At 38.2% G+C, this 237,117-nt stretch overlaps 3 protein-coding genes, 2 non-coding genes and 1 pseudogene across 10 annotated transcripts; all 6 read right to left on the bottom strand.

Moving 5' to 3' along the window:
- Positions 1-7,747: 7,747 nt before the first annotated feature.
- SLC16A10 (solute carrier family 16 member 10) lies at positions 7,748-132,791 on the bottom strand. The gene is made up of 6 exons (XM_063097217.1): positions 132,218-132,791; positions 58,468-58,612; positions 41,267-41,720; positions 20,596-20,739; positions 10,967-11,195; positions 7,748-8,702 (listed from the first exon to the last, which is right to left on the bottom strand). The coding sequence occupies exons 1-6, from the start codon at positions 132,549-132,551 to the stop codon at positions 8,470-8,472; spliced, it is 1,539 nt and encodes a 512-aa protein (XP_062953287.1). The 5' UTR covers positions 132,552-132,791; the 3' UTR covers positions 7,748-8,469.
- LOC134378173 (protein FAM32A-like) lies at positions 89,730-90,081 on the bottom strand (annotated as a pseudogene).
- Positions 132,792-172,299: 39,508 nt separating the features above from the next.
- RPF2 (ribosome production factor 2 homolog) lies at positions 172,300-208,486 on the bottom strand. 5 transcript variants are annotated; one of them, XM_063097021.1, is made up of 10 exons: positions 208,387-208,486; positions 205,789-205,921; positions 203,415-203,452; positions 198,355-198,394; positions 196,235-196,316; positions 195,237-195,313; positions 191,355-191,454; positions 178,807-178,909; positions 174,395-174,539; positions 172,300-173,493 (listed from the first exon to the last, which is right to left on the bottom strand). In XM_063097021.1, exons 1-10 carry the CDS (start codon positions 208,407-208,409, stop codon positions 173,314-173,316), a joined length of 921 nt encoding a protein of 306 aa, XP_062953091.1. In that variant the 5' UTR covers positions 208,410-208,486; the 3' UTR covers positions 172,300-173,313. The 5 variants fall into 5 exon arrangements, with proteins under 5 accessions (XP_062953091.1, XP_062953094.1, XP_062953093.1 ...); XM_063097024.1 differs by having other exon boundaries at positions 205,789-205,917; positions 208,387-208,469; XM_063097023.1 differs by lacking the exon at positions 208,387-208,486 and adding an exon at positions 208,272-208,377.
- A 2,610-nt stretch (positions 208,487-211,096) lies between these two features.
- TRNAI-GAU (transfer RNA isoleucine (anticodon GAU)) lies at positions 211,097-211,170 on the bottom strand. Its single transcript has one exon. It is a non-coding gene; the product is annotated as a tRNA-Ile (tRNA).
- A 2,486-nt stretch (positions 211,171-213,656) lies between these two features.
- GTF3C6 (general transcription factor IIIC subunit 6) lies at positions 213,657-224,504 on the bottom strand. Of its 2 annotated transcripts, XM_063097608.1 has the most exons (8): positions 224,365-224,504; positions 223,956-224,036; positions 223,069-223,132; positions 222,924-222,968; positions 222,261-222,284; positions 221,123-221,236; positions 216,204-216,809; positions 213,657-214,185 (listed from the first exon to the last, which is right to left on the bottom strand). In XM_063097608.1, the coding sequence occupies exons 1-7, from the start codon at positions 224,419-224,421 to the stop codon at positions 216,508-216,510; spliced, it is 687 nt and encodes a 228-aa protein (XP_062953678.1). In that variant the 5' UTR covers positions 224,422-224,504; the 3' UTR covers positions 213,657-214,185; positions 216,204-216,507. The 2 variants fall into 2 exon arrangements, with proteins under 2 accessions (XP_062953678.1, XP_062953679.1); XM_063097609.1 differs by lacking the exon at positions 223,956-224,036.
- Positions 224,505-236,785: 12,281 nt separating this feature from the next.
- TRNAT-CGU (transfer RNA threonine (anticodon CGU)) lies at positions 236,786-236,859 on the bottom strand. Its single transcript has one exon. It is a non-coding gene; the product is annotated as a tRNA-Thr (tRNA).
- Positions 236,860-237,117: the final 258 nt, after the last annotated feature.

The raw sequence follows: 237,117 nt of genomic DNA, 5'->3' as shown, positions 1-237,117 counted from the left end.
GATGGATGGGAATGACCAGGGAGGTCCACAGATGGCTAAGACAAGGACAGGTAAAGGTGTTAGAGCTGGGTGGGACAGGAGGCAGAGGGCCTAGCCATGGAGGAGGCGGACCACCATGTGAGCTTCCTGTCTCAAGAAGACACTGGTGACTCTGAGTTAAAGATTTTTAAAAAGAACTTCTGAATTATAGTTTGTCTCCTATAGATGAACTTAAAAGTTTAGGAGAACTTTCAATCCTAAAAGTCTCACATTATGACAACTGAGTTATGTATTTATCTAATCTTCTCTTTTTTTCTTTAAAAATTATTTTCTCAGGAAAGTGAGTTTTATCTTGCTTAGGATCAATAACAATTTGTCATATTTATTCTCTCCCTAGTTTCCTCAAAGGCCCTCCAATGGCCTGCACATTCTGGCACCTTTGTGCAGGCATTGTAAATACTTACTGGATTAAATAACATATCACAAATTCCAAAATAGTGAGTTTAATGTTTTAAATCTCTTTAGTACCATTAAACATAAATAATGATTTGTTTTGCAGCCAGGGCTCATGAAATTATAAACATCCTCTGACAGCAGAGTCGGTTTTTCTTCAAGCAGGTAATCCACCGCAACAGGGGATTGTTTTTTAAACTTCCATCCTGGTTCTTGACCATCCCCTAAAATTGCCCATCAATACAAGCTCACTGAGTAGCAGCTGAATTGAGTAAGTTTAATCAGTATAAGTAAAACAAACAGCAATATAAGTCAACTACAAAGGAGAGTGTTATATAGAAATAATTCTTAGACTATCCAATGCTTTTAGATCATTTCTATCCCTGTTCCCTGCTTTGGAGAAATAACAATACCCAAACACACTTGGAATACATATATGCAGCTTAAAAAGCACACAGCTTATTTCTTTTACTCAACACAGACTGTTTCCTTCATTTCAGTAATTTTTCCTTTTCCCTCCCAGGGAATTCGAGAAATATAATCACAAAACCTTATAGGAATTTGCTAAATTTTTTTTATTGCATTTATTGAGAATATCACATTTTTTTCACAGCAAAATTATTTTATTTTCCAAATGATTACAAAGCTCTTTTCATTAAAAAGGTTTTGGTTATCTATATTAAATTGCACATTATAAAAAATCAATTATAAATTATACTCTTTAAAAAAACATAAAATTTTTTAAAAGGCAAGTACTAAAATACTGCATACTGGTCAAATCCAGCAGGATCATTTAGCATAGTGATCATTTATCATAGTGATCACTTAGCATAGTTTAAACAACTGTTGTGCCTAAAATGGCATCCTGTGTAGGTAGGGAGAGAAGCAGAGCTACATTGTAGTATGCAGCATGCACTTGGAATAATTTGGTTTTGATGTCTAAAATAAAGTGTGTTTTTCTAACTTTCAAAATATAAAAAATAATTTTAAAATTAATTTTCAGATAAATATTAAAATAAGTTGACATTTAAAATATCATATACTAGGAGATGCTTAAAATATGCAAGTTCTCTCAATAATATGCAGGGCTCAATTGGTTGAAGCTAAAATAAAATGGTAGGAAGACAGACTGACAAAATGCAAATTTATCAAGCACTGTGCAAATGCCTTTGCAATTTTACATTTTTCACACCACAAAATATTAAGTTATATCAGAAGTTATTAAAAGGATGTTTAATCTCACTGTACTATAACTTCTGATTAACAAGCCCCCATTCTCCTTTCCATGTATAATTCATGTTAATAGAATCATTAGTTAACAACGTGAACCTAGTATACTTGATTGTGAATGCACAGGTCTTTCTAATTAGGAAAATGATCATATGAATTGTTTTCCTAATTTACGTTTATAAAATACTCATCAAATACAGTTAAGGCTTAGTCTCTAAAACACAGCAAGATTAAATTAAAACCTGTTATCTCCAATTTATCTGAATCCTACTTACAGGAACATTAGGTCTCAGAGACCCACGTGTGATTTTAGGTGGAATTTTAGGTGGGTATTACACAGTCAGCCACAACCTTGATGCTGAGAACCATTGGTAAATCATAGGTTTGAGATTTGCTGACACTGACCTATATGTAGTCCTTTCTAATTTGAGTCTTTATGTTAAATCTGAAAGATAGGGTTTGCCCACTGGCTTACTTGGTAGAGCATGGTGCTGTTAACACCAAGATTAAAGGTTTAGATCCCCATACTGGCTAGCTGCCAAAAAAAAAAAAAAAAAAAAAAAAAATCTAAAAGATAGACAATGATGCTTTCAGTGAGAAATTGTAAAAAAATATTTATGAAAGTATAACTGAGCAAGTAACTCATTGTCCAGGTTTTAAGGCTGATGACTCCCAAAACTGATTTTAGCCTGAAAAATAGCTGAATAGCTTCAAATGTTCAAATGTCTATTTAAGTAAGCTCAATAGAAAACTATTGTATATGTAATTTTTTCACATTCCCTCAAAGTTACAGAATATTTTTGAATAGTTCATTTGTGCTAGAAACAATGACAAGGAACTTTTTCTTTAAAGTTATTACATTGGGAGGCTGTGTTCATTAGGTTTCACTTGGTGATCATTTTCTTGTGAGTTTCATAATTTAAAGCCTTAAATGTTAACAAAAACTACATCCTCTAAGTAGACACATGAACTCAATAATTGCTTTATAGGTGAGGTTTTTTCCTTAGATGTGTATACAAAATGCATGATATTGCTGTATCTACACATTTTCCTATTGTGTTATATACATTTAAAAAGAAAAAATAATTTTGAAAGGAACAAGAAGTGTAGCACCAATCTTGACTTTATCTTTTTTTGGTAGGAAAAGGAAGCACCAATTACACAGTCAGTCTGTTCCTAATCTGCAGTCAAAATATAGCACTATTAATAACAAAACCTTGGAATATTGAAATAATATTCCAATATAGCCTGAATTATGAAAGACACTTTGACCCATTAGGGAAGATCATAGTAAAAGGGTTTAAATGTTTATATACATTTAAAATTCTTAACAAATTGACTCTTCTAATAACTGACAGTTATTGAAAACTATTATCTAGTAAAAAACAAGAGTCATATATCACAGTCTCCAAAATAGTATCACAGATCTGACTTGATTTCTAAGTGTTATTTTATGTTGATAGTTCCTATCACATACATCCTCAGTGACATTCAGCTCCAAAATACTCTTCTTACAGCACTCATATTGAAAGGCAAAAAAAAAATCTCTAATTAGATTGGGAACTTGTGAGTTAATTCTTAACATTATTGCTAGACTCTATTAAAACAGCATTTTAAAAAATTCAAGTGAGACAAAAATTCACTGCCATGCAATAAATCCCTGTTCCACCAGGAAAGGAGTGCCTCTTACGGGAGTTTAATGTGTCAGTTGTAAGGTTCAGGCACAACCATACAATCTATTGTCAGTGATCATCTATACTTCTGTCAAGAAAACAAAACCAATCATCATCAAGCTGCCAGTGTGATTTGAAAATCCACTGGTGAAGCATTTTAATAAGTGTACATTATTGTAACTGGATTACAAATTTCTTCAATTCTTTCCTTTGTCAGATCCACAGGCCACATTAGTTGTTATTCCTTTTTTGTTCCTTTTTGATCCATTTATCAGAACAAAGCACTTAATTTTACTGATACTCATATTTTGACCCCTTTAACAATTTGCACTCCCTTGCCTTTTAATCTCAGAAGCATCATTAGCTCCCTTCTCATGAAGCAGGAATTGACTCAGGAAAGCTGAGGTAGGCAGACTGTCATGATCTATCAATTGAGTGTCATCACCAGGTACTTGGAAAGGTTTTATTTTGTTCCCGATGTCTTTCCAATTAATAAAAATATTGAAATCTTCTGTTTCAGAAATGAGGTAGCCTCCTATATTATTTTATATCTGTCAAGAAAATAGTACTATGGGGACTTTTTTTCCAGAAAGCAACATTACCCCCATTTAGTATGGTAAATTGAACTTTGAATGTGTAGGTAATTTGAACTTTGAATGTGTAGAGGTCAAGATGATTAAAGTTTACTGTTTAAAATTTGATAATTTTAAAAAGGCAAGCTAAGTAAACTACTATGTTCTAAGTTTTAAGGTTTTTCTGAGTGATTCAAAGATGTGACAAATTTTTTTGTGGGTCTTTATTGTCTCAGAAGGAGTCATCTTATAAAGTCCACATTTATAGTGTCCAATAATTGTGGTTCTAACAGGTATACAAGTTTCACATTAGCTCTGGGCATTTGGCTTTTCTTGAGAATTGTAACTATTACTCTATAGAATATTTATAACACGGAGCATTCGTCTCTGCCAACAAATAAAATGATAAACATGTCTGTGGCTATGAAATTATAGCGATCCCAGGAACTGTCTATCCACCTTATTTGCTCCTGGAACCATTCTCAAACTCAGCTCTACACAGTCTTTTTATCTCCCTTAGAACAAACCATCAACAAAAATCTGAGTATAATATGAGCAAAACGAATTATTAAGTCAGTAAAGTAGGAAGTCTTACGTCTATAGTGTGTTCTTATTCTACGTTACCACATCGCCGTTATGAATGACAAATAGCTCTTTTGTTTTAATAATAAGACAAAAAGCTTGTCTTTTTAGTAGTTAATTAAGTTGTTATGGATGATACATTTTTCTGTTAGCCAAGACACTACTTGCCTTTCGAATTAAAAAAGAATATACAAGGGGCTGTCCAGTTAGCTCAGTTGTTTAGAGCGTGGTGCTGGATAACAGCAAGGTGCAGGGTTTGATGCCTGTACCAGCCAGCTGCAAAAAAAAAAAAAAAAAAATTGGATGTAAAAAGAAAATAATGTTTCATTTCCTCCTCTTTTTAAGACAACACATTGGAAAAGCAATGATCTTTAACCTAATACAATAATTGCCCCTTAATTTTATGCCAGCAATAATGAAATTTTTAGTGTTAGAAACTTCCTGAAGAGTTTTAAATACTTGTTTAAATTTTTTACATATTTAAAAATCGGAGCTAATTAGCTTATGCATTCCCAATTGTATCTCTAAACTCTGGGAATTTACTCTAACACCATTTACTATAAAATGTAATCCAATTTAAGGTAGGTTCCTAATGAGCAATCATTAGGAGCTGCATCCAAGGCCCACTGTATTCCAAGTAATCCTCTGTGATGTGCTCTCAGGACTAAGATTTCATGAAACCTTAATGGAATATGAAAAAGTAAAAAATTATGCTTTTTGAAAATATTTATGCTAAGAACTTGGCAGTCTTTCTCTCAAAGCATTTACCTTAAAAATTTAAGTAACTTTTAAATATTAGCATGAAGATGCCAGTTATGTGAAACTTATTACTCCCCTTAAATATTTCAATCAGGTAATTATAAAAAAATTTCAGTGTAGACTATTAGAACTGTAAGTTGAAGACTGGGAGCAAGTCATTCTCCAGATTACACAAAATTGGCTGGGGATCCATTCTGTGAAACTTTAGGGACCAGTAAGTAGTGCAGTTAAGCAACCAGTGGAACTAAGCAAAGATGTCCACAGACTCTTCAGGAGGTTTTTGAAGGATGGAGGGGAGAAAAGGAAAAATTAAAGAATGATGAGGATAAAAATTATATGAAAACAGTAAGAAAAAGGTGCATATGAAAGGGTAGGAAAGTCCACCACCAGGCACTCCTCAGAACCACCCACACACAGTATAGGTTGCCTATCCCCAATCTTACACACATTTTCTATACAGTTTCTATTGACTTAACATCAAAAGTCATCTGGATATAGGACAGTTTACAATAACATTGGTATAAATTAAAATATTCTTAAATACAGTTAGGAGGATTAGAATTATCAGAAGTAAACATGTTTATAACTAAGTGTACATTTACTTTTAAAGTATGGGAAGTTGGAGCTAATAGCATTAAAATTTTCTCCATACTTGGGCAACACCCATGGGATCACTTGCAAACATGCATAAACAGATAATACATGGATCATGAAATGTAAATGAAGTCCTGGGTATGGTATAATAGTATCTGATCCAGAGTTTCTATAAGGAGGAATGATTGCTCCCTTTCTTATGTTATTGTTGGTCTCAAATGCCAGAACCTCACAAATCTGAGAATTTACTGACTTCTATCAGAATTGGGATGATGAAATAAAAAGCAGAGCTCTGACTCTATTTTTTTCCTTTCACAGAGTGTCTGGATTGAACAAAAAAATTTAAGCTTATCAGGTCACTTTATTGCAGCAGCAACATTCTGTTCAGAAATTATAAAAGATTTACTTTGACTAAAGTAATATTTCTTCATCTAAAACACAAATCTTTATGAATATTAGTATTTTTCATTTTCTTGATTTGTATAATTTAGACTTTCAGAACTTTTCCTAAAAATCAACATATTAATGAATATGTATTGTAGGAATTAGTATCTTGTTTTTATACTTTTTTCTTTTTAGCTTAATGTTGTTACAGCAGAGTATTCTCCTTAAGCGTTTATTGCAGTGCAACTTTTTCAGTGTTATAGATCCAGTTTGACACTTCCCATTAAACTGAAAATTACATAAGTGTAATATTGTACACAAACATGATAATCTGATATCTAAGTTTTATTATAAATACCAGAGTCTTCAAAAAGTTCATGGACGGATTAGTATTATCTTTTAATTCCATTTTTCCATTAATATTTTGAAAGACCCTCATACTTAAGTCACCTTGCTGTTTTAATGTGGAAACTAACCAAGCAAGACCAAGTCTTTGGGTTTCAAATTATTACCTTTTTTTCCCTCTCTAAAGTCAGCCAAATTTTGAAAAGAAAAACATTTTGGAGGTCTTTACAGAGTAAAATTTCCATTTTAGAATTAATCTTTTCATAAAATTGGGGGGGAGGGCATCTTAAGAAGTCTGTGCTAAAACTGTAAAAAAACATATTAACATAATGGCAGGTTTGATGATTGGTCTTAGTTTTATGTTTTTGTTGAACTTCTCAAAAGCACTGATAATAATGAGGAAGTAATATTTTTATATAGCTAGGCATGAATAAATGAAGAACTTGATAACATACTATATTAGCATGTCTAAATCATTTTCTAAAAGTTTGAAATAAGAGTATGAAAAGGCAATATGGTCAAATTGTAGATGTGTTTTTCTCCTGCAACAAAACTTTCTACAAACAGGTTACTTAAGTCCCCCGAATATGAAATACAGAACTATTAGAAGTACTAAGTAGTAGCTATGTGTGGCATAGTAAATTGCTAAGTGTCTTCACAATCAAGATTATTTAAAATTCTACTAAAAATAAATTGCACATTTAGCACTGACACTTCAAACTTTCAAGATGGCAGAGGAGGAAGCTGATACCGAAAGGGAAGGTCACAGATTTTCCAGCTATTCATTTAACAGCCTTTCCCCCAGGCCCCTGCTTGCCCCACCCAATCAATCACAAATCCATATGCTCTCCAGATATCTCCATCCTCACTAGAGACAAGGAATGGAAGGACGTTGCCTGTTAGAAAGTATAGAAGATGAAGAGAAAAATAGTGAAATAATAGAATTAAGTTTTTCTCCTCACATGCAATTTAGAAACAATGGATCCTGGAAATGCTTTACAAAAAGATACCATTCTGTTCAGGTGAACAAGCTACATTCGAGGAAGATCTAATATACATCTATAGTTAGTATTTAAATATACTTTGCATATTATTAACTTTTAAAGGTCTACCATACTAGAGTATAATTTCAGTGATATATATATTTTAGTAAATGAGTATGGGTCTTGGCATGACTTTGGTTATAATTTTAAGTCCTCAAAACTAATAGTTTTCTTATGATAATATGTATATAAATAGAAAAAAGTAATGGGAATGTTAATGGGGAACACCCTTGGATAAATACATATAAATACAAATTCTTGCCAGAAACTTTTAGAGACGTAGGAGTTGGTTCTCTTTATGAGTACTTTTAATCTAAGACTATTAATTTCATAAACCATTTTAAGCATTTGATGGCAGGCAAGCAACTTTAATATAGATTTGAGGTTTAGGCAGATCCGGTATTATCTAGAATCCAGGCTTAAATTTTGTGAAAAGTGTCCAAGAAGCAGAAGAAATTAAAATAGAGGTTCCAGAACTAGGGACACCATGTTAGAAAACAAACAAAATATTTCCAGTCCTAACCAAACTGCAACCCTTTCAATATAGCTTGAGGTATTTTAAAATATTTGTACAAGCTAAATAGCTTTCACAGTTTCCAAAGTTGCTTTTAACTGAGATAGCTTCAAATTGTCATATGTTTTCATGTACTAGCATCTCTGCCCTCAGACTCATGGAAATATCAGGCAGCTATTCAGTGGCAGAAAATGGTTCTTATAGTAATAAGGTTACTATTTCCCAATTATTGTGCTATAACTAGGATGTGATTTTAAAAATGAGAAATTTGCAATTCATATCAAAGGAAAACTTGCTTAAAATTCAAAAGCAAGTCCAGTCTAGTGGAGGTATATAAGACATTAAATAATAGAGTCAGATTCTTTCTTGCAGATTCCAGACGAGCTTGACAGCAGAGAGTTCTGGTTCTCCAGCATCTTCTCCATCTTTCCTCCTCCAGTGGTCTTACTGATCTCTCTTTGCTTCTTACTGTGGATCCATGGGATAAAACAAAGCACAGCACCTCCAATAAGGGGAGGAATTCCAGCGAGATAGAATGCCACATCATAAGCACCCAACTTGTCACGAAGCAACCCTGAGAAAAGAAAAAGTTGTCACTAAGAGAGAACAAGCATGGCTCTTAGGGGTCTGAGATCAGTCACACTGATGGCCTAGTCCCAGCCTAATAACTTTACCTCAGCAGGACTGGTTCAAACATCTCAGAGATCAGACAGTTTTTTAGGAAATGGATCTGAAATACAAAGCTTTTGTGATATGAGGAAGGAAAAGACCTAATATCTTTAATCTTGTCACAAGGCCTCTGGGTTTTCATACCAAGATATTACTTAAAAAGAATATTTGCAGTCAAGCTTTGGCTTTCTCAAAACCCTTCAGAGGGCATTTGGGGTATTCTGATACGTGGCATAAGTGTCCTTGACTCAGCCAAAGGCAACAAACCATCTAGCTGAAACTTCTTTCAAACATGCATGCCAAAATGTCTGCATTTCAAACTGGTCTTGGACCTATTTGTTTTTTATGGAATAACATTAAACTATTTTACATTGTAATCCCAAATCATGAAAAATTATAAATCTAAGAGGATAAAGTTAGTTTGTAAATATGTTTGAGAAAGTACTGAAGTTTGTCAGTATGTGGGAATATAAGAATGTATGCGTGGCACTCTAATAGATCCTTGTGCTATGTTTCTGAAAACTGTTATTTAGAGTACTTCTTATTACTGATTTCTCTAACAAAATCCAGGACTCGGGGTTTTAAAAGTTATCATAGTGTTTTTATAACTTTTACTGTATAACCTCAGTTATCTGAAATGTCCAGAGAACATATTGTACTGAATATCTACCTGACTTTGTTAAATAAATAGCTGAGCATTTGTCCAGTTAGGTGCCAACACAATAATGTGTACACTCATCTGGATATAAACATAAAATATACAACTTTCCCATCTTCTGCATCAGAGTATTACATGTATAACTGAACCTTTCATCCTTATGAACACTAATTATTATGTTTTGCTATATACTATGATGCCCTCAGAACCTACTGGTAAGATAGAGGCTTTCTACTGCCAGTTGCTGTGTGGTTATTCTGCCGACTTTGGAAGTTTCCTGTTAACCTCTCTTATTCTTGGCCTGTTAGCAGTCAGTTCTGGCAGCAAACACCATTCCTACTAAAGAGCTGCTTAGAATCTGCTCTGGACTGGAAAACACTAACACTAAGCTTATAGGGTATAAAAAGTAGAGTGGGGAGAGACAGGAAGGAGTGGAGGGTTCTCCTACAAAGAGACCTTTAGAACTGTGACCTGCTCAGTAGTAACTCTGCTTGCTTGATTCATGACTGGGAATTTAGTTCTGGACATGAGCATGAAGTGAACTGAACTTTCACTGAGCCCCTCATGTGCCAGACACAGGTGACAGCACACACATTTAAATTTTATCATAATTATACTGAATCTTCTAATACTAATTCACACTGGCACCCATGTAATACTGAACACGAGACATCTATACACCATTGTTCAGATTTCTAAAAGTGGAATTCACATAACAGAAAATTAACCATTTTAAAGTGAACAATTCAGTGGCGTTTTAGTACGTTCAGAATGTTGTGCAACCAGTCCCTCTATCTAGTTCCAAAATATTTTCATCATGCTGAAAGGAAACTTGATCACCATTAAAGAGTTAGTCCCCAATTCTCCTTCCCTCCAGCTTTTGACAACCACCAATCTGTCTTCTGTCTCTACAGATTTAGCTATTCGGGACCTTTCATATTTGGCTTCTTTCACTTAGCATAATGTTCTTGAGGTTCATCCATCTAGTAGCAGGTATTGAAACAGTACATTCCTTTTTATGGCTGAATACTATTCCATTGTATGGTTATACCATATTTTGTTTATCCATTCATCCATTAATGGAAATCTGGGTTGTTTTCACTAAATGTTATTTTTCATCAACTATTCCCCAGGGAAGTATGATCTCATACACAAAGCAAACATATTTAGAAATCTTTCAGAATCTTCATCTGTTTTTTAAATCATGTTCCCATTCCTCTAAAGTACATATGAAGTGGAATATAGGAATTTTGAAAGCTTAAAGCCCAGGAGCTTACCATTACATGTTTTATTGTGTTTTAGATGCCAGTAAGGATAAAAGGAACTCTCCAGCAAACTCTGTCAACATACCATTTACAGCTAGTCTTACTAAAAATGTTATCGATAAGGCACACATGAAAGCAAAAGACCAGTAATTAGTAAGTTATAATATGTTTTACATGTAAGCAAGACTTAGGACCTGAAGTCTAAGCTGTGAATTAATATAATTACTGGAGAATCATTATATTTACCTGCAATGGGTGGGCCCACAGTCATGGGTATAGACATGATTCCGAGCAGAAATCCAATTGCTTGAGAGACATCCTGGGCACCAACTAACTCAAAAGCAATGGGGGCCATGATAGAAATGAAGCATCCATCAAAAAGACCCATGATGAGACAGACAGCAATGAGGGCCCCAAAGATGCTACACAGGGGAACCATCATGGACATCAGACCAATGAAGAAAAAGGAGAGTACCTAGGACAGACAAGGCAATGTCAACTCTGCTCTCAGGAAAGGAGAATGTTACAATTACCAAGCAACATACTTAGGACTTCTAAGTGATTGCTGGTTATCCCCTTTGTCCCCTGCCATTGCCTAGTTCACCTTGATTTTACATACATAGTCAACTCCGATCATCATCTCTCCTTACTTCCCTAAGCACTTTCTCAATATTTCCATTAAGGGACAAGAAGAAGGTAACTATTTTTATATACTTACTTTCCTTTCCCAGCCAGCAAATCTCTGAGGTCAGAATCTGTAAAAATTCATCTTGAGGTTTAGGGATCTTGTGCCTGGTCAGTGCCCAATCAATTCAATTCATTCATCAAACTTGATATTTTTTTAATCTTTGAAACTATGAACACTTTAATTAGAAAATATTATTTTTATATTTTAGCACCTCAAAGTTAAAGTTCAGAACATTTATTTGAACCACTAGACATTTACATTTTAGTGTTTAAGTAGTTAATAGATAATAGAATCAAACACCTGATTTTGCCTGCCATTTGGTAGGCACTGTGCTTATGTGCTAGAGATTTCAACAATGAGTAAGACCTGATTCCTACCCTTGGGTTATGGAGAGGTGGACATTTAAATAAATAAGTGCAAAAGAAGAGTTCTAGATGGTGCTGTAGTTGCATATTCAAAGTATGATAAGTACAAAAAAGGAGGAAACATAATTCAATAATTTCCTTAGGCACAGAGCTAAGTAAAACTGTAAAATTTACTAGTCATCAGAAGAAATGTTTTAAAAAGCATCAGGTTTTTTTTAAAGTACACATATAATAGCAACTATCATTTATTTAGTGTTACTAAGTGCCAGGCAATCTCACTGGTAATCCTCATAAAAACTGTATGAGTTGGGGACTAATGTTATCCCCTTTTTACAAATGAAGACAGTAATGCTGGGAGAGGGTAAGTAAAGTGCCCAAAGATGGAGCCAGCCTGGAACTCATGGTCTATGTTGGCAGCAGCAGGAAATGGATAGAACCAGTCCTGGAGGGGGCCCTCCAGGGACAGTGGGGCTGGAGAGCAAGGGAGAGACCAGATAAAGCAGCCGTCTGGATCACCATCTGCCTCTGTTCTGTTTTGCCTAGGACTCTCTAGCACACCCAGGCAATACCAAGTTTGGTAGCAGGCCTCAGGGCAGCCACTCACAACCTGAAGAGGCCTGAAGGTGCAGAGTGTGAGTTCCAGGCGGGATTCAGGAATGGCGGTTTGGACAAACACAAGTGAGCCACTGATTCCACAATAAGAAACATGCTCTTGAAAAATGTTTCACACTCCAACTTAGTTCTCTTTTTGACACCATCATACCATATAGCTGAGTAAATTTTTTTCTTCATTACTAAATTATGGTTTTATGGTAAAATTATGATTAGTTTTGGAATCTGAGTTGGCTATTTGAAAACTAAGCCTAGCACTTAAACACTAGCATTTCTAAGTAACAAATATCTCCCCATTCTCCCAATATTTATTTTCTAATTAAATTTCCTTTTCTCCAACCCACCGTCCATGAAAGCACAAGCATAATCTCCTAGCAGTGGGTAATTATTGGGCTCTCAGCCTGGTAGATAGGAAAGAACAAGGGCTCCGAGGGACAAAATCAGGTTCTAGTTCTCTGCGACCTTGAGCAAGTAAAAAGACTTCCTGATGCTTCACATCTATTAAGACAAAAAGAGATCTAAAAATAAGTCAAAATATAGCAAATGGTTTGAAATTAGCAAGTAGTAAAGATTTAAGGAGTTATTTTTATTGAAAAACTAACCAGACAAACCCTATTATTTTAAGTTATAGATATATTTTTATTCTACCTACAAACATGAAAGGAGATAAACATGGAAAGTCATTTAAATCTTAGAAACATATCTAGAATCACAAACTCAAAAAAATCACAAACCCCAGAGAATCTAGAATAAAAGTATAGGTCAGGTTTCCATTCAAGATGGCGGAATAGGCAGTCCCCAGGGTCATTCCCACAAATCAACCAATTTAAAACTATAAAAAAGCAATGACAGCTAAGCTGGGGCTGCTAGAGCTCAGGGGAAGAGGAGGAAAGACCTACGGAGTGCATGTAGGTGGGAGAAGCCATGATGAGAGAAAGAAAAAAAACACTCTGACTGTTTCGAACCCTGCTACTTCCAGGCTGCAGCTGCTGAGCACACAGAGCAGGAGCTGGCAAAAGCTGCAGCTGTGCCCTTCGGATGAAGTTGCTTGGAGGTGGCAGGGGAAAAGAGGGCCTTGGTGGCCCCCAGGTCAGAAATACTACTAATAGTTTTCCCATAGACCCACACAGGACTGAGGAGCCATAATAACTGGAAAAAAGAGCCACTCAGAGGCTGGTGGGTCATTGCATGGGACTGGAGCACAGCCTGTCCCATAAGAAGTGTTTGGAGCATGGGTGGTGGGGGAGACGGGCCCACTAGGGGAACACTGGGGCACAGCAAGAACAATGATCTGCCCCCTAATCAGTGCAGGACCACTCAGAGGAGACTGGTCAGGAATATAGAATTGCATGGGCTGCAGTTTGATGAAAAGACTCTACACAACCCAGGTGCATCAGATTTCACTAGAACTGGAAGTACCTATAAAGTCAACCATTAAAACCTGAGCTGCACCACTCTTTACAATAGCCAAGAGTTGGAACCAGCCCAAATGTCCACCATCAGATGAGTGGATATGGAAAATGTGGTACATCTACACAATGGAATACTACTCAGCTATAAAAACGAATGAAATACTGCCATTTGCAACAACATGGATGGACCTTGAGAGAATTATATTAAGTGAAACAAGTCAGGCACAGAAAGAGAAATACCACATGTTCTCACTTATTGGTGGGAGCTAAAAATTAATATATAAATTCACACACACACACACACACAAAACCGGGGGGGGGGAAGAAGATATAACAACCACAATTACTTGAAGTTCATACGACAAGCAAACAGAAAGGACATTGTTGGGGGGGAGGGGGGGAGGGAGAAGGGAGGGAGGTTTTGGTGATGGGGAGCAATAATCAGCCACAATGTATATCGACAAAATAAAATTAAAAATAAATAAATAAATTAATTAATTAAAAAACCCTGAGCTGCACAAAAAGCCTTCCCCAGGGAATCAGCAGCAAAGCAGCAATTTAACTCAACCACAGAATTCAAATGCTGTTCCCCATAGGAAGTTCCCCCATTTTAGAAGTAAGCAAAGGACAACAAGTTAGTTCCAGCACAGTTAGTTCACAGCACTTTAAGTGGTAGGAACAGCAAATAATTCAACGCAGAACTGAAAGAAAAAACAAAGTACCTACAACCAGAGACAAAAATTGATATTAACTAGTAAAGGACTCATTTCACCAAAGAACACCTATAACACCTAGAAGGACTAGAAGTCCCATGGGCTACAGAGCCAGAAAGGGGGGAGAGCTGGAGGCCTCAGCCATTCCCACCGACACCTGCAACCAGTCCTGAGGGTGGGGACCGAGGGCGTCAGCCGCACCCCAGGCTCTCCCAAGGTGGGGATAGTGGGAGGCCTTGGGCCTTGGTCATGCCCCCCCAACAGGAGCACCCAGCCCAGCGATGACCACCAAGCCACAGCAAGAAGGGCCCTGGGTTCCTGAGCTGGGGAGGTGGGGGACGAGGGCTTTTGCCACATTCCCATGACACCTGTACCCGGCCCGGCAATGACCAAGCCACAGCTGGAAGCCCCCCGGTCTCCCCTGAGGGAATGTGAGGGGTGCCATAGGCCTCAATCCCACCTGTCCTCCTCCTTCCATCCCATTTCCTTCCCCTTTCCCCTCTCCTCCTCCCTCCCATCTGCTCCACAACATCATAGAATGTAAAAAAAAATTCATAAAATAAAATAAAAGTACAGGACACTATGGGGCCAGATTCAGTGGATTTAATTTTTAAAACAGCAGACCAAATATTCCCAACCACGCCACTGTAATTATACTAGACTAGTGTTCAGGAATATATTTTCCATTTTAGTGTGCTTCATGTTCTTTTCCTATTTTGTTCAGTACAAATTTCTTTCCAGATAAGAAAACAGCTCTGTGGAATTTTATACTTAGTGAATGTTGAAACCCTAGTACAATACTTGGCACAGAGTCAATTTTGCTTAATTGCTTAGAACAATTTTTGTAACACGAGACCCGGGCACTTTACTTTTGGTAATTTTCTTGATTTCTCTATCCATTTTTGCCCCTCCAAATATTTCTTCTTTGGTCAGTTTTGTAAAAAGTCATTCATTTAAGAGTTTCAAATTTATTACTATATATCTTGAGCATATTATTTCTTAATAGTTGTGAGTGTGACTGCAAGTTCTCCTTTTCTCAATTCAAACTATGTTAATTTATATTCTCTTTTTCAATTATTTGACAAGGATTTATTTAGTTGTTATTAAAAAGTAAAATTTTTTGGTTTTCTTTAAGAATTGAGTTTATAGAAATTTACATATTTATTCTTTAAATATTGCTCAGAAAAATAACTCACTTCTTCTACCTTATTTGTAGCTATAGTAGTAATGCTCTTTCTCAGCAAATGTTACTACCCAAAATGTTGCTCAGTTAGGAGGTAAGTAGGCCAAGCTGGTGAAAACATTCCTAATTCCTTATATACAGGGATACCTGAGTCACCAAGAACATATGCCAGGGTTTAGCAAACTGTTCACACAGGAGGTTCAGTATTTCCCCATCACTTCCCAAAATAAATATTGATTCATACATCAAATATTGATCTGTAAATGCTGGAACACAGCTTGAAATGAATAAATTTAGTACTATGTACAATCTTTTATTTCCCTCAAACACAGCAGCTCTGGATAGATTTAAATAAGGGATTCAGAGGCCCCTAATTCTCTTCTAGGTTTTGACACAAATTTAATAAGAAAGTGACAATTTAGATTTCTATATTGCTTTTGTTTTCTTAAAACCATCCAAGGAAATATCTTCTGTAATAATATCACAGGCTGTAGAAGAAGGAAACCCCACCCCCCACTTATGTACCTAAGAACAAAAAATTTTGTTGGCTATTACCTTTCCCATTTCTCACAATGAGAGCATTCTTGGAGGAATGTCAGTTTAAGGTTTGCTCAGGAAACTAAGTATAGTTCAAGAGGAAAAATGAGCTGCACCTGAATAAGCAGAAGGTATTTTTGGAGACACATAATTGGCCACAGTTAGACTCAAATGTTGCTCCTATAAGTTTTATCAATATAAAGTTTCCAGACTTTGAGTGCCTCTGACTAGGCACTCAGGGCAGAAAGCAGTCGGCAGCAGAGTTCTGTCAGTCCATCTCAAACTAAAGGGCCAGCTGTGTTCAGGCCACATAGCTGGGTGCTGGCTTCCTTGAAGCACACAGAGGCTACCGTACTTTCAAAGTGCCTCACAGGTAATCTGTTCACCTCTCTCCATGGCACATGAGTGCTATCATTTCAGCCTGATGGAGGAACTGGCTATATTTTCTTTTGTAAATTACTGGAAATACTAAAGTATTAAAATGTGCCCCCAAAATGTTGCAAATGACCTATCTGCCCCATCTGTAGGGGGAAGAACTTTCAAAAATTGTTTTGGAGTAAAACATTGATGTATAAAATATACCATGACTTTATCCATCTTAGTCCAGGCCCCCATCATCTAAGACCTAGACCACTGGATTGATCTAACTGGTCTTCCTCCGGTCTTTCACTCTTGCTTTCTTCCCTGGAAGCCATCCTCAACACATAGAGTGACCACGGTGACTTTAAAATATATAATCAGACCAACATTCTCCAACAAAGGGCTACTAAAAGTGAGATCTCTTCATCTCGGCTTTCAAGGCCCTGTATAATCTGTGCACCCCCACCCCCACCCCAGCTTTCCAACCTCTTCCTGTGCCACTCTCCCTGTCTTCTTGGGTTCCCAGACACACCCATATTCTTCCTGCCGCAGTCTTACTCCAGGAACTCAAGAACCTGTCTAGTTTGTATCATCCTGCCAGGGTCTGGGCTGGTGCTTGAGCACAAGGAGGCACTTAGAAGAATGTTTTGAAATGAAAGGAAGCTGAAAGTCTGTAGTGCAACAAACGTCCATTAGAGGGCTCCCTTGACACTTGAGACCAAGAATAAATGTTCAACTAAATATTAGACAAGGATATCCACAGTGAGGACTGACAAAGAGGGGAATGATCATAATACAATAAATGCATCTTAAAAGGCAGTACACTACCAGCTGTCTACACTTCCTTCTAGCTGTGTGACCCGACTCCTTCCTATGACTGTCTGCCTGGACCTATATACACATAGACAGCAACAGTGAGGTAGCCTCTCTGTTCCTCAGTGTTCACATCTATAGGTATAGGTGGAAATAACAATAGTATCTAACAGGGCTGGGGCAAGGATTAATGAGATAATACATGAACAGCACTTAGTGCATTGTCTGACACATGAAAGTGCTCAATAAATAGTAGTAATTACTTCTATGTACTTCTTTTTCTTTTCAAAATATTTTAATAGCCCCCACCCACAAACAGGCAAGCAATGGAGCACACTGCCACCAGGGGTCCTGAGATGGGGCCCACGGGCCACCCTGCCCCTACCCGCAACCAGGCAATCAATGGAGTACACCAAACCCATAGTGGTTAAGAAAGTTCTTGAGGAGGTAGACCAACGTAGCAAAATACTTACCACCAAGCTCTACTCCCTGGAAAAGAAATCTCAAAGCAATTAATTTGACACACAACAGAGAATGTATGCCAAATCCACTCAGAGAGGAAAAGGCATATGTCAGTCCTGAAAAATGATCAAATCTAAGAAAAATGTCTGTCTTGTCTTTCTGTTACTTTCTCTTTCTCAGCAATCAATAGCAGTATCTCTCCCCTCATCTGGAAGAATGTGCCATACAAATATGATGAATCATTTGATTACCCTTTTGAAATATGTTGTCAATTCCTAGTATTCAATAAACCTTATTCCTTAAAAAAAATAAATAACATTTATTTGTACATATTTGTGGGGTACAGTATGTTTTTTCAGTACATGTATATACTGCACAATGATTCACTTAGGATAGACAGCATAGTTTTGTACCTATTACTCCTGTATTTTTTTTTTTTTTAATGTGGCTACTACACATTTTATTTTGTATTTATTTATTTATTTATTTTTGGCAGCTGGCTGGTACGGAGATTGAATCCTGGACCTTGGTGTTACAGCACCACATTCTAACCAACTGAGCTAACTGGCCAGCCCTGTTACTACTTCTAGTAAATAAATGGAAGTTACTTTGTCTGAAATAAATGCTTTTCCAATCATTTTCCTGTGCCCAAATTTCACCTCTTCTTAAAGGCCCTGCTCAAATTCTGCCTCTTATCTATAAATAGACAGGTTTAATCTCCAAATTCTAAGTCCCCCTTTTGTCTCTCCTTTACCTTCTTTCCACAGCCAAGCTTTTGGACAAAGTTGTCTATATTTCCATTTATTCAACTGATCATGATCAGTCTTCTGCACCTGCACTCCACTGAAACTACTCTAAGGTCACTAATGGCCTCTCTGGTGCTAAATCCAGTGAAAACCTTTTAGTCTCCCTCTAACTAGCTACTGACACTGGTGACCACTCCTGACCCTAGAAACACTCTATTCCCTGTTTTTCTGCTACCAATCTGGCCATACCTTTCAGTCTCCCTTGCAGGACCCTAATCCTCCACTCATCCCAGACAGTCCATGAGTGCCAAAGTTTCACGGGTCTCTTATCCAGACTCTCCCATGAGCTCCAAATTCAGTGTGGCTTTCCCAAAAGCACCAAAACCTTACCATGGCAAAAATGAACTCATTATCCTACTAGAATTTACTGAATTACTGATCTTGATAAAATAGTAAAACCATCTACTCTGTTACTCAAGCCACAGATCTCAGACCCAGCTTAAGTGGCTCCATTGAATTCTCCTTCTCTGTATCCCTAGGTTACTCTTTTTACCCAGTATCCTGGTTCTTCCTGCCTAGATTACTTCAATAGTCTCCAACTAGTCCCTGTGCCTCCATTCTTTTTTTTAAGTAATAACTTTATTGAGATATAATTCATATACCATAAAGTTCACCCATTTAAACAGTACAATTCAGTGGTTTTTAGTATATTCACAACATTGTACAATCATCATTACTATCTAATTTTAGAACATTTTCTTAGAGCACAGCCTTGTAACTCCAAGGTCACGGGTTCAGATCCCCATATAGGTCAACTGCCATAAAAAGAATATTTTCATCATCCCAAAAAGAAACCCTGTACCCATTCCCTCTCCATTCCCTCCTTCCCCTAACCTCTGACAACCACTAATCTATATTCTGTCTCTATGGATCTACCTATTCCAGACATTTCACATAAATGGAATAATTCATGTGGCCTTTTGTGACTATCTCAACTCTTGACCCCTCCACTCCCTTCCACCCTTCACAGTTACCAGATTGATCTTTATAAAACACAATTCATGTCACTCCCTTGCTTAAAATCCTTTAATGGCTCCTAGTAAATTTCAGGATAAATTTCATCATCTTTTATGCACATAAAGGCCCTTCCCAACCTGCCTCCTTCCTATCCCCCCAGGGAATCCACCTACTGTTCTCCCCTTATCTCATTCAAACATTCAGTTTCCCAGACATAACATACCATGTCACACCACTGCATCTTTGCCCATGTGGTTTTCCTTTGCTTGGAATACTCTTCCCTGTCTTTCTCATTTACATAACTAGTACTCATCTCCAACACTGCTCAGAACCTCACTAGTCACTCAGATGCTCAGTGCCTATGTTCCCATGGCACCCATCTAGCATACCCATTACTCCACTGTGCTGTTTTATCTGTCTCCCCATGAGACCATTAGCTACTAACTGAGGGCACAGACCATATTTCATTTAACTCTGCAGCATTTAGCACAGTGTCTGGCATGAGAGAGTCACTTAAATCCCTATTGACTGAGTGTCAATAATGATCTTGGAATTAGCATTTGTTTATGTACACCCCACAGCACCTAGGAGGCAGTTATCAGTAAAGAAGCTCAGTCATACACACACCTAAATTTCACAAGATGTTGCAAAAGGCATAGAATCTGCACATGACTTTGAGACCTATGCCAAAAATAAAACATTCTTCTTAGAAAAAGCAATGGGCAAAAAACATTTTGGTTTGGTGGAATTCCATGGCAAAATAAAGAAGATTGTTGTTTGGCAACCAATTTCTCATGTTTAAAACCTAAACTCATAACTGATTTTGTCCTTGAAAAACTGCCTGAGGAAGTCACGTTCTAGAAAATATTTCTCATTTTTATAGAAGCATTTAAGCATGTAAGTAAATTTAATGAGCCACCAGGTGAAAAGGATAATTTTTCTGGGCAAAACAGGTGTAAGAAAGTACCTGTAGATAAACCTTCTTCGCACCAGGCACGTAATCTGCAATCCGGCCAAAGAGCAATCGTCCAACTCCTGAAGTGATGCCGATGCACATGAGAACCACCTCTTTATTTTTTTCATCTTGAAATCTTTCATTCACATGTTTCATCTGTAGACCAAAGAGAAAGAAACCACACTAAATATGGTAGGAAAACTTGACAAAGTTTGAGGCTTTACATCAAATGCGTTTCTCTACAATGTTATGGATTCTCATCTCCTTCCAAATTCAAGTATTTATAAAATTTAATTTAGCTTGCATAAAAGAAATGAGTTTTTATAAGTGTTTTTTTTTTCAATAAAGAGTTACCAGCACACACTTTATACGCTAACATTGAGCCATTAGCTAAAGGAAGAGAACACTTTTGAACACACCACATAATCTTGTTCTCTCAAGATCACCCAAGGACCCAGCACATTATCTCTTCCCTGAAAGACAAGTAAAGAGTCAATTCTGGAGTTTCATTTCTTCTACTAGGACCTGAACCAACTGATACCCCTGAAATAAGTTATACCAGAGCTTCCAGGGTGAAAGCATGAAGTTCTTTACCTGTGAAGTTACCTATTTGTGTAGCATTAGAACAAATAAAAGTGCAGAGGCAGTTTGACACAGTGGTTAAAAGATAAGCCTCCGGAGAGTTAGTGCTTGGGTTCAAGTCATGGTTGCATCCCTTATCAGCCATGAGACTTTGGGTAAGTTCTTAACCTCTGGGGTCTCAGTTTTCTTGTCTATAAAATGGAAATTGCAGTAGTACCTTCTCCAGAGGGTGGTTGTGAGGATTAAGTAAAATACCTGTAGTAAAGAGCTTAGAATAGTGCTTGGCACACAGTAAATAATGATCAGATACTCATTTTAGCCTTTTTTTTAAAAGGATCTTTCCACTCCATTTACAGTCTACTAAGAACAGTGACTACAGTGACCTGCAGGCCATAGATAGCAAGTAAGCATATGAACTTTCTTTTCCATAACACCCCTGACAAGCACTGTCCCCTACACCCAACAATAGCCTGAGTTCTGGAAGTCTGCAAGCAAATTTCCCACCAAGCTCAATGGCCCATATGGTTCCCATGGGCAGTTAGTAGCCTTTCTGGATGACATCTCCTTAAGACACTTCCATTTCCATTTTGAAAGCCCATTTGTATATCCCAACACCATTTCATTTCTCTCTTCACTTTCAAAACTGGTCACTGTTCTCCCTAACTTCTATATTTTCATACTGGTTCAGAATAATCCTCCTAAATATGGCTTTAATCTCATCAATGACTTATTCAAAGGTTGCCCACTGCCTACATTTTATACTCCTTAGTTTGGTATTCAAAGCCCTCTATAATCTGTCGCTAATCTATCTTTGTACCTTTATTACCTACTGATCCTTGGCTCCGAAGCAGAAAAATCAAATGTCTACCGAGCCAAGGCAAATAACATAAAGGAGTAAAACATTCGTTGGAGAGAAAAGGCATACAATTAAGTTGATTATCACCACATGATACTACCAATGTTGCCACAACTACCTCTTGGCCCCCTTTTCTTTTAAAGAAAAGTAATAAATCTGGATTTTGTGTGAAAATATTGGCCCCTAACTTAAATTTAGAATACTGTGTGATCCAACACTACAAAAGCCAAACAAAATATGTCTGTAAAATAACATTAGGCCAGCTCTGATCTCGGCCCTAATTCCATCTGGCCCAGTAGGTCAAATTTATTCACAATGTCACTTAAACTTGCTGATAACTTTCTTACTGAACAACAATTTTGCGCCCTCTTCTACCCTCTTTGACTTTCTAACTTACCCTTATTGCCTAAAGTTTTCATTTGGCACCTTAATTACTGAGTATCCCTACTTGGCCTTGTTAGCTTCTCTCTCTATATATTCTCTCAAGTAAACTCTTCCAGGTCAGACTAGACATATCCATCTGCCTGTTCCAAAGGCACGTCAGAGTCAACATGCCCCAGCTAAACTCATTTCCCTTTCTCAACTTGCCCTCCCCCCATTTCAGTTAACACTACTGCTATTGGCCCAACTACCTATGGTAGAAACCTGACAACCATCCGAGATTACCCCCATCTCTGTCTCCAAATCCAGTAGTCACCACCAAATCCTGATGATTTTACCTCCTAAATATCTCAGAAACGCTTCCTTTGGTCCATGTTCCCCATATTTTAATTAGAGTCTTTACCAATTAAAGGACCACTCACCTGGACCACTACATCATCCTTCTAACATGCTTCTTGCTTTAGCCCCCATTCCTACATCTATCTCTCACCTCTAACCTGTATTTCCTGAGGCCACCCAATTAAGTTCAAAATAAAAAATGTAACCTCTCTGTTTAAGATCCTTCTATGGCTCCCATAGCCCTTAGGGGAAAGCTCAAACTCCTGGTTTGACAGACAAAGACTTCTGCTTTGCTCCCACAGCCTCACCTCCAGCTGCCTCCTTAAGCACACCAGGCTAACACTGCACGGGCAGTTGAGCACAGAAATATGGCTAGTTCAAATTGAGATCTACTGTTAAGTGTAAAAAAACAGGATTTAGAAGTCCTAATAAAAAAAAAAGGAAAGGCATGCATAATATCTCATTAGTAATTTTTAAATATTGATTCCATGTTGAAATAATATTTTGGCTATATTGGTTAAGTAAAGTGTATTACAAAACTAATTTTATTTGTTTCCTTTTATTTTTTTTTAATGTGGCTACTAGAAAATTTAAAATTACATATTTGGCTTACATTATGTTTCTTTAAGAAATCAACTTGTGGTTGCAAAGATATAAGACAGATGTTGATGAAGATGACCTCAAAGTAGCTTATTCCACCAGGCACTTATCACTCTCCATCAAGTGAGATTAGACAGTGTTGAATGAGATGGATTCAGCCCAATTCTGGAGGAAAATGAATGACCTGATCTAAGGCAGGTGGGATGTAATTATATGTACTCATTGGCTTTATGTGGAATTTGAATCCAGACTCTAATGTATTAATCCACTTCAGGAATCACCAAAAGGATCTATTCTGACTTCTAAAGAGACATTCTTTAGTATTCATAAAAGATTGAATTTACAAGTCATTCTTTTTATGAAACTAAGAACTCCTGTCTGCCAAATTGCTATTATTCTTTATTAGTGATTTATTTTTGCACCCTGCTCAACTTTGTAATCCTTAAAAGGAATAATAAGGTGAAATGTTTGGGATCTTTTTTGAAAGAGGATAAATTGGGTAAATTCAAATTATGCTTAAGTAGTAACTTAGTTCTTCACCTCTAGTGGCATTATTTCACCGAATTTTGTTATTGTTGTTGTCAGATTCTAATACCCCCTCCACACCACTTCACCAAAACCTGCAAACTAGAAAAGTTTCTTTGGTCTGTGAGGGAATCTGGCAGATAGGGGAGCAGAATCTGGGGATGCTGGATCTCTGGGTCCTAGAGATCCTTCCTCATTGAGGTGGCAGTACCCGTGAGGTCTGGTGTGTTCTGCCTGCAGCCTGGGCCTCCCATAACTGCTGCTGACTGTTTTATGAATTTCTGCCTATCTCTCATCCTCTGGAGATTGCTGTGCACTTTAGTTTAGCAGAAAGTGTGAATATTGGGAGAAATTGATATTTCTAATAAAGAGTTGCATGGGTAGAAAGATGAAAATGTTGAACAAATCTTTTCATATTTAACCTAACTTATTTTTTAAATCAATACAAAGCTTATACTAGAGGCCACTGTCTCTGCAGGGGATAATATTTTTTTGTAGGCAGTTGTTTAAAGTTAACTTTAAAGATAAAGTTAGACTTTATCTGAATATGTAAGTTCTTTAGGGCAGGAATTAGTATTTATGTTCTCAAACATTTATTTAATCCAGGGCTGCATACCTCGAAGGGATTAACAAAACCTTGCTGAGTGATATCTTGAACACTGCCTGCTCCTGAAATATTTTTTCATCATTCAAGCAACAACAGCTTTCACAGATCACAAAAGCCATTATCCAGAGATAACCAAGAATCATATCCCAAAATATCTACTCATACACCATGGGCGAAAGAAGGAAAAAAAAAAAAGGACAAGTTCACAGTTTCCCCTTTCTCTAACCATCCCTTCAACTAAATGGTGGTACACCTCTCTGTATGGATGGCATGTTTCTGACCTGCCACCTGAAGGCAGGTTCCTGTCCAATCACTGGAGCCCAGAGGCAGATCCCATTGGTGAGAGAGAGGTCAGGAGCAACAGCCTAAGAAAGTGATCTTACTACTGGAATGGCCTCAGCCCTGGCTTCTCTCCTCTCCACCTCTCTCCTACAGGGGAGCTGCAATGCAAGACATCTGGAGACATCAGATGGTGTTCTTCCACTGAGAGTCCAAGGCAGAGTCGTCTGGCCTTTAGAGAATCAACCAACCATGGAGGAAGTTAAATGGGTCATGGCCATAGTACAAAATCAAATCCAATAAAACTGATGACAGTGCATTAGAAACTCAAGCATCTCTGTACCAAATGCTTTCACAATAGAAAAATGCCCAATAGAAGGGAACCTCAGATCACTTCATTTACAGAACCCCTTGAAACCCAGTGGTAATACACACCTGCAAAACAAAGATACCATTGGTCCAAAAGGTCCAATAATTCCTTCCTGTATTGTTTTCTAAGATTGTGTCATTTAGCCATGCCATAGCGGTTATTAGCCTCATTGTCCTCCCCCCACCCCCATCCTTTGAGGGGGTGAGCACTTTTTGCTTAACGTCTTTTATGTATGTTATAAACAATATGATAAAACTTTGGTGCATACAAATTAGACTATATGTCTTTGGGGGATCGTAGTTAAAGGAGAAGAGGAACTACTGGAGACTCTTAAAAATATCTTTATTTCTGACAGTGGACTTGAAATGACAGCTGACTGACTCAAGTACAAAATACTAACAAAGGCAGTATTTCAGAGGTCAGGAAAGCAAGGGAAAACAGGCCCAATGGAACAGTGCAGACTATAGGACCAAAAGAACTACAACTGTAGTTCTGAGAAAACAAACAAAAAAAATCCTGCAATATTTATTATTCACTGTTGTTGCAGTTAACTCTGCTCTTTAGGAGATAAAAAGATTTCAGTCACCCAGTCATCACTTGTCCTTGTTTGTGATGATTTTGATTCTCTGATCTCTGCCCTTCCTCTTCAGATAAACATCATCTGTCAAACTGAAAACAGGGGTGGACAACGTAGGCATGGCCACTCATTTGGATCTAGAAGAATAAATCTTTGGGAGTCAGTGGGGACTTGTATATTTTAAGTTTACATGGTCTATCCAAAAATGGGATAATAAATGTTATATGTTTTCAGTGATTATGGAATTGAAACTGATTTCTTCAACTTCCTACTTTCCAATACGGATACTAAGCTCAGAGCACTTTTACTCAGTGCTCTTCAAGCCAGAGATTAGTAACTGCAGTTTGTTGCTTCTCCTTTGCATGCAGTTTGGAGTAATTTCTAAGAATATATCCATCCAACATAGAAAAGCTGTTCCACAACTTTAGAAGACCATCCTGATTAAATTTTTTTTTTAAAGGTAAATTCAAAGAAAAAAGCCTGGCCCCTTTAAAAAAGAGATGTACGTTTGAAAGGGAGTAGAAAGCTTGCTAGAGTGGTTAATGGATAATCTGAGTTTGATACAAATCAAAACTTTACACTACCCTTTGACTTCAAAGTAGGATGAACAGAAATCTTCTGAATGAAATGACAGGGTCTGGCTTGTTTTTTCTTTCTTTTTAAAACAACTGTGTTTTCTCTGTTTTTGCTAAGAACAGAAAAGAAAGTAAATTAAAACAAGCAGGATGTTTTGCATGAGCATTGTACACTAGCAAGTCAAGTGAGGTGATTAAAGGTGGAAGAAAACTCACTCCATATTTTTGAGTACATAAAATTGAGTGCTTTACACCAAAAAACACTGAACTAAGACTTTATGGCCATTAATAGATACTCATTGATTCGATCAGCCTCAGAATGTCATTTTAGCTTGTTAAACCTGATCAGCTGTGCCTTGAGAATAAAACATCTCTAGGGTGTGCTTGCAGGGAAAAATTTCTTTGCCTGCCGGCATTTTTAAGGACTAATATCTCTAGGCAGCCCAGTCTATTTTCTTTTCTTTTTTTTTTTTTTTGGTGGCTGGCCTGTACAGGGATTGGAAACCCTAGACCTAAGTTTTATTAGCACCACGCTCTAACCAATTGAGCTAAATGGCCAGCCTCAGCCCAGTCTGTTTTCTGATGATATTTCTCTTGTGACTAAGCTCGTGGTACAGGTACCTACTGCTTCCTCAGCAGCTGACCAGGTGAAGAGCAGACCTTTGGCCTACAGGATTCTAGGAGGCGGTTGGTTGCTTTTTAAACAGCCAGTCTTTCAATTAAGATGAGTTTCCATGGTGTTGATAATCACGTGGCACTGTTAAGACATGAAAGAGTCAGCACTGAGGGAAAAAAAGAAGAGTTTCTGGAGTGAAGATTATTTAACAGCCACCGACAGGTAGAAAAAGAAGAGTTCAGAAGGAAGAAATGGCTAAAGGTTTGAAGAACTATGATCTGAATCCTAACTCTAAAAATTATTTTAAAACTTTTGATATTTTCCCTTTTTAAAAAAAAAAAAAATTTTCCTTGGATTAAAAAAAAAAAAAAAAAACCCAAAATAAGTAGTCCATCTTTGACATAGCATCATTTAGATAAGATCAAGATTTAGTAAAATGTTCTACAGGAATCATCAACGAAAACCAATTTGGATTTAAATGCCAGTTTAAATAACACTGAAATTTAGAAGCTTAAGGTAGTGTTCATCTTAAAATAGAAAATAAATCTCTAGGATTTTTAAGTAACTTGAAATTATTTAATGACCCTGCCAATAATTTCTGTGCCAGATATTTCACAAGTTATCAAAAATCATTCTATTATTATTGAACAATAAAAGGTGTTTAATCTCTTGCTCTATTTAAATTTGTATTAATTTCTCCTAAATGCAGGTTTGATTCTGAACAGTTTCCTTCTTGGAGTCTCATTCTTGGCACCCCAGATTCAACACTCTCTCAGATCCTTGGTTCCTCGCTAGTTTGGATGAACACAATGGACTGTGAATTCAGACAGTGTCTATCTGTGAAGGAGTTAGACTGACTCTGTGCTGGTCATCAAGATGGCTCCAGAGAGCTCAACCATAGTGCATGGCTGCGTGCATGACCAACTGACTTCAATACTTTAGAACAGTACTTGGAAGATACAAAGTGGTTGCAAAGGCTCTGCACATGTGGACTCTTGTTTGTGATTCGTGCTGTTTTGAAGCATCATGTGTTTCCATGTTTTGCATTTATGAAAAAAGGTGGGGAATGGATATGCTCTTTAAACTCACTCTTGGATTAATCTAGTGACAAAATCATCTATCAGTTAAAAGTGCCTGCACATAAATAGATAGGTGTGGGTTATACAGCATCTAAGTAATAGCTGAATTGCGTGAATTTAGAAAAGTAGTCCAAAGTGAACAAATGCACCCAACAAAAGTTTAGCTCAAGTAAGCCTTAATTTTAGAGGTTTAAGATAGGCTTCATCTTGTAAGAAGGGATAAATTCAGAATTTAAATCAGAAGGATTTGGGTTAACTTGATAGCTTTACTTATTTAATGACCCTTGCAATAATGTCAATAAGCCAAATATTTTATAAATTGTCAAAATTGGTTCTATTTCTTCTGGAACAATAAAAGATGTGTAGATTATTGGTTTGTTAAAATTTTAGTTTCTTCAAAGTTTATGTGATTTTTGAGAGAAACAAAGAAATTAATTCTTTTTTTTAGACGGCTGGCTGGTACAAGGAACCAAACCCTTGACCTTGATGTTATAAGGCCATGCTCTAACCAACGGAGCTAACCAGCCAGCTGGACATTTTGTTCTTATTCAGCTTCTTAATTTTGCCCTTAATTCTGAAGTAAAGGAAAATTGATCTTTTCATGAAAATTCTACTTTCTTCTGACCTATCCTCACTAAGATTCAAGCTAATGATATTGGATAGAGAACTACTTTGCCAAAGTCTCCTATCCACCTTTCCCCTCCAGGCTTTGTTATGTGCAGTGTTGAGTCTTTCCTACTAATCCTAAGAGAGGCATTTAAAAAAAAAAAAAATCCTAGGAGCCATATAATTGCTGGCTGTCTCCCTAGTATCATCCATGAATTCAAATTTTTTAACCCCAATGAAGATTAAAATTTTTAAGATTAGGCCTAAAAATGTTTTCCTTCCACTGTTGTCATTTCCACATATACTTCTGAGATTGTCTACCTCAATTGTTCCTTTCCTTATTCTTATTTCAGAGTTATGGAGGAGGAAATGTGATTAAAATTATTTTAAATATGTTCGATTTTATCTTGTGGTTATACAGTGTTCAGGAAGAAAAGGACCACACCCCCATGGGAGGACTGATAAGGAAGTGGAAGGCCTGCATCCATCAGGATAAAGACAGCCTGCATAACAGAGAGGAAATTTCCCTGGACTGGGAGTTGGAAGGACTACACATAGTAGGAAAAGAAATGTCTTTGGAGTCACATTATGAGCCCTATACTCCTTACTGATTCTAAAATCTTGGGCATCAGTTTCTCAAATACTGCACATTGGTTCACAATTTGGGCAGTAACACCCCATTGAGTTGTTTTGGAAATTTGTGGGGGCTATTTTTACTTTTCTGATATAGTTGTGCCCAAGCATTAACTTTAAAAAAATTTTTTTGGTTTTTGTTTTTGGTTTTTTTTTTGGTCTTTTTGTGACCGGTAAGGGGATTGCAACCCTTGGCTTGGTGTCGTCCGCACCGCGCTCAGCCAGTGAGTGCACCGGCCATTCCTATATAGGATCCAAACCCATGGCGGGAGCGTCGCTGCACTCCCAGCACTGCACTCTCCCGAGTGCGCCACGGGGCCGGCCCCCCCAAATTTTTTTTTAATTGTAGTAAAATTTATATCACATAAAATTTGCCATTTTAACTATTTTTAAGTGTACTGGAGCATTAAGTATATTCACATGCAACTATCGCCACTATCCATCTCCAGAATTTTTCATTTTCCCAAACTGAAGCTATGTACCCCTTCAACAATAACTCCCCATTTCCCCTGTCCCCCTGAAAATCACCATTCTACTTTTTGTGTGTATGAATTTGACTACTCTAGGTATCTCATCAAAGTGGAATCATACAGTATTTGTCCTTTCGTGTCTGGCTTATTTCACTTAACATAATGTCCTCAAGCTTCATCTGTTTTGTAGCTTGTATCCCAAGCATGACCTTCTTTTATTACTTCTTTTATTTCTCCTTTATGTTATAGGTGGGACACTATTTATTTATTTATTGCCTTCTTTTTATACAGGTGGGACATTATTTTTTTTAAAAAATTATGTGTATAGGTAGGTTTTATTTAAGAATTTTATTTCAGGGGAGAAAAGGAGGCACAGGGCATGACACACTGCTCTAGGTATGTTACAGGGTTGCTGGGAAGGGGAAAGTGACAGAGAGCTTAGAAAGCACCTCACCAGGAGGAGGGGGATGGGGACATGAGGTAATTCCTAATTTGGGGCGATTCCAACCCCAGGATTCAGAACAGACCCCGAGGGCTGAAGAGCTGGAGAAAGGAGACACCTGGAAGAGAAGAGTAGTTAATGCTTGAGGCATCAACAGGGAGTAAGAACTTTCCTCTGGGTAAAAGGTAGAAAGGACTAGGTTGGGAAATGTTGAAAAGTCCCTGAGGTAGCTCCTGAGAAGTAAGGAGGCTATAAAAGAAAACCATGTGTTCACATGAGGAGAGATAATAATTAAGCAGGAACAGGAACACTTGATTTATATTGAGGACACTATAATGCTTCATGAATTCAATCAATATGAGGGGACCTCAAAAAGTTCGTGGGAAAGGTAATTTTAAAAAGATAAAAATAAAAAAATAAAGTTTATTTTTCAATATAACCTCCATCAAGTTCAAGATACTTTTGTAAGCAATGATACTTTAGTCCATTGCTGAAGAACTGAGGGTCCTGGGAGTTTCACCATGTCACTGCAGTCTTTTACGTTATTAACTGAGGAAAAATGGGTGCCCTTTAAAGATTTTTTTAAATTATGAAACAGAAGAAGTCGGAGGGAGCCAAATCAGGACTATAAGATGGATGGCTAATGATTGTAACGCTCTCAAATTTGCCCTTTTTTGATGAGCAGAATGAGCAGGAGCATTGTCATGGTGGAAAAGAACTCTCCCGTGAAGCCTTCTTAGATGCTTTTCTTCTGCAAAAGCTTCGGCTGACTTTCTCAAAACACTCTCATAATAGGCAGATGTTATCCCTCTTTTGCCCTCCAGAAAGTCAACAAGCAAAATGCCTTGAGCATCCCCCAACACTGCTGCCATGACCTTTGCTCTTGACCAGTCCACTTTTGCTTTGACTGGACCACTTCCACCTGTCAGTGCTTTGATTGTACTTTGTCTTCAGGATCGTACCGGTAAAGCCCTGTTTCATCTCCTGTTACAATTTTTTTAAGAAATACTTTAGGATCTTGATCCCGCTTGTTTAAAATTTCCACTGAAAGCTCTGCTCTTGTCTGCAGCTGATCTGGGTGCGACACTTTTGGCACCCATCAAGTGGAAAGTTTGCTCAACTGTAATTTTTCATTCAGAATTGTGTAAGCTGAACCAGCTGAGGTGTATATGCTGTTGGCTATTGTTTCTGCTGTTGTCAGTCTTCTTCAATTAGAGCATGAACAAGATTAATTTTTTCCTAGCAAATTGATGTGGATGGTCCACCACGGTGGGCTTCATCTTCTACATTGTCTCATCCCTTCTTAAAATGAGTTATCCATTTGTAAACTGCTCATTTCTCTGGGGCATTGTCCCCATAAACTTTGCATAAAGCATCAATGATTTCGCCATTCTTCCACCAAAGCTTCACCATAAATTTGATGTTTGTTCTTGCTTCAGTTTTAGCAGAATTCATGTTGTTCTGTTAGGGGCTGTTTTCAAATTGATGTTTTATCCTTCTTAGTGCTTCAAATTAGATCCTGTTCAGTCAGACATATTATAACCAGTTAATATGAGTTTATTTTGGTGCAAAAAAATTTCACAATCCATCAGTTTTCTTCATAACGTGCATTTTCCGTGAACTTTTTGAAAGAAACTTTGTGTATGACAACATTTTAAATTCCGCAGATGCATGCATGGGTCAAAAGGGAGGTGGGCCAAGAAGAGCATGAGTATCTGTTAGCCTGCTTATGAGGCCACGGTCAGCCTCAAGCACTACATTCTTCTGGAAGCAGCTGGGAGAAGGGGCAAGGAATTAGGGGCGTTATTTCACCTCACCAGGACACTGTGTACCTTTTGCCATCTATTTCCATATCTTTAAGTTACTCCACATTGAAACTAGTCTAGATAATTGTAAAACCACTTTTATTTCTATTATTTAAGCTTTAAACCCCAACCTGTCACTAACTATATGTGTGTGTGATGTAAGAATGTCTTTTAACCAACTAACTCCTTTCCCCATAAGATGAAGATAAAACTGTTCTCACCTCCAGGGATTATATATTGAAGAGGAAAGAAAAAAACTTGAATATTAAGTGCTATTAGAATGTAAAGTAGTTGTGAGTAGAGAAATTAGCAGACCTTGTACTTCAGCAACTCACTCAGCCTATAAGCTCAACCTGAAATCAGTCAAAAAAATATGTAGTGACTGCCAGGAACATGCTAGTTGCTGTGGCTAGAGCAATAAAGAGGACACCCTTGTAGAGAGTCCAGTCTACCTCACCTGTTTCTTGTTTAGCACTTCCTGAGGTGTTAGGAAACTTCCCACACAAAACTCCCCAATGTATTTTGTAGATAAATGCACAGTTTTTTGCCAGTCTTTCCCTGGTGAAATGTATACATTGAATACATTACATAGTATTAGGGCCTAACAAAAATACACTACTGCTCCTTTTCCATTTAAGTTAAAATCAGATATTTTAAAATGTTTGTGGATTTCTTTCTCCTCCACAAATTTTAAATCTTTGAGAGGCATGGGGCCTGCATTCTAGGAATAATTTTCATGCCTGCATAAACCATGCATTATTTCTAAAAAATACTATTGAATTATTATTATTTTTGGCTAAGTATAATTTGGAACACATAACAAACTTGCTCTGCCTTACTAAAAGCAGCAGCTCTATTTTAGTTTATTTTTACATCATCGGTTTTCTAGATTTGCTATGGATTATGTCCTCTGTTCCTATGAAGTTCCTCAGCTAGTGTATTATATTTTGAAAAGAAAAATATGCTTTAAAAAAACTAGCTTGTTTTGATGAGTGTTCTGTAAATATTTAACTTCACCATCAACGAGTCACAAGCAGTCAGAGAAGTAAAGATCCTTGCTCATCAAAAATAGGAGAATGCTGGTGAATACTTCCTAAGGCACAAAACTGATGAATGGGCAAATTTTCACTAACCTGAAGAGTCAAATTGCAGCAGATGTTGAGATCTGAAGGGAAATAAATGCAAGGTTAGAAAAGCAAGAAAAGCATAAACACCACTGAAAAAATCTGGAAAAAAAGGTGGGGACAAAGTGAAGGAGAGATTTCCAATCATTAACTTAATAACCACATGAGAACTGAGTGATACTAGTGTATTACCAGAAGACATAAGTAGTCAATAAAAACAATGCTTGGGTCCTATAGCAATGTATGCCAGAATTTTTAATTTTCAACAGACATATTTTAATATAACACATCAGATAAAAATAAGTTGGATAAAAAAAATTCAACTGTTGCCTGTCTTTAAAGATAGAGATAGGAGGGCAACAGGAAACTGTCCAAGTACGTAGTACTACCCTTCTCCCATAGACTGTGCTTACTATCTCCTCCTCAACAGGGTTGTCCTGGACTGCCCAAACTAAAGTTGCCTCCCACCATCACCTTCCATCTCATTTTGTTTTCTTCAAAGAAAATATCACTATTTGAAAACTACCTTACGTATGTGCTTACTTGTTTTTGAGCTCTTCGAGAGAAAGCAGCTGTTCTCATCACTGTATCCCCACACTTAGAATGCTCTTGGCACACAGCAGGGACTCAAATGAATGAATGCTTGAATCTGTTTAACTGAGGTGTAATTAGAGGAAGTCCCACACACACAAGAACAAAAACAGCGACTGAATGGAATAACCGTTCTAAATCTATTCTAATGGCACTCCTGCCACCAAATGTGCAGCCTTGAGCAAAGTAAAACCTCTCTGAGCCTCAAGGTTCTTATCTATTAGAGGGAGAACCAGCATTAGCACTGCTTTCCTCATAAAAGGTTACTGTGAGAGTTGAAGCAGAAATGTGTGAGTAAATACCTTCATATCCTTTCTGCAAGTTCTTTGGGAAGGCAAGGGAAGAGTAGGGAAAGGAAGTAAATGAAATGGAATGAAATGAAGGTAGAAAGAAAGAAGGGAAGGAAGGAATTTCCAGACTACATAATGACAAAAATACAAGAAATATATGTAGGGTTTATGGGAATGTACATAATCAGCACATGGTGAATTTCAATAGGTAAGTTTTGATATTTTGATAGCCTGTACAAATAAATATCCTTGTGTCAAAGAAATTTTATGAGCCTATTTTTGAATGAAAAATAGAGAAACAAAAATTACTTAAATTTGAAAATCTTGATGAAAAAGCAATGTGATTACTTTTTATTCTGCAAAGTACCAAAACATTCTGCTTAGCTAATAAACGTGAAAGTAACAATCAACATAATGGTAATTAGAATAATAAACTAAAACCAAGAATAAAAAGAAAGGAAAGAAAAGAAAGAGAAGATAAATGAAACCTTTAACCTCTAGTATTTAAGCCTCCAGGCCAAAAATAAAATTAAAATTTTTAGTCCAACTCTTTTAATCTGGTTGTAGTGCTAAGAGGACTGAGATAGGGTAACTTTTCAGTTATACAATCTCACTTTAAATCAATTTTTAAAAGTTACCAAAACTCTGCAACCATCATCCACAAAGCTGGGGACAAGTAATGGGCCCTAAGCCTTTGCTCCTGTCAGAACCTTATAGTGAACACAGATAAACACAACCAACAGGAGAGGTAAGCTTCAACAGTCCATTCATGGCCCAGTGTACAGTGACCTTTAGTTTATAAGGATACTACTGTTAGCCTTGCATTCTCAGAGAAAATCTGCCACACAACAACCTTGACTCTGAGCTCCAAATATATCCATCAAAGAAAGACAACCAAAGCCAGTGCAACTGCTGTTGGCAATCTGAAGAACTGGACCGTGTCAAAATGGCAAAGCAACCTCCTGAATGGGAAATGAATCCTATGAGTTGACCACAGTTAAGAGGAAAAATAACTCTATTCCTCAAATAATTCTATTTCTACAATGAACACTTTACAGTTTAGGCTATAATAAACTTCCATTTATTTTTCATGGATATTCTTGGATGTTATACCTTGTTTTGCCACTTTTATAACTATATGACTTTTTTTTTTTTTTTGGTAGCTAGCCGGTGCAGGGATCAAACGCTGGACCTTGGTGTTATCAGCACCAGGCTCTAACCAACTGAGCTAACCGGCCAGCCCTATAATTGTGTGACTTTTGGCCAGCAACTTAACCTTTCTGCACCTTAGTTCCTTTACTTGTCTTTAAAAAAACAAAAACAAACAAACAAACAAAAAACAGGAGTGCAATTAAATGACCTGTACAATCCCTTTCAGCTTCTAAGTTACTGTTATACTTTTTTGGCAGGCACTTAAACATTTTCTTTAAATGCCACACTTTTAAGAAGACCCAGGCTCAAGCCCCGGCTGCATCATGTACCACTCTTGTAACCTTGAACAAGTTGTCTCACCATCCCAAGTCTGGTTCCTTTCCTGCTAAATGGAAGCACTAATGCTGCCCATCTCACAGGATGGACCTGAGACTCCAATAAGAGATAATGTTGTGGAGGCTTCTTATAAACTAAAACGTTAATAAAAATGAGGGCAATCAAAGAAGAAATGTGGAAAAACCAATAAATGCTACATTTGTTTAAAAGAAACTCGTGGTTTAAGGCAAACCCTTGCACAGCATTGAGGACTGGGCATGCAGAATCCTAAACTGTGCTCCGAAGCCTGGATGCTGCAGTTGTTCTTGCCATTCTACTTCAAGAAAGTAGCAGTTCAACCGGACAAACATAGATAGCTGGATTGCATAACTGTTCATGTTTGCAATTTTGTACCTCCTAATTGGTAGGCATTGCCCTTTAAATGAGCCTTTTTCGAATTTGTTTTGAGGTAATGTAAACTTCCTGATTACAAGTGATCTTCCAATGGGTAGAGGGGGGAAAAAGAGCCAGAGAGATATAATGGGGCAGAGACAGGGGAAAGCACAGGGGGAAATGGACAGCAACATGGGCATGGAAGGGATGTGCTTCCATCTTTTTTGGGGTGCTGAAGACTCTTCCCAACCATATGAATACATAAGAAGGTCTGTTTCCCATTATGCTCTGGAATCCTCAGAGTTAGTGACTGCAAGGGCTTCTCCAAAAAGATGCCCCAGAACTTGGAGATAAGGTTAAACTAGGAGAAATGTACTCTCAATGGATCAGACCACTCCCTCCACCCCCGCTCCCCACAACAGCAGAACCACCTGATAAATGTTGGGCAAAAGCCAGTGTCCAAGTATAGCCTCACAAAGATTCTTCAAATTAAGATTTCTATTTCTAGTCATCCTATATCATAGCAATTTATTTTCTAGTTTATATAAAACTCACGAAAGGACTTTACTTCATCAGCTAATTTAGGTTCCTCAAACTTGAACAAACTTTAATTGGATACAAATCCAAGGATTTGAGGGGTAAGCAAATATTTATATTACAGTTGAAATTTGAGATTTGAAGTATACTATATTTTATCAAATAAAACCTGAGGTACTTAAAAACAAAACAAAAAACCTGGTTAAATTTGCACATTAACAGAATGGATGGGTTCCAACACACTCTTTAGAGCCCTCTTAGGAGACTAATGATCCATCAGTGGCCTCAGAGAGTTTATATGTGACTCTAAATTTCAAGCAGTTTACTTTTTTCTGTTTTCCTATATTATTTATGTTAATCAAATATAGGATGTCTTGCTATAAATTTGTACAAGTTGATCACCCCAAATCCAAAAATCCAAAATCTGAAATGTTCTAAAATCCAAAACTTTTGAGCTGACATGATGTTCAAAGGAAATGCTCACTGGAGCAATTTGGATTTCAGACTTTCTGATTTGGGATTCTTAGCTGTTAAGTATAGTACAAATATTCCAAAACCCCAAAACATCTGAAATCTGAAGCACTTCTGGTCCAAGCATTTTGGATAAGGGATATTCAACCTGTACACATTTTTATTTTTGTTCTTCTGCTATGCTTAATGTTTATTGTAGAAAACAAAATTGAACATAAAGCTACATATGGCCCATGTTCTACTTGTTGCAGGTTGTGAAAAATAACTTTGCATGGCCTCAGTTTTTTCATATTCACAATATACTACAGACCAAAAGAGGAGATGTACAGGCTGGAAATAAGGTCATGTGATATCTTCTCATTCCCATTATATCAGAACAAAAGATGGTTTCCTCCAGAGTCCTTGCCTGGTTGTGAAGCATCTCTGAGTGGTGGGGCAGTTCAAAACTGCTTCTGTCCTTAGGTTTGAGAAAACAGAAGGGAAATTTGCAAGGCAAAGAAAACTATGGTGTAGGCCCAGTACAGCTGAAAATAGCAGCACCCTCATCTCTGAGGTGACCTCATGAAAGAACAACAAACTACTTCATAAAAACAACGTGGGACTTAGACGATGTGTCTAAGACCTATGTTCAAATCCCAACTTTGAGCATAAGTCCATGAGTGACCTTGAATCAGCATAGCTTCACAGAATCATTTCCCTGGCTCTAAGGATGTATTATTTATTACACTTATTACACTAATCCTTGTGACAGCTATGTGAGATTTTGTAAAAGTGCTTGACACCTGATCAATTCTTGGCAAATGTTATCTAAATCTCCCTCTGAGGAAGCCACAGATAGATGAAAGCTTATATACTGTTTCTATTTGCATGGCTCTGTGCCCTAACTGGCTTGGAGCAGTGTCCCTGCTCGACCATGGAGTGAACTGAGGTGCTCTGGCTAGTGAGGTCTAACAGGTACATTCCAGTATTGACCCATGGCAGCGTTTGGCATTATTAAAAGCTAGAAAATATTTCTTGAGGTACTACTTGCCCCATTTATTGACTTGTTTGCCTCAAAATTTCATTTCTAGTTCAAAAGTAATGATTCCCAATTGCAAGTGGACTTGAAGTGCACTTAATTGCCCTGACAGCAGGCAAATGATTTGACTTTCATCATAGCATCAGGTAAATGAGATTTTTCTACCAGATTAAAGTTGGGGGCTTTTTGTCGTTGTTGTTGTTGTTGTTTCGAACAATTACCTCTTATACCTTATCATGGATTTTTTTTTAAACAAGCTAATGAATACATATATTACATATTTCAACACATGAGTAAGTTTTCTTTTTTTTTTTTTTCCTGGCAGCTGGCTGTCATTTTTTTGATAAAGAACTATGTGAGTCTAAAACTTAAAAACTAAAACTTGACCCCATGATTCATTCTAGAGTCAAAGAACACGGGTACTAAGCAGCTGATTTTCAAGGTGAGTAGTAGTGGAAAGACGTGAAAGCAATTGAAACTAAAATCATCCTCGTATTAAGAATGGAGCATTTCATGCCAGTGAGAAGAGTTATATTATCATTGTCACTGTTAGGCATTTATCAGTCATCTAACTGATGTGGCCTTGTGTTCAGTGCTCAACCAAAGCTGTGTAGACTTGTGGCCAGGCTATAGCTCCACAGCCTGCATCCTATTCTTGCACAAACCACTCCAGGCTCTTTGAGATTTTCAGTTGGTATTGAAGACACAAGTAGTTCAGAGACACAGAAATTTCTTCTATTTATTTTAAAACTTCAGCAAAGGCATTTAAAGCATAGGCATATAAAGCTATGGGTCAAAGCAAAACACATCTTCCATTAACAGACAGCATTAGTAATTACTCAATTATTCTGAGATTTGCTGAGTTTGAGCTTATTTGTTGAATGGATATGAATATCATCATGTCCTATGAGTACAAAATGTGAAAAATCATTGTGGCATCAAAGTAAAGAGTTTTAAAGATTAAAATGGTGAGAAACTTAATATTGCTTATATACTGTCGCTTTAGCCTTATCCTTAATATAGTTAGTCATTCAACAAGTATTTGAGCACTCCCTGTGTGCCAGGCACTGTGCTAGATGCTTGGGATCTATTATTGAACAAAAGAGAACAAAAGAGAAAGATCCTTACCTTTTTGGGGTTTACATTCTAGCAGAGGTATATATACAGATCATAAGCAATGATCATAATAAATAAGTAAATTATATGTTAGAAGATATTCAGTGCTATGAAAAAAGAAAAAGTTGTGGGAGGGTGTCTGGGAATGCTGTGGGGGGAGGGGAAGAAGGAATTTTAGCCAGCTGGTCAGGGTAAGCTTCATTAAAAGGTGAATAGCAGGAGCAGACTGGGCAAGGGGAACAGGGATAGGAGAGGAGATCAGAGAGGTAGGAGGGTCGACATCATGGAGGACCTTGTAGGCCAGCGTAAGGACATTAGTTTTTACTCTTAGAGAAATGGGGAGCCATGAAGGATTTTGAGCGCAGTGACTTATGTTTAGTAAGAATGCCTTTGGGGCCAGCCCCATGGCTCACTCAGGAGAGTGTGGCACTGGTAGCGCCAAGGCCCTGGGTTCAGATCCTATATACGGATGGCCAGTGCGCTCACTGGCTGAGCGCAGTGCAGACAACACTGTGCTGAGGGTTGCAATCCCCTTACCAGTCACAAAAAAAAAAGAAAGAAAGAAAGAATGCCTTTGGCCTTTGCATAGAGAACAGAAGGAAGAGAACAGAGAAGGAAGCAGGGAAATTAGTTAGGAGGCTATCGCGGTGATCCAGGCTCGGGGGTGATGGCCTGGCCTAAGGTTTTAGTAGGGAGGATGGGTGAGAGGTGGTCAGATACTAGATATATTTTGAAAGGAGAGCCACCAGGATTTCCTGACTGGATCAGGAGTGTGGTGTGCAAGAAAGAAGAACAAAGGATTACTCTGAGGTTTTGGGCCTGCTCAGCTGGAAGAATGGAATTGCCATCTCCTGAGATGAGGATGGCCGGGGGCAGAGAAAGTTTTGGGGGTAAGATCAGACTTCAGGGTTGGACATATTAAGTCTGAAACATCTAGCAGTCATCCAAGTGGAGATATTAAGTAAACAGTTGGACATACAACTCTGGTGGAAGATTCAGGAAAGAGGTCGGGGCTAGAAATATAAATTTGGAGTCACTGGCCTGTATATGATGTTTGAACTTAGGAGACTGGGTGAAATCAACAGTGGAATACTGAAGAAAAAAATCAAGGAGCAAGCCCTGGGACATCCTGATATTCAGGGGTTGGGGGAAAAAGGAGCCAGCAAAGAAACTGAGAAGGAGTGATGGAAGGATGGGAGGAAAACCAAGAGAGTGTTATGCTTCTGGAAACTAAGTGAAGAAACATTGAACAAGGAGGAACCGTAAAACTCTCTGGCAAGAAGAGAACAGGAGAACAGAGAAATGAAATTATCCTTAGCTCCAGGACAGGCCTGCCATCCCTCTCGGTTTCCTTGGCCTCATTCTTTCTGAAGTAAGCACAGGAGCTCACAAAGGGTTGATGACGGAGTTACTAGCTGACCTCTGGAGCCCAGCAATTCTTTGAACTGCTCTTACAAACTTTTACCAAAACTCTTAACAAAAGAAAAATTGCACAAATGTGCAAAAGTAGATTGTACACTGGAAAAGATCCAGGTGCACACACGTAGTGCACACACCAGAGAAAAATTAACGCCAGTGTCATTTTTTAAAATCATTTATCATCTATGTTGAACTGTAAATGCATTTTCAGCCACAACAGTAAGAAAAAAGAAAGAAACATAATGAGCACTTTTGAGCAAATTTTGCCAAGGGCAAATACTTTAGACACTGCTTATTCTTGTTTCTGTATAAAGAGGCTAAATTTTGCCTTTGAAGTAAACAATATAAACCTCTTGACCACTTAAAAATCATTTCCTATGAAACCCTAGCTCTCTTCCCTCATTTAGAATTTGTTTAATTTTTCAAATACTCCTCTGAAGAGAAATCTCATTTTCCCAGAAGTGTCCCACAAGTAGATATAATGCTTCTTTGTTTCAAAACCACTGACTTTTTTGCTAATTATCTAATTTCTGCACCTTTCTATTGAGAAATACTGATGTTGGCAAAATAATTGCACCAGCTTTGTCTCTGATTAAAATTAGTAAGCCACCTGAAGAAAACATGACCTACCAAATGTTTTATATTGATGTAATTTGTTCCAAGATTTTAGCTTTCCTTTTTGTTTGAGTTTGGGGATTTTTAAAATACCAAAGCACACCATAAAACAGATTCTCTGTTTAATGGTCTGATGGATGTGTTCACCTTGTCTCGAGAGACCTTCAATTTCAAGAGTCCCTGAATTACAACCAGGATGTTTGAGGCCAACTTCAACCCAATCTCTCTTACTCTTCTAAGAAGTCTTCCTGTATGAAATAATAACATCCATTACCCACAAAGTGGAAGAAGCATACTTACCAAGTGAACGTAAGGCACAAAGTATCCAAAAAGTGCAAGTGGTATTCCAACTGCCCACACTGCATAAGCTGTCACCTTGAAGATGGCAAAATTGAAAATTTTTTTTGGAGGACTGAACTTTCTCCTGGAAAAGAGGGAGAATCTGCTACTTCCACTCTCTTTATCTTTGGCATTGGAAGCAAGAGGTCGGTAAGTAAAGCCAGCCAGAAAGAGAACAAACATGAAGATGCAGAGGACCCTCAGTGTGTAAAAGAGGTCAACACTGTCAATCAGAACCCTTAAAAGCAAAGGCAGCAAAATCGTGAAGACACTGCTGCCAGCGGTGACAATGCCATTCACCAGTCCAAGTCGCTTCTTGAAATAGTGTCCCAAAATGACCAATGAAGGCTGGTATGCAAAGGAGCAGCCGCAGGCAAATATGATTCCATAGGTAAGGTACAGAGGCTCGATGGAACTGTATAAAGATGAAAAAGATGGAAAGTAGCTTTCATTATTTTTATCTTGTGCTTGGTAGAATAAAACCTTATAGTAAAAGTGGGTTTTAGTTAATCAACGTATTTTCCGAAAAGAAAAATTAACCAAAAACAGAGGAGAACAGCTTAATGAATCAAGAATGTTGCACTAAAATATTTTGATCTGTATGTATGGAAAATGACCATTAAGGTCATCAGTGATTTTGTTCCTCCTTGTCTTTCCATGAATTTCAGGTGAACCACACAGAATTGGGTAAGAACTGTGCTCTCTCCACAGCTCAGAAATAAAGGTTGGTGCCAGGAAGGGCCTCAGTAAAATCAACAGTGATTAAACTAACAAACGAAAAACCTAGTCTCGATAAAAGTTTTTTAAAAATTAGAATTTAACTCTGAAAACTCATTATTTCACGGAGTATTCCCAGGTACTTACCAAGCAATCTAGTAAAGGAAAAGGCTGCATTTGATATTTTCTTCCCAAGGTTACCAACAACATTTGCATAATGAAGCAGTTATGTCTCATTTTTGTTGGCCTGAAGGCTGTATGTAGACCAACCTTCGCCCTGTATTGCACTGATCACAGTATTGTGCAAGATAACAAGAAATCATATTCTGATTGCAGAAAGACTAAATTAAATGTGTTCGTGTGTGATCCCAGCTTGTAAGTTTTAAAGCCATGTATGTCTCAAAAGAATAATAAAGGAAGAATTTTATAGTTTAACCAAACAACTGCACATCTCTTAGGAAGGTAAAGGATCACATAATTACATTCTTTGAAACAATTATGATAAGAAGTAAAAAAAAACTAGTTAAAGTTTTTTGAAAAGGTTATTCATCAGTAGTAAAGGCAAATAATTTATTAGAAACTAGGATAGATAAACTTGGTTAATAATTAAACTTTAGACAGTAATGCTAGTCTAGCAACATGTTGTGGTAATCGCAAGGAACTCTAGAACCTGATAAAATTAAGGCACATTTGCAGCCCTGTCTGAGATGTCCTTCCCTTTTATTAATCCACAGCTAGCACCATATGCAAAGCAGGCTCAAGAGTTATTTCTAGATATTCCCAGATTAACCTCACCTCACTCTGATCGTCCTTTACTGAATGAATCTCCACTGTTTATCAAACAAACATATTAAGCAGCTACTATGAACCAGATACTTGGTTAAAAAAAATATTTAAAATGTGATTCTGCCTTCAAGCTACTCATACTCTGTTTGGTGAAACAAGACATCTATCCCAAATAATAAGAATATAATACAGAACAAAACATAAAATAATATTTCATTCCTCTGTATCAGTTTTTCCACATATGTAGTTTTCCAAATAATTGCAACTTACTTCTTAAAGCACTAATTTGTTTTTATTTAACAATTTAAAAGAAAAACCTAAAATCTATTACACAATTTTGTGCTTTCTTCAAAGTGCTTATTAAAAATAGTATTAACAACAGTATCATCATGAACATCAATTGCTATACAGTTATACCACAGTATTATAATGCTCACAGCTGGAAAACCAGAGAGCTACATTCATGAACCAGAAACATTCTTTTGAGCACAATTTTAAACACTAAGGAATGGAAGAGATTAGCTTCATCTCTCCTGCAAAGCACAAGAGCTTTATAATGGCATTTTCACTGCTTCTGAGCCTTTTCAACTTACTTCTAAATTTTTATTTCAGTAATAGATGGTTCGAGTTGTTGAAGTTTGACAACTGAATAAGTGCAATTTAGATCAGTAAGGCAGTGGGATACCAATCATGAGTGCAAAAGGTGTCAGAAAAGGGACACTGATGGGACCTGAGGTGCTGGAGAAGGCTTTCCTAAGAAGGCAAAACTGGAACTAGAGGAAAAGTAGATCCACCATTTGACACTTAGAATTATATCACATCTCCCCTTGCCCTCATAGTTTGGTCTAAAATTTTGGTAGCCTTTGACCAGCAGGTTAAATAATGGAATTGAATAGAAAACTTGAGATCATTACATATTGAAAGGACAAGTCGACACCAGTTGACGATCCACCGATCCACCGGAGAGAGCTCGTTTATTAGGCGGCACACACATATATATTTATAGGGCTTTTAGGGAAGGCTGATTGGCTTAAAATATAATCCCTACTTAGCATACCGCATGGGAGAAGGGCAACCAGCGCCATGATGGGGTGTGGCCGAGAAGGACTTATGTGATCAGGGTGTGATCCCTTGGGGCATTTGGGTTCTTACATTCCTCTGTGTGATCCCTTGGGGCATTTGGGTTCTTACATTCCTCCCTTTTTCTTGTTTTAGGAAAGGGGACGTTGAAGTCATCGAGCTACTTCCTGCTGAACTGGGGCGTTGTGGGGGGGGGCAAAGGGAGGAAGGTACATAAATACCCATTATGAAACGCCAAAGGAGGGTGGAGAAACAAGTAATTTCAAAAGGGGAAAAGTCCATAAACGTTGCTTGAAGCCACAAGTCGAATATGCACCGGTTCCATTGTTCCTGGTTGGAGACTGGAGGTAGCAGCCAGGCCTCGGTGGCGAGGGCGTGTAGGATGCGTTTCCTCTGTAAGGTGGTGTCTCTTCAGCATCAGCTGAGGCGCTCACGAGATGAGGCGGGGGGTTCATCGGTACCTAGAAGCTGGTAGTTTCTAAGCAAAAGCTGGTTAAAGGCCTGATTAGAGATTTTTCCCACTTGGGTTTGAAGAAACCTAATGATGCAGGGCAAGAAAAGGCAGGTTATGAGGATAATGATTAGAGGTCCCAAAATGGGCCAAATCCAAGTTAGGACAGGGCTTAAGATAAAAGAAGAAAAGGGTTTAGAACTGGATGTGGTTCGTAGGCTGGAAGCTAAGTTGGTGAGTTTGATGATGTTTGTTTCTACTAGACCGGATTCATTGAAATAATAACAGCATTCTTCCTCAAGGAAGATGCAAGTACCTCCTTTTTCTGAGGTGAGGAGGTCTAGTGCTCTACGGTTTTGGAGGGTGACCTGAGCTAAAGAGGTAATTTGTCGCTGTAGAGAGGAAAGAGATTCGGCAGTGGAGGTCAGAGCCCCTTCAAGTTTAGCATTGATGTCTTTGACCGCCCATAGACTGTGTCCTAAGGCTCCTCCTGACAGGCCAGCTCTGACCGCTGATGTTGTTAGAGAAATACCAACCATGATCGGGAGGAAGGAGGCCCTTTTTTGCCTTGAGGGGGGATGAAGAAGATAGAACAGTTCTGAACTGGTGTACAGAGTGAGTTGAGGGACGATGGTGACAAGAAGGCATGGGGCAGTAAGATTAGGCAGGATGGAGGTAGAGAGGGTTCCATTGCACCAGAAGAGTGAGCCTGGTGGGGCGACGGAGTGGTTATAAATGGTTGAGGAAGGGCCTGGGCTGAGTGAAAGGTTATTTTTGGAAAGTGACGGATCTGGAAGTAGCCAGTCCTGGTACTTCCATAATTCGGTGCGAAGGTGGGAGAGCAAGGGCAAGGCCATGGTGGGTGGTATGGGTCCTTCAGTTGCTGTGATCCCCGGGGGTAGGAGGGGCCTACCATACATGACTTCAAAAGGGGAAAGATTGGAGGGCCTTTTTGGGAGAGCTCTGGTCTTGAGTAGAGCGAGAGGTAGAAGACAGACCCAATCAAGGTGTAATTACAGAGACAATTTAGTTAGTATGTCCTTTAAGGTTCTGTTGGTTCTCTCTACCTTTCCGGATGCCTGAGGTTGGTAAGGGCAATGTAGGTGCCAGGGGAGAGAGTGTGACTGGGAGAGTTTCTGTATTACCTGGGCGGTAAATTCAGGTCCATTGTCAGATTGAATGGAAGTGGGCATCCCAAATCGTGGGATGATTTGGGAAAGGAGAGTCTGGGCTATGGTGGAGGCCTTTTTATTGGATGTTGGGAATGCCTCTACCCATCCTGAAAAGGTATCAACAAACACCAAGAGGTATTTGAGGCGCCGGACAGAAGGCATGTGTGTAAAATCGACTTGCCAGTCGGCTGCGGGTGTGAGACCTCTGGCCTGGTGGGAGGGGTATGGCCCAGGTTTGAGAGGGGTGTTAGGATTGGTACGCTGGCAGATTGTGCATGAGGAGGAAATTTTTTGTAAGAGGGCTTTGTCAGATGGGGTGACTGAGAAGAAGGCTTGTAAAAACTGGGATAAAGCTTGGGGGCTAGAGTGAAACAGGTCATGGAACAAGCGAAAGAGAGAGGACTTATCATCATTAGGCAGTTGAGGCTGAGAGGGTGTCTGTGAACCTTGGGAGCCGTATGGAAGAATGGGAAGTTAGTTTTGTGTCTGTGGGTGCCGTGCCGCAGTGCATGCGGCGAGGTCAGCCTTACAATTCCCGCAAGTGATTGGGGAATCATCCCTCTGGTGGGCTCTGCAATGAATGACTCCTAATTCACAAGGTATGGGATGCCTCAATGAATGTGGAGATTAAAGCTGAGTTGGTGATTGTGTTACCCTTGGTGTTAAGCAGACCGTGTTCTTTCCATATGGCGGCATGAGAGAGAAGTATATGAAAGACATATTTGGAGTGAGTGTATAAGTTAAGAGTTCTTCCTTCAGCTAGAACGCAGGCTCGCGTGGCGGCGATAAGTTCGGCCTGCTGGTTGGTAGTACCCTTGGGTAAAGGTTGGGCCTCTATAACCGAATCAAGGGAGACTATGGCATACCCTGCGTAATGAGTGTTTCCTTCCTTGAATGAGGACCCATCCGTGAACCATGTGAGATCAGCGTGAGATAGGGGTCCCTCAGTGATGGAAGAGCGGTAAGGTATAAAAGTTTGAAGGCTTTCTATGCAGCTGTGCAAAGGGGTGTTGGGGGAATCTGGTATAGGCAGTAGGGTGGCCGGATTTAGGGGTGGGCAGGTAGTGAAGGATAGGGCAGGATTTTCCAGAAACGAGGATAGGAGGGTTAGGATTCTGGAAGGTGGGAGGGATTGGAGAGCCTTATAGGTAAGGAGGTCTTTAAGGTGATGTGGTGAGAGAATGGTGAGAGGTGCCCCAAATGTTAATTTGGATGCCTCCTTATGCAGTAACTGTCCCGCTGCTAGGGCTCTTAGACAGAGTGCCCAGCCTCGTACAATGGGGTCCAACTGTTTTGATAGGTACAAGGCGGAGATCTTGGACGAGACGAAAGGCGCCATTAGGTTTTTTTACAGCGAGTATGGGAGTATTGAAAGGGGAGCGAGTGGGACGGAGATACCCCTTTTCTAATAGGTCCTGAATGATGGGGCTTAACCTGAGGAGGGCTGTTGTGGTTAACGGATACTGAGCCTGACAAATATATTTGGAGGGGTCTTTTAGTTTTATGTGTACAGGGGAACACTGGGCCAGAGAGGGGCTGGCAGTGTCCCAAACTGTGGGGTTAACAGGGTGCGTTAGCATGGGTAAGGACTTCTTTGGAGGGGTGGAATTAGTAGGATCTTGGGCTTGAACTAGCGCTAGGAGGAAGGAAACGGGGGAAGAGGAAGAGGACAGGGGCAAAGTAATGGAGACTTGAAGCCGTGATAGAATGTCCCGACCCAACAAGGGGACGGGGCATTGTGGCATGACTAGGAAGGAATGGGAGAAAACGGATTGAGTGCCGTGAAGGTAGCAGGTTAAAAAAGGGGTTTTGGGGGGAAAGATTTGTTTACCTCCTACCCCGACTATAGGAGAGCTGCTGGAGGTGGTGGGGCCTTTATATTCCCTTAAGACCGAAAAGGTGGCTCCAGTGTCCAGGAGGAAAGATATTGAGTGGCCGTCCACAACCATGGATACCCTGGGCTCTTGCTTTGTTATAGAGATGGTCGGGAAGGGCCCAAGGCTCCTTCAGTCCTCCTCAGCGAGGCCCACCATAGGTGGTGTCCATGGTTCCAGGGACTGTGGGGCAGTTGGTCCCTCACCCCTTCGGGCAAGGGGGCAATCAGATCCCTAATGTCCCTTCTTTTTGCATTTTGGACAAGGAGTGGTGGGTGGCCTGGGGGTGGGGCAAGCCTTTGCCCAATGCCCTTCCTTTCCACATTCAAAGCAGGCTCCAGGTGGAGGCTTAGAGGTGGAGGCTATGGGAGGGCGCCCAGGGGGTTTCATAAGCCGGGCCAACATCTGGAAGTTGGCGTGGTCGGCCTTTTGTTTTCAGCGTTCTTTTTCCTCCTCCCGATTATGACAAACCTTGAAGGCCACCAACAGGATTTCGGTCTGAGGGGTTGCAGGACCCTGCTCTAATTTTTTTTTTTTTTTTTATATATATATATATTTTTTTTTTTATTTTATTTTGTCGATATACATTGTAGCTGATTATTGCTCCCCATCACCAAAACCTCCCTCCCTTCTCCCTCCCCCCTCCCCCCCAACAATGTCCTTTCTGTTTGCTTGTCGTATCAACTTCAAATAATTGTGGTTGTTATATCTTCTTCCCCCCACCCCGGTTTTGTGTGTGTGTGTGTGTGTGTGTGTGTGTGTGTGTGTGTGTGTGTGTGTGTGAATTTATATATTAATTTTTAGCTCCCACCAATAAGTGAGAACATGTGGTATTTCTCTTTCTGTGCCTGACTTGTTTCACTTAATATAATTCTCTCAAGGTCCATCCATGTTGTTGCAAATGGCAGTATTTCATTCGTTTTTATAGCTGAGTAGTATTCCATTGTGTAGATGTACCACATTTTCCGTATCCACTCATCTGATGATGGGCATTTGGGCTGGTTCCAACTCTTGGCTATTGTAAAGAGTGCTGCGATGAACATTGGGGAACAGGTATACCTTCGACTTGATGATTTCCATTCCTCTGGGTATATTCCCAACAGTGGGATAGCTGGGTCGTATGGTAGATCTATCTGCAATTGTTTGAGGAACCTCCATACGCTTTTCCATAGAGGCTGCACCATTTTGCAGTCCCACCAACAATGTATGAGAGTTCCTTTCTCTCCGCAGCCTCGCCAGCATTTATCGTTCAGAGTCTTTTGGATTTTAGCCATCCTAACTGGGGTTAGATGGTATCTCAATGTGGTTTTGATTTGCATTTCCTGGATGCTGAGTGATGTTGAGCATTTTTTCATATGTCTGTTGGCCATTTGTATATCTTCCTTAGAGAAATGCCTACTTAGCTCTTTTGCCCATTTTTTAATTGGGTTGCTTGTTTTCTTCTTGTAAAGTTGTTTGAGTTCCTTATATATTCTGGATATTAATCCTTTGTCAGATGTATATTTTGCAAATATTTTCTCCCACTCTGTTGGTTGTCTTTTAACTCTTTTAATTGTTTCTTTTGCTGTGCAGAAGCTTTTTAGTTTGATATAATCCCATTTGTTTATTTTTCCTTTGGTTGCCCGTGCTTTTGGTGTCGTATTCATGAAGTCTGTGCCCAGTCCTATTTCCTGAAGTGTTTCTCCTATGTTTTCTTTAAGAAGTTTTATTGTTTCAGGGTGTATATTTAAATCCTTAATCCATTTTGAGTTGATTTTAGTATACGGTGAGAGGTATGGATCTAGTTTCATTCTCCTGCATATGGAAATCCAGTTCTCCCAGCACCATTTGCTGAAGAGGCAGTCCCTTCCCCAGTGAATAAGCTTGGTGCCTTTGTCAAAGATCAGATGGAAGTAAGTGTGTGGGTTGATTTCTGGATTCTCTATTCTATTCCATTGGTCAGTGTGTCTGTTTTTATGCCAGTACCATACTGTTTTGGTTATTATAGCTTTGTAGTATAGCTTAAAGTCAGGTAGTGTTATGCCTCCAGCTTTATTTTTTTTGCTCAGCATTGCTTTGGCTATGCGTGGTCTTTTATTGTTCCATATAAATGTCTGAATAGTTTTTTCCATTTCTGAGAAAAATGTCTTTGGAATTTTGATGGGGATTGCATTGAATTTGTATATCACTTTGGGTAGTATGGACATTTTCACTATGTTGATTCTTCCAATCCAAGAGCATGGAATATCTTTCCATCTTCTTGTATCCTCTCTAATTTCTCTCAGCAGTGGTTTGTAGTTCTCATTATAGAGATTTTTCACCTCCTTGGTTAACTCAGTTCCTAAGTATTTTATTTTTCTGGTGGCTATTGTAAATGGGCAGACTTTCTTGATTTCTCCTTCTGCCTGTTCACTATTGGAGAAAAGAAATGCTACTGATTTTTGTGTGTTGATTTTGTATCCTGCTACTGTGCTGAAATCGTTTATCAATTCCAGCAGTTTTTTTGTAGAGGTATTAGGCTGTTCGATATATAGGATCATGTCATCTGCAAACAGGGACAGTTTGACTTCATCTTTTCCAATCTGGACGCCCTTTATTGCCTTCTCTTCTCTGATTGCTCTGGCTAGTACTTCCAACACTATGTTGAATAGGAGTGGTGAGAGTGGGCATCCTTGTCTAGTTCCTGTTCTTAAAGGAAAAGCTTTCAGCTTTTCCCCATTCAGGATGATATTGGCAGTGGGTTTGGCATATATGGCTTTAATTATGTTGAGATATTTTCCCTCTATACCTAACTTATAGAGGGTCTTTGTCATGAATGACTGCTGAACTTTATCAAATGCTTTTTCAGCATCTACAGAGATGATCATATGGTCCTTGTGTTTGAGTTTATTAATATGGTGTATCACATTTATTGATTTGCGTATGTTGAACCAAACTTGCATCCCTGGGATGAATCCCACTTCATCGTGATGAATAATTTTTCGTATGTGTTGCTGTATTCTGTTTGCTAGTATTTTAGTGAGGATTTTTGCATCTATATTCATCAAGGATATCGGCCTGTAATTTTCTTTTTTGGTTATATCTTTACCTGGTTTTGGTATCAGGATGATGTTTGCTTCATAGAATGAGTTTGGGAGATTTGCGTCCGTTTCAATCTTTTGGAATAGTTTGTAAAGAATCGGTGTCAATTCCTCTTTGAATGTTTGGTAAAATTCTGCTGTGAATCCATCTGGTCCTGGGCTTTTCTTTGTTGGGAGCCTTCTGATAACAGCTTCAATCTCCTTTATTTTTTATTTTATTTTATTTTATTTTTTATTTTTATTTTTTGTCTTTTTCGTGACCGGCACTCAGCCAGTGAGTCCCGGCCATTCCTATATAGGATCCGAACCTGCGGCGGGAGCATCGCCGCGCTCCCAGCGCTGCACTCTCCCGCGTGCGCCACGGGCTTGGCCCCAATCTCCTTTATTGTTATTGGTCTGTTCAAATTTTCTATGTCTTCATGGTTCAGTTTTGGGAGCTTGTGTGAGTCCAGAAATTTATCCATTTCCTCCAGATTTTCAAATTTGTTGGCATATAGTTATTTATAGTAGTCTCGAATGATTCCTTGTATTTCAGATGAATCAGTTGTAATATCACCTTTTTCATTTCTAATTTTTGTTATTTGAGTCTTCTCTCTTCTTTTTTTTGTTAGCCATGCTAGTGGTTTGTCAATTTTATTTATCTTTTCAAAAAACCAACTTTTTGATTCGTTGATCTTTTGAATTGTTTTTTGGTTTTCAATTTCATTCAGTTCTGCTCTGATCTTAGTGATTTCTTTCCGTCTGCTAACTTTAGGTTTGGATTGTTCTTGTTTTTCTAGTTCTTTAAGGTGAAGTGTTAGGTTGTTCACTTGCCATCTTTCCATTCTTCTGAAGTGAGAGTTTAATGCAATAAATTTTCCCCTCAATACTGCTTTTGCAGTATCCCACAGGTTTTGGTATGATGTATCATCGTTTTCATTAGTTTCAATAAATTTTTTGATTTCCTGCTTGATTTCTTCTTGGACCCATATGTCATTAAGTAGAATGCTGTTTAATTTCCATGTGTTTGTATAGTTTCCAGAGTTTCGTTTGTTATTAATTTCTAGTTTTAATCCATTGTGGTCTGAGAAGATACATGGGATAATTCCAATTTTTTTGAATTTATTGAGACTTGATTTGTGACCTAATATGTGATCTATCCTGGAGAATGATCCATGTGCTGATGAGAAGAATGAATATTCTGAGGTTGTTGGGTGGAATGTTCTGTAGATATCTGCCAATTCCAATTGGTCTAGAGTCTTGTTTAGATCTTGTGTTTCTCTACTGATTCTTTGCCTAGATGATCTGTCTAATATTGACAGTGGGGTGTTCAGGTCCCCTGCTATTATGGTATTAGTGTCTATTTCCTTCTTTAGGTCTAATAGAGTTTGTTTTATAAATCTGGCTGCTCCAACATTGGGTGCGTACATATTTATGATTGTTATGTCTTCTTGATGGATCAGACCTTTTATCATTAAGTAGTGTCCCTCATTGTCTCTTTTTATGGTTTTTAGTTTAAAGTCTATTTTGTCAGATATAAGAATAGCTACTCCAGCTCGTTTTTCTTTTCTGTTTGCATGGTAAATCTTTTTCCATCCTTTCACTCTTAGTCTGTGTGAATCTTTATGGGTGAGGTGGGTCTCTTGTAGGCAGCATATAGTTGGGTCCTGCTTTTTGATCCAGTCAGCCAGTCTGTGTCTTTTAATTGGGGAATTTAAGCCTTTTACATTAAGAGTTGTTATTGAAAGGTGTTGATTTATTCCTAGCATTTTATTGGTTGTTTGGTTGTCTTAGGTTTCTTTTGTTCCTTGCTTTCTGATTTACTGTTTGCTTTCTTTGTTTGGTGGTTCCTTAGGTTGTAGATAGTGTTTTTGTTAGCTTGTTTTCTCTTCATGAATGCCATTTTTATTATACTAGCGAGTTTAGATTTTTCTTGGGTTTTTATGGCAGTGGTAGTTATTTATCAGGAACCAAACCCAGTACTCCCTTGAGGATTTCTTGTAAGGGTGGTCGTGTGGTAGTGAACTCCCGCAGTTTTTGTTTGTCTGAGAAATATACTATTTGCCCCTCATTTCGGAAGGATAGCCTTGCAGGGTAGAGTATTCTTGGCTGGCAATCTTTGTCTTTTAGTATTTTGAAAATATCATCCCATTCTTTTCTAGCTTTTAGGGTTTGTGATGAAAAGTCTGATGTTAATCTGATTGGGGCTCCCTTATAAGTGATTTGACGCTTCTCTCTTGCAGCTTTTAAGATTCTCTCTTTGTCTCTGAGTTTTGCCAATTTGACTATGACATGTCTTGGAGAAGGCCTTTTTGGGTTGAATACGTTTGGAGATCGTTGAGCTTCCTGGATCTGAAGATCTGTGATTTTTCCTATACCTGGGAAGTTTTCTGCCACTATTTTGTTGAATATGTTTTCAATGGAATCTCCATTTTCCTCCCCTTCTGGAATACCCATGACTCGGATATTTGAGCGCTTGAGGTTGTCTGATATCTCTCTCAGATTTTCTTCCATGTCCTTGATTCTTTTTTCTTTCTTTTTGTCTGCTTGTGTTATTTCAAACAGCCCATCTTCAAGTTCAGAGTTTCTCTCTTCAACTTCAACTAGCATGCTGGTTAAACTCTCCGTTGTGTTTTTTATTTCGCTGAATAACTTCTTCAGTTCAGCAAGTTCTGCTACATTTTTTTTCAGGACATTGATTTCCTTGTACATTTCCTCTTTCAGATCCTGTATACTTTTCCTCATTTCATCATGATGTCTAGCTGAGTTTTCTTGTATCTCATTCAGTTTCCTTAGAATTATCACTCGAAATTCCTTGTCAGTCATTTCAAGGGCTTCTTGTTCTATAGGATCTAGAGTTTGAGATTTATTAACTTTCGGTGGTGTACTTTCTTGATTTTTTGTATTTCTGGTATCTTTTTTTTGGTGTTTATTCATTGTGGCAGGGGGTTGCACAGACCACCGGTTTGAGACTAATAACTAACTAGGATGTTGCTGTGGTTGCCAATTTTGTATGGCTCCCTCCGTGACTGCTCAGTTGGCCTCTAGTGCCTTGTGTGTGTGGTTGCCTCGGGTCTTGGGCTTCTCCGGGGATCCACCTTTCTGGTCAGCTTGGACTCTGCTGGGCTAGTGGATCACGTACCACAGGGTGTGTGATCTCTGTTGAGCTTTCACTTCCTGTGCAGGACTTCTCCCCGTTCCGTGTGCTCTGGCCCAGGCTGTTAGATCGTGCAGTGGCGACCCCACCGGGTGTGTGGTTTCTGTTGAGTCTCCGCCTCCCTGGCCGCTCGTCTCTCCCCTCTGTGCGCACTGTGCTGGGCTGGGGCGTGTCTTCTGCACCCCTCGTCTATCAGCTGGGCCTTCAAGACCCTGCTCGGCACCGCCTCGCCCAGGAAGTCTACCAGGTTTCTGCTAGGCACAGACGACCGTTCACTCTGGGTGCCTTTGTAGCACTGTGTAGATCTTTCTCGGGTCTTGTTCACCTTTGTATCCCCCCGGTATAAACCGAGCCTAGCACCTACAGCCTGCTCTCCAGCAGGTTCAAGCGGACCTGGGAACTCTCCTACCACACTATTCCCAACCAGAAATTCGTTAGGCTTTTTTCCAAACTGGTGGCCGCAGAGATGGTATCTGCCTCCCAGTAACAGGAAGCTTACCGGGGGCCGGAGTCCAGGGTGTGGTGGAGTGACAGTCAGCCCGCCCATACTTCCTTGCCCTCCCGACACTGGCCGGGGACACCCACCGCCACCAGCCCCACCAGAGAACTGGGGAGGGAGTGGGAGAGGAGGCCGGTCTGCAGGCTCCGGAAAGCCCTGCGCCAGGCCAAGCAAGTGGGAGGGCTCAGTGATGGCCAAGCAGGGTGGAGCTGCCCGCACCTGGGAAAATGGAGGCAGCACCAGGGCGGTGAGTGGCCTGGTGGTGCAGGCGGGAGCCAGGTGGGCATCCGCCCCCCGAACAGAGCTGGACCAGGGGGTCACTCACAGTGCTGTGCCAGGTCGGGTGCTCGCTCTCTGTCTCTGGTTTGTCGCCTTCCATGTTCTCGGCTGCTGCCGCCTCGGGCGGTTCAGTCGCGGCGCGGCTTGGTCGCTCCCAGGAATCTTCTTTTATGCCGGCCTGAAACCTCGAATCCTGAATAGGGCAGCTGGCCGCCTTCAGCGCGGCCCCGGCCTCCGGGGTCCTGTCTGCATCCACAGCAGCCCTGGCGCCGTGTTCCCTGTTTCGAGACTCGCTTTTGCAGCTAAGAAACAGTTCTTTTCCTGCTCCACACTTCAAAGCTGTTGCCTGTAAATGAGGCAGCCTCTCCTGCCGGGGGCAAAGTGGCGGTCACCCCCCACGACCGGCCAGCAGCAGCGGTCCTCCCTTAAGAGATGGCAAGAGGAAGGTCCACAAGTTTCCCGGCTGCCTGAGGCCCAGTGGCCGCCTTTTCCACCTCAGCTACTCCGCGCGCCAGCCGCCGCAGCTACCGCCATCTTGAAACTCCTCCCTGCTCTAATTTTTTAAGTTTAGTTTTAATGTGGGGGTAGGATTGGGTCAGGAAATAGGTCATAAGGACATGCCGACCGTCTTCTGAGTTGGGGTCTAAGTTAATTTTTTGGAAATTGACGACCTTGCGAGCCAATTTTTTGAGGCCAATTATTAAGCAAGAGGCAAAATGGTCTCGAGCCTGGATTCCCTGGGCTGTGTTATAATCACAATTAGGTTCCTGTTCTGGGACTGCTTGGGGGCCTGGCGGGTGATTCGAATTGGTTCGATGGGTGTCAGTGTCATGGGTTTGGGCTGTATCCCAGACCCTGCGGCGTTCCTCGGGGAGGAGGGTATTGGCTAGGAGCATGAAGATGTCATGATGTGTGAGGCTGTAGGCCTGCAGGATCCATTGGAATTCTTTACTGTAGGTGGTAGGGTCGGTAGAGAAAGAGCCTAGTCTTTTTTCTAATTCTGTAAGGTCAGCTAGGGAAAAGGGAACATGGTCCCTAACTACTCCTTCAGCCCCAGCTACCTCACGTAGTGGGGCAATTGTTAAAGGGGCGGGGGGAGGTCCTCGGGAACGGGTGAAAGGGGGGCTTAGTGGGTCAGGAGTAGGTGAGGGTAAAGACGGGGGAGTGGATGGCGCAGGAGGTGCCGAAGGTGACGCGGATGACGGGGGAGGAGGAGCGGACGCCGGAGGTACTGGAGGAGGAGGAAGTCGGTAGGGTGGGGGTTCATCAGCAGGGTCGAAGGTGGAAGAATCGAGGGGTGACTGTGAAGAGGGTTTACAGGCTAAAAGGACTTGAGAGGGAGCACAGGAGGAGCAGAGGGCGGGGTTCTGAGCCAAGAGGCAAAAAGCCTCGATGTAGGGGATCTCCTTCGATTTTTTTCGGCGCTGGCAGTAGTTAAAGAGGTCTTGTAGAATGTTAGGATCTAGTGTGCCCTCGGGGGGCCATGTGTTTTGATTATCTAAAGGATAATAAGGCCAATCTTGTGTACAGAATTTGGTGAGGAGTTTGGGCTCAATATCCAGCCTGAGGGAAAGGTTGGTGAGGTTTTTCAGAAGGCACTGAAGTGGAGAGTCCCCTAGGGAGGAGGAGGAAGCGCCCATTCTGGTCTCTTAATGGGAATTTAGACAGAAATCGGACAGAGATTTAGTAGGACAGATCCTTCGGCCGGTTGGGAAAGGTGGGATCCTAGAGGGCATCCCCAGTAGGTCACGTCAGTCCCGGCAGTTTCAGGTACGAACCAGGAGGAGAGAAGGGAGGTGTGGGTCGTCACTCAGACCTCCACTTCTCTAGGGCAAAAGCCCGGTGCCTGAAGGAACCTAGCGCCAGGATTTTCTGGTCAGGTCCCAGACCCGGGAAGTGGAGAGAAGAGAGTGGTGGACAGGAGGGTGAAGGAGAGAACAGAATGGGGCTTTTAACCTCCAAAAATGAAAGTAAAAGTTTACTGGGGCTTTGGAACCTGTTATAGTTTGGGAATTTATGGTGGTCGTGAAGACCATGGTGGGGTGGGGTATGGGCGTTAGGGGCTACCGGACGATCTAGACTCCCTGTGGTAGCCTGAAAAAGGGCTGGTGCCCTTTAGGAAAGGGGGCTTACCTAATGATGAGCCGGTGGTGAGTGGAAGGAGCCGGCGCCGAAAAGAATGGATGAGGGTGGACCATCAATGGTGAGCGGTGGAATGGAGGCTGGTCCTGGCGGGACGGAGTTCCCGAGGGGCGACTTGGAAAGTGCTGCTGCTGCGATTTGAAAAGTGTTACAGCTCGAGGGAGCCCTGAGGGGCGGCTCGGAAAGTGTTGCCGCTGTGATCTGAAAAGTGTCGCCGCTCGAGAGAAACTCCGTCCCGGGTTTCGGCACCAAATGAAAGGACGAGTCGACACCAGTTGACGATCCACCGGAGAGAGCTCGTTTATTAGGCGGCACACACACACATATATAGGGCTTTTAGGGAAGGCTGATTGGCTTAAAATACAATCCCTACTTAGCATACCGCATGGGAGAAGGGCAACCAGCGCCATGATGGGGTGTGGCCGAGAATGACTTATGTGATCAGGGTGTGATCCCTTGGGGTATTTGGGTTCTTACACATATAGTAAGGTAAATCTGGTTTTAAGAAATTTTGTTTCATTTGGGAGGAGAGGGAAGGGGAGAGAGAGAGTGTGTAAAATATACTTTGTAATTTCTATTTCTCAGTGGTCAAAAAAGTTTGAAAAACATTCCTTGCTATATGTTTGTATGTGTGTTTTGTCTATCAAACTAGGTACTGTAATAGGTTACATAGGTTTTCTACCTCTCCATCCTCTCTCCACCAAAGCCAGAGTGTTAATACATCCAGCAAGTGGTAGGGCCACAGTACTGACAATGGGTACCTTGAGGCTTTCAGATCAAAGATATCTGATGAGGCATTAATAACACAATGTTATATTGCTGCTAAAAAGAAGTAAAAATAAATGATCTCACAGAATTACCTAAACATAATTTTATTCCAAATAAAACTCTTTCTTTAAAAAACTTTAGAAGAAAAAAATGATAAAAGGCACTTTAAAGATGAAATGTCTATTTTCTACCAAGAAATAAATAGAATTAGTTAAAATCCAAATAAAATTTCTAAATTATATAAAAGAAAGTATGAAAGAAAGAGGCTCACTTTAGAGTTAAGGAAGGGGTGTGTGTGGTAGGGGGTAAAATCAACCAAGAATTTGGTTGACTACATCCTGAATATTTAAAAATAAAAATTCAAATTCCCTAATGACCACAATAATGCTTTTCAACTAAAGCAAAATGAAGGGAAATAGGCAGGAAATGAAGATAAACAATTAAAGCAGAGTCAGAAGATGGAAGTGATTTTAAGAGGCTTTCTTGTTAATCACCTCCTGTTACCCAGAGCTATATATTAAACCAATGTTTCTCTGAGGACTAGTCTAACAATGCAAGGGGACTTAACTAGGAGGACTGGAGCTGAAATTGCACTACATCTTTTCTTCTAATAGACACAGGGAAAGTGCAATGACATTAAATTTTTTTTAAGATGCATTTGATCACTTCATTTTGCCATGATATTTAAAATTTTTAGCATGTTCTATTTTCAAAGCACAGACAGGAATTCTCTACTTGGGTTGGAATAAAGAGCAAAGTCCTGATCCCATTAATAAAAATATTTCATATTAAGCCTCTGAACAGCCACTTTAAAACACCACTTATTGCACCCCTTGAGGCTCAGGCTGAGCTAACCTTAAACTAAGGCCATTGCTTTAGATAACTCACTGTTACAACTTGAGTTCCTTTAGGATTTTTATGTGACTAGAAGAAAAACAAAAGGAGAAACATTTTTCTTGGCTCTAGGGAACATATATCCTGATTGATGTCTAAATCTTAAGTACTGCAAGCAAAAGCATTCAAATTCTCCAGCTCTGATTTGCTGCTATGGAAAACAGTTCAATTTATAAGTAGTACCGCTTAAAGTTTTAAGTCATGAAAAGGGGGGTCTTTTCTTGTAAACAGCGAAGGTTCTAAAAGGAAAACTTTAATTTATCTAATAGTTCCTGAAAAGCAACATGAAGAAACCAAGTCCTTACCTTACAAAAGAACTGGACATGAGTCCAATGAATCCAACAGCAGCACCCATGACAGCTGTTTTCCGACAACCAAATATGTCTGTGAAGACACTGACTATTGGGCAGCAAAAAAAAATCATCCCCATGGAGAGAGAACTCACCCATGCTGTAAAACAGGGGGAAGAAAAGGAGGGGGGAACATTATGACATGATATTTGTACTTATTCCATCGGATATAATGCACACTTAGAAAAATATTAATGCAGAAAAGCTATTACCCAGATTGGTAAGTAGTGGGGAAGCTGGAATAAATTGAGGACAAAGATGGATCACAGCTCAAAGCACTGGCTAACGCTAATTGTAACTAGCATAGCAATTGCATGCATTTAATCAAATTCTTTAAAAGTTTGTACTTTTAAGTAAATTAAACATTCCCCTATAACCCTAGCACTACCAATCTCTACTTTGATATCTGTCTATGATTATAAACAACTTCTAATCTATGGAAAGAAATCCGTTTTTAAAAAATTAAAGAGCAATGTATATCGACAAAATAAAATTTAAAAAAAAAAAGAAATATAAAAAAAAAATAAAAATAAAAAAAAATAAAAAAATAAATTAAAGAGATGTGTTTAGGAATGTATACCTAGGTGGGCATACTGCAAAGAAATGATGACCATTGAAATCAGGATAGCAGTTAACTCTTGGGGAGAGGAAGAAGATTATAACCATTTGAACCCAGTAATTAAGAAGTGATCACTTGCATAGGGCCTGGGCTTACTTCTTTTGCTAAGGATATTGATTCATATACTAGTAGACTATTTGTTGACCTGGATAATAGTTACTAGGTATTCACTTTATAATTATGTATAAAACTATTGTAGGGGCCAAGGGTAAACTAAACTTATTCTTCACCCCTGAAGGTTCATGAATCAAAATCACTTAACAAATTTAGATTAATATGAAAAAAATGCATAACAAATTTTATTATTTTAACATGCTGGGAGGCAGCAATGCATGGGAGAATCACAGAGAATTATTTCCCCCAAATCCCAATAATCCGATTGGGGTACAAAGCTTATATACCAATTTACATAGAGAAAGGGGAGATGAGGGGTGTAGGCATAAATGGTTTTTAGGGGGACTTCATGGGCCTGGAGAACATTCAATGGCCTGGGACAAAGTCTGTTTGGCCCACAGAGCAATGACTGGTAAATGATTCTCTTCAAAATACTGAATGGGACCAAAATAGAAGACAATGACAAAAGTCTGTCTAGGAATGTTGACAGACTCCAGTCTTTGTTCCTGTGATATGAGTTATGTTAATGAAAACTCAGGGAAAGGACCAGAGGTAATTGTCTTCTACTTTGGTGGGTCTGGACTTTAGGCAGATAAGGAAACAACTTCATCCTGTGCTTTGGAGAGAGACAGAGGATTGAGAGACAGAAGGGGGTGGGGGTGGAGTCCTTAAGGCTGTTTGCTTCTTTATTCAAGCATGTCTAAGCACCATATTGGGGGTAACAGCCTCTGAGCCCCAATACTCTACATACATCTTATCTTTTTTCCTGGAAGTATGTTACCTTTCACAATTAAAAAAAAAAATTAAGAATCAGAAGTTATAACTTCCCATTCTGATTCTATGAAAACCCAAACAACAGAAAACCAAAGACAGAGCAATAAATAGTGAGTATAAATAACTATATTTTGTGCCAAAGAAATGAATGATCTCATAGGATATCAAGTCTTCTTCTAAAAAAGTATAATAAACTAATGGGCCTAAGTGAACATCGGCTGTAGAACAAACAGACCTGAGTCAAATCCCCAGCTCTAAAACTACAGTATGTCCTTGAGCAAGTCACTTCCCCTCTGAATCTGATTTCTTATCTTGAAAATAGATCAAATATATACCTTTCCAGAATTATTAAGGATTAGAGAAAGTATACCTAAATCCCAGTATCTGACATATAAGCACTTAATAATTTAGAGTTTTAACAACAATAACAAATTGTCTGCATTATAAAATAAAGTAGGTGATCTCTAGAGCTCCATCCAACTCTGAAAGTCTCCTAGTGTATTACTCTATTTTCTTAGCAAAGGAAGTAAGCCGAACCCATATACAAATGATCATTTCTTAATAATTGGGTCCAAATGAAGCTTTACCATACTAATAATTGCAGTTAGTTCTTTGCCTTCTTATATTTTAAATTATTTTTTAATTTACGTGTATTTTAGTTAACTATATTTCTATTTCTATATTTCTATTTATTCCCTTACCAGAAAAAAGACTGCGATCTTAAAATAAAACATAACGAAGAGACTGTACACAGTGCCATCTTGACTTAGGTATTGGTGACGGGGATTCAGAAGTGGACAGTAAAGAGAAGCTGATTGGCCAGATAAGTTAGAACAACCCAACCCCAGACATGCACAGCCAACCAGTATAGGTGTGCTTGAGGAGAGCTATGAATTTTTTAGTCTACTCTCTTATATTAAAATTTCACTAATCTCACTGGAAGAGAAGACATTTAAAAAATTTTTTTTACTAATTTGTAATCATTTAATTCCATTTGAATAAGTTTAGTCATCTATCATGTTTAAGAAACAATCTAATATTATAACTAGGCAGACAAGATGAAAAACTTCCTAACATCTATTTTTAGATAAAGACACTTTTACGGTTAAGTAAGGTGTCAACACTAAATAGTAGACCATATCAAGAAATCTAAGAACATGCACTTATATAGCATTTAATGCTCATATGAATCAAGGTACTTTCAAGGAAAAAAAAAATCCTTACACAAGCCTTTGTGCATTACTGTGAATTTTGATCTGCTATACTAAATATGAAAAATTACAGATTTTTATGTCTACTGAACAAGCACTAACAGCGGGATATAATCAAATACAACTTCTTGTCTTCACTAAACTCTTAAAATATATTCAGTGGGGAAAAGTTTTTCCCTGCCACTGCATGACTTCAGCAGGCCCACATGATTCTTTTGGTCAATGTCAAACAACAGAAAGCCCTAATATCACTTTAGGTAACAAGCCTATATCCACTTGGCCATCAAATCTTTTCCCCAGCCCCAGGGAAGCTGGGAAGGGATTGAGATCAGCTGTTTCTCTTCTCTTCTCTTCCATGACCTCCTCTCCCCTACCCTAGCTCTCTGTTGTTTCCAAGGTGAGCATGGAAGAGAGAGAGGCTGTAGGAAGGAAGGCAAGGGGATTCCAACTTGTGTGGTCCTGCCAAAAGACCTGCCCGATGATGCTGGAAGCTGACTCTTTTATCTCAGATGTACTTTTGTGGGTTCCTCAGAGCCTCATCTGAGTTCCTTCTGGGATATATCTCCACTGACTTAGATAATTCATTCTTCTCCTGGCTTTTTGGCTGTCACTCAAAAGACCCACTGTCCGAGACACATTGCTCTTCTAGGCAGTCTACTTGAGCAGGAGTCAAAACAGCTCCATACCACCCCTTCTCCTCCATTAGGCCTGCCTCTGATCTGCAGGAGACACATTTACTTTGCACTGACAAATACTGAGTGCAAGTAAATTCCACCACAACCACCTCTTGTATAGCTCTTGCTGTGGAAGCAGTTAGCCAGCCACACATCTCTCCATGTTGGATTTCTCAGGGAGTCTGACCCCAGTTCCTCTGTGTACCCCCCAACTGGGGGGAGCTCTTTAAATTTATAAGTGGTCTCTCGAAAGCCCCTTTCAGTAGATACCATGTGAGAGAGAAAGTACCTCCATTTAATGGGTTGGGGAAAGCCCCAGAAGAATTTTCTCAAGAATCCTCACAAAATTCTCTTTCTTGACTCATAAGTATACTTATGGGCTTAGAGCCTCTAACTGGTTCTTGAACACCTACTTTGAAAAGCTACATGAAATATCTCACTTTCGAAATTCACACTATCGTACCTTAGTGCCTCAGCTAAAATTCTAAAAGAATATTCTGTTACAATAATAATTAGTAATAGATAAAGTTAGGTCTGTCTTCTGATCAAATTCAAGGAGAAATTAATTCTTAAATGAATAATTACTTGCCACTGCAAACTCAAAATTTCTAGTTTTTGAAAGTTTTAACGGAATTGAGTTAACCAAGGAGGTGAAAAATCTCTATAATGAGAACTACAAACCACTGCTGAGAGAAATTAGAGAGGATACAAGAAGATGGAAAGATATCCCATGCTCTTGGATTGGAAGAATCAACATAGTGAAAATGTCCATACTACCCAAAGTGATATACAAATTCAATGCAATCCCCATCAAAATTCCAAAGACATTTTTCTCAGAAATGGAAAAAACTATTCAGACATTTATATGGAACAATAAAAGACCACGCATAGCCAAAGCACTGCTGAGCCAAAAAAATAAAGCTGGAGGCATAACACTACCTGACTTTAAGCTATACTACAAAGCTATAATAACCAAAACAGTATGGTACTGGCATAAAAACAGACACACTGACCAATGGAATAGAATAGAGAATCCAGAAATCAACCCACACACTTACTGTCAGCTGATCTTTGACAAAGGCACCAAGCCTATTCACTGGGGAAGGGACTGCCTCTTCAGCAAATGGTGCTGGGACAACTGGATATCCATATGCAGGAGAATGAAACTAGATCCATACCTCTTGCCGTATACTAAAATCAACTCAAAATGGATTAAGGATTTAAATATACACCCTGAAACAATAAAACTTCTTAAAGAAAACTTAGGAGAAACACTTCAGGAAATAGGACTGGGCACAGACTTCATGAATACGACCCCAAAAGCACGGGCAACCAAAGGAAAAATAAACAAATGGGATTATATCAAACTAAAAAGCTTCTGCACAGCAAAAGAAACAATTAAAAGAGTTAAAAGACAAACAACAGAGTGGGAGAAAATATTTGCAAAATATATATCTGACAAAGGATTAATATCCAGAATATATAAGGAACTCAAACAACTGTACAAGAAGAAAACAAGCAACCCAATTAAAAAATGGGCAAAAGAGCTAAGTAGGCATTTCTCTAAGGAAGATATACAAATGGCAAACAGACATATGAAAAAATGCTCAACATCACTCAGCATCCGGGAAATGCAAATCAAAACCACATTGAGATACCATCTAACCCCAGTTAGGATGGCTAAAATCCAAAAGACTATGAACGATAAATGCTGGCGAGGCTGCGGAGAAAAAGGAACTCTCATACATTGTTGGTGGGACTGCAAAATGGTGCAGCCTCTATGGAAAATGGTATGGAGGTTCCTCAAACAATTGCAGATAGATCTACCATACGACCCAGCTATCCCACTGTTGGGCATATACCCAGAGGAATGGAAATCATCAAGTCGAAGGTATACCTGTTTCCCAATGTTCATCGCAGCCCTCTTTACAATAGCCAAGAGTTGGAACCAGCCCAAATGCCCATCATCAGATGAGTGGATACGGAAAATGTGGTACATCTACACAATGGAATACTACTCAGCTATAAAAACGAATGAAATACTGCCATTTGCAACAACATGGATGGACCTTGAGAGAATTATATTAAGTGAAACAAGTCAGGCACAGAAAGAGAAATACCACATGTTCTCACTTATTGGTGGGAGCTAAAAATTAATATATAAATTCACACACACACACACACAGACACACACACACACACACAAACGGGGGGGGGGAAGAAGATATAACAACCACAATTATTTGAAGTTGATACGACAAGCAAACAGAAAGGACATTGTTGGGGGTAAGGGGGGGAGGGAGAAGGGAGGGAGGTTTTGGTGATGGGGAGCAATAATCAGCCACAATGTATATCGACAAAATAAAATTAAAAAAAAATAAAAATAAAAATAAAATTAAAAAAATAAAATAAAAAATAAAAAAAGAAAGTTTTAACATGGCACCCAAAGAATCCATGGTCTTATGGGTTATATACATTATAAAAATAAAATGGACAATTGTTCTCTTTTACCCCTTCCAAGTCTGACTATGATTATTAATAATAAGGATTCAGTAGAGCTAGCTATTGTGCTGATAATATATTTGTCATGCTCAGAAGATTATTTCATTTAATCCTCAAAACTCTATAAAGTGGTACTTTTATAAAAAATGCAAACTAGGCCTAGTGCCTCTATGTCATTTTACCAAACACCCACATACAGTTTTCTAATGTTGACGAAATAAATCTTTTTCAATGGAAAAGGTGCTATTTAAATTAGTTGTATACTGTGATATAAAAACACAACATTCTCTTTCTTTCTATTAAAAGTGCCCATTTTATTCTAGGCACTATCCTAGGCTGTTGAAAATAAAAAAACAACTAAGAGATTTCTCTACCTTCCAACAATTTTCAGTCTAATAACATATATGCAAATAGAGATCCAATCAGAATATCAGATAGAATATTCTAAATATCTTAAGAGATATAGATGCCAAAAAATGTGTAAGAAAGGCTTTAGAATGTGCTTTTGAATACTCTTATTTGAATATGTGTGTATGTTTGATGTTGTAGAGAGGCACATCCAAGAAGCAATGCAGAAAAATCTTTCTCAGAAGAATATCAGGAAGCTTTCCAATTTCCTCATGCAGACCCTTTTTGTTTCCTACTCCACTCTCAGAACAAATCCCTAGCTCTCAGTGTACAGAGGATGCAAATCACTCAAGGAAGTGGTTAGGTTAGGTTTAATATTTAAGAAGATTTTCCTGATACTAAGTAAAACAAGGTGTTGTAATTATGCAGATGTAAATGATTGCAAGAGCAAGGTATTTACAATTGAAAACACCCAAAGGGAAAATTTATCGTAGCTAAAGGTTGATTAATAGTCTCCCTTTTTGGTAGCTCCAACATGTATTTCCACTTAATATTGGCCTCTTTCAAGATATCTTTGCTCTGTAATAACTCAACATTGGTCTAATAGCCTTAAGTTAAATGAAATAATAGTATGCAAGACTGAGATTAAAATGCAAAATAGTATCTAACAAAGTCTCAATGATTCCTGGAACATGGAGCTGTCTGGCAACTTCACAAAAATTAAGGAATGGGTAGATTGTACTTTCCATGGCCATTTTATCACCACCCTAAAAGATTATTTGGTAGTTATATTTCACTTATATGTGGTTTTAAAAATATTTGCTAAACAACTCTGTTCTTGGCATTGGAGTGAAATGGTCATGCAAACCCTCCTTCAGATAATTGCAAATCTGTGGGCTTTGTTAAAGACCAAAAAACTATGCAAGTTCTGGGTAGTCTGAGAGGCGGCCAGACTAAAGAACAGCAGCATCTGGAAATTATAAGAACTGAACAGTTATCAGCTACTGCACACCACAGAGAAATGAAGTGTGCAGTTTGAGCCCAAGAAAGCTATTTGCTAGAAATAAAACTCAATAATCCTTGGAAGAACACAATAGAATCAGAGTTATTTAAAAATATTATCTACAATGTCCAAGTTTCAACCAAAAACTACAAGACATGCAAAGAAACAGGCAATCAATATAAATTGACTCTGAATGGGCTCAGTTATTAGTTTAGCAGACAAAGATTTCAAAATTTCTATTATAAGTTTGTTGGAAGAATTAAATGATAACACTTTTCAAAGAATTTATGGTAAAAAATGATGTTATTGAATGAATAGATAGGGAATCTCCAGAGTGAAACAGAAACAACAATAACAACAACAGAATGGAAATTCAAACCATAAAAAGTATAACAACTGAAAAATGCAGTCAATAAACTTAGCAGATTGGAGATAAAAGATAAGAAAGAATCTGTAAACACAAAGATATAAATTACCCAATCCAAAGATCAGAGAGAATAATATTAAACAAAATGAACAAAGTGTTAGAGACCTGTGGAACAAAATCAAGAGTCCCAACCTAAGTGTAACTGATGTTTTTAAAACAGAGGAAAAAGAGAAAGGAGCAAAAGAAGTAAAGAATAATGGCTAAAAATAAAAATTATAAATTTTGTGAAAAACTAACTTACAGATCCAATAAGTTCAAAGAACCCCAGTCAGGTAAACACTAGGAAAACCATTTCCAAGTACATCATAATCAAACTGCTGCGTGCCAAAGATAAAATTCTGAAAGCAGACAGAGAAAAATAACATATTACATCCAGAGAGAACAATGATACCATTAACAGTTGGCCACTTGTTAAAAAAAATAATAATAATAATGGCAGACAGAAGACACTGGAACTGTCACATTCATAGTGCTGAAAGAGGGAAAAAAAAACTGTCAACCAAGAATTCTATATCCAGCTACACTAGCCTTTAAAAATGAAGGCAAAATAAAGATGTTTTCAGATAATAAAAACTGAGAGAATTTGTCACTAGTAGATCTACACTACAAGAAATTATTAAAGAAAGTTCTTCAGGCTGAAGAGAAATGACACTCACTGGCAATTTGGGTTCAAAGGAAAGATTAAAATACACACACACACACACACACACACACTTCCTTTACAAGAATTATTTTATATTACTGTTTAAAGAAAAATTATAACACTGTATATAGATGTTTTGTGTGTATATGTGTATGACAACAGCACTAAAGATGGAAGTAAATGGAAATATACCATTGCCAATATACCTATATCTTACCTAAAGCAATTCTGTGTTAACTTAAAATATATTGGAATTGCTCAAAGATGCATATTGTAATCCCTAGAGAAAGCACTAAAAAATAATGCAAAGAGATATAGCTAGAAAGCCAATTGAGGAATTTAAATTGATTACTAAACATTATTTGATTGATGCAAAGGCAGGCAGAAGACAAGAAACAAAAGAATAAAAGACAGATAAGACAAATAGTAAACAAATAGCAAAATGTCAGACCTAAATAGACCATATCAATTATTATATTAAATAAAAATAGGCTAAAGACTGTATATATATGTATATATGTATATGTATATATGTATATATGTATATATATGTATATATCTGTATATATGTATATATGTATATATGTGTATATGTATATATATGTGTATATGTATATATGTATATGTGTATGTATATATGTATATATATGTGTATATATATATATGGCAAATCAAATGGCAAAGATTGTTTGACTGGATCAAAAAGCAAGAACCAATTATATCCCATTTAAAGAAATGTATTGTCTTAGTCCATTTTGCATTTTGTGCTACTGTAACAGAAAACTTGAGACTGGGTAATTCATAAATAACAGAGGTTTTTTTCTTGTAGTTCTGGAGACTGGGAAGTCCAAGACTGAGGGGCCCACATCTGGCAAGGGCCTTTGTGCTGTGTCATCCCATGGTGGAAGGCAGAGGGGCAAGAGAGCATGAAAGAGCAAGAGGAGGCCAAACTCACTTTTATAGTAAATCCACTCTCACAATAATAAATTCACTCCCATGATTATGATATTAATCTATTCATAAGGGCCCTTATGACCTAATGATCTTTTTAAAGGTCCCATCTCTCAACACTATTGCATTGAGGACTAAATTTCCAATATGAGAACTTTGGGGAACACATTCAAACCATAGCATGCACTTTAAATACAAAGACACAAATAAATTGAAAGATGGAAAGATATACAATGTAAACGGTAGTCCTAAAAAGGCTCGAGTTGCTATACTCATATTAAACAACACAGACTTCAAGACAAGAAGTATTAATCAAAACAAAGAAGGATACCTCATAATGATAAAAGTGTCAAGGCATCAGGAAGCTTTAACAACTATAAATGTATGTATACTTAGTAAATCAGAGCTTCAAAAACATAGGAAGCAATAAAATTTGGTCACTACCTTACACCATATTAAAAAATTACCTCAAAATGGATTATAGAACTTAAATGTGAAACTAAAAACTATAAAATTTCTAGAAGAAAATATTGGGGGGAAAAAAAAAAAGAAAAAAATGTTTTGAAAGGCTGGCCAGTTAGCTCAGCTGGTTAGAGTGCTGCCTTATGACAACAAAGTCACAGTTTTGGATCCCCTCACCGGCCAATTGCCAAAAAAAAACATTTTTTCTGGAGAAAATCTTTATGACGTTGGTTTGGGCAAAGATTTCTTTTTCTTTTTTTTTCTTTTGGTGGCTAGCCAGTATGGGGATCTGAATCTTTGACCTTGGTCTTATCAGCACTACGCTCTATCTAGTAAGCTAACTGACCAACCTAAGCAAATATTTCTTAGATACAACATCAAAAACACAATCCATACAAGAAAAAACTGATAAACCAAACTTCCTCAAAACTAAGAACTTCTCTTTGAAAGATACTTAAGAGAATAAAAAGACAAGCTGCAAACTAGGAGAAAAGACTTACAAATTACATATCTCATAAAGAACTTGCATCCAGATTTTATGCAGAATTCTCAAAACTCAGTAAAAAATAAGCAATGCAACTTTCCCAGCACCACACTCTCCTGAGTGAGCCACGGGCCGGCCCGCAATGCAACTTTCCATTAAGAAATAGGCAAAAGATCTGAAGAGTTACTTCACAAAAAAAAGAAAGACGAATGGAAAATATGCATATGAAAAGGCAGTCAGTATCATAAGTCACCAGAGAAATGTAAATTAAAAGAATGAAAAACCACACACACACTATTAGAATGTCTGAAATTAAAAGGACTTATCATACCAAGTGTTGGTGAGGATGAAGAGCAACTGGAACTCTCATATACAAGGGTACTTCAAAAAAATTCATGGAAAGATAGAATTAAAAGATAAGAATCTTTTATGAATCTTTCCATGAACTTTTTGAAGACCCCTCATACTGCTGCGGGGAATATAAAATAGTACAGTCACTTTGGAAAGCAATTTAGGAATTTCTTTAAAAGTTAAAAATACACCTACCATATAACCCAGCCATTCGACTTCTGGGTATTTACCTAAGAGAAACAAAAGCATATGTCTGGACAAAAACTTGTGTATGAAGGTTTAGAGTTCTTTACTTCTAATAGTCAAAAAACTATAAAAACCCAAAGGTCCAGAAGAAGTAACTGGATAAACAAATTATGTTATATCCATGTAATGGAACACTATCCAGCAATAAGGAGTGAAATGATAAACAGAACAACATGAATGAATGTCAAAATAATTATACTCAGGGTAAGATGACAGATCGAAAAAGAGTACATACAGTATGATTCCATATATACAAAATTCTAAAAAATACAAATTAATCTATAGAGACCAGAAGTATCTCGGTAGTTACCTGGTGGGGAAGAAGGAGGGATTATGAAGGGGCACAAGGAAACCTTTGTGGGTGATGAATAAGTTCATTACCTTGACTGTGGTAATGGTTTCCTTAGTGTATACATATGTCAAAACTCATCAAATTGTATACTATAAACATGAATTTTTATTATATGTGCCAATTATACCTTGATAGTGCTGATTTTTTTTAAAAAATGAACCTAGATAAAATATTAACAAGAAATAAATCTAAAAAAACAAATGCATGAAACAAAAACTGACCAAACTAAAAGGAGAAATAGGCAAATCCACAATCATAGTTGTATATTTTAGTACACTTCTCTCAGTACTTAACAAAATAGGCAGATCAAAAAAAAACAATAATAAGTAAGAATATAAAAGTTAGAATGACACTATCAACCATCTTAACCTAATTAACATTTTATAGAACGCTATACCTACAACAATCTCAGAAAATAGTTTGCTCTGACAGGGAAATGACTAATTACTGATTAGGGTGGGGCAGGGGCAGATATAGGAGAGAACTAACATTTCTGGAGTACCTCATAACCCATGGAAAGGACCTGGCACAAAACTGTCATTAGATCCTCAGGCAATCCTATGAGATATTATCTTCATTTTAAAGACGGCAAAAAGAGATTAAGGTGTTAAGCAATTTGTCAAGGTTATGCAACTTTGATGGGATTCAAACATTTCAGTTGTCACCAAGAATAAGAAGACATGCACAAGAGTCCCTCATTCAAAAGACATCCACCAGGTACTCCAGTGAAGCACCATGCCTGATGCAGTTGATAAAGCTCCCTAGAGAAGTTTACAATCTAGCTGAAATTAGACAAATCTAGAACTTAATCAAGATGACACAGTGAATTCATACTTCCATGCATCATCCCCTATTCCAAATACAAAGTAACAATACAGTTAGAATAGCAAAAAAGAAAATAGGAAAAATACCTGTCCATGGCTGAACTGCAAGAAAGGATGAGCTGGGTTGGGCCTGCCTTCTGGGGCCCAGGTCTAGAAGCAGGCACTGGCAATTGTAAAGAGGACTAAGAGTGCTACCTCAGAGACAGAAAAAGAGAGCCAAGCTGAGGCCAGAGCTCAAACTCCCCCACACCTTGTGAAAGGAGGCTGGAGCCAAGAGGGATCTGGATGGGAATGGTGATTTCTACATGGATTAAAGATTTAGAAATGTACAAGCCTCTAAGGGAAGGAGGAGGATACAGACTCAGCCTCATAACCAGGCCCTAAAAACAAGGACCCCACTGGCTCTCTGGCTGAGTTTGTGAGACTTTCAATGCTACTGTGGAGCAAGAACGTTAAAAAGGCCTGGTTCTGAACTGGGACTCAATGAACCAGGTGAAAGAAAGTACAAACCATTAGGTAGGGAGGGTGAGAATGGAGAGAACCAAACAAACAAAATATACATCCTGCTCAGAATGATTTTCTAAACTCAAATTCCAAAAACCTGAAGCTAACAAAGCAGGCCAACAAAAATCACCAATTAGCAAGTACAGTCACTCCAGATGAAATTAATTCTATACACCACTCCAACTACCACTCCAAAATGAATATGTTTAGACCTTCAAAGAAATAATTTTCATTTTAAAAGAATAAGAAATTATGAAAGAAATGAGCAAAAATGAAACAAAAGCAAGTGCATTAAAAAGAACATTAAGTAGAAATCCTGGACATGAAAAAATAGTCACTGAAATTAAAAAAAAAAAATACAGTATATGGAGAAAACTTTTTATTCCAGGTTTAAAAAGCTAAATATGGTGGGGGGGGGGGGGGGGCAAAAGGGAGGTGGTGAATTGAGGGCCTTAAATTAGAAGTATCCTGACCTTACAATAGAAAAGTATTTTTTCAAGACATAAGCACAAACCATGAAGGTAAATATGAATAAAGTCTGGCCTCATTAAAATCTACAACTTCTATATAACAAAATACTAGAACCAAAGTAAAAAGAATCAGCCACAAAATGAGAAGATCATTGCAGTGCATATAACAAATTATTATCATCTTGTATGTATAAGATAGCATATGAATCAGTAAGAAAAAGACAACCCCACAGAAAAATGGGCAAGAGTTGGGAGGAAATATACCGAAGAGAAAGTCCAGTGGCCAATTAAAATTTGCAAAGGTGCTCACTAGTAATCAGAAAAATGCAAATTAAAAGAATAATAAATCTCAATTTGGCAAAATTAAGAAGTTTATCCATACCAAGTTTTAGTGAGGCAATAGGGAAATAGGAACTGTCTTGCACATACCAATGTAAATTGGAATGACCTCTGTGAAGAGTGATTGGCAACACCTAGAAAAGCTGACGATGTTCATACCGCACATTCTAGCAATTCCACTATAGGGTATGTACTCTGGAGAAACTGTGCACATGTGAACAAGGAAACATGAATAAGAATGTTCACTGACCAGAAACTAAAATGTACCAACAGAATGTTCTCAAAGAGCTTTAAATATTTTAAAATTGCAGAAAGAAAAACTTAAATAAATATAAAAGAAATTATTTATTTATTTATTTTTGGTGGTTGGCCGGTGCAGGGAGCTGAACCCTTGACTTTGGTGTTGCAAGGCTGCACTCTAACCAGCTGAGCTAACCGGCCAGCCCCAAAAGAAATTTTTTTAAAAAATAGAATGTTCACTGAAACATTGTCTGTAATAGCAAAAGAAAAAATGGAAACAACCTAAATACCCAAGAGCAGAATGAATTAAGAAATGTTGTATTAACATACAATGGAATATGGATCCTCATATATGTAGTCATAGTATAAAACATGAAGGGAATAATAAAAGCAAGTTCAGGATAGTGATTACCTCTGGGAAGGCGTGGATGAAGGGGATTAGGAATAGTGAAGGGTACACAGGGGACTACAGTTGAGTCTGTAATGTTTACATCTTTTAAAAAATGAGAAAATATGAGCTCGCTGGTTAGCTCAGTTGGTTGGAGTATGTGTTATAACACCAAGGTCAGGGGTTCGGATCCCCACACCAGCAAGCCTCCAAAAAAATAAGAAAATATTAGGATCTGGGTAATGGATATATAGAACATGTATTTGTTATGTTATTCCCTAGATTTTTCTGTTTGTTTGAAATATTGAATTATAAAAAAAGATACTAAGGTTAGTACCCAGGTCCTCAAAAGATTATTCTAGAGGTAAAATAGCTTTACAAAAAAATGAGCTAAAAATAGTAAAAACAATTTCAAACACCTTTTATTATAAAGCTTGCTTTTAAAATGAGAGAAACTACGTTGCAAAATTGAAATCTTAAAATCTCATATATCCCACTGCTCTGGAATTAAAGTTTCTCTTCACATTATATTATTAATAGTTCTTTGAAAACATCAAATAAAAGTACAATAGAAGAGCTCTCTATTTTGCCCCTCTCCATCATTTCTGCATACTGATAACGTTTCATGATGCTTGCAGTTAAGAAAGTCTTTTTTTTTTTTTTTTTTTGGCTACATGTTCACAGATGCTGGCAGTGTGTACCACATTTCTGACACTTGGTGTGGCATAGATCTGCCTTAGAACTACAGGTATACTGTAGTTATATATACTGAGGTTATATTGTATGGCTTAGCTGAATACTGACTGCCTGGCTAAATTGCAACTACAATTCTTGGAAAACTCATTCTCAGATTAAAAAAACACCCAAGTTTTATCTCAACAGCATGATCAAAATTTGAGGCTTTTTTAAAAATAAACTTTCAATTTAGAATAGTTTCAGATTTACATAAAAATTGTGAAGACAGTACAGAGAGTGCCCATATATACCCCACATGCAGTTTCTCCTATTATCATCTTACATTGGTATGGTACATTTGTCACAATTAATGAACCAATACTGGTACTTTATTACTAACTAAAGTTCATACTTTATTCAGATCTCATTAGATTTTACCTAATGTCCTTTTTCTGTTCTGGTATCCCGTCCAGGATACCACATTATACTTAGTCATCATGTCCCCTTAGGCTCCTCTTGACTGTGACAGTTTGTTTTTGATGACCTTGATAGCACTGAGGAGTACTTATCAGGTGTTTTGTGGAATGTACCTCAGTTGGGATTTGTCTGATGTCCTTCTCATGATTAGTCTGGGACTATGAGTGGTTTAGAAGGAAGACCACAGAAGTAAAGTGCTATTTTATCCCATCATATCATGGGTAAATAGCATCCACGTGACTTATTGCTCTTGATGTAAACCTTGATCACCTGGCTGAGGTAGTATCTGTCAACTGTGAAGTGACCTTCTTTTCTCCTTTTCATACTGCACTCTTAGAAGGACGTCACACTTAAAAGTAGGGAATTATGTTCTACCTCCTTGAGGATGAAGTATCTACCTACATAAATTATTTGCAATTCTTCTGCATGGGAAATTTGCCTTTTCTCCCATACTTATTTATTCAACCATTTATTTATATCAGTGTGGACTCACAGATATCTTTTATATTTTGTGTTATATTCACATACTTTATTTTATTGGCCATTGGGAGCTCTTTCACTTGGCTTCTGTGACCCTTTAACATACCACCATTATTATGGAGGGTTTTTTTGTGTTTTTTGTTTGTTTGGGTTTTGTTTTTGTTTTTGTTTGAGCACTTCCTTGCTTTCTGATATATAAGATGCTCCAGGCTCATCTTGTATATTTTCTGCCCCAGTCTTACAATCAGCTCTTTCTTCGAGGAGCCCTGGTTACATTTACTGGAGAATGCTATTAGAAACCAAGATCTGGGTAGCTAGGTGTGCTTGTTACTATAGGGTATTGATGCTTCTGAGCCCACTCAGTTTGGTAAAGCTATGGAATGCATTTGTGTATACCAACCTATGTATATACACATATCTAAAATATTTTCCATATGTAAGCATCTATATTAAGCTAAATATGAATTTGTTCTATCTCTGACTCTAATCCATTATTACATGGGTCATTCTAGCCTTCTCCCTTGCTGTCTGTAACCATCCATTCCAAGAGTAAAAACAAAAGCTGAAATTCTAGTTTTCACCTCAGAAAATTACAAAAGTAAAAGGAGAAGTGAATTTATGTTTTCAGAGGAAATCACTTCTTCAAATAACCATATTATTCTGTTAACAATATCAAGACTATAAATAAAGATCTTTAAAGTGATATTAAATTTACACAGATCTAAAGTGAACTAAAGCATTGCTTTGCATATTTTTCAGATCATGGCATATATAGAAAATAATAATACTTGTACTGCCCACTGAAGTAAAAAGAAAAGGTTGTTCGCAGCTCAAGGCAATGGCTCAGGGACTTGGGACTCAGGAGTGCTGAGGAAGAGTTGAGGGACCAACATCTCCACTGACCTATAACCATTCACATCACCTGGAAATCACTGGACTAAAGTAACATGGCTGTAGCAACGACAGAGATTTCTGGAATCGCATATCATATACGACTCCTAAAATACGAAAAGTAAGGTAAATTCTGAGTTTGAAAAATAAAAATCATGATACATCAAACCCATATCAACTGCTGAGGGTTCACCTTCACATCTGTCAGAAATTCACAGCGGTGCACATACAATGTTGAGTTTAGGAGATTTTTTTTTTTTTTTTTTTCACTCCTAACCTAGATTCACAGTTCAGGCTTCTAATGCAAAGCTTCTTGCCCCTAATTTATTAAAACTCACACTAACAGTAATGAACATTTTCTAACCTGATAAAATCCCTAGCCCACTTCCATAAGGCAGTGTGCTAGTCATACAGCCAAATGTGGGTGCTGATTAGGCTTTTCAGTTCCCATAAGAGGATGCCAACCTTACTATCTGCTAGTTTGATTTCTGAAGGAAATGAACCCAGTGTTATTCAACAATAAAATATCTACGATACAGGTCCTAAAATTCCTGGACAGCTCTTTTCCAAAGCCCTGTTGCACGCAATCATATTTAAAGAAGATGGGGAAATTGTGCAGTGTACTCTCCATATGTTACACTTAGATTAGGCCAGACCCAAAATCTGTAAACACAGATCAGATCATCCTGACCCCTGATAGACTTGCTTTCAGAGTTGTCTCGAAGTCATAGCCTCAGCTTTCCTCAAGAGACATTTAGACAAACTGCCTGATGAAATCCATCATTACATCTACCATAAGGGCAATGCTAACATTCATTCACTACCCAGTGCTTCCTATAAGAAGCTAAGGGATAGAAAACACTTTGCTTCTTTGATTAATCAATCAATTTTGTTCTCTTTATCCACATCCATCATGCTTCCCTTTTCATGATGGTTATCAGAAAGCTTAGAGTCAAATTTGCTTTTTCATTATAACAACAATATAGGCCCTGATGTATTAGTTATTTTCCCCCTGGTCTTAACAACATATACCAGGTCTTTTCAATTGTTGCTGATTTCTTATTTTCTACTCCTACTTTACCATTTTATTTGTGTAGTGTTTTATGCTTCTGAAACCCACCTCAAATCCTTTGAAGAATGAAGTAGTATAAATTAATACACATACAATCCTATTATTTCTATAGTTGTTTAATCTTTGAAGTAATAACAGGATTAATGGCCTATAGTGGGAAACTAGTTAAGAGAAAAATTTTTTTTCTAAGTTCTTATATAAGATGCTGAAAAATATTCTCCAAAATAGAGAGGAAATAATCAACTGTTCTTTGCCTGAACATCACCATCTTCTCATAAGACTCTATGATATAATTTTAAATTCTGGAATAAAGAAAAATACTTTCCTAATTAGATCCCCTTCAAACATTCATTTTCTCTACACCCATTTCTATGCACCTCCTCTCCCCAATGGTAAACCTTTGCCTCTTAACTGCAGGAACCATGTGGTTGCTGGCTAGATCAAGAATTAAAAACATAACCAATAATAATCGGAAACATTAAGAACATACTCAGATCAAGCATCTTGTCTTTGTAAGGAGAAATGAAAACTAACATTTATTGAGCACCTGCCACAAGGCAGATGATGTGTGGGGTACTTTATATATACCACTTTATTTAATCTTTGAAGCAACCTCAGGTAAAATAGCCAAAATTCAGAGATTAAGGGAGTTGCCTAAGGATGCCCAGCTATTTAAGTAGAAGCCTCTAGATTTACACCCCAGACTGTCCGGCCCAAAGTCCTACTCTGTCCATTCCATCACTCCTTATAAACAACCATGCTGCTTTTAGCTACTTCTTGACAGTGCACCTAAGCAGGGTGCAACTTTTAAAGATGGGAGAACAAGTAATTAACTAGAGGGGGCTGGCTGGTATAGGGATCCGAACCCTTGGCCTTGGTATTATAACACCATGCTCTAACCAATTGAGTTAACCAGTTGGCCTCTAAAGATGGAAGAAAAATTTAGTAATCCTTTCAAGATGATAAAGACCCAACAAAGCTGCTTAAAATGGCTTTCTATGGCCAGCTGCCCAAAAAAATAAAATAAAATAAAAGCAGTTCTTCCCACAGTCTGCAGCCAGGGTAAGATGACAGCGCTGAGGGCTCTGTGCAGCCTCCAGGGCAATGCAGTGCGGGGCTGGGGTCCAACTGCCAATTCAGCCCGGCAGAGTTGCTCAGCAATGGCAGCCAGATGTGGAACAGGCAAAGCAATTTGGGGGAGCTGTCGTTTCCTACCAAGGAAGCAGCCCACTGGAAGCCTCCACCTTGGAGGGCTACCAAGTTCCTCCAGGAACCACATATACTGCCATTGAGGCTCCTAAGGGAGAGTTTGGGGTGTACCTGATATCTGACGGCAACAACCGCCCTTATCAATGCAAGATCAAGGCTCCTGGTTTTGCACACCTGGCTGGTTTGGACAAAATGTCTAAGGGACACATGTTGATAGATGTTGCCATCATAGATACCCAAGATATTGTGTATGGAGAAGTAGATCAGTGAGCAGGGGAACAGCATTTGATCTCCCCTATCAGCTTCTTCTTTGGAGCCTGTCCCTTATTGGAAATGGGGCTGTGTGTGTGTGTGTGTGTGTGTGTGTGTGTACACGTAAGTGTACACTTAGCTGTCAGGCTTTCTGTGCATGTACTAGAAAAGGAGAAATTATAATAAATTAGCTGCCTTGCAGCCCCTATGTACCCCCCACCCCCCAAAATAATAATAAAATGCCTTTCTATGGAGGAATACATAAGAACCCAGCTCTTCCAAAAAACGTTCCACCACATTGGCCCTCAGTGCTCTCTCCTTCCTCTGAGCTTCTTACCATTGGTGCCACTCACTGTTACTGACCCCAGGTTCTTTACCCTTTGCATTGTCTTTACATGCACACATACACATATATCTTGTCTCTCCAAATCTAACTTTCTTTGGGGGAAGGGGCAGCTAGCCAGTGCTGGGTCCAAACCCTTGAACTTGATTTTACAAGGCTGCTCTCTAACCAACTCAGCTAACTGGCCAGCCCAAATCTAAGTTTCTTAAAAGCCACCACCATATCTTACACATGTGTTTCTCCCTCCTAATCTTCACATCATAGTAGATATACAAAAACAAATGGATGAAAAATAAATGAATGAATAAGAACATTAAATCTTTAAAAGGGAAGTTACTGCTAGATATGTAATATCCAACCTCTTTACTTTTCTCAAAGAGGGCTAGATCCAAATCTATCTCCTTTGTCCACAACAAGATTTGCCTCCCTCACTTCAGCAGCATGCTCTCTGAGAAGCCAGGAAAGAGTTTACACATGAAACTAAAAGTACTACACAACGTATACATGTATTGAAACATCACATTATACCCCATAAATATGTACAATTCTTATGTTTCAATTAAAAACAAAAACAAAAAAAAGTAAGGAAACAAAAAGACTAAAGTATGGTATCAACCATTTCTACACTCTCCCACAATGAAATAGCCCTGGTTCATTAAGGTTTTCCTTAAATTTCTCATTATAGGTTTTTTGGCCTGTAAGATTAACAGAACTAGGTCCTATGTGACAACAATTTTTTGGAAGTTATCTCTAATAAAAATGTTGAACAGAATGGAGCTAAGGACCAAAACTTGAAAGAAAACCTAAGTTCCATTCATCAGATTTGTACACAACACATTCATTCATTCAAATATTTGAGTGCCTATAATGTACATGCCAGCACTATTTTAGGAGTCAAGGAATAAAACATTATTTTATTTTAGGTGCAGTGAATAAGTGTTTTACATGCAGTGAATAAAACCCACAAACCTCTGCCCTCGTAGAGCTGTCATTTTAAGTGGCGGGGGAAAGCTAGGAAGAACGGTTGATATGCTAACTGGCAAAGTCAGAACTCAAAATCCATGTAAAAAGGAGACTGAGATCAACAAAACCAAATTTAACGGAGGAAAAAATATAGCATTTTACATTTAGAGTTCAGTAACTTAAGTGGACAAATATAAATGGGAAGGGGATATACAGCTTTAATCATGCAATAAACATTTACTGAGTAATATACTCTGCTGCGCACTGGGGATCGCAAGTCCCCAGTCTCAAGAAGCTCATATTCAAGAGAGACACACAGATAAGAACAGAGCTGTGAACAGTGTGATAACTGACCGAGGTGTGTATTGTGTATTATAGGACCTCTTAGGAGAGCTACCCAGCCTAAATAGGGGTGGGAAGAGGTAGTCAGACACTCTTCTTCAGGGCAGCACCCAAACTGTCTTGAAGAATGAACAGGCTTTAATCAGAAAGGGATGGGGGGAAAGGAGGTAGGAACATTCTGTGCAGAGAGTACAACATGTGCAAAATTAATATCTGCAAATTGTTCCCTAAGGATGCAGCCAGTACCATTAGCAAAGCCATGTCTGCCATTCCAGTAAATACATATTTCATTTTTTAGATGTTAGGAGGTCATCACTAGGTTTTAACCTGGGAATTACATGATCAAATGGTATTTTAGAAACTTCACTCTAGCAACTGTTTGGAGAGCAGACTATTCATAGAGGAGATTGAGAAGAAGGCAGTTGAAAGGCTGCTGCAAGTGACAAATGACAATGGTTTAAACTCAGAAGTAACAGGGTATCCAAGGAGACAGATTTGAGAGAGATGAGTGGTGGAATCAACAATCTGATTCATTAGATGTAAAAGGATGAAGGGAGTGGCAATAAGGCTGGCTCTTAGATCTGGCTAGGTGACAAAGTAAGGGGAGAGCAGAGGAAGAGTCTAAGAATAAAGAAAATGAACAGGTTTAGAGAGTGGGGAAAGAGGCAGATGAATTTGTTTGAAAATGAAAGCAAGTTACTCAATATGCCTGAATGCAAGGTGAATTTACTTTTCCAAAGTTATTCCTCAGAGAAGAAATAGTAACTTCATATTAAATCCTCTTTCAAAAGGTTTTCATATCATGAAGTACTTTCTGAATTTCTATTTTGAACAAATTATTGTTTGGGGAAGGGAAATAAACCAGAAACTACCTCAAACTGTTGCTGGGTTTGCACATTACTAGAGGCCACCTGATAGATGGTATTGGTTTAAAAGAAGCAAAGAAATTTAACACAGACTTAAATTTTCCTGAGAGCATACCTTATATTTACAAATTTGGATGTTATAAATTTCAAAAAGCATCACAATGATTAAGTAGTTATGCTGTGGAGAGCACAAATACATACCCACAAATTAAAAAACAACTATCTTAATATTGTGCAAGTAGAGACTTGGCACAGGGAACTTCCCCCATTCCTGGCCTCAGATCCATTTAGGGACTTCCCAGTGCAGTCACCTCAGGGCCTGGCTCCACCTCTTCAGTGATTACTCCTGGAGAAAAGGACCTATTTGATTGATGCCTTTGGTAGAAAGAACTGAGCCTGCTCAGTTAGCCACTTCTCGGCTTGTCTTGTCTTTGGTAGTGGCCTGTCCTCAGGAGGTCCAAATTCTCTGATTATATATGACATAAGCTTACAGGGCACAGCCTGCATGAGAGGTCTACAGCTGACCAGCTCATCTGTAACTACCACACCAGTCCCTGCCCTTTCAATGTAGAGGGAGGCATTAGACGGCCACAGATGATGATGATGATGATGACGATGAGAGCTGGAATTTATTTTAAATGTATTATGTGCCAGACACTCTATATGCTTCATATATATTAAGTGTCTTAGTCCACTTTGTGCTGCTGTAACAGGATACAAGAGACTGGGTAATTTATAAAGAAAATAAATTTATCACAGTTCTAGAGGCTGGGAAGTCCAAGATAGAGGGGCCGAGGGCCTTCTTGCTTCATCATAACATGGCAGAAGGCATCACATAATGGAGGGTGCCAAACTCATCCTTTTATAAGGAACCCACTCCCATGATAATAGCATTAATCTATTCATAAGGCAAAGCTCTCATGACCTAATCACCTCTTAAAGGGCCCACTTCCCAACACTGTGGCATTGGGATTAAGTTTCCATCAAATGAACTTCATGGGACACAGTCAAACTATATCATTAAGTCACTTAATATCCATAGCAATTCTATTAGATACCTACTCAGTTAAAGAAACTGAGGCATTGAAATTAAAAAACTTGCTCAAAATCACACGAGTGTAGTGAGTGATGAGGCTGGAATTTCAGCCCATTTTTCTCACTTTTAGCCACTGTACTATACTACCCTTTAACTGATTTAACCAAAAGTTGTTTATGATTATCAAAGTTATATATGCATATAGCATAAAAAATCAGATTTTTATAAAGCATATTAATAAAAAGTAGCATTCCCCTGCCCCACTCCCTCTTACCTAAAGGCAACTACTTTTAAGTCTTTTAGCTATTTCTTAAGATTATCTTCATATTTTGAAACAGCATACTTATATGGCTATATTTTGAGTTTTCAAACTTAGGTTTTAACTACAGAACTCTTCCTATGGAAGATGAAGATTTAACTCTTTTAAACGATCCCTTTTCTCATCCCATTAACGTAGGCATAAGTAGAGGAAGACAATTATTTCAAATTTATGAGATTGTGGAGAATTTAAAAATTATCTAGCTGTTTAATATTTAATCGCAACATATATTGTTTTTAAAAGTCAAAAGGTATGTTATTCCTTACAGAGCTCAGAGTAATAAAGAGTAATAGAGGTCATTCTAGACAGCTACAATATCCCCCTTTCCTTGAAGAGAAGAGAAAGAACTGTTTATTCCATTCAAAGGGGTGTTTCTCTGAGTACAGTAATATAGATAAGTCTAGGACAAATCCCAAAGTAAAATTTCTGGTTAATCTCAAACCATCACCCCCCTCTGTAGCCCAGCACAGAACTCTGTATACATTTTCCCTACAGTTTTGTGCTAATATTTATTAAGTGCTTACTATATGCCAGGCACTGTTTAAGTGCTTTATATACATCACTCATTTAATCCTCACAACAATCCTGACTGAAGTACTCTTTTTCTCCTTACATAAATTAGGAAACTTAGGCAAAGAGTGGTTAAACAACTTGCCCAAGGGCACACAGATATAGAGGAGAGGAAGGGAGCCCAGATAGCCTGGAGCACATGTTCTTTACCACTGCACACTACCCACCAGAAGCAGCCCCAACGTCTGAGTTAAAGAAAACCTTTGAAGACATTCGGAGTAGCTCTTCCTAAAACTATCATGTACAAACAAGTCTTAATATTCTAAGAAAGTATCAACCCACACAGACAAGTTTCTACCTAACAGGCTGATTTCTATCTCAGTGATTCAAATGCCTCCTTGCTCCTAACTCTTGGCCTCCCAAATTGATAACACCTGTCCTAAGTACCAACTAAACAAAGATCTCCTGATAACAGCATTCCTAGCCACAAGTAATTCTGCCAGGGATTAACTTATTATTGAATAGCAGAAAATTAAGAGATAAGAACATTTAAACTGCCAAGATAAACCATAAACTGCGTATATAGGCTGGGTTGCAAGTCAAGCCTCTCACTCACATTGTCAGGCTAGATATCAGACCCTTCAAACCCATTGTACACACTGGGTCACAGACCCCTCGTATACAGGACACGAGCTAGGTAATTGGAAAAGATCCTGGGAGCCACGGGCCAGGTTGACGTGCTTCATTCTGACACGAGCTCAGCCCTCAGCTTCCTCAGCAGCAGCCTTCAGCAGATCCAGCCAGCAGCAGCAGTGGTGGCCTCCCAGGGGCCCTGACAGCAACAGCTTGCAGTGATAGCCTCAGGCAGCAGTGGTGGCCCCCTCAGGGGACACGGGGATCAGAGTCATTCTCTTTTATGCTTAAGTCCGATAACCCAGGAACACCTGGCTGCCCATGCACATCTACATCAGACAATAGTCAAGGAACACCTGGGCACACGTGCACAGTTAACATATTTACATCAAATGCGGCAAGATTCCAAACAGCCAGGGATCCTGACCATTTACTTTCACTTTCCTTACATACATTTCTCTTCAACAGTGGATATGGGACCTGGATCATCTTTAATACGAAAGAGTTTGTTAAGACAAGGTGAGAAGATAAATGAGGGAAAAAATAGCTTAAAAGAAAGGATACCAAGACCATTCATCTTTTGCTCTGCTCTACTACATTCTAGAAATCTTGATCTTCCTGCCATAGCATGAAAAAAAAAGAAAGATTTGTCTCAAAATTATCTCTGCCATTCTGTTTAATATCAAAATCAAATTTAGGCATCTATTGAAAGTATAGCAGTGAAAAGGTAGACTGATGATAAAGTAAGGCCCAAGGATGGGTGTGATGTGATACTTAGAGTCTGTTGATCTAAAAGAAACTGAGGCCAAATACATATAGCAAGGACTTATTGAGTTAATATGATGATTGCAACCAGGGAGATGCATCAGGTCATCTCGAGAAATGCATTCCAAAGAGGGCCAGCAGAGCTTAGCATTTTATAATCACAAGAAGGCAGAAAAATCAAAGGAGACAGGTAGAAGGACAGCTCTCCTAATCACTTCATCATTTTTTCTATTGATTGTACATGACGTAGAGATTTGGGATTGTTACTAGGTTACATCCTACATGAAGGGATCTAGGGTAAGGGTTATAAGAAGCAAACAAAATTAGGTTATTTTATGGCTTTCTGGTACCATTATGTCTGCTTCTAAGTAAAATGGTCTTATGATAACATTTTCGAGGACAGGTGGAGGTGACTGCTGGCTTATCCCAAATGTCCAAAGGCACTATAATTTAGCTGACCTGGTCAGAGCAGATTTTTTTGTTGAAGACCCACTAGATGAACCCCTGCCCTGGACCCTGCAGATCATAAATATACACTGCCGTACAAATCTTATTAAAAGAAAACATGGATACTCGGCACTGACTCAATGAGACTTACCCTAAACACTTGCTCTTGTGCAGGCCCCAGAGAAGCACATCTCTATATCTGTTGTTCTAAGTACACAAAGCAAAAAGGGATTTCTTCTAAAAGCCATAAAGTTGGGGCCATGCCACTGCCAGACTCAGAGACTGACACTGCTTTGGTGTGTGAAGAAGACTTGAGCAGCCGAAGCACCTTAAGTAAGAGAAAAGCAAATTAACTTATCAAATCCTTCCCTGAGTGAGCACGAATGCAATAGATTCTTACATAATGAGGTTTCCAAGTAGTGCTGAGTGTTCATTTTCTTGCTTCCTATTTCAATTCATGGTTCTGATTATACTCACTAATTAGCATGGTATTTACAGCCATTGTACATGGAGAGGAACATTTTACAGTATTAAACAATTCACATTACTCTTACATACTTACATATGTTGGTGGACCAGTACAAGTGAAATATGATACTGATTATTTATATTGGAAATTAATAAACACTGAATGCTAGAACAGGTATGATTTTACAAAAGTATTTAATAAGACTTCATTAAATTTAAAAACAAATCAAATTCAGCTATAAATACTTTTTTATTTAAAAGTTAAAATCCTTGAATTACACTCTGTATTTTGCCTTTTGATTTTTTCTCATGTAATTATTTTAATGAGATATTATTCACATACCATAAAACTCAACTTTTTAAAGTATACAGTTCAATGGTTTTTAGCATATTCACAAAGTTGTGCAACCATTATCATTATCTAATTCCAGAACATTTTCTTCACCCAAAAAGAAACCCTGTGTCCATTAGCAGTCACTGCCATTCCTCCTTCCCCTAGCCCTGGCAACCACTAATCTACTTTCTGTCTTTATGGAATTGCCTATTTTATTTTATACAAATGAAATCATATACTGTGTAGCCTTTTGTGTCTGGCTTCTTTCATTTAGTATAATGTTTTCAAGGTCCATCAATATTGTAGCATGCATGAGTACTTCATTCCTTTTTGTTTTTGGATAATATTCCATTTATGAATATACCACATTTTGTTTACCCATTCGTCCATTGATGAACATATGGATTATTTCCACTTTTCAGCTATTATGAATAATGTTACTATGAACATTTGTGTATAAGTTTTTATGTGCACATATCTTTCCAATTCTCTTGGCCAAATGCCTAACAGTAGAATTGCTGTCATATAGTAACTCTTTGAGGAGCTGCCAAACTATTTTCCAAAGGGGCTGCACCATTTTACATTCTCACCAGCAGTGTATGAGGGTTCTAATTTTTCCACATCCTCACCAACATTTATTACTGTTCTTTTTTTACTTTAACCATCCTAGTGGGTGTTAAACTATATCTCATTACTTCTATTTGCATTTCCCTAATGACTAATGAAGTTGAGCAACTTTTCATATGCTCATTGGCCATTTATATCTTCTTTGGAGAAATGTCTATTCAAATCCTTTGCCCTTTTTAAAACTGTATTGCTTGCTTTTTATTGTCAAGTTGTTAGAGTTCTTCACATACTCCAATACTAGTCTTTTAAGATTTATGATTTGCAAAAACTTCTCTCCCATTCTGTGGATTCTCTTCTCATTTTCCTGATATTGTTCTTTGAAGCACAAAAGTTTTTTAATTTTGATGAAGCCCAAGTAATCTATTTTTTCTTTTGTTGCTGGTGTTTTTGATGTCATATCTAAGAAACCATCACCTAATCCAAGGTCACAAAGATTTATACTTATGTTTTCTTCTAAGAGTTTTATAGTTTTAGCTTTTATAGTTAGGTCTTTAATCCATTTTGAGTTAATTTTTATATATGATGTGAGGTAAGGAATCTAACTTCATTCTTTTTCATGTGGCTATCCTGTTGTTGTAGCACCATTTGTTGAAAAAACTATATTCTTTCCCCCATTGAATTGTCTTGGCTTACTTTTTTACCTTAATTTTTAATATTTAGAAGAAAAGTAATAATATTTTGAAAATAAAACTTTTATTTTTTTACAGCTTCATTGACATGATTGTTATGCAATAAACTGCACATAAAGTATTTAATGAGAAGTTCTGATATATGTATGCTCCTGTGCATACTGTCACGATCAAAATGAACATATCTATCATCCCAAAAGTTTTCTCATGCCCCATTGTACTTCCTCGCTCCTACCCCTCCATAGGCAACTGCAGATCTATAAATTAGTTTGCCATTATAGATTAGTTTGCATTTTCTAGACTTTTATATAAAAGAAATCATACAGTAGGTGTTGTTTTTTATTTTTATATTTGTTTTAATTTACATCTTTGATGAAAAGTATTCAAATATTGTGCTTCAAATACAATTAATTTTTTAGAGCAGTTTTAGGTTCACAGAAAAATTGAGAAGGTATAGAGATTTCCCATACGACTCCTGCTCCCCTCCACATACACAGCCTCCTCCATTATCAACATCCCCCGTCAGAGTGGTACATTTGTTATAATTGATGAACCTACACTGACACATCATTATCACCCAAAGTCTATAGTTTACATTAAAGTTCACTCATGGTGTTGTACATTCTATGGATTTGTACACATATATGAGAGGTCTTCAAAAAGTTCACGGCAAGATTCATATTATCTTTTAATTCTATTTTTTCTACAAACTTTTTGAAGTACCTCATATAATAACATGTCCACCATTACAGTATCAGATAGTGTCACTGCTGTAAAAATGCTCTGTGCTCCACCAATTCATCTCCTACCCACCCCCCATTCCCTGACAACCACTGATCTTTTACTGTCTCCATAGTTTCATCTTTTTCAAAATGTCTTAAAGTTGGAATCATAAGTATATAGCCTTTTCAACTTGGCTTCTTTCACTTAGGAATATGCATTTAAGGTTCTTCCATGTCTTTTCATAGCATGATAGCTCATTTCTTTTTAATGCTGAATAATATTCCATTTCTGAATGTACCACAATTTATCTATTCACCTACTGAAGGTTACCTTGGTTGCTTCTGAGTTTTGGCGATTATTAATAAAGCTGCTGTAAACATCCCTGTGCAGGTTTTTGTGTGGCCATAAGTTTTCAGCTCCTTTGGGTAAAAACCCAGGGAGTGAAAATGCTAGATCATATGATAAGAATGTATTTAGCTTTATAAGGAACTACCAAATTATCTTCCGAAGTGGCTGTACCATTTTGCATTTCCACCAGCTACAAATGAGTGTTCCTCACCAGGATTTGGTGTTTGCATCGTTCTGGATTCTGGCCATTCTAATAGCTGTGTAGTAGAATCTCACTGTCATTTTAATTTGTATTTTTCTGATGACATATGTTGTGGAGCATGTTTTCATCTGCTTATTGGACTTCTGTACATCTTCTTTGGTGAGATGTCTGTTTAGGTCTTCAGTACATTTTTTAGATCAGGTTACTTGTTTATACTTATTATTGCGTTTTAACCGTTCTTTGTATACTTTGGATTAACAGTCTTTTATCAGACATGTCTTTTGCAAACACTTTCTATAAATCTGTGACTTGTTTTCCCATACTCTTGACATTGTTTGTCATAGAGCAGAAGTTTTTAATTTTAATGAAGTCCAGCTTATCACTTATTTCTTTCATGCACTGTGCCTTTGCTCTTAAGTCTAAAAAGTCATTGCCATTCCCAAGGTCATCTAGGTTTTCTACTGTTATCTTCTAGGAGTTTTATAATTTTGTGTTTTATATTTAGGTCTATGATCCATTTAGAGTTAATTTTTGAAGGGTATAAGGTCTGTGTCTAAATTCATTTTTTTTATATGTGGTTGTCCTGATGTTCTAGCACCATATGTTATACCGTTTATTTGTTCCAGTCTCTTGCCTTTGCTCTTTTATCAAAGACCAGTTAACTGTATTTACATGGACCTATTTCTGGGCTCTCTGTTCTGCTCCATTGATCTATTTGTCCGTTCTTTCACCAACACTACACTGTCTTGATTACTGTAAATTTTTAGTTAGTCTTGAAGAAGGGTAGTGTCAGTCTTCCATCTTTGTTCTTCTCCTTCAGTATTGCGTTGGCTACTCTGGGTCTTTTGCCTCTCCACATAAACTTTAGAATCAGTTTGTCAATATCCACAAAATAACCTGCTGTGATTTTCTTTGGATTACTTTCTATCTACATATAAGATGGGAAGAACTGACATTTTGACAATATTGAGTCTTCCTATCCATGAACACGAATATTTCTCCATTTATTTGTTCTTCTTTGATTTTTGCCATCTGAGTTTTATAGTTTTCCTCATATAGATCGTATACATATTTTGTGAGTTTATACCTAAGTGTTTCATTTGTGGGGATGCTAATGTAAATCGTATTGTGTTTTTAATTTCAAATTCCACTTGTTTACACTGGTTACAATTATATTTTATTTGTTTACTCCTTAGATCATTACTGTGATAAGATGCTGTTACTAGAACACCAAAATATCTTGACTATAGTAATGTAATTAGTGATTTTCTTGAAATAAAGGTAAATAATTTCATAGGATAAGTACATAATAATTTGCTAATGTCTTTAGTTTATTATTCATCCCAGCATCACAGCTATATCAAAAGAATACTAAAACATGTGAAATAATAATTGAATTCTGTCATCTTTGATATTTTGCTGACTTTCAATTATTTAATACCATAATTTTATATACTTTCTAATTTTTTATGAAGGCTTGTTTGTCAAGGTAGCAAACATACTTTGTTTTTTGGTTATACCTCCATAGACATAGGGATCTAAGTACTTTAGAAGTGTGCTGGGTTGGCAATGTTCTATTTCTTTTCTTTTTTAAATAACTGGATTTTGCTTAACTCAGTAGTTTACATATGACAGCCCCAAACCCAGCACTTGGTTTGTCTCTTCTGACTTTGTTATTATTTGAGTATCTTTGTCAACAGAGACCATTTCTCCCAATAGCATACGTAGTTTGATCCTCATCCAGTATGGGTAGGCCCTCAAAGACCCTGGCCCTTGTAACTGGGCCCTCTCGTTTGACTACGCCCATGTCTGTTTGTGCTGGGCTCTGCCGGGTCCTGTCACTCCTGAAGTGTCCTTAGAACAAGAAGACCAAACAAGCTCCATGTGATGTGCCAACTCTGAATAAACACGAGACACTGCTTGGAGCCCCGGGTTGAGGGTTGGGAAGCAGGCTGTGTCTGGGTTCCATTACAAAGAATGCTGTGATCAGCTAGAATGTCTGCCATGGCAATACCCATTAGAAGCATTTAGAAGGGGGGTGAAATAGGGGGTGGGGCTCAGAAAGGAACAAGGTGTATTTTCTATCCTTACATGAGGTGGTGGTTCTGCTACCCAGGCTATGTTGCCTTGTTGGCCAGGTAGCTGAGGAGGCAGTCTGAAGGCCACAAAGATGCAAGTGGCTTCCCTGGAGCCTAGAAAGAACAACATAAAGCCCCAAGCTAGAGGGAGCATGGAAAGGCATCCGACACAGGGTCTGGCAGGAGGTCTACACGTTGCAGACCATGCTGGCATTAGGTCCTTATCCTCTGGAGTCCAACTCATCCAGGTGAAGATAGCTGGCTGGCCTCAGAGGGTTAGATGCAACTTGAGGGTAAAAACATGTTTACATGGCACTTACACAGAAATGGCCTTTATCTGTGGATAAACTTTCAAAACTTTCCATCCAAACTAAAAAGGTTTATTTTCTATGTGCTACCAAGAAATTCAAATTGAGTAAAAGAACAGTCTTACTTTAATCAAGTTCCAGAATAAGGGTACACAGCTTCAAAAAGCACTGTCACAGCAGAAGATGTGAGGGCGTTTGTAAAACAATGTTTTTAAAAAACACCAAAGGGACTAATATAACCCCACTTTGCCTTCCACTTCCCCTTGATGCCACTCCATACCCAGAACCGGGAGGCTACTTTATCCCTCTGACTTTGGGAATACCATAATGCTCCTTGAGTGCATCCAGGATCTGCTGAAGTCCTCCACTCCCTGCTCGTGGGTTTAGGATGCTTTCTTCAGGATTCTTCCCATTTGCCATTTCTCCTGCAACTTCTCAAAGACCACCTGGGCTGGGTCCACTTATCCAAGCTGCGCTGATTCACCTCCTTATTCTTTTTGCTTGTTCCCATTGCTTCCAGGAGTCTCACCTCATGTTTGTCCTTCTTTTTCTTCTTCTGCTTGGTCACACCAAGCTCTGTGATGCCTTTCAGCTTCAGTGGCCCGTTTTGGACCTGCTCATAGGCCACTATGGTGCCTGCCTGCATTTGGGTAGGTAGACTACCACAATGTTTTGTTTCTTGATGAGGGTGTTCATAATTATTCTTCAAACTATACAGTATGTTTTTGCACTTTTCTATACACAGATCACATTTCACAGTAAAAAGCATGGGGGTAGATGGAGAGGGAAAAGCATTCAGAAGGTTACACAGTATGTGAGCCTGATGGAACATAAATTTTCTAAACATGGTATAAAGTATGGATGAAGTAGAGTCAGTATGTTCACTTTGTTTACATATAAATTCAGCTTTTGGAGGATTTGAGGCAAGCCATGTAATTCTCCTGGATCCTCTCTCCCTGAGGCAACCAGGGACCTTCTTATAATACATAAACTCTAATACTGTCACAAGAGGTAGGAGGGAACCAAGGGAAAAGAACATTCAAAGAGCACCCAATGGACCAGGCATAGGGCCAAGTGTTTTACATATCCATATGTCATTAAATCCTTGAAGCAACCCTGCAAGACAGAGAATACTAACTTCATTTCATTGGTGGGAAAGCTGGGGATCACAAAGATTAAGTAATACTCCAAAAGGCCACAGGGCTGGTGAGTAGTAGAACTGGCTGAAGGCCAATTCTCTAAACATTCATTCACCAAATATACCAAATTTATTGATTTATCAGTGGTGAAGGAACCATCCAGGACACGGAAAAACAGATTAACTATCCACTGAATAAGACAACCAGCTAGATTTCAAAGACCAGAGTCTAGTCTTAGTACCTTGATATCACATACAACTACCTCCCTTCCTGAACACACTCTCGCCATCCTTACTACCACATTTATTTATTCATTCCAACTCTTATAAGTGGTATAATTTTTCTGAAATCTCCAACTTTTCTACAATGTTAATGTACAATTTTTAAAAGTATTTGGTTTACTTTATGCTTATATAATGTTTACCATATGCCAGACACTGTTTTAAGTGTTTCACAAATATTGACTCATTTAATCCTCATAACAACACTATGAGGAAGGCATTATTAGTACTCCCTTTTTACCTAAGGAAACCAAGGCACAGAGAGATTAAGTAACTTGCCTAAGATTACACAGCTAGTAAACAATCCAGCCAGGATTCAAAAACAGGCAGTTTGGATCATGCTCTTAACCAGTATACGTTGCCACCTGTCTATTAAAAAACATTATCCTGGTAGGAAAAAAAAAATTACTATTGTAGTAGATTCAATCAGAGCAGAGATGGGCGGATGGGAGTAAAGATAATAGCTACATGGAACCCAAGTCTAAGACCCAGAGTGGTGGGGGTATGCACTCAAAGAAATAAAGGTATCCAGTAAGCAGCAGCAGCAGAAGTGAATGACCTTTCTGTCTAGTAAGGCTGCAGCCTCCCCGAGAGCAGATATAATACCTACCAGGCCACAAGGCAGCTCTACACATGCACAGCAGGATGTCTGGTGCTGCGAGTACAACAGTGGTCATTCAGTGGAGCTCCCCAGAAAAGGCAGAGGCCACCAAAAAAAGAACAGCTTGGGGAAAGATGCTTCTAAATAATGTTTATACATAAACACAAAGGAAATGGCAACATGTCAGTGAACAGGTTCACTGAAGACTGTCTCAGCTATCTACTAGAGGCCACATAAACAAGTTTCCATAGTAGAGAAGAAAGGCTTTATGTTAGTTTAACAGGAAGAACTTCTGCCCCAGAAATCTCACCACTGTGCTGTGGTGGCATTTCATTTAGAACACATTCCCCCCGACCTATATATATGCTAAAGTACTAACATTTGTCTCATATTTTTGTTATGATAAAAGGGGGGGAGGGTGTCATAGAGCATACAAAAAAGTGTTTAAAAGCAAACTACATATTCTAATATAAAGATTGTGTCTCACAATTAAATATTGCAGTTAATAAGTCCAACATAGGCTTCCTTAATTTAAAAAATTGTTATGGTTTCAACTTAATACAAAACCTGATTTTGGAACTCCAGTTATATCAATTATTTTTCTGGTGTTTTCATGTGTAAGATGACCTCAATCAGACCAAAACTAATATGCCAAAGACAAAAAAAAAAAAAAATTGAATTTTGCTTATTTTTTGAAGGAGAAAGAAGGAAACAATTAACTATCACTCATCTCAGGCCTTCTCCATACACGTTTAACAAGATCCATTCTTTGTCCTGTTGCCTTTCACTCAAGTTATCTCTTGTCACATCTAGAAAACCAAGAGAAAAAAGGCAATTTGGATGGAGGAGCTATCAGTAAAGATCCTGAATATGGGATTCCATCCTAAGGGTGTTTGGAGTTATATCAAGGAGGCCTTTGAATGCCATATGGCTAGTCTGTAGTTATACAAATTTGAAACTTAAAAACCACTTCAAGTTAAACTGAATTTAAATATAGAATAACAGCTTTATCACTAAAATAGTATTTATCAAGTACTCTGTTCATCTACTGACAAAATTGGGTTTATAAACAATAAGTAACTATTAAACATAAAGCCACTGAAAAGAACAAAATATTAGTAATTTTAACAAACTATAATGCGCTGCCTGTTCACTAAAGATTTAACCTCAGTTAAGCACCATTATCAGGTAAGGATTGTTTTTCCTCTTTTCTAACACTGAACTCAACCAGCTTGCTAGTTTCACATAGCTTCCAAATCACTGTAGTTTTCCATTTTCCCCCTGGCTTTCTTGGAAGCCTGACAGACTGCCTGGAAATATGAACTTTCCAAGGTCCAAACACACAGCTATTCCTTCCAAGGCCAGTTCCAAAACTGATGGGAGCTGCCTGGTAGGCATCACCCAATCAATTATTAATATTGTAATCTTTTCCTTTTCACTGGAGAGAGTTACTGCTTAACTTTAGTACCTGTTATAACAATGTTAAATGAAAAATGAGGAGATATTCTATAATTATAACTATATAAGAATTACACACATATAAACACAAGAACTGGAAGTGAATGTGAAAAAAAATAAAAACAATTTGTTGGGGTAAAGATTTTTCTTGATTTACGAATTTTTATTAGTATCATTATATTTTTTGTGCAACAAAAAAAACCACTACAGAGGTAATAATCACAATCTGTCATTGTTAAGAGACAATACACACTCTTTTGAGGAAACAGATATTAGTTCTCTACTCAATAAATAGCCTTCCTTAATTCATTTCACTTCAAGTGGTACACAGATGGAACTCTGGAATAAAAAGATTTACAGTTTGGTGTTATACAGTTAACTTCTATATTTCTTCTTCAAACCAACCAGTGTAACTTGATCAGCTGGTCTTCCTTCTCCAATAGAAGAGCACTCTCCCTTCTCATAATACCACTAAATAACCAATAAGTAATTATTAAACATATGATTGTGAAGAAGCAATTAAGAGCAGTCCCTAGTGTAGGGTTACGTGTGGGTTTGAACCTTGGCATCACTGACCTTCTGTGGGACCTCCAGCAGGTTAATTAACTTTTCTGTGCCTCATTTTCCTCATTGGTAAAATGGGAAAGATAGTAGTAGAATAATGGAAGTAAAAGAGCTTGGAACTGGCTCTTAGTAAGCACTCAAGTAATGTCTGCTACTATAATAATTTCATATAATTATTATCAATGTTAATTGATCAATTATAATAGCTAAACTGACAGAATGATTCAAAAATACAAACTTCCAAGGAATTGGAGCCCTGTTTTGAGAAGAAAACACAAGGGATCACTGTCCCTTTTGGTCTCGGTGGAGATAAAAACTACTAATAGTCAAAGGTCTCAGAACAAAGGTGGCAGCACCTGGGGGTGCACTGCTGGATTCAGCATGATGCATCAGGGAGAGGCATGGCCCAGGCCTCACTGGCGCATCCACGCAATCTCGAGGAGCCACAGTTACAGCTGCGGTCCTCATCACCATGTACATCTTGCTTTTTATCTTTACTCCCCCTACTTTCTAATCCCTATTTTGTTTCCAATGTTCAGAAATAGCCTTTTTACCCTTTCCCCCCACTCTGTCTCCTCCCTCCATGCCCCTTTAGACTGTTAGAGCAAAGAGATTCATCGATAGATAACAAGAACTATAACTTCACTTCCGAAATGACTGCTGCAAGAATACGTGATAAATATCACCCATTATCAAATTAGGAGTACACCAGCAGGAACACTGTACAGTTCTAATTCCTGATCTGCCATGCACTAGTTGTATGACACAGAAGACTCTAAGTTACAGCAAGAAAGACACATTTCGGCTATACCTTTGTTTCCTTCATAGAAGCTGGCCCACCAAATTAGACACTTCACTCCCCTGTTCAAAACCCCACACTTTAAAGAAACCCAAGCTCTTTACCCTGGCTTACAAGCCCTTCACAATCCAGCCCATCTACTTCTCCACACTGCACTGATAAAATGTGCCACCTTGATCCTGCCTCCCAGCTTTTGCTCTTCTTTTTCCTCCTGGGAGGCTGCTCCCCCACATCTTTACATGGATATGGTCACTTGGGTCTCTGATCAAAGGCCACTTCCTGCAACGGGATTTCCCAACTAACAACACCCTTCTCAAGCATTGTCCTATTTTTCTTTCCTCAAAGTCTTTGTCACTCCACGAAATTCTTGTTGATTCATTCACCATTTCTATGACTAAAACGTAAATTCCATTGGAGTAAGAACCCTATCTTGTTTGCCATTGTGCTCCTTGTGCCTAGCGCAGTAATTAGCACATAGAAGGGGCTCTCAATTTTTGTTGAGTTAAATAAATGAGTAATACCTCTGAAGATAATAATACTACCTAATATTTACTGAGTGCCTATTATACACGCCCACTGTTGTAAACAGTTCTACCCATTATCTCATTTAAGTTGCCCAACAATCAACAATGCCACAATGTTCCCCATTTTACAGATTAGAAGACCAAGGCTCAAGGGCCGGCCGGTGGCTCACTTGGGAGTGTGGTGCTGATAACACCAAGGCCATGGGTTCAGATCCCTATATAGGGATGGCTGATTAGCACACTTGGGAGAGCAGTGGTGCTGACAACACCAAGTCAAAGGTTAAGATCCCCTTACCGGTCACCTTTAAAAAAAAAGAAAGAAAGAAAGAAAACCAACGCTCAGAGAGATTAAGTTGCTGCAAGATCACTCAGATAGTAACTGGTCAAGCAGGGATTCTGATTTGATTCGTATAATAACATATAATTTATATAAAAATCTAAGAACTTACATACTTAGCCAGAGAGCTATAGTACCTCAAAGTCAGATTTCTTCATTTGTAATATGATAATAACCATGTCATCTCACTTGACTTGATAGATTTATTGTGAGCACAAATATGTAAAAACAAATTGAAAAGTATAAAGTGCTATGGGGATATATTACAACATGCTAAAACAGTCAGGGACTGCCTAATGTGAATCTAACCAGGTCATAAAGAAATGTGGTAAGCAATAAAAAAAATTTTTTTTGGAGGCTGGCTGGTACAGGGATCCAAACCCTTGGCCTTGGTGCTTGTTGTTATCATCACTGTACTCTAACTATGTGAGCTAACCGGCCAGCCAGCAATAAAATTCTTTGATCTAACACTTCATCTCTGACACAGCTGTCAGAAGAACAATGACTCTGACCCTCACACATATGTCAAAATAAGTTAATGCACGTCCTGCCCACCTATATTTCAGCTGCAACTGCTTAAATACGAAGTACAGGAAGAAGCTAACCAAAGAATTTCTGTCAAAAAGAGGACCCGTAGATACAGGTTGAGCATCCCTAATCCAAAAATCCAAAAATCCAGAATCTGAAATGCTCCGAAGTCTGAAACGTTTTAGTGCTGACAAAATGTTCAAAGGAAATACTCACTGGAGCATTTTAGTTTTGGGATTAGGGATGTTCAACTGGTTATGTATCTGTAAATATTACAAAACCTGAAAAAAGTCTAAAATCCAAAACACTTCCAGTACGAAGCACTTCAGATATGGGATACTCAGCCTGTACCAAGAAACTACTCCTGGTGAAGTTAACTTCATCTTTACAACCAAACACCAATCTGATGGCTCCTTATTCATTACATGGAAAAATTGAGGTAATACCCAGCCTGAAACACTGTTTTGAACAGTCTTCAAAATCTTAATATTTCTTATTCTAGAACTTTAAGATAATTCCTACTAAAATAGTAAGTGGTCCTACTAAAATAGTAAGTGGTTCTCAACTGTAAATCTAAAAATAAGGCACTATTGATTATAATTCTGACATTTATGACAAATATTACATACATATAAACATATACCATAAAATACATATGTGCCTGTGTCTGAACAAAGCCACTACTGATTCAAGTTACTAATTGTTATGTCTGTCTTCTATAAGAATTTAAAAGGTAAATCAGTATGTAACAGTTTTTAGTATAGAGCAGGAGAAGAAACATGGAATTGAATCCAAAGATCTAGGTTTACATTCTAGGTTTTCCAGATACTTCCTGTTTGATCTAGTCAATCTGAGCCTCAGTTTCTTCATCTGTCCAGTGAGGATAATAATAATAATAATAATTATAATACCATCCTACCTGTTGGCCAAGTTAGTATTAGAAGTGTTATTTATGTAAAAACACACCAGAAGGTATAAAGCAGTAAACAGACACCTTATATTTTTTTATATTGCAATTGACAGCAATTCTAATAGCAAATATACAGTATAAATATAAATTTTTATTGACATTCAGGAGTAAAGAGAGTTGTAAGAGATACTTATTTAACCACAGAAATATCTAAGAAATTATACTCCCTTTTTTAGACTTTCTAGAAAAACTTAGCAGAGGTGAAGGGATTTTAAGGGTAGTTTAATGAGAGATGGATAGAGTAACTTTTTGGTGAACTCAACAAGTCAGATACAAGGATACTTTAAAAAGTTCATGGAAAGATTCATATTATCTTTTTTTGTTTTTAAAGATGACCGGTAAGGGGATCTTAACCCTTGACTTGGTGTTGTCAGCACCACGCTCTCCCAAGTGAGCTAAACAGCCATCCCTACATAGGGATCCGAACCCATGGCCTTGGTGTTATCAGCACCACACTCTCCCAAGTGAGCCATGGGCTGGCACTCATATTATCCTTTAATTCTATTTTTTCCACAAACTTTTTGAAGTACTTTTTGAATTTCTGGTTTTCCACAAATTTCTTTCCAGAAATTTCACAATGAGGTAAAGTGATAACCACTCCATGCCCATTCACATTTATCAAAACATTCTATCATTTCTACAAAGGCATACCCCAAACCACTCCCATTAGCCCTGTAGCTAACTAATAAATTACCTATAATTTAAAGATAACACTGCTTTTAAGGTTGATAATGTGAGCTTTAGTGTGGTTAGTTGTAAAAGCAGAAAGATCTTTGGATTACAATAATTCTCTTGGCAGATTTCACAGATCTATTGAGATGTCACTGAGGAATTTGGAAACAAAAATAAAGACTAATTCAGGGTTAAATAAATTTTACTAATAAAATTTAAGATATTTTAATAAACACTTTCCTAATTATATTTCACTTTCCCATTATAGCTGTACCCAAGTTAAAATATGACTGTCTTTAATGAATTGTACTGTTTAGCCATCGGCACTTATGATTCAAAGTCTTACCAATTAACAGTGAGGAAAATATCCAGAGACTGTGCAATGAACTAAACTTAAACTCCGACAGTTATTAATGGATGAAATTGCAGAGGTAGGAAGAACAAACAACTGATAAGCAGAATTTATAAACATTTGTTTTTCCTATAGAAAGTCTGTAAAGAACATTTTCTACTTGAAGTTTTTGGAGATTTATTTTTACATCATACTAAAGATTACACTAAAAATTACTACTCTCTGCCATTCCCACTCAATAACCTAATCTAGAATAAAGTTTTAAGTGTCAACTAAGGAAAAGCACTCTACTGGTGAAAAATTAAAAACTTTTAAGGTTTTTTTTTTTTTTTTCCTAAGTATAAGTGCAAAAGTCCTTTTCTCAGCCACCAACCAACCCCAAATAATTTGGTTCAGAATAACATACAAAGGGTGCTAACTTAACAAGAGTTGAAAGCATAGGATCTTCTGTATTTCTATGGCCAATCCCATCACCTAAAGTTACTTACTTCTTGCCAACTAAAAAGCCTACTACTAATCAAGAACCCCTCCATCTTTTGTTGTATGATGAAATCATTCTGAATTTAGAGCAATTTTCTCTTAGGACTTCAGAGTGTTTGCTTTGTTCTTAATGTGGCCTCTCAGCACACCCTGGCTGAATTTCCTGCTCCTTCTGATCTAGGACTGGCCCTCTACTCTGAAATTTCTTGAAAATTTTAAGAGAAAAAAGAGGGAGGAAAGGATTAAAGGCAGTGTCTCCCCTGATAGTAACATAATATAAACTCTACTTCTCTTTTTCTAATGAATATCATCATTTCCTTCAGGAGAGCATTTTTAGAAAGGACCCTTTGAGCCAGCGGCCACAGAAAATAGTATTTAGGAGGACAGAGACTCAAATCTAGCACCCCAGGGAAACCATCTCTGCCAAGGGACTCAGATTCAGACTACTATTGCCCCTTAGACCTCTACATAAGAATATTTAGGAACTTTTACTGGTTATTAGTCTACTGGAACACAACAAAATCAGACAAAGAATACTGTCATCTCCTGGCTGAAGAGCTCAAACAGTGAACCAAATAACTGAGGTAGCAGTAACTTTCAGCCAGTAGGGCTCCCTCTGATTCAGTCCTCTCTAAATTCGACACAGAGGAAGGAAGCTAATACTAGACCAAGACCCTTCTCCAGAGGGAGCTACAGTCTCAGAGCTAACACTAATGCATGCCTGACGGTGGATGTGAATTACACAAGTAAATAAATAATTGATCTGGTAAGCAGTAAGAGGTTGAAAAGGGAAGGATTCTTTTACACTGTAGTAATCTGAAGAGACTTCCTTGCAAGCATTAAAACAGCCCAGGCTGTGGTCTTTACACTGGGATTATCAGGCAGTTGCACATGAAAGAATTATATATGACAGGGGAGACAATGGTAGGTGAGAAGAAATAACACTCCAAAAGCAAAGTTACTATGGAACCAGGCAGAGATCAGCCTGATAGGATGATGACAGGGAGGAATGGGCTGCAGTTCAAAGAAGTGCCTGATGATAAAAACATACACGGGGAGTAATAAGATCCAGATCGCACTAGGCTCCAAGACCATGCTGATCTTTTCAGAAGGAAAGTTAATATGCAACATGTGAGTGAAAGGCAAGTGTAAAAATATTTTACTGTGAACAGATGAGGCAATGTTTATTTTTCAAATTGAATGATTCTCAGTAATGAAGAACTGGTAGTAAATAAAATACCAACAGCAGTGTCTAGTGATTATGCTCAGCCCTGCTCTGCAAGGAGATGGGTGATGGTCGGCGACTGAGGGTGAACTCCAACCATGCAGAACAGCCTAAAATAGAATCCACCAGTTCTCTCTGGGGAAGCAGGAAGCAGGAGCTGTGCTGAGCTTGATAAGAAACTGATAAGAACTCAGTAACAAGAGCCCTTACCTGTACCAGGTGCTATGTCTGCATGCAAGAGCTGCACCTGAAGGATCTCAACTGTACCTTGAAAGCTTTAAGGAGCACAAGGTTCTTAAAAGGCCAGGGTTCCTCTCTAGCCAGCCCACTGTAGAGAAAGGGCTCCAGTGAGTCCAACAGGAATTAAAGTTCCTCTTGCTTGGAAAATCTGCGACCCAGCTCAGCCAGAATCTGACCCTTTTTTGATTGACAGTTGGCACATTTCCAAAATCCCAAAGTACATCCTTCTTTGCCTATGTAAGCAAGGTAGGTTTCCAAGGAATACTGAGAGTGGGCTAGACTAAAGCCAACAGGCACAGTCAGGTCCAGGTTCAGAACAGTCACTCCAGTCAGCTGCCCACCAAATGCACCAGCATGCTGTCATCCTGGGGTGGGAATGACCATACCACTCCCCACAACACTATGAGACACAGGCACCTGACCCCAACCTTCCCCGAGCCTGCACCCAAGCCCCAGCAGGAGGTGGAGGGTGACAGCAGATTAGGGGCCTGTTCCTCCCCAATATGACCCAGCAATCGCCCCAGGTGAAGGGTGACAGCAGACATGGGGTGGGGACCAGGAAGGAGAAGCCAGGGAGGGTCTGGGGTGCAAAAGGATAGGAAGCCAGCTACCAAGAGCCCATCATGGAGATAGAGGGAGGAGGAACCACACATGAGCCAAGGCCTAAACACCCAGCACAGGCTCCACTGTCCATTGGACTTCACTTACAAAACAAGATCAAATATAAAATTATTAAGAATTTCAAGATACTGACAGCAGACCATTAAGCCAAATGTGGGACCCTTCTGAACAGAGCCCTATACAACTGTACAGCTTGCATGCCCAGGAAACTAGCCATGCCTGGTATTCTGCTATAACATAAAAATAAAAAAAAATTAAAAATCAAAGGGGGAGTATGAGGGTTAATTCTAGGTGTCAACTTGGTTAGATGAAGGAATGCTGAGAAACCTGGTAAAGCTATCTTTTTAGGTGTGTCCATGAGGGTGTTTCCAGCAGAGATTAGTATGAGAGTCTGAGTGGACTGGGTGGGAAAGACCTACCCCCAGTGTGAACCATCTGTCAGCTGGGGATCCGGAGAGAACAAAAGACAGAGGAAAGAGGTGATGCTCTCTCTCAATCCACTGGAGCTGGAATACACTCTTCTTTCCTGTCCTAGACATCAGAGCTCGAGACTCTTCAGCCTTTAGGACTCTTCAGCCCTCAGACTCTTCAGGACTTAACCAAGGACACCATCAGCTTCTGAGGTTTTGAGGCCTTCAGACTTGGACTGAGTCACACTACCAGCATCCAGTTTATAGACAGCCTAGCATGGGACTTTTCTTCACAATCGCATGAGCTAATTCCCCTGATAAATCCCTCTCATATAATTATAACATATCCTATTGATTCTGTCTCTCTGGAGAACCCTGACTAATACAGGTGGGTTAGTCTATAGCTTTCCCCAAAGTTTCTTCAAACCAAGCTTTAAATGAAAATGGAATAACATGGAATTTCTCCAAAAACTATGTTTTTCAAAATACTACAATGAAATCTTGATAATGCTGGTGCCAAAAAACTAAACTAATCCAGGCCTATAGGGTGACCAGGCTGCCTCAATTACTCCAACAGGGAGTGGCAAGCATGTGTGTCCTTACATTTTACAGGTCATTATTTGACCTATGGTTCATCTAAATTGGAGTTATAAGAAGCTGGTTGTATTTTATATTCCAAAAATCACTTGGCAATAAACACTTCAAATATACTTTGAATGAATAAATGAATAAAACAGAAATATTTAACAAAACACTTAATTTTTTTTCTTTAAGGAAATAAAATTTTTAAAAAAACAAAAAAAAAGAAAATTCTTGTTAGTCTCATATCCACCAACACACTTTCAAAAAATCATTTAAGAAAGTATACATAAAAATAAGCTTTATTTCAGAGTAATTTAGTTTATACCAGAAATACTGAAGAGTAAAAATAACCAACACCTTAAACTAAGTATTTTCAAATCAATTCTTTAAAAAAAATCACACTAAGCACTCTGCAGTCATTGAGACTAATATCTTGTTCAAATATTAATAATCAACACCATGACATGATGTTCATCTTCTTTTTAAAAAGCTGCCAAATAATCTACAGTACCTTTTGGCTCATGGAGTAAGTTAAAGTCATCTAGAACAATGCTTAAAGTGGTTCGTGGATGGGTGCCAGTCTGCAAACTATTTATTACCAGTTCACAAGATAACTAAACTGAGAGAGTTTAGAAATAGCAATTTGAAAGGTCAATTTTATGTTGGCTGAATCTAATAATATAAAATACAAATAAAAGTCATTATGTCTGCTTTTTTTTTCTAAGTAATTCTGGGCTGGAGGTATGCACACAATAACATATTCAACTGGTATTCTGGCATTTTACTTTATTTCCACTTAAAGTATAAAATTTATGTTGTGCAGAAACTATAGAAAAGCATATTTTGAAAATGCAAAGTTATCTAACCCTAAAGTAGTCCATAAACTAAGTTAAATTTCTAAAACAGTGACATGTAGTAACACTGCCATTTATTAACTCAAACAAGTACCTCTGATTAAGGGGCACTTTTTTTGCATGTTTACGTATATTTTTAAACAATGTTGAACACTTTTCACACTGGGTATATGCCTATGATTATGTATATATATGTTTATATATATATATGTTTTATATATATAAACATACACCCAGAGGAAAATGTCTTGATTATTTTCCAAGAATCCGAGAAAGTATTACATACCAGAAAAAGGAGAAATGGAAAAATGTTTCATAAAACCCAAACTAGGGATGTTAGAGGAATGATGTAGCATGTTTCCCTGAGTACCAGTGTGATTCTGCAATGTGAAGACATTTGCAAATCGCTTTTTATGGAAATGTATACAGGCATTACAGTCATGACCACATTTTTTATATTTCTAGTATACATTTCAAGTTAATTTCTATGATGGATGTCCCCATTACTACTACTTAATGGTTTAAGCCAACTTCATAAAGACTGCACCTAACAACTTTAAAGAATTATGAAAATTTTGAATATATAAAATATATATATTTGAATGAAAACATTCAAAATAATAAAAAAGACCAGCAATTCTACCAGTACTATAGATTCCAAACAGTGTTCTGCATTTTTGTTTAGATTCCAAAATTCCAGTCCCTAGGCAGATCCCAAATATGATGAAGTTTCAGACAAACATTAAATATATTCACCATAATTGTTCTCTTTTTCAAAAGCCAGTGATAATGTCCCATGGAACAGTGGAGTTAGTAGCAATTATTTAAGTCTAAAACAAATGTGTCCTGTCTTATTTTGTTTACTCACTCCTTTATAGTGAGAGGTGAAAACCTATCTCTTCCTTGCTTATATTGCTCTACTGATATCCTAAACACATTTGTGAGTTGATTATGAAATCTAAATATAATACAAAATATTCACAACTCATCTTGTCAGTACATCATGGTTTCAATATGCAAACAAACAACAAAAAAACCCATAAACACTGAAAAACAAACAACAACAAAAACATCATAAACAAGGACAAAAGGCAAATGACAAACTAGGAAAATATCTGCAACCCATATCACTGACAAATGGTTGAGTTTCTTTAAAAATTAGGAATTCCTACAAATTGATTTTTAAAAGCCAACATCCTCATAGAAAAATAGACAAGGGATATGAACAGTTTACAAAAAGTAAATATGAAAAAGTGACTCTTTATATACATGAGAAGATCCTCAACCTTATCCATAATAAAAGAAGTGCAAGTTTTAATAAAATGCTGTTCTTCCTCTAACAAAGAGGTAAAAAGTGTTATCATACTATGCTGGTGAAGCTGAGGGTAAATCACACATATTCATGTGTTACTCTTGGGAATGTAAAATGGAATAGCCTCTATGGAGACAATATGGTAATTTTTATCAAAACTGGAAAACAGCTACCAAAAAGGACATTATTGGGTCAAATGATGAAGTTGGAATACAGACAGTATATATTAGAGAACTGTATTGTATCCATGTATGACTTATTAAAGTTGATAACTTACTTTGCTTATATAAGAGAATATCTTTATTTTAAGGAAATACACACTTAACGCATTTAAGAGAAAGTGACCATAATATATACAACTTATTCTCAAATGATTCAGAAAAAAACTTTTTTACTCATACATATGTGTATATGTGTGCCTATATGTATGTGTGTGTGTGTATATATATGTGTGTGTGTGTGTGTATATATATAGGTATGCACACATACACACAAGAGAGAAAGGGCATGCACAAATGATAAAGCAAATTGGGTAAAAATGTTAACAAGGGAGGTAAATTGTTTACTGTTATTCTTTATACTATTCCTATTCTTGCAACTTCATGTTTAAATAAAAAATGTTATAAAGTGTGGAAAAATGCACAACTCTGACCCAGAACTTTTAGGAATATATGTCCAAATTTACTAATATGTCAAAAATTTGGATGTATAAAAATATTAATTACAACATAATTTGTAAAAGCAAAAGATTGGAAACCACCTGTGTCCATCAATGGGGACCAATTAATTATGGGAAAGCCATATAATGAAATATTACAGAGCTGTACTATACAATATAGTAGCCACTAGCAACATGTGGCTATTGGGCACTTGAAAATTAAACTTAAACTCGATACTAAATTCAGTTATTGGAAAGTTTTCAAGAATATTTGGAATACGACTCATACAGTTATGGAAAAAAAGAATATTTGGAACAACTTGTGTATGTGAATCTATTTTTTCCAGCTGTAAATTTTAAGAGACACAAATATAAAATTAAGTATCAAGCATCCAAATTAAGATGAGCTATAAATGTAAAATACGATGCATTTCTAAGACTTAGTATAATTTTAATGCAATATTTTTGAAAACAAAAATATTGTTTCAAAAACAAACAAATGCAAAAAAATCATAATAAAGAAAATATTGTGAATAAAGAGAGGTGCTGTGTCAACCCATATTGGGGCCTGTGGCAAATAATAAGTAATACTGATCTGGTCTTCATTTAAAATTTTCATATTTGATTGATCTTGGACTTATTACATTCATTTGATTTTTTTGAAAGATTGCATTAAAATACTATTTCTCTTCATTACTGTGCCTTTTAATATCACCTTAAACTTTCCACCCAAGGCAAGTACCTCAACTTACCTCACCCTAGTACCAACCCTGCTGAGAGCCACTAGATTTAAAGAGTATTTATTTTGCTTCTTTTAACCTTTGATTTTGCTTTCTGTAATCTTCTGTCTACTAGTAGAAGGTGGCTATGGTCCAAGGGCCACAAAACTACCCTATATCAGAATATTGGTAATTGGCAATTGGTACTGACAATATTTAATATTAATTTGCATGTGATTTATTTTGGGCTTTGTAAATCAATCTTTTTCTCTTCCAGAAATCCTTCAGAGGAAAATCGAATAATACTAGAGAAAATTAATAATGAAACAAATAAATGACTTTTTAAAATAGAATTTCAAGCACTATAACCCCTCAGGGTATTTTAAAACAATAGGCTTGTTTTTCATCCCGATACATTTTCCAAGTGGAGTGGTGCTCATCGTGTTTGTGAGATTGCCACAAGCAATCCTTGAATACCTATTTTGAAGAGATGTCACATAGTAACTTGTAAAACTGCCTACCTAGTTCATCTGAAAATAAGGTCAGTGCTGTGATGTTATTAAATCTACAATAAATGGGAGAAAAAAAGAATGCAAAATATTAGTAATTTTTATTGATTACATGTTGATATAACAACATTGAAATAAATTGGGTTAAATAAAATGTAGTGTTAAAATTAATTTTACCTGTTCTACTTTTAAAAATATGATGACTAGAAGACAAAGATTTACATATATAGTGTTATCAGTCATCTCAGCCTAGCATAACAAAGTCCCATATACTGGGTGACTTAATCTATAGAAGTTTAATTTCTGTCAGTTCTGGAAGCTGGGAAGTCCAAGATCAAGGTTCCAGCTGATTCTGTTTCTGATGAGGGATCTGTTCCTGGTTTGTAGACTACTGCCTTCTTGCTATGACCTCACAGGGCATTTCCTCAGTGAGTGCTTGGTGGAGAGAAAGCATTCTCTCTGATGACTCCTCTTACCTTTGTGACCTCATTTAACCTTGATTACTTCCTTAGAGGTCACATTTACAAGTACAGCCACACTGGGGTTAGAGCTTCAACATATGAATTCTAGGGGTCACAAACATTCAGTCCATAACATGTGGCTTGCATTGTACTTCAACTGGCAATGTTGCTATAGAATGAGAGTCAACAAACGTAGCCTGCTGCCCATTTTTGTATAGCCCATGAGCTAAACATGGTTTTTACATTTTTAAATGGTTCAAAAAAAATCAAAAGAATACATCAAAACATATGAAAATTATATGATTCAAATGTCAGCATATAACAAGATTTTACTGAAAAACAGTCATACATAGCCATTTGTTTACATGCTGTATATGGCCGCATTCGTGCTAAAACGACAGAGCTGAGTAGTTGCAAAAGAGACCTACACAAGTGTTAGTGACCTACACTAGTGTAAGTGGCCTACACTAAAATATTTATTATATGGCCCTTTATGGAGAATATTTGCCATTTGCTACAGAGGACTAAAAAGAATGAAGCATCTCTATGTGGTCTGATTGGGCCCACCTCTAAAATATATAATCACTTTTAAAAGCAACATTGAATATTTATTACTTTTAGCCTGCTTACTTCCAAATAGGATCTAAGGTGATCTATTTTTGTATCAGCAATATTAAGTTCAAATCTCTTATCAGAAATCCTGGGCTGGGTTAGCACTTCAGAAGGTGTGGCACGTGGTTGCCAGGGACAGATAACCCACTCAGTCCCTTTAATCTTGGCTTCACTGAACTGCACTTGGCTTCATGAAAAAGTCCCACCCCTGTCTTCTTCAGCATGACACCCTCCAGTGACTGCACATACTTTTGGTCCTGTTCCTGCTTAGATTATCCTCATTCCTTGGCTTTGTCTTCCAGAGGACCCTGCAGTATCTTCCAAATAGGCATGAAGACATTTACTTAGAGTTGAACCAGCTTCTCAGGTTGTGTGGGGAAGAAAAGGAAAGTAAAATTAGGTGCTGAAACCTATTCTCTACTGCTTTCAACTCCTCACAGCTTTCTTCCTAGTGATCCATTATTGGTATACACCACCTTAGATAATTTATCTTATAGGTGTTAGAATTAGAATGAATTAATAAAAAGGGGTTTAAAGGTACCACAACTTTCATGAAGTTTATTGACCATGTTGTACTTTGTGTTTTACCATTTGCATCAGTTGTTTTCATGTTTTAATTACATTTTCTAAAATTAGGATAGATTGTCAACAAGAAGTCCTATGAAGCCAATGGTCTGAATAATAAAGCCCATATGTAAATATTTTACTTTGAGGTAGAAAGACATTTATTATTTACTTTTCTTTAATTATATGGCATATTCTTTCATAGCATTTATTCTTTGGTGAATTGCCTATTCATGTCTTTTACCTATTTTTGTTTTGGGGTGATTGTCTTTGTAAAAACTTTAACGTAAAATGATAATGACACCAAGACCAATGTCCTATCCTTCCTGAAAAAGCAGCCTCTAAAATGTCAGTAATTTGGCACTGCTCTCCCTTTCCTTACTTCTCTCCTTGCAGTACAACAGAAAGGGCACTAGATTTGGAGTTTAAAGACACAAGTTCAAATTCTGAGTCCCTGGGACTTGTTTACCTACCTGTAAAGTGAAGGGGCTGGATTAATTGGTTAGCAAGACCTCACAGATCTATTAGTCTTTTTCTATTCTCTCCCCACTCATTACCAGCTCCCATTCTACCTATGATGGCAAGATGGCAACTTATGAGTTAATGGGATTTGTGGTGTTTTGGTAGTCATAAAACAGTGGTGAAGTAAAAAAATCAAAAACAAGACGTATAGAGAAAAGAAATGGTATTTCATGTCCTTGAAGGGTTTGGTTTCTATATAAATGATCAAATTAGTTAAGATTTTACCACTTCAAGATCAGACTTTGGCTTCGTTGAGGACGTTAATGGCATTATTGCAAACAAATAGCTTCAAAGCAAATAATAAACATTGACTAACGTAGACATGGTCCAAAATTTGGCTTATTTGGTAGTGCAAAAGAATAAGCCAGTCACACTGGCTTTGATCTTCCCACTTCTTTTACCAATTTTCCTCAATATTCCAACTTTCACACAATTATGCTAGGCCAACTTTCTTCTAAAGGACAAAATTAAATAATCAGTATGTGTACTGCTAAAGCAATTCTAGTTCAAAATGCTTTAGTTTTGAAAAGGCCATTACTTTTAGTTTACCAGTATCCCCCATCCTACCATCTGTCATTTTCTTAAAGAGAAATTCAAATTTATTTTAAAAAGACCTGGCTTCCCAAAAATATAAAAATAAAATTTTTTTACAAATAGTAGCAGGAGAAATCCACTCAAAATTCTACCATCCTAATTGCAGTGATTTGAATGTCCCTCAAAACTCATTGAATCTTGATCCCCATTGTAACAGCATTAAGAGGGTAGAAAATCAGACTATGGTGTTTGAAAAGTGGGGCCTTCGGGAGGTGAGTGGATCGTGAGGACCCAGTCCTCATGAATGGATTAATCCCTTAGTGGTTAATGGATTATCAGGGAGTAGACTGGGGGCTTTACAAGGAGAGGAAGAAAGCATGTGGAAACATGTTCTTGCTCAATCCTCACTATGTGATAACTCTGCGTCACTACAGGACTCTCTACCATAGAGAGTTTTCAGCAAGAAGAAGGCCCTCACCAGATGTGCTCCCTGGACCTTGGACTTCCCAGCCTCCAAAACTGTAAGAAATGAATTCTGTTTCTTTACAAATTACCCAGTTTTAAGTATTTTGTTATCAGCAACAGAAAATGGACTAATACACTAATACAACTGCTTTTTCACTTTTCCATATTTCCTTCATCTTTGTTCACATGCAGGCACATTTTTAGAGGTATAGTCATGTGATACATCCTGCTCTTTTACCAAAGCATTTTCTATGTTGCTACATAGCACCCTTTACCATTTATAGTTGCAACATAGTATACAAAGTACATAATCATCATGTATTTAACTATTTCTATATTTGGAGGCATTTAAGTTGATTCCAAAGCTTTACCTTTTTTTTTTTTTTTTTTTACAGTAATGGTATGGTGAACATCTTCATTCATTTAGCTTTTTCATTGATATGAGTCAGTAGGCATGATCCTAGGGAATGAGATTCTAGGTCAAGTGATATGACTGTTTTTGGCATTTTTTAGTAGATCTTGCCAAATTTATTATAATCTAACAGTAAAGACTATTAAACGCCTAAATGTGATACTAAATGGATATTACAGGGCATGAGGAATATTCCTTTTTCATGGGTGTAGGGTTCCTACAAGGAGTATGATAAAACAAAATACCCCTTTCAGCCCCTTGATTCCTCACTGCTTGTGGCATAATATGCAAATACTCTGTATTAGTCTGTTTCTGTTGCTTATAACAAAATACCTAGAACTGGATGATTTGTAAGAAAATGAAATTTATTGCTTACAGTTTTGGAAGCTGGGAAGTCCAGAGGACAAATCTGGTGAAGGTCTTGTTGGTGGTAATGGTGACCCAGGGGTCTCACATGGCAGAATGGCAGAGCAGAGAGAGAGAGAGCTCCTCAGGACCTTAAAGCCCTCAGAACCATGCCCATTTCCACCATTAAGCCATTAACTATGGCAGAATCCTCACAATCTAACCACCTCTTCAAGGATTCACCTTTCAATTACTGTAACAGGATCTCCCACCCTCAACAGTTACAATGGGGATTAAGCTTCAGTGAGGTGGGGGTGGGGAGATTCAATCTACAGCATACTCCAAGATAGCCCTTTCGTCTAATGATCTAATGAGACAGGGCAAAATTGCAGATTTCTTGTTAGGTTCCAGTGAAGAAGTAAAAAAAAGAGTTTGTTAGCTTTGTGACTATTTTTAAAGTGTCTATTAGATTACTAAACATGATGCTACTGACTTTTGTTCAACTTGTACAGTTCTTTTTCTCAGGGTACTGCATGACCTGCTGACCCTCTCTAGACACCATATTCCTAAGAAAGTAAGAATAAGGGAGCAACCAGAAAATTGTCTTCAAAGAAATAAACAATGGAAACATTTCTTATTGCTTGTTAACAGCAAGAAGTAATGCCAGCCAATCCCATTCATTTCATGACATCTTTATCATTAAAAACTTTTCCCTCATTTTGTCTTTACTAAGACAATAATTCTGCAAATTGGACCCCAGCCTGGAACTTTGCATCTGAAGTTGCTGCTTGTGGGCTTTGGGGGAAAGTGCAGCCCTAGAGAAGTAACTGAGGACATGAGCAGCCAGTGCCAGTGAGGATGGTATTTGTCAGATGGCAAAATCAGGGTTTGGGGTGGTGGTGTCTGTCAGATACAAATGGGTCACCAGAATCTCATCACCATCAGTCATGTGATTTCACACACACCTCATGGAGGAACCATGCCTTTTGCAGTGTGTCCTATTTCACATCTGTATACACCTCCTCATTTCATGATGAGATTTAACTACATCCGGAAAGAAAGCTTCAAATTTTCTCAGACAATGGGTATGTTTTCCCTGTATTTCGATAACTGATGAGTTCAAGGTGCACATTTCCCAACATGACTCATTGGATTCCAGTTGGTAATAAAGTCCGGCAATAGCCATAACAGGTCAACCCTGTGAAGCCACTGCGAGTTGCAGAGGATGAAAGGTGGCAGAGAAGTCTTCTGTGTGTGTGTATTTTTGAATTTGCATCAATCTTAATGTCTCTTCATAATACTTTTACAGTACATTAAGCCTCTCGTCTACGTAGTTGGAGAGAATGTGACTTTATTAGTAGAGAAATACAATATATCTTGTCTACTGTAAAATATATGTATGAAATAAAATTAGTTTCATTTGGTCTATTATATTAAAGTGCTATCTGACATTGTTATCCTGTTTTTGAAAAAAAAAAGTTAACTACAGACCATTGTTTCAAATAAGCAGAGAGATCTATTTTAGTAGTAAACTGAAGGTTTAGTTGTTTCCCATTTTGTGAACACCAGATGTTGTGCAGTGTTTTTATTTGTTTGTTTGCTTTAAACAATAACAACAACAAAAATCAAGGAATACATACACTGGAACTATAGTGGTAGTTTTCAATATTGTAAAGAGATCGTTCTATACAGACCTTTTTGCTGTTTATCCTGTAATAAAGTACTTTCTGGATCCTATGTGAAAAGAAAAGTGAAGCAACTGAATCTTCAGCATGTTCTCATCAGCAGAGCCTTCTTGTGTAATGTAAACTGTGCCATATTATTAAAAAATGTGAACTAAAAAAAAATACATGCTACATCTTTTAATTCATACACAAAAAAGGAGATATAGAAAGCAATCTGTTCCTCCTTCCACCAAAAAAAAGGCCACTGCTACAGTATGATGGACATAGGAAAAAGTCTGGAAGAACATGCAATCAAATAGTATCAGAGCGGCTGGCTGGTTAGCTCAGTTGGTTAGAGTATGGTGCTGATAACACCAAGGTCCAGGGTTCAATACCTATACCAGCCAGCTGCCAGAAAAAAAGTAAAACAGAAAAAAATACACATATTTACTATTGGGAAAAAAAGAGTCCACAAAAATAGGCTTTTGCAACTTGCTTTTTAGCTACCTTTTAAATATATATTTTTCATAATGAAAGATTTAAAGCATACAGAAAATTATAGGTACTCACTAACCAGCTTGGTCAAATCTTAACTTTTTGCAATATTTGCTTACAAGTTTTAAAACATAAATTATAGAGTCAAAGTCCCTTGTGGATGCATCTCACAATCCATAGTAAAGCATTAGAATACAGTTTAAATGGCAATTTTCCCATTTTCAGTGTACGTAAAATAATAGAGCATCTTAGCATCAATAGCCTTTTCAGATTCTATGTAATATGGTACTATTGTTTCACATGATTTTTTAAAGAAAATGTAAATGGCATTATATTAGACATTCTGCAACTTCGTATTTTCACTCAATATTATGTTTTTGAGATTTACCAATGTTGTTACATGTATGCAACATCTTTAATGTTTAATTTACCATTAAACACATTTAGGTAAGGCAGAAGTCCCATGCTTGCTAGTGGAAGTGGCAACTGTTGATGTTCAAGTTTGTGCATTTTACTAAAATAAAGAAAAGCATAACAAACAAAATGGAAATAAGAATAAAGGAAGAAGAGAAACAGAAGAAAGGATTCCCTCCTTGTCTGATTTATAAGTAACTGAGGCAAGCAGACACTGGAATAACTACACTTGAATAAAAATGACAACAGAGGAACTGTTTCCTGGAAATCCATGCTGTTGCTGCTCCAGAGCCCAGCCAGAAACACAAGCTGCTCATGTCAGCCATGCAGGCACTGAGACCCCAGACCCTGCCTTTACACAGACTCCTCTAATTCACTCAGAGTTGGCTAAACACCAGCATCATCATAAGGCAGGCCACAATGGTGGAGGGACAAAGAAGTGGCATTGACACAACCAAAACTGCAGTTTCATTCATTGTTTCCTCAGACTCCGCTCTTCCCTGTCACTCCTTTGCACCCCTCCCTCCCTCCCTCCTCATTTATATTCCTCTTCTCACTATTACTTCACTCAGGGAAGTCCACTTCAAAGACCTGCATCCATTGTGAGTCTGTTACACACACACACACACACACACACTGAAAAGCCATGGTAACTATTCAATACTTGACTTTGCTGTTGGTACATAAGAAAATTTCCACTACTGGTTCCTAAAATAAGACTCCCGTTTTAGCTTATTGAGAGTTAAAAAGGTCAAGAAAATAGAACTCCTGATAGCTTTTTCTTTTCTTTTTCCAAAAACACTTTGCTAGAGGCAATTTTTGAAAAAGGACCTCAGTGGGCTTTTCTACAAACACATACACAGAGCCCTTAACTCTTGGAATCAGAGGACATATTGTGATCATTGTTACAGAGATGCATTATATTATTAATTAATTCTTACTTGTGTGTTTTGCCCCTTTACCTCCATTTAACCATAGCCAGTTGAAAAAAATGACAAATCTTAATTTATCCAATACTAGCTAACAGAGAAATGCCCATATTTACTCATATTTGTTAAATAAAAGTATTACTGAATTCATTAATAAATATAACCATCAAAGAAGAGTAGAATTTCTAAATTATTTAATTTATTAGTTGGTAAGCTGTATCTTTTTATCTGTTATAAAGGTAATATTTTTAATTCTAAAATTTAAATTCTGTAATTTATTTAATATAGAATAATGGAACCAAATGGCCCCAAACCATTTTATTGGTTTCTCTTCCTCCAAAACATTACTTTAAGCCATAAAATCTCTTTCTGTTTTGGAGCATTCTGCAACTAAAGTTCCTGTTACCTGCTGATATATTTGCAGTGTGTTTGAACGTAAATTATTGGAACATTCTTTCAACTCTCAAATTTTATTAACTCACTTTCTGTCAAGTTACTCTAATTAACTTACAGCCTTCAAACTTTGGGATTATTACTGCCAACTCTGTACAACCATCTGTTTAATGCACACTGTGCTCTAATACCCTCCCTTTTTGATTTCTACTAATTAACTAGACATTGGAATGTGCCATGCCCTATAATCTGTATTAATATGTGAATACTAGTTTTACCTACTTCATATGAAGTATGAACTTCTTAAACTAAAATAAATTCTCCTTGCAGCAAAGGTCTTTCATTCATTCAAAAATATCACTGAATGCCTACTATGTGCCAAGTACTGGGCAGAACAGACATAATTGTAAACAAGACAGACACAGCCCCTGCACCATGGATCTTCCATGGCTAGGAAGGAAGACAGACATTAACAAATAATTACAAATATATCTAGAAAGAAATGCCACAATATGTGCATTGCATAGCACCTGCCAAAGTTAAGTTCAGTACATACTGCTATCAATATCTCAGTTTCAAAAATGCAAATACTGTATGTACCCAGTAAAGGACTTTGTTGAGTTTATAGATCAAGTAACACAAAGAGTGGAAGAGAGATAACAAAGTCACCCCTCAAATTAAAATCGTAGGATAGTGGTGACGGGTGCACAGCATTATGAATGTATTTAATGCTACTGAATTGTACACTTAAAAATGGTTAAAATGGTGAATTTTGTGCTATATATATTTTACAACAATAAAAATTATAAAAACTTTTATTAGGTTGTAAGATGGTTAATCAACCTCACAAAAAACTTAAAGCACGTGAGTATTTCCAAGTCTCCGATGGTAGCATAAAAGGTAGAGAGAAGAAGCTATACAGCACAGAAATTTTCAAAAATGGACAGAAAACATGAAATTGCCCGGCTTCGATCATCTTCTAACCTTATATCAATGGTACAGTTCATCTTCTCTGTTCACCTATCAGAGCACAAGTCGGGGGTTGCGGGGAGACGGGGGACCAGCCACAATCTTAAAAACTTGTTTCACTACAAATTCTTAGTTCCTAATCTTCATTAGATTCTCAAACTTTTTCCTTATCACTAATCAGCTCCCAAACTTTCGCCTCTCTCTTCAAACCTGCTACTCAACCCCAGAGTTGCATTTAACAGATGACCTCTTTCCCTTAGCGTCCTGATTCTCATCAATCCTACCCACATTTGCTCCCACTCTTACTTATTTCTCTCCAGGTTCTGAACAGGTGGCCCCTCTGGCAAATCCTCCCACCCCACCAGCTGTGTTCCTTTCCCTCATCTCTGACCACTCCATCAATTAGCCACTTGGTAACTTCACCTTTTCCCTCTCTGCAGGTTCCTTCTACTCAAACTATTGCCATCTTAAAAAAATATATATATACATATATATATATATATATATATGTATATATATGATTACCCTTTCTTGACCCTAATCCTCCTCTAGCTGCCACCCCATTTCTCCCCTTGACTTCACTTTCTCCCTTCTTAGCCTGCACCCCCAACTCTACCTCCCACGTGTTGCTCCACAGACTATCATCGGGCTCCACTCCCCGCACGCCCAGGCCAATGAAAGTGTGCTGGCTGAAGTCCTCAGGGATTTCCCACTGACTCACTACAATGGACCCGCTTTAGTTTTTTGTTTTGTTTTGTTTTTTAATCATACATGTTTATGGGGTACAGTGTGTTGTTTCAATACATGTTTATATTGTACAATGATCCACTCAAGGTAGTTAACATATCCATCACCTAAACATTTATCATTTCTTTGTGGTGATAACCTCTTTTCTAGCTATCCTAAAATATGCAATATAATAATATTAGCTATAGTCACCCTAGAACACCAAAACTTATTATTCTTATCTCACCATAACTTTGTATCCCTTTAACCAACATGTCCTCATCCCCCCTTACCTTTAACCCCATCCCCTCCACAGCAACCTTTTTTAAAAATAAGAAATTTCAGCCATATTAAATTCTCTTGGTTGGCAGCACCACCATTCACCTAATCCTCCAAGCCAAAAACCTGTAAGTCTTTCTGGAGTCCTCCCACTCCCACTTTTTCACATCCTTGTTCAGTCACAATTTCTTTCAATTACAGAAAAAAAAAAATAGTATTATCCTCTTATGAAATTAAAAAATACAGATTAATGATACAGAATAAAATTAGGCTGCGCAAGAGAAATGAAAACATACATCCACACAAACAAATACTTGCATGCAAATGATCATAGTGGCATATTTATAATAGGAAAAAACTGGAAACAACCAGAATATCCATCAACATGTGAATGGATAAACAATTGTGGTATAGGCTACAATGGAACAGTACTCAGTAATAAAGAATGAGCTACTAATACATGCAAGAACATGGAGGAATTTCAAAAGCGTCATGTTGAGTGAAAACCAGACACAAAAGAAAATACACTTTGATTCCAAATTTTAGAAAACGCAAAACTACAGTGACAGAAAGCAGACAGTGGTTTCCAGGAGCTAGAGTGTAGGGGAAGAAGATTGGCTGCAAAGAGGCATGAGGGAACATCTTGGCATGATGGAAATGCTCTATATTATTGTGATGGGGGCTACATGCCTGTATACATTTGTGAGAACTTGTCAAATTGTACACTTAAAAGTAATTAATTTTATCATATGTAAATTATCTCTCAATAAAAATGACTTTTAAAAATTAATTATATTGAGCCTTCTAAAATGTGTTCCAGTTAAGATTTTTAAGTCAACATTTCTTTCTAAAAACCTAACATAAATTCTAAGGTGAGGCAATCCCATATATAGTATTGTGTTTCTCATAATGACACAAATCCTTCTCTACTGATTGGAAACAATACTTAACCAAATTCCATTTTATTTACAGAAAACTTAGCGAGGCAACAATGTTCATCGTACATGAGCAGGTGATTTTTGTTATTATCAAAATGTCATTTGTATTGTGATAAATAAGCAGTGTCTCCCTGATTCCATCTTCACAGCAATCTCATTTACTCTCAAATATAAAGACTTGTTGGGAACCTCCTGAATGCAGACCTCAAGTTCCAAAGGGTGAGTACTCTTCTGCCTTTGAGACACTGAACCCAGTTGGAAAACACAGGGCAAGGACTTCCTTCTTTCTTTATTCCCTTAGGTTTGAGATGCATACTTTTCTTTATTCCCACCCCTACCCCTAACATGCAATAAATATAGTACTTAAACAATGCTGATGCCTTCAAAATATTTAAAGCATAAATAAATAAAATTGCTGCCACCAAAAGAGTCATTTCCTAAACAATCTATATTCAAAGCAATTTTATAGTATTATTAACTTGCCTAACTCTAGTAATGGAAAATGCATACACAGGTTGCAAGCCTTTGCGATCTGTGAAGACAGCTTTGTTAATCCTCCAACAGCTCTGAACTTTGTCTAATGCACACTCTGACTGAAAACCCACCACAAGATAGTGTATTAATGTATTTTCTCTGTTGTTCCTTACGCAGTTTCCAGAGTAACAGAATGATCATGCTACAACGTAGGGAGAAAAAGGCAACTAGTTTCTATTCACTTATTATTAGACTTAAAAAACCTGATCAATTTTGACAGTTGAGACTAACTCACTGACTTGCTTTCCAAAAAACTAAGACTATTTCCAGCTCAATAGAGTAATTATCCAAAGATTAGTGACCAATGATTAATTTATCCTCTTAAGTGACCATAAATAATAGGGATTACATTGCCTTGACATTTTTCCATAACCATTCTCAGTTGCTACCAGACATCCAAAGTCATCATGATGAATTAGAGAAGGAAGACAGATTAATTGGATTAAGCATTACTTTTACCAGATATTTTTTTCCAAAAAGTAATAGTCTGCCTTTTGATTTAAGTGGCTCAACATTTGTTTCCTAATCTAAGTTACAAAAAAAAACAACTACCACATACACAAAAGTAATTATAATAGCATACACATAACAAATGAACACTAAGTTATAGAAAACCATGCTTTGAAGTCAATACCAAAAACTTACATTGCTCTTTTATGATTCCTGATCTTTGCTATTATCAAGACTCTTTTTGTCTGGTATGTTGGCATGGGTTTTAAAAGACTACATGGCTTCTATTTCTCAAAATCTAGAGGAAAAATGCTCTAGTTGGGCTTCCCTTTTCCTTTTCTCCCCGCAATTGCTAGAAATCGAATTTACTGGTCAGCAAGCCAATACTTCAGTTCATCCCAGCAAGCAGAACAGCAGACAAGCATGGTCAAAATACTGCCTTACACCTTGACATTTGTTTTAATACAGCCATTGTTCATGAAGCCAAATGATACTAGGAGATAAAACAGTTACTGGAAGGGTAAGGGTGCCTTGGCTTACAGAAAAGGGCAGATACTTTCTTCTTGCACAACTATCATTTCTCTCTCATCCACCCCCTGTTTTTACTGGTTCTTCCTCCAGGGTCACTGCACTTCCAGCACCTTCAGCTGGGCTTCAATCACAAGAGAGCAATTCAGGACCTGAGTCCTGAGAGATTACAGCACAGCACATGAGTCAACAGACATGAAGGCACTGCGCCAATCTGCTCAATAACAAGTGTTTGATGTATCTGTAGTGTCTACTTCGGCATTCTATTATCCTACTTGAGTCTCACTGCTCACTGTATGACAGGAAACTAAGGCAAAATACACTTGTGTGTGGCCAAGCATCCAGCTATTGTATCAATTAGGACTGACCATTCCTGGCCAGGGAGAGCCACAAGATGACACCTCTTCCCCTGACAAACCTCAAATGTCTAATATGAGTGTGCAGAAACAAGTCATGCTTCTTAAACTGTACAATATTCCTCCCTTGTCTTGTCAACAGAGAACTTAATTTCATTTATTCTACTTTTCTAGTAGCTTTCCCAGTTTTTTAAGAGTAGGACCTACACTTAGAATGACTGTAACTGTTTCCATTATGAATTGTGAATGAAGTAGCTAGTTCAGTTACTAAACTCTTGAAGGCTGATCTATAAGATAACAACATCTGCTTGTTGAACAGGTTTTCCATTACTGCCAATACTTTACATTTAAATTTGAAATATATAAAGTAAGTGAAAAGATTCTAAACTATTCTCACAGTCTCTTGGTCTAGAACAACTTGAAAATAAGACTTAAGAATGGCTTATTTACATCACAAATGATAAAAAGAGTAACATGCTAAAAGTCTTAAAGATCATGTTAAGTGAGTGGGAAAAAATAACTCTTAAGACTAAGTTTTTGAAATACTTAAAACAGTGATAGTAAAATACAATTCTGACCTTTGGAAAGATGCCAATCTGAATTAGAGAAATTAATATGTTAGAAATATGTTTTAAGGAATGAAGTTTTGTTACTTTTAAATATGATAATTTCAACTGAAACAAACTGAACTATATAGGAGTAGCCACCCAGTCTGCTCAAGATAGAATTTCTGGGTTTCTATTATTATACGACGGTCCTGTTAGAGACGTGCACTTTCCAAAACTCTACCTCTGGCCTCAGCTTCACTCTGAGGTTCCCAGTTTGTATTTCAAGTTACCTGCTTGACATCATCCCCTGATGTCCTGCTAGCCTTTAATACTCTACGTGCCTAAAATCTGAGCCAGCCATTCTCTGCCAATTCCTTCTCATCATGCCCCTGTTCCTGTCAATGGCACCATCCAGAACCGTTGACATAATTTGTGGGGCCCAGTTCAAAATGAAAATATGGGACTCCCTGGTCAAAAATTATTAAGACACAGGCTCCAGACAGAGGTGTCATCTCCACTTTGGTGTTCTTCATCACTGTCCATACCCACAATTTGCCAGAATTCCCTCAGTCTATCCTTTGAAATGCCTCACATCTGACCTTTCATTCCCTTTTCCACTGCTGCCCCTCAAATCTTACCCAGCTTTCAGGCAGCTTTGTAATTGGTGTCCCTCCTACTTCTCTCCTCTGCAACCCAGTCATCTTTTTAAAGCACTGCCTTAGAAACCTTCAATATCTCCCCATTGTCTGCTTTTTAAATAATGTCTAAACTTCTCAACTTGGCATTCAGATTTTCCATTTGCCAGCTCCACCGATCTTTTCCACCCTTATCTTTTACTTTCCACTACATATCCTGGGCTCTAGCCAAATCAAACTCCCTGTCATTCACTTGCACAGTGTATAGCACAGTGTATAGCTGAGTATAAAAAACCAGGACCTTGAAGCCAGAGACTTGAGTTCAAATCCGGCCTCACTACTTACTAAACTTAGTAGCCCATTAAAACACAGGGATCATAATAGTTACATCAGAGGCCATGCCGCCAAAGGCAGGAGCATGCCCAGAGTCCTAGGCAGGAGCCACAGGCAGCCCCCACCACCTGGCAGAAGGCAGGAGCATGGTGAAAACACCACTTCCGCATGGGTGATCCATCAGAGCCACTGCCACAGCCACTGCTGCTGCAAGGGCAGCTCGCCACCACAGTAGCAGTCACAGCCACTGTGCAGGCCCATGCCCACTCAACTGCACTGACACAAGAAGAGTAAGCAGCAGAGAGCAGAAAAAGAGCAAGTCTCTCTCTCCTCAAAGCCCACTCCACAGTAATAGAAGAAGCAACTACTCTACGAGATGACCAGACATCAATGTAGAGATACTAGAAATATGAAAAACCAAGAAAATATGATACCACCAAAGGAATACAGTCATTCTCAAGTACCAGACCTTATAGAGCAGGAAACTCTTGAAATGCCTGATAAGGAATTCCAAGCAACAATCTTAAGGAAACTGAATGAGACAGGAGAAGACTCAGACAACATAATGAAACAAGAAAAAAAAAAATCCAGGATATGAAAGATGAAATTTACAAAGGGATTAATACTATAATAGTTACATCACAGGATTATTGGATAGATAAAACAAGATAATATAAAATACATAGTAAAGTGCCTCCTAGCCCTTGCAACCTTACCTGGAATACCCTTTTCTATTAAATATATTGAGGAAAGTCTACCAATCCTTCAAGGCTAACTCAAAAGCTACCTCCATGAAGCCTTCCCCAATCAGCTCACTCAGAAGTCATTTTGGAGCTGGCCAGTTAGCTCAGTTAGTTAGGGTACAGACTTATAACACCAAGGTCACAGATTTAGATCCCAGAACTGGCCAGCTGCCAAAAACAAAACAAATGAACAAAAGAAGTCATTTTACCTTCCTCTAAAATCCTATATCTTGTTCACACTGCATTTCACATGTACGAAGATACTTCAGAAAGTTTGTGGAAAAAATGAAATTAAAAGATAATATGAATCCATGAACTTTTTGAAGACTCCGTGTATAGCGCCTTAGAGTTACTTATGGACGTATCATTTTGTCTCCCCACATAACCTCTCAAGAGCATGGAATAAATCAAATTCATTTCTGTTCCTTGCATGGCTCTTAGTACATAGTTTGAGCTCAATAAATTAAATGATTTGTGTATCCTCTTTTAAAAATAAACAAAAGCAAAAAATACTAACTTAAAACACACACATACATATACACACCCTAATTAATTAATTAATTAAAGATATTTTCAGCAGAATTAGCCTGAGTCCAGAAGAGGATATGGCAAGGTGATAACACTGAAAAAGAATAAAACATGGCTGCCCTTGCAGATTTGAGCCTCTGAAGGACGAGATGTCACCTGACAGAGACATGAAGTCGCCATGGCCAAGTCTCCAGATGATTAATTTCCATCACCACCTCCAAATCCATGAAAGACCTTGATCAACACCTGGGCTGAGAGAGCAGAAAAAAGGGAATAAGGGTGTGCCCTACCTACCAAGGTGTGTCAGGTACGAATCTAAGGCAGGATGACCTCAGGCCTTCCTAGTATTCCCACCTATGGCAACAAAGTTGCACTCTAATATACTCACTGGTATATGTCTTCTTGTATTTCCAGATACTATTATGTATAATTGCCAGGCCATTTGCTGCTTCTAAAGGGCTCCAAAACTAGGAAAGCACAGCCTTGTAAGCAATGAAATATGACTTTAAACTAATTTTTAAAAATACCATTGGCACTTATCAAATTAGCAAATATTAATAAAAATTAAGCCTAACATTGGTAAGGATTTCAGGAAACCAGTACATTACTGGTGGCACAGTAAACTGGTTTCAGTTTTCTAAAGAATAATCTAGCAATGTATAACAAGTGTTATAAAATTGTTCATACCCTTTGAACCAGTATTCTCACTTTTGGACGTATAACCCAAGGAAGTAATCCAAGAGGGGAAAAAACCAATTTGTTCAAAGATGTATTACAGATATGCTTCTTACATTGCATAAAACTGCTTGCTATTCAAACACCCAGCAAAACTGGTTGAGTAACCTAGGGTAGACCAATATGGTAGAATACTGCACTTACTGAAACAATTAAGTAGGCACCTTATGTGATAGAAAAATGTACCTAAAAAATGTTTACTGAGGGCTGGCCGGTTAGCTCCATTGGTTAGAGGCATGGTGTCAAGGGTTTGAATCCCTGTGCTGCCCAGACACCAAAAAAAAGTTTACTGAGAAACAGGAAACAATAGTAAATATATTACATGTAAATCTACAATTCCCTATTTGCAATTCTAAAATTCCAAACTGAAAGTTTTTGTAGGATGGTATCAATGCTAACTTGGAAACAAAACCTGATCTGAGCTGGCATGAGGCTATTATTCATGGTCTCTATTTGTCCCACTGACTCTGAATATCTATATATTTTGCTGCAGAAATGTTAATGTATTTGATTACAGGGTGCCTCAGACTTCTCTAGGGGTGCTAAAAAATATAGGTATATGTGCCAGATTACTTTTTTTAAATCCAAAAATTCTGAACTCCAAAACATACATGGCCCCAAGAGTTTCAGATAAAGGATTATGGCTCTGTACTTATGATGTCTATATGTAACAACATCTGTACATTTGTATCAGTTGTAAATTTCAAGTAAAAGAATTAGAGTTTGGTGTCCCCTGGCTTTGTTGAAAAAACTGCTTGACAAAGTATATTCCTTAAGGAAGGCTTAAACTCTTTGTAATGCTACATCCACAGAGGTGAGTAAAAAAAAAAAAAAAGTAGATATACCAAATTTTTAAAAATGTAGATATACCAAATTCCTCATTCTTTTCCAAATAATTATAGACTCCAAACCAATAAAATGGAAATTATTACAATTTCTTTTTACTTAGATTCAAGTATATTTCTAAAGAGGATTTTTATAAGGGATTTCAGTCTTCAGTCCTATTGAGCAAAATGTACAGACACAAGTATATTGAAAAAATGATAAACTCATGTTTTATATAGAATCTTCCAGGTGGCCCTTAAATAGACTGATCTAAAATTTTAATCATTTAAAAACATTATTTTAAATCTAGTTTAAATGTCATTTAAAACATAACCATTTTAATCCAGGCAAAGACTCTCTGAGATTTTTTTTCTGGTGGCGAGCAACAAAATGTGGAAAAAATGATCTATTTTCCTTCGCCACCCCCCATACAAGTGGACCAAAATAAGAATTTAGGTTAGAAACTATTAATCAGCTCTGGATTTAATGTTTCCTATATAATTATGCATAAAAACACAAATATGAGTCTCTCTTCTATCTGACCCTTCTCTACTCCTCACCCCCCCACCCCACCAAAAAAAAAAAAATTAACAAGAATATACTGTGTAGCTCTGGCTGGGGCTCAGGTGTTAGCACCACATGATCTAGCTCTCAACTGTGCATCTGATATTAAATATGTTTTGATCTAAAATCAAAATATGGCCAAATAATCTGATCTTATTTAAAATCAGGTAATTTTTCCACTCCAGCCTATTCCACAATGAACATTTTTCTCTGAGGAGAAAGAGATAAAACATAACATCTACAACTAAAACTACACACAAAACAGCTTATTCTTAGGGCATTTACTATTATAGTCATTAATAACTATGGGGTTAGGAGTATTGCTGTCAAAGTTCAAGTGCTACATTACCATACAACAACAATGGCAACGTTTTGCCCTCATTTGCCCTAAAACATCAATTAAATTTGGGGAATGTGGTTGTTTAAATAACCATTGACAAATGTGAATCCCCTGAGATACTGCCATTTGAAATTGTAACATGAATTAAAAACTAATAAAAAGGATAATTAAACAAGATGAAAAGATTTTCGCTATAAAAAAGTCACCAGACTAACCCACTCAACTTAGCATTAATACTTATCTACCCAGAAAAGTCAACAAATACCTTTATTTAATGAGCAATGGTTTTCTATATTATAAAATGTATCTCGGAATTGGTTTTTGGATCCAATCTAAGTACATCACAAAAATAAGTTTTGGCTTTTTGAACACACAGAGAATATTGCTGATGCAATTTACGCTTTAGCAAAAATAGATACTAGCTGAGCAGACCAATGCACCTTTCCCTGACTTTTATCCATTAATTTAACCACTGACTTTCATTTAAATTTAACTATAGAGAGATCATAACTTGGACTGAATTTAATACTCGGTAGTGTATGAGTTGCAATTGAGGGACTGGAGAAGGAAAGCAGCATGGTTCCCCTCCCAAAGAGGAACAAATCAGAAGTTCCAAAGAGGCACATTTAGCACTTTTTTTTTTTTAAAAGCACATTCAACATTATAATTTTGTATTTAAAAAACAACAACAACAAAAAGAATCCTAATTATTTCTAGAACACAACTAAAAGTAAAGCTGACAAAATCTTGGCTGCTAGATAAATATAGAAGCATGGCTTTATCTTCTGAATACTAGTGATGCTCACTCATGAGAAAAGGTAAACTATTCTTGGAGGGTGTGTATCAAAATTTTCAAGGACCGTGAGATTTTTATGTTTATCAAGAGGGAATAAAAGGGGTTCAAAACACTGCTTTGGTCCATATGCATTATTTCAAATCTATATCTCATATTTATCCCCATAATTGAAAATTAGTAAAATGAAAAAAGCCTTCTAACTTGGGAATAAAGCAAGTCATTTCCTCAGCTCCCTATTTCTAGTTCCTATATGCAAGGTGAGGAATTACTTCTGCTGTTAATAAAAATACTTCAGCAAACGTATGACCATGCACCTTTGATGCGGCTGAAAGCACTGCTTTCCTCCATCACTCCAGTCTCTGACAGGCTGTCTCTTCCATGTGGTGGGTCTGCACAGTTCCCAGGCATGCTGGAGTTGCCTTTTCTGAACCTCTGCCAATAAAAACACCTACAATTCCTGTGTGGGTGGCACCAGGTGAGGCAGGTGTTCAGAGCTGTGATGAGCTGACTGTTCCAGCTGTGTTTGGGGGTTAGTTTGTTTTGTTAAGGTTTGTTTGTTTAGGGCTGGCCCGTGGCTCACTCGGGAGAGTGCGGTGCTAATAACACCAAGGCCCCGGGTTCGGATCCCATATACGGATGGCCGGTTCGCTCACTGGGTGAGCGTGGTGCTGACAACACCAAGTCAAGGGTTAAGATCCCCTTACCGGTCATCTACAAAAAAAAAAAAAAAAAAAAGATTTGTTTGTTTAATTTAAATAAGAGATCAGATTTCTAGTTGGGCTGTGATGACTCTAAATGGAATTCTTTTCCAAAAATGACTTCATAGGCTTTCTGATGACTTGGCTAGGAGAAACTACTGAGGTTCTATAGAACATACAAGTAAATATGCAGGAAATACTTTCAAGGGTCGGGGGCAAGGTAGGATTCTACTTTCAGGACAACTTTGACATAAGTATAAATTTTTACCCAGACGAAAAGATGTTCTTAAGTTCAACTTAATGGATGTAAACACTGATATCATGTGGCCCAACCCTAAACTGTTCAAGTTTCAACTTTCTTATCTGTAAATGGAGGTAATAACACACTACAAGGCTACTCTAAAAAATAAAGTAACGTGCATGAAAGCCCTTTCTTTATGGTAAAGGACTATGCGAATGATCACTTAAACAAATATGGATCATCTTAAAAATGCCTTTCACAGAATGCTCCATTAGAATAGGTTGAAATTAGGTTCTTCATCTTCCATTTTAAGCTTAATTCATAACTTATTTGACTTCATTCACAAGGAAAACTCCAAAATGCAGCTACCACCAACATTCCATGTGCATCAAAAACGTAACAAGAGTAGCATAAAATCATTGTCATGTCCCAGGGTTGTGACATAAGGAATAAAATGGCCAACCTTTTCATAGGAATCTTACAAGGACTAACAACACTGAAGAGAGGAGTGGCACACACAGAGGTGTAGAGGCAAAAGGCAGCAAGACAAATTTGGGCAAGAATAAGACCTTCAGCTTGGCTGAAGTGAAAGAGCATGAAGTAAGAGAGGTGAGAGGCAAGGCTAGAGGGTCAAGCAGAGGCCAGAGTTCACAGGCCTCCAGAGTAAAGAGTGTGACATTTTCCTAAATGTCACTGATGGCATTTAAACAGAAAAATGATATGGGCCAATATCTTAGAACAATCACTCAGGTGTACAACTGAGGATAAACAGGCCAATTAAGGGGTTATGACAATAATCAAAGCCAAAAGTAAAGACATGAAGACAGCAGTGAAGGAAAAGAAGGACTGATTTATGAGGCATTAAGGAGGTAAACACTAAAGGACTTTGATTTAACAAAACAGGTACGAAAGGGGGAAGAAATAAGAAATTAAGATGAATTCCAGGTTTCTGTCTTAAGCAGCCAGAGGTGTCATACACTGAGAGGATTCAGGAGAGATAAGTCTGTCTGCAGGTGGGCTATTGTTTTGATGGTGAAGGAAGGTTGCATGGGGTGGCTGAAAAATGAGTTCATGTTAGTGAGTTTGATGCACCTGTGCACCTAAATGAAACCGCCCAGAAATAGTAAATATAGGTCTTGAACACAGAGAAGAGATTTGGAAACAACCACCCCAAGATAGTGACTAGAACCGCAGGGCATCTGAGACACCCAAAAAAGGCAGGAAAAGCGAAGCAAGTACATAGATAGCGACTGAGCCTCAAGCAACTGCAACATCAAGGACCCATGTGAAAAGATGTAGGCAAACCACAACAAGGGCATGGAGTACAATGTATTCTAAAAGACACCTCAAAACTTCTCCTGAAATAATTCTGTTATGCTTTCAGTTTTGGTTGATTGGTTTCTTTTGGCAGTCAATTTTATTGATAAAATCCCATGATAAAGCACCATAGAAATATTCATATTGTAGGGGCCAGCCCATGGCTCACTTGGGAAAGTGTGGTGCTCGGTTCGGATCCCTATGTAGCGATGGCCGGTTGCTCACTTGGGAGAGTGTGGTGCTGACAACACCAAGTCAAGGGTTAACATACCCTTACCAGTCATCTTAAAAAAAAAAAGAGAGAGAGAGAGAAATACTCATATTGTTATATTTAATTAGAATTCACTATACACGGGCCGAGCCCGTGGCGCACTTGGTAGAGTGCTGCGCTGGGAGAGCAGCGATGCTCCCGCCGCGGGTTCGGATCCTATATAGGACTGACCGGTTCACTCACTGGCTGGGTGCCGGTCACGAAAAAACAACAACAAAAAAAAAAAAGAATTCACTATACACTATTGACACTACTCAGTCTTGCTCTAAATCCACAAACATTCTGCAAACGAAGTATGAAATGCTCACACCATACTCATTTCTTTATTTTTCAAAATTCTGAAACCATTTTTGTGGTCTACTGACTTATTTCAGCATGTAGTTTAGATGAATTTATTGCCATAAGTGAGTTTTCTTAGCTTTTCCACCTCTCTTCCAATGCAAAAAGCAAACAATCAGATATTTTTCTTATGGTGAAAGATGTCTAGGATCATGAACCAGATTACCATTCCCTGTAGCCAGCTCAGCATAACACTGTTACTAAAAACTTTCCTATAGAAATGGTTAGTTATTCAGGTAGCTTTCCCCACCAAACAAAACAAAACACAAACTCTTTAGCATAAAGGCAAGACACACTGGTTAACTTCTGAACTATAACCAAAATCTCTTATAGCATACAACTGCATTATGTAGATCAGTATAGACAGATACCCCAGTGAAAATTTGGGGGGAAAAAAACAAGCCTTCAGGAAACACTAACTTAAAGTTTCATAGAGGCTAGTAAAATATATTGAGAGGTGTTACAAGATGCACTCATCTCTAAACGTTATTGAAAATCCTACTTTGTGTACTAAGTACACTACCATCTAAAAAGCAATCCTACCGTCTAAAGAGCAGTCTGTCTACATACAGGAAGGTAGAGTTGCATTAAAGATTGTAGCCAAAGAGCCTCTCTTTCAGGACCTTTTTGATTGCCTACTTTTCTTTTAAACTATTAAATTTTTAATATCTTTATTTGCACTTTAAATATCCAAGACAGGAGTGTAGTGTGCAATGCTTCCCAAACTTAACCACAGACCTCCACTTTCAAGAAAGGCTGTCAAGAACACATTGTGGGAATTACTGAAAGAAATAAGGATCTTCTTTACCAAGTATCTGGACCACAGAGATATAATTTCTTCAAAAGGATATCATTAACTGCCCTAAATACTGATTCTGACAACATATTTGTTTTAAATAGATATTTTTTAAAAGTCAATAAAACATTTAAATATTTTTCTTTCTCCAGGAAGAAAGTAGATAGCTAAATGAGATTAATACCCTAGCAAGATCCCAGATAGTGTCTTTGGCACTGCATCAGGAAGATAAAAGAACCCTGAACTCTTTACCAGTTCCATGGGTTTTCCAATATACAGCAAGTAAAAACACAGTCGCAATTTCTAAGGGGAAATAATGTTCCAGTTAATTGTAACATCTGTTTTAGTTTTCCTAAAGTGTCTGATTACCCTCCACCCACTCAAGCGTGTACTTGTGAACAGGTCAAAACTGAAGAGACAAGGCAACCTCAGCTTGCTCCCTCTGACCAATTACTACCACTATTGATGCAGCAGGATGTGTGAGGTACATCTCTGAGAGCCACGTCATCGGCAGCTGAGCACCATAACAGGGCCATGATGTCAGCATTTTTCACTGGTTCTACGGCCCAACTTGGAGTTCAGCTTGCTTCCCCTTTCCAAAGTCTTAATTTCACAGGGTAAGATTTATAACCATAGAGAAAAAGACCACTGAGTGCTTTCGCAGCCCTACCACCTGCTGAAATTTCCTTAGAATTTCAGCCTTTTAGAATAAGATTGAAGCCTGTTATATTACAAATACCTCAGGGAAGTATTCCATTACTTATCGTTTGTTACTCATTTATATCCCCAGCATAACCTAAGCTCCTTGGGAACTTTGTCTCTCTCTATCACTATCTCCAGTGCCCAGAGAGACTTTGTCTCTCTCTACCACTATCTCCAGCGCGCAGCACAGAGCTCAAAACGTAGGGTGTTATATACTTGGTAAACTTTTGTAGAATGAATGAGGATTAATAGTAAGATGTGTAAACTCATTTTTGCCTTAGTGTGAATGAATTTCTTCAGGGCCTTTCCTGAGAAATTTGGATGGATCACACATTATGTAAGAAGTGTTAAAAAGTCCTAAAGAGAAGTGAGCCTAAGAAAGGCTCCTCTTCAGTTCTGCCTAGAAATGTTGTTCTGCTATGGATCAATCTAAAGGAACATGGTTCTTCAAAGGAAAACCCAGACTTTTGCTTGAATGTCATATGAAAGTATCTTGATTCTCTGTGGAAGTCTCTCTATACTTCAAAAATCTATTTCAATAATAACTGGCAATTGTTTATTAAACTCAAGGTGAGATCAAGAGACAGGGGCTTCAATCTTTCAGACTTCTTTCTAACCCCAGAATGCCTGGTAGAGTATTCAACCAATCACTAATGCTTGAATTAATCAACAACGTAAAGAACATTGGAGTCGCAGAATATTATCTAGCCAATGCAATAGGATCAGTGGTTAAAAACCCAGGTCTTGGAGTTTCAGATAAACCTGGAGTTAAATTCTGGCTTCACTGCTTGCTTAAACTCTGTAAGCCTAAGTTTCCATATCTGAAAAGAAAGATATTAATAAAGTCTATCTCATGGAGTTGCCATAAAGTTTAAATAGAAATGCATGTAAAGTGCTTAGCCATAAGTACTCAAGAAATGTGCACCATAATTTGGATACCTAGGTTTCCATTCCATTCTACTTCCAGTGTATCTTTGCGCTAATCACTATAAAGAAGCTAATGAAAACAAGGAGACAGAACTTACTGACCTCTGATACTAGGATTTTATGAATCATAAATAAGGTAAACAGAAAACAGATGAAAGAAAGCTTTGAAAAATAAAAGCCTTAAACAAATTCCAGATATGTTTTGTGTTGTACTTGAAGCTTGCATATGTTTGATCACAGATGACTCAGCATTAGAATATCAAAATGGAAAGGCCTGATCAGTCAAACTTCAAAGCAGGTATTCTCAGATACTTGAGTGCCTGTTATAGATGATGGACTTTATGAAACGTGTGTGTACATGCATATACACACACAGAGGGAGAAAGGGGTGCAGGAGAAAGGGAGAGAAAGATCTCAACAATAACTGGCTTAAAGACTACCTTGTAACCATCTTTTTCACAGTTGAGGTTAAATCTGTTTGCTTCCTCAACCCTTAAAATGTATCAGTTATATATGTATTACCTTGTGCCCCAATGGCAATTTTTCAATCTAGCTGCTCTGTTATACACAGCCACTACAAGTGCGTAGGGGCCCTTTCTAGGAATTAGACGAAGGACACCCCAGAGCATAGGCTGGTTTTCAGCCCTCCATTACCCCTGAGTCGGTCACCCTTGTGCAAGAGCACAACCATACATGGCAGTTATGCAGATAAGCACAAAGATCTTCATACATTTAACTGACCTACCTATACAACTGTTACACAGATACACAAACATACACACACATACACAAACATGACTGAAAGGACAAGGATTGAACTAAGTAGAGAAAGATATTCATCAAAACTGAAAACAACAACAACAACAACAACAAAAACCTGAAAATAAGAGTTCAGAGACAAACCAGGTTCCTCTCCTCTCCCTCACCTTCAGCTACCCAGTGTTGAGAGACTATAGCCAATTGGAACTTTGGGGAAGGGTATGAGGCAGAGGCTTTGACACTGCAAAATTCTGATTTCTGGCAAAGCTATGGTCTCTTTCCAACCGTTCTCTCTCTCAAGAAAGGGAAGAAGGGAGAGAGGAAGGGAAGGAAGGACTCAGAGACATCAATGGATCTACTCACCTGGGTTTGCAAAATCAATGGTAAACAAAAGACTGCTGGTGTTTTGACGGTATTAAAAATCTGTGATCCCAGGCAAGAATATTCTAAATGCTACAGGAACTAATCTTAAAATGTTAACTGTCGGGCTGGCCCTGTAGCTCACTTGGGAGAGTGCGGCCCTGGTGGCGCAGAGGCCGCAGATTCAGATCCTATATGAGGATGGCCGGTGCGCTCAGGTGCAGACCAAACCATGCGATGTTAACTGTCAACTTTGTCTCCTTCTTGAGATTTTTCCTCCCAAATACCCATATAGAAAAGACATTTTAAAAAAATGTTTTTACTATTGTGTAGATATATGTATATCTACCCTGCTAAACTTTACAATGGCTGCCTTCCTTAAAAACTGATGTTATTACATTTTTAACACTTTTGTACCTAGTCCTTTGACCTGCATAACATAGCGGCTTCAACAGCTGTTTAAGAAACAGAAATTCCAGGTTAAATATGGACCTTATTCATATTCACAAGGAGACAGTGCAGAATACTCATTGCAGCATTGATTTTAATAAGTTTGGAAACAATCTAAATGTCCATTAGAGGGAAAATACATGAATAAAGTATAATATATTCATACAATGGAAAACCTTACAGGATAAAATGGAAAGAATTTGAGCTACCAGCTCAAACTGAGGTACTATGTGGATAAGTCACAAACAAGATGCAGAATAGAAAAAAAGCAAGTTGCAGAACGATACAAATAGTGTGATACTATTTATATAAGGTTTTAAAATCCACAACATTGCCCAGCATTATCTTTGTCTTAAAGTTGTTATCACAGTCCTGCTTATTCCTTGCATGTACACTAAAGACCTAAGGAATATTCACTCTAAAAATAATAGAAAACTAAGATTATTAATAATAGAGGGGGAAATGACTATTAATTATATTAAGTCCCCAAATGTCAGGGTGGAGGCCTGATTTAGTAGTGGAAATCACGTAGCCCTTGAGGTCAAATGATGTGTTCTCTCTCCATTCTGCTACTCGCCAAGACGCTTTATTTCACTGAGCTTCAGTTTTCTCACCTAAATGGGGTTGACAACACCCGCCTTGCAGGATGAAACGAAATAACTTATGTAAAGGTGTTCTACAGAAGGTCTTAGACTTGTCTTTTGCCTAATCACTCAAAAGTAGTCACACATGAACGCTCTACAGGGTAAAAATGCTGAGTTTGCATCTAATTTATTATAATAGTAAAAAAATGTCAAAGAACGCAACAGGAAGGGGCAACCCCTCACCTTCCTCTTGCCAGTCCCTGATCCGGCTGCCTCCTATACTTTCTATATTTAGCACAGAGTAGGGGAGGGGGAAAAAAGGGCACGAAACCTTGGCTCTTGCCGGGCTCCCTTCGGAACTCCCCGTGACCTTGGGATAAATCTTTCATCTCGCCAAACTCCCGCCCCTCCCTCCCCCCAACACACACACACACACCCTCAGTAGCCCTGGAGGCAGATGAACAACAACCCAACCGTCATGGTCACGAAGGGGACCGTAAAAATGACAGTGTGATATTGCTGGGGTTGGAAGGTTCTGTTTGTTTTCAAACATTAAGAGGAAAGTCTACTGCGACTACCCGCGCCTACTCTGAAGAGGGGGAAGGAGCAAGACCTGGGCAAATAAGTTCTGCGACTCGTTTCCAGACACACAGTCCCCGCATCTGGATTCCACACAAAGACAGGCACGCCGAGGCCCCGGAGCGGCAGGCTCCGACCGCAACTGAAGAGACCCACCACTCACACCCTCCGGCGCAAGGGGACCCACGACGCGCACAGCGGGACGGACACACACAGAGACCCTGAACGCGAGATGCACTCGGGGCCCCGGGCCCGTCCCCCCGGGCTGGCTGCGGCGCCTCCCTCACCTGTCTTGAAGACCATCTTGTCATCGTCCTTGGACCCGAAGGTCTTCAGCATGGACACGAAGAGCAGCCCGCAGGTGTTCTGGATGCCGAACACCGACCCGTTGCACCACATGGCCGCCAGCATCACCAGCCAGCCCCAGCCGCCCTCGGGGGGCTCAGGAGGCTCCGCGTCCGCCGACCCCGCCAGCTCCACCTCCACCTTCTCGGCGGCCGCCTCGGGGCTGTCAGAGGGTCCCGGGCCGGGCAGCGGAGTGGCCCCCGTGGGCGCGGGGCCGAGCGGCTGCGCCTCGCTCATCCCCAGCGCGGCAGCGGTGGGCTCCTCCTGGGAGGGCATCAGGGCCCGAGGCAGCACCCTCTGGCGCCGGCGGAGCGCGAGGGGCACGAGTTCCCGGCGGGCTCGCAGAGGAGCTGAGGACCGGTGGGCGGGCTAGGAAGGCCGAGGTGATGGCGGTGGAGCCCCCGGCGGGCCGGCGGGCGAGCGGCTGGACGAGCGGCGCACGGCGCTGAGGCGGCCGCGAGGACAGCGGAGGCGCGCGAGCTTCTCAGGGATCAGGGATCAGGACTCCGGCCTCAGTGCCCATGCACCCTCGGCGGAGCCAGCGGCCCGCGGCCAGTTCTTAAGGGCCCCCCCCCGCACGGGGGCGTGGCCGGCAGCGGGACGTGCCCCCCAGAGCCTCCAGATGATTGGGCCTCCGAGGAAGGAGGCGGGGCTCCAGATAGCGCGCGGCCCCAGGTGCCAGCCGCTATCGGTGTCTGCGCGCGCGTCTGCCACGGGCACTCCTACAGAGCGGGTCACAGATGTGTAGGTCACCCCGTGTCCAAGTGTTAACAGAAGGGGCGCGTCTCCTCCTAGGTGCGGGCTGGGTGGGTCATCGGGACAGCAGCATGGGATCTTTAGCCTCTACTCACTGGCACAGCGTCACAGACAAACTAACATTGTGTCTTGGTTTTGTTGGGGGTTTTTTTGGCGTTCACCTCTTAGCACTAATTATAACGTACAGGATACACTTTGCCACCTGCCTACTTAAAAAGGAAGTCGGAAGGATCAGAGGCCTTATTTGATTACTTAAGCTCTGTTCTCCTGCATTTGTATACAATTTCCTGTGGATACTTGGCACATTGAAGATGCTCAATTTGGAACACACCGATCAGAATTCCAAAGTCTTCAGCCGACAAACACTTTTGACAGACAGCTAGAAAACGTTACTTTTCAACTACAGCACAGTGTTTTCACTTCAAGCAAAAGCTAAAACATATCCAAGTCCTCTGTCTCCCTGAAGCATGGAATGCCAATATATGTAAAAGAAAGGAGAAGTAACCAGCTATGTGATACTGAGGACGCTTTTTAATTTGGTTTAAGATACTTAAACCAAAGTCAAAATATACTAGTTACTATATGTGCCCACCACTGCAATGGAGTACACAGGTGAGTGTGATTGATCACATTTCTGCCTCTATCAGTTCATAAACTAGTAGGAAAAACAGAGTACTATAACACAATAGGAGATTCAGACGCTAACTGTTATAATACATGTACAACTGACAGAAATGGAATGAAAGCATAAAATTCTCTTCAAAACGGTAGAGAAGAGCCTCTATAACAAGTATCCTTTGAACTGAGCCCTGAATCATACACAGAACTTCAGTGGGCAAATACAGGGAAAGAGCCTTCCAGGTAGAGAAAATATAAACTAAGGAAAGCAGGATGTGCTGGAGGAACGCGGAACATAGCTCAAGTCTAATATGCCTTGGGAATAAGTTTGGAATGGTAAACTAAGAAATAGTCAAACAAGTGCACAAAAACGAATGTACAAGCATGTTATCCCAATATTGTTGGAAATAAGGAAAAACTGGAAGAAAAAAGGTATATCAGTAGAGGATTGATTAAATACGAACTATATAACCTCTAAAAGTTATGATGGTCACCTCTATTTATTGACTTTGAAAGTTGTCCACAACATATTATTGGGTAAAGAAAGTAGATCAAATATATGCATACACACACACACACACACACACACACACACACACACACACAACAACCCAAAATACAAAATAAATATCCATGAGTCGATACTGGTTTAAGTAAATGATTAAGTAAGTAAACGGGGGGAGAATAGACAAATCCTTCCTGCAGAAGAATTCCCAATAATTTATGTAGATACTTCACACTCAAGGAGGTGATGGACAACGCCTCACTCCTTAAGTCTGGGGTATGCACAGTGACTTCCCAAGAATACAGTATGGAAGAGGAGGAGGAAGGGGTAAATTTAGGATTCAGAAACTGACAAACACTACCTCAGTCAGGTGATCAAGTATATGTCCCTGATATGATGTGATGAAAATGGTACTTTACCTCTATGGTCTTCCCCCCAAAACCCATAACCCCAGTCTAACCATCAGAAACACATTAGACAAATACCAACTCGGGGACATTCTACAAAATACCCAATAAGTATTCCTCAATACTATCAAGATCATCAAAAACAAGGAAAGTTTGAGAAACTGTTATAGTCAAGAGGTGCGTGAGAAGACATGACAATTAAATGTAATGTGGTATCCTGAACGGAATCCTGGAACAGAAAAAGGACACTAGGTAAAAACTAAGGAAATCTGAATAAAGTATGGAGTTTCATTAATAATAATATATCATATTGGTTCGTTTATAACAAATGTGACATACTAAGTAAGATGTTAATAACAGGAGAAACTTGATGAGGGGAAACAGACACTCTGTACTGTCTTTGCAATTTTTCTATAAATCTAAAAGTTTATTTTTAAAAAAGAGTATGTATAGCATGATACCATTCTTATAAAAATACATATGTACATAACAATGTATTAAACATGATACAGCTTGTTTTTACAGTTTCACATTATATATAATTGTTATATATTTGTACACTGAGACTATAAAATATTGTTTTCTAATATATAGTTCATTCTCAATATTCTTTTCTATTTATGTGTCGATATTATTTCTAATAATGCGGTGTACTCTGTTTTCAGATTAAAGTTTTACACTTCTCAGAGGGGATTGATTTAGAAATAGCTCTGACTTAAAGGATTAAAAAGTTAATGCCCACAAAGCACTTAGCACAGTGCCTGGCACACAGCAAGCTTTTGGGAAATGTTAGCAGTTATTGCCATTATTATCACTATTGATGACACCAATGTTTCTTTCTGTTCACTCCCATCACCACTGTTCTACTGGAATCAAAGTAATTCATATGGATATTTACATTCTTAGAAATACAACCTTTATATAATAACAAAAATCTCAGGTCTGGAAATTAAAATAAAAAAACATTTAAATATAGGAATTTAGGAGGGGAGGGGAGGGTGGAAAAATAAATAAATAAATATAGGAATTTAGACATCTTTGTCCTCAACTATTGTTATCTATTCCTTAAGATATGCATAGTGTTATTTTCCACCAGTCATTCTTTCTCCAACTCACAAAAGGCACCCCTTAGCTGATAGAAAGTCTCTCTCTAACTTCATCTTTTGGTAGAGTTGACTCAGTTACTTCAAGGCAAGGTATTCTTCCAGACCACAGTCTGAATGAATGGTGTATGAGAAGTTTTACCAATAAAAACTCAAGTTTCAGTCCAGTTACTCTAGGGGATTGGCTTTTCTTTCATCTCCACTGCTTTCCTTTGCTTTTCTCAAATTTCTAAGTTAGTAAAAGAAAAGATGTCACAATGTAAAATGAAATAATAGAATGAGAGCATTTTAGAAAGTGCCTTAAACAGTAAAATCAAAGTATTACTTTAAGTTTCTATGCTCCATGAAAAAGATATTAATTCTGGACCCCCAAATATGATTTGGGGTTGAAATCTTATTATTAAATCAGACAAGTTTGTGTTTATGTGTTTATGTGTTTATTTTTGTTTTGCTTATATTAAAGGGAAAAACTTAAATCAGGTTTTCTTGTTTGAATGTTTTATAAAAGAAAGTATTATGGGTTGGATTTTCTCCCCCCCAAAGCTGAATGTGTTGGAGGTTTAATCCCCGCTGTAACCGTTGAGGGTGGGCAATCCTATTATAATTATTGAAAGGTGGGGGCCTTAAAGAGGTGATTAGATTGTGAAGCCCATGCCCTGGTAAATGGAATAATAAATTGATGGTTTAATGGTTGTTGTGGGCGTGGTTCTGTTGGCTTTAAAAGGAGAATTTGTGAGACTCTCTTTCTGTTCCACCATTCTCCCCATGTGACACCCTGCATTGCCGTAAAGTCACCTCACTAGATGTGTTCCCTGGACTATGGACTTCCCAGCCTCTGAAACTGTAAGCAACAAATAGTTCTTCTTTATAAATTACCGAGTTCCAGTATTTTTGTTATAAGCAGCAGAAACGGACTGACACAGAAAGTACTTACTTCTAATTATCAGTAAGCTACTGCATAAAGCAAGATTTTAGGTGTCCAGAGAAACTACATCCTATTTCTATGCCTACACCTACCACTAACTCACATTGCGTAATTGAATTGACCTCTGGCCTTACCTTCTCCATCTGAAAATATAAAACTGTTTATACATAACTACCTCATAATGATGGTATGTTCTTTAATGAGGTCCTATTTATTAAGTGCTTTGAGATCTATCAGATAAAAGGATTTATAAAATGTTGCTTTGTGTTGCTTCACCCCCCACGGATTTGTCACCTCACTTCCCCTGGGTGACAGAGATGCAAAGGATTACTCAAAGCCCATCTCTACTGAGCAGTGAGAGGCCCCAAAGTGGTTAATCTCCCTTTGGGACACTCAAGTGAGAGCCATCCTTTCCTTGGGAAATTAATGCCGAATTGGAGTTCTCTTCCTGCATTTATTTTCCAGACCAGGAAGTTACAGGAAGAGACATAGGTGGGGTTATAGTTTAACAGTATAGGCTGGTAACTTTCAGTGAAACAAGGCAGATGACATTCCAGTACGGCAGTTAAGTGGTCCTATCAACAACAGTTTGATCTTAGCAAACATTCCTTCTTACAGCAATTTCTCAGTATCTTTACATAACAATCAGTAACTAGTCTGTCTTTGAGCCAGCAACCCGCTGTGCCACAATCCTTATCTTGCAACTGAGACTTATAGCCTGAAGGAAATGACTTATAGCCTGAAGGAAATTTCCAGTCCTCTGAAAGGTCAATATTTGAAACTGCAAGGCTTTGGAAAACCAGGCCCTGTGAAGTAAATATGCTTTTTAGTATATTCCACAATAAAATATAAAAATATATAATTATTCATGAAGTCTAAATGCCAATAGTACTTTACTTTATGTAGGACTTTTCATCAGTAGCGCATATTAGACTCATTATTTATTAACTAAAATATTCTTACTTGACTCCGTACTCTATTCAGAAATATCAACCTTTCCTATTTAGGACAATCTCATTTTTTAGTTAACTATTAACTCTTTTCCACTCTTCAGAAAGTTTTCTCCATCTGGTCCACTCCAATATATATGTTCATTAAACATTTGAGATAAATTGAATATACTAAGGTATGTGGTCATGGATTTCCTGTTATTCTATAATGTAAATCCAATACATTATATAAGCTGCTTTGCTACCGTTTTAATTAGTGTCTTACATTAAGTAGCCAAGAGTAGTTTTGTATCGCCTTAGTGGCTATGGAAAAATTCTAAGGCATACTCTTTCCACGTCTCTACTCTCCAAATCACAAAATAGGAATAGGACTACAATGGTGGTTATTTGGTAGGAATCTGGAGTACTGCTAAACTGCTATGATACAATAGAGTTTAAAAACACACACCTAGAAACCTTATTGTGAATGCCTTTGTTAAAAATACATGCACAGAAGTTCTTCAACATTGGCCTGTACAAATGATAAATAATGAATTTGGTGCAAAAAAAATCTGCACTTTAGAAATGAAACTAAATTAAGTCTCCAACCTCTACTTTCTCTCCTCTTTCAGAAGTCCCCTCAACCTGCTCCTCATCTGGTATTCCCACTATTACTCCCAATCCCAAGCTAAAAAGCTGGGGTCCCTCCTTGATATACCTCTTCCTTGGTTCCCCCAAATATAATCCCATCAACTCTGCTTCCAGAAGGTCTTTTGCCTGACCCCCTCCACTTCATCCTAGCTACTAATTCCCTAATGATTCTTTATCATTTCTCATGGACCATCATATTGACCTCCTGTCTTGCTGCCAACAAATTCTGCCTCCACCAATTCACCGTCCACCCAATACAATACCTGCCCAAACCCTGTTCTCCAGCTTTAAGGGCTGCTCCTTTTTCAAGAATACATATAAACACTGTCATACCTCCCTGCAGACCCTGCTTCTAAAATGACCTCCCTTCCCCTTTTCTGAATGGCGAAATCTTACTCAATCTTCAAGGCTTAACCCTAAAATGTAATCCACCTCTCTGAAGCCTTTATTGATCTTTTTTCTAGGCTTCCATATTTCATTTATAGCAGTTTTTACAATCATGAGAGTGGCTTTCAGTCTCCTTGACTAGAGTAGGAATTTTCAGACAGGTCAGGTGTATCTCACGAATCATTCTTTTTTTTTTTTAAAGATGACCAGGAAGGGGATCTTAACCCTTGATTCGGTGTTGTCAGCACCACGCTCTCCCAAGTGAGCCACAGGCCGGCCCTGGACCTCATGAATCTTTAAGCCACAGCACCAAGCATGGTGCAGGTGCACAACAAATATTTGTTGAACCAAATTGAAAAGAATTCAAAAATAATTTCAAGTGGGCTGGCCAGTTTGCTCACCGGCAGAGTGTAGTGATGATCACACCAAGATCAAGAGTTTGGATCCCTGTACCAGCTAGCAGCCAAAACTAATGATAATAATAGTAATTTAAAGAATCATAAATTATGAAATTAAAGGCATCCCATTTTTTCAGATGAAAAATTTTCAATATTTTTAAAAATATGTTTGTTTTCTAGTTATGAAGGTAATAAATACATGCTCATTATAGCGAATACCATAAAAAAAGGTAAAACCATTTATTATACAGCTATTCAAATAACCTCTCTTAACAGTTAATATATTTTATTATTTATGTATTTTGGAGATACAGCATCAAAATAAAGCTTTTGTAAATATCTTTGTAGCATATATCCCCCATAAAATATGGTATACTATCACCAAAAAAATTCAGTGAGTTTTTGACCTTAATTAAAATTGCTGCATCAAGGGCCGGCCCGTGGCTCACTCGGGAGAGTGCAGTGCTGATAACACCAAGGCCCCAGGTTCGGATCCCATATAGGGATGGCCGGTTCGCTCACTGGCTGAGTGTGGTGCTGACAACACCAAGTCAAGGGTTAAGATCCCCTTACCGGTCATCTTTAAAAAAAAAAAAAAAAAAAATTGCTGCATCAAGATGATGAGTTGAAACAAAAAACCTGATGAGAAAAGGATGCCCAGAGGGTAGCGAGAGTCACTTACTAAATAGGGGCTCTGCTGAAGGCCATCTTCAAAGGTCACTGTTACTCAGATCTGTATATCAACAAATTAACCTACCGATTACCACGTATTATGGACCTTCAGGATTGCTCACAAAGCCACAGGCCTACTGTATTTCTTTCTAGTCTTTCTGTGTTTGTGTGCCTTTTCAAACAAAATTAGAATCATAGTTTTATGGACTTAATTGTGGCCTCCTCCTCTCTCCTCCAAATTTATATGTTGAAGCCTTAATCCCCCATACTTCTTATTTATTTTTTTGGCAGCTGGCCAGTATGGGGATCCAAACCCTTGACTTTGGTACTACAAGGCCTCACCATAACCATCTGAGCTAACTGGCCAGCCCTCCCTAGTTCCCTAGTCCTTTGGAAAGTGACTGTATTTGGAGGTAGGGTCTTCAAATAAGTAATTTAGTTAAAATGGAGTCATTAGGGTGGCCTGCAATCCAATATGACTGGTGTCCACATAAGAAAAGGAGATGAGGATATACAGAGAAAGACCAAGAAAAGGCCATGTAAGGTCACAGGAAGAAGGTGACCATCTGCAAGTCAAGGAAAGAGGCCTCAAGAGAAACCAAACCTTCCACCAACACCTTGATCTTGGATTTCCAGCCTCCAGAACTGTCAGAAAATAAATTCTGTTGTTTGAGCCACTTGGTCTGTCGTGTTTTGTTATTGGCAGCCCTACCAAACACAAAGTAAAGAAACAATTTGGTATCCTGCATTTTTTTTAACTTAACTCATCATTTCATAAATAATTTCCCATGTTATTAAATATTCTTCAGAAATGTGATGCTAGTAGTTATAAAGCATTCTCCTATAGAAGTGGACCATAATTTATTTAATCATTTCACTATCATTCCACGTATAAGTTATTTCAGGTTTTTCATTATTATAAACAATACTACAGTAAATATACTAGCCCACAAACCTTTGTATCACTAATAATTTTTTAGCACAGAGTTCCAGATGTGGGATTACTGGTGAAAAGCATATGAATCTTTTAAAGCACCTAATATATTCCTAATTTTAAAGTGATTTCATGAATGTACACTCACACCAGTACTGTATGAGAATGTCCACATTAACGTACCCTAGGAAGTACTGAATAATGTGATTACTTTTTAATTTTTGCCAATTTTGGATTAAAATAAAATCTCATTGTTAGTTTATATTTCAAATCTTTGGTTATCAGTGAGAAAGATTGTATTTACTTACCATCTGTATTTCCTTTTTTATAAATTGTCTCTTCGTGGTCATTCTCCACTTTTTCCAAGAGGGAAACTGATTTTTTTTTTTTTTCAGTGATGTTTATTGATATTTCTCCATGTAGGTTCCATGTTTCTTGTTAGGATTATTCTTAGGCATTTTATTTTCATGTTCTTATTGTTGCTGTTATGGTCACTGCTTTTGTGAATGAACTGTTTTCCATTTGAACTTTTGCCTGGTTATTGCTAATACGGCAAAAAACAATTAAGTTTTTATATAGTTATCTGATCCCACCACTGTAGTGTATTGCAATTTTGAGAAATCTGGAGAAATTTAAATACAGTGCTTCAATTATAATTAAAATATCTTTTTTTCTTTCTTTTTTTTTTTTTTTTACTTTGGCCTGACTTTGACAGTAAAGCCTGCTCTACCAGGTTAAGATAATTAACACCATAATAAAACTTTTATCATTTTACAGTTTACATTAGACCCAAATTCTACATCTTAAATGGATACATTTTAACCATATATACACATTTGCCCATTTTATATTTCTAATTGACAATAGCTTTAACATTTCCTTTTTTATAATGCAACAACTTCTAACGCAACAACTCTGTCCTTGGATATTTTGGTTTTTATCTAAAGTGTCTTTAAGGGCTGGCCAGATAGCTCACTTGGTTAGAGCATGGTGCTGATAACACCAAGGTCAGGGTTCAGATCCTCATACTGGTCAGCTGCCAAAAAAATAAACACATAAAAATAATAAAGTGTCTTTAAAAGCAAAATATTGTACATCAGATTTTATGCTGTTGATTGTTCCTTGAGACTTCTTGAGCCCTGTACAGTGGTGTTTCTGTAGGACAGGGCAGAGACTGGCCCTAGGCTCCCTGAACACACCTCAGGCTACTTGCCATCCAGCTGGGTGTGATGTGCACCCAGAGTATGGTCTTCAGCTCCTTGTGTTCCAGAATCCAATTATTTCCCCTCACCAGAGCCATTTGGCCTCTAGGAAGTGATTCAGTCAAAGCAAATTCACAATAAAACTAATTAAGAACCTGCATTATAGTTTTTAAATGTAACTTTATGTACTGTCAGGCCAACTTGAATATTCTCATGGGTTGCACAGTGCCTTATTTTTCCAGAGGGAGAAGTGTGACAAAACCTATTACTATCAAAAGGTTCTTAAGGGGTCCTAAACAAGGTTAAAAAGACTGAATAACCTTCAAAGAAAATACTTCTATGCTATGCTACCCTGGTGCCCCACCCCAACCCACCCCCAATTCCACTATAGAAGACACAGGTTATAGTGGAATTGGAATCAGAAGATGAGCTTCTGTCACTTTACACCTGTGTGACCATGGCCTAGTCATTTGCTCTCAAGAGCCTATCTGCAGGTCAGTGCTGGGAACCCAAAACAATCCTCAGCATCCAACCCCAATCCATTCACTCCATGCTCTATCATTCCCTTCTGATAGCATTAACCTGTCATGCTACATTTTATCTCAGATACATTTTAGTATCATTAATGAGATGTAAGGAAACCCATTCTTTAGTCAGCATTGTCTTTGCAAATATTCTGGAATGACAACTGTGGTTCAAATACATAATTGGCTTCATTTGCATACAGTAACATTGTCCAACCCTATCTCAAATTTTAGGAGAGTGGCGATTATTGGTGACCTGTGGCTCTCCATGCTTTATCCATCTATACCAAGTGCCCCCAAAGCATGGCTGCTCAACAAAGACCCATTGCATGCAGTGCCGCAGGTTCAGTACAGACCTTCCCTGCTAATGTTTGTTGAAGTGTACAGAACAGAATTAAATTTACTGTCATGAGAAGAAAAACATATTTGATCATTTACATTTGGCAACAATAACCCCTTTGCATGTGATGTGGTGGAATTTAAGAGAGTTTTGGAGGAAGGAGATTTAAACTGAAGTCCTGGCTCAACCCCTCACAAACTGCTGGCCCTGGGCCCCAGGACTGTTGAAGAGATGAAGTGGGATAATGACCAAAGGCCCTCTGTGACCCATGCCTCACTGCAGAAGTGCTGATGTCATTGCTGGTGCTGGCAGTGTCCTTAGCTATAAATAGTTCTTGAAATATTTTGTATTTATAGAATCATACAGTATTACCTCTAGAGGAGGGATTATTACTTGTTCAACCTCCCGCTTAATGCAAGAATCTCTTCTAAAGCATCATAGTGAAACTGAAGGACCTACAACATGCAAGAAATTGTCCATGTTTGCAAAACCCCACGAGGTGTCATGGATTCAGTGTTGTTCAACAACATCACTCACAGCTACACCTCAGCCCCTACTCAGTTCACCTTCTCAGGGGCTCTGCATGTCACAGGCTCAGTGCAAATAAAGAATGCCTGCCTGGGTGGAGGGTGTGGGATGGCATCATGGAAACTTATTCTCCCAAATCACAGTGGACGTGAATCCCTAGGGAGAGCCTTCTGCAGACGCAGTGAAACCTAAAACACCAAGTGTAAGAAAACTCAGAAGTCACGGATTCCTGTGTTTTTTAAACCTTTTTTATTATGACATAGTCAGAAACACATCTGATGTCATAACCCAGTACACACAAGCACACACAAAAAAATTGGAACAACTATTAAACAAAACGATTTTTAGATTACTAAGTACAAGACAGCACATTCTGATCTATTTTTTTTCGTTTTTTAAAAAACTTGTTGGTAAAAACTCTAAATTAATTTCACATCCTACTAACTAATTGTGCTTTGAGGTTTGAAAAACACTTATCTAGTCCAATCCTCCCATTTTACAGATGAAGAAACTGAGGCTGGAAAAATGAAATGACTGTCTTTTGACTCTTCCCTGCACACATATATATCCACAGCAGGACAGTGATAAGTCCCCAGGCTTCCTGATCCTCAGCATGAGCTTCCTGCAGGACCTCCTTGAACTCCTCCTGTCTTCCTGTACAGAGAAGCAATATTTGCCATTTCTATTTTAAGAGCAAGATCTCAGTCCTTCATCAGAGAAGGATTAGAGGGGCCATCCCTCCCTCCCACCTGCCTCGCCTCTCTGTGGCTGCACAGCTGGGGGCCCTTGGGAGTTCGTCTCCCAAAAGCCTGACACACTAGCAACCCCAGAGAGAGCACCTGAAAGGTAGGATATAAGTGTCTTTTCCTCCTCTAGTCTTATGTTTGTGGGGCTTTTGTCTTCCAATTCGTTAGCCAGCCTCTGAGAAGCGCCACCTAAAGCGTGGCCTCGGGAAGATAAGATAAAAGAAAGTTCCTTTCCATGGGGAGAAATGGGATCAGGGGAGAATCCTGCAGAGAAGGTCCATGACTAACTCTGGTCGATGGAGGGCTGCTTGGGGCAATTTGGCAGCTATATGGAAATATGAGAATGCATATCCTGGAACTAGTTGTGATGGATTTCAGAGGAGCAAAGCAGCTCCTATTTGCTCTCAGGAAAATAACTTCTTCTGCCCTCTCATGCTAACGCCATGGCAGCTCCCTCCTCTCCTCTCTTTCCCTGGCCTGAATGAGGGTTAAAAAGTGTATTTTTTCAATCAATAAATACAAAAAGTGTATTTATTTTTCAATCAAAAAAATAAGCACTATTTTATATACAAAATAAGATAGAAACTGTCATTTAAAGGAGTCAGGAAAACAAATAGGGAAACCAAATTGAGAGTCTCTTTTTGTTGTTTGTGTCTCCACAGACCATACGTCTGAAGATGAGGTAGAAGGCTGTGGAGACATAAATGAGGAGGAAATGGTTGGAGAAGACAGGTGAGTTGACTACTACCCATGGGAAACTTATGACTGGGAAGGTTTTATTTCTCTCTTAATAGAAAAAGAACGTGCTGTCACTCTAGGGAGTTTGATCTGTTCTCCTTAGAGTTCCACGATATTTCTCAGTTCCTCCTCCCCATTGTCTTCTCACCCCATCCTCACCCCCACTCAAACAATAAGACTTAAGACCAAGATACTGAACTTGAGATACAGAATCAAAGGCAGGAACCAAAACCCCAACACTGGCAGATAAGAGCAGGATACCACTTAATGCTGGAGAAAGTATTGTGTCTTACTTATCTCCCTCTGCTCAGAACCCAGCACAGTTCCTGCCTAGCACTTGGATATGTGCTCCATATGTGCTTATTGAGCAAATAAATGACATGGATAATGTAAAGACAAACAGAAGGCCTACAGAAAATCAGCTCAGACTCCAAGACACCAGGAAGTACAATCAGGAGAGAGGACTGAGCTAGATGCAGAATGCATATATAGCCACAAGTCAGAATCGAGAACGGCAGAAAATATGCTTTGCCTGGTTAACACAAAACGGATATTCCCATTATATGCCAGGTGTACTTATATGACAAGTGACAATGGATTGTCTTAGCAGGAATAAAAAATTAAGGGTTTTCAGAGAAATAAACTCAAAATGAACCCATGGCAACTACAAAACAATGCAAAATTAAGCTACCTTATTAGAGGTATAACATCTAGATTTACACTGCCCAATATGATAGCCACTAGCCACATGCAGCTATTTACATTTAAAATAATTAAATTTAAACAAAACTAAAAATTCAGTTCTTCATTCTCGACCATATTTCAAATACCCAATAATCAAATGCAGCCAGTGGCTACCATATTGGAGAGCACAGATATAGAACATTTTCATTATCACAGAAAGTTCTTTTGGAGAGTATTGACCTAATGAGAAAAGTAATAGTATCCCTCTGCTCTGGTGTATTCAGTTGAGTTGGTCCTGCACATCACTCTTTAAAAGAAGCATAAACAAACAGAAAAAAAAATTTAGAAGAAGGTAACCACAAAGCTAAAAGACATCATCCAAGGGATAGTTCAGGGGACTGGAGTGCTGGCCAGTTAGCTCAATTGGTTAGAGCAAGGTCTTGTAACATGAAGGTCAAGGGTTCACTTCCCTGTAATGGCCAGCCACCAAAAAAAAAAGAAGAATCAAAGGACTAGAGATATTGAAGGACTATCATATGGATAAGGAATTAGTATTGTTATATGTGACATAAAGGATAGAGTTAAACCAATGGGTCTGAGTTAGAAGGAAACTTAGCTCAGCAAAAGGAAGACTCTTCCATAAGAGTTGTCCAAAGGCAGGATGGACCGAGTCGTAAAAGAATGACTCTCCATCCTGCGGGTGGCCAAGCAAAGGTATTTAAACAACAAAAACAAAAAACAACTTGTGGAAAGAAGGAAGTTATTTATCAAATTTGTCAGGGAGGAAGGGTAAATTCAAACACGACTGGGTAGATTAGATTAGATGATCTTTGAAACCCTTCAGACTCTGAGAATCTCTGAATCCTCTGATTGGGATTCAGCCACTGGGTGAGAAATTCTGGAGAATGAGGGTGAAGTAGAGAAACAGTCTGGATTATTTTGAGCAAGATCAAGTGGAAACTCAACAATATGACAGGTAAGAGAGAGCTCCAGAGAAAAACGGGGGAAGAAAATGGGAGACTAATCAATTAAATGGAATTAAGGGGAGCAAAGCAAAAGAAGAGGAAGCACAAGAAGAAAGGGGGGATCTTGAGAAAAAGAATGACTAAGAGCAGAAAGACTTGGGAAGGGAAGAAAGAATGGGACACGTGTAGGAAGTTTGTGATAAAAGGCACAGATAGAAGCTTCAATTTTGACTCTACCTGACTCATTAAGTGACCTAAGCTTTTCATAAGACAGTTTGCTTATATAGGAGTAGAAAAAATACAATGGGATATGTAACCAGAGGGCTTGATAAAGGGAGAGACAAAAACAGATGAATAAAATAGACACAAAACATTATAAAGCCTTTGAAGCTTCTGAAATACCAAAGTGGAAAATATTTGAACACCATCACCCACAGAGACAAAGCCTACTCACCCACTGTAGTATGAATAGTCCAATAAAAAATAATAAATTAGAACTATTTTGAAATGAGGGTTGTATTAGTTTCCTGTTGCTGCTGTAACAAATTACCACAAACTTGGTGGCTTAAAGTGACATAAATTGATCCTTTTAAAGTTTTGAAAGTCAGCAGCCTGAAAAGAGTCTTACTGGGCTAAAACCAAGATGTTAGCCAGGCTGGTTCCTTCTGGAGGCTCCAAGGGAGAATCTGTTTCTTGCTTCTTCCAGCTTCTAGAGACTGTGTTATTCTTTGGCTCATGGCCCCAGCACTCCAATCTTTTGCTGCCATGATCATACATCCTTTTCTGACTCTGATATTCCAGACTCTTCTTCTAAGAACCCTTGTGCTTACTTTGGGCCTACTTGGATAATCCAGTATGATCTCCCCATCTCATGATGCTTAACTAATAACATCTGCAAAGTCCCTTTTACCAGGAAACATATCACCGGTTCTGAGGATTAGAACATAGACATATTTGGGGTGCCATTATTCTGTCTACCACAAGGATGGAAAACATTTACTTTTCATGGTTATAAATATGGCGTAAATCATTCAAAACTGAAGCCACTGACCCCACATTTGTAGGACACATGTTATTAGGGAGCATAGTAAAAGAAAAAGCAATGAACCGGGATTCAGGAGACTTGGGTTCTAGTTCTACCACTGCCATTAGCTAGCTGTATGACCCTGAGCAAGTCACTCCCTCTCTCTGGCTCTCTGGAATTTCCTTACCTGTGACATAAACTCATCATTCCATGGTGGGGAATTGTTGAGCCAGCCCTCTTTGGCCTGGTCTTTCGTCCTTGTGATAAAGGGCATGAATCTTTCCCTAAAAGTTAGCAGTTCATTCATTGTAGCATAAAGCAAGTTTTTCTCTTAGTAGCCAAATGGTCCAGACTTCCAGACAAACTCTGGCACACCTTATGAAGCATGTCACTTAGTCTCTGTAGAGGTGTCAATCTACACTTTCTGTATGTCAATCACATCTCTTAAGAAAACAATGTTCTGAGGTTTGTTAAAGACCTATGAACTCTGTGTGAGTACAACATCCTAGGCTTGTTCTCTCAAATAATATTTGAAACTATAATTTATATACATATGTTCATTTATTCAACAAGCATTCATTGAGTACCTACTATGTGCAGAGCACTGTGCTAGGCTGATTACCAGCAAACCTGGTTGTTGAGTATAATAAAGACTACTACACAGAACAGATTAAGTGGAACACTGAACATTATCAGTCAGCAATGAGGACTGAGCACAGAAAATATGGAACTCAAGTTCTCTGACCTCAAGTAATGCCATATAAATATGATATAAGGCAAGATATGAAACGTGCCTTAACATTATTTTTTCCTCAAAATTTTCTTTTTCTTTTTTTGTACTTGTAACTTGTAAAACAAGGGTCAGCTTCCATCTCTATCCTTTCTAGGTGTTGCTTCTTCTAGTACAGGAAAATGAAAGCAGAAATTTGGATATTATGTTCTATTTTTCCTGTTACAAATAGTATAATCCTATGTTTTTAATTTTAAAAAGTATGTGTGTGGCTTCTCTCTGTAGGGTAGGATTTTGAGTGCTTTTTCCTCTTTTGTTTATCCACATTTTCTAATTTTTCAATAATGAGCATTATACTGAAATATATAAAAATATTTAATGGAAACTAGATCCTTACCACTTATGATGAATTTACTTTCAAAGTGATCTCTCTGCTGCAAACCTTAGTTGTACTACTCAATTTCTATAATAGTAGTGCATGTCTATGCCACTTGATAGCTTTGAGTAATAACTGTAGTTACAAAGCATTTGTCAGATTTTAAGATTAAATTTTAACTCCTCTCCTACTCATTCTGGAACTCGGGAAAGACTGTTAAACTTCTCTGCACTGTGGTTTCTGGCCACTTGTCAGTCTGGCATTTTTTTCCCTGACCTTGCACAAATTAAGAGTAATATGGACTTTTGATAGTTAAACAGGCTCTGAAAACTTTCTATTCATTATAAATATATCCAGTAACGGTCACTTTTTATAACATAAAACTTTGAAGTAGTTAATTTGGACAATTATTGAATGTCTCTCTAAACTAGTAAGACTCAAAATTTTAAAAGCTAATTAATTTCCAAATTAGATCCTAAATCGTCATTGCAGCTTCCTGAAAGTCAACAGGAAAGAAGCAGAGCTGACGTAAGCACCAGCGTAAGGTTATAGTTTAACTAGTGATTCCCATTTGAAATGACCACGTTTTTACACAGAAAAGGAAATGTTTGTTCAACAGTTTTGTCTGTTTTCTTCCTTGGGATTTGAAGGGATTTACAACTGAGAAGCAGTAATGTATTGTTCTAACTCCAGCGACTTTCTTAAACTTTAGGATGGAGCCCAATTCACAAATAAAGTATACAAAGGTGGTAGTCTGATAATGTGGTTGTAGTCCTTTACTCAACTGCAGAGACATTGACACCCAAGGTCACACGGTTACAAGAAAAGCAGGGTTTAGAACATGAAGTTCCCAGTTTCTAGAACAATCAAGGAGCCCTGTTTAGTGCTTTACTGAATTACACAGACCCATTTTTAGTTTTCTACCCCGACAGTCTCCATATCTCACATATTATAGCTGGTTGTTTCAGTTCCTATCACTGCCAACTCAACAGCCATTTTTACTGTTCCATGCCAGCCACCATACTGAGTGTTGGAAGAATAACCAACACATTGTAGTGTTGTGCCACTTACAAGTCACTTTCACAAATACCATATCATTCGGCCATGAATACTCATGAGCTATTCAAAGTCAAGAACCAAGACTCATTCATGCTTGCATCGTCTGGGACTTAGTTTGGTGCCTGCTCAATGAACATTTGTTGAACGGACGAATAGATGCAGGAGAGAATGAATGAGCAAGTGAATATACAAAGCTTCATATCCCTGGTCTATGCTTTTTTCATAGGATTGTTAAACATTCACTTTTCTCCTTAACTCTTTTTTACTTTGGAAAAGCTTGGTGGTTCCTATTTATTTCTTTCTCCCCTGTAGAGCAACACATCCTAATAATGCCCAGAGGCAACACCTGGGTTTCCCAGAAGTCCCTAAACCCATTGCCTCTTTTCCTTAGCTGACACTGCTTTGGTTGCTAAGAATCTTGGCTGAGGGGACCCAGTGTGTCAGCACCACTCTGGCCTCTTTTTGAAACCAACCAACTCTTTATAAAGAGTTTGGCAACTGGACCATGATACAAATTTTGTCACTCCTTTTACTATTGCTGTAGGATAATTTCAATTGAGATAAAAAGCTGTGTAATTAGGCTTTCCTTGTTGGCTTACACACTAAGAAAACAACAAGCCAAGAAACCTAGAAAACAGCGGTGGAAACAGCTAAGCTGATGTGTTCAGGGTGAGATCAACAGGCAGAATCAGGAAGTGGATGGCATCTAGAGATTGCTAAAAATACTTCAAGCAGTTATCTGCTAGTGTCATAAACAGAAATGCTTTCTTTCTCCTTTTCTCTTTTTTTAAAGGATAATCGGTACATTCTAGATCACCCCAAATTTTTAAAACCTTCCAGAGCATCACTTTGAAAACAGCCCTGAAGACAGATGAGACTCCAAAACAACAAGGCCCTCCTTTCCTGCCTAAAGTAGCAATGGTCCAGTTTCTCGTGCATTCATTCAACATCTATTTATTGAGCATTTACTTGTCAGGCACTCTTGGAGATGCAGTGGTTAAAATAAAAAAGACAGGGACTCTGTTAGAAAGTCATGGAAGGAGATGACACTTCAGCTGAGCCCTGAAGGATGAAAGCAAACAGCACATGCAGAAATCCTGGGCAAAAGGTGCTACTTCCCCAGCCAAGAGACCAGAGAGGGAAGGGGCATGAGATGAGATCCAAAAGGGAGGCAGGAGCCCTCTGGAGAAGGGCCCGAGGTCAGAGGAGGCACTTGAGGTTTATTCTGAGTGTGACAGAGAGCTGTGGGAGGAATAGGGTAGCAGGTTCTGAAGTGTTTTTACCTGGGCCACACACAGTGGTGAGAATAACATTAAGGTCAAATGGCCTTCTCAGTGGTACAAAAGTTATTGGCCACACCCTTTGCCTCATTTATTTGGAGTCCACTTTATAGGATTAACTATGACAATAGATGTTTGGTTACTTTACTAAACACTTCCATTTGTGCCAGGTTTTCCCTAATTTATATCATTAAATCTTCATGAAAATTTTCTTTATGAAGGTTGTCAAAACCATCTGCAAGTCTTCTGATAACAGACTTCAAAGACCTCCCTGTCCCGTCGCATCTGCAGGGCTGTGCCTCGCTGACACGGCATTCCGAGAACAGAGCAGGGAGTTGACATGGCAATCTGCACCACTGCTTTCGCAAACGTCACCACCAAGGCAAATAACTGTGCTTGCAGACTTTGATCTGAAGTGAAAGTGTATCCCTCCTCTCAGCACATATTTATGGGCACTAAGATATGAACACAGATAGAATGTAACCCCAGTCCTTGTCCTGGGTCAAGTTGGGTGGAATCCAGTAAGAGTGCACATCTATCACCCCTTTGTTAATCACCCCTTCTCCACCTACGCCCCTCACATGTTTTGTAATAGCTACGCCCCTCACATGTTTTGTAATAGCTACGCCTGAGCCACACGGGGAAAGGGAGAATTGGGTTGTGGGGGCAGCTCACACCTGCTAAATGCACCACAGAACCACTGTGCATGAGATCAGGTGAAAAGTAAGATCAAGGCTGACCTTGCTGGAGAAGGAAAGATAGGCTGGGCAGTGGTTACAGGCATGGGCTTTGACATCATCCAGGCCAGGGCTTGGGGAGGGTTCTGCCACTCACTAGCAGTGTGACTCTGGGCAAGTGATTTCACCTCTTTAAGTTTTCAGTTCTCACCTGTAAGATGGAGAAAATAGTACCTACCTGATTGGATTGCTATAAAGACTTGGTGAAGTGGTAGGTAAAGCACCTAGCTCAGAGCTTGGTGGCCACTCCTGTCTGAGAGAATAACAAAGGAGACTTGGATGTGGAGGAAAGAAGTCATCCCACCACTATGCCTTGGAGGTGTAGGAAAGGGAATGAAGCCACACATGAGGTGAAATTCACAGATTCATGCGCCATCTTGTAGATATGCGTGCCTCAGGTGAGAGGGGAGAAAAGGAGACTACTGGCACCACTGGGAGAGCCGCCCTCTCAGTCCCCTTCCCCTGTTTCCCTGCCCAAATTGCCTTGAGCTGCCACTCACTGAGAGCAGCAGCAGCTGCTGCATCCATGGGGAGGAGACTCTGGGAGACTGGAGTCTGTCCACTTGTTCTGCTAAGGTGCTGTCTCTCTCAGCCCTTGGGGCCCTCTTCATTCATCCAGCTACACTGAGGGAGACAGACATCTAAATTGGGCCAAGTGGAGCACAATGTGGCTCAGAACCAGCTGGCTTTATATTCTTTACACCTGGCACAAGTACTTAGAGAATGTCTGCAATATGCAAGGTCAGAAGCCCTGCCCTCACCCTGCTACAAATCTGGCACAGAAGGGACCATGACAGCAATCAGGACAGGTGCCTTGAGAGGACAAGCAGAGCACTGGGATTTAGACTTGGGGAGGGGAGTGACTGCATCCCGCTGAGGGGCCTGGGAGGCTCCACGAAGCAGGCGGCTTCTGCGTGAATGGGAAGGGAGGGCATGACGGCAGAGACAACTTTCCAAGTGGCTTAGCTAACAAGAAAGAGAGAGAGAGAAGATGTTGGCTAGAAGGAAACAGGATCGGAGGAGGGCTTGTTTTAGGGCCAGAGTGACTTGAGCGTACATGTACACTAGGCTGAGGGAGAAAGCAGAGACGGCTGAGGGAGCGAGTCCCGCAGTGGCTGTGAAGCTGTTAGCTGGAGATGGGAAAAGGCAGGGGGAGCAGGTCGTTCAGGTCCTTGAAGCTTTTGTGGCTCAACTTTTTGATAAAGCAGGGTGTCAGTTTCTGAGACTAAGAAGTTCGATTGAATGGGGTCTGGGGACAGCAGTGAGCCCTTGCAAGTGTCCCTGAAGACCCCTAACTGGCATGGGGTTGGAGACAGAGCTTATGTTGTGGTCCTAGTCCTCACAGGAGTGTGGCTTCCTTTAGCAAACTAGGAAAGAAGACTGTGTCCATGTGGAAAGAGTCAGAAGAAAGGAGAGTAAGGTTCAGACATCAACTGTGTGGGTCAAGGCTAGATGGGAACGTCTGAGGCCAACAGGGACTAATAAACTCAGACATACTGGGAAGTCAGAGACTGGAGGTCCCCAGGAGGGGAAACCGAAAAGTGTGGGAGGATTGAGAATGTGATAGCTGGAAAGATGTTGTACTGGGTTGAAGAGTGTCCCCCAAACCTCAGAATGTGACCTTATTTGGAAATAGGGTCTTTGCAAATGTAATTAGTTAAGGTAAGTTTACACTGGGTTAGTGTGGGCCCTAAATCCAATGACTGGTGTCCTTACAAGAAAACAGAGACACAGAGATACACATACAGAGGAGAATGTCTTATAAAGATGGAGGCAGAGACTGCAATGATGGGTCTATGAACCAAGTTATGCCAAGGATTGCCAGCAACCACCAGAAACTAGGAGAGAGGCCTGAACAGATTATCCCTCAGGGCCTCTAAGAGGAACACACCAGGCCGACACCTTTGATTTTTTGACTTCTGGCCTCCAGAATTGTGAGAATATATTTCCGTTGTTTTAGGCCACTCAGTTTGTGGTATTTTGTTATAGCAGCCCTAGGAAAGTAACGCGGAGAGGAAGAAGGTGGTGGTTGGAGAGTCGGGGTCGAGGCCAGTGGTGATCTCACTCCTGCTCTTGTGCTCTTGGCAGATGCTAGGGAGCACCTGTGCACGTGAACTCGGTGGGACTTCACAGCTCATGAGATGCTGGGCTGGTGGAAGAGCCCGTGTGCACAAAAGAGGCGAAGATGACTGCGAGGCTCCACAGCTGCTACATGAGAGACCACCTTCCTGCAGATGTCTGGTTGCGAATGGCACTGCCGTCATCCCAGAGAAGAGGATGCGGTCTGAGAAGATTCAGGAGTCTCGGTGTCATCCCAGGGAAGGAGTGGAGGAGGGGGCCACACTGCAGAGAGATGAGTGAGTTTGTGGTGAGGAAATGGAGGTGGTTAGAGATGAAATCTTGAGAAGTTTAGGGATGGAAGAAGGGAGATGCATCTTTGCTGGGCTAGAAGGAGGCATGTTCTTTGGAAGTCAGTGTGTTTGAGCTGCTGAAGGGTTATCTTGGACTCAAAAATATTAATATTACTATCATTTTTTTCTCTTTCACCCAGCTATATTGAATTGAACCATGTCTCTGCATCATAATCCTGGCTGTTATAACCTTCTACCTGAGTGTGCCACAGACAATGAAAAAGAATTGGAAAAAGGCTCAAAGGGAGGAGTGCATGCCTGTGACCTAGAGAGAGGGGTGGGGAGAGGAGAGAGGAGATGGGGAGTGCTTAGAAACTGGGCATCTTATCCCAACAATGCCCTTGCCACACTGTGTTGTTGATTTCTCAGGGGGTGGTTCCCATTGCCCACCTGACCCCACCCGGCCTGGCCTGTGTGGTGGTCATCCTCTGGCTCTGGAGGTGTGGCAATAGCAGCTGCCTTCAGGAGGTCCTTGGCCTGGGTTTCTCTGTTCCACAGGCACAGCTGCTCCTGCTTCTTGTCCCTGCATCTCCTAGTGTTGTGTTGTGTTGGGCTCTGACAGCAATTCATTGTTGTTGTTACTCTTTTTTGTTTTAAGCATGACCCCTTGGCCTACTCTCATGGCACAGAAACAATGAGCTGGTTAAAACTAATACCTTGATATAACAGAGCCCTGGAGTTCAAAGCCAGAGGATCAGGGAAGGCAACTCTCTTCCAAGAGCCTGAAAGCCATTTTCCCTCTGACACAATTTTGACATTCCCTCTCTCCTCTCTCTTCTGATGATTTTTAGCTGTAATATAATCCTTTCAACTGCAGCCTAACACCAAAGAGAATTCATGCTTACTTATTAAACCTTTACAAGACTAGAATTGAGTAGGGTGAAAATTAAGATCAGAATCAAATCAAAGGCTTGGGTGTTTTTATCATGAATACCAGTATCCACAAACCCCAGGTCTGCTGATTGAGATACAAGGGGGAGGGCTGGATGGGAAGAACCAGGGAAACTGGTGGAAGTGAAGGTTTCTTTGCTAAAGCCTCCTCTAGTTCACAGCTCTGTTGTTCCCAGTGATTTGACAACATTTGAGGACCAGTACAGTGCAGTGAGAGTCCAGAAGAAATGCAAACCTTTTATTCATTCATTCAATGTATTGAGTACCTACTGTGTCCTGGGAAGCATGCAAGGAAGGCTCTGGGATATAAAGAAAAAGATAGGATATCTGCTGTTGTGTAGTGGCAAGGATTAAGGATTAAGGCCCGTACAAAAAACACAAAAAAAGGGAATTGAAGATAATGCTTGGGGAAGTCAGGAATGCTTCAGGGAGGAGGTGATAATTCAGGCAACCCTGGAGAGATGAGTAGGAGATTTACTAAATATAAAAACAGCATGTGCAAAAGTACAGAGCTATAAAGAACGTATTTTGCTCAGGAAACATTAAGAAGAGGAAGGCTGTGGTATTTAGACAGTGGTAGGGGGCCTGCCCATGGCTCACTCAGGAGAGTGCGGTGCTGATAACACCAAGGCCACGGGTTCGGATCCCATATAGGGATGGCCGGTTAGCTCACTGGGTGAGCTTGGTGCTGACAAAACGAAGTCAAGGGTTAAGATCCCCTTACCGGTCATCTTTTAAAAAAAAAGAGAGAGAGAGAGAGAGACAGTGGTAGGGAATGTGGCCAGAGAGGCAGGTTGGGAAAATATCATGAAGAATCTTTTCTAACACACAAGAAATTTGGTTTTTCTCATGTGAATGGAGTTCTGCTAGAAGTCATTATGTAGGAAAGCTGCTTGATCAGGTTTTTATTTTTAAGTGATAGATTGGACTAAAGGTTGGGAGACTAAGAGTGAAGGATGACAGGTGGAGAGTATGGAGAGAAGAGGAGACCTGGCAGAGTTGAGGGAAGAAGAGAGGGGCTGACAGAGGGGAGAGAGTCAAGGTGAACTCCAAGATCCCGCCGGGTGCCTGGGTGGGTGCTAGTGCTGCTAACAGGGCAGGCAGCAGGTTTGGCAAGGGCACCACATGTTTCACTTCAAACCTGCTTAATGTGCTTGGGTGCTCTCCAGATACCCAGGAGGTAGGAGACTTTAGAGCAGGAGGTAAAGGCCAGGGACATTTAGCACAGGTGGGGACACACCTATAGGTAAAGAATCAGAATGGACACTACCAGATAGTATAGGAGTTAAGTGTGAAATTATGAGCTACCAACTAGAAAGAACTTAGAAGAGGAGATCCAAGAGGTGGGAGCACAGTAGATGGAGAAAGCTTCAAGGAGCAGGTATAGCCAGCCAGGAACACCTGACTCTCCCACATTGGACAAACATCCGTGGTGAAGGTGAGGAAAATCCCTTACGTGGCAGCAGCTGAAATCCTCCCCGTCTTTTCCCCTGCTGGGCTCTGCCCATTGCCTCCCAGCTGCACGTGATGTGTGTTAGGTGCACATCCAACTCTTCTCTGCACAAGGGGAGGCAAGACCATGTGTCCAGTTCTCCTGGACAGCTCAGTTGCTGCAAACTGGGAAGAAAAAGCATTTTTTTTTCTTTTCTTTTCTTTTTTTTTTTTTTTTGCTTGTTTGTTTTTTCACCATTCTGAAATAAAATGTACAATAAAAGAAAAGTTGGAAAATAATTTAAAAAGTAGAGAATAAAAGAAACTACCCATAGTTCCAGAAACTACCATTAGCCTTGTAGTATATCTCCTTCTAGTCTTTTTTCTATATAGATAGGGGTTTTGCTTATTGTTACTTTTGTTTGCTTTATATATACATATTAAGGAAGGTTCACTTAAAAAACTATTATAAGCTATGTTATTACATGTGTTTCATAAATATCATTTTTAGGAGCTACATAAATTGCTTTTATTGGAAATAATAAGTTGGTCAGAGCATGGTACTAATAACACAAAGATTCAGGGTTCTATTCCTGTAATGGCCAGCTGCCAAAAAAAACCCAAAAAAAAGAATATTTAAGATATAAGATATTTGAATAGGTTATAATACTACATGGTAAAAATATTTTAAATGAAAGAAGAGTATACATGGAAAATGTCTCCCTTAATCTCTGTCTCCCAGCCAATCTTGTCTCCTCAATGATTCCAGTCTGCTGTGTGCTCTTCCAGAGATATACTGCATGTGTGCAAATACGCACTTACAAATAAATATTCTTCCTTCTTCTGCCCCTAATGGTAGCAGACTATAGACATTGTCTACACCTTGTTTTTTTTCACTTAACAGTGTATTTTGGAGCATGTTTCAGGTTGCTAAATTAAAGCTGCCTCATTCTTTTTATTGGAAAAGCAATTTCTTAGCAGGTAACAAATGGTAGCTCTCCCAGAGGCAGCCAGACCCTCCCTTGAGCCAAAGTGACAGGAAGCAAGTGGCCTACCTACCAGTTCTGCCCATGCAAGCCAGGGATGTCAACTCTGAGATTTCCACCTCCCGCCCCCAGGGTAGGGACACTCAGAAGCTCAAGAGGCAGGAATGTCCAAAGAAAACAAGACTGGAAGAGTAAACTTAGCTCCAGAAATGAGGTTGTTTTCTGTGTTTCATTCACTGGCTAGTGCAAGTCCAGCTGCTCCAGAAAACCTGTCCAGAACTCCCCGGCCTTCAGTCTCTTCCAGTGCCTCAGATGCAGATGAGCGGATCCAAGGATGGTATGACAAGGACCAAAAGATCCACCTTGGGAAAATAGCCTTCTGCCCTAGCTCAATCCTGCTAGCATTTTAGCATGTGTTACCTCACCAGATCAACCAGTTCATGTGTAGAATACTCAGGCACCAAAAATCTATTTTATATAATAACAATATGGAGTCCTAAAAAGAGGGAGGTTATTGAAGAGAAATGTGAACAGCAGCCTGAACATTTTCCGAGAACAAAATTTTCCTATTTGCCTAAACTACTAAGAAACACCCTCCCTGACCCCAGACAAATGGGAAGGATGCGTTTCTCATGTTTATAGTGTTGGGTGGACCCAAAGAGCCACAGTGGCTCTTGGTCTCAAGGAGCATACATTCCCCTATATGTCAGGCACAGTGCTGGGCACTGTGGATACAAAGACGAACGAGGCAGAGGCTTTCAGTGCAGATGGTGAGACAGGCATTTGCATGAAAAGTCAAATATCAATGCAAGAGATACCACTGGGTAATAAAGGATGAGTGCCAAAAGAATAACATGGATGGAATTTCCAAACTATGGATTCTTGACTCATCAGTGGATAATAAAAGCAAATGTAGTCGGTGGCACATATGACCAGAATCTTTTTTTAAAAAGCATATGGCACACATTTTGAGTATTGTTTTGTGAAACTTTTTTTCAGTTATCTATCAAATCACATGCATTCCACTCGTAATATGAAATATATTTATTTCTGTGTGTTATAGACACAAAATTTGAAAACAACTGACATCACAGGAAGGAGCGATCAATGTAAATTTGAGTAACCAGGGGGGGAAATCCTGCAAATGTACAGGACCTACCGCAGACAGCATGCTCCAAAATGTTTATTGAGGCTGTGCATGATACAGGACTTTAAGAGAAGGCCTATTAAAGCAAGATGAACTCAACAGCCCTGAATAAGTGAGGGGAAATTCTTGGCATCCATGTGGAGGCTGCTCAGGCAATGCATCTTCTGTCTGGAATCTGTCCACTTTGCTCCAAGCCCACAGCCAACACTCTAATCCAGGCCCTCTTCATCTCTGGTCTAGACCAATGCAAAGGCCTCCAAACTGGTATTTCTTCTTCCACTCCAGCCCTCTGTATCAGTCGGGAGTGTGTTCAGCTGCAACAGGAATTGCTACCTCAGTGGTTTAAGCAAGTAGGGAATTTGTTTTCTCTTGCAACAAAAAGTCTGGATGTGGGCAGACCAGAGCTTATATGGCTGCTCAAGGGTGTCATCTGAAAACTGAGCTCCTTCTAACTGCCTGCTTTATATTCTTAACATGAAACCTTAATCCTCATGGTTGCAAGATGGCTGCTCCTCCTCCAGGCATCATATCCTTTTCCAAGATAGAAAAAAAGAGAAAGGGAATAGCAGCAAAGGCACATACCTTTTTAAAATCGGTAAAACAATAGCCATCCCTGAGACCTATTGAAGTCCACTCAGTAGACTTCTTTTTTTTTTTTTTTTTTTTTTTTTTTAAAAAGATGACCGGTAAGGGGATCTTAACCCTTGACTTGGTGTTGTCAGCACCACGCTCAGCCAGTGAGCAAACCGGCCATCCCTATATGGGATCCGAACCCGGGGCCTTGGTGTTATCAGCACCACACTCTCCCGAGTGAGCCACGGGCCGGCCCCTACTCAGTAGACTTCTAATTATATCTCATTAGCTACTTAATCCATCACTTGGCCACCCCCTGTGCCAAGGGAACCAGTCAATTTGCATTTCGGGCTGAACACATTGATACTTTGAACAAAAATTAGAGCTCTATTAGTAAAGAATTGGTATCTAGAAGCATCTATCACATCTTCTTCAACATAGCCCTTACTTCAAACCCTTTAATGGTTTTCTAGTACTCTTAACAGTAAATCTGAAATCCTTAAAGTTGTTCTTATGGACTGAATTGTGTCCTCACAAAATTCATATGTTGAAACCTTAACCCTCTGGTACCTCAGAATGTGACTGTGTTTGGAGATAGGACCTTTAAAGAAGTAATTAAATTAAAAGTGGGTCTTTAGGGTGGGCCCTAATCCAATCTGAATGATGTCCTTATAAGTAGAGGAGATTAGGACATACAGAGAGACACCAGGGATGTGCATGCACAGGGAAAAGGCCATGTGAGGACAATGAGAGAAGTGGCCATCTGCAAACCAAGGAGAGAGGCTTCAGGAGAAATTATCTCTTGCAATACCTTCATCTTGAACTTCCAGCCTCCAGAATAGTGAGAAAATAAATTTCTATTGTTTAAGCCACCTATTCTATTGTTTTTGTTATGGTGGTCCCAGCAGACTAATACAGCTGCTTAGAAGAGCTGGGCATGATCTGGATCCCAACTGGCCTTAGGTTCACTCTGATGTCACCCTCCTTTGCTCACTGCTTTCCAGCCACACCGGCCTTCTCTTGTTTCTAGGACAGGTGAGCCCTGTTCAGGCTCTGGGACTTTACGCACACTGTTCCTTCAACCTAGAGCTCTGCTCCTTTGCATTTTAAGTGACTGGTTTGTTCTTGTCACACAGGTCTCAGCTCATATATCATTTCTTCAGAGATGCCAAGTGGCTCCCAGATATTCTCTATCTCTGGCCATGGTGTGTTTCTTTTATAGATTTTTATCATGATTTTAACCATTTTGTTTGTTTACTTTTGTCATCGTGTTTTTGTTTGTCTTTCCCAGCAGAAGACCCTCAGCTCCATGAGGCAAGAACATGTCTGTCTTGTTCATAGTTAATGTCCCAGAGGCCTAGTGCATCTGAGACCTTCATTAAATAATTTCTGAAAGAATGGAATGTGTGTCATCTGGTACTTTCTGTTGGTTACATTTATTTTTAACTATGTGTTGAATGAGGAGGAAGAGCAAGCCTGGCTTTTCTGGATGGGGGCTGGGTGGCAGATGGATACAGCCAATACACACGTGGGCACAGAGTAAAGATAATCTTCCAGGCAGTTTGCTTGTTAGTGGTCTGGTTACAGCTTGGTGAGGGAGGAGGTTAGAAATAATCTGCGACTTAAAATTTGCGAGAATTTTGTCACTTTCAGTCAACTACAGTGCAACCTCTTCTAATTCCACTCCTAATTCCATCTAGTTCATTAAATGAAGACATCCAAATGCATTCAAACCCTTATGTGTTCCTTTTGTAAGAATTCAACTGCAAACGGGCTGGTTGGTCAGCTCAGTTGATTAGAGTGCAGTGTTGATAACACCAAAGTCAAGGGTTCAGATCCCCGTACCAGTTAGCTGCCAAAACAGAACAAAAATAATTCAACAGCAAAAAATAAAATTCTACACAAACCAAGCTATTTAAAAAGTTTTGTGGAGGGGAAGGTTATTCTAACCACCACATATCACACAGGCTGAACTGTTCAACAAAGGACTACCAAATGGAAATTGGAACCTGCTCCAAGTTTCTAACAGCAAGCCAGGAATAAAAAGAGTCTGTCACAGTCTCCACATCTAATGTGAAACCTGGCGATTCAGAGGAGTGATTGCCCTACCTTGGCTGGCCATAAATATTTCCTCGTCTGAAAAATCCATGCCTGCCAGATTGTCAGAACAATGAAATATTATTTCGAAATGTCTAAGTTTATGCAATGGCAGAGAAAGACTAACAAATCAAAAATAAAGATATAACAAGGATATTAGTTCTATTAATAAAATCTACTTTAAAAGTTATTTGTGGTTCTGCCTCAAAAGTATCCAGACCTCTGATCATGTTTATGGGGAGCAAAAATATTACATTTGCATGTTTCTGATAAATGAATAAAATATGGAAAGAACTAGTTAATTGTTTCAAGAATTACATGAGGGATTTTGCCTCTAAAAGAAATCCAAATATTAGCTCTTCCATTTTTCTCATTTTATAACCATAGGTGTGCCTTATTTTAAAAGACCATTGTGTTCCTGGAGGTTGTATGTAAACAGTATTTTTGGAAGGGGAATCATCTAATAGCTAAAGATGCCAACTATTTTACGGATCCTTATATTGAATTGTAATGTAAATATTCACTTCTAATTCTTCGATTTTTGTAAAATCAGATTTTAGAGGCTCATATTTATTTCTCTTGTAGATTCTGAAAGTTCATCACTCTTAAAATAGTAAGTAGCTGACAAAATAGAAATGGCATGATATAAAACACTGAAGGGAATTAAGTCAGGGGTGGAAATATCTTGACTTTGTGCTGATTAAGAACTAATAATGTGAGAAGGGCCATGAGGTCAGAGAGTTACAGTGCTTTTCCTTTTTAGCTTCCTCATCCCCCTTCTGATGCTACCTTCGTCTCCCTACTTCAGCAGGTCCCCAAATGTCAAACAGACAAGTCTCCTGTTTGGCACCCCTTCCTGGCCATTATGCTTTGCCTCAAACACAGAAGTTACCCTTCTCTTTCCCCTCTTTTCAAAAGTCCCATTTCCATGAGGCGGCACCACACTGGGCTTTAAAAAATATCTGAGGAGTTAATTCACACTAACATGGCAAACACTGGTGGCAATTTTCCATGCCATTTCCACTGGGAGTACTTCATTTTTAAAAAGGTCACCCAGAGGCAGGAATGTTTTAACTCAAACAATTCCTTAATGGATTCTAAAGAGGACTTCTGTTTTACATGCATGTATCTCTGCTCTCTCCTCAATCCCACTCTGATGAGAGTAAAGAAAAGAAGACATAAAGCCAAAAGGACAAACAGAAAAAGAAGAGCAATCAATCCAAAGCAATTTAGAGTAGAAATTAACTAAATAAAGAATAGAAATAAAATAGAGAAAAATAGATGAAATCAAAAGTTGATTCTTTAAAAATACTGTATCAACAAAATTGAGAAAATGTTAGCAAGACTGACCAAGAAAAAAAAGGGAAGACTCAATTACCAAAATCAGGAATGAAAGAGGGGGTCATTGCTGCCAACCTTACAGAAATAAAAAGAATTATAAGGGGATACTGTGAACAACTGTATGCCAACAAATTAGTTTAGATGAAATGGACACATTCCTGGAAAGATACAAACTATCAAACCTGACTCAAGAAGGAATGGAAAATCTGAATATACATATAACAAGCAAAAAGGATGAATTAATAGTAAAATAAAACTACTCACACAGAAAAGTCCAGGCTTCATTGGTGAATTCTACCAAACATTTGGAAAAGAAATAATATGACTATGGTTTTATTTTATTATAGTATTATGATATGGTGGTTCCTCAATAAATTAAAAATAGAATTAGCATATAATCTAGAAATTCCGCTTCGATACATATATATCCAAAAGAATCGAAAGCATGGCTTCAAGGAGATATGAGCATTATTCTCAATAGTCAAAAGATGGAAGCAATCCAAGTGTCCATCGACAAATAAATGGATAAACAAAATGGGATATTCATACACCATGGAACAATTCAACCTTAAAAAGAAAGGAAATTCTGACCCATATTATAACATGGATGATCTTGCAGACATTATGCTAATGTGAAATAAACCATTCACAAAAAGACAAATACTGCATGATTCCACTTACAAGAGGTACTTAGACTAGTCAAATTCATAGTAACAGAAAATAGAATGGTGGTTACCAGGGGCGGGGGAAAGGCAATGGGGAGTGGTTTAATGGGTATATTTTTCAAGATGAAAAAATTTCTGGAGATTGATTGCACAACAATGTGAATATATTTACCACTACTGAATTGCACACTTAAAAATGGTTAAGATAGGGCCGAGCCTGTGGCGCACTCGGGAGAGTGCAGCGCTAGGAGTGTGGAGGCGCTCCCACCGCGGGTTCGGATCCTATATAGGAATGGCCGGTGCACTCACTGGCTGAGTACCGGTCACGAAAAAGACAAAAAAAAAAAAAAAAAAAAAAATGGTTAAGATAGAAATTTTATGTTATATGTATTTTCCACAATAAAAAACAAAACAAAACAAAACAAAAATTCCAATTATTTGCAAACTGTTCCAAAATACAGAAGAGAAGGAAACATTTCCCAACTCGTTCTATGAGGCCAGTATTACTCTGATGTAAAACCAGACAGACCTTACAAGAAAACCACAGACCAATATCTCTTATGAATAAAATGCAAAAATCTTCGACAAAATACTAGCAAGTAGAATTCAGTAATATGTACAAAGGATTATATCCCATGACCCAGTGAAATTTATCCCACGAATGCAAGATTCGCTTAACATCCAAAAGTCAGCCGATGTAATACACCACAATAATACAATAAAAGTCAAAACCCACAGGATCATCTCAACAGATGCAGAAAAAGCATTTGACAAAATGCTTTCAACATTTAACAACCTCTCATGATAAAAACACTTTAAGGACTAGGAATAGACGGAATAGAAGGAAATTTCCTAAACCTAATGCATTAGTCTGTTTTTGTTGCTTATAACAGAATACTTGAAAGAAATAAAGTTTATTTCTTACAGTTTTTGGAGGCTGGGAAGTCCAAAGTCCAGGGAACACATCCAGTGAGGGACTTTTTCTTGTTGGTGACTCTACACAGCAATGCAGGGTATCACATGGCGAATGGCCCAAGCAAGAGAGCTAACCTGCTCTCTTACTTCATTATAAATCCATCAGAACCACAACCATTAATCCACTCATGAGGATACAGTGCTCTAATCTCCTCCTAAATGCCCCACCTTTCAATTACCATAATAGTATACCCTACCCTCTTAACCCTGTTACAATGGAGATCAAATCTCCAACACAAGAATCTTTGGGGGACATAGTCAACCCACAGCACTTAAGAAAGGGAATCTACAAAATACCCACAGTTAAGATCATATTTAATGGTGAAAAACTGGATGCCTTCCCCTTAAGATAAAGAACAAGACAGAGATGTTTGTTCTCCCTGCTTCTGCTCAACTTTGTGAAGGAGGTTCTAGTCAGGGCAATTAGACAAGAAGAAGAAATAAAAGACACCCAGATTGGAAAGGAAGAAGTAAAACTATCCTATTAGTTGATTATGTAATCTCACATATGGAAAATCCTAAAAAATCCACTAAAAATCTATTAGAACTAATAAGTGAATTCAGCACAGTTTCAGAGTACAAGATCAATATACAAATGTAAATTGTTTTTCTTTATAGTAGCAATGACCAAACTGAAAATGAAATTTTAAAAAAATTTCTATTTAGAGTGGCATCAAAAAGAATTAAATACTTAGAAATAACTTTACCAAAGAAGTGCAAGACTTGTACACTGAAAACTGCAAAACATCATGAAGGAAATTAAAGAAGACCTAAATAAATGGAAAGACATTCTATGTTCATGGACCAGAAGACTTAACATTATTAAGAAAGAAATACTCTTCTAGCTGATCTGCTGATTTAATGCAATTCCTATCAAAATCCCAGCTTACTTCTTTGAGGAAATTGGCAAACTAATACTAAAATTCATTTGAAAATGTAAGAGACCCAGAATAGTCAAAATAGTCTTAAGAGCAGATGTATAGATCAATGGAATAGAATTGAGAGTCCCAAAATAAACCTTACATTTACTGTCAATTGACTTTTGACAAGAGCACAGACCATTCAATGAGGAAAGAATAGTCTTTTCAGAAAATGGTGCTGAGACACTGGATATCTATATGCAAAAGATTGAAGATGGATCCTCTAACTCACACCATATACAAAAATTCAAAATGGATCAAAGACTTAAATGTAAGAGCTAAAACCCTAAAACTCTTCAAAGAAAGCATAGGAGTAAGTTTTTGTGACCTCGTAATAGGTTTCTCAAGTATGACACCAAAAGAATAAACAAAAGAAAAAAAAAAATGGATAAACTGGACTTCATTAAAATTAAAAATTCAAGGACTGGCCAGTTGGTTAGAGCCCAGTGTTATAATATTAAAGTCAAGAATTCAGATCCTCATATGGGCCAGCCACAGGAAAAAATTTTTTGATTAAAAACCTTAGTCAGGGCCGAGCCCATGGCGCACTTGGTAGAGTGCTGCGCTGGGAGCGCGGCAACGCTCCCGCCACGAGTTCGGATCCTATATAGGAATGACTGCTGGTGCACTCACTGGCTGAGTGCCGGTCATGAAAAAACGACAAAAAAAAAAAAAAAAAAAACCTTAGTCATTCAAACAACATCATCAAGAAAGTGAAAAGACAACCCATAGAATTGGAGAAAATATTTGCAAGTCATATATGTGATAAGAGATTTACATCTAAAATTATAAAGAACTCTTACAACTCAATAATAAAAAGACAAATAATTTAATTAAAAAATAAGGAAAGACTCTGAATAGACATTTCCCCAGGGAATATATACAAATGGTCAATTAGTGCATGAATAGATGCTCAACATCATTGGTCATCAGAGAAATGCAAATCAAAACCATGATGAGGTGCCCCTTTCACACCCATTAGGACAGCTATAATAAACATGGAAAATAGCAAGGGTTGGTAAAGATGTGGAGAAATTAGAACCTTCATACATATCTGGTGGGAATGTAAAATGTTGCTGTGTAAAATAGTTTGGCAGTTCCTCAAAAAGTTAAACATAAATTATATAATCATATAGAATTACAATATGACCCTGCAATTCCACTCCTAGGTATATTCTCAAAAGAATTAAAAACAGGTATTCAAACGAATACATGTATATGAACGTTCATAGCAACACTATTCACAATAGCAAATGATGGAAAAAACCGAAAAGTCCATCAATAGATGGAGAGAAATAAAATGTGGTACATCCATACAATGGAGTATTATTTGGCAATAAAATAAATGAAATGAAGTCGTCCCTCGGTATCCATGGGGGATTGGTTCCAGGACCTCCACCTACCAAAATCCTTGGATGCTCAAGTCCCTGATATAAAATAACATAGTATTTACCTATAACCTATGTACATCCTACCAATTACTTATAATACTTAATACAATGTAAATACTATGTAAATGGTTGTTATACTGTATTGTTTAGGGAACAATGACAAAAACTGTACATGTTTAATACAGATGCAATTTTTTAGTATTATTGATTCTGGTTGATTGAATACACGGATGTGAACCCACAGATAGGGAAGGCTGATTGCGCTGATGTGTTCTACAAAATGGGTGAACCTTGAAAACATTATGCTAAGTCAAAGAGGCCAGTTGTACAGGACCACACATTGTATCACATATTCCATTTATATGGAAATGTCCAGATTAGGCAAATCCATAGAGAGGAAAAGTAGATTAGTGCCTGGATAGGACTGGGGAATGATGGAGGAAATGCAGAATAATGGCTTAAGGGGAAAGGGGTTTCTTTAGGTAACAAAAATGTTATAAAATTGATTGTGGTAAAAGCTGCACAACTCTGTGAATATACTAACAGCCATTGAATTGTACACTTTAAATGGGTGAATTATAGGGTATGTGAGTTATATCTCAATAAAGCTGTTTTAAAGATTAACACTAAACACTTTAAAAAAAAAAGCCAACTATTCCTTGAAAGAAGCACCGTTAACTGCCTTTGAAATGTCATAGAATAAAAAAATTTTTTAAATGAAAATAATAAAAACAAAGACATTCAAAAATTTAAAAAAAGAAACTTCACAGAATAAGTGTAATTCCTTTTTTACTTGATTGTTCTTCAAGTATCTGTAGACAGCTATTGCATCCTTCTTAAATCAAATGCTTCCTTTGTCAAGGACTTGGCACTGGCATTTCCCAATTCCTGGAATGTGCTCCCCAACATCTTCACAAACTGCCTCCTTCTTGACATTCAGGATTCAGCTCAGTTCATGTCACCTTTACGGAGAGATCTTCCTGTGTCATTCTAAAGCAGACCCTCCTTAGTTACTCTTCATCTACTGTTTTAGTGTCCTGATATCATTTATATCAATTTCTAAATGTATCCTACTTGTTTACATCTTTTACCATCTCCCCTCCACTAGAATTTGAGCCTCCTGAAGACTGGGAACCTCTCTCTCTCGTTCATTCAGTTCCTACTGGAACTGACTGTTCAGTGTGACCTAGCCACTCCACTTTTAGGTACTACCCAAAAGAAACGAAGTTCAGATACCCATATTGGTCAGCTGCCAAAACAAATGAAAACATTTGTCCACACAGACTTGTAGCATGAATGTTCATAGCATCTTTTCTTCATAATAGCCCAAAACTGGAAACGACCCATGTCCATAAATAGATGAATAAACAAAATGTGATACATCCTTATGATGGAATACTACTAAGCAATGAACTACTGGTACATGTAGCCACATGCATGAACCACAAAATCTTCATGCTGAGTGAAAGAAGCTAGTCACAAAAGAGCTCTCTTCCATTCTATTTATATAAAATTCTAAAAAATGTAATATGTAGAGACAGGAAGAAGATCAGTGGTTGTCTGGAATTTAGGGTGAAAGGAGAATGGACTAAAAAGAGGTGTGGGGCATCTTTTGGGGATGATGAAAATGTTCTGCATCTTAATGTGGCAATGTCTTCATAGGTACATAAAAATGTCAAAACTCACTAAATCATACACTTTAAACAAGTGTATTTTATTGTACATAAATTATACTCAAGTTGACAAAAACAATTTTTTTTTTTTGGTAAATGCCTCTTTTGTCCCAGTAAATCATCTCCACCTCATCTGGCAGGGTCTGATTTTTCACCTTCATCACCATATCTTCTGCACACCCTCAAAGTCGCTCAATTCCTCCAAGGGTGGTGTTCAGCACTGGGACCAATACTGTAGATGTGCTTTGAGCAGACGAGAGTACACTAGATCTCTGTTAGCTCCACTTTTCTATTACCATATGTTCTTATCAGGCTTTGCTATTTTCAGAAATCTCATATAAACTATTTCAATCAGCCTGAATGTCCTACTTCTGTCAGTGAAGCTTAAATTTCTGGAGATCATTCTGGAAGTTGGCTCACACTGATATCTGACATTGCGTTTGTTCCCAGGGATGTTTCCCAACTGTAGAACTAAGTCTCCTTTATCTTAATTGTGGGTATATTTTCCCCCCCTAGGTTCTGAAACTTTGTGTTTTTTGTCTTCAAGTGGAAGATAAAACTGTTTTTTGTTTTTTGGTTTTTTTCAAAAAGATGACCAGTAAGGGGATCTTAACCCTTGACTTGGTGTTGTCAGCACCACGCTCTCCCAAGTAAGCTAACCAGCCATCCCTATATAGGGGTCCAAACCTGTGGCCTTGGTGTTATCAGCACCACACTCTCCCAAGTGAGCCATAGGCCGGCCCCAAGATAAAATTGTTTAAGGAGACAAAGGTCAAGGACAGAACCCTGAGGCATGCCAATAAAGATTTGCTTTCCAGGTGCCACAGATTTATTTATCTTTCATCAACACTATTTAGGTACAGTCCTTCAAATTGCTATGAATTGGCCTAAGTGCTTTATCAGTTATATCATGCTTATCCATCTGCTTCATAACAATACCTCAGTACACTTAGATGTCTTGCTGAGAACCTGCTAGACTAGGAATTAGAAGCCACTGGTTCTAGATCCAGCTTGACTTCTTTAGCTGTGCAATTTCAGACAAGTTACCTAATCTTTCTGAGCCTGTTTCCTCAACTGAAAATTACATATAATACCACCTGCACATCTTACAGGATATTTTAAGTATGAAAACAGTCATGTGAAAATGCTTTCCAAAAATATCGTACCAAGATATTTATCACAATTTTTATAATGCAAAAAATAAATAAATAAATAAATAAAATGACATTAACGACGAATAGAACGACCCACATTGATTCTGCAGCCAGAATTCTGCTTTTGGGGAGTTCCTATGCCACTTGCGCTTTATTTATTCATTGATTTTTCAAGATTTTGTCTAATCTTTCCCTAAATAGAGGGAGGTGTTGGGAATAAAACTCAAGACACATTTGTGGCATAGACTAGCTTTAAGTGACAAGCCAAATGGATGGAAATGGGGCCTGATGGGGACAGCAGAGAATTTCCATGCCCTTTCCCCCAGTGACATAAACCTCAGAGCTGTCTCTGAAAGGCTGAGCCAGAGATGCTGCTGCAGTTGTGTCATCTAAAGTGATGTCTCTACTCAGTCAAGCCACTGTGCCATTTGCTTTGTCAGGTTAAGCGACTGGGAGAACCAGGTAGGAAAATAAAGTGTTTGCTAAAGTTGATGAATGTGAACCTTCAAACTCTGCTTCAAATTCAACAGTTATATAGATTGTGCATTGCCTTCCTGGAACCTCTTTCTGAGCTCACCTGCAGTGTTTGAGATAGAGGGAATTACCTGAACATGAACCTCAACTTTGGTTGGGATCTAACTCTAACTGTAGGTCTCTTCCCCTACTCGGTAATTTGGTGTCCATAGGTAATGCCTACGCAGCCCCGAGTTCCAGTTGGGTGGGAGGGCATGCCTCATGGAGCCAACGACTCACACTTTGCTTCTATCTGAGCCCTCAGAAACCAGGTTTTGAGCTTGAGGAATCAATCGCAATTCAATAGAGCACTTAAAGGTCAGGGGCTGTGATCTTTGCTTGACAATAGCCCTAACCACTGAGTTCTAGATACTTCCCTTTCCCCCTTATCTTCTTTCTTAAGGGCCCTGGCCCTGCCAAATAGCAGGGGACTGAACAGAGCCAGACGTTTTTCCCTGTGTTTGGAACCTACTTTCTGGTTCCTAGAACGTGTGTGAGGGATGGGAGTGGGGGAGGAAGAACAGAAACTGTTTAAAGCAAGCAGAACAAGAATAGAATTAGAATACATTTATGCCTTACTTTAAAACTTTTTCCCAAATTGCTCTGAAATGGAAAAATACAGAACAGTTCCAATTCAACCAAAGTACAGTCAGAATTCCTAACATGGCCTGACACAGGAAACTGTATTCACGTAACTCCTCTGTCTCTAGATGGCACAGGAAACATAGGGACATCCTTGCTGTTTTTAAACTTGAACAACTCAAGTTGTTGGTACAAAAGGAAAACATTTAAAAGCAAGCTTTCTTCTCACAGCTAGCATAAACCTCAAGCCAGCAAGCCCATTTCATCCTCTTCACATAATGTATATATGCTAGGATAGCTAGGATACATTTGTTTTAAATGCAGTTATGGGATGTTTTGGCCGTTTCTATAATCTATTAAAAATGCATTAAGAACATAATAACTTGTATTTTTGCACTGGTTCTTAATTTTATGATAGACAAAGTGCCAATTTATGAAATTCAATTAAAAACCTTCCTTTTTTGGCCAAATTTTAGCAGTGGGTTTAACTTCTTCCACTTAAGCTTTTTTGAATCCTTTCCTGGTCCCACCCTCTCAAGGGTAGGGAGAGGAAGCGGGGGGCCTGAAATAGCTAAAAATATAGAGGAAGCAGAGATCATCAGCAGCTATATATTCTGATAATTGAAAACTGACTTGGGATAAGTCCCTCCTGCCCCCCTTCATTTCTTGAATTGTGTAATAACATCTCTTTCTGTGGACTATGTTCAATACCAAGAAAAAAAAGAATCAGCATTTAAGTTGAAATACGAGTTCTGTATAAAAAAATTTAAACTGCTTTCCTCATCTACCAAAATCTAGTTAGTAAAATTTAGGACATGCAACTTACCACCTCAAATGAAATGAATACACATTGTCTCCAATTTATCTATGTTGTGTTCTGAAGTACAACTGGAAGTTAAAATGTACTTCCTCCAGGGCCGGCCCATGGCTCAATCGGGAGAATGTGGTGCTGATAACACTAAGGCCACGGGTTCGGATCCCATATAGGGATGGCTGGTTAGCTCACTGGGTGAGCATGGTGCTGCAACACCAAGCCAAGGGTTAAGATCCCCTTACCAGTCATCTTTAAAAAAAAAAAAATGTACTTCCTCCAAACAGTGATATAAATGGTGGATCAAGGGTTTCAGATGGTTCAATAATTACAAAAAAGACTTTTCAAAAAAAGTCTGTCAGATTTCAGTAATACTATATAATACTTCTATTAGCAAAAAGGATACAATCCAGTACTTACTAGACACTATCATCAGAGATAGAAATTACATAGGAAACAGAGGGATGTATTACCAATCTCAAACAAAAGGATTATTGATTAAAACAAACACCCTTAAGACAACAATCCACTTACAGAAAACATGGCCATCTTTGTTTGGGTTAAATTGGTTGAAGTTACTATGCAGTGCTAGGGTAGGTCTCCCTGGTGGAGAGGGGTCAAGATGTGGCAGGGTCCTGTTAGTGGCTGGTGAAAAGGACCCATTGCTTTGCCTCCTGAATCACAATCTCCATTAGCATTAGGTGGACCAGTCAGGAGTCAGGCATTGGGGAAAGACTATGCATCCATCACTTTTGATGCCCTTTTCATGGCTCCCCTTCTCCCCAGCTATTGTTCATCTACTTGCAGATGGCAGGAAATGAGTCATTTTAGCCCCTTCTCTCACTAAGACATAAAATGCAAGGCTTGCTTCAGATATAAGACTGTGGGTCTTTGGTTAAATGAAAAGAGTGCTTCAAAATTTCATGGAAAGACTTGTATTAAGATTTGTACGATCTCTGAATTCTATTTTTCCATTTTTTTTTCGAAGTACCCTTGTATAATCAAGCAAGTGTAAAAAAGTGATACCAGCTCCCTCATTTTCTGGGAGAGGAGTATCAGCCATCTGGAAAGGGATAGGGAGAGGGAAGGGAATGGGTTCATGGGTTCACAAGAGAAGGGAAAGGATACAGAAGGCAAAACTGAGGTTCTAGCTTTTGCTTAGCATCAGCATCGTTGACCTGTAGCTAAGCAAGCTCACATAAACGTTTGCACACACAAGGAATGAAAGAGCTCTTTGACAAGGAATTGAAAACAAAAGCATTTTTACTTTATGTAACAAACTGTGGTTTATGGATGTTTGTGCTTTTTCAACATAACTGGCTTGCACTTGCATAAAGAAGCTTCTTTGCCAGGGACTCAATCAAGGAACCTAAATTCTCTATTCTGGGGAAACAAGTATGCAACAAGTAGGAGGAAGTAGAAGCTTCTTCCTGTTTTCCTAGGCACAGGGCCAGTCTTCAAGAAATTTTCAAAATAAGTGATTAGGCTTACTCCAACTCCATCTGCAAACACCCCAGGCCTCCAAGCAACTTTTAGCTACCGAGGGCTACCCAGTTCTCTAAAGTGCCCGTGACTTAAGACTCACCTATTCTCTCCTTTCTCATTTCTACTTCTAGTAAAACTTCCATTCTCTTCAAGAAGGTGGGTGGGGCTCCACATAGCGCAGATCTCTTAAAATATTCAATAGTAAGGTAATGTGTCTATGATGAGGCAGTGGATATCCCCCTCAGAGATCTACATTTTAAGACACAAAGCTTAAAATCTCAAATGAATCTCTCAACTGGTAGGATTTCAGGGAAAATAATATAAAAGTGAAAAAAAAAATCAGGCTGTAGATACATGTTGGAAGACGGGGTTAACTTTCTAGACAGTTCATACTGAATGTGTACACAGCTCTTTTGGGTCATTTCTATTTCCCATGGCGTTCTCCCTTATTTAATGCCTAACCCCAAAATTTTCTGCAACACCAGTGTTATGGAGATCCCTCCTCACCCACCTACCCAATAAGAGAAGAGAGTTTGGGGAGGGCAGGGGATACCAAACCACAGAAAGAACAACACACCATGGTGTAGTGTCTGAAGTAGAGGCTTACTTTAAACTTAATACTGGTACATTACTGTTCATAATAATATATTGGTAAATCATAATGTTATAAAAATATGAAATAAAATCTTATAAGAAACTCTGAATGGATTATAACTTGAGAATTCTCTTAAGTAAACAAACTACAATAAAACTGTAGCTGTTGGCTAAGCTCTATCAATTGTTCTTAATTCTCTTTGAGTTTTTCTCCTGGTCTTCTGTTATCCTTTCTGCAGGTCGCTTCTTCAACCCCTTCATTTTTCTGGTTTGTAATTTGCTTAGGTCTTGCTTCTGCATATGAATCCTTCCATAGGTTGTACCAAAAGTATCATGGGAGATATTTTTCTTCTTCTTTGGCTATGAAACCAGAAAAAAAAAAGGAAAAAAACATATATATATATATTTAATGGGCTTCTGCTATCATGAACTGGTACAAATCTAGTCTAAAACAACTACCGTAGTAACAATTTCCATTAGTGAGCACCCCCTCAATGAAACAGAGTATACATATCCTATACACCTATCTTCTTAAACTTAAGTATACATACAAACCACCTGGGGATCTTGTTAAAATTCATATTCTGGGCTGGCGGGTTAATTCAGAGGGTTAGAACATGTTGTTATAACACCAAGGTCAAGAGTTCAGATCCCCATACTGGCCAGCTGACCCCAAAAATAAAATAAAATAAAATAAAATTCAGATTCTAATTTAGTACGTCTAGGGTGGGACCTGATATTCTGTGTTTCTAACAATTCCCAGGTAAATTGTCAGACCACACTTTGAGACGCAAGACTATAGGTTACACTAACCATTGTCATGCATCAAGAGAATTTCTGGTGTTTAGCTTAAAAAATTGTGACTCTCATTTCAATTTCTACAGGCATTCCAAAGATCACAATTCTACTTGTTTTTTAAAACCACTTGAAAGTCAAAACACATTTTAAGCATGGATGATTTACATACCCTGTGCTCTAAATCCCCAGTCTTCACGAAGCCCAAAATGATTCTCCTTTTTGCTGAAAATGGCAGTCTTGGCTACCAGAAAGCTCTCAGCCAAACTTGATGCCTGGTTACTGCAACTCTTTTTATTGTCCTTTATGGTTACCTTATTTAGTTTTCCCTCCTTTTCTTTACTCTGAGGTCTAGTTTGATCTATTTTATTGATCTCTTTATGTATGTCCTTTAAAATGAGTATATGTTGCAAATCCTTTTTGAAAAGAAGAGTGTACTATATACATAAACATGGCACCAATGTACCTTGAGGGCTTTTGGCATTTTCATAGATAATTTATAAAGGTCATCTGATGCCAGGTGTGTCCTCCTCAGAACCAGATCCAACGAGGGTCCCATTTCTTCCAATTCAATCCGTGGTGTTCTGCAACCAGACTTCTTCAACAGCAACCTTCACGAAATGGGAAAAAAGAAATGCTGTTTTGATCTTTATAAAAGTCCTTACCCCAAAATATCCTTGTTCTAGGGAAATACAGTTCCAAAAAATTACATAAAAATGTTTAGAAAGGCTAAGCTTCTGAAATACTTTATACATTCAGGTCAAGTGTATCTGTTGGTTCACTTATTTTTAAATATCATAAATAAAATTATATAATATTGTTGATAAACAGCAAATAAGATGGAAAATTCTCAGAAAATAAATGAAATCCTTTGATCTGACTTGTTCATCTCACTTATAGATTTATATAAGTATAAAAACAGCTTAAAATGGGTATTTGAAACAGTATGTTTACATGATTAACAAGTTCTTATCTCTCTAAAACTGCGAGAGTTAAATCAACCCATTCAGAATCAACTTTTCCCTAACAGCACAGACATTTACTGATCTCTGTAGACTGAAGTGAACTTAAACATCCTAATATAACAAAACCACAACTTTCTGGATACCCTATGTCCAAACAGCTCCAGACATGGAAACATTTGCAAGGATGGGAAGAGTAGGGGGATTGGTGGAGTGGGGAGAAGGGAAGACTTGCAAATTCTTTTTGTAAGAGATACCATGAGAACAGCTGAAAACCCGGGAGATTATACTCAGTTTGTTATAGTAGCCAGGTCTCCACAGAGGAAAAAAAGGGTTGATTGAATGATAATGTTTTCATACAAAAGCTGGAGCATGAGAAAGGCAATAGGTGACATAGAGAAGAGAAAAAACAGAAGAGAGCACAGTTAAGGAATACCCAAGAGAGCAGCAAACATCAGGAAGCAGAAGTAAGTGTGCAGAAGCTCATTAACAACCTTCTGATCCCTAAGTGCATCACATGCAGACAGACAACCAAGACAGTTCCCACAAGAAAATAAATTACCACTTTTCATCCTTCTTATAGTACCTAGAAGCCAAGAGGTTCACTTCAGAACCTGAAATACACTGAGCTTTGTTTTATAAAATGACTATTATATTCTTCATGCTAATGGGTTTGCTTTTCTTTAATGATAAATTCAAATTATTATTATGGTAATCCTTTAAAAATAACCTGTTTACTCTTTCTCATAAAGGAAATGTATTAATAGAGAATTTATAAATGATTTTGGGGATCACATTAGCAACATGAAGAGGCTATTAGACATTGAGTCATAAAAAAAAAGCCAAAATCCTTTCATCCTCATCCCATCATACACACCACTGTACTTTTTTTCTACAGATAGACATTTCAATGCCAGGCCTTTGTATATCCAGCCTTTGCATCTACTGCCCAAAACTTTTACATCATATACCTAATATCCATCTCAGATCCTTACCTGTTTTTTTTTTTTTTCTCTCTCTCTCTACAAGTTATAAATCAAAAGTAACATTCAGTTCTGCAATTCTGTATGGTACAAGATTCAGGGACACAAAGACAAACAGAATCCAGTTCCTTTCTCTCTCACATGGGCTCAGGTAGGTATGCTAATTGGTAATTTCTATATATTTTTAAATATTATTTGTCTATTTCTTGAGAAAGACTGCCATTACTACTCTTGTTCAAATTATAATTTCCTGATTTTTCTCTGGCCCATATTCCTCTCTTTGGCTGACATTCTGTTTTCAGTAAGTAAACTCCTTGAATGAAACACTGTGTTTGCTTTTTAAGGTATGCTAACACTTCCTGTTTTGCATATCTCTCTCTATAAAACCTAACCAATGAAATAGCAAAGGCATATGTGGTAGGTACTAAAAATTTTGTTTCATATTAATGGCTCTGATCATATAGTGAATAAAATTTTCCAAGGAACAGAAATGGTCACTCACATATGAGGAATTAATTACTATAGAATACACAGGAAGAGGTCAATAACACTGTGGTTTATTCCCCCAGAGGTCATGTCAAAGGTTATATTATTATAATTTCATGATCAGAGTTCCTTTCATCCAAAAAACTCGAAATCCTTTTATAAGCCTTATTAATCTTCAAAAATGTGTGTGGATATTAACTATTATCTTTTGCAAATTGCTTAAGGACTAATTTGCAGTAAGAGAGAAGCAAGGACACTGCAGGGCAGCCCATGAGAATGCCTGAGGAGCCAAGTCAAGTCAGACCCAATTCTCTAGCGTCTTCCCACCTATATCTGCAACCCATTCCCTCTCATATAAAAGAAAATTGTCAATCTCTGAAAGACTTCAGAATTACCTAAATTTTGTAGAGGAAGACACAGAAGCCCTGAGAAGTGACCTGTTCATCTCATGTGGCTGAGCCCAGCACAGAGGCAGATCACTAGTCTCGGAGGTGATGTTCACCCCTAGGACCACCCCTTCCTCCCACCCTCCCACCACCCAAGCATGGCACAGTCCCTAGAGGCTAAACTGATTCACGTGTTTAGTAATTCTTTCCCACTGGTGCTCACTGTCAATCACACGGCCCGTTTTCTATTTCAAATCAATTAGCTAACAGGACATGTACGGAACACCTGTGCTTTAAATTTCATACTAGGATCTCTAATTTTTAAAATTCAAACTTTTTTTTTCATTATAAAAGATGTCACGCTAATCTAAAGGTGATTCCAGCAATCATATTTTCGAGATATATGTAGTTACAATGCTAATTTATCCTTGTTCTGAAGTCTGATTTGACAATTTTCTGTTTTATTGTCTCTGAATTTTTCTTTACAAATTAATCTTTCTTTTCACTAAATACAAGTTCTAATACAAATTAATACTTTCTGTAAAACTGTTCACCATGAAAAAGTTTTAGGCTACTATTATTCATTTCTTACTCTCAAAGATTTTTATCTTTGTATTTTAATTCTTTGTGTCCACATTCGCCATATTTAAGTTTTTGAAAGGAATTTTTTCTTTCTTTTTTTTTTTTTTTTTAAAAGATGACCGGTAAGGGGATCTTAATCCTTGACTTGGTGTGGTCAGCACCACGCTCACCCAGTGAGCGAACCGGCCATCCGTATATGGGATCCGAACCTGGGGCCTTGGTGCCATCAGCACCGCACTCTCCCGAGTGAGCCACAGGCCGGCCCCAAGGAATTTTTTCATGTTAGTGATTTTTTACCTTTTATTTCTTGTTCTCTAAATAGCAGTCATCTACTTTATAGTATAAGACATTCTTGAAAGCCCAAAACTTAAGTGTGGAAGTTTAAACAACAGACTAAAGAAGCTTTTAATCTTAACTAGCTAAAAATGATTACAAAACCCCTAATTTCATCTTGCAGTCACTGGATATTTTATTGCATTTTGCCGTATTTTATTTTTAATAAGAAGAAAATTAAAAAACAGAAGTGGTAGTACTAATCATATGGTAAAAAGAACTAAGTATCTCTGACTCAATACAGTTGAGACCAAGATGGAAATTACTAATTGACAAAAGAAGTGAATACTTAGTTTTATTTGGATGCTCACTGGACCTAAACTGGTCAGTCACATATTCCATTGTAAAGGAAAAAATTTAAAACCATGTATATGGAATGCTGGACGTAAGTGATTGCTCACATAACACTACTGTTCAGAAGACAATGTCAACACCCAGCTGCCGGTGCACAGGATAAAATGCCATGCCATATCTCAAAATGTACATCAAAGCCTGAACTCAGTACAAAGAAAGGCAGTTTGTGTGAGTCAATGTATTCTCCAGGAAACTGTGATTTTTACCAGACAGTGCCAACACTTTATTTTAAAAAAGACAAAAGAAGTCATGCTTACCTCAAAAGGCATAATTATAGCATGTCATTAAGCTCTTAATAAAGACAGAATCTGCTTGTTAGCATTTATATTTATATTGTAGTAGGGGTAGAGACAGAAGGCCTAGGCTGTAGAGAGAGGGTAAAATGAATCTAGCCTTTGAATCTTCTTATTCCTTTTAGAATCCATTTTTTAGATTTAGGGTTTTGAGATTTGTTCTGGCTGGCCTAAAACTTGTGGCTTGGTGCTCTGAATACAGTCAAGAACAGTAAGAAATACTTCATAAAGCTGGGAGGCTAAAGATTGAGTTAGTGTTCCAGGCTCGGAGAGAGTATAGCATTAAATGTTCCTGGAAGCATAGGGCTTCAGAAACACAGGTTAGTAGTGGAATGACAGATTGAGTATCAGCACAGAGCTGCTGTCACTGCTGTTCTGCAAACTGGCCAAGCTTTTGGCCAGACACCAATTCTAAGTTTGAGGTCTATAAAAGAGTCACACTAAAACGCTAACCCTGAGGTTTGGAAAAAAAAAAAAAAATGCTAAAAAATGCACTTACTTATAACTTCGAAAGTAAATCTTCCCATTAAGTGCAGTGAAGTGTAGAACATAGTCTAATCCAGCCAGTCGGACATTTGATACTGTGGGGCCTCTGAAGAAATCTAAAAGCACATATTAAGTTGTTATTAAAAAAATAATAATAACCAACACACTTTTAAAGTTCAGTTACAAAGCGCTGTATTCTAAGTGCTCCATTTTGCTCTAATGTTCGTCTACAAAGATAAGATAGGTAGCACAAAAAGTGATCTCTAAAAAATGTCTGAAGGTCTCAGCACCCAACCATTTAATTTCATGACTTTACTTCTGTGTTTAGTTCACTAAGACATGTAATTTTTCAGTTTTGAAGTTTTCCCTCTATGCGAACAAAGTAGATACTCAGCATAGGAGTATCATATTTATCATGGATATTAACTTTCCAAAAAAATGTAAATCAAGGCATGAAATTTTAATCTACAGAAGAGGTAGGTGAAGATGGCAAATTTCTATAAAAATGGCTATTTAAACTTTGATGATTAAATCAAATTGGCCTTTATTTAAAATATGGGAAAGCAACAAGCAAAAAATTCTAACAAGAAGTCTAGCTGGTTAGCTGAATTGGTTAGAGCATGGTGCAGATAACATCAAGGTCCGGGATTCCATTTCTGTACTGGCCAGTTGCCCTCCCCCCCAAAAAATTCTAACAAGAAATCTCAATTATATGCACAGGAAAACAAACTTTATAAATTATTAAAGCCAGAAAAGAACCATAGAGATCAGTAAATTAGGCTGTTTTCCCACCGTGGTAATCATACCACTCACTGGTGGCACATGAGGGGATTTTAAATGATACATGGAGAGATATAATTTACTATATATTATTTACTTTATTGTGTATCCTTCTCCATTTATGATAGGGACATAAGGTTTCTTTTTAAAAAGAGGAATCAATTTGAATACTATGGATCCTACATGGAATTAGCTGAAGTTGTGAGGGTGGCACATGAATGAAATAAGTTTGATGTCTTAATTTTACAGCTGAGAAAAATGAACCCCAATTCAATGAAAGCTAAGTGGCAATATATCAATAACATTTGGCTAAGAAAAAATTGTATGTAAATGTTTATCTAACTTTAATTACTTAGGAAGAGCTACCCCACGGCAGGTAATGTAATAGGAAATCCCACTCTTGTTCCAAACTGTAGCCACCTAGCATTTTTCATCCCTCTTCCCATTAGACCATAAAATGGGAATTTTCTCCATGTATTAGGATGTATACATCTTTTGTTGTTCGCTCTTCCTTTCTTGAGGTTAACTAAAAGAAAAATCACAGCACTAATGTATATAAAACAGACACAATGAACGCACACATATACACCACCATTCCCTACTCCCCCAAACAAAAAAACCCTCGGGACATTTTTATAAAACAAGTTTGTACTTTTTCAAGGTATTTGGATCTACATATCATAATTAATGAAGAACTTTCCCATGATTTTGCCAAAACCTGATTCTCCTTCAGTGGCCATGTTAATAAAGCCCATTCATTATTGTGCTAGCATTATTTAAGTCAGAGTAGTTCTGGGAATCAAAATATGTACATTAAAGTCTGCTCTGAAACAATCTTTGTAATGCAAAATTTTCAAAGCATCTGTTTTCTTTCCATAAGCTTTTAAAGAATAAAATGAAGGGAGAACATTTAAAGAACAAAATAAAGGGCTGGCCGGTTAGCTCAGCTGATTAGAGCACAGCCTTGTAACATCAAAAAGGAAAAGAAAAAACAAAATAAGCATATGAACAAAAAAATATTCTTTATCAGTTCAAAATTGTCAAGACTGAATATAAAAGAACTTTCAGTCTGTATCCAGTGGTACTAAACAGTCATTCTTTTATTCCAACATTTTCCCTTAACCACTAAATTGAAATTTCACTAAAGTTCATAAAGCATCAAGATCACACAAACATAAATAAATGAAAAGGGCTGGGGTGGGAGAGGAGAGAGGGAGACTATCCAACCTAATTGGCATAAATAGCAGTACTTAGTAATAACTGAAAAGCAAATATGTCTAATAGAATGATTTTTCTGGTTTAAAAAGAACAGAGTACTGCTTACACATGGAATACTTTTGACAAGAATCCATTCACTTAACACATATGTACCAGAGCACCTATTAGCATAAAGCATTGTGCTTGGTGTGATGATGATGTAAAGATAACTGACACAGATCATGTTTCTACCATATTCTAGATAAATGCAAACACAAACAACTGTAATTTAAGGTGGCACATTAAAAGGAGAACAGTATAGAGTGAGCTGAAGTTTTGAGGAAGGAGAGATCATTTCTAGTTGGGGAAGATTTCATGGAAGTGGCATTTGCACTGTGTAGTTTTGATAGACAAAAATGAAAGAGCAAGCATTTTAGGCCAAGGCAGACAAGAATTAAATATGACTCTGCTGTCTTAGAGCGAGTGACAATCATCTACAAGAATGACAGAGGAGCGTGGCTGTCAAAGAGGAGGATAAAGATGTCAAACTCAATTTTGTTCATGCTTTTGTGAAGTCACAAACATTCAAGTAAGAAGGTCCAAGAGGCACCTGGAAGTTTTAGAGTTGGAGCTCTAGAAAGATTCTGGGCTGGTGAGTCATTACAGAATGGTTACACGAAAGGCTGGCAAAATAAAACAAAACGAAAAAAACCCAGTTACTCAATGCAATAGCAAAAGACTAGAAACAACCCAAGCATCTATTAGCAGAGGACTGGTTGATAAAACTATGAACATTAATAAAGTTAAGTATTTACAGCTTTAAAAAGGAATGGAGAATACCTCCATATAGTAGTCTCGAATGATCTCTAAGTGAAAGTGTGTATATGTATCCACTCATCTGGTTGGCAAAACTTTCAAAGAGTATAAAAATGTTGGGGTGGATGTGGCAAACAGGAACCCAAGCGTACTGCTGGTGGGAATATAGACTGCCAAACCATTCTGAAGAGCAAATGGGCTGTAACTAGTGAAATTAATTGTTGTATCTCCAATGATCCAACAATCCTACTCCTGACAACCCAGAGAAATTCCTAAGAATTTCTCTGTGTAAGGAGGTTGCAGTATGTTTGTGGTGGCGAGGAACCAAGGCTATTCAGTGTCTATGAAAGGGGAATGGATTAGAAAAGACGTGGTAGATGCAGGCTATGAATCAAAAGTTGGAGGTTCGGGGCCGGCCCGTGGCTCACTCGGGAGAGTGCGGTGCTGATAACACCAAGGCCCCAGGTTTGGATCCCATATAGGGATGGCCAGTTGGTGAGCATGGTGCTGACAACACCAAGCCAAGGGTTGAGATCCCCTTACTGGTCATCTTTAAAAAAAAAAAAAAAAAAAAGTTGGAGGTTCATACAGAAACGCAGATACATTATGAAAACACAGAGTTAAGAGAAAAAAGTAAACAATGAGATCTATGTCACATAACAAACATGAACACTTAAGATGAACACATAACATTTTAAAAATTCAACTTTCAAAGTTCCACATATAAGAGGGCACTTCAAAAAGTTCATAGAAAAATTATCTTTCCATTCTGTTTTTCCACAAACTTTTTGAAGTACTCATATTTAAAGTCAGAAAAAAATACATTAGAATGAGTGACTCTGCGGGGTGGAAAGAGAGGGAACAAGAGCCAAAATCTGGAATGAAAGGAAAGCAAAACAAAAGGGGCCTGGTAGGAACAATGATAACAATGCACCAGAATATGATTAACAATGCTCTATGAACCTGAAGACCAAGAGTATTAATAATAATAGTCTATAAATTTAAGCATGTACTTTGGAGAGACCTGAGGTCAAAACTCTAATATGCTACATAGTAAATGCATGACCTTAGAAAATCTACTCACCTCAAAGAAGAAAAAAAAAGAAAAAGAAAATCTACTCACCTGTATGGCCTCAATTTCCTCAAGCATGTAATAAAAATGAGAATAAAAAATTCCTCTACTCCAAACTTTTCAAAAAAGTGTATGAGGGTACTTCAAAACATTGGTGAAAAAATGTAATTAAAAGATGATAATACAAGGGACTTGCTGATTAGCTCAGTTGGTCAGAGTGTGGTGTCAATAACACCAAGGTCAAGGGTTTGATCCCTGTACTGACCAGCTTCCAAAAAAAGATAACACGAATCTTTAGTATGCTACTATTTAAGAAGGGAAGAATACAAATTATATATATTTGCTAACCAATAGAAAGATAAACCAAAAAAAGGTTGATTAAAAATTATCCATGAAAGGACAAAGGAAACTAAGTGTAAGGCACAGGGACAGATACTTTATTCTGTAAATGTGACTTTGGAACTATATTATTATTATTTTACATCAGTATACAATAAAATTAAATTGTAAAAAGTAGTCCCTCCCCCGCAAAAGTCCATTTATAATAGCATTAAAAAAAAACATAAAATAATTAGGAATAAATCTAACAAAACATCCGAGATCTTTACACTGAAAATTATAGAACATTACTTAGAAATTTTAAAAGACCAAGATAAATGGAGAGATACACGATTCATAGATTAGAAGACTCAATATTGGGCAGAGCCCGTGGCGCACTTGGGAGAGTGCGGCGCTGGGAGCGCAGCGACGCTCCCGCCACAGGTTCGGATCCTATATAGGAATGGCGGGTGCACTCACTGGCTGAGTGCCGGTCACGAAAAAGACCAAAAAAAAAAAAGAACACTCAATATTATTAAGAGGGCAATTCTCCCCAAAGTGCAATCCAAAAAAAAATTCTGGCAGGCTTTTTTAGTAGAAGTTGATCTACTAATTCTAAGATGTGTATGGAAATGCAAAGGACCTAGAAAGAACATTTTTTAAAAGAGCAAAGATGGAGAACTTAACCCACCTGATTTTAAGATTTACTATAAAGCTACAGTAATCAAGACAATTCAATACTGGTTAAAAAGAGAAATGCAGATCAATGAAACAGAATAGAAAGCTCAGAAACAGACCCACACATACATGTCAATTGATTTTCAACAAAACTGCCACAGCAATGCAATGGGAAAAGAAAAGTTTTTCCAACAAATGCTGCTGGAACAACTGGATATCTATATGTGAAAAAAATGAACACTAACGCTTACCACACACCATACACAAAAATTAACTCAAAATGAATCACAAACCTAAATGTAAAACCTAAAACTGTTAAGACTTAAAGAAGAAAATATAAGAGAAAAATCTTGGCAATCTTGGGATAGGCAAAGGTTTCTTAGACAAAACACAGTAAGCACATATCTTCAGAAGAAAAAATGCATAAAATAGGGTTCACAAAAATAAAAAAACTTCTGCTCTTTGAAAGACACCATTAAAACAAAATGGTCAGCTAAACAGGTAGCTAGCTCAGTTGGTTAGAGAATGGTGCTGGTAAAACCAATGTCAAGGGTTCAGATCCCCACACCAGCCAGCCACCAAAAAAAAAAAAAAAAAAAAGGTAATATAAAACAAAATGGTAAGCCACAGATTGGGAGAAAATATTCACAGAATATATATATCAAAGAGACAAAGGACTTATCTCACATGTAGACACACTCCCTTATATACCCACTACTTTACTACTCAAAAGTAAGACAAATAATCCAATTAAAAAAAAAAAAAAAACCCCAAAGATTCGAAAGGACATTTCACCAAAAACATAAGAATGGTCAATAAGTACATGAAAAGATGCTCAACGTCATTAATCATCAGAAAATGCAAATTAAAACTGCAATAATACCACTACCTAACATTGTATATTTGACTTTGGCAACATTACTATTGGTATAAAACACCCATTAGAAAAACTAAAATTAAAAAGAATGGTCTGCCAAGTATTGGCAAGGAGGTGAAGCAACTAGAGCTCTTATACACTGCTGGTGCAAATGTAAAATGGTACACATATTGGAGAACAGCTTGGCAGTTTCTTAAAATGTTAAACATACACTATTCAAATGATCTGACCACTCCATTCCTACGTATTTACCCAAAAGAAATGAAGACCTATGTCTTCACAAAGATTTGCATATAAATGTACTCAGCAGCTCTATTTGTAATAGCCAAAAGCTGTAACCAACTTAAATGTCCATCAACAGATGAATGAATAAACAAATTGTGGAACAGCTAAAAATGGAATATATCTCAGCAATAAAAAGAAAAGTGCTATTGATACACAACAACATGTGTGAATCTCAAAATAAACTGAGTGAAAAAAGCCAGGCCAAAAAAAAGCATATATTGTTTGTCTGATTCTATTCATCGAAAATTCTAGAAAATGCAAACTAATCTATAATGACACAAAACAGATCAATGTTTGCTTAGGATGGAGAAAAAGGACAGACTACAAAGGGCACAGGAAAATTTTGGGGGGTGATGAAAAGATTCTATATCTTGACTCAAGTGGTGTTTTTACAAGTGTATACATATGTCAAAACCCACCATATTTTTAATAAATACATGTACTTAATTGTATTTAAATTATACCTCAAAAGTTGTAAAAATATATTTAAAATGAAAATTTAAAGTAATCCCTAAAAACTGAAAACAAAATAAAAATAATGAACCGATGTACTGAGCTGGAGGCATAATCATACAGAAATCTTTCAAGTGACTTCAAAACATAGTAATTTTACTGTATAATCCTACTGACATATAATCTACCCTACTGAGATCTTCTAGACAAACAAATGCAAAACAAAGAAAATCTCCAACTGTACTTAATATTCATATTATCAGATGTAATACTGTTGGAGTCACTGAGAACCTAGGTTTTTGTCACTAAAGAAAGAAGGTACACCTATAAGATTGATAAGGTTAAGCAAAGACCTCTTTGTCCTAACTTTGAATAAGAAGTTTCAGTATAAACTTGGAATGTATTTTATCTGAATATTTAAACATATTTCATACTTCTGAACACTGAAAAAGCCTAGAAACAATGACCGACCCAGAAGCAATGAGCACCCAGACTATAATTTCTGAAACAATTTCTCAGGGATCCCAGAAAAATAACTGGTTCTAGGACTGGAACAAGGAAAGTAGAAGACAAATCTGAGACATTAAAGGGGTGATGAATTAAAATGTGTCTAAACACAGAACACTGATAAAAAAAGCTGACCCGAAAATGGATAGAAATGATGGTTGAAATAAAAAGGGAGATATTATGAGTATAGATGTAAGGATAAAACCCAGTTAAACAGAACTAAGAGAGTGGAAGATAAATTGGTTGTAGTCAGAGGTGGAAAGCCCCAGTTTGAATATTTTTTTCGATGGATTAATTACAAACAAAAATAAGATTTCAAGTGTGGCTGTCCCCATGAGTAAATATAGTGGAAAAGGGCACAGGAGGTTGACCAGGGAATTTACAGTAAAGACCATGGGCTTTGGAATCAGGGAATATGATCAGATCCTGATTCTCCACTTACTAGCTCTTCACCCTGGGCAATTAACTTAACTGGTCTCAATGTCTTTGTCCATAACATGGGAATATTACTGTTATGGACTGAATGTTTAGTGTCCTCCCAAAATTTATATGAAGCTCAAACCTCCAGTGTGGCTATATTTAGAGGTGGGAGATCTAAGGATGAAATTAGGTTTAAAAGATATCATGAGGGTGGGGCCCTGAACCAATAAGATTAGTGTCCTGTTAAGAAAAAACACAAGTGAGCTTGAATACATGTATCAAAGCTAGGCCATGTGGGGACACAGCATGATGGCAGCCATCTGCAAGCCAGGAAGAAAGCCCTCACAGAAAAAGAATTGGCTGGAAACTTGACCTTGTACTCCTAGCCTCCAGAACTATAATAAAATACATTTCTGTGGCTTAAGCCACCCAATCTATGATATTATGTTATGCGAACTTGAGCAGACGAACACATTTACCAGTGCAGGGCTGTAGAGAGAATTAAATTTAATAAATTACCTGACCAGATCTACAGAAGTTATTTTCACTACTACATATTTTTCAGATATAATAAAAATTAGGAATAAGAAAGGTTAAAAAAAAAATTTAAACAATGACAAGTGATGTAGTTATGACCACTGATATAAATAATGGCGATGAAGAAAAAGTAACCCAGATAAGTAGTTAAATAATAGTAGGCCTTAAAGGAGCATTTAATAAAACTAATCAATTACTTCAGCTACTATCATCCTTATATACAAGAAACAGTCATATAAAAAAAGTAACCATAAAAATTAGAATGACTGTATCTAAAATAGACATTTGCTGGTTTTCAATAAAGAAAAGCACTTCCCGCTAATATTAACCACAAATCTATGTAATATGTTAAACAGCAAAAAGGAAACAAAATTCACTCAATCATTTTTTTTTTTTTTTGGTGGCTGGCTGGTACTGGGATACAAACCCATGACCTTGGTGTTATAATGCTGCACTCTAAATCAAGTGAGCTAATGGGCCTACCCGGAAACAAAATTGAGAATGAATAAAATGAGTACCCTGTATGAAAATACTGACATAAGGAAGACAACTTTTCTTTCTGGCCAATTATCAAAAAAATGGAACTTCCTTGAAGGAAGAAAGACCTTGATAAATTTCTCTTTCCCTAATGATCTACTATATTTCATATAAACACAATATAAACCAAGAGCAGTTGTCTTATTTCATATTTATACTGAAAACCCAACTTCCCTTGGTGCCCTACAATCTCAATCCATTCCTCTTCTACATTTCTGCGTCTGTCCCCAAATTCATTTTTGGTTTTTACTCCCTTCCCCTCATCACTGCATTAACTGATCATTCCTGCCATCTAGTGGAAGCACAAAATAATGAGAAGGCAGGGCTTATAAAAACCATTTAAACAAAGGCAAACACAAGCCCTCTCTCTGTTATAAAAAATTTTAAGTACCTCCTTCACCAGCAAGTTATAATTATATGGGAGAACTAAAGGGGGGAAGGCAGGATATCTAGGCCAATAGAGAACAAGTAATAGAAATCTTGGCTAAAATTTAAGCTGAAAATATACCCCTTGACATATATAGTACTGAAAGAAGGAAATATCGGTCATTGTCTTTCATGCATGAATTTAACTCATAGAAAATATAGGTAAGAACCTACAGACAAAGACTCTGCAAGGGAATATGGTCACCGCAGGCAAGATGGACAGCAGAGGCTGAAAAGCTCAGGCTTTGGAGGATATGGGTTTCAGTTCTGCCTCACTTATTTTAGCTCTAATTATTTAACTTCTCTGAGCCTCTGTTTTCCCATTTGTAAAATGGGAATGTCACTAAACTCAAGAGCTTTTGTAAAGATTAAACAGATAATAGTAGTGCTCAGTTAAAGAAAAAAGAAGTGGTTATTATTAAAAAGAGAACTCAGAAGTTCTAAAAATTGTAATCCCAACAATAAGACCATAAATAATCCCAGTAAGGACAAATGAGAGCAATGTGTCTGCCAAACCTTTTTTGGTGAGGTCAGATTTGTAAAGAGCAGTTAAACAATTTAATTTATATGTCACCACCTTTTCAAAAATAATCTAGGGGAAAGTATATAAAAATCAAAAGAAGGGCAATAAAAAGTGTGGCCCAAGCTTGCTAAGAATGGTGCAAGGAAAGATCAAATGGAATAAATAATAAATTTTTGAAAACTGAGAAAATATTTCTGAGCATCAGAAGGTGACATCATGGCTGTCAAATATGAAATAAAGAGGGAACGTAAAGTACTGCTGCTTCATGAATAACAGTGCACTGTGAATGAAAAGCTGAACCTCTCAACCTCTGTGGTGCCCCTCTTTTCTGTCGAGGTATCTCTGTTCTCTCCCCAACCCCACTCCAATGAGAGTAAAAACGCATAAAGCCAAAAGGACAAAGAGAAAAAGAAGAGCAATCCAAACCCAAAGCAAGGAGAAGGAAGAAAATAATAAGAATTAGAGATAAATTAGTGAAATAGAGAATAGAAAAACAACAGAGAAAAATGAATGAAATCAAAAATTGATTCTTTAAAAATACTCTATCAACAAAATCTTGTTACTCTAGATTGTTAATCTTGTTAATCTTTTTTTTTTTTTTCCCTAAAGATGACCAGTAAGGGGATCTTAACCCTTTGACTTGGTGTTGTCAGCACCACGCTCTCCCAAGTGAGCTAACCGGCCCTCCCCTATTTAGGGATCCGAGCCCACGGCCTTGGTGTTATCAGCACCGCACTCTTCCAAGTGAGCCACAGGCCAGCCCTTCATCTTGCTAATCTTGATAGTTATTCTATTGACAAAACTTTAGCAAGACTGACCAAGAAAAAGAAAAAGAATTACTAAAATCAGGGACAAAAGAGGGGCCATTACTACCAACCTCACAGAAATAAAAAGAATTATAAGAGCATACTATGAACAACCATATGCCAAAAAAGTACATAATCATCAAACCTGACTCAAGGAGGAACGGAAAATCTGAATAAACATATATAACAAGTAAAAAGGTAGAATTAATAGTAAAATAAAACTACTCACAAAGAAAAGTCCAGGCTTCACTGGTGAATTCTATCAAGCATTTGAAAAAGAAATAATACCACTATGGTATTATAGTATTATGGTATGGTGGTTCCTCAAAAAATTAAAAATAGAATTACTATATAATCTAGAAATTCCACTTCTGGATATACATTCAAAAGAATTGAAAGCATGGTCTCAAAGAGGTATTTCACGTTCATAGCAGCATTATTCACGACAGTCAAAAGGTGGAAGCAACCCAAGTGTCTATCAACAGATGAATGGATAAATAAAATGTGATATGTACATACAATTGATCATTCAACCTTAAAAAGGAAAGAAATGGGCCGACACCGTGGCTCACTCGGGAGAGTGCGGCGCTGGGAGCGCAGCGGTGCTCCCGCCGCGGGTTCAGATCCTATATAGGGATGGCCAGTGCGCTCACTGGCTGAGTGCGGTGCAGGCAACACCAAGCCAAGGGTTACTATCCCCTTACTGGTCACAAAAAAAGAAAAAAATAAAAAATAAATAAAATAAAATAAAAAAATAAAAAGGAAAGAAATTCTGACACATGCTATAACAGGGACAATCCTTGATGACATTATGCTAATGTGAAATAAAACAGCCACAAAAAGACACAGTCCCTTGGTATCTGTGGGGAATTGCTTCCAGGACTGCCATTGATACCCAAATCTAAGGATGTTCAAGTCCTTTATATAAAATGGCATAGTATTTGCATATAAGCTACATCCTCCTGTATACTTTAAATCATCTCTGGATTATTTATGATACCTAATACAATGTAGATAGTTCTTATACTGTATTTTTTTATTATTTTTTACTGTCATATTGTTATTTTTTAGAATATTTTTGATCCACAGTTGGTTGAATCTGCAGATGCAAAACCTGTGGATACAAATACGGTAAGAGCCTTTTTCTAACTCACAGGATGAAGATATTTAGTTTAGGAATTCTACCATACCTGGAAGGCATGTCCCCTCTTTAGAGGAAGGATGGGAAAAGGAGTGATTATATATGTTCAGCACTCAGGATGGTGACGATAATAAAGTAAAAGGAACTGAGGAGGTCATTAAGAGTTTCCTGGAAAAGAAATTTGATCTGAAACTTGTAAGAATAGTAGAAAATGGATAAATAAGAATGACACCAGAAAAGACAATAGGAATGGGCACAGTATGTTTTCAATAAATCATTATTTGATCAAAAAGAGAGGAAGGAAATTGAGGAAGATCAAGGAGGCAAGTTATAACGGAGTTATAGCTGTATATTAAAGTAAGGCTAAGGCTTTGTATATTAAACTAAGAAAAACTAGAGGTTTCTGAGTTGGAAGTGGATAATGTATAACAATCTTAAAATTTTAACTTTTCATTTTTCTAAATTTAACAATGCCAGTAATAACATTAGATGGGTACAAGCACTTTATAAAGTGTAAAACACTATATAAATAGGATGATACATAAGCCATGAAAGCATCAAAAAATCATCATCTACAGAGCACCTCTTTAATTCTACTGAGATAGTTAAGTACAGTCATGTGTTGATTAACGATGGGGATATGTTCTGAGAAATGTATTAGGCAATTTCATCATTATGCAAACATCACAGAGTACACTTACATAAACCTACATGGTATAGCCTACTACACACCTAGGCTATGGTGCAGCCTATCACTCCTACATGACTAATGTGTTGCATTACAGTAGCTATGATGTCACTAGGTGATAAGAATTTTTCAGCTCCATTATTTCATACATATTTTTTTTGGCAGTTGGCAGGTACAGGGATCAAACCCTGGACCTTGGTGTTATCAATACCACTCTCTAAACAACTGAGCTAACCAGCCAGCCCCTCCACTATAATCTCATGGGACTGCCATTGTACATGCATTCTATTGTTGACCGAAATATCCTTATGTGGTGCATGACTATATACTTTCCCGCTGCTGGTCGGGGAGAAAGAAAATTATGAAAAGAAAAAGAAGAAATCAAAAAGAAAAAGGAGAAAGAAGTTGTACCCTAGGGCGAAGTGGCAAAGTGCCACCAATGACAGTCTTATATTGCCTACCTGAGCTATACTGCAGATAATAAATATTAACATACTTACCAATAAAAAGACTTTTTAGTCTTCTGTAGTCTTCTGTTACATCAAACTCATCACCAGCAAATATTAACATGGGTTTTGTTCCCTCAGGACATTTGCTGTTCTATGAAATAAAAAAAAAAAGTAATAACATAATTATCAAAGTCTAAACTGTCTATATGTTGATTTTAAAGTAGTCAATCCCCCTGAACCAACCAGCCACCAAAATAATAATAATAATAATAAAATAAAATAAGTCGATGCTTATATACAGTAATTTGTTTTCACATTTTAACTGTCCTAAAACTAAGTCTGCAAATACTGATTTTAGACTTAAAAACAAAGGTGGGATTTTCAAGCTTACAGATGTTTATACTAAAAAATAATTCTTTGTTCCACTCATTTACATTATCAAATAATAGGAGGTCAAAGAATGATGGTAAGCACCTTTTAACATTAGTCTATGCAAAGAATAAAATTAAAAGCTACACTTGCAAAAAACAAAACCTAACCAAACAAAAATAGCCCTCTAACAGCCAGCATCTTAGAGTCAAAATAAATTTAATTGTGATTGCTTTGAATTATTTGAACCAATGTGCCTTTTCCGCTGTATCACATAAAAATATTTTTTAAAAAAGGCTAAACTACCAACTAGACATTCACATAAGAAACAGTATTATTTTACACAGGCTATAAAAAGTATTGGTCAATCCTCACTCCTCAGGGTTGAAGCTCTTACTATAAAAAGTATTTTGTCCAGTTCTGGATTTCCTATACCAAGAAGAATGTGAGCTGAATAACAAGAGGATTTAGAATCCACCAAAATAAAGAAGAAAAAAATAAAATAGAAAAAATTCTTTAGATGAAGGATTAACTTATGGAGGAAAGTAAATGGTTGATGGCCTAACCTTCCCATTAATTTCAGTACTCTGCTTTGACAGATAATCAGGGATTATTCAAATCAAACACCCCAAAAAAGGACAAAAAACAAACATTCTCTGTCCTAGGACCAGAGGTCACCTGTTGCTTCCTTGGTCACCATGACCACTCTTGTTGACATCCTCCACTTCCAAATCCTGAACCTTAACTGTCTATACATAAGAGATGGAGATGTGCCTAAGGTCTGTTGGATAGAGAGCTTGAATGAAACTTCCAGACCCAACAACTAGTGCTCTCTCTGTGCCTTACCTGACCCTAGACCCATGAGGGCTATTTAAGTGCAGAGTAAGTAAAAGTACCGCAGCATCAACTACAACTTTGGCTTTCAAATCATCCTGATCATAATGCATAGTAATAAATATATTTTAAGCTATGACTCAGTATAAACATCATAAAAACATATCTAAATAAAAGTTATGTGGTATAATACTTAACATGTAGTGCACTGATATTTTCTACTCTATTCCATTAAAAAAAAAAAAAGTCACACCCACATCATGAGAACCGTGAATAAGAAAAGCTACAAGAGATGAGCTGTATTTGAATAGTCTAAAGATACTAAAAACTCAAAATACTATAGATACAATGATATAGTATCTTAAAACCAAAATAATTATGTGAAGTCCATGAAACCTTGTTTTTTTTAACAAAGGAAAAAAAAAAGGAAATAATTCTTATAAATCATACAACATTCCCTAAACTTTTCAAATATATTTATCTTATCTAAAATAAATCAACTTGCCTCAAAATTTAATCATCTTGTTCCTTAAGGCTTATTTCATGCAAAATAATTATCCCTTGATGTTTGGCCATCTTAGAAAACAGGCTCCTAGAATACTCAATTTCCTGCTAGAGTCTAATCACCTGTTAAATATTCTTACTCAGCTTTCGTAAAAGTAAACAGAGGAAAGAAGCTTGGCAACATAAGCAGGCAAGTGAAAAAAGAAACACCTGGTGAAAATGTCTTAAAAATCTGAGGTATTAGAGAAAATAAATATGAAGGGAAAGTATAACAAGACATCCAAGTCCAAACAAACTAAAAATATAAGCTTGTAACCAAATAAGAGTAAAAAGTAAAGGACTGCCTAATAAGTCTGAGCATATGTAGGAATTGCCAGTGTAACCACACTCTCATCACTTAATGAAATTCAGAGTTATGTTTACACTCCATAAGTGAAAATTTAGTATTCAATTTAAATGGTTCAGGCTGGCGAGTTAGCTCAGTTGGTTAGAGTGCAGCCTTGCAACAATTAAAATTAAACAGTTCATGTTAAGAATGAGACCTGGCAAACAATAACTTTTGTGGTCCAGTTTAGAAGCTGCACAGTGACTACAGTATTTCACTCCTTTGGAAGTGAAACAGAAATTGTAGAGGGGTTGGCACGCACTCATCAGTCAGTGTTCATGCCTACTAAGCTGGTGACTGAGCTACCAGCAGTGGTAAAGGTGAAATGGGGATATGCTGCTCATCTCCAGGGATCTTTGCACAGCACCAAAGAGAAACTGTCATAATACGATAGCCACCACCTAATCAAGCACCACAGTTTATACACTTTACAAAACACCTTCCAATACATTATCTTCATTGATAAGCATTTTCACATTTATTTCTTATTTGATGTTGTTACCCCTATTTTAAACTTGATTGCAATTGATGGTCAAGGAAGTCACTGACTTGGCAGGTCACAAACGTCACCTATATGGCCAAAGCAGGCCTCAAACCCAAGTGTTCTGCCTCTAAATCTAATCTCAGGCCACTGTTCTCCCCTGTACCTGAGGAAGCTGGGGTGACTAACAAAATGGGGACCTGGTGAGAGCCTTTTTGCAAACCCACAGGATAAGAATATTTAGTTTAGGAATTCTATCAAACCTGGGATGTATGTCCCCTTTTTAGAGGGAGGGTAGGAAAAGAATTTACTACAATTCTTTCAAATATAACATGAGCCCCCAAAACACATAAACCAAGAACAGTTACATAGCTTGCCATTATAACCAACAATAACCTTTCTTTCAAAGCCCTTGAGTCTTAATCTTGGTTATACTTACATCATGAGGGTACTTCAAAAAGTTCATGGAAAAATAGAATTAAAAGATCATATGAATATTTCCATGGATTTTTTGATAAACCCTCATAGGCGTGACTCTAGATCACCAATGAAACCCCTCTGGGCCTCAATCTCCAAATCTACACAACAGGGAAAATTATTTTGGCCTTACACAGGGTGGCTATGAAGTCTAAGTGAAATAATGTATATGATGTGATAGATTAAGCCCAGAAGCAAAGTTCTGAGGAAGCAGGAGCCCAATATGTACCCAGGAGCAGAGTTAGGACACTCTTCCTGCCTTTCTAAGACTATTTTTACTACTATTTACTACTTTCTATTTCATAATCCCATTCAAACAAAGTAGACACAAAGATGTAAGTCCCCAAGGGGGGATTAAGCTAGCAATTACATGGCTAGTAGCCAAAACACCATAGGATCAGCAAGGGTTTCCTCAGTTTAGAATAGGGCTCAATTTGAAAATTCTACTGATATTTCTACGGTTCCATAAAATAGGTGCTACTATAACTCAGAGGGAGGAGAGCATTTAAAGTATGAGCCTACACAAGAATTAGTACCCACAGTCTGAAGTCCAATTTGCACAAGATCCATATACGTGTTATATGCTATAAATATATTCCTCTTTTTAAAATAAAGGCAACATTCCCATACCGGCCAGCCACCTAAATAAATAAATAAATGAATAAATAAAGTAAAGGCAATGGATCCCCTTAACGGCCCAGCTGCCAAGAAAGAAAAAAAGTAAAGGCAAAATAAAATTGTATTTTTATCTTAGAGCATGCCAGAATAAAAATACAAAGTTCTTTATCTACAAAACTCTATCGGTACTCTTCACCACAAAATGTCACTATTGGCCAGGAGTTGTATTACAAAATGCTTTTTATTCTTATGATCAGTGTCTTACCTTAATATCTTTTAGAGAGACAAAATTCTCAATACCTAATTCAATCATATCCAGCACATGGTAGTCATACATACGACCTACGAGGAAAATGTATTTTTAAGCATGTATTTTTTCCCAAACAGCCAGCTTATATGTACCCACTTCTCTGCATATTCAAAATGTCCTATTATCTACCTATTTTCTTTTCTGCCTATATCCTCCCCCTCAAAAAACATGTCTGCTGTTTCTTACATTTTCAAATCTAAAAGTGATTGTTAGAATATTAGTCATGGAAAGCATCTTAGAGATCATTTATCTCAACTCCTTTATTTTATAGAAGAATTAATGAAGGCCCATAGAGGGTAAAGGGCTTGCCTAAGCCAGTGAGCATGCCAGAGCAAATCTCAATACACCAAGGCAAAGGATCTTCTTCAAATGTATTTATTCGACAGATATTAATTAAGGAAGGGTTTATTTATGTGGATAGACATGCTATTCGTTTTTTTCTAATTCAAATCTGATTTAGTACATATATATATATTTCCTATTAGAAAAATATTTACAACTTGAGATAGGGTAATTTTTTTTTCTCAATTCCAGTGGATCCATGATAGGTGGGAGCTCAGTGACACTCAATGCAAGTACATGGTAACCGTATTACATCTACAACTGAGTAAGTGGGGATGCTGAGAGTCCCAAGAGGCCACACTTCCTGAACTTGTTTCCAAGAGAGATAGAAGGCAATGGCATTCTAAGAAACATTAAAAATTAAGGAACCCCTTCCCATTCCTTCTTTCTTATGTTACTTCCCTGTATTGGAAGGGTAATATTTATAAGTCTCATTCATTACCAGGAGACTGGTAGATAAAAATAATTTTATTCAATGTCACAAGGTCAAAAAAGAAAACAAAAGACTAGTTAAGAGCTTACTGGTTACTCCTGAATCCTCAATACTATCAGTTAATCTGAGCCAGAGGGCTGACTCTACAAATAGACATTAAAAAGTAAATGAAACTTACCTATTACCAGATTATTTGGCCGCTTCTTATTATGGGAGCCAAACATGAATAAAGAACAATCTGACTTCTTTGAAAAAAATTCCTATAAAACCAAAGAAATCCCATTCAGTCAATGCATAAATGTAAGAACCTCAAGAATCTTAAAAGAAAAACAAGTACGTCAGTAGTGGAATTTATTGAAGACTTAATGAACTACATAGGAATATACAGAGGAAAAGTATTTTATTTCTAGCTTTTTACTTCAAAGGGGTACCTGAGGAAATGATCTACATTTCAAAACTAAAAATGTATGACAACTATTTGGTTAATAAGTAAAATGAGACCATTTGTTTTCAGTTACGCAGTCATTTTGGAACAGCATGCCAAGTGTTTCAGTTGCCAAATCCCTTAACTCAAAGGACATTGTTACTATTATCAATGCCACATCTTAGCATACATTTAAAACATACATGATTATATAGAGCACCTACATGAATTTATCAATATGGTGTTTTGGATGTTTATAATTGGATTCATGAGTTTACAATGTATACTATATCTGCAAAAAGCCAGATAGTAAATATTTTAGGCTTTTTATGTGCTTTTTTTTTCCCTTACAACTCTATAAAAAATATGTAAAAACCATTCTTAGCTCATGGGACTCACACAAGCAAGAATTTGGTCCACAGAAAGTATAATCTTATTTTTACCAGCCCCTGTTCTAAAGTACCAAAGCACATTTCCAAGATTGTAGTGAAGGAAATGTGTGATAGAGGACAGTCAGGAGGAGGAAATCAACCACATTTCCAACACAACCACTCTTTCCATAGCCATTTTGAGCCCTGGAGGTCTGAGATTTATTACGGTCAATGAAATATATCCTATGTCTGGAGGAAAGAGATCAAAGAGAGGGAATGTCACAACTTCAAGAGTAAGAAAAGCTGTCATATCAACACTGGACTGAAAAAGAAGTAGAGTGCTACCAATTTCAAAGCATAAAACTGCTACAAAGTGGTCATCCAAATAAAAGCATTATGGTGTCACAAAACAAAACTAGCCCTTGAATAAGCAGTGTATGAATGAGATCAAATTCTGAGATAAATCCTATATTGTTACTCTCATGGTCTCTTCAACAAATGACTGAAAAACATGAGACAAATGAAACTAATTTGTAAAAAAACAACAAAATTTATTTTGCTGATATTTTTAATATATTTTCACTGCAATTATTTACTGCATTAGGATAAGATGTTCAATTGTAGTCTAATTATTAAGATTCTATTCAAAAGTTTTCTTTTAAATTAACTAAAGAAAAAACAAATAATGGGTTCCTGTTAAGAAAACATAACCACACTCTTATTTTTTTAAGTCAATTTAAATAGTTTAAATCACTTGTTCCCTTAAGATTTTTCTTAAGAAACCAAAATCATCACATACTCAAAGTCCAGTTATCATTCACCATTAGCTATATTATCTTTTATCTTCTGATTCCATCCACTAGTCTTTTTCATTTAGCTGCGGTTGACAATACACTCGAACAGGAATATAATTAACTCTAGCAAGGCCACTGACAACTGTTAGCAATAATTCAGGTAGTGTTCCTTGTTCTAAAAATACCCAAAAACAAGTTAGACTTTTAAAACTCAAAAGGCGGGCCTAGCCCGTGGCGCACTCGGGAGAGTGCTGCGCTGGGAGCGCAGCGACGCTCCCGCGGGTTAGGATCCTATATAGGAATGGCTGGTGCACTCACTGGCTGAGTGCCGGTCACGAAAAAGACAAAAAAATAAAATAAAACAAAATAAATAAATAAAACTCAAAAGGCTTTATAAAAATAGATCTATAACAAGCATTTTTTTGACAATTTATAATAAATTATGCACTTAAAATGTAATTCAATTTTTAAAAATTCTATCAATATACTTTCAAGCAATGAATAATACATTTATTAGCCATAGTGAAATGTAAGATCTATAGGTATATTTTTGAAAGCATAAAGGTCTTATTTCCCCTCCATTTTACACTAAAATTCTCTCATATGAAGATTTCTAATGCCAAAAATCACATATCAGGAGTATAACAACATGAATTAGTTTGAATAATCACTTATATGCTCTCTTGAATTAGAGGATTCTTATACTTACCAGTGATGTCTGATCCTCAAATGGTCTTGTAATATTTTTCCTAAGAATATTAAAAAAGTGATCCCAATTTTAATAATCTCAATAAGTAAATTCAATTAAGTAATTTATTAAGTAAAATATAATTTTATATTCAGATGATTAAAAAAAACCTGGATGGATATTCATTCATTCAGATATTTATTTAGTGCCTATTAAAAGCATTATTCTAGGAGCTAGGGATACTAAAATACTACGTCAAACAAGATGTTTGCTTTCATGGAGCATAAATTCTAGTTGAAAAATGAATAATTTCAAGAAGTATTCACAGTTGTGACAAAAAAGAAATAGGATATTGTATCAGTGTAGAGTGAAAAATGACTATTTGAGCTGAGACCTGATTAACGAGCTAGTCATGGAAAAGTTTTGAAGTTAGGAGGGAACAGAATGAGCAAAGATTCTGAGATAGAAACAAGCTCAGACTATTCTAGAAACAAAAAGAAGGCAAGTGTCACTGGAGCTTAGTGAGTAAAGGGGATAATGGTGGGGTATGAGTTCAAAGATGTAGACACAGCCCAGGTTATGTAAGGCCTTATTGGTCAAGGTAAGGAATGCAGATAACATATCAGAAGAGTAATGCGAAACATTGGAGGGTTTTAGGCAAGAAAGTGATATGATCAGATTTAAATTTTCCTTTTAAAGGATCTCTCTGTCTGCTATGTGAGAATGGGCTGTACTCCAGCAAGAGTGAAAGGACCCAGTAAGGAGCTATCACAGTACTCCAGGAGAGAAAGAAAAAAATAATGGATTGGACCAGGAATAGTAGAGGTGGAGCTGGAGTAGCGGGCAGAGAAATGTAGAACATGCTATCTTTCATACAAAAAGGGGGAGAAATGAGAATATATATATTTATTTGCTTAAATATGCCTAAAGAAATTCTGATGAGATATATAAGAAACTAATAACAGTGGTTATTGCAGAAAGAGTATGTGTGTTTATATTTTCACTGTATTCCTGATTTTTAATCATGTAAATAAAGTATTTACGGAATGGTTCGTAATTTTTAAGAATTTAAAGAGAAACGAAATCACATATGATGTCAATTTTATTTAAAAGAATAAAATAATGTATAGTCATAGAAAATACACTGGGAAAATATATGCCAAAATGTTCACATTGCTTATCTATCTAAATAACCTAAGGGTGACTATTTACTCCTTTAAGCATTATGGCAATTATCTAAGATACGTATCAGGGACTGGCCAGATAGCTCACTTGGGAGAGCATGGTGCTGGTAACAACAATGTCAAGGGTTCTGATCCCCTCACAAGCCACCCACAAAAAAAATTAAATAAATAAATAAAAGATACAAATGTATTACTTCTATAATCAGTTTTTTTAAAAAAAAGTGTTTTAAAAAATCTGTACAAAGGCAAACAAGCCAGGAAAAAGTACTGCAGTATTTATGATCAATAGCTAACAGCAATTCACAAATAAGGAAAGATGAGCTGCTGAAAACTAGAAAACGCAAGTTAAACAAAATATGTTTTCACTTCTTAATTTTAAAAAATAAACCTAAAGTAGGTAAAACCCATGAAATGTATACTGCTTTCTGCCAAAAAGACAAATTTTTCAAAGTGCAATATTGTTAATATACTATATTGGGCATAAAGATGTACCCAATAATCCCACTTTTAGGAATTTCATGTAGAAAATAATTTAAAAGGATATCTCATTTGTGTAAAAATGGCCATTTTAGCATTATTTATAAAAACAAAAAAGTGAAAAACCTAATTTCCCCCAAATTAAGGAGTAGTTAAGTAAATTTTAGTATAACTGTTTAATATAAATTATACTGGCATTAAAAAAAAAAAACCACTTTGGTGCAGCCATTATGGATAACAACATTTCCTAAAGAAATTAAAAATAGAACTACCATATGACCCAGTATCCCCTCTTCTGTGTATATACCCTAAAGAAATGAAATCAATACCTCATAAAAATATCAGCACTCCCATGTTAATTGCAGCATTATTCACAATAGCCAACATATGGAAGCCCTAAGTGTCCATCAATAGACGAATGGATAAAGAAACTGTGGTGTGTATATATAACTAACACACACACACACACACACACACACACACACACACACACACACACACACACACACACACACACACACACACACACACACACACACACACTGCAGTATTATTTAGCCTTTTAAAAAGGAGGAGATCCTGCCATCTGCCACAACATGGATTATCTGGAGGACATTATGCTAAGTGACATAAGTCAGACACAGAAAAAAAATACTGCATGATCTCACTTATATGTGGAATCTTAAAAAAAAAGTCAAATATTTAGAGATAGAGAATTAAACAGTAGCTAACAGGGTCAGGAGGGTTAGGAAACGGGGAGATATATGTCAGAGTGTACAAAGCAGCAAATATGTAGGATGAACAAATACAAAGACCTAATGCACAACATGAAGACTACAGTTAATAATAGTGTAATACTGTATTCAGGATTTTTTCTAAATAAGTAGGTTATAGTTTACTTGACATGGGGGGAAAATGGTTAATTGTGTAAGATGATGGATATGTTAATTTGTTCAACTATAGTAACCATTTTACTATGTATGCATCTTGTAACATCACGTTGTATGCTTCAAATATATGCAATAAAATTTATTTTTAAAAGACACTTTTAAAGGACCACCTATCAATAGCAAAATACTTATGATATAAAAGGAAAAAGGATTATATAAGACTGTATACAAGACAACAACATGTATGTATCTTAAATGCATTTTGCTAAATGAAAGATGCTAGACTCCGGAGGCTATACGTTGTATGATTCAATTTATGTGACACTGTAGGAAAGGAAAAACTATAGGGATGGAAAACAAATCATTGGTTACCAGGGGTAGAGAACAGGGGGACGGGTTGACTACAAAGGAGAACTACATGAGGAAATTTTTAGGGTGATATAACCATTCTGTATCATGATCGTAGGGGCAAACACAACCCTATGCATTTGCCCAAATCCATGAAATTATATACCACAAACAGTAAATTTAACATATGTAAGTTAAAACAACAACAAAACAACCACCACCAGGATATGTAGGAAAACCCAAATAGAATACAAACTGTAACAAATGACCCTAACTGTAGTACAAATGAATAACAACCACATTGAAGGGGCTGAGAAAAGAAAAAAACTAACCTAAGTTGCACTGAAAAATAGTATTTTGACTGAATACTATAAGGCTAAAGACAAAAAGAACTGTACACAAGTTCTGTACAATTAGTAAAATTTGCTTCTTACAGGGTTAGAAATTTTAAAACTATGTACATACTATAACTATACAAATAAATAAATATATTATAGATAATGAGAGCCAGGTTTCCGACTGTCACAAGAAAGAAGTTACAAAGGAGGAAAGCAAAAAGGTTGAAATGAAGTCTGTGGTGTTGGATTGGAATCAGAAATGTTAGTATGAATTCATGATGTTTTCGGAAATATCAGTATCAACTTAGGGTTTTAAAATATTTAGACAGAGACATATAAACAAATATAGATGTGTGTCTACGCACAGTTTAGTACACATAATATGTATTTTCAAGCTCTGTCTGCCGAGGGGACTTAGAGGCAATGACCCTCCAATTGAGCACACTTAGCATCCAGATCTTGGTTTCTAAATATCAATTTGCAGTATAAGGAATCAGGGCTACACGGAATATTGCATTCTAGGGCTGTGGCGAGGGAAAATCCAAGATGATCCTGGAGCATCTTGTGGTGTCAGAAAGTAAGGAAGTGCTCAAAAACAGGGACATATCAAAAGGGCACAGGAACCAACCTGAAACAGTTCTCAATGGCTGAAGGTAGAACAATTTAAACAACAAAATAAATAATGATAGTATTGGATTATAACCCTGAAGAATATAATAAATATTCCTGAGTCCAAAGTGATAATTAAACAAATACAGAAGGGACAGATTTGCCTTCAGAACTCCAATTAATATACGTAGAAGGAGGGCCAGCCAGTTAGCTCACTTGATTAGAGCATGGTGCTAATACCAATGTCACAGGTTTAGATCCCTGAAAAGGCCAGCAGCCAAAAAAAAAAAGAAGAAAAAGAAAGAAAGAAAGAAGAATGAAAAATAATATGTAGAAGGAATGAGGGAAATAGAAAACCAGCATTAGAGCACCACAGTAATCACCACTGTAGGCAAGATCTACCAACAGATGCTAAAATGAGCAAAAGTTTGAGGAAAAAGAATATGCGCACAGTCTCAACATATCTCCTCCAAATATTTATTAACTACAAAGGAAAAAACAGTAAATTTATAGTGAAGAAACACAGCAGACACCACTTTAACCAAGGTTAGCACTACTAGTACAAGATATATTGACAACAATTATTACTGGTATTATTTACTGAGAAAAGCATATCACTTTTTTGTGTTCTTGACAAAACTACACCACCTCAATCTACTCATGAGAAAACAAGGCAAACTCAAACTGAGGGATAATTTACAAAATAACAAGTACTCATCAAAAGTATCAAGGTCATCAAAGACAAGGAAAGATGGAGGAACTGTCACAAACTGGAGAAGACTAAGGAGACCTGACAACTAAATGCAATGTGGGATCCTGGAAGAGAAAAAGAGTATTAGAGGAAAAACTGGTGCCAACCAAGTAAGTCTGTAATTTAGTTAACATTATCATACCAAGGTTAATTTCTTAATTTTGATAAATGCACTATGGTTATGCTAAATGTAACATTAGGGGAAGCTGGGTGAAGAGCATATGGGAACTTTGTATTATTTTTGCAACTTTTCTATAATTATTTCAAAATACAATATATATGCTATGGTTACAGCTATGCAAGAACATTCAGTAACAGTGAAAAATCTGACCAGAAAGAAACTAAAATACTAATAAACGTATGAAAAAAACTGTAGTGCCTTTGTTTTTTTAAGAAAAAAATTCTTTTCAAAATCTTCCATAAAGTGGTTGCTACCTTTATAATTGAACAAAGTAACTTAAAGTAAAAAAAAATCATGACTTACTTTTTATACAGAACTCCATATGGTTTTTTCAGTGCATACTGTAAAACATAATTTATAGCTTTCAAAACAAAACACATTTCGAAACGCATAGATAAAAACAAAGCATCGTAACAGTGATTCTACAAGACTTCTCTAGTCCCTGAGTCTTGTTCTGATGTCTTCTGTTTGGACCCCTTTGGATCACTTACAATAAATTACAACATAAGCTTAATATTCTAACTTAGACTGGACTCTCCCAATTAAAGGTTTATATGCCCTTTCAATAGTCTATACAACTTAAACAATAACCTTATTCCTTTAAACTCCACCTAGTCTGTTCTCTCCAGACAAACGATGAGTAGAAAGAAAAGAGCAGAAGAGAGCAGAAAAAATAAATCCTATTGGGAATGACTCATAGAATTTAAATAATGTTGTATGGAGATAAGAGAACTCAAGAAACAGTTACAATGAAAACAATCAGCATACTAGCCAGAATTTAAATAGCCCTTTAAAAAATTCCTATTCAACTCTTTTATTTTTTTTCCTACTTCTTTCCATCTATCCACCAATAATCACTTATTACCTATATGGCTAGTACTGCTCTACAATAGCTTATAACAAATATCTAAGGCTCTGCCTTGCATTACAGAAAGGGGAAAATGAAGGAAACAATGAAAAGAAGGTGGGGGCTGGCCAGTTAGCTCAGTTGGTTAGAGCAGAGCCTTACAACCCCAAAGTAACAGGTTTGGATCCCAGTACTGGCCAGCCACCAAAAGAAAAGAATATTAAAAAAATGAAAAATAAGGAGAAATAATCACTCATCAATTTTCAGAGCTGGTGAACAAAAGAAATTCGCCAGTAAAATCTATCTTTTTAAGCATTAAAACTTTGATGGTTCTTGGCCAAATGTTTCCCTACCACCTTTACATGACAGCTCAGTCACAATTATGAATGTTGGCTACCGTAATAATCTGTAATATTGTGCTGCTCTTAGAGCATACTTACATATGTAGGGTCAGTGTGTTAATGGGATACTGGAAGGAGAGAAAGTGTCCCATCAACACATTCATTTTCAAAAAGGATAGGAATATATATTAGGCATTAAGATATCTGAATTGACTATCACATTTAACAAGCATACGGAGTTTAATCAAGTTTAAAAATGTATTCAATTACTTGATTTAACTAAAAGAATCTATCAGCTGTATTCAAGGCCTAACTATTCAACTACGTATTAGATATCTCCACAGAATGTCTTTCATTCATTGATTAAACATTTATTAAGCACCTATTATGTCCAAACACTGGGCTAAACCCCAGGCTATAGAGGTAAAAAAACACAGATCTTTTATCTTTATTATTTAAATTACATGTCCCAAACTAAACATATTACCTTTCCCTCCAAACCTGCTCCACTTGACACCTTCTCTAAATGGCATAATTGCCCATCAGGCACTCAGGCCAGAAGCTGTACTTCTCATCAATGCCCAGACTTTTTTCTATGCTCAACATCTATTCTTTCTGACCATCTCTCATTTTCATTGCCATCACTGGACTCCAAATGCTTTTTATCTAGCTGACAGCAATGGTTTAATTAGTTTCCTATACTTGCTCACAACCCTCTCTAATCAAACCAATTAAAAGGATTGATCATATCTTTCACTTAAAATCTTTCAATGACTCCACAGAGCTTTCAGAATAAAACTCAAACTCCATGTTACTATAAGATCCCTGCCTCCTCTTCTAGCCTCATCCAGCCCACTCTCCTTTGGCCATCCCCAATTATTTGCAGTTCTCCAAATGCATTACGTTCCTTCCTCAGCCTCAAAGCCCTTCTCTTCCTCTCCCCCCTTCTTGCTTGAACTCCTCCTTCAAAATGAAGCTTAAATGTTATCTCTGGGAAGCCCACCCTTTGTGTGGGTCCCCCTATGTGATTTTAACTGTCTCCCACCCTACCCCGTGCATGCCTCCAGCATGGCACATAACCCATATGGTATAATTTTTTATGTGTTTCTCTCACTAAGCTTATTGAAGGGAGGGACTGTGAATTATCTAACTATTAATTCCCAGGACCAAGCATAGTAACTGGTGTTACTGAGTGAGTAAATATAAAATAATATACAGTTAATTCACTTTACAAACTAGACATCCTCCTAAAATGTGAGTAAACAAAATTCTACTAATTGAAATCAGTTTAAACTTACTAAAGTTGCTTTAAGAAAACTCAGTAGTCAGGGCCTTGGCAAGGCAAATAACCTCTAACTTTAGTTCTTCTCTGAGGCTAGTAGTTCTTAAGGCAAGGCAAACTTACATATTTCTCCAGCAGCCCAACATAATAAAAATTTCTAAAACGATTTCAATAGTATTTAAAAAGTAAGTATATATACATACATACCACATCTCTAAGTGCTTGTGTCACTGTTGCATTTGCATTTCCCCCTTTAATCAGCATGGCATTTTTAATATTTTCACTGAGTTTTGGTTCTCTCTTCTCAAGGAATCTCTTCGCCCTTTTTGTTTTGGGCTTTCTATTCCAAAAACCACAATTCATAACAATTTAAACATTTTCCTCATATTGTAAAACCGTGCCTTGACTAATGTGCAAATTCTTAAAAATCAACAAAGACATATTAACATATTTATTAGTTAGGATCCCACCATTAAACAAAATCTCACTTTTTAGGGAGATAACAGTAAAAGATATTCCATTATTACTGTTAAATATGTGTTTTATTAGCTTTTGGGTTTTTTAAATTGCTTGCACTTTTTATGTTCCCAGCATTCTTTTTTACTGCTTTTTTCTAAACCTTTTTTTTTTTTAATTAAAAATTAAAGAACTTAAGGGAACACTGTTGCTATTTTTCCATTATTTTTTCTTCAAATAAAACAGTCAAACTGTACCCCATACCCTAACACAAAGAACTGCTGGTAAACCTGTGGGTATTTCCTAAACATAGGAAAGCTAATTATTGCTTATCTTTCTTCCGGGTTTAAGATCACAATGCCCGCCAGGAAGTATATATACTGTCCCACTCCAACATCATTGCTGAGAAAGTTAACATTATTGCCACCAAAAGGGAATAATAACAGTTGACTCTTTTATACGGTCACTCTAATAAGGCTTAATCTTCACCACAACACTATGAGAAATATACAATTATTATTGTGAATGTTTTCAGAATCAAAAATGGGGTTGTTTGTGTTAAAAAACAAAAACAAACAAAAAAACCCTGACAAATAGAGCCAGAGAAAGGCCATGAAGTGGGGAGTTCTCATGCACGAATGCCTGATAACAAGAACTACCACAAAGGTCTCTGCAAAACCACAATTTTGCACAAAAGTCATTGCAACCTGACACAAAAAAATACTTCTGTGAGAACATCTGCCCAGCAACTGTCTGTCCAACCTTGGACTGGTATTACCCTTGTTATTGATCTTTGTACCCAAGGATAATTACCCACAAACAATTGTGTAATCTTCCATCATTTTTCCTTTAAAACCCTTTGTCTTTCTTTACCTCCGTGAATACACACATAGTTTAGTATGGCATGCGTATTCTCATTGCAATGTTCTATTCCCAACTAAACTCACTCTTTTAGAGAGCCTCTCTCTGTTGTTTAGGTTAATATTACTTTCACTTTACAGTTGAGGCAACTAAGACCACAGAGGTAATTGGCCCCAGGGCACATAGCTAATAAGGAGGTCAATCTTCAAAATGAGCTAGATTTAAAAAATCAACTAGACCAATCACCCTGGAAAATATGAAGGGAAAACAAATTCACTATTCTGATATTTTAATGTGACAGCAGGAGTAGCATGCTTTTATACATTTCTGTTCAGAAAAAGGGCTTCACTTCTGCTTCCTCTGCAGTGAACATCCCCGCTTTTCAGTTTTCTGCCCTCTATTGAAAGAATTCCTCCTCTCTCAAATAACCATGACCCTCCCTCTTCCAGTTCTATGCACACTTCAGGAAGGAAAAGAAAAACAGAATATGCATACACTCTAGTTTCCCATGTGGATTTTTAAAATTCTCTTCCAGTTAAAACATCACATATAAAGCTTCTAATCATTTACTCCGTGATAAAGATATGCACTATTTGTCTAATCAAGAGATGTAGTAACTGCCATGCTCTCTATATTACATGTGGTTTGTTATTTCTCATTAACCAGCAACAAATGCAAATAGCACCTTACGTGTTTTATTAGGTGTATGTCCCCCAACCAGAAACTAGTTTTACTTATCCTTGTAGTCCCAAACAGCTAGAAGTATAGCGGGGGTGCAAAATCTCTTAATGAAAGAGACTAAAAAGAAACTGTCGTTTTGATTACACGTTAACCTCGGTAACTCGTAAGAAAACCACAGCAAATAACAACAGGACTATTTAGGCGCTCTATACGTATTTTTTTGAACGAATTCAAAACAGACATCGCTCAAGGATAACTCAGAGACATGTACAAAGTTGGAAGGGGGAAAAAAAGCTAGTGAACATTTCTACGTGCTGTAGCAAAGGCGATAAGTACATTCTCGCAACTAACCCTCCCAACTCTATGAAGTACGACTACTACAGTAGCTACTTTACAGAGTAAACTGAGGTTTAGAGAGATTTAACGACCCTAACTCACAAAGCTTTAACTGGACGCGGCCGGATTGTCACCTACATCTGTCAGATTCCGAGGCCAGGGTTCTTAACCCGTCACTCTACCACCTCCACCACACTCCAGAAGCCACACGTTTTTTAACTGGGTAGAACAAAAGCGGCCAACGCCTCTGTTCCACCTTCCATCCCCCGGCTCCCAGTTGGGGGTTCCCCGCTCTCCGTCTCCCGGCAGGCTGCACAAGAGGAGGAAGACCGGCTGGTGAATCGATCCGCCCTCACCCAGGCACGACTGGCAAAGGGCGTCAGTTAAGAGACGGAGGCAGAGGTAATATCACTCTCGTCACAGGAGCCCCTCTCCGCACCGTTCTCCGGAGCCGGGACCCAGCGCACTTACACAACTCGATCCAAAGCCTCCATCGCTCCCGCAACCCAAACCAGGTGAATGCACGTGCACCGGACGGTCACGCGAGAAGGGCCGGCGCAGTGGCACGGGCAGAACTGGCGGAACCAGAAGCTTGCGTGACGTCACTTCCTGGGATGGCCGTGGTGCGGTGCTCTCAAGGCGCTGGCAGCCATTTGGAGTGGGAATTATATATTGGTTCCTCGGCTGCGGATTTTTGCTTTGGCTTTTTCTTGGAAATTACTGGTGCGAAGTAACACTTCAAGTAACAGCGCCTCTGACAGCTTGATATACATGCCAGTGTGTATGCGGGAACTTCAAAAAGTTCGTGGATAACCTTCTAACACGAAAGTCACGGGTTCGGATCCCCCTACTGGCCAGCCGCCAAAAAAAATAAAAATAAAAGTTCGTGGAAAAATAAAATTACAAGGTAATATGAAACTTTCCATGGATATACCTGGAGTCAAGTATTGGGGGACCAGGTATTATTCCTCAGGGAATCCCCGAGGATGCTGGGAAGGTTGATATTAATGTGAAGTGGATACTATTGACTAAACTGTGAGATCAGTGAGGCAGAGCTTATGGCTACCACAGTTGCCTAGTACATAAAAGATGAAGGGAAAATAACACTGCTGACTGTCATTTTTTTCCTTTTTTTTTTTTTTTTACTGCTGTGTAACTCACATACTGTCTGAAGGTGGAGCAAAGGCAAAATGCCCACCAAACTGAGACGGTATTTTAAGATCGAAAAACGAAATAGGCACTTCAGTGTAGTACGGTGTGGGCGACGACCCAGGAGCGTATGTAGTTTTTTTGAGCTGCCTCCTGGCCGAGCCCAATTTTATATAGGAGGTTTACACAAAGCTGCAGAAAAAGACGGGAAGCAATTACTGATTAAGGAAAAAAAAAAATGCCATAAGAAGAGTCCAGCAAGGTTGTGTTACAAGATCAATATACAAATATCAACTGAATTTTTTTCCTCCCTCTCTTTTCAACTGTATTTCTATACATTAGCAATGAGCAAATCAAAGATGAAATTAAGAAAACATTTCAATTTACAATAGCATCAAAAAGAATAACATTGATATGGATGAAATTGTGTCCCCCAAGTTTTAAGTATTAGAAGCTTGATCCCCAGTGTGACTGTTAAGAGGATGGGAAATCCAATTATGGTAATTGAAAGGTAGGGCGACTGGATTGTGAGGACTATGCCTAGTGAATGGATTGATTCATTCACTGAGTAATAAGTTGATAGGTAAATGGTGGTCATGGGCTGGTTCTGATGACTTTAAAAAGGAGCTAACAGAAGGTTAGCTTTCTGTCTGCTCTGCCATTTTTTGTCATGTGAAACCCCTGTGTTGCTGTAAAGCTACCATGAAAGACCCTCACCAATGTGTTACCTGGCCTTTAGACTTACCAGCCTCCAAAACTGTAAGCAATAAATTTTGTTTTCTTACAGATTACCCAGTTCCAGGTATTGTGTTACAAGCAACAGAAATGGAGTAATAAACATACTTAGTAATAAATTTAACAATATGCAAGACTTGTGCATTGAAAAAATTTTTTTAATTGACAAAAATTAAAGTCCTAAATAAATGGAAGGACATTCCATTTTCATAGACGAAGACTAAATATTGATAAGATATCAATATACCCAAACTGATGTACAGATTCATTCCCTATAAAAATCCCAGCTGTCTTTGTTGCAGAAATTGAGAAGTTGACCCTAAAATTTATATGGAAATTCAGTCTTGAAAAAGAAGATCAAAGTTGGAGGATTGACACTTCCTGGTTTCAAAACTTACTACAATGCTATATGGTAATCAAGAGTCTGAAACGGGCATAAGGAAAGACATAGAGATCGATGGAACAGAATTGACAGTCCAGAAATAAGCCCTAACGTATACGGTCAATGGATATTCCAAAAGGGTTCTAAGACCATTCAACAGAGAAAGAATAATCTTTTCACACCTGGTGCTGAGAAAACTGGATATTCATATACAAAAGAATGAGGTTAGATCTCTATCTCACACCGCATTCAAAAACTAATTCAAAATGGACCAAAGGCTTAAATGTAAAAGCTAAAATTATAAAACTATTTGAAGAAAATACAGGTGTAAATCTTTGTGATCTTGGGTTAGAGAATGCCTTCTTAGGTAAGATACCAGAAGTACAAGCACAAAAGAAAAAATTGATAAATTGGACTTCAACAAAATATTTGCGCTTCAAAGGACATTGACAAAAAATGAAAAGATAACTCACTAAATGGGAGAAAATATTTGCAAATTATATATCAGATATGGGACTTATATCTAGAATATATAAGGAGCCATTACAACTCAACAATAAAAAGAATGCAATTAAAAAATTAGCAAAGGATCTAGGCATTTTCCTAAAGAAGATATACAAATGGGTAATGAACACACAAAAAGAGTCCATCACCATTTGCCTTCAGGGAAATGAAATGAAAACTGAAATACCATTTCATACACACTAGTATGGCGTAATAAAAAAGATAAACTATAGCAAGTTTTGATGAGGAGTGAAAAAATTGCAACCTGTGGTAAATAGAATTAATGCCCCCTCCCACTCCCAGCCCAAAGATGTCCATGTCCTAATTCCCAAGAGTCTGAGAATATGTTACCTTACATAGCCGAAGGGAATTTGCTATATGATTAAGAATCATTTATTTATTTTTGGCAGCTGGCTGGTACGGGGATTGAACCCTGGACTTTGGCATTATCAACACCACACTCTAACCAACTGAGCTAACCAGCCAGCCCACAATGTTGAATAGAAGTGGTAAGAGCAAATATTCTGTTGTTCCTGACCTTATGGGGAAAACATCCAGTCTTTCACTGTTAGGTGTGACGTTAGCTGCAGGATTTTCATGATGCCCTTTATCAGGTTGAGGAAGTTCTATTAACCTCAGGTTGAGGTTGTGGAACTTCTATTTCTAGTTTGTTGAGAGTTTTTTATTATGCAAGTGTGTTGAATTTTGTCACGTGCTTTTTCTGCATCTATTGAGATGATCATGTGGTTTTTGTCTTTTATCCTATTAATGTGTTGTATTACATTGGATTTTCATATGTCCAACCAACCTTGCTTTCCTGGGATCAATCCTACTTGGTCATAGTTTATGATCCTTTTTATATGTTGCTGGTTTGGGTTTGCTAGTATTTTACTGAGGATTTTTGAGTATATATTCGTAGGGAATATTGGTCTGTAGTTTTCTATTCTAGTGAAGCCTTTGTCTGGATTTGGTATTAGATTAATAGATTGAGTTGGAAAATGTTCCCTTTCTACTGTTTTTTTGTTGTTGTTGTTTTTTGAAGAGTTTGTATTGGATTGTTGTTAATTCTTCTTCAAATATTTGGTAGAATTCACCAGTGAAGCCATTTGGTCCTGGTGTTTTCAATGTGGGAAATTTTTTGATTACTAATTCAGCCTCTTGTTATAAATTGTAGTTCCTTGAATGATGCTCCCCGCCCCCCCCCCCAAAAGTATGTTACATCCAAATCCCTGGAACCTGTGAACATGGAAGTTGCGTGCTCCTTCTCCCACACCTTTCCCTATGCATATCTTCATCTGTGTCCTTTTAACTGTACTTTATAATAAACAAGTAAATGCAAGTAAGTGTTCTGAGTTCTGTGAGCTGCTCAAGCAAATAAATTGAGTCAAAATGTTTCCTAGGACAGTTTAGGCATCAAAGTATATGATAATGTGGTAGACAGAATAATGACCCCCTAGAATGTCCATGTCCTAATCCCTAGAATCTGTGAATACGTTAATTTACATGGTGAATGGGATTTTGCAGAAGTTATTAAGGTTCTTTAGAGAGGAAGATTATCCTGGATTTTCTAGGTGGCCCCAATCTAATCACAAGGGATCTTATAAAAGGGAAGTGGGGAGTGTAAGAGTCGGAGGAGGGAACATGATAACAGAAGCAGAGGTCAGAGAGAAAGATTTAAAGATGTATGCCGCTGGCTTAAAATATGAGGGAAGTCACATGCCATTGAAGGAGGGTAGTCTGTAGGAGCTGGAAAAGGCAAGGCAAGGGATTCTCTCCTGGAGCCTCCAGAAGGAATGCACCCCTACAAGCATCTTGATTTTATCCCCATAAGACTTAATCTCAGAATTTGACCTCCAAAACTGCAAGATAAAAAGTTTGTGTTGTTTTAAGGCACAAAGTTTGTGGTAATTTGTTACAGCGGCAGTGAGAAATAATATAATCTTCAAATAAGAGCATAGAATATAAGTAGGAAATAAGAGTTTGTTTAGATATGATAGTAAAAAATCTTATTTTCGATCTGAGAAAACTAGGACCTCTGCTACTTTGACATTCTCATAAGTAATACACAGGTATGACTACATTAAACCCACATCTAAACTATCAGTACATAAAAACTACAAATTGTCATTAACAAAGGTGTATATTTACTCTGTATTGTATTAATAGCGTAAAGTTTACTTCTAGACAATCTTATAAAGAGGAATTTCTTACTCCACAAGGAAGTAATGGTGGAAGTCATAAAAGGTAGAAAGCAAATTCATTTCCAAAAATTAATAAAAACATTTTTGGAAGATAACTCTATGCAAACCTGACACAGTAGGAAGCTTGCACATTTTCAAATAAGCTGTTGGAACAAAAGAAAATAAAAACCAATAAGATTCTAAAAAATAATACTGGTTAGCTCACTCAGTTGAGCACAGTGCTGATTAACACCAAGGTCAAGGGTTCAGATCCCCACACAGGCTAGCTGCCCAAAACAAACAAAAAACAAACAAAAAATAAAAAGAAACTGCTGGTATGTCAATAGAAAAGTATATGATATCATTGATAGTTTCACTAAGCTGGCCATATCTGTCAATAAATTTATGATCAGTTGCATAGTACATGATGAATAAATGGATGAATTTTCAAACATTTCTGTAATGGGCTTAAGGAGTAATTCTCCATGATGCAGTTTAACAACATGATCCTTTTAAGTAGAAAATCATTATTTGTAAGCAAAAGCAACCCACTGCATTCAATGTCAAAAGTAGTACTTAGTGCGACGGCTACATAGGGACTGTGGTTCTAAAATTAGCTTGTAAGTAATCCTTGTTAGTAGGGCAGTTGATTAATGGCAGAGAAATTCATATTCAAAATTCTAGTCACACAAAACATGACATAGTTAAAAAATAAGACTTTATTACATTTAATGTTACTGATAAATAAGGAGCTAACACACATCACATTCTCTTCAGAATTTAAGACTTTATTTTCCTCTTCAATTTAAGGTAGATGAACTACGTTACAGTGCAGATCAGCTTCTTTTGCAAGATTACAAATCTCAAGAATCTTCCACTCCTTTACACTTTTTTTATATTTTTCAAGTTTTTAAAAATACATAATGTGTCGGATTGCTTGGCTATTACAGAGTGATTTAAGAGAGAAGTTTATTTCTCTCATGTAAAAGAAGGCCAGAGGTAGGCAGTGGCAATGCCTTCTCTGCCTGAACAGCAACAGAAGTCATGGGTTTGGAATGACATTCACACCCACAGGACCCAGTAAGACTCATGGAAGCCAACCTGGCACCAGGCTCACTTAACTTTGCAGGATACAGAACAAGAAACAGCACAGCAGCATGGCAGCATAAGGCTTATTTCAGGAGTCTTTAGCCTCCAAGAGTCAGCTTGGAACAAAATCATCTCGGTGAGTGCAGAAGCCACCCTTGCTTAAAAGCTTGATGCTCCATGGTGCAGCCTTGTAACACCAAGGTCAAAGGTTTGGTTCCCCATACTGTCCAGCTGCCAGAAAAAAAAAAAAGAAGAAGCTTCATGCTCCATAAGAGCCAATATCTCTTAAAACAGCCCATAAGTGCAGCTTCCAGGGACCACTGCAAGAAGGAACTCAACATTTTCCCAAAGCCCATGTTTTCCAATGGGCATTTATATACTTTGTCATAGCCTTCTTGGTCCACATACAGTTTACCAATTAGGGATCACTTTTAATCATAAATAATATTGCCTAGTATCACACCTGACATTCCGTTATTATCTTGCCAAGTAGGTTTCCAGAGAAAGTGCTGAAAGGTAAACTCTTGGTCATTTTACCAGGGAGAAAGAGAAAAGGTTTTGTTAACCATTTACTCGTAACAGTCCAGGGCAGCGTCATAGTATCAGCACCCAATCTTGTTGCTCTGCAACTCATGGCTTCTATTTCCAAGGTTAAAGTTCAGCACCTCTTCTGGAGCTGTAGTCACCACATCATGTTCCAGCAGGATGAGAAGAGAAGATGAGCTTACCTATTACCCTTTATGCTTTACAGCTTAAGAACACTTTCCAGAAGCATCATTCAACACTTCTAATGCCATGTCAATGACCAGAATTTAGTCATATGGCCACATGTGGGCTGACCGGTTAGCTCAGTTGGTTAGAGAGTGGTGCTTATATGGCCACATGTATCTGCAGGGACAGCTGGGCACATTGATAACCTGAATAAATTCTGGGATTCTGTTATGAAGAAAAAAAGGAAGAAAAGATATTGGGCCAGACAATTAGCCATCTCCCCTATACATACGTATGGTGGAAAAGATAAACTTTTTATTAAAAGCTGAGACTAAAAAAGTCATATAAAAATTGGGGAGATATATGAGCTTATGTTTTGGAAATGCTTTTTAATCAAGGTAAGTTGTGTCCAATTATTATCTTTTTTAGTGGCTGGCCAGTATGGGAATCTAAACCATTGACGGTAGCGTTACAACACTGTGCTCTAACCAACTGAGATAACCAGTCAGCCCTGTTGTCCATAAAATAGTAAAAAATTACAAACTTTTTGAAGAAATAAATTCCTCATCCTAGAACATTAGTTCTCTAACCTTTTAAAACAAAAGTTATCTCTATCAACTGTGAGATGTAATTAATGTGAGGTGTGTTTTAACTTATTGGTACTACATTAAACTGTATGAAATTACTGTTTTTTAGTCAGAAACAATCAAACATTGGCAATTTCATAACCTGCAACAAAGTACCAAAGATTGTGAATAATTTACTTAAAAAATACAAATTAGATCTAGGTTATCACTATAACAAAATGACTATCACAGCTGAATTATCATCTTTCTCAAATAGGAAAGGAGTGAAATTACAGCTGGACTATTAGGAATTATACCTTTATCCTTAAGCACTTCAAAATTCTTTTCTCTTCCTAAACAAAATACTTACTGTGATAGACTAAAAAATGGTCCCTCAAATATTTCCGTGTCCTAATCCCTGGTTTTATGCCTGTGTATGTTGAGTTACATGGCAAAAAGGACTCTGCACATGGAACTAAAGTTATAAACCTTAAAATAGGGAGATTATCTGAGTGGGCCCAATGTACAAATTGATCTTTAAAAGGAGAAGTGGAAGACAGAAGGGTCAGTCAGAGAGACAGAATGAAGGAGGAAGTAACAGGAGAGATTCAAAATGGACAGGGACTTGGCCCACCATTCCTGGCTTTGGAGAAAAGGGGACCATGAGCCAAGGAATGAAGATAGCCTCTATAAGCTAGAAATGGCCATCAGCAGACAAACAAGGAAATGGGACATCAGTCCTTCAACTGTGAAGAAATGAATTCTGCCAACAATTGAATGAGCAAGGAAATGGATTTGCCCCCTAGAACCACCAGAAAAGAATGCACTCCTGCCAACACCTTGCTTTAGCCCAGGTGAGTCCCATGTCAGACTTCTGACCTTTAGAACTATAAAACAATATGTTTGTGTTGTTTTAAACCACTGGATTTGTGGTAATTTGTGACAGCTGCAACAGAAAATGTATACACTTACCTTAGTATACACTCCAATTTGAAGGATTCATGAGAGAAGTCTCCCTAAAGTCATTTAAACCATATTTTTAAAAATTTAGTTCATGTCTGGTCCTGAATGATTCTGGTATATTAAGTTGTGCTACAATTGGAAATATGTGTACAGCCAACAAAAACAATGAAATAGTTTATGACTGAAGGACATAAAATGAAAAAAAAAAGTAAAAATAAAAATAATAAAAAATAAAAAACTAAGAGTTACACAGCTGATCATTTTACACAAAAACTCTAATTAAAGTTCAAAACTAATTATTATGAGAAACATTTCATCTAGGAGTCATTTCTAAGGCAGCATCTTGAGTTTCCACAAAAATAGAACCTTCTGTCTCAGAAGAAGGGATATCATTAAGAGGACCAGAATCCTCTATTTCCAAGTGCCGTGGTTTCTCCTGTTCATAACTCAGGTTTGAGCTGTCTTTCATTTGAATCTCTTGCTCTTCCAACTCCAACGGTTTATCTGGGGCTGGAGATACAACTTCTTCATCTTCATTTTCATGCAGAAAGCTACAAATCATGTTGGGTCTATAGGAGAAATCATTATCCTTGATTTGCAACCATTCCACCCCACCTAATTTGGGGAAGGGGAGAGGACAAACCAAGAAACAAACATGAAAAAGGAATTTTAGTTAAGTATATTTTTCTTTAATTTAAATTTCATCCTGTGAATAAATGTCAGAGTAAAAGCCCAACATAAACCAAGAAACATGGTGCCTGTAACTACTAATAAAATGATCATGTAATTTCCATCTTCTACTGAGACCTCGGAATGCCTACAGGCATGCATCATCAAAATCACTAAAACTGATCAATTCGGGGCCGGCCTGTGGCTCACTCGGGAGAATGTGGTGCTGATAACACCAAGGCCATGGGTTCGGATCCCATATAGGGATGGCCGGTTAGCTCACTGGGAGAGCATGGTGCTGACAACACCAAGTCAAGGGTTAAGATCCCTTACCGGTCATCTTTTTTAAAAATAAAATAAAATAAATAAAACTGATCAATTCAATTACTATTCCATGCCCCTTTCCTCGAGTTCAATTCTCAATTCATTCTGAGAAATAATTTCAGCTTTCACTGCCATTTCATGCCTTAAAGGAAACTTTGTCACTTCTCTACAATTTTCTCCTTACCTTTTCAATTTTCATAATATATCTACTTCCAAGTTAGGACTCTCATCATTTTTAGTTGGAACATTCAATTGTGAAATGAGACAGCTCTCAAAAAAACAAAACAAAGCAAAACAAAACACACTTTAGGCTGGCCAGTTAGCTGAGTTGGTTAGAGAGCATCCTTATAACAACAAGGTCATGGGTTCAGGTCCCCATTCTGGCCAGCTACCAAAAAAAAAATTCACTCAAAACTGAGACATTTTTGTTCCTTTTGATACTCATAGTCATAGCCCTGAACTCTCAATGAACCCCCATGATCAAGAATTGCTCCAATAATGCTAGTCTTTTTTTCTTTTATCCTTATTACCCTTTTCAGCCAAATATTTTCAATGAATCCTCATTAATTCCTATAGCAAGCCCAAGCTGTTTCCTCTCATCTTAAAAATTCGATTACATATCTCTAAGATACCTCCACCTATCCTGCCATCCTGTTCACTCCTCCATCTGCTCCTACTCCCAGCCATAAACTAACTCCTCTGCAGCTGTTTGTTGAAACTTCTCACTGCTGATCCCATGTTTTTTCATATGTTATTCCTATAATCTCTCCCTCTATCAAAAATTTATTAGTTCCTTTCTCTCCAAGTCAGCTTCAACTTTTTTTTTCCTAGTTAAGTGAAGCAGTGGGAGTAGAGAAGGAACAAAGAAATCTGTAACTGGGGCCGGCCCGTGGCTCACTCGGGAGAGTGCGGTGCTGATAACACCAAGGCCCTGGGTTCGGATCCCATATACGGATGGCCGGTTCGCTCACTGGCTGAGCGTGGTGCTCACAACACCAAGTCAAGGGTTAAGATCCCCTTACCGGTCATCTTTTAAAAAAAAAAAAAAAAAAAAAAAAGAAATCTGTAACTGGTAGTGATCAATTATAAACACCACTGCACTTGGATCAACCCAGCTTCAAATACTTACTTTCCTATTTTTTTCCTGCAATAACATCATTCTCCTAGTCACGTAGGCTCAAAACCCTGACACCATCCTTTGCTCTATTACTTAGTGTTTTACTTAGTACATAACAGATACTTAAATAGAATAAATTGGGTATTAAGTCATGTTCATCCATATCTGCTTCAATGTGTTTCAATGTGATTTATTTTAGAGTACAAGTTCCTAGAAAGTAAAGGTCACACCCCCTGTCTATTTTGTTCTGCCTGCACCATATTGCCATGTTTGGTAGCCAGCCTCCAAGATGGTCCCCAGTGATCTTCACCTTCCTGGTATTCATGCCCCTGTGTAGTCCCCTCTCACACTGAATAGGATATTGCAGAAATGACAGTGTGACTTCTAAGGCTATTTCATAAAAAACATTGTGGCTTCTGCCTTGTTCTCATGGATTACTTAATCTGAGAGAAGTCAGCTGCCATGTCAGAATATTCAAACAGTCCTGTGGGGTAGTCACACAGCAAGGAACTGAGGCCTCCTACCAACAGCTAGCACAAACTTACGAACCACGTGATAAGCCATCTTACAGCCAAATCTTACAGCCTTCAGATGACTGCATCATGAGACACTGAGCCAGAACCACCTAGCTAAACTGTTCCCAAAATCCCATTTCAAAGAAACTATGTCAGTTACTGTTATTTTTCTTGTTGTCTTAAGCTGTTAAGTTTAGGGGTAACTTGTTATGCAGCAATAGATAACTAATACAGACTTGAATAGTTGGTTGCTAATTTATTTGACTAGACATCCAAATCTTCCCAAAGATCTATTAGATTATTAAAGACTAGGAGGAGAGGAAATTCCTTAACTTACTTTAATAGGAGTATCTAAATGATAACTATGCTTACAATATGTATCTGCCTTTCAAGTTCATTCTAGAACCTCCTTCTTCCTACTATTTCTACAGGGTGCCTAAAAAGGCACAGTTTCGGGATATATATGATAAGAAAAAAGGTTTGTTATGTAGTTGTGCTTAGTTGGTGTAATTAATTTCTATATGATCAATATACCTTCAAATGTTTATTCCTTGCTTAAAATATAATAAATCTTTTAAGTCATAAACACTCATCACTAGAGTCTTATTTACTAGAGCTTTAAATATGTTGTTGAACAATGCACTTTTAAACCATCAAGTCGGGCCGAGCCCGTGGCGCACTTGGTAGAGTGCTGCGCTGGGAGCGCAGCGACGCTCCCACCGCGGGTTCAGATCCTATATAGGACTGACCAGTGCACTCCCTGGCTGAGTGCCGGTCACGAAAAAACGACAAAAAAAAAAAAAAAAAAAAAACCCATCAAGTCAAGGGCCGGCCCATGGCTCACTTGGGAGAGTGCGGTGCTGATAAACCATCAAGTCATTTTTTCAGCTTCACAAACGTGCCTGCTATGGGTGCAAGCAGCACTGGTCTAAAAGTCTCTAGTCTGTGATGACCAGCAATTGGAGAAGACTAAATGGATGCTAATTAAGAACTAGACTAACAACTGCAGTCCTAGAGTCTCCCCCACATATAAAGCCAGCTTCTTCCATCTGTGAGCTTCTTGGGGAAGGTTGCTGCAGCTGCCAGAAGTTTCCAAGGGATCCCCTGGGATTACACCTTGAGAATTAAAAACTGTTATCCACTCTATAAGGAAGATTTTATTAAAAAGACAGACAGACACACACACACATACTGTTGAATTCCTTAGGGCTTGGAAATCATATCAAGTTTCTTGGCACACTCCTCACAGTTGTTTCCAACACAAAGCAGATATTGGTTTTTTATAGGTCCCCAGTAACCTTGGCTACATTAAGAGTCCAAATGAATTTTAAATCTATGCTTGATACTGAAGAAAACCAAAATATGCAGCCCCAAAATATACACCTTTGGCATATTTTGAGATAACTACTCAAAAGGCCTGCAGACACAGGAACAGCTCTGAAAAGCTATCCTTTTTGGAGGGGAGATTTGCATCTGTAGAGGAAATCTATATTAGTGAGTAAACAGTGGATGCCAACAGGCTTTCTCTGAGACCTCTTTATCTGCATTACCTGATCTAGGATAAATTATCTTACAGGAAAAGGAAACTAAAGGTTTGACAGTTTTAAAGGTCTGACAGAGAAACCTTTACCACATGCTACCATCTATTCTTTCTGAGAGCTGCTACCTGAGAGATTTCATCTGCATAGCAAGACAGCCTTTTCTGACCATGTGTTTCCTTCCCTCACTCTCTCAGAACCTGTTGCCACCTCCCTCCAGGAACCCCCAGAAATACCCTTCTGTGCAGTATAAAAACTTCAGTCATCGGGCCCTTCTTTTTGTCTCACACTTTGTATGTGGCTCCCATGCCTATGTGCATAATAAATTTTGTTTGGTTGTTCTCCTGTTAATTTGTCTACTGTCAGTTCATTTCACAGACTAAAATCATCAAATCTTCAGAGGGAAAAGAGATTATTTATTTATTTATTTATTTATTTATTTATTTTAAAGATGACCGGTAAGGGGATCTCAACCCTTGACTTGGTGTTGTCAGCACCACGCTCTCCAAGTGAGCCAACCGGCCATCCCTATATGGGATCCGAACCCGTGGCCTTGGTGTTATCAGCACCGCACTCTCCCGAGTGAGCCACAGGCCGGCCCGAAAAGAGATAATTTAAAACTTTCCTACAGTACTTTTCAGGGGGCACCCTCAATTTAAATAAATACAGTTATTACTACAAAGTACAAGGAATGTCCTGGTAGCAATGGGTCACTATCAAAGCCAATACTGGACCCCTTATTCTCAGAGAATCAAGTGAACTAACCTATGGTTTCTTCTCCTTCCTTCTTTTCTGTCAGAAGAGTTCTTGTCATGCTGAGTTTCTTCATTGTATGGCATTTATATTTTAGCACTGTTTTATTATTGCCTTCTGTGTCCACTAGAACATAAAATGAACTTGATTATTATGCTGCTTGATGCCATCAAATAAAATAATGATGTTAAGTCTCAATAATTGTAGTAGGGAGTTAGATTAAACTTCCTATCAAGATAGTATTAAAAAGAAGAAAGAAAAAAAAAAGGCTGCCTGGTTAGCTCATTTGGGAGAGCATGGTGCTGATAACCACACCAAAGTTGAGGGTTTGGATTCTAGTACAAACCAGCCGCCAAAACAAACAAACAAACAAAAAACCCAAAAACATAGTGTAGTAAGTTCACAGTGTAACATCTCTCATGTTCCAAGCACAGCATTTGAAGGCATGAGTGGATTCAAAAATACCTCCAGGGAACAGAAATACAAAGCTACAAGTGAGATTAAAGCCACAGGCCAAATAGGCTCCAGCCCTATAGTGGGAAATTGGGATGAGGAGTTTGGCCCTATAGGGTAATGAGGTCTAAAATTCTACCACTCAGAATGAAGGACCAAAGTCACACTTACTAGTTGAGGCCAGAGGCTGGAGTGGGGACATTTCCAATCATGAAAGAAATCTGAGGAAAAAAATGCTGCCAATCTGCTGCCTGGAGTTTTAGCTTTTAAAGAAAATTGTGGTCCTAGGCAGCAGGTAGGAGGACGAGGCTCTGAGCCAAGGATGAGAAGCACCGAAAACTTCCACACCGTGCTACCTTGAGTGTAAACTGATACCATACTTTAGAGAGCAACCTGGTGATGTCTATTAAGTTGAACCATATGAAATCATTGATACTTAGCCAAATCGGTAATTTTATATGGTTCAAATTAGAGGTAAAGTTGAGTATACACACATTCATCAATCTATTTCTAAATATATACCTTAGAGACATTTTTATATATATGCACAGGAGACACATAAAAGAATATGTATAGCAGCATTTTTGTAGTAAGGTTATAAGCATAATTAAGAATGTGGGCTCTGGAGCCAGACCACCTGGGCTCAAATCCTGGCTCTGCCACTCACTTCGTGTATTACCTTGGGAATGTTACTTACCTCTATGTGCTTCGGTTTCTTCAACTATAAAATAAAGATAACAGTATCATATGGTGTGGTAAAGATTAAATGAGTTAATACATGTAGATTTAGAATAGTGTCTGACATACAAAAGGCACTCAATAAACAGTAGTTATTAATAATTATTGGTTAAAATGGAAGCAATCAACACATCCATGTGAACTGGAGAATAAATTATATAGTCACAAAATGGAATACTAAGCAGCAGGGAAAATAAACTAGAGCTGTATGTATCAATGTGTATAAATCTGAAAACATATCTGAGTGAAAAAAGATACAGAATGATATGTATAGTATGCTATAATTTATACCAAGTTTGGATATATACAAAACGATGCTATTTATTGTTTGTGAACATATATATATGTAATACAAAATTAGGTATAGGAAAGATAAACAACTAATTCAGGTGACTGATTACTTCTGAAGACAGAGGGAAGGGAATGAGTTTGTAAAGGGGTATACTGGGACTTCAAATGTATCTAGAATTTTTTTAACCATAATTTGGATCAAGTTTGGCAAAATGGAAGGATTTGATACAACTAGACAATAGGTACATGTTTAATTTTAATATTTACTGTACGAAAGTATGTTTGAAACAGTTTATAGTAAAAAGAGTGGGCTAGCATAGTAATCACTTACCATGTTCAACATTTTCTTCAAATATAACACAGGTACCAAGAGTATCTGCAGAAAAATTTCAAGTCAACTTGTTGAGAAATAACAAAACTACCTTCTCTGAATGGCATATAAAAAAAGGAGTTTCATCTATCTGACATCCTCCTACCTTCATATTCCCCAGCAAAGACATAACTGTCCACTTGCAGAATGGGCCTCTCAGTGTCAATTCCCTACAACAGAATAAAGGATCGTTAAAAATCATTAGAAAAAGTCTTCAACATGTAATATTGCTACCAAGGAAACTGATCTCCAAAACTGGGGAACCTCTAGAGCCTCCTGTCCTACAAGGTAAGTTACAATGTTCTGATCACAGCAGCTACAACCTGAAGTCTACTTAATTCTTATCCAAGTAGCAAGGTCTATTTCAATCAACATCCTCTTCAAGCTTAAGGTAAGAACTGAGGAAGTTCTGTCAACAGTAGCTGAAAGATTTTAAAGTCAAATCATAAAACAGATGGTAACTTATGCCGTAGCTCAAGTCAGATTCAGAGTGTGAGGTCTTTGAAGTCTTTCCTTAGTAGGTATCTTCCCTCCCTGCTTCTCCGCAGTTTAACCTTTGTGTGCATCTCTGATTATCCTCCATTTGCTTTGTGTTTCTTTGTCCTCCCTCACTTTCTAAAACTTGTATTTTTTCAATATATCGTACTGTTCCATAGCAAAATGTTACCTCCTCCAAATCTTTAACTTACTCTCCCACCACACATTCAGACTCAAGCAAAGTTAGGCATTTTACCCCATCTGCTCCCACAGTCCCCGCTGTACTTCTGTGATGATCCTTAGAGTTCGCTGCTTTGGAAGGGGGGGGGGGTATCAATTTTTACGCACAGGTATTTCACCATTCTTTTTTTAATTTTTTTTTTTGACGGCTGGCCGGTAAGGAAGGGAACCCCAACCCATGACCTTGGTGTTTATAAGACTGCGCTCTAACCAACTGAGCCATTCTTGTTTTAAAATTTAAAAATCTACAACAATACCCCAATTCAAAAGACTCACCAAAATCTTGCATTTATTTTCACATTTTGAGAGAAAGTCTGAATCAATAATTCCTGACAATTCCACCAGAACCAGCTGCTCCTGGTGGAAGAAGGGGTTAAGAAGCTAGCACGCGAGTAAGCAGGACGACGCGATTAACAAGAGAAGCCCCCAATTCCCATTGCAATGACCCCAACTTTGTGAAAACTGGGTTCTGTTTTCAACAAGAGCAAGCAGGCGACGTTACCTCAGGTAACGTCCCTGTTCTAACTACGGTGTGGCAGCTGGGGCCGAGGCCGACGCTCCCCCGCTCCGCGCCCAGGGCCAGAAGCCGCTGAGCCCGCCTACCACAGCCGGATTCCCTTCCCCACACACAGCCGGCGCAGCCCTCGCCGCGACCCCCGTGCAAGCTTTCCGGCTCGGCGCTTACTGCCTCCTCTTCCTCCTCGTCGCAGTCCTCCGATCTCCGCTCCTCGGGCGCCGCCATGCTCCCGCGCCTCCTCGGTGCCTCCGGACACTAGCCACGCCCGCCCAGGGCCGCCATCTTGAGTAGGGGCAGCAGCGCCCCGCGCTCCTGCCGCTCCGCTCCTCACCGCGCAAGCAGCTCCTGCCAGAACGCGAGATGGCGACCTCGGGCGGGAGGGTGCCCACGTGGGGACTCGCCACAGGCCCCCTCCTGGCTCCGTTCCTGCGAGCAGGAGCAAGGGGCGCTGGCGTCGGCCGGGAGGTCGCGATCCCCCACGAGGGAGGCCCTGCGACCTGGGGACCCGCCAGGCTCCCGACCCAGCGGGGAGGGGAGGAAGAAGGTGCAAGCAGGAAACCACCGGCCGGGAGGGAAATGGACAGAGAGGCTTTGTGTCGGCCCAACACCCCTTCCCCCCAACCCCAGCCAAGCCAATGGCGTGTTCAGTGTACCGTGTAGTGAGCGCCTGCTGAGGAAAAAGCACCGCGCTAGGTTGGGGGCCGTGAAAAACAAGAAGTGGGCCTGGTTCCCAGGCCTTGCAGGAGCGTAGGCTCTCAGAGGCGGACTCGTATAAATGAGTCCAGCCAAGTGCTGTGAGATAGATGGTTATGGGGATCCAAAGACACCCGGGCAAGAGAAGTTTGGAACAGAATCTTCTTAAAGTACCTCACGGATTTTTCTGATTATAAAGTGGGTCTCAGAAGCTTAGGGTCTTGCGTGGTTAGTACCTGGATGAGAGATCACATGGGAATACTAGCTGCTGTAGGCATAAAATCAAATATTTTATTATTTTTTAAAAAATAAACTATTAAATAATAAAATAAATGATCTTTGTGCTTGAGGCAGGACGATCTAGTGTTTACGATCATGAGCATTGGACTCTGAGAGTTCGGTTCTGCAAGGCCATAGGCAAATTGCTTTATCGTGAGGATTAAGTGAGTTAATACGTATAAAATAGATTTAGCCCAGTTTTCGACATATAGTAAGCATTTAATGTGCGATTAATCTATTATTAGTAGTAATATATAAAATTTTTAAGTATTATGTCTTTTCAAAAGCATTTTGATACATATTCCTCTACTTTATATATATACTCATACGAACACAGGCTTTTTTTTTTTTTTTACAAATATGTATTCAAAATGTACATCTGTTTTAACTCTTTGTTCACTCTATACATTATGGATGTTTTTGCATGTTTTCTATGATTAATAGATCTACATCATAATTTTTAGTAACTGCATGGTATTTGTCCTATGAGTGTGTCAGGACTTAATCCTCTATTTTTTTAACATTTAGATTATTTACAATTTGTGGATATAGTAAACAACACTTCAGTAAACACCCTTAAATGTACATTTTTGCTCAGTTGCCCAATTGGATTACATAGCTTAAAAAAAAAAAAAGAATAGGAAGAACACTGGGCCTGTTAGAAATTGTATATTTGAATTCTAGCTCTAAAGCAATAATTGTGAGCTGGGATAAGTTGCTATAATTTCTCAACCTCCATTTTCATATTTATGTACTGGCCAGCAGCAAAAACAAAACAGTTTTCATATTTATTAAATGAGTATAAAATATTTATACTTACTGTGTATTTTTTGCTTGTAGACTAGATCATGTGTCAAAAAATGCTTGGTAAATCGAAAAATTACATAAGTTGTGAGATTTTGGGGGGGGGGATGAGGGGAGGGCAAAAAGGAAGACAAGCCAAGCTGAGGAAACAACAGAATCAAAGGCTTGAGGAATGAAAATATACGTGCTTTGCAAGATCAGCATGCTATGGTTTGAATGTCCCCTCCAAAACTCGTGTTGACATTTAATTGCCATTGTGACAGTATTGGGACCTTTAAGAGGTTATTAGGTTATGAGGGCTCTGCCCCCATGAATGGACTAATGCCATTCTCACAGGAGTGGGTTTGTGATAAAAAAGGATGGAGTTGTTCCCTCCTTCTCTTGCTGTCTTATCCGCTCGCTTCCACCTCCCGCCTTCTGCTGTGGGATGACTCACACCAGATGTCACCTCCCTATCTTAGACTTCCCACCCACCAGAACTGTGCGCTAAATAAACTACCCAGTCTGTGGTATTCTGTTACAGCAGCAGGAAATGGCCTAAGACATAGAGTAATAACTCAAGATATCCCTTTCAAATAAACAAGCCTTATACTTCTAGCCAAGGTTATTATTGTTTAGTATGTATGTATGTATGTATTTATTTAAAGATGATCAGTAAGGGGATCTTAACCCTTGACTTGGTGTCGTCAGCGCCACGCTCTCCCAAGTGAGCTAACCAACCACCATCCGTATATAGGGATCCGAACCCGTGGCCTTGGTGTTATCAGCACCACACTCTCCCAAGTGAGCCACGGGCTGGCCCTTATTGTTTGGTATTTATGAATTGATTATTATTTTTATTTATAGACTGGAAAATCATTCCCTTGGGAGGAAGGAAGATAACATGGTATTGTCTCCATGGCCCTATGGAAAATAAGGTTAAAATTTGAAACATCTCTCAGACCAAAAACAGTATCTTATTGGGCAGAATAATCCTTCAGCATCAGCTTTGAAAAAGGGAGACAAAGAAGCCTTTGGTAATTGGAAGGAATTTCCATGGTCTAGTAGTTGGACTCCACTCTTAATACCATCTGTTCTTAATGCCTTATACTTCCTAAAAAGATAATTAGGCCCAGATGCCAGCTTAGAAAGACTAAATTATCTTTGATTAAAAATAGAGCCAGTAAACAAAATGTGGTGTAGTAGAACCCCCTTATCTACGGGGGATATGTTCCTAGATCCCCAGTGAATGCCTGAAACCTCCAATAGTACCAAACCCGATTGCTGTCAATTAGAACACATTTCTGTTCTTGTCTTCCGCCCACCAATTTAATGCCTTTTCCATCTTACCTGAGCATTTATCCCACGCTATGGCCATAACTTTTGCAGTTTGAGGTAAGACAGCAAAACTAGCACAAATTTCTTTTTCCTTCTCCACAATTTTCATGGATAAAAGATTCGTTCTTACTGTACATTTTAGCAACCTCAGCATACAATTTTTTTCTTTCCTTATTAAGTCAAGAACTTTCACCTTTTCACTTAAAGGAAGCACTTCACAGCTTCTCTGTGGCAAATCCAAATTGTCAGCATCACTACTTTCATGTGTTGGGGCCATTATTAAGTAAAATAAAGTTTACTTGAACACAAGCACTGCAATACAGTGACAGTCAATCTGATCATTGAGAGGGCTACTAAGTGACTAGTGGGAGGGTACAGTCTACCGCATGGATAAGCTGGACCAAAGGGATGATTCACATCCTCGTCAGGCTGGAATGGGCTGATGAGCGATTTCATCACACTACTTAGAACGGTGTGCAACAACCACTATGGAAAACAGTATGGTGGTTTCTCAAACAACCACAGATCTTCCATATGATGCAGCAATCTCTCTTCTGGGTATATACCCAGAGGAATGGAAATCATCATGTCAAAGGGATACTTGCACTCCCATGTTCATCACAGCTCTGTTTACAATAGCCAAGATGTGAAACCAACCTAAATGTCCATCGATGGATGATTGGATAAGGAAACTGTGGTATATATACACCATGGAATGCTACTCTGCCATGAAAAAAGAATGAAATACTCCCATGTGCAACAACATGGATGAACCTGGAGAAACTTAAGTTGAGTGAAATAAGCAAAGCACAGAGGGATAAATACCGCATGTGCTCACTCATATGTGGGAGCTAAGAGAGAAAGGAAGGAAGGAAAGAAAGACCACAGTAGTGCGGTGGTCTAACAGAGGAAGGGAACATGCCTAGGTCTGCAAAGTGGAGGGGGGGATGGGGGAGAGGAAGGGAGGTTGGGAGATAATTGGGTGGGGGACATGGGGTACAAAAGTAATTTCTGGTAATGGGTATGCTGCCAGTATGAATCTGCCCCTCACATCATGGGCACGAGGGGTGACAATTAGCTTTGTATCTCATGAATATTCATTAAAAAAAAGAACTGTGCAAGTTAAAAGTTTAAAAAATTTTATTTCTGGAATTTTCTATTTGATATTTTAGGACTGCATTTGACCACAGGTAACTGAAACTGCAGAAAGCTAAAATGCAGATAATGGGAGGAACTACTGTATATCGATGGAATCTAATTTGGCAATAAAAAGGAATGAAGTACAGATGCATGCTACAACATGGATGAACTTGAAAACATTATGCCAAGTGAATAAAGACAAATAGGAAAAAATTATGCCAAGTGAAAGAAGCCAGACACAAAGGACCACAATATTGCATGATTCCATTTATATGAAATGTCCAGAATAGGCAAGCCTATCAAGTGAGAAAGTAGATTACTGGTCGCCAGGGCTTGGGAGGATGGGGGAATGGGGATTGACCACTACTGGATTCAGGTTTTCTTTTTGGGGTGATGAAAATGTTCTGGAGTTACTGGTGATGATTGCACAGCTCTGTGAAGAGATGAAAAAACACTGAATTGTGTGTCTGTGGCTGGCCAATACCTGTATCATGGGACCAACCAGCCACCAAAAAAAAGAGGATGAATTTTATGGTTTGTGAATTCTATCTTAAAGCTGTTATTTTTAAAAAAGAAGAATAGAATGCTTGGGGTGATCAAGGAAAAATCTTGAAGACCCAATCAGGATTTGATACCATGGTGGCTGCATCTCAGAAACATAATTTGGCTCTGGATCCAAAAAAAAATGACTTAAGGATCCATGTCTGTGTTAACCTAAACTTTGTCAACAACAAAGAAACTGGTTCTCTAAAGAAATGAATTGGATTATAACATGGGATACAAATGCTATGACAAATCATAGTCACATCCAAGGAAGCAAAGAAAGAAAAGGGGTTTTAAAGATAAAATGAGAAAGGGTACATAACTTATTTTGAAAAATTATCTTTCGCTATAAGAATCAATAACAAGGGTGGCATCAGTCCGAGGTTTTACAGGCAGTTGCTGCGTAAGAGTCCTCAAAGAAGTATTTTTTGTGTAAGGTTGTGGTGGTTTTTTGCAAGGTTGTGGTTTACAGAGAGTCCTTTTAATAGTTTTTAATCATGGGCATGTGTGTGAGGGTCCTCCTTTATGGCCTCCTGACTTGATTTTATTAGGGTTTGGCATAAGTGACTCCATTCTGGTTCTGAAAACTCTCACATCTGAGAGGAGGAAAAGTTGATAAAGGTCAAGTGTCATTAGCTTGCTTTAACTGAACCCACTTTAAACCTCATGACAGTCTCAAAAGATAATTATTCCAAAATATTTGACAACTAGCTGGTAGGGCACAGCCACTCAGACATGCCGGATTAGGGTCCTGGGAAAGCTGGATCATGGGGAGGCCTGGAATGAGCTAAGGGATTGGGATGGTTGCTTTTTACTGACTGATATGGAAGAATTTCAATAATTTAACAACTAGTATGGTTTACCAGTTTTGTTTTTTATTTACAAGCTAAATACCAGCCCTCATTAGTCTAACTTTTATTTTACACATTAGGAAACTGAAACTTAGAAAATCAAGAATCTTACTTGTCTGACTTACTACACTATACTCAGTTGTCTTTTCTGGGAAAGCATGAGAACCTTAAATGACCTGGGAGAGGTGCCAACACTTGCATCAGGCTAGATAGAGTCAAGATAAGAGACTCAGCATCTAACCTTAACAGAGTTGAAGGGGAGACAAAGAACTGGGGAGTTATACACCTAATAAAACTGGGTTGGTTACATCATTCTATGGCAAGGCTTGAGTGACATTAGGATCAATAACTTGTGTTCTGTGAATTTGTCCATTGCCATGATCTCCATCTTTTTTTTTTTTTTTGCTTTGTTCTTCACTGTATTTCCTGGTGTATGAATTGCAACCACAAATTTGGCTATATAAGAAAAACCACAGGGCTGAGCCTGTGTCGCACTCAGGAGAAAAACGATGTTTCTTTATTTTCCTTAAACCAAATTAAACTTGCCTCTGAGCCTCTATCACATCGGTCTGGAAGAAAAATTTAATATCAGTCAATTTCCTCCCCTTTTCACACCCCGATCATGCATAGTATTTGAAGAGGCCTCTCTAGACTTCAGCCCACATTGTTTACTGCTGAGATTCCCATGGTTGAAAGCACACAGATCCTTGAAGTGCAAGATTCTGTTTCAGTAGAGCATGGGAATCCCTCCTATGTTTGGAAACCCTGAAGTTTAGAGGTCTAGCCTTTCTAAGCAGACCATGCCTAGATCTCGGCACTGCCCCAAAGCACTGCCAGGAGAATGAGGACACACCAATTTATACATTCTTTTCCAGCCAAATGGAAATCTCCATTTTCTCCTACAGTTTTTAATAAAGGGGCTCCTCCCCTTTTTCCTCCCAGACCCCTAGAATAATTTCTTCAGTGAACTCAGAGTCTAACAATAAACAGGAAAATGCATGGTTTCAAGTAGCTTCAACTTCTCATTCTTTAAACATCCCAGATAAAGGAATACAAATGGCCTAGCTACCTGGTTGGAAGGGATTAAGGGGAAAATGTAGGACATTAGTATCTCTACAATGTCTTTTTTTTTTTTTTTTTTTTTTTGGTGGCTGGCCTGTATGGAGGTCCGAACCTTTGACCTTGGTGTTATAACACCACACTCTAACCAACTGAGTTAAAGGATATTAGTATCTCCTCCATAAATTATCCTGCCACATCAATAAAAATCTTTGAAAAATTCAAACCTTGTTATGTTGGTTTTAAGAGTCAAAGGGACTTATTCACACCCTAGGTCAATATAACCTGGGAGTTTGAGGGCTCAAAGTGCTCATTGAAAAGAGGTTTGGTGACAGTGGCTATCCCCATACCTTGGGGATTTGTGTGGTTCCTGGGGCATTGCAAGAGAGGGAATAGTAGTGAGAGGAATAAAAAGTATAAACACCTGGGTGTTGCTGAAATCTTATAAGAAAACTCATTTCAATATCTTCTAAGTAATGAATTTCTACTGCTAAGAAGTTATGGGTAACAAAATAAGGGAAATTTTACAAGTCAGATTAAAAAGAGCTGTGTAAGAGTAAATTACATGGTTTTCTGCATTCACAGTTGGAGGTTACGGAGACAAATCTGTGTTTAAATTTGGTGTAAAATTAATTGTAATTAATAAGAGGAATCATGAAAATATTCAGAAATATAATTTCTGAGAAATATAAGTGGTGTGTTGTGCTAAATATTTAAAAGCCTGCCACTAGGAGGAGACAAATGAATTTACGTGTTTAATCTACTCTTCTTCCTTTAGAACACATTTTCTAAATTAAGAAAGACCTGTATGAAAAATATATTTAACAGCAGAATTCTAGCAAAAGAGCCTTTAGTGAGTATTAACATTTTGTTTTAAAAATGAACATTTTACACTTACATAACAGTTAATATTGCATTCAGGGACTTTTTTAATCCATATCTTATTCTGTTTTATTTATTTATTTTTTTTTTTGTCTTTTTCGTGACCGGCACTCAGCCAGTGAGTGCACCGGCCAGTCCTATATAGGATCCGAACCCGCAGCGGGAGCGTCGCTGCGCTCTCAGCGCAGCACTCTACCGGGTGCGCCACGGGCTCGGCCCTCTTATTCTGTTTTAGATCTGAAAACTAGACCAGTATTTCTCAAACTTCAGCTGCATAAGAATCACTGGAAGGCTTGTTAAAACACAGATTGCTCAAGCCCCACACCCAGAGTTTCTGATTGAGCAGGTCTGGTATAGGACAGGATGAAAAATGTGTATTTCTAACAAATTCCCAGGTGATGCTGATGGTCTGGGGAACATGATTTGAGAACCACGATGCTAGAAGACAACTGAAGTAAACACCATTTGCCAACAACTACATTCAATTAAATATTGAGAACATACTAAGTAAAGTATTCTAGTTTGCTAGAAAATAGTGTTGGAAATAAGACTGCAATCATCATTTTTTGAAGACCTTGAATTCAAAAGAAAGAAGTTTATACTTAATTTGGTAGCAGTGTGGCATCATTGGAAGCTATTGGAGCCACATTTTAGGCAGTGGTAAAGTAAAATGGTATACAGAGAGACTGAGGGCAGAGAAATCAGGTTGGAGTCAACTGAAGTCCTTCTCAAACCAGGGTACAAGTACCTATATGAAGTCCCTGATAAACAGAAAATGTTCCCAAAGCATCAGTTTGCCTTATTGACAAGTAACTAAAAGCATTACTTTTATGTTAAAACAAAGATAGACGGAGGAGATTGCAACATCTGCATAACTTTTTAAGATACCAGAGACTAATGAGAAATTTCTCCAAAATGGGTAGAAAAAGATTTAAAAGCTGCTTAGGGTACATTCCCTAAGGGTACCTTCCTCCCCACCCTTTATACTTTCTCTCCTGTTAGAAGTACTTTTGTGGAAAAGTTAAAGAAATACTTGGTCAAAAGTAAATAACAGCAGGCTGGCCCGTGGCTCACTCGGGAGAGTGTGGTGCTGATAACACCATAGGCCTCGGGTTCGGATCCCATATAGGGATGGCCGGTTCGCTCACTGGCTGAGTGTGGTGCTGACAACACCAAGTCAAGGGTTAAGATCCCCTTACCGGTCATCTTTAAAAAAAAAAAGTAAATAACAGCTTAGAAAATAATGATAACATTTGTAGTTTGAGAAGTGACTGGTGTCAGTAGCCCTTGTGATATGTGGTGGAATCTTTAGGACTTGACCTCTAATTCGATGGAATAGGATGAGATAACGAGAGATGAGGAGAAAAATCCAAATGACTACTACTAAGAGCCTGGATGACTGGTTAAATGGGGGTATTTTTTTTAAATAAAGAAGTAAGGAAAACACAAAAAGGAACTAGTAAGAGGGGATAAATGTTGAACTTGGCTTTGGACCCTGAGCTTGAGTTCCCAGGAGTAGAGTTAGGTGGAGATAGCTGCTAGTAGTTGAAATATAGTCATGGAACTTGAGAGGATTTAGAAGTTGCCAATTCCTGGGTCATCTTTATTTAAAAAGTTGAAACTTTTTCCTAAAATCTGGTCCTAAGAGGTTTCACATAGGTGGTTTCCTCAAGGGAAAGGGTAGGAGGTCACGGTAGAAAGGAAATATCAAAGCTGTCTGGTTAGCTCACTTGGGAGAGTGTGGTGCTGATAACACCAAGGCCACTGGTTCGGATCCTATATAGGGATGGCCGGTTAGCTCACTGGCTGAGCGTGGTGTTGACAACACCAAGCGAAGGGTTGAGATCCCCTTACCGGTCATCTTTTAAAAAAATAATAAATAAATAAATAAATATTATTGGCTTAAAAGCAAATAGGTGTTCCAAAGTTTAGTTCAATGTGATAACTAAAGGGATCCAATTGAAGTTCTTCAGGGAACCCAGAAAGCATTTGAGGGCTATCAGTGGGAATGGTAATTTGGCAGCTGTGTGTATACGGTGGCTCAAACAGGAAGCTTTTCTGTAGATATTCAGGTATGGGGAGATGAGACCCTGGATTAAGGAAGTGCCAGGAAAATAAAGGGAGAGATCAGATACATTCTTGTTGAAAAAGCAGTAAGACTTGGGTGACTGCCTAAATAAGGAGTCCAGTATGGAAAGGAAGTTGGAAAAAAAAAAAAAAAGCAACTCCAATTATGAGCCTGAGAGTCAGTTCAGAAGTTTGGTATTGTCAACATGAGGTAGCTTGCCCCAGTTTCTCTGTCCAAACAGATAAAAGGATGATTAACCAGGCCAGTGTAGTCATTACCTGGGATTTTGTTAGAAATGCAAATTCTTAAGCCTTAACCCAGACTACTAAATCAGAAACACTGGGAAGGGGCCCAAGAATGTGTGGTTTAAGCTCTCCAGGTGATCCTGATGCACATTTAAGTTTAAAAACTGTGCTTGTCCAGTCAGATTTTTTTTTCCTTTTAAGAATTTGAACTGGAATATACAGACAGAACCAGTCTGTCGATTGTAGGAAGAGAAGCAGAAAGTTGGTTATAGAGAGACCATAAGGAAGCTGGAGTTGTGAGTAAGCAGAAGCTCTGACTAAATGAAATAGTTGGCTGGTAGCCACAGAGACAGGATCGGTGACACACACCCTTGTGGTTGGGGAGTACTGCATGCCTGCTGCAGCTGAGTGACTTAACCCAGTCTGTAGGTGTGCATGGAATTTGTCCACTTCCATGTTCATTTTACTTCCCAGTTGAAGTACAATGATATTGCTATTTCTAGGTTCTTGTAATATTCTTATCTCCTTTATTGTCATGTATATCCTTAAAATAGACTTCCCATGAGCTGAGGTGGCCTGAGTGAATCTGTATTCACAAAACATGAAAAGCTGATATAGCTCAAAGGAGACTGAGCAAAAGTTTAAATAAAAAGAATTACACTTTTAGGGCTGGCCCATGGCTCACCTGGGAGAGCGTGGTGCTAATAATACCAAGGCCATGGGTTCAGATGCCTATATAGGGATGGCCGGTTAGATCACTTGGGAGAGCGTGGTGCTGACACCACCAAGTAAAGGGTTAAGATCCCCTTACTGATCATCTTTAAAAAAAAAAAAAAATTATGGGCTCTTTAAAAGAAAATAAAATGTATTATTGTAACCAATTTTAAACGCACAGTTTAGTAGTGTTAAGTATATTCATGTTGTGCAACCAATCTCCAGAACCCTTTCATTTTGCAAAGAATTACTTCTTAAAGAATTATTTTTTGATGAAATGTGTTCTGTCACCTTTGAACAACCACCACTTTCAAACTTAACTCACAGTTGGAAATCTTTTTTTTTCTTTTTTTTTCCTCTTCTTATTGGCCTCCTCATTCAGACAGTCACCCTGAAAAAGTACTACCTGTATTACTTTTTCAACTGAAATGTCTTTTGATCGCTCATTTCCGTCAGCCACTGCCCTAATCCAGATCTAAACTTCCCACCTGTAATTTATTTATTTTTTATTTTTTATTTTTTTAAATTTTATTTTGTCGATATACATTGTAGCTGATTAATGCTCCCCATCACCAAAACCTCCCTCCCTCCCCCTCCCCCCCCTCCCCCCTCCCCCCCCTCCCCCCTCCCCCCTCCCCCCTCCCCCCCCTCCCCCCCCTCCCCCCTCCCCCCTCCCCCCTCCCCCCTCCCCCCCCTCCCCCCTCCCCCCTCCCCCTCCCCCCCTCCCCCTCCCCTCCCCCCTCCCCTCCCCCCCCCTCCCCTCCCCCCCTCCCCCCTCCCCCCTCCCCCTCCCCTCCCCCTCCCCTCCCCCTCCCCTCCCCCTCCCCCTCCCCCTCCCCTCCCCCTCCCCCTCCCCTCCCCCTCCCCCTCCCCCTCCCCTCCCCCTCCCCTCCCCCTCCCCCTCCCCTCCCCCTCCCCCCTCCCCCTCCCCCTCCCCCCTCCCCCTCCCCCTCCCCCTCCCCTCCCCCCCCACCAGTAATTTATTTATTTATTATTATTATTTTTTTGTCTTTTTCGTGACCAGCACTCAGCCAGTGAGCGCACTGGCCATTCCTATATGGGATCCGAACCCGCGGCGGGAGCGTCGCCGCGCTCCCAGCGCAGCACTCTACCAAGTGCGCCACAGGCTCGGCCCCCCCACCTGTAATTTAAACGTCTTCTGTGGATAGTGTCTTTATCGTATCTTTTTCTAATTTTTTATTTGTCATATTTTTCATATTGATCTTCAAACAATAACAATCACATGATTCATCTAAAGTTGTAAATATAAAAATGCCATTAACTGTTAGGAGATGAGGAAGCAGCCTTGCCTGATGTCGTCAGTACCTGAAACAGGACTACACTGTCTGGATCCTCTGTCTCTCATCTGGTAAAAGAGGAGTTGAATCAGAAGTATCCCTAAATTCCTTTCCATCTCTCATATTTCCCATGCCATTTTTTTTTTTTAAGATGACTGGTAAGGGGATCTTAACCCTTGATTTGGTGTTGTCACCACCACGCTCTCCCAAGCGAGCCATGGGCTGGCCCGCCCATACCATTTTATTTTGCTTTATCGTCCTGATGGCATTACCCCGTTAGCCCATTTGCAAAATATTACTTATTTAAATAGCTTGGTCTTGTAAAATTAACATTTTATTATCAATACATTTAAAGAAAGGAAGTAAAATTCTAAGAACAAAACTGTAATACATAGGGTGTTACAAATGTTTTAATTTGTTATGACAGTTTGACTTGTATCATAACCTTATCAAACCCTGCACTCTTCCTTTTCACCCACAAACTAACTCTTTTGCTCCAACCAAGCTGATCTGTTGAAACTCTACATCCTGTCTTATTTTCTTTTTGCCACTGGGTCTTTATTAATGTCATTTTTTCCACCAGGCTGACCTTTGCTCCTCAGTCTTTGCCCATAACTTCTCTCACTCCAGCAAACTTGACCTGGCTAGCCCAGTCTAATCTAACATTCATTTATTAAACATTTTCTTTTTTCTCATTAGCCAGTACAGGGATCGAACCTCGGACCTTGGTGTTACGAGCACCATGCTCTAACCAACTGAGCTAACCAGCCTAAACCCACATTCACTGAGCACTTAGTATTGGCAGGCCCTTCCTCCACTTTTCTTACGAACTTCTGTATGCAACTTTTTTTTTTTTTTTTTTTTTTGTCTTTTTTGTGACCGGCTGCACCGCGCTCAGCCAGTGAGCACACCGGCCAGGCCATCCCTATATAGGATCCGAACCCGCGGTGGGGGCGCTGCTGCGCTCCCAGCGCCACACTCTCCCGGGTGCGCTACGGGGTTGGCCCCTGTATGCAACTTTTAAATCA

The sequence above is a fragment of the Cynocephalus volans genome, chromosome 5, assembly GCF_027409185.1.
Source record: "Cynocephalus volans isolate mCynVol1 chromosome 5, mCynVol1.pri, whole genome shotgun sequence".
Lineage (NCBI taxonomy): Eukaryota > Metazoa > Chordata > Mammalia > Dermoptera > Cynocephalidae > Cynocephalus > Cynocephalus volans.
This window is presented reverse-complemented; position numbering and strand designations above follow the sequence as displayed.

Bases quoted from the DNA above. Each gene is read 5' to 3' on its own strand.
- SLC16A10 (XM_063097217.1), bottom strand. From the start codon at position 132,551: ATGCCCTCCCAGGAGGAGCCCACCGCTGCCGCGCTGGGGATGAGCGAG. The intron at 20,740-41,266 runs GTAAGTATGCTT...TTTGGTCTACAG, and splicing joins TTGTGCCTTACGTTCACTTG to ATGAAACATGTGAATGAAAG. The intron at 8,703-10,966 runs GTAAATATAATG...TTCTTTTCTCAG, and splicing joins TGTGGGCCCACCCATTGCAG to GGTTGCTTCGTGACAAGTTG.
- RPF2 (XM_063097021.1), bottom strand. From the start codon at position 208,409: ATGGAGGCTTTGGATCGAGTTGT. The intron at 203,453-205,788 runs GTATGTATGTAT...TATGTTTTACAG, and splicing joins CACAAGCACTTAGAGATGTG to TATGCACTGAAAAAACCATA. The intron at 173,494-174,394 runs GTACATTGGTGC...CTGGTTTCATAG, and splicing joins AAATGCCAAAAGCCCTCAAG to CCAAAGAAGAAGAAAAATAT.
- GTF3C6 (XM_063097608.1), bottom strand. From the start codon at position 224,421: ATGGCGGCGCCCGAGGAGCGGAGATCGGAGGACTGCGACGAGGAGGAA. The intron at 223,133-223,955 runs GTGAGTCTTTTG...ATTCTGTTGTAG, and splicing joins AAAATAAATGCAAGATTTTG to GGAATTGACACTGAGAGGCC. The intron at 216,810-221,122 runs GTTAGTTCACTT...TCCCCAAATTAG, and splicing joins GGAAGGAGAAGAAACCATAG to GTGGGGTGGAATGGTTGCAA.